This window comes from Muntiacus reevesi, chromosome 6, assembly GCF_963930625.1.
Source record: "Muntiacus reevesi chromosome 6, mMunRee1.1, whole genome shotgun sequence".
NCBI lineage: Eukaryota > Metazoa > Chordata > Mammalia > Artiodactyla > Cervidae > Muntiacus > Muntiacus reevesi.
This window is the reverse complement of record NC_089254.1, coordinates 34492569-34780926: the sequence shown is the minus strand read 5'-3', so window position 1 is coordinate 34780926 and position 288358 is coordinate 34492569. Positions and strand designations below refer to the sequence as shown.

The window sequence follows — 288358 nt, the reverse complement described above, 5'->3', positions numbered from 1 at the left end:
AAACCTCATGTCTTTCTAATTTGAATTGGCTTGAGAGAGAAAGGCATATTTATTTTTATTTACTGAATCTAAAAGTTTTACTAGCGTCATCCATGAAACAGTTTCATATGCCACAGCACAAAATTATATATTTATATTAAATTACCTAGCTTCCTTGTAGTTGGTGATATATTAACCATTACTTTCCTAAAGCAAGGTAAGAAAGTAGAAAACAAACAAACAAAAAATTATGTTGGTATACCTTTTCCAAATATGTAATTAATCCTTAAGAAAGTTTCATTTTTCACTTTGTGTATTATTTAGCACAGAAAATAGATTAAAATGTTCTCTTGTCTTATTCACTTATTCAACATTTTTTTATTAAGCACATATTATATATAACTTGCTGAGTTCAGGAATGCAGTGAGGATTGGTAAATGTCTAATTACTCTTCTGTACTAAAATAATGCTAGGTGTTTATTTTTATGCAACATAGTTTGGCATACAATTAATTAGTTTGAAGTAAAGAATACTAAAGTTTGTATTTTACAAGTAAATCTATAAGAGGTAATTGGAAAATAATGTGCTAAACCTTACTTTTGTCAGAGTTTTTATGACATAACCAAATTTCATTAAGCACCTGATTAAATCATTAGGAAGGTTTGTTTTTTAACATAATGTTCCTTGAATAGTATATTTCACAAAGAAATTTTTAATAAAAATAGATTCATTTTAGTTGAGCAGATAACATTTTTCATTTTGCTTAAAACTCTTAACCTATTCCTTAGAAAATATTGATAGTTATTATCAAGTTTTAAAACATCATTTAAAAGTTTAATATCTTTTTCATACTTCAGAATCAGTATTCTCCCCACTAAACTGTAAGCTACTTTTACACTGAGGATATAGCTTATTTTGCATTGAAATCCTGGCACCAAGAAAAAGTTAGAAATTTAAAAAATATTAATTGTATGAGTAAAAATAGGTAATAAAATTTCTTAGTGGAAATCAATGACAAAAATATTATTGTTTCTAATATCAGTCAGTCAGTCGGTTCAGTCACTCAGTCATGTCCCACTCTTTGCGACCCCATGAACTGCAGCACGCCAGGCCTCCCTGTCCATCACCAACTCCCGGAGTTCACCCAAACCCATGTCCATTGAGTTGGTGCTGCCATCCAACCATCTCATCCTCTATCGTCCCCTTCTCCTCCTGCCCACAACTTTTCCCAGCATCAGGGTCTTTTCAAATGAGTCAGCTCTTTGCATCGGGTAGCCAAAGTACTGGAGTTTCAGCTTCAACATCAGTCCCTCCAATGAAAACCCAGGACTGATCTTCTTTAGGATGGACTGATTGGATCTCCTTGCAATCCAAGGGACTCTCAAGAGTCTTCTCCAACACCACAGTTCAAAAGCATCAATTCTTTGGTGCTTAGCTTTTTTTATAGTCCAACTCTCACATCCATACACGACTACTGGAAAAACCATAGCCTTGACTAGACGGACCTTTGTTGACAAAGTAATGTCTCTCCTTTTAAATATGCTATCTAGGTTGGTCATAACTTTTCTTCCAAGGAGTAAGCATCTTTTAATTTCATAGCTGCAATCACCATCTGCAGTGATTTTGGAGCCCCCCAAAATAAAATCAGTCACTGTTTCCACTGTTTCTCCATCTATTTGCCATGGGACCGGATGCCATGATTTTAGTTTTGTGAATGTTGAACTTTAAACCAAATTTTTCACTCTCCTCTTTCACTTTCATCAAGAGGCTTTTTAGTTCCTCTTCACTTTCTGCCATATGGGTGGTGTCATTGCATATCTAAGGTTATTGATATTTCTCCCGGCAATCTTGATTCCAGCTTGTGCTTCCTCCAGCCCAGCGTTTCTCATGATGTACTCTGCATATAAGTTAAATAAGCAGAGTGACAATATACAGCCTTGACACACACCTCTTCCTATTTGGAACCAGTCTGTTGGTCCATGTCCAGTTCTAACTGGTGCTTCCTGAAGTGCATACAGATTTCTCAAGAGGCAGGTCAGGCAGTCTGGTATTCCCATCTCTTTCAGAATTTTTCAGTTTATTGTGATCCATACAGTCAAAGGCTTTGGTATAGTCAATAAAGCAGAAATAGATGTTTTTCTGGAATTCTCTTGCTTTTTCAATGGTCCAGCAGATGTGGGCAATTTGATCTCTGGTTCCTCTGCCTTTTCTAAAACCAGCTTGAACATCTGGAAGTTCTCGGTTCACGTATTGCTGAAACCTGGCTTGGAGAATTTTGAGCCTTACTTTACTAGGGTGTGAGATGAGTGCAGTGTGCAGTAGTTTGAGCATTCTTTGGGATTGCCTTTCTTGGGATTGGAATGAAAACTGACCTTTTCCAGTCCTGGGCCACTGCTGAGTTTTCCAAATTTGCTGGCATATTGAGTGCAGCACTTTCACAGCATCATCTTTCAGGATTTGAAATAGTTCAACTGGAATTCCATCACCTCCACTAGCTTTGTTCGTAGTGATGCTTCCTAAGGCCCACTTGACTTCACATTCCAGGATGTCTGGTTCTAGGTGAGTGATCACACCATCGTGATTATCTGGGTCATGAAGATCTTTTTTGTCCAGTCCTTCTGTGTATTCTTGCCACCTCTTCTTAATATCTTCTGCTTCTGTTAGGTCCATACCATTTCTGTCCTTTATCGAACCCATCTTTGCATGAAATGTTCCATTGGTATCTCTAATTGAAGAGATCTCTAGTCTTTCCCATTCTGTTGTTTTCCTCTATTTCTTTGCATTGATCTCTGAGGAAGGCTTTATCATCTCTCCTTGCAATTATTTGGAACTCTGCATTCAAATGGGAATATGTTTCCTTTTCTCCTTTGCTTTTTGCTTCTTTTCTTTTCACAGCTATTCGTAAGCCCTCCTCAGACAACCATTTTGCCTTTTCGCATTTCTTTTCCATGGGGATGGTCTTGATCCCTGTCTCCTGTACAATGTCATGAACCTCCGTCCATAGTTCATCAGGCACCCTGTCTATCAGATCTAGTCCCTTAAGTATATTTCACACCTCCACTGTATAGTCATAAGGGATTTGATTTAGGTCACACCTGAATGGTCCAGTGGTTTTCCCTACTTTCTTCAATTTAAGTCTGAATTTGGCAATAAGGAGTTCATGATCTGAGTCACAGTCAGCTCCCAGTATGTTTTTGTTGACTGTATAGAGCTTCTCCATCTTTGGCTGCAAAGAATATAATCATTCTGATTTTGGTGTTGACCATCTGGTGATATCCATGTGTAGAGTCTTTTCTTGTGTTGTTGGAAGAAGGTGTTTGCTATGACCAGTGCATTCTCTTGGCAAAACTCTATTATCCTTTGCCCTGCTTCATTCCGTACTCCAAGGCCAAATTTGCCTGTTACTCCAGGTGTTTGTTGACTTCCTACTTTTGCATTCCAGCCCCCTATGATAAAAAGGACGTCTTTTTTGGGTGTTAGTTCTAAAAGGTCTTGTAGGTCTTCTAGAACTGTTCAATTTCAGCTTCTTCAGGGTTACTGGTTGGGGCCTAGGCTTGGATTACCGTGATATTGAATGGTTTGCCTTGAAAATGAAGAGAGATCATTCTGTCATTTTTGAGATTGCATCCAAGTACTGCATTTCAGACTCTTTTGTTGACTATGAGGGCTACTCCATTTCTTCTAAGGGATTCCTGCCCACAGTAGTAGATACAATGGTTATCTGAGTTAAATTCACCCATTCCAGTTCATTTTAGTTCGCTGATTCCTAGAATGTTGACGTTCACTCTTGCCATCTCCTGTTTGACCACTTCCCAATTTGCCTTGGTACACGGACCTAACTTCCAGGTTCCCATGCAATATTGCTCTTTACAGCATTGGAACTTGCTTCTATTAGGCACACAGTAGGTGCTTAATAGGGCTTCCCAGGTGACTCAGTGGTAAAGAATCCACCTGCCAATACAGGAGACACAAAAGATACGGGTTCAATCCGTGGGTCTGGAGGAGGAAATGGCGACCTACTCCAGTATTCTTGATTGGAGAAGCCCATGGAGAGAAGAATCTGGTGGGCTCCAGTTCACAGGGCTGAAAGAGTCCGACACGACTGAGCAACTAAACACACACTGGTGCTTAACAAACACCAACTCTGAGTACTACTATTAGTACTAGTACTCATTACTACTGCAGCTGCTAATAACACTGCTACTATTTCTGGAAGTAAATTATCTTTAAAGTTTATCAGTTTCTTAGATTTTTCAAACTAAACAAACACATTCAACCACACTTTTGAGACTTCTCTCCAAAGAAGAACATATAAAATTGTAACTAAACCTTATCAATAACTTTCTGTTAACTTTATGTTTACTGAATACTTGTCCACTGGGAAAATTCTGTTAAACTGAAATGTGCTCAAAAGTTTTTGCTCTGTTCATTACATTAAGTTTGTCATTTTGGGGGCTATACGCTTGAATTTACCTTCTAAATATTCCCTCCTAATGCTTCACTCTATAATCTTGATTGACATTTTAGAATACATCTAGACATTAAGGGAGGGGATTAAATTATCTAGCTTTTACTTTTTTACAACTTTCATTTTTACTTAAACTATACTTTTTTCAACTACCTTACATAAGAAGAACATAAAGCAATTGAGTATATAACATCCAACTTGAGTGAAAATTGTGTGCTTTTATTGATTAAATATTTTACTGTAGTCTAGGAAATGAAGCTTTTTGGGTGGGTAAACTTTCAACATGAATTCTGCCATCCTAAGTCCATGTGTATTACAGGTTCTACATTTCTGACTGCACTATTTGTATCCTAGCAGAAAGAAAATACAAATGAAGGGTGGATACTGACAATGTTTAAAAGAAAGCACACATTAATTTCTCTTAAAACCTGAGTGGTCTATTTCCTTATAACAGTAGACATGAGAAAAACATGAATCAACCATACACATAAATCATAAATGTAATCTTTTCAACTGAGATAATTCATATTGCGGTAACCTTTGATTTGCCTAATTCTTGGTTTTATGTAAATGTTTATATCACAAGTGCAAATCAAGGGGAAGATCTTTTTTTTAGATTAGAGTTAAATTTGAGGATACATGACAATTCAGTTGCTACAAAAGAACCTTTTCTGGTGCCTCCAGTCTTACTTCCGAGAATGGCATTCTTTATGCCTATTCACTAGACTTTTTCCAGGAAGGGCTCCTTGAGCATGGCAGCTGGTGTAGAGCCATCACGACATTTAAATTCTCTAGTCAGTCATCCTGGAAGGAGAATTATGAAACAGATGTACAGGAAACCCTATATTTATATGTGATGTTAGTAATTCATGTGGAGATGGTAGAGATTAGACATTTGTTTCACCTTTATGAAAGTCTAAGTTATGTAACTGAAACTACTATACATTGCTTGAAATCAGTAAAATAAAATTCACCAATTAAATATATTTGGATATTTCAAAATAATTGAAAATGAATAACTTTTTTCTTTTGTTCCAGATAAATTATTTTTATCTCTCTTTTTGCTTCTCTGGTCAATGAGGCTTATATCATGAATTAAATGTTTTTGACAAAAAAAAAAAAAAAGCCATCCCCAAATCCACCTGTGTTTTTGCTATCGTTTATGTTTTCAAACTGGAAATAATTTCAGTTTTTGCAAGTGAGTGATTTTCAAAACTAAACAATTGATTGTCTTGATACCTCATGCTCATTATAAATCTGATACTTTTGACATAGTGTGCTCTTCATAGTTATTTAAAGAAAAATGGGAGCTTAATAAAAGTAGAATTAAATATAATGTAATGAATGCCACTTACATGGCACTCAACTTGCTTACCAAAAAAGGAGAATATCATATTTGCATTTGTCTTGCCACACCTGACAGAAAGCATATTTCAGACATATTTTTCAGATGATAAGTACCAGAGCCTATAATATTGGTTAGGAGTTGGCTTTTAATTTGAGGCTCAGAGGACAAGAAATTATGGCTAAGAGAAAGGCTTATAAGTGGTTCAGTTCAGTTCAGTCACTCAGTCGTGTAGACTCTTTGCGACCCCATGAATTGCAGCACGCCAGGCCTCCCTGTCCATCACCAACTCCCGGAGTTCACTCAAACTCATGTCCATCCAGTCGGTGATGCCATCCAGCCATCTCATCCTCTGTCATCCTTTTCTTCTCCTGCCCCCAATCTCTCCCAGCATCAGGGACTTTTTCAGAAAATAGGAATCAAGTTATCAACTTACTGATTTATTCATTCAATGTCTTTGCAAAACACCACGTTAAGTCTTATCTGATATAGAAGGATTGAAAACAGCAAGTAAAAGGTACACCTCCCTTTAAGTCGTTTGAATTACAGAGGAGAGAACACTTATTTGCATAAGTGGACAGAGATGAGTTGTGAGAAACATTGTGAGTAATGGGCTACTCTGAAACAGGCAGCCTCAGAGTATCACACTGTTGCTATAGTATGAGCTTCCCTGAAACCTCATGTCAAAAGCAAGGCAAGAAAGACTGCCAGATGGTGCGGTGACTTTTAAATTCTATCCCTGGGTCAAAGTCGATGACCAGATGTAACAGATCCAAAAACAAGGTGGGTAAGTCAGATGGAAAGGGATTTTTAAACATACACACACAAACACACTTTCACTCTCTGTTTTAGAAAGGCTAGAATTCTGGTGTGTCTTTACTTAGCTATGACTGTTATGTCTACTTTCCAAGTAAAATCTTTAAAAGTTATAAGGGTTAGTTTCAAAGGGCTACTAGTTGTAGACTTATATTAACAAAAGTTACAGAAGTCCATTTATTTTGAAAAAATTGTAACATACTAGCTTGATTATTCATCGAGTCATAATGACAGTTAGTCTTGATGTGTCAGTATCAGTGACCTTGAATCAAATTCCTTATATAGCATAAAAACTTGCACAAGATTTTCCTCGCACTTCCCCGTCCCCTTTTGAGGCACTTACTCCCTGTCTTGCTCTCAGTCTCCGGTGGGGATTTCCCCTTCTAGGTCTCATTTCAGGTCTATAAACAGTCTTCTCCCATTTCTCCTACCAGTCGTCCAAATCAAAACATTCCGTGATCTCCTTCCTCTGAAGCACATGGTATGAATATCTGAATAGGCCTCTGGAAACAAAACAAGGAGACTTTAAATCAGTGAAAACACGTACTTCTAATTCGTTACTGGGCTCATAAGAAAACTCAAGAAATTTTTAGGGACAAATAAAACAAAACAATCAACAGAAACAAAAACAATGAAAAGAAAAGAAAAAGAAAATAGAAACCAAACTGAATAAATCTCAAATTAAAAAATGTACATTCACAGACCCGGAGAAAAGGAATTTCTATCAGATACACTTAAGGAAGAGGAAAAAGGAACTGAGATGTAGGAATAATGGGTAAAGAAACAAGTAAATGCATAAGTAAGCTGAAATAGATATTGTCTAGACAACAATAGTGGACTCTAATTATATATTTAACAATAAATACAAATAATATTCTATTCAATGTGTAACAATAACCTATTAATCAGGAAAGGAGATCTCAGAATTAAAGTGCTCTAAGTACATTATATTATTTGGTAGGGGCTTGAGATACTGAACAGAAAATTGTTAAATTAAATATATATGTGATAAAATTTCAAAGTATTTCCAGTTCTAAAAGGAAGAAACAATCAATATTCCCAAAAAGTAAAATATAAGAAAAATGGGAACCTAAAAATGACACATTAAGAATGGTAAATAATGGTGATAGAAATAAAATAAAAATGGCAGAAATGAGTCCATAATGTATAGTAATCACAGCAGATACAACAGACTAAGCTTGAAAAATAGAAGCTATCAGACAGAAAAATGATAAAACCCACCTATGTATATAACACCTGTATAAGAATAGTATTGGAGATACAGAAGCATATTCAATGACAAAACTATGAAGTAAGTAAATTTCAGAGTATTGGACATTCCAAGGACAACTGTCCACAAGCCAATGCTGTCAAGATAATAATGAAGTTGGAGTGGAAAATATCAGAGTATGAATAAAATCTATTTATGTGTATCCTCCAAGATATATGACTAAACTCAATAACTGTATTTTGTTTCAATCATGACTTAGATGCCCCAACTGCAAAGAGACATATCTTAGGCAATAAGGGGAATTTGAACAGGAGAATAAGAGTGAAGTCAGTTTGAATTTGACAAGTTAAAATTTGAAACTTGAGTTTTCAGAAGATTTGGGGGATGACTCAGAAATGGAGTTTATTCATTTAGGGTACAAGTTACATCTGTATCTTCAGTGAGAGGCAAAGGGATCATAACCCAAGAGGTTAAAGCTTTCATATAACTGGTATGTACAACTGACACATTTTATGCTTCTTTGACCCTATTTGATTTATCATTTCTCAATGAGAAAATAAGTAGATTATATATTTTTCTACATTATGAGCCCTCCCACAGAGGGAGCTCTAGAGCCACACCTAATAAATTTTATCAGATTCTGATGATCAATAATTCTTTTTAAAAATCAAGGTTTAATTGTATATGGGCTCTGAATCAATATAATATAGTAAATTTCTTTATTATTAAAATGAAAAAGTATAATCTAATTTGCATGCTGGCTTCCATTTGTGTGCATGCTAAGTCACTTCAGTCATGTCAGACTCCAGTTAACCATTACCTAAAAATCAAAGCAGAGACATCACTTGGTCAACAAAGGTCCATCTAGTCAAGGCTATGGTTTTTCCAGTAGTCATGTATGGATGTGAGAGTTGGACTATAAAGAAAGCTGAGTGCAGAAGAATTGATGCTTTTGAACTGTGGTGTTGGAGAAGACTCTTGAGAGTCCCTTGGGCTGCAAGGAGATCCAACCAGTCCATCCTAAAGGAGATCAGTCCCGGGTGTTCATTGGAAGGACTGATATTGAAGCTGAAACTCCAGTACTTTGGCCACCTGACGTGAAAAGCTGACTCATTTGAAAAGACCCTGATGCTGGAAAGGACTGGGGGCGGGAGGAGAAGGGGACAACAGAGGATGAGATGGTTTGATGGCATCACTGACTCAATGGACATGAGTTTGGGTGAACTCCAGGAGCTGGTGATGGACAGGGAGGCCTGGCATGCTGTGGTTCATGGAGTCGCAAAGAGTCGGACATGACTGAGTGACTGAACTGAACTGAACTGAAAAATCAACTGTCCCAATATATTTCCTCCAATATAGAGTTATTTTGATGTCATAAAATACAAACAGAAAGTCTTGATTTTATAAAACTCCACCATCAACACACTGTGTCCCTAATGGCTCCCTCCTTACCTACAGGTTAAGTCACCAACCTTCATTACAACTTTCCTCCCATCCCTTGTTCTGAGTGTATTTCTAGGCTGGATTCCAGGATTCAGCACACTCCTCCTATCTATCACTAAACCTTAAATTTAATTCCTGCCTTTTCCTTTAGGTTTAACATTTAACATTTTGAGAATTCATTTATGTCTCTGCATGAGACTCCACCTTTATTTTACTCTTTGCTTTTGCCTCATGCAAAACTCAACCCCAGTTATAGCCACCATAAAGTTCTGGTCTAAGGTTTCTGGATCAGACGAGGACCCAGATGTTTATCAGTCCCGTGGAAGAGATTGTGCATCTGTTTTGGAAGAATGAAATTCTAAGTCTATTCTTTACTATGCTAGGTCCTTCTGGCCAGATTATTACAGTGCTCTTATATCATGCCTATATGGTCAAATACATTTAATGTGTGATTAAGAAAAGTTGATGTTGATCATGCAAGGGAACATACAGATGAATAATGGGTGTTTTCCACATCTGTGACATGAATCAAGTTTATCTTTCTGAGTCTCTCTCTCTCTTTTGTTTTTTTTACTTATAAAGTTCATTTATTCTTGGCTTTTTCTAAGATTTCTGCTTATTAAATTTTACCTAGACTCTGTATCTTTCTTCAAGAGGCATTCTATGTCTGGAAGCTTTGCTGAGTGCTTTGGACTGTCAACTGACAATCACATTGGTGTTCTGATATCACCTGTCTCTTAACAATCTCTTACAATGTCTACTGTATTGTCATTGTTTTGTCTCTTGATGAACTGAAAACCTCTGATTCATCTTTCTCTGTGCTCATCATGGCATCAGCTTCTACCGTGCATTCATCAAATACTTATTGCAAGTGTGAATGAATGAGTGAATGCCTGAAAAAATTATAAATAATATTTTGAGTTTGTATCACTTTATATGTGTGTGTGTATAAATATATATGTAATTGTGCTATCTTAACACAGTTTTGAAGTCCTGACTTGAGGTTGATCAGTTTTTTTTTCTTGAGTAGCTAATTAAGTTAATTGAGTAGCTAATTAATCTATCCAGTAGATGACTTCCCTTACTGGGCTCTCATTCCAAGCAACAGTGTATCAGCCCTAATTACCCCAAGGTCAGGGAAGAGACTAGAGACAGCCTCAGGCTAAAGATCAGCTAGACTGAATGATTTTGTAGGATCCTAGGCTTCAGGGAACCCCACCCTGCTTGCCATACCTAAGCTGCCTCTTATCACTACCGTTTGCTTTAACTCTGCCCCTGAGTGCAACCTCGTTGGCCTTGCCTGACAGCCTTTTCTAGTTTGTAGCTGTAAATAACAAAAAATTCTGCCTTTCATCTATCCAAGTGTAGTGTGTTATGATACCCACAATTAGAAGAATTTTTAAGTCTTATAAAGGACATGAAAACCCTTACCTAAAAGCAATGTTCATCAACATAAAAACAATTCAATTAACAATTATATTCAGGACTCCAGATGAGAAGTGTTCATTAAAATTTGAGAACAAAAAAATTATAATCAAAAACCTTGAAATAACTATCCTAACATGGACAAAGAAAAGGTTGACAACTATCATTTTTGCTAGCTTTCAAACCCATGAAAAGAAGCAGTTTTGCCTTATTCCCTGCTTATACACCTTACACATACCTAGATGCATAATAGGAATGCAAAGACAATTACCAACAGATTGAGTTCTTTTTTGGATTGGCCTTTCCAAGGAAATAACTCTTCATCTTTTATTTTTTCTGTGTGAACAATAAAGGACAACCTAATTATATTAATTTAAGGTGGTCTTAATAGACAATAAAATAAATAAAGTAGGTCAAGTTATATGGAATATAACTGCAATCAAATTCAGACATAAATAGTACATTATTTTAAACTAAGCTGGCTGCAACTAATGTTCTGTTTTTTTGCAGTTTCCAGCATCTGCTGGATTTACTGTATAGGTTGTATTGTCCTAACATTTTGGCAGAAACATAAGAGAGAACATATTTTCCTCACTGCCCCTCACACCCTTTGATTGGAAGGTTCCACTATTCTATTTGGACATTTTCCATTATACTTCTTATAGCATCCATATGCTAGCTTTTTATGCCTATTAATGCTTTCTTTGCTCTGGGCACCCTTCCAAACACACTACTTTGAAATATGGAACTCCTTATTTAGTTATATAGCCAATATCTAAAAACCTCAACTAAGAAAAGATTTCCACCAGAATTTCTGAAGGTACTGTTAAGTTCAATCAAAGCAGCCACTCAATGAGTGTGGAAAAGAATCTTATAACAGCTCAGGAAATCACCTCATAAAGCCTCTACCAAGGAGAACATATCAGAAGACAGAGACTACAAACCACCAGAAAGGAAAACTGTAGCCAAATTCAGCAGCAGCAGATGGAGAAGAAATGCACTTATTGACTAACTTCCTTGCAAGGCTGTATTTATGTTTCTACTTATTGGGTGCCGATTATATTTTCCTGCCAACAGTAAATGCTATTGATTTAATGCATGTGACAGCTCTACACAACACTGCAGCCCTCTGAAATACAGGGATGAGATAGAAACATAGACTTCTTTCTCTAAATTATGGAAGATAACTCATATATTATTCAGGTACTTGTGTTCAAAGAAGGCTCATGGCTGAGAGGAACTTGTATTATAAGCTTTTGGAAAAAGTAAAGACATGAAGTAAAAATACATTTTGGATGGCGATACGTGATGCTGCTTCTTTTCCAGATGTCTGCCTATTTTCCTTGCCAGAAATTTCAAAGATTTGTATAAAATTTTCCCTAAAGTGCTTACCAATGCTCTGCAAAAGAAAAAGCAAGGCACATAATGACTTCATCATCTCAGAGTGAATCATAATGACCAAGGTACTGCATCATTATTGAGGAAATATGAGTCTAGAGAAAGCCGAAAGCAGGGCTCAAATCCACTGGCAAAGCCATGATCAGAGACTTTCGATCTGATTGTAAATTTGCTCCTTTGCAATGATGGCATTCCATCTCCAGCATGCAGGAGGTAAACATTTTAAAGTAACTGATTATGTCACTTGAAAATCAGAGCCCAGAGATGCTGGCTGGAAGCCAGAGAGTTACTCCCAAATGCACACGAAAGTGGCTGCAGCATAGAATTAGGTTAATGCTGGGCTAGACCCTGCTTTTGATGAGTTGGCAACTCCAGTGACTGCTGTGCTTTACGTGGGTTGGTGCCAGGGAAGAAAATATTCCCGTTCAGTTCAGTTGCTCAGTCATGTCTGACTCTTTGCAACCCCATGGACTGCAGCACGCCAGGCCTCCTTGTCCATCACCAACTCCCAGAGCGTATTCAAACTCATGTCCATTGAGTTGGTGATGCCATCCAGTCATCTCATCCTCTGTCGTCCCCTTCTTTGCCCACCTTCAATCTTTCCCAGCATCAGTGTCTTTTCAAATGAGTCAGTTCTTCGCATCAGGTGGCCAAAGTATTGGAGTTTCAGCTTTAGCATCAGTCCTTCCAATGAATATTCAGGACTGATTTCCATTAGGATGGACTGGCTGGATCTCCTTGCAGTCCAAGGGACTCTCAAGAGTCTTCTCCAATACCACAGTTCAAAAGCATCAATTCTTCAGCACTCAGCTTCCTTTATAGTCCAACTCTCACATCCATACATGACTACTGGAAAAACCAAAGCTTTGACTCGATGGACCATTGTTGGCAAAGTAATGCCTCTGCTTTTTAATATGCTGTCTAGGTTGGACATAGCTTTTCTTCCAAGGAGCAAGTGTTTTTTGAAAAATCTCAGCCCTTCAGTTGCTTTCTGGGGCTTGTCTCCTACTGAGTCCCACAAAGGAATCAGAGATCAAATTGCCAACATCTGCTAGATCATCGAAAAACTGAGACAGTTCCAGAAAAACATCTACTTCTGCTTAATTGACTATGCCAAACCATTTGACTGTGTGGATCACAACAAACTGGAAAATTCCTACAGAGATGGGCATACCAGACCACCTGACCTGCCTCCTGAGAAATCTGTATGCAGGTCAGGAAGCAACCATTGGAACTGGACATGGAACAACAGACTATTTCCAAATTGTGAAAGGAGTGCATCAAGGCTGTATATTGTCACCCTGCTTATTTAACTTTTATGCAGAGTACATCATGAGAAATGCTGGACTGGATGAAGCACAAGCTGGAATTAAGATTGCTGGGAGAAATATCAATAACCAATATGCAGATGATACCACCCTTATGGCAGAAAGCAAAGAAGAACTAAAGAACCTCTTGATGAAAGTGAAAGAGGAAAGTGAAAAGGTTGGCTCAAAACTCAACATTCAGAAAACTAAGATCATGGCATCCGGTCCCATCGCTTCATGCAAATAGATGGGGAAACAATGGAAACAGTGACATACTTTATTTTTAGGGGCTCTAAAATCACTGCAGATGGTGACTGCAGACATGAAATTAAAAGCCTTTCAAATAATGTAATCATAGAAAAAAGAAGTTTGTCTGTTTGGGTTCCTGACATTACATGGATTTTAAGTCTGAAAGATAAAATCCAGTAAACCTTTTCATTTGGATCTCCAACAAGGAGGTTCCACCATCTTCTTTGGTGAAGGTTTTAAGGTATGACAATTCAAGACGTTTTTCCATATGACTATTCAAAGTCTCTTTGTTGTAGTTAAGCCCCAGTTTTTTTTTTTCATAATGTCCTTTAATATACACGTATGATTCCTACATATTAACACAAAGTATCAGTACATTTTTTTATTAGAGTAACTTTCCATGTCTGAAGCTGTTAATTACTTTTCAGCAGTTCAAAACTGGTCATAAATCCAATAAACTGCCAATTCTGATAACATGGAAAGTACTACACTCTTGTTCTTGGATTTCCTGTTTAAGTTCTGGCCACATGCAATAAACAGCATATTCTGGTTTATATGACACTTTTGTAAATTGAAAGATACTCTGAAGGGCACAAACACACACAGATTACTCAATGTTAAATGATTGCTACTTAAAATCACATTTGACTGAAAGTGGGGAAAAAAAAATTCAACTTACAAAATGAGTTTCTGCCACATAAAAAGAAATTCTGCTTTTTATGTAAAGGAATATAATACTTATTAAATTTTATTATTAAATATATAGAAACATATTTTTTAAAGTTTTCTACTATACTTCAGGAACATAAAGTTTTGCAAAAATTTTAACTCCTATAAAATGCCTGAGTCATGTGCTAATACGAAAATGTTAAACAGGTAATCACTTTCAAACAGTACATTTAATAATACCACTAAGAAGTTTTTACACTGTAGAATGTAATTTAGGAAAATGTTTTTCAGTAGCATGTTTTCCAGAGGAATCTTAAACCAAGGAGTCAGACTTGAGAAAATCTCAAGAATATGTACTTGAAGTGCCGAAAATAGTTGGGTAGGCTATAGTAATAATTTGACCAGTTTTGGTTTAATATGCTAGCCATCATGGACAGTAAAGTATAAGGAATTTTCCTCTTAAATATTTCTTGTAATTATTAATATATCATTCTGAACTTCTATGAGAAAAGAACAAAACATGCTATGTGCATGCTTAACTCTTGTGTTTCTTTGTTTCTTCACACATTATATTCTTTATCATGTTGAGACTCAAGTTGATTTCTCAAAGATTTCATGGATATGACTCTGGATTTTTTTCTTCCTACTGAATTTTCATGTCTATATTGGAAACTAAAAAGGTTTACAGTTTTTTTCTTGAAATGATCATGTGAAAGTGAAAGTGTTAGTCACTCAGTCATGTCCTTCTCTTTGCGACCATGGACTGTACCCTGCCAAGTTCCTCTGTCCATGGAATTCTCCAGGCAAGAACACTAGAGTGGGTAGCCAGTCCCTTGTCCAGGGGATCTTCCCAACCCAGGGACCAAATCTAGGTCTCCTGCATTAGAGCAATATCTTTACCAGCTGAGCTACCAGGGAAGCCCTGAAATGATCATGGCCAAAATTAAATAAAGTAATAATGTTATCAATTTTAAAACATAAATAATCTATAATGATTAAAATACTATATAATTAATTTCTATAATTTTGTTTTTATATTATTTATTTTGTCATAAAAATCTATTACCTTAAAGTATATAATATTTTTCTTAAAATGACCTAGTTACCACATTCAGTCTTTATATATTTCTGTAATTTCTAATCTTTTTCAAACTTTTATTACTTTTATTTATGTGAATATCTTTCACAATCATCATTAACTGTTGTAGCCCCTTTTAATTAAAGATAATGCATTCTTATATGTGTGTGTGTGTTCAGAAAAATACTGATATCTTGAAATGTGGTATTCTTAGATAAATTCTAGCCACACTTTAATGAACCTACCATGGGCTACATATTTGGTTTGTACCAGATTTTACTATTTTCTGTAGTGGTCTGAGCACCCCAACTATGTCTGCCTGGTTTGATTTTCTACCTTTCCTTCCTTCCTTTCTCCCTCCCTTCATTTCTTCCTATGTTCCCTTTCTTCCCTTCGTCCCTGTGCCAGGAAACAGGGAGAAAGAGTTCTAGTCCATCGAATGGTTCTCAGATTTGAGCCAATTTACAGATTCAGAACCTCCTGAATGAAAGGGAGGCCAGGTCACCTTGTGGAAGAATGAGGTTACACTGCCAACATTTAAACTCTCAATCTTTCACTCAATCTTCCAAAATGGGAACTGCAGAATTTTCCACCTTGAAAGCACTGGTGAAACAGAAATAAGCAAATTTAGGGGCATTTCTATACACTTGCTCTGAATTGACACTAATCCCAGGGGACCCCAAATGTCATCTATGTTCCACCAATAGAGGTAGAGGCTTCTGGAGGTCAGGCGATCAATGAAGTTGTAGCTCAGCCTGTCTCTCAGTGGTTCCATTGGGTCTGCAAATCCACTGTCTTGTCATTTCTCCAGTTCTGGAATAGACATACATAGAAACTAACAGAATCCCCACACTGGTTCCCTGGTCTGTGGAATAAGGACTATCATGGTAGGGGAGGCCAGCTGGAAGCCACTTGAACTGTACTATCTAAGAAGCCAAAAGTTATACCACATTCATAGAGGGACTGCAGAGAATACTGCCATCACCAGGGACTTGCTGGAAGCATGGGTGATGATTCCTACCACATCCTCATTCAACTCATCTATTTGGCTTTTGCAGAAAATGTATGTTGGAGAACAGTGGAGTATTCTGTTTCATCAGGTGGTATGCAGGTGCGGACTGAGCACGCACTGTTTCCTCTATGTCTACTAGTACAGATAACCAGAACCATTTGCTTTCAGCTGGCAAGGCCAGAGAAACACCCTCACAGTCTTATGTCAGGAGTACCCCAACTCTCCAGGTCTATGTTACAATTTAGCTCACACTGGGGATCTTGATTGCCTTCCCTTCCACAGTCAGTCAGTTCAGTCAGTTCAGTCGCTCACTCATGTCCAACTCTTTGCGACCCCAAGAATTGCAGCACGCCAGGCCTCCCAAGAGACCACAAATTACGCTGATGATATTATGCGGATTGGACATAATGAGCAAGAAATAGCAACTGCTTTAGGCTCATTGGTAAGACATTTATGTGCCAAAGGGTGAAAAATCAATTAACCAAAAAAATCAGTGGCTTCTACCCCAGCAAAATTTCTAGGGGTTCAGGCATGTCAAGATATCCCCTCTGAGTTAAAGGATAAATCACAGCATTTGGATCATCCTGTAACCAACTAAGAGGCATAATGTCCAGTGGGTCTCTTTAGATTTGGAAGCAATATGTTCCTCATTTACATGTGCTGCTCCAACCCACTGAGTAACACCAAAGCTGCTACTTTTGAGTAGAGTCCAGTATAAGAGAGAAGCTCTGTAACAAGTCCAGGCTGTTGCACAGCTATTCTGCTCTTTGGACCAGATCCAGCGGTGCCTGAAGTGTCAGAGGTAGACCGGGATGCTGTCTGGAATCTTTAATAGGGCTCTGTAAGTGATCGCATCAAAGACTCTGAAGATTCTGCAGCAATGCCCTGACAATCTTGTAGATAACTATTCTTTCAGAAACTCCTTCTGGCAGGCTATTAAGCCTTAGAAAAGATCAAGTTACTATGTGACCTGAGTTACCCATCATGAACAGGGCATGGCTGACTCATCAAGCTATAAGGGTGGGTGTGCACAACAGCAACTTTCCATCATCAAATGGAAATGCTTCAGATTGGATTGTGAAGCCACAACTTGGTTACATAAGAAATAGGCCCAGTTGCCGATGGTCCCCACTCCTGTCATACATTACTTTTTCTCTTCCAGTCTGCAACTATGTCATCATAGGGAGTCCCTACAATCACTGGACTGGGGAAGAGAAACCTCAGTCTTGGTTTCCATGTTGTACTGAGAGATATGCAGACACCACCTCAAAGTGGACATCTTTAGCACTACAGTCCTTCGTGGGTCATCCCTGAAGGGCAATGGTAAAGGGAAACTCACACAGTGAGCAGAACTTTAAGCAGTGCTCTTGCTTGCTTATTTTGTCTGGAAGGAGAAATGGCCAGATGTTTGAGAGTGTACCAATTCTTGACTGGCCAGGGAGCTGGCTAAATGGTTAGGGACTTGAGGGTAGTAAGACTAGAAAACTAGCGATGAAGAAAAGGTCTGAGGAAGAGGTCTGGGGACAGATCTTTCTGAAAGGACAGACAAAATGAAGATATTTGAGTTCCAGGTAAGGAAGAGTTTAATGATCAAGAGGATAGGATGACCCATTTTGTGAATATTAATCAGCCTCCTTCCTAAGTCACTCTTGTCATTCTCCAATGGGCTCATGAACAAAGTGGTGGCAAGGACAGAGGTTATGCATGGGTCAAAAGCACGGACTTGTACTCACCAAGGCCAATCTGACTATAGCCACTGCAATTCATGGCGGACTGCTAAGATTCTAGAGCCACCAGGAATAAAGGTTTGGGTCATCACACTAGACCAAAAAAAAGAAAAAAAAAAAAAAAAACCCAACCAGTTTAGGTATTTACTTGGGATAAAAAGAACACAGAATAGAAGAAGATAGTTAAAAATACTAGCTGTAATGTCTCTGTAGTTTTGTTGTTTTTTCCAGAATGTCATACATTTGAAACCACACAGTATATAGTTTTTTCAAATTGGCTTCTTTCACTTAGTAATATGCATTTAACATTTTACCATGTCTTTTCATGGCTTGATAGCTCATTAGCTCATTTCTTTTTATCCTGAATAATAGTCCTTTGTCTGGATGCACCAGAGTTGATTTATCCATCACCTACTGAAAGACATCCTGATTGCTTCAAAGTTCTGGCAATTATGAATCGAGTGGCTACAACAGTCATGAGCAGGCTTTTTGTGTGAATATAGTTCTCAGCACCTTTGGATAAATATCAAAAAACAGGATTGCTCGGCTTTGAGATTTACCTAGAAGTAAACCTCAATATGATGGGGGCTCCTTTATGGTTAGGTCCCCCCATATTCTGACTCTCAGACGTGTCTACATGAGCCTTCAGCAATTCATCAACTGGAGTTCAGGTTCTGTACGCTGGCACTGGTTTCTGCTGCAGTTCACACTTTGAGTCTCTGCTTTCGTAACGAGCAGTGACTCTATTTGTCTGCCTCTCCAGTCTTGGAGGCCACAGTTTACCCTGTGTCCCCCTTCTCTTTCAGTCTGTTAAGCTTTTTACTTGTCAGGATAAAGTGGTGACTTTCAAGTTCCTTATATTCAGAACAATAAACCTTTGATTTTTTTTTTTTATAGGTAAAAAAGAGTTTCGGTTACATATTTTTTCGGGAAAATGTATTTGCCTTTAGTAATCAAGATGAGAAGTGGTGCTTTACAAAAAAAGAAAACTTTATATGAATTAGTGAATTAAAAGCTAATGTTGAATTAGTGTTGAATATGATTCATTTTTGTATGAGTACTTGGAAAATATTTAAAAAAACAGAAATCATGAGAAAGAGTATATATAAAAATGGCCTAAATAAACAACCCCAAAACAATTATCACTCATAGATGTAGAGTTTGCATCATGTAATAAATACTAATCATTAACAATTATTGAGTCCTACTGCCTCAAGAGAAAATCCTTTGCATGATTTTTTAAACCATTTTATCACCAGAAAACCAGCATGATTGTAACCTACTTTTGAATAATAATCATAGTCTGTTATTTGACAACGTTACTTTTAAGAGCGTTAAGCATTCCATAAAAACATCACTAAGTACATAGAAAAAGTGCCATGAACAGCTCCTAACCTTGATGTCATTAAACAAAAAAGCTATTGCCAAGGTACCAAAACTACTGCTTTGGTATTTTTCCACAGTTACAAGTTTTCTCTTTAGTTTATCCTAAACACATTTGACAACTTGGATTTTTCTCTAAAGAGAAAGTCTGCTCCTTATTATAAAGTTATAAATGTAGTTTTGAATATTTGAAAGTGAAATCCAAACACAAATGAATGCAAAAAAAGGTATTTAAAAGTTGAAAAGCTTAAATGATCTATTTCAATTGCAATTTGAAAAATGGTTTGGAATGCTTAATTAAGTCAGAAAGAAATTATAGATTGTTGACTTGGATACATTTGAGGTGTACCTTCTTTTGTTACTTTAAAATATATTTATTAAAACCCAATAGAAAATTTGAGGAGAACACAGCAACTCACTCAGTATTCTTGCCTAGAAAATCCCATGGACAGAGGAGCCTGGGAGGCTACAGTCCATAGGGTTTCAAAGAGTCAGACATGACTGAAACAACTTGGCATGCACACACACACAGAAGAAAATTCATATACAAATGAAATATAAAATAAAATTTTAGAAATGTACAAAATCAGCATAAATCATTCTGGTATTTAGAAGTGAACTGTAACAAAAATTTTTAGATCAATAGTAAAATCAGTTATTTAAGAGAAAGAGTGTAAATAATGAATAAGGTCTTTGATTATATGATGATCAAATTATTGAAAAGAAATGAATCGTTATGAACACAACTGAAAATACCTTTCATGAAACTAATATAAAACCTACAATACACTGCTATGATAATAGACTTCTACAATATTATGGCTTATGTGGGAAGAGACTTGATACCATTTTCCCCAATTTGACAACAATTCTAAAAACATACATGATATTAAGTGATAACAATTATGAGGCTGAAATACTTCCAACAAAAGTGTATTTTCTATTATCTTTATAGTAAATTATAGTAGAATTATTGGAGAAGGACACGGCAACCCACTCCAGTATTCTTGCCTAGAGAATCCTGTGGACAGAGGAGCCTGGTGGGCTGCTATCCATAGGGTCGCACAGTCGGACACGACTTAAGCAACCTAGAATGCATGCATGCATGCATTGGAGAAGGAAATGGCAACCCACTTCAGTATTCTTGCCTGGAAAATCCCAGGGACAGAGGAGCCTGGTGGGCTGCTGTCTGTGGGGTCGCACAGAGTCGGACACGACTGAAGCAACTTAGCAGCAGCAGCTGTAGATATTATTGCTAATTTAAGAGGCAATCAAAATACATGCAACCAAGACTATAAGAAAAAGGTGTTATTAGATGTATGCCAGACCATTAACACCTGTAAAACAAAACTTCCTTGATTTTTTTGCTAAAGTGTATTTCAACAACATCATTGCTTTAGATAACTTATTGACTGACCAATAAGGAATGTCTCCATAGTATAATTCTTGCTGTACCTGGCCCAAAACCTCAGGGATTGTAGCAGATACAAGAAGTTAACAAACAAAAGGCACTTGGCCAAACAGTTTAATCCCCCTTGCTTTGAATTCCTTGATACTGACTGATTTGGTTTATGGGGGCTTGCTTCAATCTCTTGGTGATATCCTCCTAATGGTCATCATTGCAGTCTCCTTGTGCTATGTTTGCGCAAAGGTCTCAAGTGCCTGTTCATAGCCATTGGTAGAAATAGAAATAGCCACCAATTGAAATCAACAGTACTTCAGATGGTTTCACTGTTCTTAGAGATAAAGAAGTAAGATGAAATACAGACAGCAAAAATAATGCCTCCAGTAATCTGACCTCATAATCTGAGAGTTCCACACTGAGACAAGAACAATTAAATCTGGTGGTGACTGAGAGCGGGGTTGATACCAAATATTTTGGTTAATCTCTCATGTATGCTCAAAAGGTAAAGAATCTGCCTGCAATGCAGGTGACCTGGGTTCAGTTCCTGGGTTGGGAAGATCCTGGAGAAGGGAATGGATACTCCAGTATTCTTGCCTGGAGAATTTCAGGGACAGACGAACTAGGCAGGCTACAGTCCATAGGATTATAAAGAACCAGAGAAGACTGGGAGATTAACTGTCACTTTCACACTTTCATGTATGAAAGGATGAACAAATGGGGGGAATTGTTAAATTAACTAAACAAGGAGACTGCCAGACTGAGGTGAACCTCAGTGATAGTCCCAATTCTGTGATGACTTACGTAATCAAACCAAAATCGAAGCCTGTAAATGACCATCATCCTTCTATTTCCTATGCCAAAAATGTTTATTTATAAAATATCAATTTATATAACTGCACATATTTTACCAAAGAGCATATGCTTTCTTTACCTAGAATAATATAAAATTCTTACTCAATTGTCTCACTACTACTCCTGTAAATATTTGTGGAATATTTATTTTTTATAAATAAAAATATGGGACTACTTATCTCCTGTATTAGTTTCTTATTGTCACTGCAGCAAATTACCAAAAGTTAGTGGCTTAAAATAAAACCCATATAATATCTCTCAATTTCAGTGTGTTGGAAGCCCAGGCACCATAGAGGCCAGCTGCTTCTTCATCCTGGGCTTCACAAGGACAACATCAAGCGTCAGCAAGACTGTTTTCCTTCATGGAGGGTCAAGTAATGAGTCCACATGCAAACTTATTCAGGTTTGCAGATTTGCTAATATTTGTGTTGCTTTAGATTTTATCAAATTTCTAAAATGTCTGGTAGTAGAAAATGGCTAGATTCTATCTGCCTCTGAAAAAAATCCACTATACACTTACGAACTACCGAGAGTGAGAGGCAAATAACATTATTATTTTCATCTTGTGGATCTCTTGAATGGGGCTCGGGTTCCCCAGGAGTTCACAGTAAACACTTTGGGAAACACTGTTCTAGTGGAACAACCAAAAAGATTATGTAACAGAGTGACGAGTAAGGAAGAGAGTGATAGACAGTGTTCATTTGTAATAAGCAGCCAGATTATTACTTGATGGAGGCCATCATTCTCAATGTTAACCTATCCTTCCCAGTTCTGGGCATGGGAGGAAAGAATAATAAACTCAAGCATGTTAATTTACTATAGAGTAAGTTTAACAGATTCTAATTTCTTAACAAGTAGTTGTGTGAGGAAATGCATCAAGGTTTCATTCCCTTGTTTTTTAGCAATTTATTGTTTAGGTTTCTAACCTGTAGTCTGGAGATACTGATGGCTTAGGTTCTCAAGCTTGTTTAAAAATTTGTTTCTCACTAAATACATAATAACAGGAGTCAGGTTCCCATTAATGACTGGTTCAAGCTGCCATCTACCTTCTACTTTTAAAAAGTTTTCATCAATTTTGTTTTAAAAAATTAGGGTCATTTCCTTTTGTCTCTGCATAAACAAAGGAAAGATACTGGGTGACTAGAGATGATATTTCAGTGACTGTGTATGTTAAATAATTTTCTTCATGATCACTAACAAAATGGTCTCTGCCCTAAGCTCTGTCAGTGAGAATCCAGTTGTCCAATTCGAGTATTTAGTTCCTGCATATGATTACCCTAAATTCTAAGAGGAAAAAACTGATTTAAAAGACATGCTTCCCTATACATTTGTATGGAAATATGTTCATTTTATTAAATAAATGAAATATTTGCTGTAAAAAATGTGATTCCCATGTGCATTTTATTCCAATGTTTTTGTGCTCATATTACTTTGCCATGCCTTGTACTTCACAATTTCTTTTATCTTCAGCTATAAAAAACTGTGTTGTGAGTTATTTATTTACCTGAGCTAACACCAGAATTCTGTGTTTTATTGAATGCTTTACATACTGGAAAATTTGAAGTTACCTGGTGTCTTTTCTAAATAATTAAAAAAAAAACAAGCTGATGCTCTCACTGAGAGCAGATGGAAAAAGAGCAGCTCTTATGAAGAAATGTGCACAGATACAGCACATGAGTTTGGACAAAATGTGTTCTAAAAATAAAGGATATTGATTATTCTTTCAATGCTACAAGAAACTCTCTCCCCCATTCATTTTCACTGATTCATCAGTCATTTGCTTATTTATTAACGGCTTTCAGTCCTGGATCAGGCACTGAGCATAGCACTGAGATTACATTTGTGAGAAGACATACAATTAGGTTGTGCTAACTGAAAGTTGATGAAAGAAGGTTAGTATTCAATGTAAATCTAAAGACATTCTAAAACAGATTGTTTTGTTTTTATTAGTTTTTTATAATATTTTACTTTTTCAGATTAGTTTTAGTTTAACAGCAATATTGAGAGAAAAATAGATTTATGCATTCCAAACATCCCTGGCCCAAAACACATGGAGCCTCCACCATTTTTACCTCCTCCACCATAATGGTACATTTATTGTAATTGATGCACATATACTAATACATCATTATCACCAGCAGTCCATAGTTTACTAGAATTCACTCACGGGGTTATACATTCTATGTGCTATGTATAATTTCATAAATTCACAGCAATCACATAGCATAGTTTCACTGCCCTAAAAATACTGTGTGCTCCATTTTGCATCTCTCCTCTCTACCCCTCAATCCCTGGAAACTAATGTTCTTTTCTAGTTTTGCCCTTTCTAGAATGTCATATATTTGGAATTACACAGTATGTAGCTTTTTCAGATTGGCTTCTTTCACAAATCTATGGCTTTTTTCACAGATCTATTGGAATCTACAGATTAAATTGAAGAACTGACATCCTGTGAATACTGATTCTTGCCTCTCCTGTTTTTGTTTTTGCTTTTTTTAAAGTATGTTCTTTAAGTTTTTTTTAAGTATGTTCTTTCTGTTACTTAAAGTGTGTTCTCTGGACCAGCAACGTGGGCATCAGCTAGGTACTTGCTAGTAATGCAGAAGCTAATAGCACACATCACAGTGGAAGTGTGGTTGGGGAGACCAAAACTGTCAGGGAGCAATTCATGATCAGCATGTTGGGTCTAATTCTAAAACAAACTTTGAAAGAGACAAGGGAACATCAATAATAAAGGCAGTGGGATCCTGTAGGATTTCAAGAAGTTCATTTTTCTTTTGCTCAATGCTCATATAACTGATATAATTATGATGATTTCCTTAAGTTATTTCTTTATATCAATGAGACTATATACTTGTAGTAAGAAGAAGATTCTCAATTATTATATATTCATGAAACCCTTCTACGGGAAATAAATTGGGTTTCCTCATCATTGTTATTCTGCAAACCAGCTAAAATTACTACATAACATTTTAGATGTTGTATATATGAATTAGTAGTTCAGGGTGTCTCTAGACAACCAATTTAGCTCTGGGTTCGCTTTCCAATTTGAGATTCTAGCTTCAAAAACTCTTACACCTCAAATATATAAAGCAAAGCAAAAACAACAAAGACAACCATCCTTACTCCACAAAATACAAATGAGAGGATTGTAGCTTCCTAGAAATGAAGGAGTAAGTAGTATTTGACTGTAAAGCAAGTTTTCCCCTTAACTGTTCTCTATCTCAAAATCCTATGTTCCCTATATCATGTTCACTAAATATGAAACTATTTTATGTTTTAAAATTTGTATTTCTTACTAGAATGTCCATTAGAAGAGGTTTTGTACTCTTTCTACTTTATTCATAGTTATATCCTGGGCTTAGCTCAGAGTAGACCCTTGTTGCTGCTGCTGCTAAGTCGATGCAGTCGTGTCCGACTCTGTGTGACCCCACAGACGGCAGCCCACCAGGCTCCCCCGTCCCTGGGATTCTCCAGGCAGGAACACTGGAGTGGGTGGCCATTGCCTTCTCCAATGCAGGAAAGTGAAAAGTGCTCGTATTCACCTGTCATTGGATGCTGGCCGCCAGGGACCTGGAGCCATCAGAAGAGTAAGCAGGTGCGACTGAGGAAGCTCTAAAGAGGCTGGAAGCTAAAATCTGGGAATGCAAGCCCTCTTTGAAATGCCATCTGGAGGTGCTTGGTTATGTCTAGTGTGCGTGTGATCAGTCATGTCTGACTCTTTATGACCCCATGGACTGTAGCCCAAAAGGCTCCTCTGGCTATAGGATTTCCCAGGCAAGAATACTGAAGTGGGTTGCCATGTCTTTTCCAGGGGATTTTTCCCGACCCAAGGACTGAACTGGAATCTCTTGTGTCTTCTGAATTTGCAGGCTGGGTTTGTTTGTTTGTTTTTGTTTTGTTTAACCACTGGGACTACCTGGGAATGTCTATCACAGCTTAAATTAAAGGAAAATTCATGTAAATTGCTAGTTAAGTAAGGACTCTAGAACCGTTAAATGTAGTAACAAAGTACATTTTACAGACCAAATAGAATTGTTTCATGTAATGGTTCAAATAACGATTAATATATGGATGTTTATAGCATATAGTTTAAAATATGGTCAGAAATTGAGAGAAAAGCATTAATTTACCTCACATAAGTGAGGGAGGTTTTAATTGAAACATAGAAACTATTGTAATAATTTAACATTAATAAAGTTATTAGTCTTTTTTATTATTTGATACGTGCTTGTTCTAATTCTAAATGTTGATATTAATGTCTTGAGCAGAGATAATTATGTTTAACTCTCAGGAATTTCCAAATAATAGCTAATTTACCTGAATGCATTTATAAGAAAAAAATAACTTCTTAGGGGGAGGAGAATGACTCTCAACCCTAAACCTAGAACTTGCCTCTTAATGTCCTCTGACAAAAGATAGCCTTTTAGTTTTTTCCTCCTCCTTCCCACTTTACTTTTTACGGTATATTTTTACTTACTTTTATGCAACTGAGAGTGGAATAGAATCTTGAGGAGAAATGGTATGTTCAACACTTCTGTAATTCAGCTTCAAAGAAATGAAAATTCTTTGTTTAACAACTTTCTTTCATAACAAGCCACAGAAAAACCTTCCCTGTGTTCTCTCTCTCATGTACCAGAAGATGGCTCTCTTGCTCCTCAGCAGTGAACCGAGAGGCTTCCGACTGCTCCAGGAGCCCGTCACAGATTTGCCCCAGAAAGCAATAAAGCAGGCGCCTCCTGCCTGTTTATCTGAACTGACTGAGATTCTTTACGCGCAGGTGCAACTAATCCTTTCAAGATGTAATGAAGCTCAATAAATCCCCTTTTGCAATATCTTCCCTGGTCTTTGAGGCCAGTTTTGCTTTCTGTGAGGAGGAACGTGCAGAACGGCTCTGCACAATGCTGTGTGTTTAAGCAATAAGGAGACTGCCCCGTTGTCTCATGTCAGGCTGCCTGGGATGCAATTTCCTTTTTCCTGTTCTCAAAATTAGCTGATGAGAGCAAGCTCTCCAGGTGAGCACAAGATCCCCAGATTTTTTGTGTGTTTTTTGTTCTTTTTGTTGTTGTTCTGAAGTAGATGACCGAAGAACTATGCCATCGCTAGCTGTTATTCTAAACTTTATGTACTGGGAAATTCACTGGGGCACACCATATTATCTGTCTGAATCTCTACCCTGCTTCTTATTAGCAGAACAAAGTACTTACCTGCTATTCATTTCCCTTTTAGTGACTGTATAAATAAATATCAAAACTATACACTGGAAACTTCCAGAATTATTTATAAATATTAGAATCCCTAATATATAGATGTATTCTAATGAGAGTTAATGAAAAGCAAATGCAGAAGAGGCCTGCTACTCCTGACAATTATTCAGTGTTGTGATCTTTTTCCTTTAATATTCTTCAGCTTTCCTACTGCCATTTTGTTGGTACTAAAACATCTACCAGTGACTGGAAAGAGTTAGATCAGGAAATGATACGTTGTCCATATCCCACCCAAGGTGTCCCTTGCTAGGACCACATGCTTGTTGTTGAAGGGTTAACTGAACAAAACACATTCTCTCCAAAGCAACCAGAAGGATGTTTTAAAACCCTCAATCATATTGAGTCCATTTTCTGCTTATTTTAAGATTTTCCAACATTTTCAAATTGCACTTAAAGTTAAGATCTATATAAATCTTTATGTTGCATGCTTTTGGAATTCCTCTCTAACCTAGTCTCCTACTTTTCTGCCCTCAGCCCATTCAACTCTAGCTGCACTGGCCTGATTTTGGTTTCTGGAATGTAGCATGCTTTTTACAGCCTTAGAATGTTTGCTGTAGCCATTTCTTCTACCTTGAGCACTATTACTGCCATTTGTTAGTGGCTAGTTTTTTATTCTCATTTAAATCACACAATCAGTGTCATTCACTGACTTTCTATCACATGAGGAAGTACTTTCAATAATTATAGCTGAGACCCTCAAACATTTTAGACATATGACTAATTCCTTTTCTGAAACCATGCTAAATAAAAACGTTCCTCTGTATGCTTTTCTATCTCATTCACAGCTATTAATATATTTCTTGTTGTAAATTGTAGATTGTCCATTTTCTTTCTGAATTATATTTTGTAGTCTGGAGTCAACAGCCCGGAACATGCCGGGTCTTGAAACTGGGCAGATCAAGTTTCTGAACACGGAAGGACCGGATCCGATTGAATACAAGCAGGTAAATTCTACTTTATGTGGCCTTTGTTTGGTTAATCTCTAGGAAATCCCTTGGAGAAGCCCTAACTCAACATGGCATCTCTTTATTCAACTCTCTCTCTCCCCCAGTAGTATTCAGTGGTAACAGAGGAAAACAAGCAGAGGTTAAAGATAATATTGTAAATCCTAAAAGGATCTTTAAATATAATAGACATCATAAATGCAATTTCTCCTTTAACTCTATGAGGGCGCATATGTGTTTTAAATTCCTGTATTTGATGCCCCATGACAAACGACTTCATCCTTAGCTTCACACTGATATCACTTGGGGAACTTTTTAAAAAACCTAACCCTTAGGTAGCACTCTGGATCAAGCACACCATAATATCTGACCATCAGATATTTAGGTCTCAACACTTTTAAAAGAGATTCCAGTGCAGCAGTGGTTGAAAATCTCTGCTCTGAATCCCTTCCGTCTGGTTTAAGTTCTTCTAATTGTTGTTTCTCTTTCCTGGGGCTGGTTCTTCCAAGGTGTCTTGTGATCTCTGAAAATGTTCTTATCTGTAGTTCAGTTTCCCTTTCAGATGCTTGACTCTCTTACCTTTATGAAGTCTGTCTGCGGGGAGACCACTCAGCTACAGCTGGCTCCTTTATTACTCCGTTCTCAGTGACTGGCACAAGGGGAAGATTAGCCTTAGAGGTTTTCCTGTCCTTTAGTTTGGTGCTTTTCCCCCCAATTTTTCTCTAGCATTGCCAGCGACCTTGAGCATTGTCCTTTGTACCCAACCTGCAAGTCTACTTTGAGATGAACACTAATGCCACAGGTTATCTTGGTGGAGAGGAGCAGGCTGTGTGCAATGGCAGCGGCAGGAAATGTGTTAGAGCTGGCAGACAACTATTACCTCGGGGCTACCTAACTTCTCTATTACAGTTGTTTCAGCTCCCTCCTGCTCCAGGCATCCACCATGGAATTTCTGTGGCTTTGCTCCTATCAAGCTTGAAAAACCATACTCTTTCAAAGTTTATTGACCTTACATTTATCTGTTCAAAATTTGTGTTCTTTCAGTCTCTCAGGGATAACTCAGTTTTGATCTTCTGAAACTTTCCTTATTTCTGAGTATAGCTCTGCTGCTGCGGCTGCTGCTAAGTCGCGTCAGTTGTGTCCGACTCTGTGCGACCCCACAGACGGCAGCCCATCGGGCTCCCCCGTCCCTGGGATTCTCCAGGCAAGAACACTGGAGTGGGTTGCCATTTCCTTCTCCAATGCATGAAGGTGAAAAGTGAAAGTGAAGTCGCTCAGTCGTGTCCAACACTTAGCGACCCCATGGACTGCAGCCTACCAGGCTCCTCTGTCCATGGGAGTTTCCAGGCAAGAGTACTGGAGTGGGGTGCCATTCTCTACATTTGTGCACACACACACACACACATATATAAAAGCAGTGCTAGGGTGCACTGTGAGGTAAAAAGACTATAATGTGTATTCAGTATGCCTTTCTATCCAATGCTATGGTATATTGTTACATACACTTGATACTGTATCTATACAAACACATACCGTGTTTCTCATTCAGATTCAAAGATGGCACTGCTTTAATGTTCAGTTGCTAAGTCATGTCTGACTCTTTGCAACCCCAGGGACTACAGCACACCAGACTCCTCTGTCCTCCACTATCTCCCCAAGTTTGCTCAAATTCATGGCCACTGAGTCGGTGATACTATCTAACTATCTCATTTTCTGTCCCCTTCTCCTTTTGCATTCCATCTTTCCCAGCATCAGGGGCTTTTCCTGTAAGTCGGCTCTTTGCATTGGCTGACCAAAGTGTTGGAGCTTCAGCAACAGGCCTTCCAATAAACATTCAGGGGTGATTTCCTTTAGGATTAACTGGTTTGATCTCCTTCTAATAGTACACTGACTACAAATCAATCAATTAAACATCTATTGAGTGCTTACTATTATATCTTTGGAACTAAGCTAGAAACTGTGGATATAAAGATACATAGGACATGATTTTTTTCCTTTCAAAAAGCTCAACATCTGGCTAAGATGTCATTCAGATAAAAATATAGAGTGTATCTCTATATAGATATATAATATAATGAGTGCTAGAATAAAAGCACATCAGGAAGTTTCTTTGAGGATTAAAAAAGATTAAAAATAAGTAATATGACCTATGCCTTTGAAGAATCAAGATTCAGTAGCTGCCTCTGCTTTTTTTTGCCTTTTGTTCATTGTCTGTTCTTTATCTCAGTTCAAGGACTCTTACTGGGAGGACAGTGTTGCTTTGGTTAAGGCTTCATGTCTGAGTCTCCTGGCTTCCTATGGTTATGGATATCTGAGCATACAAGGCCTCTATGCTGTTTTTTCATTCTTTGTACAACTGCTATTGACTTCATCTCTTTGTCTTGTGATCTGTGTGAAGTCTTGCTTAAAAAATATCACTCTATCTTAGTTCAGTGTCAGACTACCCTGTCTGTTGCCTTTATTTTGCTGGAGACAAATGTATGTGGCAGGTGCATTTCTACAACAACTTTATTATATTCTTTTCTGCCTGGGTTCACTATATTTGATTTTAGAAACCATCCTGTTACTGGTATCCTTCACAAACACTTGGCCCAAAATAGCCTAAGCAAAGAATCCTAATTAGATAGAGCTAAAATGGGTTTTCCTCAGCCAGATCTTATTGAAGACAATTGTTTGTGTTTTCTCACATGTGGCATAGATTTATCATGCTTCTGTTTTTTTTTAAAGAGAAGAAAAATACATTTTAAAAGAGTCATACAATTTAATTATATAAAGCAGTAAGTTGAAGTTTCCTTTTATATCTATTGGATAATTTAGGGTATTCATTAGCTGGTAACTTTTAGAAAAATGGAAATTGTTCTACATAACATCACTGTAGATTAATATGTTTTTTGACATTTTACATCTTTCTAAAAATTGTATTTGCTAATCTATATAATACTTCTGACATTATTTTCTACATAGTTTTGCACAAATATTTTAATATTCCTCCATTTTCCTGTTATTTCATATGCTACAAATATGATCAAAGTAATAAAAAATATTGAATTAAGTATAAAGTACTGATAAAACTGAGAGATGATTGAGGTATTATGAATTGAAATTTATCCACATAGTTTAACTCCAGGTTCAGCTTTTGCCCAAGTGTTTCAGATAGTCAACATTTTTATTATGTAGCTGACTCCAGATGTATAAGTGGGTAGCTTTCAGAGCTGAATTACTTAGCATGAATATGAAGTCAATGTCTTTTTAAATAAAACAAGTCTGAAATATTTTGGAGAAAAATTTGCTGTATTTAAAACATAATTTTGTTGTATTCAAATGGGAAGGTCTTTTTAAAAAAGTTTAATTTTACTCTTTTAAAGTTACTCCCCAGTTATAAAATCCTAGGTGCTATAGTAATATGTAATTAAGAGTCTTCTCATTTTAAAAATATAGGAATTAAAAGTTCTTTTATAAATGTACTTTTCATTTGAAACCACAGTCATTTGGAGAATTCATACAATATCAGCTTTCTCAATTAAAAAGAATTTGGAGAATCAATCCAAATAAGCAAATATAATATTTAAATCCATTGGGATTTCAGAGTTAAGAGATAGTGGCAGAAAAGAGCTGTTAAGAAAATATTCCTGAATAAAAAGACTGTCCACATTTCTCCAAGTTAATCTATTCCACGTATTCATTGGATTTTATATTACTTCTTTCCCCCTTCCAATAAGGTTTTATTCTCTATAGCTCATGAGAAAGTTCAGACAGAAAAGCATACTATCTCATGGTATGGTTTCTAATAAGAAACACTTGGAGGCTAAAGAGATAATTCTGGCGTGCAGGTTTATTTATTCACTGTTTGCAAATATTCACTTGTTTACTTTGGTTCTCCATCAGTGAAGGATTATAATTTTGTGATTTATGGCACTTTCTTACCTTTTAATAAAAATGGATGAATTTACTGCACGAACTAAGTTCATGTTTGCAATCTACACGTGTCAAACACTTTGACTCCATTCATGCAATTGGAACTTCAAATAGTATTAATTACATTCTACTAACTGGTATTGATTGAAACTGTCATAGATTTATAATCCCTTCTAACTCCAGAGTTTTTTTTAATTTGAAGGACAGATGTTGAGATTCAAACTGAGCAGTGCTGGTCCTCCCTTAAGTGATTCCCACTGGGTTTCATGTTCATGGCACAAAATTTGCAAGTGAAAGTTCTTATATGGTTGGACAACAGGAATGTATTTAAATGGGAGGATTTTAAGTTAGTTATTAATAATGATAATTTTAATTATTAATAATGATAAAGGGGAAGGGACATCATGTAAATAGTACACTATTAAATATTATAATTAACACTTTTCAGCACTTGTAGTACATTTTATTCTCCCAGTTGGTACATCTGCCATTCTGGGTACTTTGGCCACTTCAGTTTGTATAATACAAGCTACATAATTATCTATGTTAGTTATTCAGTCATGTCCGACTCTTTGCGACCTCTTGGACTGTAGCCAACCAGACTCCTTTTTCCATGGAATTCTCGAGGCAAGAATATTGCAATAGGTTGCCATGCTCTTCTCCAAGGGATCATCCTAACCCAGGGATTGAAAGTCGGTCTCCGGAATTTCAGGCAGGTTCTTTACCAACTGAGCCACCAGGGAAGCCCCTAAGTAGATAATCTGTAAAGTCATATGGAAAAGACTAATTTTCAGCCACAGCTGTGGAACTCTGGTTAACAATTATGGTCTTCACATAAATACTGACCTATTTTTCATTTAACAATGCTATTGCCATCACTAGACAGGCTGGTATAAATTATTAATTGAAATATCTTTTATTCCTTTATATCTTTTTTTTTTTCAGTTATAAAACATCAGGTACCATTCTTGAAGGGAAGAAGGGATAGCATGATAGCATGTCTTTATTTCCATTCTTTATGATATATTCACATCCAGCAAACCTCACTTATCTAACTACCTACCAGAATATCACTAACTCCTTGTCTTCAAATTCCATAATGTTTCTAATATATTGTTCATAATTTTGTGAACTGATACTTTCCACCATTTGCTATATACAAGGCACCATGACCCACATATTAAATATTATATTATTTAATCTTTACAGAAACCCAGAAGATACCTGTTCTTTGTTAGCAAGGATAAGTAGCTTGCCAGTAAGTAACAAAGCCAGATAATACCTTTCACTTTGGAAATACTTACTAAATACTTATTTGATACAAAATACTTTGCTTGTTGCTAAAAATATTTGTTCGCTACCACACACTAAAGTTCTACTTGTTTAATGTTTTATTGTTTCACAGATGAAATGTTAAGAGCCTTTAGTATAGGAATTTTGTCTTTTTTTACCACTAAATATTCAGTGCATAGGACCATGTCTTACGTGAACAATACAAAGTGAACACTGCAAAGAAATAGAGGAAAGCAATAGAAAGGGAAAGACTACAGATCTCTTCAAGAAAATTGGATATGTCAGAGAACATTTTGTGCAAGGATGGGCATGATAAAGGACAGAAATGGTAAGGACCTAGGAGAAGCAGAAGAGATCAAGAAGAGATGGGAAGAATACACAGGAGAACTATACAAAAAAAGATCTTAATGACATAAATAGCCACAATGGTGTGGTCACTCACCTAGAGCCAGACATCCTGGAATATGAAGTCAAGTAGGCCTTAGAAAGCATTTCTATGAACAAAGCTAATGGAGGTGATGGAATTCCAGCTGAGCTATTTCAAATTCTGAAAGATTATGTTTTAAAAGTGCTGTACCCAACTCAGCAGTGGTCACAGGACTGGAAAAGGTCATTTTTTATTCCAATCCCAAAGAAGGGCAAATACCAAAGAATGTTCAAACTACCACACAATTGCTCTCATTTCACATGCTTGAAGGTCAAAATACTTCAAGTTAGACTTAGAAGTACAGGAACTGAGAACTTCCAGAAGTATAAGCTGGATTTAGAAAAGGCAGAGGAACCAGAGATCAAATTGCCAACATCCAATGGATCATAGAGAAAGCAAGGGAATTCCAGAAAAACATCTACTTCTGCTTCATTGACTACTCTAGAGCCTTTGACTGTGTGGATCACAACAAACTGTGGAAAATTCTTAAAGAGATGGGAATACCAAACCATCTTACCTGTCTTCTAAGAAATCTGTGTGCGGGTCAAGAAGCAACAGTTAGAATAGGATATGGAACAAAAGACTGGTTCATGATTGGGAAAGGATGCAACAAGGCTATATATTGTCACACTGCTTATTTAACTTATATGCAGAGTACATCATGAGAAATGCTGGACTGGATGAAGCACAAACTGGAATGAAAACTGCCAGGAGAAATATCAATAACCTCAGATATGCAGATGATACCACTCCAATGGCAGAAAGTGAAGGGGAATTAAAGAGCCTCTTGATGAGGATGAAAGAGGAGAGTGAAAAAGCTGGCTTAAAACTCAACATTCAAAAAAAGACGATCATGGCATCCAGTCCCATCACTTCATGGCAAATAGAAGGGGGAAAAGTGGAAGCTTGACAGATTTTATTTTCTTGGGCTCCAAAATCACTGTGGACAGTGACTGCAGCCATAAAATTAAAAGATGCTTGCTCTTTGGAAGCAAAGCTATGCCAAACCTAGACAGTGTATTAAAAAGCAGAGACATCACTTTGCCAACAAAAATCCATATATTCAAAGCTATGGTTTTCCCAGTAGTCCTGTATAGATGTGAAATTTGGACCATAAAGAAGGCTGAGCGCCTTGATGCTTTTAAACTTGGTGCTGAAGACTCTTGAGAATCCCTTGGCAGCAAGGAGATCAAACCAGTCAGTTATAAAGGACTCTGAATCCTAATCAATCCTGTCAATCCAGTCAATCCTAATCAACCCTGAATAGTCATCGGAAGGACTGATTCTACAGCTGAAGCTCAAATACCTTACCATCTGATGTGAAGAGCCGACTCACTGGAAAAGACCCTGATGCTGGGGGAAATTGAGGCAGGATAAGAAGTGGGCAGCAGAGGATAAGATGGTTGGGTAGCATCACCAATTCAATGGGCATGAATTTGAGCAAACTCCAGAAAGCAGTGACGGAGAGAAGCCTTGTGTGCTGCAGTCCACGGGGTCTCAAAGAATTGGACATGATTATTAGTTACTGAACAACAACAAGAACAATGCCTGGTACTCATTAGCGCTCATTGAATAGTTACAGAATGAATGAAAGAAAGAATGAATGAATAAAAAGCAGAAAAGTGTTCTCTTGGAATGGTTATAAATGAATCAGGGGTATAGAAAGAAACACATCTAAAATCATGTGTTGAAGCAATTCCTTACCCGGGAATGCCAGTCCAATCCAAAAAGTAGAAATAATAATTACTTTATAATCTCCTCTCCATCTCAATATGTAATTTTATCATTTTGGCTTTCAGAAAGATTAGATTAACTTGAGATTCCTTCAAATTTTTCCAAAATGTTATAGATGGAAGGCAAAAACCACATAATGAGAGGACTTTACAACTCCACAGCATTTGTGAATTACTGAAGTATGATCTGTTAAAAGCTTTTACTTCATGTAAGGAAACCACCCAGAACTGGGTCTCCAGGGAAGGTGGCAGGTGCAGGTTGGCTAAAATCATGGAACTTTTGTTAAGTTTCTATACTTATGTGGAAACAGGTCATATTACATTGTTCAAGATAATGACACATTGAAATGTGTTTGAATTGAAAAATAAAATGTCAAAAACAAATGTTGCCAAGAAATTTAGACTGAGACACGTTATGATGTGAAAACAGCCTTTGCAAAATCCCTAGATACTCATGTTCTGACTAGTCTTTGCTTGAAAAGCTGACAGCCCGATGGTGCTTTCCCTTAGCTAAACCCATTCTGAAGACTGAACTCTTTCAACATGTTTTTAAAAGTGAACACACATAGATATACATATATATATATATATACACATATATATAAATTGTGCATAAATCAGAGTTATGTGAAATGAGTAATCTAAATCCCTAGGATCTTTCTTAATTAAAAACAAAACTATTTATTAAGGAGAGATTACTAGGTATGAAGTCATAGAGGCTACCAGTAGGCAAATTGACAAAGTAGAAAGTTAACAAACTGAAATATTTATTCCTCAGATTTCAAAAATATTTATACAAAACATTTTATATGTATGAATTTGCATAAATATTTCGGTTACCACAGAGAAATGTTTATGTCAACTTTGTATATCATAGAAGACAGTGATAATCAGTATGAAAGCAATACATAAAGAGACATGAACTTTAGCATCAAAGCCTTCCACTATTTGTCCATCTCTCTGTATAATGGGGTTAAGAATGCTGAATCTCCCTAAGAGAGGGAAGTTGTTCCAGAAATACATCTGAGATTCTTTTTTTTTTGATATAATAATCTATGAATTGCAATAGTATGTAAATCTCTTATTTTCCTTAATATGTTTGTTGCTTTCTACTATATATTTCAGTGTTAACACTCAACTTATAGGTTGTAACCTCACAGAAGTCAGATTTATATCTCTTGTGTCCGTCACATATTAAAAACCTGATAAATATCTATAAGGGAATAAGTAAGATATATCAATCTTTTCTGGTCTTTCTGAGTCCAGTGTTGACTCTTTTATAACATAATTTTAGTATGAATTTTTATGTGTTCTAAGCTTGTGATAGATGTCTGTCATATGCATTTGTTTCTGATTAATAGAACTCAAGGTTAATATAATCAGAGTATGGTCATAGAATATTATAGAAAATGGGATGATTTTTTTAAAGTAGGCTCAGATTATAACCATATTACAAGAGCCTCAATATCCACAATTATGAACAAAACTGAAGAGGTCTTTCATGGAAAGAGAAACTGGAGGTGAACTTTGCAGCCAGACAGGCAGAAGAGGAATACTCTGGATGAGATTCAGGGCAGAGCCTTGTTGGCCCCCAAATGCTTCCCTTTCAATATTTAATACTGTCACTTAGATTGTTGAACTTCCCTCACTTATAGCAGTTTTATTATGTTACTAAGTACGATCTGGGAGGTTGAGTCATATTTTCAAATCTTTCTGGAACAGTCTTACTATATTTGTAGCATATCCTAAAGGACTTAAAGAAGGTTTACCTTCTTTCCACTGTAATCAATGAAGGAAGCTTGTCGAAAGATTTGGTGGCCTCCTTTTACTTTCTCCTCTAAAAACTACACTTCTAGAAGTGAAGAATAGTTACATTTGAGTATTCTCATGTGAGACAGAAGAAAGTCTTAGTCATAAGCCTTCATCTTGCCATCATCTTAACACTCTTTTAAGAGAGATTATTGAGGAAATTTAAAAAATCTGTGTAGATGTACTTCTATTGCTCAATTCTATGGAATATAGCAGGAACCAGTTTATGTCAGGTGTAGCAAGATTGGGGTAGTAAAGGATTTGGGATGGCATCAGTACCTGGCACCAGGGGCTGCTGTGGTTTCTGAGAGTGTCTGGTGCTGGATGTGTGAGTATCCACAGAGATGTGCTCAAAGGAGATCAGACAATAGTGTCACAGTCAGCTTGGGCTGAGTGTAGACGTGTAGACTAGAGGCATGGGGTTGGGGTAGATGTACAAGAGGTGGGCACTGAAGGTGGGTTGCAGCAGGGGCAACAGACAAGAGTTGGTAGAGAAAGTTTTATAGGAGGAACCCGCAACTGTGATTTGCTGTATCTCATTTTATTTTCCAAATGAGTTGCCTGTGAATTTGGAGATAAGGTTGGGCCACTGAATTTCTCCTCATTGAAATGTACATCTCTAGAGAAAGAGAAGCTATAATCTATTCTACTATGGTGTTTAGAAAGCAAATGTGGGGAAAGTGAATAGATGCTTGAGACCTAAACACTGTAGATTCCCAACAAGCAATTTTAGCCTTGAAAATAAGGGTCCACAAGTTACCAGCTTTAAAATTTGAATACAAAGAGGGCTATTAGTTTATATATGCTTGAACTGACACACACATAATCAAACACAGAAACATAAGCACATATACACAGCTCTTTATAACTTAGATGAAACAACCCATCTAAAGACTTGAGTATTTCCAGCTAAATAAGCAACTCCCAAAATCAATCTTTTTAACCATATCCTTTTACAGATGAACCCAAATTCTAAAATTATCTTCCTTATTTTTCTTTCCTTTTGAAAAGTCATGTTTCCTAAAGGAAGGAAGGTTAAGTTATAGTTCCCTGTTACCTTTTACTCACTTCATTTTCTACTTCCACTTTCTAGTATCTCCTGTGACCTCTCACCCACAGGTAGTTCTTTTGCTTTGGCTTCAGAAGATATCCTTTTTCTATAAAGTGGTCAGAGTCCTGTTCCCTTGTCCTACGTGGTCCTCTATTCAGCCTCAAGGTGTAAAGGATAACAGGGCTCCTGTAAAGTGGAGTTCTTCTAATTTGCAAACACTCCTGATTGATTAAAACCTTGACCACTCTATAAAACATTTATATGTCATAAGCTACTGGCCACTATTCTATGGTGATCAGTACAGGAACTGACCAGTAAAAAAACATGGATTGTTCACTGTACTTGGCCATGGAAACAACTTCTAAATGCTCAAAGAAACTGTCACAATTTGACAAAGTGACCTAAGACTGGAGTGAGTTATTGGTTATAAATGTAGATTTGGGGTTTTAAATTCTTTAGGATTGGGTTTTGACTAATGACATAGCTCTTGATGCTACACGAGAGTGTATCCAAGGTTACAATTTTATGCTAAAAATATAAAATACAACCTGCTTTAAGTCATATCTAAAAGCTGATACTCAATGGAACAACATGAAAAGCTTATGTTTCATGACTGTGGGACAGGAAACCAGAACCTCTTTGGTAGTGACTTCATGTTGTCCTCGAAGTGAATTGTTAGTAGCTCCATCATATTCTACTTTTCAGAACCCCATGGACTGTAGCCCGCCAGGCTCCTCTGTCCACGGAATTCTCTAGGCAAGAATATTGGAGTGGGTTTCCCTTCCCGACCCAGGGATCAGATCCTGGTCTCCTGCACGGCAGGCAGATTCTTTACCATCTGAGCCGCTAATGAAACCTCATTTTGTCCTTACAATTATTCAAAAACTGCTTTGGAAATTTCCTGTACCTCAATTGCCCCCAGGCTCCCATTCCCATTGATCCCAATTTATCCTTTTTCCTCAACAAAAAATATAGAAGTCTGTGTTACACATTAGCAAATCAGCAGTATTTTAAGATGATTTACAGAGAGATTAAAAGAAAACTGCACTTGTTAAACTCCATGACTGGAAACCCTCTTGAGCTTTAATTTAAAGTCCCCACTTCCTGAAATCTCATTGACATAAAACATCCAATACTTCAGTACTAACTGGTGTTTTTTGGAAGTGATTTTTAATAGACTCACATGTTTTTGCTAATCAGAAAATGATTTTCATAGAAAAAAATAGCATAGAGACTTTCTCTTAAGAACGGACATTCTTTCCTCAAGAAGGTATAGATCTGTGACTATGGGGAGTCTAACAAGAAGTTCAAGGGCTGCTTTAAACAGGCAGTATCTGTTGCTTTGACAAGCAACAGTGAATGCAACATAAACAATATCATTCCTTTACAGTTCTACTAGAATTTTCCAGGAAAGATTATCAGGGTAAATTCAAGCTTACAAAATCATTTGTGATTATACAGCTAATGGGAGACATTGGTAATTTTTGCTGGCAGTGAAATGACAAAGTTACTGAAACCTTTGTAAATATCATCTGGTACTTAAACAACACACACATGGATTTTATTTATGATGCTTTTCAATAACCCTGAACTTTGGGATCAGTTGGTTGTAGTGTAAAAGGCAGTAGTAGAGACCACCCAAGAAGAAATGAAAAATAAATCTTAGAAATATATGGCATGTACACATGCATACACTGTTAAAGCTGCTCACGCTTTTAAGTATTAGCTCTCCACATTATTGGGATTTAATGGCACCAAAATATTCTAAGGAAATAGCCTTTGATTACTGTTTTGCTAAATTGCATATTTAATTTTCAAAAGACTTTCTGGTTAAAATTCAAGTAGTTCTATTTATAGGAAGTATTTAAATTACTATATTTTCTTCATAGAATGTAAATGTTATAAAACTACCAGAAAAAAAAATGGTTGAAAAATGCAGTCATACTGCTGCTAAATTTTAGGAAGCCTAATGTTGAGATCCTCCAGGAAAATCTGTAATTTCATTATCCCAAGAAATCTAAGAAAATGAGATGACAATATTATTGATAAAATATATTCTCTTATCGTGCTATGCTCCCTCTCATAAGAATATTATTAAAAAACTAGATAAACCTACTTATACAGCTGAACTTTTCTGTATTTTTTAATACAGAAACACCCCAAAACTAAACATAGGAAACAAAACTTTAAAACACCTGAATACATGTAAATCCATGGCTGATTCATGTCAATGCATGACAAAAACCACTACAATATTGGAAAGTAATTAGCCTCCAACTAATAAAAATAAATGAGAAAAAAAGTAAATAAATAAAACACCTGAATAGTAGAATTATCTTCGAAGAGTCTCCCATCTTCAGTTTAGCCTATTATCATTGATGACCAAATATTACTTGAAACATAACTTTCTGTCAATTTCCATCACAATCATTCTTGAAATATACAACAGTTTCTCTAAACTAAAGGGATAAGTAGTTTTTACCTGACATCCACGGGACCAGGTATCTTAGTGACTGGTCTCAGTCCTCCTTCAAGTGCCTGTAGACCCTGGAAGCAGATTAGCCTTCATAGGACAGATAGGCAAAAGCCCGTGTGGAGCCATGGGGGGGCCAGTGAAATCTTGAGAAATCAACCAGGAAGGGCTGGCTAAATGTGTGTGCCTGAAAGAGAATGAGATTCAAATCTATAGGAATGAGTCAGAGAAGTGCTGCTCAAACATTATCAGGGGATTGAGCTAAAATGCTTTTGTAGTTCTGATTTAGCAGGTCTAGGGAGGGTCGTGGGTAGCTGTAGTTCTCATAAACTCCCAGGTGATACCAATACTGATAGTCCACAGTTGACTACATGTTCTGAGTAACTGGACTTAGTAAATTAAATGGTTGACCAAAGTAGACAAGGTAAAGATAGATCAATATTATGTAAGATACGGATCTCCATAAGGATAAAGAGGAAGTACATGGGAACCAAAGAACTTACACTGTGCTTGTAATAAAAGAGATGCTAGCTGTGTTCCTTTAGGCTTTTACTTCCTTTAAAGATCAATGCACTTTCTTCCCTTGCCTTTCCAGCTTCCATTCTTTCATCATGCTCTCACAATGTCTGTTTTTTCCTGCTTTTATGCTCTTAAAACTTCTTTTTGAGCAGTATCTTCCCATCCCTTAATGTTATGTTAAATATATTATATCATCTGGTCAGTAAAAGAAAGCTGAACATAAAAGGTGAGTTGTGTTGTATTCAGTAAAAGACATTTAAACATAGCAAGACTGATCAGAAACACTGAGGAACACAGAGCTTGGAGATGTATCCGGAGACCAGACCTAGACTCAAGGTATGAAGAAACTCTAGTTCAGTTTTCTCTGAAAATCATCTTCAGTACTACCATGAACATGTATACTGCCCACTGAGTTTTGAACTTCTTGCTCTTTTTACTTAGGGACAGTATAAAATACTTTTTGTACAGTCCTTATTCTTTTTCCCCTTCTAGCTTGTCTAATGTATACAGCAGTCTTTTCTAGACATCAGCTCAAAAGGTATCGTGAAGTTTGTATGAATAGAATAATTCTACTTGAAGCCTGCAATCATTATTTGATCTCTTTATGCTTCATTTTATCAGTTTCCAAGATACAGCTGAAAGATGCTAAAACTTCAAACAAGACGCAATTATTTAAAAAAGAATTACCAAGTAAATGAAGCCGATCATTAGTCACACTTTTGAAATTTTTATCCCTTCCAGCCAGACCTTGATGTCCATCAGATTTCGCTGAGACCTTCATACTAGTGAACGTCTGGATCATGTCATAGTTTGATCTCACTTTTGCCTAACAGTTTCTTTGTGATTTGCCTCCCACAACACATATGGTTTATTTCTTGTGTTTATCCTTATTTTGGCAGGGTTTTGAGGTGTCATGTCTCTTTTCATCTCTACTTTTTAAAGGGAGTGATTTTGCATAAATTATTATCTTTCTAGGTGTGAATTATGGTAATGGTCTTTTTCATGTGTTCTTTAGAGACTATGAGTAAATGCCTGTTCTTATATTTTATTCCTGTAAATTATATCTTACTACAAGAAATATAATTTTTAATATTTTTCAACTCCGATTCTATTTTTGAAAGTTTTTTTACCAGAACTTGCAATTGCTCAGACTGTGTCTCAAGATTTCATACCCAAAAGCACACAATGCAATGTGATTCATTTGAGACTGTATAAAAAAGGATTATTTTGTTTTCTGGAAGATAGAAATAATGTATAGAGGAATTTCTTTCCAGGCTTGGAAATGTTAACTCTGGAAACTACACACATGCAAGTGATTACTTAGTACAGAACAACTGGGTGAGTCACTTTTAGAGAGACATCCTTTGGGATGATGGCAGACAGACAGTAGCCCTAAAAATTACAAATTGACCTAAATGGAAATTAAGAAACATCTGCTGGTATCTTCATTTAATGAGGTTTTACAAGAGGATAAACGTCAAACACATAAGTTATTTATCTTTAATTGGGAATATTTATAATCTCTTTTGAGAACTTTTATGGGAAAAGGCAAGTAGAGTACTCAGATGAATAGTATAAAGGAGGGAAATTATTTTCCTTATACTTATTGCTTTAGAATGGTAGAGAGAGGAATTGTAGGTACAAGAGACTGAGATGGCATGGAGGGATGAATGACTAAAGAGGATGGCAATAGACATAATCAAGAACCTTTTGTTTATTCATTTTTTAAAAAGGAAAAACATTTTTTCATCATTATCAGAAAAAGTAGAGAAAAAAGCCCTTTGATTTTTTACCTTGCTTTATGAAAAAGGTGTTCTCTGCTTCCTTAGTCAATCCACATCCTGTCCTCTCTTTCATTTTCTAAAATTTCTTGACATACTTTTTCTTTCCTTTCTGTACAGCATTCTTTTAAATAATATTTACAATAACTACTTATTTTTCTAGAAACATAATCAGGAATTAGATTTAATTAGTTATTTAACCACTCTGTGCCACTTTCTTGATTAAATAGGTATTAAATAACAAGGCTCAATGGAGCTGTTGTATTAATTAAATAAAGCAATACAAATAAAGCACTTCATTAAAAAAAAAAAAAAAACCAGTATGTTATAAATAATATCACTACTACCAGTACTACAACTATGATGATTTAATACTAGTATATCCCATCTATGGTATTTGACATGTCTTCTGGTGTTTGGCATTTGATTTTGTGAGTTTCTCAAAATAAGAGACACATTTTTCCTCTTCCTTGACACCCACGTATAGCACACTGTGCCTGTATGCTTAGGATGCACTCAACACATGCAAAAAAATGAAACGGTCTGAGGCCTAGCTCTTCCTCTTCTGGAAACTGCGCTCTACTTTCCTTGCTCTAACCACAGCTCATGTCCTTCTTCTCATTTTTGTTTTACATGCCATTGAAGTTTTCCTGGTCTCTGGTTGGTGATTGAAGGTGGATTGGAGAAATAGGTCAATTAGCTGTGCAATCAAGATGTTAGATGGATCATCAGTGAGGGTACTGACTTTTTTTAAAAATTTTCAATTGGGGTATAGTTGCTTTACAATGTTGTATTCATTTCTGCTGTAGAGAAAAGGGAAACAGTTGTAGAGCATTAAGTAGAGTTCCCTGTGCTCTAGAGCAGGTTCTCATTTGTTATCTATTCACACATGTTAGTGTATATATGTGAATCACAGTCTCACAATTCATCACACCCCCTTCTCCTATTTGGTGTTCACATATTTCTTCTCTACATCTGTGTCTCTATTTCTGCCTTGTAAAGAGGTTCATCTGCACCAGTTTTCCTGGTTCCAGTTATATGTGGTAATATGTTTTCCTCTGACTTGTTTCACTCTGTGTGACAGTCTCTAGGCCCATCCATGTCTCTACAAATGACCCAGCTTTATCCCTTTTTATGGCTGAGTAATATTCCATTGTTCATATGTACCACATCTTCTTTAGAAGATATTGAATTTTTTAAGATGGATTGCTAACTGGTAGGAAAGATGTGCCAGAAACTGAAGAAGATGGGAGACAATCAGGGAAATTAGTATTTAATTTTTAAAGGGTTAAACAATGAGAAGATGGCAAGATATTCAAAACACAATGAGGTTTTGCTTTGTTTTGAAGTTTTGATTTCAGCATAAATTTTTGAAGTGTATAAGGCAATAAGAATGCTTTTATTCACTGAAGGGTAATTTTTCCTGAGAACACAGGCTCATAATAATATAGAAATACTGTTTTAAAACATTACTATATTGACCCAGTTTTCAAAACACACAACTGTGAGATACCATATGGTACAACAGAAGTGACACAATAATGCAAGTGGAGATGAAAGACATCCACATGGAATTGACAAATTTAATCTACATTTAATACTGAATCTTGGATTTTGAAATAATGGTTCAGACAACCTAGTGAATACTAAGAACAAATCTGACATTCTGGGGTACCATATATAATTGGAAGTTGACATATCTTGATGCATATTTCCTAAGGAAGTTGGTGTCTGCTAGAGTTCATTTCCATTGAGACACTCATTTAATGGGTGGGACTGGAGAATTTTAAAACCAAGTGACATATAGAAGAATTTAGGATTTCAACAAAATTTATCATTCATACAATTTAGGATTCTTGCAATTTTCTATCATACTTCTTTAATGTTTTAAATTTATATTATCTAGGCATATATATCAAGTATAAACATAATTTATTTCCAAAACTATATATATTTAAGTTGAATGTATGTACATAGAATGTTTATAATTACTATTGTTGAAGAATGGGAATCTGTATAGATTTCTTCTGACATTTATTGACATAAGGCACTGATAATTATGACATATTTGAAAGTAGCAATTCAATAAGAAGTATAAAGTTTTCTAAGTATTTTTATGAAAATACTGTATTTTTTAAAGTTTGCTTATGGAATGGTGTCTTTGATATGTTTAATTGTGTAAGGATATAATTTCACACAAAAGTATACACTTCAAATTATTAAAAATTAAGGTATTTTCTAACAAAATAATTTTCTTTTATAAAAATAGACTTTAATAATGCATTTATCATTCCAAAATATTTTTATTTCTGTCACATAGTTAAGTATGTGAAAAAACTCATTTAGTATAAAAGTTTTTTTTTTTTGCTTCAACTGTTTAAGAACATGTCATGAAGTAACCAATATTTTTTCTTCAAATTTTTTTCTTTGAGAAAGTATAGACATTAAGTATTTTATAACTGAAGACTGATGAAATTTTCATTGGACCTTTCATCTTTCATGTTAATATCTTATCAAGTACCCAAGTCAATAAATTGTTTCCTAGAATGTACATTATTTTTAGATGACTGAAACAAAATAACACTTTTGCAGTGGTAATTAATTAAAAGTTTAATAGACTTTTTTTTTCTTTTACCATATGATGAAATGTGATGATAAAAGTTTCTGTTCTAATTAGATAAAATAAAAGATTGTAATCTGGGGTTTAAAAGGTTAATGTTTCAACATGAGACCTAAATTATTCATTAATAATTCTAAATGTAAGATCTAAGACAAATCACTTATTACTTTTCTTTCCTACAAAGTTACGATAATAAAATTGCCCTACTTCACATAAAGAGGGTCAAATGAGATCACAAAAATACCTGGATCATTATAAAGTGATATAAAAAATGTAATATTGCTATTGTCAAGAAGTAGCTTTAGTAAGGCTTTATTATTGCTTTTATACTTTGCTTATATTGATTTTATTTAATAATATTAAATACAACATAATGCAATATATCATAAAATTTCTTCTTAGGTTTAGTATGGACTGATATCAGTCAGATAATTTTATAAAAATATATAAGCATTTCCTTTAAAGAAGTTCAAGAATATTACTTCTCAATAGTGAATAGAGTCATCTGATATTATATAATTTTAATAAACACTGTCTATTGTCTAAGAGGAGCTTAAAAGAAACCAGTATAGGAATAATTGCAAGCTACATTCCAATCTCCAAAGGGAATAGGATATCTTATTTTTATGAATGGGTTATTAATTTTGTAATATAGAGTATGTGTTTTTTTTAAATTTTAAACTTATGAAGAAAATAAAGGAGAAGTCTTAATAATGGTATGTTTCTAAAGTTAGTAACTAGACTATAGATTAGGTCAAAATATAATAATCTTGGGATGAGAATTTACTTATGCTTTTTGAATGAACAGACTTTATAATGTTAAGAATTCAATATACTTTTTAACAGTACACTTTTTCATACGGATGCCAGATTTTATTTATCATGTTGTATACTATTCACTAGGTAATAAATTTAAACTGCTTCTCGAACCAAATATAGCGAAAGTTAATTTCAACAAATATATACTTAGAGTCAAAAGTAATACAAAGAAGAAAGTGAACATTTTTTTTCTGAAATTGGTACATGCCAACAATACAGTATAGATGAATCATTTTTAGTCAGTATCTAAATTCAAGTAGAATTTATTAAATGGTACATGGAGATATGTATTAATTTCTTGATATTTACCAGCAATTTAATTCAAATAAGATTTGAGGACTAACAAAATTCATTCTTTATTTTGAAATTCAAAGGTGTAAACCCACTTAAAATGAAGTGTAGTTAAATAAATTGTAAAGTGGAAAAGCTATCTGATTTTCAGACACAAAACTTTGCTGAAAAATTTAACCCTCTCTGGACTTAGTTATCAACCAAACAATCATAACTTTAAGAACTGGACTACACAAATAACATGGATTTTTTTTAAAAAACATATTTACTTGAGATCTAATGTTTCAGTGAGGTTTACAGAGAAAATGGAAGTTAAAACTTCAAAATCACCCAAACTGTGATGATTTGAACACATTTATGAAACCTTTTGCTTAGGTACTGTATAAGTAAATACTGCAGATACAAGTATAATGTTTAGGTTAAGAGAAATAAAATATATATTTTTGTTATAGGAGAGAAATTTTGACATTATAATGGTGATGGGGAGTTGACAGACTCAAGATGTGGCTCTCACTTTTTTTAAAGAAGTTTTTCATTTAAGAACAGAAAATAGGAGTCTTTGCCTGTCAACTGTGTGTGCTAACTTCACTTATGTTATAGTTTAGCTGTGAAGGACTCCATTTAGGGCATCCACTGAACAAACATGCTGCTTATTTCAGTGCTATCTTTGGTGAAGTCTTGTTTGTGAGTCACCTTGCTAGGCAATGTTGGAACCCATGATCTGGCTGTCTACTACTAGATGGGTGAGATAATGCTGAAGGTAGGTAAAATACAAGAGGAGTGGGGCTAACCTGAAGAAGCCATCTTCTCTCAGCTATTCAAATTTGGAATTCCAAATTCCAGTGGACCTGTGGTCACTTGAACTAGCAAAGAGATTATGGCTCTAAAGATTAATTCGAAAGTGATTGTGGGAATACAGCCCAGTGCTGTGACTCCAGCTGAGTAAATATCGAAGAGCTTAACATTTACAGGAAAGACAGGGAGAGCAAAGAGTGCAGAAGGGATAAAGAAGCAGAGTGAATGACATTATGTACCAGCGATGAGAACATGGGCTGCAATAGAGTGCAATAAATTAAAATTTATTAAACGCCAAACAAATGCACCATTTTGATTCATAAGAGAGGAGACATTTAACTTTTCTTTATGAAGTCCATGCTCTTCTCATTTGGGATGCTTGTTCTCAAAAGTATTTTCATACCTTTCTTTCTTTCTTCTTATTCTGTCTTCCCAGAATGCCTTCTTTTACATCATTTGGACAAATCTGTCAAATTTCATTACATAGTGCATGGGTCACTTCTTTTCTAAAGCTTTCTATGATATTCTCCCACAAAATTCTTGATTCCTCTTTGATTTCACAGCATTTTTTTTTAAATAAATTGAAGTATAGTTGATTTACAATATTGTCTTAGTTTTCAGATACACAGTAAAGTGATTCAGTTTTATATATTTCAGATTCTCTTCCATTATACATTATTAATAGTTTCAGTGCTATACAGTAAATCCTTGTTGCTTGTCTATTTTTGTATAGTGTGTATCTGTTCATCCCATACTTCAAATTTATCTGTCTTTCTCCCTTTACCCTCTAGTAACCATAAGTTTGCTTTCTATGTCTGTAGTCTGTTTCTGGTTTGTAAATAAATTCATTTGTATTATGAGATTCCACATATAAGTGATACAACATTTGTTCTCTGATTTACTTTACTTAGTATGATAATCTCTAGGTCCAGCCATGTTACTGTAAATGGCATTAATTTCTCTCTTTTTATGGCTGAGTAATATTGCGTTACGTATATGTATGCTTAAACCAATCATCTGTTGATAGGCACTTGGGCTGGTTCCATGTCCTTGCTATTGCAGATAGTGCTGTTATGAACACTGAGTAGCATGGATCTTTTTGAATTAGAGTTTTCATCTTTTTTGGATATATGACAAGGAGTCGGATTGCTGCATCATATGGTAATGCTATTTTTAGTTTTCTTAAGGAATTTCCATATATTCTCCACAGTGGATGTAGCAATTTTCATTTTCACCAATAGTGTAGGAAGGTTCTCTTTCCCCCACACGCTCTCTAGTATTTATTATTTGTAGACTTTTTGATGATAACCATTCAGATCAGTATGTGATACCTCATTGTGGTTTTGATTTGTATTTCTCTAATAATTAGAGATGTTGAGCATCTTTTCATGTACCTGTTGGCTATTGTATCCTTTCAGGAAATGTCTATTTAGAACTTCTGCCTATTGACTGGGTTGTTTTGTTTTTTAAATATTGAGTCGTATGAGCTATATTCTTATTTTGGCTATCAATCCCTTCCTTAGTTAAACTGTTTGCAAACATGTTCTTCCATTTTGTACTTTTTTTTTCATTTTGCTGATGGTCTTCTTTGCTGTGCAAAAGCTATTAAATTTGATTAGGTCCCATTTGTTTATTTTTGCTTTTAATTCTTTTGCATTGAACTAAGCAAATATTGCTAGTTTATATGTCACAAAATGTTCTGCCTTTGTTCTCTTCTGTAGTTTTTTGGTCTTATATTTAGGCCTTCACATTCTGAGCTTATTTTGGATATGGTATGAGGGAGTGTTTTAGAAAAACAAATAAAATGCATCCAAATTGGAAAAGAAGAGGGTCAAGCTTTCATTATATGCAGTTGAATAGCACACTATATAGTAAATCCTAAAGACTATGCAAAAACTTAGAAATAATAAATGAATTTAGCAAGGTAGTAGGATACAAGATTAATATACAGAAATCTGCTGCATCTTTTTACACTTACAATTAAATATCAGAAAGAAAAAGTAAAACAATCCCATTTAAAATTCAGGTCAAAAATAAATAAATAAAATACCTAGGAATAAACCTAAACCAAGGAGGTGAAAGACCCATATGTTGAGAACTCTAAAAACACTCTTAAAAGAAACTGAATCAAACAAATGGTGATTCAAACAAATGGAAAGATATCCCATGCTCTTGGAAGAATTCATATTGTTAAAATGAGCATACTACCCAAAGCAATCTACAGATTTAATGCAATCCCTATCATATTATCCATGATATATTTTAGAGAACTACAACAAATAATCCTAAGACTTACATAGAACCATAAAAGACCTAGAATTGTAAAAGCATTCCCGAGGGAGATTAAAAAAAAAAAAAATAGCTGAGAGGCATAACTGTCCCAGACTTCAGACAATACTACAAAGCTATAGTAATCAAAACAGCATGATATTGGCATGAAAGCTGATAATGTGTCAATGGAACAGAATAGAAAGTCCAGTAATAAACCTATACACCTATGGTCAGGTAATCTTTGACAAAGGAGGCAAGAATATACAAAGGAGAAGAAAAGCCTCTTCAGCAAGTTGTGCTGGGAAAACTGGACAGCCTGGACGTCCTCATAGCACTTTTATTCTAAGTTTGCTCTTGGCACGCATCGCAGTGTAACCTGGTTCTTTCCTGCAACAATTTAAAGAGCTCCTTTCTTGTGCCGGTTATCATGCTAGGCACTGGGGACAGAAATAAATTATAAACAAACCTTGCCCTTGAAGAGCTCACTCACAGTCTAGAGATGGTTAGTTCAATCTAGGGATGGGGGGATCAGGAAAAATTGGCCAGATAAGATGATGGCAAGTCATATTCAATCTATTTTATTTCATTGTGAGTTCTCGAGTCTATGCCTCATTCATGTTAGTATCCTCATTATCTACCAGTGCCTAGCACATTGCAGGTAATAAGACTTATAAGTAGAATTTAATACAATGGGTAGGAATCTGGTTCTAAAGAACAAAATGTCTAAAAGCCTAATTTGTTTATATTCAAAATTATTATTATTATTGGTTTAATTTGATTTGGTACCTCTGCCTCTGTCTGTGTGTGTTTGCATGTTTGAAATGAAAACCAAACTGTCTTCTTTGGCCAGGTTGACTGTGAAAATAACCATACTATATGAGGCAACATTTCCATGGGTTCATTCTCTCTTTCATGTATAGGTCCTCTTAGTATTTTAATTTTAAAAAGTATGTTTAATTAATTAGTATATAAACTATTAGAAGTCAAACTTAGAGGTTCTGCAGATTTTTGAAAAATGCTTTCTTATTGATGGGATTATGTATTTTGCAAACATTGACTTTATAATTATTACAAAGTTAAAATATAAAGCATGAATGTCTTTGGCATTAGGCTCATTTATCTCTTAATACACTACAACATTAATGTTGAATCCTATTTGTTAAGTGTGTATTTGAAACCATGAAACTGGACAGATTTCCATTAAAGTGAAATAAAATTATGTTTAAAAATGAATTCTTAAAACAAAGATTTCAAAATGTTATACTAATCACTCCATATTAATAAATTAATAAAACACTTGCTTATGACCTTCAGGATAGGCAATCTCAATAACAATTTTCAGGCACCTTTGTAGATCCTGAATGAAACGGACTATGATAATGACACACTATACAATTTCCTCCCCATATTTGCTTTGTAAGTATGGCATAAAATAACAATATTTAACTTAAAGGTGTAACATTCACACTTATCACCAGAAGTATAGAGCTCAGCTTACAGATGACTACAATGAAGAAATATGCCAGCAACTTGACTCTGGTTCTCAACCTTTTCTACTCTTATGTTCCTTGACACTATATGCTACACGGAATAGTAAAGACATCTGAATTCAAATATTTTGAAGAAATGTGTATTTAGCAACTGAATACATGCTAACAGGAGTAATTTACAGCAGCAGTTTCATTACAGTTTTCTCTCCAGTTTTCTAGTTCCCATCTGAAATCCAATGATAAATACAGATATGGAACATATTTACTACCTGGCATAAAACATGCTTATTGAATGGGCACACAGCTTCTTCCCTTAAATAGCACATGAGCCACTCTGTCACCTATGTGGGAAAATCTTGGATTTTAAGATGATGTTGAACACACTGAAATGGGGTACCTACAAAAAGCTGCATTTTACACTGTCCTTCCTCTTATTTTCAAAATTATTTACATCTCTTTTCCCTAATGTGTAGGTAGCAAAAATATTAAACACATACCATTGAAAATCACTAAATAATACATAAAAAGTAGCATTAAGTGTGCATTTACATGCATTTACATTTTACATTTGATTTCAAGTGGGTCATAATTTCTCTTCTGTTATGTACTTTTACCTATTTTAAGATTGTTGTCATAATCTGTTCAAGGTCACATGAGTCTCTTAAAAAGCTTTCAACTCTGATGATAGAAGCATGAGCCAAAGTCTATTAAAACTGAATAAATGGGATATTAATTATTTTTTGTGCAAATTGCCCCACTCACACTGACAGAAGATTAAGACTGGAATAAGAGTTATTTATCTGTAAGTTACATCTATAATTTTCTTCAAAAATGTAGACCTGATGATTTATTAAGACATGCTGGTGGATTTGTTTGTTTCTTTTAACTGAAATCTAGACTTTCTTTCTATGGGTATTTCATAGTGCTGAACAAAACGCATTCAGATATTGGAAGGCATCCCTAAAGTTACATAATCTCTATTCTTTCAAATCCTTTATTTTTGAGGACTAATAAGAAATAAGATACTTTAGTTATTACCAATAAATATGTTTCAGCTGCAAATTTAGAATAAAATGCAATACTGAATTGCAGTACAGTTAAGACACATTTTAAAATGACCTATTTTTGGAGCACTCTTTGTTCTCTGATTTATATCTCAAACACTGTTTTTTTCTCTATAGGAGTCTGTTCTTCAAATAATTTAAAATTCAGCTACCATTTGAGGATGTACTTCTAAAAGTAACACTGTATTAATCAATGGAGCCCAAAATTGAATATAGAGTACTTCTAGGCTCCCATCTGAAACAAACATCAAAAAATCATTTATTCAAAGTAATCATTAAAATTGAAACATGAGCTTTCATCTCTGAAATATTTCAGCTGATAAGAGGATTTTTTGAAAAGTCACTGTAGTCTGAGGTGAGAAATTAATTCTGAGTTGTTTAGAATCCCAAGACAGCTGTAGTCAGAATTTCAAGGCTGCTTTCATTACTTAGCAATAATATGTTTCCTTTGCATTTCTGTGCATGATGAAGGACCCAAAGAGGAATTCTTGGAAAGATGAGTGCAGCACAAAAGAAACTGCATTGCAATGCTGAAGTTTTTTTACATCTTGAAGTCAATTATTCTTAAGGAATCATCTTAGGACAATGAAGCAGGCAAGCCCTTAATTAATAATTATCTTATGTTATAAGTTGTTGCAGAAGACAAAGAGTTTTACATGTTTTAAAATGTGGGTTGTGTCCTGGAAAATAGTTTGTATAAAAGTCACTCCCACTGACTTGAAAGGAATCATGAGTTCTTTAGACAGATAACTGTCTAAAGGTGAGATAAGAAACAGCTGATAAAAATGTGAACAGAGCTGGGAAATTTGTGTTTAGGATGCTGTTCTGAATATCCTTGATCTCCCTCTTCTCAAAAAAATTAAGTCACACAGATAAAAATCCTAATGCAGCCAAGAGTTTTTATATCTCAAATATCAGACAGGATTCAAGTGAAGAGTTAAGACATTTTCTATTAACATTAAATTAAACCAATGCTTACTATTTTTATGAAATATACAATCCTTTTTCTCTTTGTTGATTCATTAGATACAACAAAACACACTTGCAAATTGATGTTTTTTTTTTCTTTCCAGATAAACGCTCTGTTTTTCTAGGAATATTTATGCAGTTTCTAATTAATTTAGGTAATATTTGAAGAAAGGGAGGTGTTATTTTCTTAATTCCCCAGAGAAATAAAGCATACTTTATTTCCAGATTTTAGGAATTAGTTGTTAATGATGTATATATGATTTAGGACAATATTGGTTATTCTTGCAAAACTGAAAACGTTTTTAAAAAGCAGCACACAACTGGAGTTTTTAAAAAACAAAAACTATATACCACAATAACTGTAAGACAAAAACTTACTCTAGCTTAGAAAAGAGCTAATTTTTTCTGCATATTTGTCATGGTACATTTAAATTATAGTTTTAATAAAATACATCTTTAGATCAAAGCTGGAAGAAAGACATCAGTAGTAGATCAGTGTATTCCATTTTTCTTCTGGATGATGAATGGTTTATGTTTTTTTTTTTTAATTTCCACAGACCATTTCATTCAGTATCATTTTACTCCTCCAGTACACATAAACATGAGTGTTGGTAGCCAAAACATATCCTTGAATTCAACAATGTTTTGGAATATTCATCAGCTTAGTAAATCCATGCAGTTTATCTTAAACTTCTAGTTCAATAAAATGGCTTTGCTGATGCCATTTTTATTCTTTAGATGGCACTATGGCAAATGACATTTTTATTTCTCAGGCAAAGAAGAAAGTGAAACCTGTATAGTGAAATCTCATAGGAAACATTAAGTCACTACTGTGAACATCTGTGTTCATCTGACCTCTATTAATAGGTGTTGGTATTCGGAAGAATGCCTGTTAGTAACATTACTCATGGACTTAATTTATAATTGGTGGAACTCAGTTGCATTTCCCACCATTGTAAACATCCACATAATGCCATGAAAAAGTTCATGTATATTGCATTTTTTCCAGTTATTGTCTAGGCAAGTTTCTACTTGTTTGAGGTTTCTAGAGGTAATGCAGCTCAGACACTCCTGGGTGCCCTCTCAAATTCGTGGGTCCTCCTGTTTCTGCCTTTCTTATTTTCCTGTAAGTGCTTCCATTTGTTACTGTTCCCTTGGGTATGTCCTGGCCTTTGCCTACGTTGTTTTCGGTCCCTTTTCCAAACTTGTTCACAGAACTCATCCATTGTGTTCAGGTTGGGATGATTGATGAGCTGCATGAAGTCTCTGTACCAGACCTTCTGACTAGGCGTCATGCTGTTGGACGTTTCTTTGGTCTTAGACCCATCTCCATCATCATCTTTATGAAGAAGTTCTTCCAAATGTTCTGTGTCAATGACTTCTAGGGTCACTTTTAGAAGAGTTTGCATGAATCCGTGTTCCACCGCATGACAGAGGTAATTGCCTGAATCCTTCTGCTGTAGACTACGCAGTAGAAGGCCTTGTTCTGTTCTGATGATATGATCATCCACTCTGATCTAGCAAAAGAAAATAATTAGTGAAATCATATATATTTACAAGAAATATAAGCTCTAAAACTCTGTCTCAGTAAAAATCTGTATTGTATACTGAGGCACTATTTTAACAGTAAAAGTTCTAGTTTAAGAGAAATGATATCATTTCCCCTTCAGAGAAAGGAGTTATAAGTTTCTCCTGTCTTTAAGATGTATTGCAAAATACTGGTTGTCTATTGTCTTAATAAAATTTCTCATAATAATTTAAAATAACTAAGAGGATGAAAGGACAAAGATATATTCTATTTTAAAACTTTGTAATAAAGTATATAAATATAGGAGAAAGTGAGTGTTGGAATTGGAAATACAGAAACATAATACTAGAAAACAGTGCAGCATTAGAATGAACTTATAATAAGGTTTGAAAAAATGAAATAAAATCAGTAGTTGAGCAAGGAGAAAAATTATGGGATCACATGCTTACTTATTTATTTAATTTCCTATCTTAGATGAGACATGAAGACATGTTGTTTAATATGTCTAACGGCACTTTTACTCGGAATGAAGTTTACAAAAGAGATCTCTGAAAGCCTAAGCTGGTAATATATAAAATCAGCCTTAACATTTATAAGACATGATTACATGTTTAAAGACTACTTCAACTGTCAAAAGAGATAATGGGATACTTTCACTTCTACATTCGGATTATATAAAATTGTCTGCAAAATGTATATTCATAAATCATGTACATTGTATGGTTACCCTTATTTAAGGCTTTAAAAAAAGTTTAAAAGTCTCAGAGTATTCACTGAGATTTTCTATGTATAATTTTTTAATTTTACAGAGGAATTAATGGATTCATTGAGGAGGAAGATTTGTATGAAACTACGTGCATAATTCACATCAGAGTTCAATACTGGGACCTAAGATCTTTCCTCCTGAATCTACTACTCCTTTCTCTTAACTGCCTCTTCCCATTTGAGGAAGAAGTTAATGAAGAAAGGGAAACATGTTTGGATAGCAGAATCAATTGAACAAGAGTTAAAATTAGTTAGGAGGATTTTTCTTTTCTTTTCTTTTTTTTGTATACAAATGAATATAACATAATAGATAACTCCAGGCAGAAAAAAAGAGAAAAACTCTAAAATGTAAGGTTGCCCCCCCGCCTACCGCCGCAAACAACTTCTAGGACAAAATTCTTATAGTTCAACTTTGTTCCTTTAACTCCTAGCACAAAGTCTGCCATAAAATCATCTTCAATTAATACTTATTTAATGAATAGGTCCTGGTAGATTAAGAAAAAAAATAAATATTCACAGTACTTCTTTTTCCCCCACTCAAGTCAACCACACTGGGGTCACTTAACAAATATGTTAGAGTGAATCCAGTTTCTTCCCTATACCTCTTCTTTTCGCTCTTCATTTCGCCTCTGGAACTGCCAATAGACCAGAGCTCGCTGTGATTTCGGACTGCATTCCAGGAACGTGCTACTATTTTCTACTCCATATATGATTCTTTCTTCAAAGCTGTGGCCATGGTGATTATCTGATGAGAAAATGAAATGAGAAAATGTTAGAGTAGTAAACTCAACTTTCCGGAGTATTTATTTGGAAATTTAGGAGATGGACTTGTTGCCAAGTTGGAAATCTTTTCCAATTTTATCAAGGATGGCAGAAATGTCAAGGTTTCAGAACTCAAATGTCTACCTAAACAGACTAGTCATTTTGTTATGGGTTATATAAGGCATATACAGAGATTTGTCCACCAGAAAATAGCATTACATTAACAAAATCAGTCATATGTGCAGTGTAACTATACATATCTTTATATGCCATGATAGTACTTTCCAAGACCTTTCTTTCATTGTAAAACTGTGATCTAATTGTGCCAGTTTATACTGTATTATTTTCCAGCATAAAAAGTAATTCGATTGTGTTTTTGAAAACACAAGTTTTTCTCTCATAAGTGAATTTTGCCTCTTTGTTTTTCATCTTTAAAATTAAATTCACTAACCAATAATATTTGTTTAGTATTTTACAGAAGTTACGAGTTCAGGAAGTTTATATTGCCTACCAATAACCCTTAAATAATCCACAAGTTTGTTCTGAAGATCAATTGATGTGAAATGTTTGGGATGGCTCAGAAGAAAGATGCACAATTATAATGCAATGTGGTTTCAATTGTCCTTATTTTAAAATGACACATCTTTTATTATTTTCAAGAATTAGGCTAAAGAATATGGCAAGAGTATATAATAAAATACAGCAATAAGAAAGCTTGTTTCCTGATTAAGTTTCTATTATCTTACCCTTTATGTAACCTCCTTCAATGTGATACATGAAACACAGTTAAGATCAAAACTACGACACAGGGAGTCTAGGTAAAACTCATTTAGAGAAAAAAACTCCTTATTATCTTGTATAATCCTGTTTCTATTATGACATCCTGTACAATCTGGAACTCATTAAATTCATTTAGAAAATAATAAATATATTTTCACATGCACAGAGGACTGAGAGTGTAGACATGAAAAAATTTTGCTTACTCTTTCAAACTCAGCTAGATTTTTAATTAAAAAAATGTTTGCCCCTTTTTTGCATTACTTTGACAGTTTTACTCTCATATAACTATCTGAGTACTTTTGTCTGTCACGGACAGTACGATCTGCTCTAAGTTTAAAGCTTTCCAAAATCCTGCTTCCGCCCAATGCCTGTACACAGTCTATGGCCATCATCTCCTGTTCTCACACTGCCTATGGTGGATCTTCTGTCTGCATCTGCTGTCTCCAGGGATGTCTATCCCAGTGTCCTTTCCTTTATTGTTTTAGGTATGAAACAAAACTCTTCTAATATTGGGAAGTATCTGTCCCTTCTTATTTAAAAGATCAAGTCCCTGGAAATAATAATTAAAAAAAAACATTAAATGACTGAAATATAAAGAAATAATATTTAACTGATTTCAAGTCACATTTCATTTCATGTTGGAGATATGCGTATCTGTGTATCAATGTATACTTTGACAGCAGTGTTGTTCTTTTCCCCCTGAAATTATTAGTATATTTTTATTGAAAAAATATGGTACGTGTTGCTGTGCTAGTTTGCAAGACATCTACTTCTCTGGATAGAGATAAATTGAATCTCTTGTCCAACATGAGCTGGATGATCTGTGATTCAGGAGCTACCATCAATAATTAGAATACCTTGTCACAGAGGTCATGAGCATTTACACAGAATGCACTTTTTTCCTGCTAACTGTTGTACAGTTTAAACTTTTTTTATATTTAAATTATTCTGCTTATATTATGCTTATTTATAAATTACTTATAATATTATAACAAAGGTAGATATCTGCAACATGCAACAACAAGGATGAAACATGAGAACATGCTAAATGAAATAACTCAGTCACAAAATAACAGAAACTGCATCGTCTCACTTAGATGAGGTATATAAAGTAGTAAAAAATCCTAGAAGCAATAGTAGAATGATGGTTGCCAGCGGTTGGGGGGAAGGGAAATGAGGAATTGCTAGACAATGGGTATAAATGTTAGTTATGCAAGATAAATGAGATCTGCTATATAACATTATGCCTATACTGAACAATACTGTATTATACACTTTACATTTTTTAAGACAGTGGATCTCATGTTTAGTGTTCTTACTCCAGTGAAACTAAAAAAAAATCAAAAAGAATTTTCTTAATTAAAAAAAGAAATCCTTTTACTTTTAGGAAGACACTTTTCATTCAATATCTAAATAGTAATGAATCATAAGATATACAACAGCATGATAAAACAGGAAAAAAAATCAGCTGAATTTAAAAACAGACAATATGGTTATCCACCAGTATCTTCTCTCTTACCAGCCATGCTTATTGGGTCTTTTTCTTGAAGAAATTTATAATACTTGACTTGTCTCTCATCTAATCTGTCTAAATTAAGGTAGACAACTATAGAAATCTAAGGTGTAAATAAATTATTGCTCTCAAACATAGGAATCTGTTTAAATCCTTCAGTACATTAGTGGACATTCAGCTAAGAGAATCAATGTAACTTGTACAATAAGAAATCATAGAGCTTAATATAAATGAAACATCTATTAGGCACATTTTCAAAAAGTCAGTTTGTCTTCTCAATTAATTTAATCATTCTTACTGATCCATACTGTTCTGTTCATTTTACTTAGTCCTAGCAGGCCTACTTAGTCTTTATGTTCTCTCCAAAATCTCTTCTGGTGACAGCAAATATTTCCCAATGGACAGTAAAGAAAAGAATTCTCTTAAAAGTTTCCTGATTTTTTTAAAAAAATTCACCTGTTACTTGTCTATGAAAAGAAAGTGAAAGTGTAGTCACTCAGTCCTGTCCGACTCTTTGTAACCCCATGGACTGTAGCCCTCCAGGCTCCTTTGTTGGTGGAATTCTCTAGGCAAGAGTACTGGAGTGGATTGCCATTCCGTTCTCCAGGGGATCTTCCTGACTCAGGGATCAAACCCAGGTCTTCCTCATGGCAGGCAGATTCTTTACCATCTGAGCCACAAGGGAAGTCCATTACTTGTCTGTAGTAGAATCTAATATGTTATTTGATTTAGCCAAGGATTTATACCAAGTGATTTATGGTTTAATATAGCAATAGACCATGGGTTTCTTCAAAAAATATAATGACCTTCAGGCACTTTCCCACTTATTCAAGCTAAGAACCACAACTGGTGAAACTGGTTCATTGGCTTGAGGCCTTTAATAACTACTCTTGCCAATACCTTAAGGTTTCATTTCCCTCTAAGTTAGCTCTTTCTTTCTCTCCTCTGTCAAAATTAAAAGCAAAAGAAAATCTAGTTAGTAAGCAGTAAAGCTAAAAGTCCTGTCATATTAACTATCAGTCAGTCATATTCAGAGGTACAAATGAGTATGCAGATGACAGTAGTACCTCCTATTCTATGTTTTTTAAAGTTCTGTTGCCAATCACCAAACACTAAACAGACAAAATTTCCTCTGAATACACTTCATTCTGTTAATTCCTCTGCAGTAGAATGTTTCTATCACCAGCAACTTTTAATTGTGGATCACAACTTTCATTTAAAGTAGCCTCAGATAAGTATTCTTGTATTTGGGTACTTACAAGTCACAACCCATAAACATATTTTTCTGTTAATCTCGCCACACCTGACACCTTATAAAGAGATACTCAATAAATATATTTAAAGTTTTAATTTATTTTTATATAATTTTACAAGTTACACTGCATTAACAATTATTATCAAACATTGGCTATATTCCCCGCATTGTTCAATATATCCTTGTGGCCGAACTTACACCAAATAGACTACTGGAAGGCACTCAGTAAATACCCACTCCCTTTTCTGACCCTTCTACGCCAACTACTTGAGTAAATTTTGTATAACACAGGAAACATCAGGGGTCTCATAACTATACGTTTTTCTCTCTCTCATTTTTCTTTCCTTTCCTCCCCCTGACCCTTTACCCTTATTGCTGTCTCTCTTTCCCTCTCCTTCTCTCCAAGAGTAACTACAAACAGGAAGAACATTTTGATTCTTGACTTCTAAACTTACTAAGTGTTCAATATTTTAGATGCCAGAACTTAAAATACATTATTGAGAATCTATAATAAGACAAATTAAGAACTCCTTCCCAACATCAATCCTTCTCTCTCATCCCCATTAAAGAAGGTATTTCCTCTTTTATGCTTTCAAAAATCCTCTTTTGACAAGTACCTTTAGAGCACATGTAGTCTTAATTGCTACAGTTATTAGTCTAGTTATCTCCCTCCATTTTTTGTTTTCCACAATTCTGGCACAAGGGTATCATAAACCCTTAAATGATGTTTGCTAAATGGCAAATTGAGGTAATGATTTACTCTGCATTAAAAAGCTGAAATCTCATGTAACTTTGACATCCTCAAGAGACAGAGTTATCATAATTACGTAAATCACTAAGAGTTCAATAAATTAAAATGGCATAGGGTGTATACCCTCAATATGACAGAATAAATGATTAAACTGTAAACATTTCAAGTTTTTCTAAATTTGTTAAGTTTTATAATGTTACATGAGTTGATTTGAGATGTGGTAGAACAAAGGTCTGTGTAGTCAAGGCTATGGTTTTTCCAGTGGTCATGTATGGATGTGAGAGTTGGACTGTGAAGAAAGCTGAGTGCCAGAGAATTGATGCTTTTGAACTGTGGTGCTGGAGAAGACTCTTGAGAGTCCGTTGGACTGCAAGGAGATCCAACCAGTCCATCCTAAAGGAGATCAGTTCTGGGTGTTCATTGGAAGGACTGATATTGAAGCTGAAACTCCAATACTTTGGCCACCTCATGCGAAGAGCTGACTCATTTGAAAAGACCCTGATGCTGGGAGGGATTGGGGGCAGGAGGAGAAGGGGACGACAGAGGATGAGATGGCTGGATGGAATCACCGACTCAATGGACATGAGTTTAAGTAAACTCTGGGAATTGGTGATGGACAGGGAGGCCTGGCGTGCTGCAATTCATGGGGTCGCAAAGAGTCGGACACAACTGAGCGACTGAACTGAACTGAGCAGAAGATTAGTGTCAAGTGTATTCCAAAATCAAAAATCCATATATGGGATAAAAACAGAGATTTCAGAAATTATATGCATAAATCCTCACATTTCTAGGGTCACCTCTATCTCTAAAGGATGTCCATGCCAATGAGTAATCTTTCCAGAAAGAAAGCAATCTCGTTTTAATCCATTTTAAAAAACTTTTCACACTGAGCAACTCTTTTGAAGACAAACTTTTGTCATGAATATTAGCAATAGATAAGAAGGGTGTAGTTGTTAAATTGGCATAAAAATTCTTGTGGGATGAACTTAATAGAGCAAAATAATTGAGAGCAACAAACATTAAATTTATTTTAAATGCATCAGTGTGTTTGAATAGCACATATTACAATATGCTGCAGCTACTAATCACAAGAAATAATGTTTTTAAGGAAGCAATCTTCAATTAATCATTTCCTCTTTTAGTTGGATAATTTATGGAAATGAAATGAGGTTAATAAACCAGAAAGAATGGGAGGAAAGAAAGAAAGTTAAATAAATTGCTTCCTTTTGTAACAACAAAAAGTCATGATATCCATCATTTGTCCAGAAATATGATGTTGCTAAAGGCCTTATTTAGTATTTGATTCTCTTCCAATATTGCAGAAACAGAAGGCTTCTCATTTCAGCTTTCCATTTATTTCACTTTCCATTTTAACCCCATAAATATCTCCCACGATTGAAATGTTAATAATATAAGAATCTTAGGAAATTTGATTTCATGTAGAAAAGACAGATATAGGTTAGGTAGTGAACTATATATGTACTCAACAATTTTCTCTCTGCTCTCATTTTTTATGTTCTCCCTTTTAGATTGTAAAAAAGTTGAATTTCATAAACAAGGAGTATAAAAATAAAATAATTTGCCAGAGGGAAATTGGTTGCAAGCTATTTTAAATATTTAGCAAATTCAGTTAGTTGCCAAACTATGAAAGAGAAATATAACTCTACTCACATTCATCACATTGTAATTTTAATATTTTACACTGTCAATTTTTCCCCACAATATTATTCAATAAAAGGGCTTTCCTGGTAGTTCAGATGGTAAAGAATTCACCTGGGTTCGATCCCTGGGTTGGGAAGATACCCTAGAGGAGGGCATGGCAACCCACTTTTGTATTCTTGCCTGGAGAAAACCCACTGACAGAGGAACCTAATGGCCTACAGTCCACGGGGTTGTAAAGAGTCAGGCACAAGTGAGCAACTAAACATATTCAATGTAAAGGTCAAGCAAAGCAGAAAAAGAAGTGTTGTCCATCAACTCTTGGTGACACAGATACGCACTTCTTATGTAAAAACAGCATTACTTAGATTTTTCTTACTGGATTCTAGATTATTTTCTCCATAAAATACAACCAGCACTTTTTCAACAGAAAAGACTATTAATTTGACTTCAAGTGGATGAATAATATCTTCTAAAGTAGCAGCAGCAGAAAAGGCATTTCATGGATGAATCAGTAACTCTTGGAAAGTCATTAAATATTTTAAAATAAAAGACAAAAATTTATTCATCTTTAACATTTGTGTATATTTTGGACCTGACAATATTAAGATGGTTAACAACTGATTCAATAATCTCATGTACTGCAGTGCTCTTAACACAAATTTATAGTATATATAAGCTAGGTAACAAGGGTACTATTCATTTGTTTATAAAGAGAATGCTTAGTATAATGTTTCTCCACTCTTTCGTATGATGAGAAATTAGTTTCTCAGTAAATGTTTGTTGCATGTTAGTAGCATGCAAACATGCACCTAGAAGTGTGTGCACATGTATTAAAGTTCATGTGCTTAATATATGTACTTCTTAAGTACAAAAAAGATTTAATTAATGGAACCCTGGAGAAAATTTAAGCTTATAATTTATAAAATTGCTAAAATAAATTTAAATGGTAAATTGTTTTATGCCCTAATTACTACCTGTCCCTGATGCTGGAAAATAATTATCTACCAGAATACAACACTAAAAACTTTACAGTTTTCTCTGAATTCACAGATACCTGTGGATTTGTGTTTGAATGCTCTTGTGAGTGTATAGATAAGTAGACAGATAAACAGAGACATGACTAGGGTATTTTAGTTTTATTATTCATAGATAATTATTGTATTAAAGAGATGCCAGTGTCTCACTTTTAACATATTTATTACTTTAAAATATAAAAGTGAAATTGAAATGCTCTGAAGTTAACTATGAAGTCATTTTAATAATGTGCTTAATAATCTTGTGACATCAGAGGATTCAATGCTTCTTAGTACAAGGAGGGCTGAAACTCAAGTATTTAAAAAGCATCACCAATATGAAGCGATCTACTGGTATATTTAGTCTATATTGAATTTCTGATTATGTTTTATTTTTCATGATTATATAGCAAATCTTTACCAAGAAAGCACATGTAATTTATGTGCCATAGTAAAATTATGATAGGAATTTATATATTTAAAAATCCGGAGACCTGAATTTTAAATGTTTAATATACCGTTTTCAAAGAGATATGATAGAACATGATGAAAAATCTATCTGCTGAAGCAGAAACCTTCCACAAATAATAATGAGAATACTACTCTGTATTTTATTTAATATTTTTTTGCTTATAACTTTTGGAATTTAAAAAATACAGCCTGTTTAACAACTTTTTGTTTACAATCTAAATGCAGAATTCCAAAGCATAGCAAGGAGAGATAAGAAAGCCTTTTTAAGTGAACAATGCAAAGAAATAGAGGAAAACAATAGAACGGAAAGACTAGAGCTCCACTCTAGAAAATTAGAGATACCAGCAGAATATTTCATGCAAAGATGGGCACAATAAAGGACAGAAGCAGTATGGACCTAACAGAAGCAGAAGATTTTAAGAAGAGGTGGCAAGAATATAGAGAGTTGTACAAAAAATGTCTTAATGATCTGGATAACCACAATGATGTGATCACTCACCTAGAGCCAGACATCCTGGAGGGTAAAGTCAAGTGGTCCTTAGGAAGCATTATTATGAAAAAAGCTAGTGGAGGTGATGGAATTCCTGCTGAGCTATTTCAAATCTTAAAGGACGATGCTGTTAAAGTGCTGCACTCAATATGCCAGCAAATATGGAAAATTTGGCAGTGGCCACGGGACCGGAAAAGGTCCTTTTTCATTCTAATCCCAAAGAAGGGCAATGGCAAAGAATGTCCAAACTGTAGCACAATTGCTCTCAATTCACATGCTAGCAAGGTAATGCTCAAAATCCTTCAAGTGAGGTGTCAACAGTTCGAGAACCAAGAATTTTCAGATATACAGCTGGATTTAGGAAAGGCAGAGGAACCAGAGATCAAACTGCTAACATCTGCTGAATCAGAGATAAAGCAAGGGAATTCCAGCAAAACATCTACGTGTACCTCACTGACTATGTTAAAGCCTTTGACTTTGTGGATCACAACAAACTGTGGAAAATTCTTCAAGAGATGGGGATACCAGGCCACTATACCTGCTTCCTGAGAAACATGTCTGCAGTTCAAGAAGTTAGAACCATACATGGAACAACAGACTGGTTCAAAATTTGGAAAGGAGTATGACAAGGCTGTATATACTGTCACCCTAATATGCAGAATGCATCATGCAAAATGCCAGGCTGGATGAAGCATAAGCTGAAATCAATTCTGCTGGGAGAAATATCAATAACCTCAGATATGCAGATGACACCACCCTAATGGGAGAAAGTGAAGAGGAACTACAGAGCCTCTTGATGAGGGTGAAAGAGGAGACTGAAAAAGCTGACATAAAATTCAACATTCAAAAAACTAAGATCATGGCATACAGTTCCATCAGTTCATGGCAAATAGATGGGGAAACAATGTAAAGTGACAGACTATTCCTTGGGCACCAAAATCACTGAGGACAGTGACTGCAGCCATGAATTAAGAGATGCTTGCTCCTCGGAAGAAAAGCTAAGACAAACCTAGACAGTGTATTTAAAAGCAGAGATGTCACATTACCAGAAAAGGTCTGTCTAGTCAAAGTTATGGTTTTTCCAATAGTCATGTATGAATGTGAGAGTTGGACCATAAAGAAGGCTGAGTACTGAGGAACTGATGCTTTTGAACTGTGGTGCTGGAGAAGTTCTTGAGAGTCCCTTGGACAGCAAAGAGATAAACCAGTCAATCCTATGGCGATCAACCCTGAATATTCACTGAAATGACTGATGCTGAAGCTGAAGCTTCAAAACTTTGGCCACCTGATGTGAAATGCCAACTCACTGGAAAAGACCCTGATGCTGGGAAAGATTGAGCACAGGAGGACAAGGATGAGATGGTTGGGTGGCATCATTAACTCAATGGACTTGAGTCTGAGCAAACTCCAGGAGATGGTGAAGGATAGGGAAGTTTGGCTTGCTGCAGTTCATTCAGTCATGACTGAGCGACTGATCAACAACAACAAAATATAAATTACAGATGTGTAAACAATCGCTAGTAAAATAATGCTCAACTTGGAGCCTTCAACAATACGTGAACTGTGAACTTCCAGATGTTCGAGCTGGATTTAGAAAGGGAAGAAGAGCCAGAGATCAAACTGCTAACATCCCCTGGATCACTGAAAAAGTGAAAGAGTTCCAGAAAAACATCTATTTCTGCTTTATTGACTTTGCCAAAGTGTTTCATTGTGTGGATCACAATTAACTGTGGAAAATTCTGAAAGAGATGGGAATACCAGACCACCTGACCTGCCTCTTGAGAAATCTGTATGGAGGTCAGGAAGCAACAGTTAGAACTGGACATGGAACAACAGACTGGTTCCAAATAGGAAAAGGAGTACGTCAAGGCTGCATATTGTCACCCTGCTTATTTAACTTAAATGCAGAGTACATCATGAGAAACACTGGGCTGGATGAAGCGCAAGCTGGAATCAAGACTGCTGGAAGAAATATCAATAACCACAGATATGCAGATGACACCACTCTTATGGCAGAAAGTGAAGAAGAACTGAAGAACCTCTTGAAAGTGAAAGAGCAGAGTGAAAAAGTTGGCTTAAAGCTCAACATTCAGAAAACTACGATCACGGCCTCTGGTCCCATCACTTCATGGCAAATACACGGGGGATGAATGGAAACAGTGTCAGACTTTATTTTTTTGTGCTCCAAAATCACTGCAGATGGTGACTGCAGCCATGAAATTAAAGGACGCTTACTCCTTGGAAGAAAAGTTATGACCAACCTAGACAGCATATTAAAAAGCAGAGACATTACTTTGGCAACAAAGGTCTGTCTAGTCAAGGCTATGGTTTTTCCAGTGGTCATGTGCGGATGTGAGAGTTGGACCATAAAGAAAGCCGAGAGCCAAAGAATTGATGCTTTTGAACTGTGGTGTTGCAGAAGACTCTTGAGAGTCCCTTGGACTGCAAGGAGATCCAACCAGTTGATCCTAAAAGAGATCAGTCCTGGGTGTTCATTGGAAGGACTGATGTCGAAGCTGAAACTCCAATACTTTGGCCATCTCATGCGAAGAGTTGACTCACTGGAAAAGACCCTGATGCTGGGAGGGATTGGGGGCAGGAGGAGAAGGGGACGACAGAGGATGAGATGGCTGGATGGCATTACCGACTCAATAGACATGAGTTTGAGTAAACTCCAGGAGTTGGTGCGGGACAGGGAGGTCTGGTGTGCTGCGGTTCATGGGGTCGCGAAGAGTTGGACGTGACTGAACTGAACTGAAACAACTGGGTGATCTGATGACATATTTAAAGACTTTAATAAGGAATATTGATAGCACAAAATATTTCAAACCTCTTCTTATTCAGCTTGTGTGTGTAGGCCTTGTATACATATACTATAAATAGTTGGATTATTTGCCTAATGTAATATGAGAAGATGGCTGTGTTGATGGTTTTTTCCAGTGAAAAGTTTCAAAAAGGCTTTACAAAGTTATAGAAGGTGACACTATCATAATTTTATTCTAGGATGCATACTTCTTTATATTTTAAAGTCTATGACATCAGAATGTTTTACGATGGCTCTCTATCTGAGTCGACGTTGCTTTCTTTCAGAAAGAATATGTTCTTAACTTCTGCCAGACATATGAGACCCTACTAAGCTGATGCCTCCTTAAAGTTTTGTCTGAAGTTTTGGTCCACCTTGTTGCTGTGAATTCAGAAAGTAAAACTTAAGGAGGATCAACTTTATGGTTCAAGGAGTAAAACAGGGAAATTTATTTGCTATTTTCTGGTTTAGAATTTATTTCTCCTTTGTGCCCACACTGAAAAGTTCCGGTTTGATGCTGGGACCATATATTATACTGTTCATTTGGGGCAGTTTTTCTAAGCAGTACATAACAAAATGGTGCCTTCTATATTCTGTGACATCTTAGACTTGACACAATTTGATAATTTATTAAAGTTAGGGACTGACATCAGCTCGTTTATCAAATTAAGGCTTCTCTTTGGGCCAAATGTTCAGATTCATAGTCGGATTTTCTATATGTTTAAAAGAAGCTAAAACATAGACCAGAATAGCAGTGCTACAAAATACTAAATTTACAGCTTTACAGACCATAAAGATGACACTGCCAAAGATATTTTATGAAATTTTAGAACCATTTTGATGCCAACTAAGACATAAATTGATATGAAGTAGCTGTAGAAATAATGAAGAAGATTGGACTCAGAGAACATTCTACTGTGGGTTACTGGAATGGAAATGCATGTATGTAGAACAGTCAAGAGAACTAATTCAATGATGGCATTACATAGAAGTTAGAACATAAAGTATTTCAAAGATTCAAAACTTTAAGATGATGTTGATTTTTAAAATTGTTACTTCTGGTATAACTTTTTCCTTTCTGGACATGTAGATCATAGTATAGCTTGTTTAATAAAGAAGGAAGAATGATAGGTACCTTAAAAGTAAACTGACTCAACCACTCATGTTCTTGAATGCAAAATCAAACTCCAATTTTGTGCACAATAGTTATTTTAGGGAAGGGAACATATTGGAGGTTTCTCATTAGCATTGTGTATGAGGTGTGAGTGGGAAGACAAGAAACTCTGCCAGCACAGCTATATTTAGGGTTTTGTACTGAAATTTCCCTAGGTGAAAGGCCACTGGTGATGGGGGAGAGTGTGCTAGACCAACGGAAGTGGAGCTGGATTACTCTGTCATCCAAGCCAGCTCATCATTAGTGCTTCTTTACAAGAGAGGGAGCAGGGCACTGAGTAAGTGTCAAAGGTTTCATCAAGAGTGAAATTTCTTCACCTTAATTCTGACTTGTTTTATAGAGCCTCTCTATTAAAATCTCTGGGATATGTAAAATATGGAGTGCTACAGAATATGTTTACCATTACAGCTGGAACTAATCGTCCTGAAGTGTATAATTTGGCTTCAGGTCGCTTAGCAGTTTTCTGTGAAAAGATATATCATATCTTTATATGTTTGCACATGACCACATATATTTTACTCAATGTGAGATGTGACATTAGCAAGACAACATACGTGATTTAACAGGGCTGAGCTCTGGATTTCTGCCCATTTTACTTTCAAAGACTGACATCACCTATTCTAAGATAATTCACTGATTCCTAATGGTAAGACCCAATCTGACCATATGGGAATGTTTGACTTAAGTTTCCAAACATTTGAAATTCACTGTAATCTATGGTGTATATTTTTTATGTTTGGTAAATCAGCAAGACAAGCAGACAAGGAATAAAGAGGCCTTCATAAAAGGAATGTTTTTACTGCTGCAGAGCTTCTTAAACTATTTTACCATTTCCTCCCATATATCATAAGCATCTACTTGGGGTTGTTTTTACACACACACACACACACTAGGTAACACTGAAACTCAGCAATTATTTTTCTCTCCCTATAGTATGCATTCCAACTGAAGAATCAGGAGAAAAAATTATTCACATTCATTTTAACTTTCTATAGCGAAGCAATTTCATATTCCCAAAGTTTATATGCTGCCACTCTAATTTCATCAAAACATAACCTTAAAATCTGAAGCACTTTCCAAAGTCCATACACTCAACAGTCAACAATATTTATTTATCCATTGCCTCACTTAAATAAATATGACTTTGGTCAGCTTTTCCTTGTATATATGAACATTCATAATTCCAGAATACATATCATTTTGAAAAGACACTTAACTGAGTCTATGAAGGGACTGAATTGCTAAACAAATGAGTATATTGGTAAGATATATGTGCATGTGTATGTGTGTGTGTGTGTATGTATTTCTTTAAAAATCTTCAAACATAGCATGGTATCTTATGTAAAGTGGTTTGTAGTTATAACTTATTAGTTAATTGTTTGGTTTATGGTATTTCTTAAGAAAGATTCTACTTCTGAATACAATGCTGTTACTAACAATGTATTACAAATCATTTTCACAAAAAATAACAAGTGCTGTTTAGATCAAATCTCTACTGATAAACAAAAATAATACTATTCTATAGCTTGAAATGTTTAGATCATTCATTCAACAAATATTTGTTCAATGAATATCTACAACAGTCATGATAAGCATCTGTTACAGCTAGAGATAAAAAACTGAGCAAAATAGCAAGTTTATATTGCCATGGAGACTAAATTTGATAGGAAATGAGCTCTAGTTATATCATCTTGTTTTGTTTACTTCTAGTCAGTATCATTAGTCTTTCCATATTTAAGAAAAGTAAAAAAGTGAAAGTGTTGGTCCCTTAGTCATTCAGTAGTGTCCAACTCCTTGCAACCCCCTGGGACTGTGGCACACAAGGCCCCTGTGTCCATGGGATTCTCTAGGCATGAATATTGAAGTGGGTTGCCATTCCCTTTCTCCAGGGGATCTTCCCAACTCAGGGATCGAACTTGGATCTCCGACATTGCAGGTAGATTCTTTACTGTATGAATAATGAGGGAAGCCCATATCTAAGCAAATAAATTCTTTAATATAAGGAATTAATATTTCATAATACTGCATTGAAGAAAAGCTGATTATCATGATTCAATATTTCTATGTGAAATAGATAAATGGAAGATGAGGGAATATTTTGTTGTCCAACTGAAATATGCCATCTGAAAAATCTAATGAGGGTGTGTCAACAATGTGCTAAATCCATACAAGGACAAAAACTTGTTAGGAAGGAAAAGCAACAAGGGGAGGCCTGGCTGAAAACTGACCTCTAAATTCCATCCCAGGCACATCCAGGAGAGCTCACAGATAGCCTACAAGATAATTACAGAGACTTTTCAACTTCTGCACAGGTGCCTTAGGCACACAGTGGATACAAAATAGTCAAAGGAGCTTAAGTAACCTTACGGAAGGCAGTTTGGAGCCCATAATGGGCTTGTGAATATTTTACATCTAATTATAACAGACTGAATTATGGGAAGACATATGGGAAGGCATAAACAACATAGCCTACTGTGTTGTAACTTGGAATTGTCACTTGGCCTTGAGCATATGCCCTCTGCATTACCTTTCATTGATTGGCGGTGACTATAAGCCCTACTTTGCACTGGGCATAACCAACAGGAGCAGACTGGAAATACAAAAGGGGGAAACCAAGAGGGATGGATAAGAAGGATGGAGAGAGCTCCTTTTGGGGTAAGCCTGCTCACATGTCTTAGGAGTGTCTGTCTAATAAAGTATCTGTCTGCTTGAGCTGACTGAGCTGTAACTTGCCAGTTGTTTTTAACCCTTTAGTCCAATGCTCAAAATTTTTGTTGTGATGAAATAAGAACCAAGGAAGAGAAATAAACTGACCTGACAATCTGAAAAATTTAATGAGAGCGTGCATCAATAATGTACTAAATCTGTAAAAACACAAAAATTCTTGCTCTTATCCAGTGGCATTTTTTCTTCATAATGAGAACAGTAACAGGTAGGAAAGCAAATAAACAGAGAAGAAAATTTTATAAGGAAAATGGATACAAAATATAGGTTCAATATGAGGCCACTTATCTCCTATTATTGGCATCTCCCAAACGACATTGTAGGCATTCACAAATTACACAGCAACACATGTAGGATACACAACAAGGACCTTCAGAAAGGCAACCAGGTTTCTGAATGTTGCTGGGTGCTCTTTGTGCAACGTGGTTTCTTTCTTAACAATTATGAGCCATGAATAGACCCAGAGACCCCACAGAGACCGAGACAGAGCTGTGTGAGCGTCTCCTGTGGAGACGGGTCAGCAGTGGAGGCCGCAGAGGCAGGGGCTCTGGGTGCAGCAGACTTGGGTGTGGCATACCCTCTTGGAGGAGATCGCCATTAACCCCACCACAGAGCTGCCAGAACTCACACACGGACTGGGAATTAGACTCTTAGAGGGCACAGACAGGACCTCGTGTGCACCAGGACCAGGAGAGAGGAGCAGTGACCCACAGGAGACTGAACCAGACGTGCCGGGAGTGTCCAGGGGTCTCCAGCGGAGGCGTGGGTTGGTGGTGGCCTGCCGCAGGGTTGGGGCACTGAGGGTAGCAGTGCATGCCTGGGACCTTCTGAAGGAGGCCGACATTTTCTACATTACCTCCACCAGAGTTTGGGCCCAGGTAAATAACAGGGAGGAAACACAGCCCCACCCATCAACAGAAAATTGGATTAAACATTTACTAAACATGGTCCTGCCCATCAGAACAAGACCCAATTTTCCCCTCAGTATCTCCAATCAGGAAGCCTTCATAAGCCTCTTATCCTTCTCCATCAGAGGGCAGACAGCCTGAAAACCACAATCACAGAAAACTAACCAATTTGATCACATGGACCACAGCCTTGTCTAACTCAATGAAATTATGAGCCAGGCAGTGTAGGGCCACCCAAGAGGAACGGGTCATGGTGGACAGTTCTGACAAAACATGGTCCACTGGAGAAGGGAATGGCAAAGCACTTCAGTATTCTTGCCTTGAGAACACCATGAAAAGGCAAAAAGATATGACACTTAAAGATGAACTCCCCAGGTCGGTAGGTGCCCAATATGCTAATGGAGATCAGTGAAAAAATAACTCCAGAAAGAATGAAGAGATGGAGTCAAATCAAAAACAACACCCAGTTGTGGGTGTGACTGGTGATAGAAGCAAAGTCTGATGCTGTAAAAAGCAATACTGCATAGGAACCTGGAATGTTAGGTCCATGAATCAAGGCAAACTGGAAGTGGTCAAACAGGAGATGGCAAGAGTGAACATCGACATTTTAGGAATCAACAAACTAAAATGAACTGGAATGGATGAATTTAACCCAGGTGACCATTATATCTACTACTGTGGGCAAGAACCCCTTCGAAGACATGGAGTATCCATCATGGTCAACAAAAGAGTCCTAAATGCAGTACTTGGATGCGGTCTCAAAAATGACAGAAAGATATGTTTGTTTCCAAGGCACACCATTCAATATCACAGTAATTCCAAGTCTATGCCTCTACCAGTAATGCTGAAGAAGTTGAAGTTGAACAGTTCTATGAAGACATACAAGAATTTCTAGAACTAACCCCTAAAAAAGATGTCTTTTTCATTATAGGTGACTGGAATGCAAAAGTAGGAAGTTAAGAAACACCTGGAGTAACAGGCAAATTTGGCCTTAGAGTAAAGAATAAAGCAGGGCAAAGGCTAACAGTTTTGCCAAGAGAATGCACTGGTCATAGCAAACACCCTCTTCCAACAATATAAGAGAAGACTCTAACCATAGATATTACCAGATGGTCAATACCGAAATCAGATTAATTATATTCTTTGCATACAAAAATGGAGAAGCTCTATACAGTCAGGAAAAACAAAACTGGGTGTTGACTGTGGCTCGGATCATGAACACCTTACTATCAAATCCAGACTTAAATTGAATAAACTAAGGAAAACGACTAGACCATTCAGGTATGACCTAAATCAAATACCTTATGATTATACATTGGAAGTGAGAAATAGATTCAAAGGATTAGATCTGATAGACAAAGTGCCTGAAGAACTATGGGCGGAGTTTTGTGACATCGTACAGGAGACAGGGATCAAGACCACCCCCAAGAAAAAGAAATGCAAAAAGGCAAAATGGCTGTCTGAGGAGGCCTCACAAATAGCTGTGAAAAGAAGAGAAGCAAAAAGCAAAGGAGAAAAGGAAAGATATACCCATTTGAATGCAGAGTTCCAAAGAATAGCAAGGAGAGATAACAAAGCCTTCCTTAGTGATCAGTGCAAAGAAATAGAGGAAAACAATAGAATGGGAGAGACTAGAGATCTCTTAAAGAAAATTAGAGATATCAAGGGAATATTTCATGCAAAGATGGGCTCAATAAAGGACAGAAATGGTATGGACCTAAGAGAAGAGGTGGCAAGAATACACAGAAGACTATACAAAAAGATCTTCACAACCCAGATAATCACGATGGTATGATCACTCACCTAGAGCCAGACATCCTAGAATGTGAAGTCAAGTGGGCCTTAGGAAGCATCACTACTTAGGAAGCTAGTGGAAGTGATGGAATTTCAGTTGAGCTACTTCAAATCCAATCCCAAAGAGTGCTCAAACTACTGCACAATTGCACTCATCTCACATGCTAGCAAAGTAATGCTCAAAATTCTCCAAGGCAGGCCTCAAGAGTACGTGAACTGTGAACTTCCAGATGTTCAAGCTGGATTTAGAAAAGGTAGAGGAACCAGAGATCAAATTGCCAATATCCGCTGGATCATTGAAAAAGTGAGAGAGTTCCAGGAAAACATCTATTTCTGCTTTATTGACTATGTGGATCACAATAAACTGTGGAAAATTCTGAAAGAGATGGGAATACCAGACCACGTGACTTGCCTCTTGAGAAATCTGTATGCAGGTCAGGAAGCACCAGTTAGAACTGGACATGGAACAACAGACTGGTTCCAAATAGGGAAAGGAGTTTGTCAAGGCTGGTTATTGTCACCCTGCTTATTTAACTTATATGCAGAGTATAGCCAACAGAATACATGAGAAATGCTGGGCTGGATGAAGCACAAGCTGGAATCAATAACCTCAGATATGCAGATGACACCACCCTTATGGCAGAAAGCGAAAAAGAACTAAAGAACCTCTTGATCAAAATGAAAGAGGAGAGTTAAAAAGTTGGCTTAAAACTCAACATTCAGAAAACTAAGATTATGGCATCTGGTCCCATCACTTCATGGTAAATAGATGGGAAATCAGTGGAAACAGTGACAGACTTTACTTTTTGGGCTCCAAAATCACTGCAGATGATGACTGCAGTCATTAAGTTAAAAGATGCTTGCCCCTTGGAAGAAAAGTTATGACTAACCTAGACAGCATATTAAAAAGCAGAGACATTACTCTGCCAACGAAGGTCTGTCTAGTCAAAGCTATGGGTTTTCCAATAGTTATATATGGATGTGATAGTTGGACTATAAAGAAAGCTGAGGGCCAAAGAATTGATGCTTTTGAACTGTGGTGTTGGAGAAGACTCTAAGGAGATCCAACCAATCCATCCTAAAGGAAATCAGTCCTGAATATTCATTGGAAGGACTGATGTTGAAGCTGAAACTCCAATACTTTTGCCACCATAGGCAAAGAAGTGATTCATTTGAAAAGACCCTGATGCTGGACAAGACTGAAGGCAGGAGGAGAAGGGGACAACAAAGGATGAGATGGTTGGATGGCATCACCGTCTCAATGGACATGAGTTTGAGTAAACTCTGGGAGTTGGTGATGGACAGGGAGGCCTGGCGTGCTGCAGTCCATGGGGTCACAATGAGTCGGACATGACTGAGCGACTGAACTGAACTGAATGACCCATGAATGTTCTTTACACAGAATGAGTAGATCAAGTTCAAGTAACTGATAAAAACAGTATACCTTCTTTTAAGATTAATGTAAAAGGCACCAAAAAAGTCAATAGGATAATTATGGATAATAGGATATTAACAGGATAATTAGTTAATAGGATAATTATGTCAAATTACATATAATATGTTTACATTTGATATGTTAGCCATTTTTAACTGAGCTCTTCATAAGCAGTGATGTCATTGCTTAGTTTTCCCAGCAGAGGGAAGCATAGCCTAATTAATTTTGTTTTCTGTAAAGGACTGAAGTGTGAGGAATGGGATATACTACAATTTTACTTCATTTTAAATAAAGATTGGTTGATATTTCATCATTAAATAAGCAACTTGACATCTTTTAGAAAGCAGAAAATGAACTTGATCCAAAATCCCCCAGTTCAGGGGAATACCCTACTGGTAAATCAGTGTGAAGCCATCCAAACTATCTTTTACTTGAGTAGGATACACAGTAAGAATGTACTGTGTCTATACTATCAGCATATAAATGAAAAATTTGTATGACTTAGTAAGACTGCACTTTCTTCTTGGATATATTTAAATGAATATATTTGTTGCCTACTACTCAGGTTGCAACTATATATAAAAGTGTATACTTAAACCTGACTTCTTTTGGTTAATTTGAAAACTGAGCATCAAGTCTCATAAGGGTCTAATATCTTGAACTTATCCACCTGTAATAATAAAATATAATTCAGTGCTTTGTGTTCATTATAATTTTCTTCCACAAGATGTTCTTTCTCTTCAGTTGCACTTCTCTAAGTATTCTGGCAGAGGTGTATAACTTGTATCATATACATTGCTGCTTTTGGTTTTATCCTAGTGCTAGCAGGTTGAAAGATTAAAAATGTTGTAACTTACCATGGTGTTGTAAGTCTGAACAGTGGGTCAATGGATCTCCATTTCTTATATCTTGTCGTCTTGTGCGTCTAAAACAATTATATTTAAAAGGTATTACTGTATCTCTGTTCCTTCTTGGGGATTTGTCATAAGAAATGAGAAGAATCAAAATCAAAGACCCCAGGAGTTTATTAGAAGAGAAGAATATATATATGATTAAAAGAGTTTTTAAAGCAGTTCATTATACCTGTAAGAGCAGTCTCCAAGATGATCAAAATGGAAAATAGTATATAAATGCACTAAATAAATAACAGTGCATTAAAAGTCTCAAGGTATTGATAACAGGAAATTCATGGGTTCTTTTGCTACTGAATGTCAATCAATAAGAACGTAACATCTAAAAAATTCAAAATTCTTAATACCTTAAATTCTGAGGAAAAAACACAAATATAGAAAAGCAACCCATTTATTCAATGAATAGAATTAATTTTTTTTCCCTAATCACTAATGAAGGAGTAAGATTGAAAATTAAAAATATGAATTTTTGTCTTAATATTTGTACATAATTCCTTAAATTAATTTTTGTTAAACTTTAGTATTAAGATAAAAGAATTATATTGTAATTTAGTCTGTAATTTTTCTTTTGGTTGCTCTATCAACCTTTTTTTAAATAAAATACTTCTTTTATGATTACATAGTTATGATTACAAGCCAATTTATTTATGAAGTGACTAAAAGGACAAAACAGCAACAAATATTAAGGAGCAAGTCTCCTTTTATGAGAAAGGTGAGAGAGAAGACGAACTTACCTCTAAAAGAAAAACAAATTTGCTATAAAACCTGAAATTAAATTCTCCTGCATTCTACTGCTCAGATAATGTTTGTTATAGTACATTCTGGGCACCTTCTCTCTACAATTTGCTAACGGTTAACTGGGAATAAGGAGGTTGTCTCCAGCCACTGTGGTGCAAACATGGTGTGTAGTTCAAGTAAAAGGCTAAAAATGGAGACTGCTTTTGGGTAAGTGACTGGAAAAGACTGGGGACACTTGCCCAACTGTATACTGCATCTATTTTAATGGGTATTGTCTTGCTGCAAAGTTAGTTACCAACCCTGAAAAAAGTTCTCACAAAGGCCACTGAGAACTGCAAACATGGAATTTGTTACTGTATTCATAAATTTAGAAGTCCCAAGTATTTATAAATTTCTATTTGTAGTATTGGTGACACTATCAAACAGATGGTGCACATTTCAAAATTGAGCCAACAAAAGAACTTGTGAAACACGAACCACAAAGCATTTGAGACGGAATTGCCATTTAAGCTTTTGAAAAATGCCATCACAAAGAATATATAAATTGTAAGGCCTCTAAACACCCTTTTCAAAGACACATGAAATTGGATTAGGTAAAATCTGCAAGGCACATCAAAAATGTGTTAATTGTAATTCCTTCAATCTTGGATTCTAGGTATGCGGTAAAACATTTCAAATATACAATAATATCCAGGTTTTAACTTATTACAGATTTAGTTATGATGTTATTTTTATATTATTTTTCATTAAGAAAAGCTTAAAATTCAAATGAATTATTACTAAATTAGGCAGTTATACATTTCACATGGGATGAAATTAATACACATTTTTAGTTCAAACATGAATTTCACTTTTAAGCAACATTAAAGTCCTCTAGAGCTAAATGATTTAAGAAGCATAAAGCCTTATTCTTAATTAATTTAATTTTATTGCTGTGAAAAGATCATATTGCTATTTATTAATATATTCAAGGTTTCTTTGATCAGTAACACATTATCTCCACACTAAGTTTTTGTTTTAAATTTAAACTTCCAACAAAGTCGATAGGTACATGAAAGTAATACAAATACGTTTTCTCAATTCTGAATACTGAAGGCTTAAGAAAATCGAGTATTTAATAAATGGACTGGTTAATACATTTATGTTTAATATTATTATTAACAAGGTAACTGTGTTTTAACATATATGGACAGAATATATGAAAGTTTTAAGTTGTAGATAATTTAACACTACAGTCAATAATATCTAATGTGTAATCAAAATATTTAATTAGATATTTGGGTATTTCTTTTTCCTAATATTTTCTAAAACATTTAAAATGATCCAAATGTTGTAGAACACATCTCATTAGCAATGAAAAATGTCATGTTCACAGCTTCTTGTAAAACACTAGCTACAATAAAAAACAAAGCCAATTTTACTGCCCTTGTAATGCATCACTGTAATAATACTATTTCTATTAAATGTTTCAATAGGTTGATGTGCATACTGTTAATCTTTAGATTTATGTTAGTAAGTATTGTATATTACTTTCATCTGTCATTGCTTGTTTCTTAAATACTGGTGAATATCAAGGAGAACAGGTAGCCTTGAGTGAATAGTAAAGAATACAGTGAAATGTTTATTTTGCCAAACTATGATGGTGTTTTTGTTTTCTACAACAAAAGTAAACCCAGTTTGTGTAGAAGTTTAGGCTATGTCTAAGAGTTCCCTGAAATGTAACACCTTGATTTATACACAGAAAAAAAGAGATGATGTACTTATATGAAGAAGTTGTTCCAAAAATGAAATCAGACAAGACAAATGTCGAACAGTGTATTTATCTCTAACAGTCCTCCTACCTCTTTGCAGTAGGAAAATAGCGAGAGCACGAGGAGCCGTCCCAGGCACAGTAAGGGTCTCGGGCGAGGCAGCACTCTGCACAGGCTTTCCCATAAATATCACATCTGTGTAAGGGGAGCTGTGTGACCCCTGTGGTGGAGCCAATATAGAGGTGTTGCTGTGGAAAGAGTTTACCGTTAGGACAAAAATTACCTTGATTTTTAAATATCTTTTTCCTTAAAAAAAAAAAGAAAAAGAAAATGTTATACTTTAGCAAGCATACATTTATCTTTGAGGGTTTAAAATATTTCATTTCTGGTAATTTTTTCAAAGGCCTGGCAGAAAACGTGACCATCTAAAATACAGCAAGGTCGAAATCCATATATTTGGCTGAAAAAGATATACTTTATAAGGGAAGATAAAGGAAGACAGGAGTAGTTACATGTCAATTAAATCTCATGAAAATAATAACTTTTTAAACGACATTACTGAGCAATGTAAAGTTCAAACCTTCAGTTTGCTCTTAGCTTGCTTTTTAAACTTCTGCTGTTTATAATTCTGACTAACCAGATTACCTACCCTGCCACGTATTCTGATTGGTTTTGAGGCTGGGATCTTTTGCTTTCGACTCTTAGGTACTTTCACTTTCAGTTTGCCCTCCTATAAGAAGGGGAAGGGTGAAGTTTTGGTGCTTGTATTGGTAAGGAGCATTGCTCAATTTTAATCATCTTGCCTTTGCACTACCTCCAGAAGACTACTTTAAACAAAAGTACTCAATTAACTTCTCACTCAAAGATCATCATATAAGGGAATCAAGTACACATTGGTTGGTGCCATGGACTTGAACAAAAAGCTCAAATGTTGTCAAAAAAATGGGATACTGGGCATCAACATATCTGGTTTCTAGGTCTTGCCTGACATTAACTCTCTGTTGATCTTGGGATGTTCACATAATTTTCCTAACACTTAACTTCCTTATTCATAAAATAAGCATGTTTAACTAGAGCTTCAAAGTATGCATCCAAATAAAACATCTATGCTGGCGTTATTCTCAATGAATTTGAAGTTATCAAAGGAGCTAGAATTGGAGGGAAAAAAGTTTTCTAGCAGCGATTAATTTAGGTTTTCGATACAAGTTAAAAAATACCTTTAACAAAGTTGCCCAATGTAGCATATCAGTTGCAAATTTATGTAAACACAAAATGGAATACAAATAAAACTGTTTTGTGATTGTTCTACATTTTACTATCACTATATAGTAAACTATACACTATACTAGCTCCCTTTTCTTGTACTAGATGATTGAATAATTATAATAAATATTAAGTAAACGTGAAAAATTTTATGTACTGAAACACGATAGTACATATAAAAAAGACCCCAAAAGTGTATTTTAATTTCTCCACTATAGAAAAGAATAGTTACAGAAAAGCCCATCTTGGAACCATGGCATGCTCTTTTAGTATTACAAGTTGCCTATTAGTAAGCAATGGATGTAATTCAAATCACATTTCTAGCTGGCTTTCAAAGATGGACTACATATGGCAGATAATGTTTGGATGAAGATAAAGTATCTATTAGAATCTAAGAAATTATTGAGGGTAAGGAGCATTTTATAGAAAATAATTATAGGCTTAAAGCTAACCAACTTACTTATATATTAACACAAAACAGGGGAAAGGGGGAAATAATACAATAAAAACTGAATTATTATGGAGGTAGTAATCCTGATAAATATTACTTAACCATTTCAGTAAAGTGAAGAATATTTATTTTAAAAATATTCCAGTATGAATAATATTCCAGTAAAGTGAAGAATATTTATTTTAAATAATATTCCAGTATGAATAATATTCCAGTAAAGTGAAGAATATTTATTTTAAATAATATTCCAGTACGGAACATGGTATACATTATAGATGTTCAACTTCTCAGTATATTCACCTTGTATTTTTATATTGTAAGATGCTATAAACCACAGCAAATTAAGAAATGACAGTTAAAGCCTCTGGGAGTAAAAGATGAAATATTATTAAGTCTTTTTGTTGAGAGAAAATGAGACTGATTTGTATCCCTCTTACAGCATCTATAGAACTTGGATGTGACAATATTTCTCAAATTATGATCAGCTGTTCACAGAGAACTTAACTAATGGAAAGAACTTTTTTCCCTCCTATTATTTCTCTCTTCCAAAAGCACCTTTAAAAAAATGACCTTAGATTGTATGGGGAGGTGGGGGGTAGATTTATGGAGAGAGTAACATGGAAACTTACAATATCATATGTAAAATAGAGAGCCACTCGGAACCTGCTAAATGGCTCAGGGAACTCAAAACAGGGGCTCAGGGACAATCTAGAAGGATGGGATAGGGAGGGAGATGGAGGGAGGTTCCAGAGGGAGTGGACATGGTGTGCCTATGGCTGATTTTTGTTGATGTGTGACAGAAAACCAAAAAATTCTATAAAAATTTAAAAAAAATTACAATTTTTTTTAAAGATTAAAAAAAAAGTTAAAAAAAATCAAGTGGCAAAAAAAAGAAGGCAAGAAATCTCAATGTGATTAAAAAAAAAAAAAAAGAAACCACCATAATATTTAAATGATAAATTAGTTAAAGTGAGGTAGCAGTATATCTAGAAGCATGTCTGGCATTGGTGACTATTAGATATGCCAAACCATATACTGTGGACATAACTAAAAAGCAATTGAACAAGCTGGTCATAGATAAGAAAAATATTTCTATGTTTGACCAATAACTTTTAAGAAGCATGAAAAAACTTCATACTTATAGATTTCTAAGAACACGGCATTGAGTAATAAAGGAGTTGTTATCCAAATAATAAATTCTACATCTGTCAGATCCCTTTAGCAGAAAATGGGAGAAATAATACCTGAGAAAAATATGAAATAAAAAATATGGCAACTGAAATCATTGTAATGAAAACCTAAAGTGCGATAAAATGGCAAAAATTTAATACAATCAATGTAGTTTTCATTTTACAATTATTCCTCTGTACTATTAATGATTTGCAAATAAATTATGCCATCTAAATGAAATGTATGGGAGGCTTGCAGGCACCATTGAGCATAATCCAGTCACCAGCAAATAACCTGATGTGCTTTTTCTGCCCAATTTAACATCACCACAGGCTTTCTCACTATCCTTCTTAACAAGTTGCAGGTCATAAGCAGGATATGAGTCCATTTATCCATAAAATTAGTTGCAACACGTTTGTCCCTCTTGATACTACTGCCTCACTTTTAAAATTTCCATAAGCATAAAGGAAATTGAGTCACATCTGAATGAAATCAAACTCCAGAGTTACTTTCTTCTAACCTAGTATTTTAGGTTGATAAATTGTTTTTGTTTTTTGGTAAAATGTGTTGCATTTAATGGGCCATTCTTAAGGTAGGTTAAAAAATGTTAAAACAGAAACAGATGGTTTACAAAACTGAATGCAATGTAATTAAGACCGACGAAGTCCAGCAGAGAATAAGTAAATAGTTTTAAAAATCATTATAGGAAAGAATATCCCAGTCTAGCTCTCATCCTGGAACTCCCCGGATTTCCTTGCCAACATTTGACAATTTTTAGATTACAAGAACAGGTGAACACATACTTACGAAGTATAAGATAACAGTATCAGGTCAATAATATCTGCACTCTGGATTTCTCTAAATATCTTGGAGATTATCAATGTAGTTTGATACAAATGTGTTGAAAAGGTATCTACTAAGTTTTACTAGCACAGTATTTTAGCATCTTGTATGACAAAAAATAACATGGTTAGAGATAAAACATGTAAGTAAGATTTGCCATCAGAAATAAGATCTCCCAAATCAGGCTCACATTAAACAATTTCGTATGTAAGTTTTCACTTCAGTGAGTGAGAAGCTCCCAACTACTTTTTGACTATTTCTCCTAGGTTATTTAATAATTAATTTCAATTCAGGATCCAAGTCACTTTTTTAAAGTTAACTTTGATATATTCATATAAAGGCTAGGTAACATTTTTGCAGAAAAGATAATTCATTAGAAGTTAAAATCATATTTGCTTTGCCATTATCATTCAGCATTTAGAATTCATTTGCATTTCTTAAGAGTCCTGCCAAAGCATTCATTCAACAGGAATGAGAAGACTATTAACACGCTGTCCTCAAGCTTTGAATTCAAGGAGTTTAATAATTTATCATTTGGCAGTGACTGTTTTGCTGTTTCCCTTTTTATTTAGCCAAACTAAATGTTTTCTCTAGCTCATACTACTGAAAATGTAAAATTAACTAAGTCAAAATTCTCCAAAAATACACTGTCCAGTGCATGATTTTATTAGCCTGTATAATACAGCTTGTTTATACATGTAAATTAAATTATACATTTATTTGTATTCTGAAACATTCACCTATGTTATTTCAAAAGATATAAAGATGAAAATATCAGTTATTACTGAGGAAATTATGTTAAAATGGCCAAGAAAGAAATACTATAAATGAAAATTTACAATAAATAGTGATTTAAGAGGGCTTCCCTGGTGGCTCAGCACTAAAGATTCCATCTGCAATGCAGGAGCCTCAGGAGATCTAGGTTCAATCCCTGGGTTGGGAATATTCCCTGGAGAAGGACATGGCAACCCACTCTAGTATTCTTGCCTGGAAAATCCCACGGACAGAGGAGTCTGGTGGGCTCTAGTACATAGGGTCACAAAGAATCGGAGACTGAAGCGACATTGCATGCGTATGATCTAATAAATATATTTATAGGACATATGTATGTGCAAGGGTGCTAAGTCGCTTCAGTCATGCCCAACTCTCTGCGACCCTATGGACCACAGCCTGCCAATCTACTCAGTCCATGAATTCTCTAGGCAAGAATATTGGAGTGGATTGCCATGTCCCCCTCCAGGGGATCTTCCTGACCTAAGGTCCACCCTGCCTCTCTTATGGCTCCTGCTTTGGTAGGCGGGTTCTTTACCACTAGCACCACCTGGGAAACCCATAGGACATATATGAGACTGGTCAAAATGAAATTATCTTTAGTTTTCATTCTGCTAGACTTCTCTGGTGGCTCAGATGGTAAAGTGTCTGCCTACAATGCGGGAGACCAGGGTTCAATCCCTGGGTTGGGAAGATCTCTTGGAGAAGGAAATGGCAACCCACTCCAGTATTCTTGCCTGGAAAATCCCATGGACGGAGAAGCCTGATAGGCTACAGTCCATGGGGTCGTAAAGAGTTGGACACAACTTAGCCACTTCACTTTCACTTTCATTCTGCTATTTATAGTAAGAATGTTTTTTTTTCCTCTTGCTTTTTGAACAACTGTTAATAAACCTATAAATTTTGATGGAACATAAATACATTTATCTATTTGAAACAAAGTTAACAAAGTATAGATTACCAATTGTAATGTATAATGTTATACCTGCTTAGTGGAAAGCTCCATGGCTGAAATAGTAGTTGGTTCCTAAAGAAGAAAAAGAAAATGTGAAATGTTCAGTCAATTAGAAAAGTTACAGAATGCCAACATAAACTTTCAGAAAGATAACTTTAGTGCCTACAATAAACAATATAATTGGGAAAAATAAAACATGTGAAAGAAATTGCATAGACAAGTGTTCTATGTGTAGAGCAGACAATATGTGCATCCTCCAGTTAAAGAACATCAAGAACATGCCTGTGGATGAAGTTGGGTGGACTGCTCACTATGATAAAGGAGACTGTGGGGAGACTCAGTAAGAGAGAGATGGAAAGGACTTAATATGCTTTGGACTTGTGTGAGGTGATCTGAGGGAGGGTTCCAGGAAGTAGGGTATTGCTTTAAATTGGATGCTGTCACAAAGCAAAGGTAATTCTATGATTAGGTATCTTCATAAATTTTATTTAGAAGAAGGAAAAAACAGAGTGAAATCAGAGCAGTTATTGGGAAAGTAGCAATCACTCACTAGGGCAGATAGGGAGATTGTTCATTTTTATAGTTTGGACAATGTTTATGTTCTTTTCTGTGTTCAAATATGATTACAGAATGGACTTGTTACTGTTTTGGTTCGTCATGGTCTGAGAATAGCCCCGTCTGATGTTGGGGTTCTGTGAAAATTTGTATGTTCAACTGGAGAACACTGTGGCTGAGGTGAGAATGTCAGACCAGCTCCTAATAGCACCAAGGATGAGGGCATAGATCCGGTTTCCAGCTGGCAAGAACTGTGAGAGCTTGGTTGAGATGATATTGCTTCATTATTATTAAAATGACTATTTAAGGTGAAAAGGTCTACATTCAGGTCTCCGCTGAAGCACATAATCTCTTTAATTTCTACCAACAGACTAATTTAGAGAAGTCATGACTAGAGAAGAAATAATCTCCAGGACACTTATTAAAGTATTCTATTAAAGCCTATTATGAGTGTATGTAGGCTGCATAAGTAAATACTGCTCCTTGATGAACTCAGACCACCAAAATACTATTTACCTAAACATGTTTGAGTATGTTCTCTTAGATTCATTTTCACGGAACTCCGATCCATCCTGTTTCACCGGTGGCAAACACAACACTAACAAGAGATGGTTTGGGCGGTTTTAGAGAAAGGTAATGAGAAGGAGGCTTAGACGGGATGAACAACATCCTAGATGTTCTCTCTCTGTAAGTGCCTGAAGTCATGTCCTGAAGAAATTGTAAAGAGTTGGACTCAGGGCTCAAACTGTATGAATTCAAATGGTAGCAACACAAATCTTGTCAGAAGGTTATTAGGTGTGGTATAGAAACTATTTCTAATTTAATTTTCTCATCTGAAAAATAAATATAATGGTATCTGCTGCATAGGACTGCTATAATGATTACATCAATTAATAAATGTAAAATACTTTAAAAACATGTTTGTCACATAGTGTTTACTCAAATCTCTCCTATCTCTCACATGCACATACATATACTCCACACATACACACACACACACACACACACACACACACACACATTCCCATATCCTTCCTTTGCTTCAGGTTTTCTCTTCAGTGCTTATCACTATCTAGAAATACATATATATGACTTCTTTTAAGTATATGATTTACAGGTGATTTTATCTTGTGTCTTATGCATTTCTTCCTAAGCCTCAAAGTTCTTATCTAAAGGTAGGGAGGAGGACTGAGAGGAAGGACTGAGAGACCAGCCTTTATATAAGTCACCACTGAAAGAAAATCTGAGGATAGTAGACAATGACTCTCTCAAAGCTATCCACTGAGGTTAGTACCCAGAAAAGTTACTCATTGCATCATCACAGGGCTGTTAAATCTCCCAGACCCCTAGTTGTGACTATTGCTTGCCCTTTTGCCTGTCAGAGAAGTATGGGGGAAAGAAGTGAAAGATACACAGTGGGAATTATAGGTTAGGCTGATAGGATGTGAGGACAGCAGAAGAGGCATGTCATATTTTCTTAGCTATCTTCCTTGCCCCAAGCCTTCCCCAATCGCCTACCACCCAGCGCTAATTTAGCACAGGGATTTTTGGCTGTTTAGTTCACTGCCATATACCTGGGATTGCTTATCCTACAGTTGTCCCTTGAACAAAAGAGGTTTGAACTTTGCAGGTCCACAAAGACATGGATTTTTTTCAACAGTTAATACTGCAGTGTTACACCATCAACAGTTGGATGAATCCACGCACGCAAAACCAGAGATATGGAGGGCCAACTGCAAAATTATACTCAGATTTTCCCTTGAACAGAGGATTGGTGCCTCTAACCCCCAAAGTTGTTCAAAGGTCAACTATATTTACAAGTTTTTGATAATTATTTATTAAATAATGGAATAAACAAATGAATTCCCCACAAATTTCCCGCTTTCTCTCATCTCTTTTACTCTCTCCATTATACTCTGTTCCTCCCACTGAATTTGTATGAGATATAGGGAGCCATCTTTTAAAAAAAGGTTTTCCTCAACGCGTCAAGCTTAGCTGTATTTTATATGAAAATAACCTGATTACTCTATACTCTCTACCTTTACTGGTTCATGTCTCACTCAGTGCCATTCACCTCTCTGCCCGCTGAGTCTAGGCCTTACTCTAGAGAGAAGGCCTACGATTTTCAGGAGGAGGAGTCACTGACAGCCTGTAGTGCTGAATGGAAGCTTTCAGTCTATTGTTATTACTGAACTTCCCGTTTGATATAGCACTAGTGACCACTCAGTTCTTGACTGCTTCCTCTATTTAGATTTCATTATGCCTTGGAACTCTTTATTAACTATTCTTAATTTTTTCAGAGTTTTTTCTATCTCTAGTCATTCTTCATATGTTTATCTTCCCTTACTGACTCCTATCCACTCCTCCTTGGATGCTACATTCTTTTCCTGATGGGCTTATCCACTCTTGTGGTTTTAATTACCTCCTATGTGCTATGGAATTGCAGATTTCCACTTTGAACCCTGATATCTAAGCTGAGCATAGAATTTTCTTCACAGATTTAAGACTACCTGCCTGAGACAGGTAGTGAGTGAGACAAATGATTTAGGATGTAAATTAATTTGATAGGATAATTTAGAATTGCCCCATAGTTACCCATTTTCATAGCTTAATGATATTAAAGGTAACAATTTCCTATAGGAACTATCAATCAGAAAGACAACTATGATGAAAGGAATATCTACCAAATTTTCTCTATAGAAATAAGATTTTAGGAATTTATTCCATCAAATCACAAAAATCAAGGGACCAAATCATCACAGATTTTTAGTTTTAAAAGACAAAACTGATTGTTGTATTTAAGTTTACATAATATTGGAATCAGTGAATCCAAACTAAGGATTTAAAGCAGAAAAATATTCCACAGCAGCTTCTTCCATTCCAACAGCTTCACAGGGAAAATGGTTATGTTGTCATGTATGTAAGCAGCTAGCCTCATGGAGACTTTTGCAAAATAAACTCTATAGCCATGGTGCAAGAAAAGTACTTCTTAGAGAATTAACAGGTAGTATGATTAAAATAAAAGTTAGCTACGTCTAGGTTCTTTTCAAACAACTTCAGTGAAACTATCTATAAGTGAAGCTGGTGAATTTTCACACATTCCACATACATTGACAATACAAAATTAAAATGTCTGTAAGGTAGACTAAAATGATCACTTTATATATAAATTGTAAAAGAAAACAAACCTCAATACATAAGAAACTCCACTGTGCCATATAATGATTTCAACATTCTTAAATTAAGATCCTAGAATCTCTTTATTAAAAGCAGCTTACTTATATTTTAGGCCATGAAATAGTTTGGAATAGGATGTGCTACATGCTGCCTGTGGTTGAATTTTAACAGAAAATATATTAAGATGACATCCATTTAAAAAAGCTATTTTTTTCCTGAGCCCTAGTTGGAAGTGAATATGACTTCCATTTAAAACAGATGTAGCTTTATAAGCATTTTTTCATGAAACTGGTTTTAATTGCAAATTTAACTGGAGTTCGGGTAAAAATGAAATTAAAAACTTAGCATCTTTTCAAGATTTTCTATGACTCTAATTTGCTATATATATATTTTTTCAGATATTTTAAATCTAGTCCTTATTAAACTTTCACACTTGCAGAGCTTTTCAACCTGCTGATCCCAGGAGAATCAGACAGTGCTCCCTGGATGCTAAGCATGCTGAAGCTCCCTTAGAATGCGTTAACAGACTAGGTTTTGGAAAGCATCAATTATGTTTTACATTTGAATGAAAATTAAACTCTTTCATTTGTTTGCTCAGCTGTTCATGGAATACTGCATAAATTGGGTTTAAAATGAATGCATTATCAATGTAAATGCCTTGCAATCCTTTGCAGTCAATAACAGTATAAATAAAATCCACTGTACTAAATGCATTGCAATTTGATGTAACCAGACACTGTATCAAAAGTAAAACCCTCCTTGGACTGGAAAAAAAAAATCTCAAGTGCATAAAGTAAAAATCAGCATACTTCTAGTTTTCGTACCTTTGAATGTTTATAACAAGGCATAGATTTAGAATTTTCAAGCAATTATTTTAAATGAGATTGTCATTTATTTAACTAGTTAATAACAGCTACAATTGACTAGTAAGCTTAATTAGAAAAACAAAAAAACTGATGAAATGAAGTTGAGGCTCAACTGACTTTAACCAATTTGTTTGGAATATCACAGTAATTGAGATTTAAACACAAGTTTATGTTACAAGTAATATTTGAAATAGGTTTGTGTCTTAGTACCTTAATACCATTTTGGATATATGATAGCTATTTAAAGTAATTTCTAGAGTCCTATGAAAATGAAAGTGTTAACTGCTCAATTGTCTGACTCTATGTCCATGAAATTCTCCAGGCAAGAATACTGAAGTGGGTAGCCACTCTCTTCTCCAGTAAGATTCCTTATTGTCTGAGCCTCCTGGGAAGTCAATTTATTTCATCTCTTATTTCCCACTAAAATTTTACTCTAAAATGGAAATTTTATCACTGAGGAATATTCTTCATACTATACTCTGATTGGGATTTGATTTTACCCAGAATAAAAGTGTCTTAGATGTAACTAGAACCACTGGAATGTCCTGTGATTAGCCAGGGTGTTTTCCTAAAACCAACCTCAAAATGGCAATGGACACAGTACTGGCTTTAATTAGAATTTTATGTGAGGTTGATTATTCAGTCTAGCAAAGATACATAATGAATATGGTCTCCTGGAGATATTATGGTAAAATTAACTGTCTGGTTGACATCAATGTCTTTCTTTTTAAAACCCAAGAGTATCAGATACCACCAGGATCCTAAATCTGTTCCTTGTCTATTTACCTTGTCAAATCAACATAGTGCTTCAGTTAACCCTTTCAAATTTTATATTAAATGGAGTAACTTGCAAGGCTCAAATAAAAATAAGGAAACTCTAACATTTCTCTGATAGTTTCAGTGTATATAGAAATTGCTTTAATGTGTTGTTTTTTTTGCCCTCCTTCTGCAAAATTAAACAAAGTTTGACAGTGAAATATTCCAATTGCTAGACCACAATATATGTATGAACTTTGCCTGATAGAATAGAATGCTGAAAGTAAATATTTCTTTAAACTCTGCCCAAATACATTTTGTCTACTTGTGTGTCAGAGAAATAATAATGACAGCAATGCATGGCAGAGAACATGGGAGAGAAATGGAATATTTATGAGGAAGATGCGTCCCTATGTTGCAAATAATCTTTTCATAAACTCATAAACTCATAAACAATCATTTCCATGAAAGCCTATTATTACTTAAGTTAGGCAGTTAGAATAGAAACCAGGAGTCTAAAAAATAGCGGTGGCTAAAAGACAAGGAAGGGAAAAGCTCGAGAAAAAAGAACAAAAGAAGGTCAAAGGAAGGTCGGAGGACCGGAGTGAGGACTTCAGGTAGAACAACACTCCTGACCAAGCTCAATTTGCATAGGACAGGCCCAAGGGGAAGAAAAAAACTTAAAAAGAGGAGCCAAAGGGCTCTCTCTGTCCCCCGCATGCATGCGCTCTTTCTCTCTCTCTCTTGCACGCTGGGGCGCTCTTCTCTTTGCGTCTTTGGGTTGACATGCCCTCACGCCTCAAAGGTGGATTTTCCTGTTATTATCTAAATAAAATAGAGCTGTAACACCGAGCTGTAACACTGATTTGTCTAAGAGCTACAACACGGTCTGTTAGAAACCTGAGAGCTATAAAACAGTCTGTCCAAGACCCGAGAGCTGTGACACGCCGAGGGCGGCTTTAATGTTCGTTACTCCAAATCTTTGTTGTGACAAGACAAAAACCAAGGGGCATACACTCGCCTGACACTTATTTATACCTAATTGTTAAAAACTGATAAAAAACCTCTCTCATGGCATCTTAAATCATGCGGAAATCATTCAGTAAATTATCACAGGTATAATTAGATTGTGTAATCCTTTGGAAACTGCAAAACACTAATAAAATCTAGTAGACATTAAATATTTGTGCTTGCAAGATTGTTGGCTCCCCATCTCTGAAGATTTTGCTGAAAGTCATTTAACAGTTTGAAGTAGCATTTTTAAACTAAAACTTGTTTTGATTTACTAAAACAAATCTAGATAAGATGTGCAATATAAACTTAAAATCCCAGAGGTACAGGGAATGAAAAATAGCTAGAATACAGCATTACTACAAAATTATATATATTATGATTCATAAAATTCCAGAAAATGATTAAATGATAGAAAAAAGAACCTTATTATTTAAATGGCATGACATAGCAATGCAGTTCTACAAGATAAAACTTAATTGCACTAATAATAAATCAAGCACCTGAAACGATGAGGGATGACATGTCAGAAAGAGTCTCTGAGCTGGGTGAGGTCAGAGACTATGTTTACAGTGTTCACCCCTGATTCACCAGAACTTAGCACTGTGCCAGAACAAAGGTGGACATATTTGTTTAGAGTTGAATTAGTAAATGAAACTTGTTATAATCACATACAATAACCGAAGGGGAATGTGCAGAGGAACCATGACAAATCCAAGAGTAAAGGATTCTGGAAATAATTAAGAAATTCTAAAGTTAACATAATATTTTAGTATCTCCTATAACTTCATTTGCATGGTGGTGGCAATATAGATTTCTAAAAACAAATAACTTGTAAAAATTTTTCCTACTAGAAAATAATATGGGATATAATCAAGCAGGATAACTTGTTGCTGTTCTTTGTTTATCTTCCTCATACTCTGGCACCTCACTTTACGGAAGGTCTCCCTAGAGAAGACTTTAAACTCCTTATTTTTTCATGTTTAATTTTTTGCATAAATACTGATTTCTCTATGCATTTAACAAATGCTGGTTGAAAACATATTAGACTCTGGAGACCCAATAATGGATATAAGACAGAAATTTATATATCTGCCTCTTAGTGCCCATAATTTGTTTGCTAAATCTAAATGGATTCTATATGATGACACAGTCTATTTGAATAACTGTATTTTTGAATTTGTAGGCTAAAGTATCAATGTGTAAATTCTGAAATGGAAGGCAGTGAAAGACAGGGCTTAGTCATCATTCTATAACAGACAAAATAAGGTCCAAGTGCTTAATTTTAAAAAATCACAGTAGAATTATAATGATTGTGTGATTTTAAGACTTAAACCAAGGATTAGCAGAGAAAGCTACTGTAAATGCAGCTTATATTCACTGTAGACAAACTAAAACAAATAAAATTATTGACGATAAGATTCTGAGCACAGTAACTAGCACTGTCCTGGATATTCCACAGATAGTGTCTCTAATTCTTCTAGCTTCCCTGTGAGATAGGTATTATCTTCCCTGTCTATACTGATGGGAAAGCTCAGATGTACTGTTTGTAGTCCAAACAGAACTATTATATAGGTATGACTCAAGAACCTAAGACCTTCCCAGTAGAACATTGCTTAGTTACTACTAGGTGTCTGTGTCATCATTTACCAGTTACATGTTTCAAAGCTAATTACAATTTTACCTGAATCAATATCAATTCAGAACTTGCCATATTTTACTTTATTTTTTCTTCAAACAAATACTGAAATAGGGAGCAAGCGCTCTATTGAGTTAATAAGTACAGGGTTAAAAGAAGTCTTGGGAAAATTTTTCTTTTTTTTTTTTTTTAATATTATTTTATTAGTTGGAGGCCAATCACTTTACAACATTTCAGTGGGTTTTGTCATACATTGACATGAATCAGCCATATAGTTACATGTATTCCCCATCCCGATCCCCTCTCCCACCTCCCTCTCCACCCGACTCCTCAGGGTCCTCCCAGTGCACCAGGCCCGAGCACCTGACTCATGTATCCCACCTGGGCTGGTGGTCCGTTTCACCATAGATAATATACATGCTGTTCTTTCAAAACATCCCACCCTCACGTTCTCCCCCAGAGTTCAAAAGTCTGTTCTGTATTTCTGTGTCTCTTTTTCTGTTTTGCATATAGGGTTATCGCCACCATCTATCTAAATTCCGTATATATGTGTTTTTCTTACAATCAAAATGTTTAATCAACTGAACATTTCAATACAGGCGCTTCACTTTAGAGATAAAGTGTCTTAGATTCTTGGAGACTAAATGAGGTAATTTTAAGTTGTGAGACTAGATCTGACATTTCTCATTTTCTGTCCACTAAATAATTCAATTTATTTTTAGCTATAAATGTCTGATTGTTTTTACCTTCTTCTATCAAAAACTGAAATAACACCTTTCATAGGCATCATTTCTGTTTGTTTCATAAATAATTCATGTCAAGGTGTGCTTCAATTCAAACTTCCTCCTAGCTGATTTTCTAAAAGGAACAACAGACTGTGTTATATGTTAAATTACTTTAGTTTTCTTCTCTCACTGCAACACATAAACTGCTGCCTCTATCTCCAATTTCTTGTATAAACTTACCTGAGCCATAAGTGATTCATGACAAAGGGACAACTACAAGTACCTTTCTTACTTGTGAAGACTAAGAATTTGTAACAAATTTTCCACCAGTGATATAAAAACCGTGAACATTTTCTTTTGCTAACAAATGATTTCTTTAGAAAAATGTGATAAAACTCACAAATAAGATTTTAAAAATTACTCAAATGTCTTCATTCCTTCATTTTGAATGTATTTCTTTAATACATTCATGGAAGTTATCTGTCACCCCAGTTATACCATAAAGTGTGAAAGAAGGGCTTTGGGAGGTGGGAGGCACACAGAGTTTGTTCAGTGAGGTAAGTTACATTAATAGTATAAAATGTAAATCATATAATTTATCACTGAGAAAACAAAATATGAGCCAAGGATATATTCTTTACATTTTTAGATTTAACTAGAATTGAAAGTTCAAGGTTTATTTTGACTAGTGTCTGGCTTTTTAATTGACAAGCTAATTAGAAGGGTATGCTAGACTACTTGTCCATACCAAGATCAGTGTGCAGCTGTCCTGGGGGAAGGACATACAAGTGAACTTGTCGACACTTGAAATTAAACAGCACTCACCCGAAAAACTGTCATTTCTTCAAGCAGAACTTCTTCTAAATCATGCCAGGTCTCCTTAGGAATTGAAACTACTTTAAGAACAGTTCCAACATCTTTGAAAGAAAGTAGAGAACACCACAATTTAAACAGATCTGAAGAGAGTTTAGTGTTAATAAACTATATCAGTAATTGAAAAGAAAGAATGACATTTTGATGTCAGCATTTTAACATTTATTTTATTGTTATAGCATTAGTAATATATATTCAAATGCATTTCATGAAACTAGATAAAATATAAATCAGTTATGGAATAAAAATAATTGAATTTTTTAGAAATATATGAAGCTTTGAAGGTGGCTTTATTCTAAACCTGTGTAACGAATATATATATATATATATATATATATATATATATATATATATAAAATAAGCATTAGGTTGGATTATTTTTATTTTTAATCTCAATTATCAGGTGTCTCAAAAAAAAAAGCTAAATTAAAAATAGTATCAATTTGACAGTATGGGGTCTTCTCAAAAACTAAAATCAGAACCAGCATACTCCTGGGTACATATCAGAAAAGAACCAAGAACACTAATAAAAAGATACATGCACTCCCATGTTCACAATAGTATTATTTACAACTACACCAAGGTTTGCACATAACCCAGGTGTCTGTCAACAGATGAATGGATAAAGAAGATGTGGTACATGTATATACAATGGAATACTACTTAGCCATAAAAAGAAAGAAATTTTGCCATTTATAGCAATATTGATGGACTTGGAGGGCATTATGCTAAGTAAAATGAGTCAGACAAACACTATCTATCTTATATGTGGAATCTAAAAAATACAACAAACTAGAATATAACAAAAGAATAAGCAGACTCACAGATATAGAGGATAAAATGAGTGGTTAACAGGGGGAAGAGAGAATGGGGGAGGGACAGATAGGGGTAGGAGCAAAAAAGGATTATTATGGGGTTATGTGGAAATCATCTGTGTGAAACTCTTTAAATTTTCAAGCACTATAGAAACTGAAGAATCTTTCATCCAATAAGAAATAAAAAAGAAGAAAAATTACACTTTGACATGACAGGTTTTTCTCCTTCTTGTCATGAAATCTAGAACTACTATCAATATTTAATATTCAAGCAAAACGGAAGCAATGTTGCCAAGCAACAAAAGTAGCTGAACTTCAGAGCCTGACTGCTCATCACCTTCCCATGAGGAAGCCTTTAGTACTCAGAGGTGCCTAAAAAGACAGCTCAATGACCATTTAGTGCTAAATGATAATAATCTGACTTCTCATAATAAATACTGGATTACTTATTAGAGCGGTTTTTCAATAATTGGCCTAATCAATTTGGCTTTGGTTTAATTAACATATTAACATATTAGAGTGCTAAAAACATTCAAATTCATCACTATAAATAATAAAAACTGTTAAATAAAATACATTTTAATAGAGATTTCAAGTACTGTTTATTCATTGCTAAAAGATACAAAGTGTTTTAATGATAAGAGTTGCCACTTTTACTCTCAGTTGGGTTAAGAAGCTACTTTATGTACATGCTCACTTGTGTCTGACTCTTGCAACCCCCACCAGCATTTCTGCCCATGGAAGTTTCCAGGCACGAATATTGGGTTACCATTTCCAACTCCAGGCTCTCTTCCCAACCCAGGGATCTAACCCACATCTCTTGCATCTCCTGCATTGGCATGCATATTCTTTACCAACCTTACCAACTACACCACCTGGGAAGCCTACTAATTTTCCAGTATTTAGAGATGCATTCCTATTCTTGATAGAAGAAAGAACAGGGATTTATTAAATTCAAAAATTTGACTCTTTGACATTCCATTTCATCAGATGATCAATTATTTTTAGATATGGATGGCTCATCTTAATCAAATATAACAGACAAATTATTTGAGGAGAAAAATCTTGTCTGTAAAAAATGTTACATCATAAAAATAATTCAAAGTATTCATACCACAGATAACTGTTTTCAGGGGATCAATATGATGTGGTATGTGAGCTCAAGAAAGGCTGCTAGTGTATCCCTTGTAAAGTTTTTTTAAAAGCCCTCTTTTAAGAGGGTCTTTCTATGTTTACAGGACCTTGGACTACTCATAACACCAAAGATTAAAGGTAAATTAGGTTAATCTACTCTGTGCCTCTGATCGGTCTCCAGTATCCAAACATAACCTTATCTGTGTTCCAGATCAAGTTTTACTGAGTAGTATTTCAAACAATTTCACACAAATTGAATCAGATTACTCAACCAGGATCAATGTGCAACTTAGTTAAAAGGTAAAATTACTGTAATCAATTTACTTTGCTGACAGATGACCCTGCTCTGTGCTGACCAATAGCCATCCACAACATCAGATGTTCAACATGCTCATAAAATTCGTTCCATTAAAGACAGCTCGTGTCCCAAGAAGAAGTGAAAACTCACGCTTGGATTTCTTTGGTCAAACTGCCAGAAGCAAGCTTTTGTTGCACTGACAATGAGTGGGGGACTTTTCAACATTAAAGGCCAGAGGTGAAGAAAAAAGCAAGTGTGACTTTATCGAACAAGCTTAACTACTCTGTAGAGAGATCTAATTATAATTTGACATTAAATGACAAACTAATATTTATTGAAGAGAAATCCAATCATCTTATATTTTCTCAAGATATTTATAACCAGAAGTTCATACTTGCAATTCATTGACTTTTACTGAACTCCAAGTCTCACTGGGATTCTTTAATTTGATAGAGAAACTTTCTCCCTCATAAAAGGAAACCATAATGTATTGCTCAGAATCTGACACTGTTACACCTGATAACATAAGTATTTCACAATTTTGTTATAAAACTTTAAGTCTTCAAAGCACTTGCTGCACAGGTGCCATTCCCCTACAGTTAATGCAATTTTTTTTCTCTGTTTTTCACCAAGGGAAAATAAATGTTATTACACAAGGTTTCAGTGGAGCACTCACTCTGTTTCCCACTGATTTATGTCAGTTAACGTTAATGGAGACCAGGAATTTATTACCTTGGAATCTGACCCTAAGTAGCAAGTTTCAGATTTGTAACTGGTGCTTTCAAAATAGTATTATTAAAGAGAGTAGGGGGGAAATAGAGTAATATGTTATAATAGTAATGGAATTCATTCTGAAAATATGCCTACCTACAAAATACTTGTTTCCAGTCACAGAACTGGTAAGATATACTGTTAAATTTATACAGCAATGAATCTAAAATATATATGCTGATTCTTTATGTCCACTTTGTTGCTTTTCTGATGAAGTTTGGTTTGCTTTGTTTTGCTTCTCATTGTATAGTAAATCCACTAAACAAATTGTGTTGCCAAAATTTATTTTCTGGAAGATTTTTTGCACTCTATGATAATTTTAAAGTTCAGATAGTTTTGCATTAATATATTCTAGAACATTTAATGACTGTCTTGGGAATTTTATGCATGGTTTGAGCAATATCTTTGTCCTGAAAAACCTCTGGTCAAAAAAGAGTTATGACTCAATTATAGATGCTGACTGTTCACCTAATCATTATCTTCACCTGATTAAATTGATCAACTTTTGACTGAAAAGGAAATTTAAGTTAACAATGTCAACTTGTCTAAAAACATGACACATTAGAATGGGACAATGTTCAGGGTTTTTTTTTAGTCATTTATTAGAGGTTAACTATACCTTGAGCCTGGAGAAGGAAATGGCAACCCACTCCAGTGTTCTTGCCTGGAGAATCCCAGGGACGGGGGAGCCTGGTGGGCTGCCGTCTGTGGGGTCGCACAGAGTCGGACACGACTGAAGCGACTCAGAAGCAGCAGCAGCATACCTTGAGCCCCAGTTCGAATCCTGGGTTGGGAAGATCCCCTGAGAAAGGATAGCCTACCCACTCCAGTATTCTGGGCTTCCCTAGTGGCTCAGATGGTAAAGAATCTGCCTGCAATGTGGGAGATCTGGGTTGGATCCCTGTTTGGCAAGATCCCGTGGAAGAGGGCATGGCAACCCACTCCAGTCTTCTTGCTGAGAGAACCCCTGTGGACAGAGGAGCCTGGCGGGCTACACTGCACGGGGTCGCGAAGAGTCAGACACGAGTGAGCGCCTAAGCACAGCACAGCACACCTTGAGAGTGACTGTACACCATTCCTCAGGCTTTAGTATACTTAATTAGTTAGAGGCGATGCTCTTGAAGAACATTTAGAGCTGAAGCTAAAACATTTACCTGTTCCAATAAACATGACATCATACTGGCCATCTTCTGCATCCACTCGATCTACCACAATTTGTGTAAACTGATAATTTACATCTGTTTTGATCATTATCGGCCGGTTATTGATAGGAAATACTGGATTGTACATGGCTGGATGACTTCTTGCAAATGTTATAACGTCATCAGGAAGGTCTTTGGTAGAGTCAAATCCACCAAATGTTTTACTGGGACACTATTAAAATAAAGAGAATAATATCTTTTGATTATAATATAATGAATAGGATTATAATTTATATATTATATGGCCTCAATTGTCTAGAATTTAAATCTGCAATTTTTAAAATTTAAGTAACTGTTAAACTCAAAAATAAAATAATGTTACTTAAATTAGTAGATATAATATGTAGTATATATTTTCTAAACATATCTTAAGTCTCAATGGGACGTCATCATTTCTCACCAAGAACTATAAATGTATCTAATGAACTCAGGGTACAGAAGTCTGATGCCTTTTATTAGTGACAATATCATCTACTTTACGTTATCAATGAAGAATTTGAAATACTGAATGAAATATGTTATGACAATGCAATTAATCATTAGTTTAGAAAAAGTCAATCATTTTCTTGGATACATTCACATTTCCCTATAATATCATGCCAAACATAAATATGTTCCTTTCAAATTAAGAGAATATAAACTATTCTTTATTGCTTTATTTTAATATAACCCGGAAAAAATAGTACAAAAGTACCAAAAATATTATTTCATTAATAATTACAGTAACTTTCGGGAACAGAAGATGTGTTATTCAAAGTGTTTACCAACTTGTATGGCACAGAAACTAACCAAACACACTGGACCAAGCAGAAAAGATGATAGCCATAGAAAGCCAGACAGAATGCAGTGTCACATACTGCCATAACATCACCTCTGATTTAAACGCTCCATTTAAGGCAATAAAACAAAAACAAGAAAATTCCGACTTTAGTCTGTCTCTTTTCATTGCATTTAATTATATGGTAAAAGCTTTTAGAGTACAATATCACCGTTTCTTGCTTTTTTGCCTTACACTTAGGTAATTTCTGCCATTTAGTTTAAGAGTTTGAAAGCTGAAATGTAATTAAGTGGTTCCTGATCTTGCAAGAGGCTTAGAAGGAGAAATCAATTGTCTTTGCCATTACCTTGATACAGATCATTAATAATTCATGAGAAATGAAATAAATAAAATTTGTTTTGAAATGGGAAAGTGTCTATCTATCTATGAATATATATGTATATAGTAACCAGATACACACAGAATAACACATTAATATATCAGTTAGGGGATTTAGGGAATTACTTCTGTTTTAGTAAATTTAAAAAAATATTTATTTAATGAAATATCAAGTAACTACATAGCTGTATAAACTCCTCAAAGAAACAATAAAACATATTTTATGACATTAATTTTTTTTTGCTTTTCTACCACCATTTAGAAATAATTTGCAAAAACTTAGAAATGTAAGATTGCACATTAAGAGATTTATTTATTTTAGATTTTTATCTTACAATTTGTCTCATTCTCTTGCCTTACTTTTATCACTGTATTTAGTACTACTTAAGCTGTAGGTTTTTGTTTAAAAATAAAGGAAATGCCATGCTATTGACACACTGTTTGAAGGCCACTTACTGTGTTTTCCTCCAGCAGTGTTGATGGAATGACATATTCTCAGAAGCCCACTTTTGAAATTAATGGATTCATCTAAGTGAATTTTATTCACAGAGCAAGGTGCTATCTCCTCTTGGAAGCCCTTCTCTAACTCCTGGCTTAGAGAAGGAATTAAGGCCTTCTGCCTTCTACCTCCAGCACTTGGTGCAAATTGCTGCCATGATTTCCCATGTTAAAACAACTATCTGTGAATAATGGGTGAGAATTCAGGCTCTAGAACCAAACTGCCTGAATAGTCCTGGCTCCTTTCTTTGCCTCAGAGTCTTGATCTGTAAGATGGGGACAATTATTGGGCTACTGAATATAATACACAACATATATAAATAGACCTGACACAAAATAAAATTTTAATTGCTATCAATTCTAAATACACTGTAGACATCTTCACATCAAATACTCGGTAGCTCCAAATAACAGCACAGTATCTAATGAAAGACTTTCACCAAGTTTGTTGAAGTGAGCCCAGAGCAAGTATATAAGTAGAATATACTGACATTAATTAGTCACAGAGATAAAAACAGCTGCAAGTTATAAAACTGTCCATCAAGAAAGTAAAATAGTTTATCATTAATAAATGGAGTAAATATCATATGCATTTTTATAAAACCATTTGGTTTCTTAAAATCAATGGATATTCTATCTTGTTCATTTATTCTTCTGAAAATCTATTTAATTTTTTATTTACAAAATCCATCAATTTTTTATTTACAAGATCCACCAACTAGAAGTAATCTTTATGAAATGCTAGTAAGTTTAGTAATACAGAAAACAATTAAGATTAAAAGCATTCTATGTCCAATAAAATCATATAAATACAACATTTATTTGAATTAAACAATAAAACTCACGTGAAATTAAACAAACAATAAAATTTAAAGAACAAGTTTTTTCATCATATGAAATTATTTCCTTAAAGATTTTTAGGGCTAGAAAATGTTGCACTGGATGAATCCATCCACATATTTTAGAATTTCCGACATCACATTGATGACTTTGCTTACTTTTGACCATATTGATCTTTTCTTTTTTTTTCTCCGTACTTTAAACTGTAGGCTTAAATCTGGTTTTATTTTGAGCTCTGTCCAATTTTTTTGAGCTGGAGTGTGCCTAGGATTGCTGGAGGAGAGGGGTCAGTGAGAGCAGACAGCATCTGTTAAAATATGGGGGCCCTGTTTCACGAGGTATTTTTATTTCTTGCATATCTTCTTTACCTATTTGAGGGATTTTCACAGGAAGAAAATACTGGTTAAAAACGTTTTCCTCCTATTTAATGGACAATTCTTGAGCTTTCACCACGATCAAAGAGAACAAACTCAGGTGTATCTTAACTGTCTCAGCTCTCCATGAAAGCCATTTTTACTATATCCCTTTCAGAAAAGAAAATAAATAAAGCTATCTGTTCAGTTTCTATTTCTCAGAAATTATGGGTAATAACTACTGGTAGGCACTGAAATTAAACACTGATGCCTCTGAAGAACATGTCGTTAAATGTGGAATTTCAAGGTATCAGACAAAATCCTCATCGTGCTTTCATTTATAGTCTTGGAATCATTCTTTTATATAATCTGCATTAAATATGTGTTATAGCTGCTTTTTTGTTAAGTCTTCAGCATAAATGTATTCATTTCCCGTCTTGAACACCTAGGTCACTTACAGTTCCTGGTCGTGGGTAGGGGACTCTTCCTTGATAAGGCACCCACTGGTAGTTGGGACCATCCCTGTGAGCATATGGTCCAAGGAATACCCTTCTCACATCACTCATGCTATACATGCACACGGCTGACCCCTTGAAGATGTTACTAAAAAAGAGAACAAAAACAGAATTTCATTTTTATACAGAGACAGAGCTACATATGCTGATTTCTTAAATTTCAGATAGCAATTATCAATACCTGAACATAAATTCTCAAATAGTGTTTAGTATTTTTAAAGCTGCATGTATATATATTTTAATGACATAAGAGAACAAATTATGATTGCTCAAAATTAGAAGGCATGGATGAAACCATCTTTAGCACTAATGTGTGCATGCTAAGTTGCTTCAGTCATGTCTGACTCTGTGTGACACTATGGACTGTAGTCCTCCAGGCCCCTCTGTCCATGGGATTTTCCAGGCCAGAATACTAGAGTGGGTTGCCATGTCTCCCTCTAGGGGATCCTCCTGACACAAGGATCCAACTTGCATCTCTTACATCTCCTGCATTTGCAGGCAGGTTCTTTACCACCAGCGCCACCTGGGAAGACCCTAAGTACTCATAGAAATATGTATTCATATCATAAATAGACAATATATGGTACAAATATATAAATTCATATCATGTTACTTTAAAAAATTAAGTGAATATGTCCAATCAAATTTTAATGGCTTTAATACTTACAGAATAAATCACTATTGGACATTGTAGTTTAATCTTTCTTTATGCTATCACAGTCCTTTGCAGCACTTTTCCTGACTTTTGATTTTAAATTATTTCTCTTTTAAACATTTATACATATCCAAATAACACTACTTATATGCATGTAAATATATATTTCTTTTAGCAACTCCAGGTAATATAAACTTTATGCTAAATAGAACTGTCAGAAAATAAGCACTGTTTAATTGACAGCAAGAGCTTTGAGGGAGATGAAAATGAGGAGAGGAGGAGGAGAAGAGAGGGGGAGGTGGAGAAAGAGGAGGGAGATGGAGGTGGTGAGGGAGAAGAAGGGTAAGCCCAAGACAGAAGAGACAGGAGAAAAGAGGAAAAAAAGATTTTTCACCCTTAGTTTATATCACTATAAACTGTTAACAAAACTCAGATTTCTATGCTTACAATATTTTATATTTCATTCAAAATTTTCAAGTCAAAGCTATACATAGGGCATGGCATACATTTCATTGTTAAATTTATAGTAATGAACTTCTTTGCTAAAATTTATGTATAAAATGATTTACATCATGACTTATTTCAAGCACCCAAGAATGCACAAGAGCTCAAAGGTTAAGCCAACACTGTTCTTTCAAAAATATATTTTCACAAAATATGGACACTTAAAACAGTGTCTAAAGTACATGGATTTTCTATGATAATAAAATATTAAAATGCTATTTACCTGGAAGTTGTAAACACTCCATATACAACTGGATTTTTAGGATCTTTAGAATTCATCAGGAATACATCCTCTGTTTAAAAATAAAATTAGGGAAATTTGCATTTCTGAAGGTCATGGCAAAGCCTGAACAAGTATACTCTATGCAACATCAACATCATTAGCTACTTACGCAATTCATCAAAATGAGTGTCGATGCCATTTGGGCCTGGCACTGAGCAAATGAGACGAGCTTTGAGAAATGTTGTCCATTTATTCACCAGACTTCTGTGGCCCCCAAAGTCATTCTGAATGGAGGGAATAATGGTTTTAAAAACTGTGTGTGCAAATGATAATTTCAAATATTAGTTTTATCCTCTCTTATCTTTTGTATATGAAACATACACAAAACGCAATTCCTCGTTTTTCAAGTTGATAAATGAATTTTAAATGACTAGATATAAGTAATTGCATTCTTATCCTACTGTTGGTGCAATCTATTCATCCAAACCTGATTCAAGGAGTGACTTATAATAAATATCCCTTAGCATTAAACAGTCACTGTACTTTTTCCATTCTGTTACTACTTTGCAATGGACAATATTACTCTTGTGTCTGTTTTGGTCTGCTTTAAGTCCCTCTCTTATGTAGTAAGATTTTATTCATCTAAGTAGGTGGCTCATGGAAATAAGCATATTTGCACATAGTAGCACTTTACAGATATTTATTGAATGAAAGAATAACTGCATGCCTCATAACCCATACTCAAAACACAACACAAAAGTATGCTAAACATTAAATACTTTTATAAGTTCAAACAGTTGAAACAATTCTGACTTTACAAATAGCATGTTGAAAATAATATCAGAAAAATTTTAGTAAAGAACTCATTTCAGAGCAACATATTGAAAAAGTAACTGCTCACTGAAAATGAACTGTAACCCAATGTAGCAATAAGTTCTATTATGATGATATGCTTTTACTGGTAACTTCTAGTCTTTTAAAATAGTATTTATGTGCATATTTTTGAAGAAATATAACTTTTCCTCAAAATTATAACACTGATTTGTTTTTTGTTTATATGATTTTATTTAGTATAAAGTTTTTTTTTTAACCCTTGTAAGTAGTGCTTTTAATGATGCTCTATATTTTGTGGAGAAAGATTCTTACATATTCATATATCATTTGTATGTTTCCACATCATTAAAACTTATAATTTTCCAGTAGTTTAACATACTACAGGTAAATAATTAAATCATGATTGGAGAAGAAAAGAGGTTACACCCCTCTTCTAAGATAGGGATTTGTAAAATTTCATTATTTTTAAAAAAATAATTTCATTTGAAGACAATAATTGACTTTGTCTTTATGATTTTCTTGAGATGACAGGTGCTTTAATAATATAATAACAGTTGGCTTTATTCATATTGCATATATACTATATTTTACAGTATAGAGGGTAGGAACAGTACTGTTACCATATGTTCACACTATTTAACCCATAAGTATTTACTGACCAATTTTTTATTCTATCTAACATTATAATGCATCTCACATCCAATTTTGTGCCACACAGTATATAAAAGCTCACAGTTTCAAAATTATTTATGTGTGCTCTGCATGTGCACATTGGATGCAATAAATTTATAAAAATAAGCTATAATGTTTTTTCTTTTATATTCATACTTTAGTTATTTCCAACAAAATATATTCATTGAAAACATACACACTGTAGGAAACTTTACTAGGTCTGAAAATACAGAAACTATTTTCCAAGGTAATACAAAAAATTATTTCCCTAGAATTACAAACTAGTATTACTTAATGTACTTGTGAAACAGTATGTGACAACCTCCACCTGCATGTCTGACTACGAGGTTATACATAAGCAACTGTAATATGTTTTCAATAGTTTTTGCCTTTTAAATATTTATAATGATCAGGCAGGTTTTTTAGCCATATTTTTATTATAGTTGTACAAAGATGGGAAAAGGAGAAAAAAACTGTGATTAGACAAAGATACTCTCATTTTCTTCTTTACCTCACCTTGCATATCTGACCTATTCTAGCGTGAGTAGCTTTTCCAGTGTGTTCTCCATCTATTGCATTTTCACGGAAGAAAAAGTACACTTTGTCATCTTCAGGGTTGTCACTCTCTGGGATGAGGTGGGCACTAATGAACCTTGGATCTGATAGACAAATTATAGCATATATATTAATTCAAATTGGGTAAATAAGATCATTCATTATAGTCTATTTTCAATTTTCTTTTAACTCATATTTGACACATTTCAAGAGCTAATTTTCCTTGGTTCACTCTTTTTCAGCAGATGCAAACTGTTCTTTATGCATTTTAAAGTATGCTACAAATTACTTATGTTTCTAAAAATTTTTTTCCAATAAAAATCAGGAATAGGTACAGAAACCCTCAGTGTGACCAGATAATGCAAATGCATTATTGGATATTAAAATATTTTGTAAACTGTAAGAGCTATCAAGCATTACTTATTGCCATCATCATTGTTATTTTTTTTAAAGCATAAAATAGTTTAAATCACACTACCAGTAGGTCTATTCCACTTTCCAGTAAAAACTGGGTGAGAAGGGAGAGATGAGATTCCATAAAACAAAGCAAAATAAGTTCTTTCAAGTTGTACCCCATCTCATTAAATGGGAATGTCATTTACTAGATACTCAAGCTCCAAACCCTGGCATCACCCTTGAGTCCTCTGTTTCTCCACAGAATAGGTCAGTGTGTACCTCTGATACGTCACTACTTCTCTAAACCCTCCTATATCTTTTTTGAATCATTGGCAGTAAAACACAAACTCCTTACAGTAACAAAGCCATCTATGCCTGGCCCCTGCTACTCTGCATGCCTTTTCTTCTATCTACCCTTCCTTCCATACCTTACTCCTAGCCAAGCATACCAATCCCTTCCTGGTTCTCAAACAGGTTCAGTTCAGTTCAGTTGCTCAGTCCTGTCTGACTCTTTGCAACCCCATGGACTTCAGTATGCCAGGCTTCCCTGTCCATCACCAACTCCTGGAGCTTGCTCAAACTCATGTCCATCAAGTCGGTGATACCATCCATCATCTCATCCTCTGTTGTCCCCTTCTCCTCCTGCCTTCAAACTTTCCCAGCATCAGGGTCTTTTCCAACAAGTCAGTTCTTTGCATCAGGTGGCCAAAGTATTGGAGCTTCAGTTTCAGCATCAGTCCTTCCAATGAGTATTCAGGACTGATCTCCTTTAGGATGGACTGGTTGGATCTCCTTGCAGTCCAAAGGACTCTCAGGAGTCTTCAACACCACAGTTCAAAAGCATCAATTATTTGGTGCTCAGTTTCCTTTAATGTCAAAATCTCACATCCATACATGACTACTGGAAAAACCACAGCTTTGACTATATGGACCTTTGTCAGCAAAGTAATGTTTCTGCTTTTTAATATGCTGTCTAGGTTAGTCATAGATTTTCTTCCAGAAAGTTATAATCAAACAAAAGTGATGACAGAAGAATAAATAAAAACAAAGCAAACAGTATTTTATACTTATAGATATTCTCTTAAGTTGGTATTTGGGCATAAAAGAAGGCATTATCAAGCATCTCAGGGTGCTCAACCTGGTGCTCTGTGACAACTTAGAAGGGTGTGATGGAGTGGGGGGTGGAAGGGAGGCTCCATGTTGAATCATATTGATGTATGGCAGAAACCAATATAAAAGTATAAAGCAATTATCCTCCAGCTCAAAATAAAGAAGAGTAAATAAAAAAAGAAGACTCTATCAAGCATCATGGTTTGTCTCTAAAATATGTGAATATAATTATCATCTTACACAAGTGGATTCTAGTGGGAAATCAAGCAAGTTATCATGTAACTTGTTGTTTATTCATTGTTAAAAAGCCTTCAATTTTAGTATCTCTTTAGTACCTGACACTATAGGCACAGATGATTTGGTAGCCAAATTAAATCTGACATAACTTCAGATATGACAAAAAGTACCATTATGCACAGAAAATAATAAACATATTAAAATAGAAAAAGACAATTGAAAAAAAACAACATCAATTTAATATGACTTGTCTATAAGAAATTTAGACCATTATCTTGAATAAAATATTCACTTTAATTTCAAAATAAATCAGGTCTTCAGTTGATGTTTTCCAAAAATTTAAAAGAAGCCATTCTTTTAATATATTGAATTTAGAAAATCTTATATATATTTATTTTTTGGCCCAAACCTTTTGCTCACTATTCATTTTCTATTTCTCAGAAGCCCGAAATTTGTCTTTCTCTTCCTTGCCCCTCTCTGTTATTCTCAGTCTATTTCTCTCCTCTTTGGTGAATCCTCCTCTTCATCTAATACAGTCATGCTAATTGCCTTCCCTATCATCCTAGAACTTCTTGACCTCCTAAACCTCCAGTTACCTGCCTATACAACCCCAGAAATTTCCTCTCTCTGTCTTCATACCTAAGCAAGGATAAAGAAAATCATATAGTGTTAGTAAATTGATGTACATACATTCAAACTATTTATCCTAAATTCTAATGTTGCTAAGGAATTATTTTATTTACTTTTAGTGACTCACTTTAGATTTATTACCTGCCGCTGTTTAAAATCATTCACACTGTCTTCAAAATAACTAATGGATCATCTCTCAATTTATCCTCTAAAGATGGATTATTTATCTGCTATACCGCTGAGACCAAAGCTGTTTAGTAAGAACTCCCTTCTCTTGCTTCCTTCCCCACCCAATCTTTCTTTTCTTCCATTCTGTGGAAGCATGATTTCTCTTCCTTTATATGTCTAAGGCTTCTCTCTATTTTCTCTCAATCCAGTAATCTACAGACTGTTGGTTGCTCCAATAAACAATCTCCCTTCTTCATACAACCTCTCACCATTTGTATTTTCATTTATCAAATATTTCCTAAGCACTTGGTCTGTGCTCTGAATTGTGGAGGATCAGGGGAAATGTTTTCTGCCTACATGGTGCTTACTGTCTGTGAGAAAATAACAACAATTAAACAAAAATTATTAAATTGCACATAATTTGCAAAAATAGAGAGTTTGAAATGACTGTAATGAAAAATGAAGGGAAAACTGATCTTGCTTTGATGGAATTAGGGAAAGTTTTTCTCAGAAGAAATGACATACAATTCAAGACCTAAAGAATATCTAGGAGTTTCCCAGGTAGAAGGGAACACAGGTGTGAGGTTACAGAAACCACAGAGAATTTTACGCAACAGAGGAGGGAGGTGGTCAGAGATGATGACAGAAAGTTAAGCCAAGGCCACAGTAAGAAGGAAGTTTATTGTTCAGTAGTTTATTTTCCTAATGGCTAAAAGGGGAACCAGTAAAGTAGTTTAAACCTGGTAATGACATTATCAGGTTTCTATTTTAAGAAAATCACTGGCTGTTGTAGGAAAAAATACATATATACTGAGGCAAGAACGAAGGCAAGGAAACTACTCTGAAGACTGGTGAGAAATTATGGTGATGTGGACTTGTATCACAGAGAAGCAAACAAATGCAGAGACTTTGTGAAAGTAGAAAAAATGGGTTACGTTCACTGATAAGACATTGGATATGAGAAGTAGTAATAAAAATCATGGACAAATTAAAGAAACAGCTGATTGAAACATCTTGTTTGATAAGGATCATTTACTGAGATGTAACAACTGAGAAAGATAGATTTGAGAGTGAAGAAGGAAGCCTGTCCCAGTGTAGTGCATCTTTGGCGGGAGTTGCTTTTGAAGTTACCCCTTAGACCAGGAGATACAAGAGTTCTTTCCCCATTGGTAGTGTTCTCAGTGTTAATCAACAGAACCACCTCATCAACCAATTGATTACTCATCCTCCTTTGGTTATCATCAGCCATTGGCACAATAAAGCAGTCACATCTTTCCAAAAATTTTTATTGCTTCTCTGGCTTGTGCCTTTTTTTTTTTTTTTTTGAACTCTGAATCTCAATTGTTAATAATCTAATCTCAACAATTTCCTTTGGGACTATTTTTTCCTAAAATCCTAAATATATATGTTCCTTAAATTTCTTTTCAGATACCTCTCATTTCCTTCTATTCCTATAAATAATGCCATCTCCTAGTATTTCTTCCACTATTTTAATATTCTTAATTTTATTATATTTTTAAAGCTTTTTCCTTTGGGAATTTATTCACTTTTGTAACTTGAAGTATCTACCAGACTACATCAGCCTTTCTTCTCTTCCTATATTCAATTCTGCATTTCAAAATTTTGGCTACAATATTCTACTTAGATATCTCATTGCAACTTAAATTCATTATGCCCAGCAAAGAACTCATCAACTTTTCTTTAAAAACTGTTTCTGCTCATACTTTTCCATTTTGGTTAATGTGAAGATCAGTACCTAGATATAAATGCTAGTTTACCTTAAATTGCCTCCATCTCCTGCAGGACTTCTGTTTTGTACTCTAAATTTATTTTCAAACTTATTCCTGCTATAATTTTCATTTCTTTTCCCTGATTTTATAGCATTATCTTTGCCAGCAAAACACAGTCTTTTCACTTCACAGTTATATTTTTGGAATAATCTAACTTATACATGTATTATCTACTTCTTCTAAGGCATCTATCCATACAGTGCTACAGAAATAAGTACAAAAGCATTTATAGCATGTATTGTCCCATAACAGATTTCAAATGTCATAGGATATGATCACCATAAATCAAGATGTGGCAACCAGAAAGGGCTATAGGGCTGATACTAAACCAGGTCAGCAACAGGGCTAAAAGTAGATACTACATTTATCAATACATATGTTCAAGATGGATCACGATTTTGGCTCAGAGTTTCTAGCAACAAGAGGAAGTGGGAAACCTTGACAGCTGCATTATTCACAGTCTCTAATATAGACAATAAACTAAAGACAAGTCACACCATCCACGGACTAAAACCTTGACTTATCTTTCAGTAGAACCAGCCAGTTTCCCTTTATTAACTCCTTAGCAAACCCATCTGTTTGTTCCAAAAAACACCGCATCTACCATCTTCTCAGTCATTTAGTTCACATAACATGGAGGAAAATTTGCTTCTATCTCTCCTAAATCATTTCTTTTTTTTTTTTTTTTAAAGATGCTCACCTTCATTTTTTTATGACAGGCATTTGTCTATGGTTTCTTCCTCTCTTACCTTCAGCTTCTAAATAGACCAAAAATTCCTCTAAGCATACTGTGAATCTATCTCACTGCAGCTACCTAAACGCATGCCCTTCTCTCTTCTTCTCTGGCACCCACATTTATGTTTTCCCTGCCTGTGGCCTTACCTTCTTCAAACCACCTTGTACATTCTACCTCCTTTTAACATATAAACTCTTTCCTGGCACCTGGTGCATATTCCTCAATCAGAATCCATAAAACTCTATTTAATAATGTATTTTCTTTCCTCTTTATTCCTGTAAGCTGATCTTCCTATTTTTTCCTATTTCTTCCAGTCTAAGGATAATTTCTCAAACAGAACATTACTCCTGAATGGATAAATGAAGAAACAGATGAATGAATTTGCTGAACTAAAATGTGCAGTTTTTTTTTTTTTACGATATATCACATTTTACTGCTTTTTGATGTAGTTTGTTAAAGCTTGGGAATGAACAGAACTCATCATAGCTTTGACAATGTTTAAGTTCCTGGTTAAAGAAATATTTAGACATGCTTATTTAAACTACAACTATTTCTAAGTTATTATACCACAGTGGGTTTTCAAAAGGTTCTTCTGAAATGTTATAAATATTCTTTTAACTGAGAAGAAGCTTTTTGTTTTTGATTGCATCCCTCTGTGTTAGGTAACTAATGTAGTAAAATAGATTATCTGTTTCCAATTGTTCAAAATTAGATTTCATTAACAGGATTAAAATATCAGAAAGCAAGCCTTTTCATTTTATGAAGCTAAGAATAATGCATATATTAGAAGTCAGAGATTACCACTGTCCTGCAAAACTTGGGAGTATTCAATAACTTGCCCTGTCATCAAAAACACTGCATGGAAAAGTTTTACCAAAATTCATTTAGATTGACCTATTTTATTAGTTCTCTTTATGAATCTAAGAAAATTCCTGGCATTTACAGAGGAAGTTACTCTACTTCCAGTTACTCCCAGCAAGCGGCAAGCAGAAATGAAAAACCCAAACCCACTAGTTACTTTTTCTTTTTAAATTTGTGTTCTGTAAGCCAGTAAATCAGTGATTGCCTATTTCCAGATACAAATTCCTGATTTTAATATGGCCAAGTCCACTGAAAATAACAGACATGCACATATAGAATTTTTAATAATGTAAACAGTTACAATGCCCCTAGATACTTTTCCACATTGCAACTCTGTAAATTTCTCTACTCTGTAAAGTTCACAAAATCCCAAGTGAGAATGATTTAACAAAACCTTTGAGCTTGTACAATTTGAAAATATTTCTTGCCATGTGAAGCAGGAAGTTCATGTGGCTATATAGTAAAAGCTGAACATCAAAAGAAAGGGGCAAAATCCATTTAAGCAAGATCAAAGTGCATTAATCTTGCCAGCATACAACTGCAATGTAAACACTACGAAGGGTAAATAGAGTTGGAAAGATTCTCTCATCTGAACAGCTTATAAATGGTATGCCTTTGGGGAAGAAACTTTGTCTTTACAGGTACTGTGCTACCTTTGCTATGCCCCTGAGCTTGGGGTAGAAGCTGAACAAACAATCACATTTAATAATCTTGGGCCAATGCTATCATGTGAAGCATGGGGTCTTTAATCATGATAATAGCAATAAATGCTGAGTAAATGCACTTCTCTTCTCTTTTCCCCTTTATCTCCAAATGCTGAGTAAATACACTTCTCTTCTCTTTCCCCCTTTATCTCCTTTAGCACCCCTTGACATTCTTCCACACCTCATCCCACACATGGCATTTCTTGCAAAATTCAAGTTTGGGCACCACCTGCCCCTTATAACAGTACCACTCTGTTGAAATATTTTCAGCAGCTGCAAATTAAACTGTCCTTCAGGTGCAACCTCACACTTAATGAAAATGACAGCTTGGCACAGGACAGGCGGCTCCCTTTATGATTCATTTGGCATCTTGAGTTTATTTAAATTATGAACACATTTTGCTGCGCTCAGGATTAGGATCAGTCTGATTTGCTAGAATGGCCACATGTTGACCAGCATTTGGCTGGACTTCTCCCTTGTACCCACGAGTCCCCAAAGAACAAGAACATTCAAGCAAAACCATAGAAATATTTTTTTCTGAAAATGAATCAAACCTACTGGATGATTAAGGTTTTGGAGTATCTATATTCTAAATGGTATAACATACATTGGTTTTCTAGGACATAAATTACACACAGTTCATTTGGATAGAGGATGGAATTAATGATTATAAACTCTGTTATGCAACTTTAAGAGGAATAGTTTCACACCACGAAACAGACGATCCTCTTGTAAAGTATGTTAGGGGGTTCTAGAGCAGAACAGAAGGAATAAAAGCCCACTGTAGAAAAACAGTGCTAATTACCTAACTCTGAATCAGTTCTGACACCATTATAACAGGACAGGAAGGCGTGAAAATTCACCTAGTTCAGAAATAACATATAGACTCTTGTTTCTTCACATTTAAACTGTGATTTCACTGACGTTATGATTTATGTATGAAGGAAAATCCTTACTAAATATACACCTTGAACTAACAACATAAAAATAAATTCTTACCTCACTGTACATATATAAAAACTATTCTGTGATAGGAGTCAAATAAAAACTGGGTAAAATGAGGCTTTTCCCACTCACTGGACTTGTAACATCAAAAAATTAATCAATGTCAACTAGCCTCAACTTCCTTATCTGTCAACTAGCCTTCACTTCCTTATCTCAACCCCTCAACCCACCTCTGAGGGGTGATGGAAGAATTACATTAGAAAAAAAAAAAAATATATATATATATACATCTACGTGTGTGTGTGTGTGTGTGTGTGTGTGTGTGTGTGTGTATCTACCTAACTACCTATTTATATTCCTGTCACAGGCCTTCAAAAACTGCTAGCTTGTATAATTATAGAACATAAAGGTTTAGAAACATACTATGTAAATACATGTTAAAAGTTAATGGTAACGAAAACTTAGATTGCTAATGAAAGCAAACAGAAATGGAGCTGGATGATAAGGACGCTATAAACCTGTTATAGACAACTGAGAACTACAAAGAGCAGCTGTAAATTATGTAAATTTTAAAACTTCATTTTTAAAATTAAGAAAAAATATTTCCAATGTCACAGTCTTAGACTTCAAAATACTTACAAGCTAACTAACAGAAAGTTGCTCATAGAGAAAACCTCTCACCAGATGAAGGGCAGCACAGCAGGATGGCACCCAAAGTGACTGGTTTCTTTCCCTCTCAGCTCTGATGCAGCATGGGGCAGGGGGGAGGCCCCCAAAGAATCAGAAGACCGTGAATGGGAACTTCTAGCACATTGAGAATGCAGGGAATGCAGCATAAGGTCATCTCACATTCTTAGCTAACAGCCTAAGCAGAATGGAGATATCATTTTTGGCTATGGAATAGAAAAACCTCTGGCTGCCAAGAAATAGGCCTGGAAAAACTTTTGATGCTTAGTTGGCTGGGGAATTATGAACAGCCCTTGGGATATTTTAACCCAAAGAAAGGTTCAAAAGGAGTCATGCCAGGAAACAGAGAAGAGCTGATTAGGATGGAAGATGAGCACAAACAGTAAGTGAAAACAAAAGGTACTGTTTACTTTGACCCTTCCTTGTCCTTTTTATACATTGTTCTAAGCCACACTCATCCCAGAAAGAAATCTGACATTAAGACCCAACAAATGTTCAAAATGCAAACTAGAAACTGGCAAAACTAGGATGTGAACAAGGCCCGAGTTTTTACTGTACCAAGCAGCATCAAATATTTATACCAATGTATTTTGAAATTTTTGTAATATGTATCTAAGTTGCATATGCACATACATGATTTGGTTACTGTTTACTATTTTAATAAAGAGATCAACTTTGTTAATACTAATTTAAAATTAGTGTAAAAGCTTGATGCTTTCTACTACTTCAGACTCCATAAAGGCATTCAAGGTCTTCACTATCCACCTGCTATATAATTCAAGGCTCACCTCACATTGCATTTTCATCTGTATCCTCCTGTTACCATTCTGCATTCTTGAAATTTTCACTCTTAAATGACTGTATTTATGCAAATTCTATATGAATAATCAGGCCAATTTCTCAAGATCCTTTCCTAATATTTTCCAAAAGTACTTTCTTTAGATTCTTCAAGTGGAAATTTGTCTTCTGGGTTGTCACAATATTTTGCTTAGATTTCAGTTAGGGTTGTTATACCATCTCACCTGCCCTAGATATTCTTTACAATTTCTTCATAAAGTTTTTTTGAGGCAGGGCTCTGTCATTCAACTTCAAATCCTAATTCTTAAGATAGTATATATTACCATTTAAATTCTTGCTAATTTGAACTCAACTGAACACTATCCCATTTTTATAATTGTTTTACAGTTTGTAAACTGCCTTCACACAGGTGATAGCAGAATAACTGCACAAAGGATACAGTAAGAGGCTATAACAACATCTGACTAAGCTTTACCACTGACTAACAGTGTGACCCTTAGCAAATTATTTAACATATCTGTTTCAAGTTCTCATCATAAGGTGCGAATATGGCGAGGCTATAAAGCTCAAATGACCTAACGGCATTAAAACACATGGACACAGAACAACATGCCATGTGAAATAAGAGGTGCCATTGTTTTCCAAGCATTGGTTACCCCTGCTTCAAAGTTTAGCCATGTGTTGTTCTCCAGAAATCATTTAAGAAGAGCACCATTGAAGTAAAAAAGCAAAGAGCATCTTTAAAAAATACAAAAGTGGAAGATAAAGGGCACAAACAAAGGGTAAATCCACAGCTCCTTTTTTTTTTTCCCACATCACTTGGTCATAATGAAAGAGACAAAATGAGTCAGACACTAAAATATCAGCAGCCACATTTTTTTCCATACAAACTTAGACAAAGACACATGAATTCAAAAAATTCAAAAGGAAGTTTGATTCTCAATGTTGGGACTTAAAACAGCTCTATTCCCCATCAAGCAAAACTGGATGTGCTGCAACATTTTTAGGTTCTCCCTTGTACTTTCTGCCAACAAATTTATACCATGCATGTACTCATCACCTTTGCAATTACTGAATGATTATCATTTTTAATCACATTATACACTGGTAAGATTACAGGTGTGTATAATCATTATGAAGTAATTAAAACTATTTTGACTGCTAAAAGAACTTTTTTAAGTAGAGTAAGGAAATATTCAGAAACGTATCACTCCCATAGTTGCCGCCTCTCACTTTCATTCATATAAATATATATATATCCATCTTAATCAGTTTGATTCCCCAATTACAGGGGAATATTCCTGTGTGCCTGAGCAGCACATCTAGGCTGACTTTTGACCATATTTACTAGTATTGCACATTCAGCTTCTCAGAATAACTCACTATCTCCATCATGTCCACACTTGTTCCAACTGGAAGCTCATCTTTCTCAATGCCACCCCATTTCTGTCTCTGCACTCTTCATCAATATTTAATCAGTCATCAACTTTTATTTCCATCCTTCTCCTAAATATTTTTATATCTATCTTTATTCTTCATGCCTTAATTTAGGTCCTGAAAGATTTCCCACCCTTTAATAGTTTTCTGAGTTTCTTGTTATCAGTCTTATCTTGCTACATTTTTTCTTCTATACAACGCCAAGCGGCTTCATCAACATTCAGTTTGTTTTTGTCAGTCCACTGTTTGACATTCTCCTTGATACAGTTTTGGTTGGAATATAAATTGTTCTGGCCATTTTTTATAAAGTCACACATATACCTACCCTATGACTTCCCAGGTGGCTCAGTGGTAAAGAATCCACCTGCCAAAGCAGGACACACAGGAGATGTGGGTTCAATCTCTGGGTCAGGAAGACCCCTTGGAGGAGGAAATGGCAACCCACACCAGTATTCTTGCCTAGAAAATTCCATGGACAGAGGAGCTTGGCGGGCTACAGTCCAGGGCGTTCGCAAAGATTCAGACATGACTGAGCGACTGAGAACACAGGCTTACCTACCCCATGATCCAGTTATTCAATTCCTTGCTTTTTAACTGACAGAAATGAAAACTTATATGTCCACAACTAGACTTGAACAAGAATGGTTATGGCAGCATTATTAAGCTGAGGGGTCTATCTATCAGTAGAACAGGTAACAGGATGTGGTATAGCTCAAACAGGTAAATATTTCCCAGAATCATTGGAAAAGACCCTGATGCTGGGAAAGATTGAAGGCAGGAGGATAAAGGGATGACAGAGAATGAGGTAGCTTGATGGCAACACCGACTCAATGGACATGAGTCTGAGGAAACTTCAGGAGTTGGTGATGGACAGGGAGGCCTGGTGTGCTGCAGTTCATGGGGTCGCAAAGAGTTGGACGCGACTGAGAGACTGAACTGAACTGAATTTCCCAGAAATAATAAGAAACAAAATACTGATATGTGTAATTATATGGATGAATATCAAAAATATTAAAGCAAAGGACCATGTATTGCATAATTCCATTTATGAGCTTCTCAACTAGGCAGGAATAATTATTGTAAAAAATTCAGAATAGTGGATTCCTCTGGGGACAAAGGTATGGGGATTGATTAGGAAAGGGCAAGAGAAAACTTTCTGGGGTATTTCAAACCTTGATTGGCATTTAGGGTACAGAAGTATTTCATGTGTCACAACTCAATTTGTACTATACTTGTTATTAGTGCATTTCATTGTATATACATTTCAACTCAATAGAAAAAAATAAACAATACTGAACTCGGATCACTGTTAATCATTTGAGAATTGTGTGCTGATGTCTGAAATCTATTTTGAAATGACAAAAAAAAATGGTTGATGAAGAAAAATGGATGGAGAGATATCTGATGAATTATAGAAAACTGTAAATCTGTAGAATACAGATTGAGAACAAATGTGCATCACTACCAAATTCTTTCAAATTTCCTGTATATGAACATTTTTCTTAGAAAAATAATTTAAAACTACTTCTCTGTCTCTGAAACAAAACATAATATGTTTTTCTTTACTTTCTGTTAAGGTGTGCAAAGACACATCTAAGGATTAAGATAAATTAAAAAAACATAGCCTGTAAATAATTATCATTATGGGTAGTAAGAAAATCACTTACTTTCTTTTCTTTACTGATACTTATCTTTATAACTTAGTCATAAATTCAAACTGCAGAAAAATCAAGAAATTCAAGCCGTATAACTGAGCCTGCACTGAAAACATCACTTAGATTTTTACAGAGATGTAAATTTGTCTGATAAAATCTTCAGTGTATGGTTGATTTTCTATATCTAGATAAGATATATGTTAATTTTACTTAAATATTGTGGTTTTTAACATCTTACATTCAAATAGGAATATTTTCATATTGTAATTGCCTACATGCTGTGGAAATGTTTGAAAAGTAAATTGGTAATAAATGCTTAGTTTCTGTGTTTTTTTTCTTTTTTTAAGAAATAACATGTTGCTGTATTTTTTCATCTTTCTATCCTGCTGGTTGATTTATTTTTATCATGTATATTATACAATTATTTCTCTATTTTATTGAATTTCTCAAATTACAGGTATACAGTATTGAGCACAAAGCAGGTTTTAAGAAGAGTGACTAGAATATTTATCTAACTTAAATGGAACTATCAGTTCATAGGACTGCTTATCACTTCTTATGATCTGATATTTATCTAATAAATGTGGTCTGCTTTCACTCTTATACCTTGTAAACATGCTGCCTTTTTTATTGATTGTTGTAAAAGAAGTAATTCTTCAAGATTTAAATATGGGAATGATATAATTATATACCTTATTCTTTATAAGTTGAGTGATTTTTTTCCATTGCAGAATTTAGGAGTTGCATAATGATATTCTTTTTATTTATAGGCACATTATGAATAATGACCTGTAGGTCTGTTTTATATCATGATAGATATGGATTAGAAATAGTTCATGTCTTTAGATTTAATACAGTTACCTCAACTATAATATTTTTAGGCATGTCTATAATTTTTGACTGTTTATTCCTTCTTAAATGCAGAAAGTTGTAATACTTATAAATTATTTCTTGGATTAGGTCCTAAATAAATAAATTCATATCTATGCATCATCATAAAGTATCCTTTTATCATTTACATTATGTTTTTGAATTATGTCCCAGGTGGCACTAGTGGTAAAGAACCTGCCTGCCAATGCATGACATGTAAGAGACTTGGGCTCAATCCCTGTGTCATAAAGACCCCCTGGAGCAGGAAACAGAAACTTGGGCCAGTATTCTTGGGTGGAAAATTCCAAGGACAGAGGAGCCAGTGGGCTAGAGTCTATAGGATCACAAGGAGTCAGATACAACTGAGCACAAAAAGAGTTGGCCAAGGCTGAGCACAAGTTTAGATTAGATGATTTGTTACTTGAGAAGATCAGAGAAATTTCATGATTGAATTTTCATTATCTAATAATGGTTACAAATGGATACACATACATATATAATGAACATATTCTTGAGATAAAAATAAGTTGGATATTGATTTTGATTACATTTAAACCTCAAGGACTTAATATAGACTTTTCCCCCAATGGGTTTCTATAAAATTGAAAAGATTTGAGGAAAAGGCAATTTTTAAAAATATTTTGTGATTACAGATGTTAACATTAAATGGAATATGTGTAATGCAAACCCTGCTCTCTAAAAACAAAAGCTATCAATGGATTCCATGTTCATAAAGTAATTACAATATTTTGCATAAAATACAAATTAAAAATAAATTTTGAGCTTGGATGAAGGGCCAAGGCAGCAAACTTTCATTGTCTACATCCAAAGAAAATAGAACTTGTTTTGTTTAGAAAAGCCACTGCTCCATGATAACAAATAATTTATATGCTCTTACTTAATCGATGACTTCACACTAAAACTTTCCCTTAGAGAGAAAATTGGTAGAGGTTCAAGAATCATGTTTTTTCCTAACTTACTTCATTTTAAGTTAGAGCACGTTTTCCTTCCTTTTGCCAGAAAGTTCATCAAATTTTTTATACAATGTGCTTACTCTGCTTTATTAAACAAGATGAAAAAGTACATTTCAGTGAACGTGATTTATTTTTTAAAAGTTTCAGTGTTTAAGCAAAGAGCTAAAAAAAGAAAACACACCAAAGAGATATAGTACAGGAGTGATTTAAATCTCTCAGAGAAGGAAGAAAAACATAGCAGTAACTCTTTTCAACTCTTTCTCCAAACTATAGTCAGATCTCATTCACTTGGTAACATTTAAAATAAAAGGAAAGATGTAAGTTTAAGATACACTTCATAGAAATAAAAACATCTTTTGAAAAACAATTATATAAATAAAGAATTAGAACACAATTCTCAGACTATGAGAAACTATCTGCAAAAGACACATCTAATAAAAAACTGTTATACAAAATATACCAGGAACTCTTAAAACTCAATTAGAAAATAAACAATTGGATTAAAAAAATGGGCCAAAAACTTTGACATCTCACTAAAGAAGATACGAAGGGGGCAAATAAGCACAGAAAAAGATGTTCCATATCTTTAGGAAAATGCAAATTAAAACAACGAGATACCATGACACATCTATTAGAATGGCCAAAATCCAGAACACTAAATGCTGGCAAAGATTTGGAGCAATGGGAACTCTCATTTATTGCAGGCAAGTTCAAATGACACAGCCACCATAGAAGATAGTTGGTGGTTTTTACAAAACTAAACATACCCATACCACATGGCCCAACAATCATGCTCCCTGTTATACACTCAAAGAAGTTAAAAAGTTATATCCATACAAAAACCTTCACATTATGTTTATAGAAGCTTTATTTAAAATTGCCAAAACTTGCAAGTAACGAAGACATGCTTCAGTAGGTGAATCTAGACAATGGAATATTATTTGGAGCTAAAAAGAAATGGACTATCAAGCCAGGAAAAGACAGAGGGAAAACAAATATATATTAGTAAGTAAAGGAAGCCAATCTGAAAAAGGTTACATACCATATGGTATGATTTCTAACATGTCATTCTGGAAAAGGTAACAATATAGAGACAGTAAAAAGATCAGGGGTTGCTGGGATTAAGGGAAAGGAAAGAATGAAGAGGTTGAACACTAAGGGTTTTTGGGTCAGTGGTTTCACAGTGCTAGACTGACATACGTTGTACAATTACTGTAATAGCAGATATACATCATTATACATTGGTTCAAATGCCAAGAGGGAACCCTAATATAAATAGAAGACCTTGGGTGATAATGTGTGTGTAGTATAGGTATTAATACATGAACTGTAACAGATGTACATTGGTGGGGGATGTTGATAATGGGGAGGCTAAGCATATGGGGGGTAGAATTCCATGGAAAATCTCTGTCCCTTTCATTCAATTTTACTGTAAATTTACTAAAAGTGCTCTAAAATACAATGTCTATTATTTTAAAATAATTATAACAACATATACATTATTGGTATTCTTTTGGGCAGTAAGACCTTTAATTGTAGTTCAGTTCTTTCTTATCACATTAAGGACATGTTCTTCTACTCTTAGCTAACAAATTTTAATTAATCAGAAAATCTGATTAATTTTCCAACATTAAAAAGGTAACAGATTTTATTTTTAAAATATGAAGGTAATGAATTGAGAGGTTTCTACTTACTAAATCATTCCTGTAACAGTAGAATTGACTTCATGCATTTATTTAGAATATCTGGATACTCAAAAATACCTATTTCTAGTTTACCTTTTGTCTGATATTGATACTGGTGATACTATAGCTCTAGTTGACTTGAATGGCCCAAAAGCCTATTTATTCCTGATATTCTCTCAGACATTTCTTAGAGATTTCATACAATATCTCATCCACATATTTTATATGATTCGAAGTTAAATTGACACATCAAAACTTTGTCAAGAAAAGAACAGAACCACTTAAGTAACACAAAAATAAAAGCAAATATGTACTACCAATTTATTTCTTTGGAATGTTCTTAAAATCCAGGTGCATACACAATTTCCGCTTACTTTTTTTTTCTCTGAAAAGTAGCTCAGAATCTACATATAGCAACTGGTATTTGTGAATTTTAGTAATAGTTGTATTAAAAAACAAGTCAGTTCTATCTAATCACTAAAATTTACTTTGCCAAAACATTTCTGAATATGTAATCAAACAAAAAAATTTTACTCTGTGAAATAAAAGGTTAATTTTGTAAGGGAAATGGAAAAAGTTTCTTCTCCCTAATCTGCCCATTTCCTAGGACTTGGTAAAAACTCAAGCCCTTTTCCAAGGACTGCATCCATAGGGGCTTTCCTCTGAGTTCCCTCTGATTAAGGCCCCTGAATTGCAGGGAAAGGAGTATCTATTTCCACATTGTGGACTGATTCTTTAAAAAATGATTTAGGAACCAGGGAGGATTTAGGTCAATTTTTATTAGACACAGACCTTGGAAACTTTTTAAGAACATTAGAGTTTATAGGAAGAAACTAATTATCTTGACTGAAAACCAGCAAAGTTTTAAAATTAATTCTATCACATTCTGATCAGAATGTGTTATCAAAAATCTGAAAATTCAGGACCTCTTCAAAGAAGAAAAACATGCTCAACTGTGATATAATTAGCAGTTTCCATAGCTTTTGTTCTTTAGAGACAATAATAGTTTTGACTCTTGAAAATGTCTAATTATGTGGAGAAGGAAATTCAAAGCTCTAAAGAAGATAATTTACAGCATAGTTTTCAAAGTGATTAGAATTTGCAGAAAACAATTCTTACTATATACTCTGTTTAATCTTCAAGATTTTATTATCCCTTAAGAACTAATAATTCAAATTTAACACTAGCCACCTTTTTTGTACTTTTGTTTAATCTCAATATATTGAAAACAAAAAATTACTGTTACTTTAACAAAACAACTTGCACTTAATTTGAGATTTTTTTTTTACATCTATGGATTTACATCTAAGGATTACATCTATGTACACTGGATACTAGAGATTTTTAATATCTGACATGCTGTATTATACATATAAATTATGTCACATCCGTAATACTTAAAATTTACTGTTGCAATACAAATTTTAAAGTTGTACCATAAAATGTGTAATTTTTGGTTTTATGTTTGAATTTTATCTGTATATTTGCACTAAAAATCTATTTTTTTTTTTTAAACCGGATGGCTTTTGACAAAAGGGCATTTGGATTAGTTGCTCAGTTGTGTCCAATTTTGCAGTCTCAAGGATTGCAGCCCGCCAGAGTCCTCTCTGTCCATGGAATTCTCCAGGTAAGAATACTAGAGTGGGTTGCCATTCCCTTCTCCAGGGGATTTTTCTGACCCAGGGATGGAACCTAGGTGCCTTGCCTTGCAGGCAGAATCTTAAATGACTGAGCCATCAGGGAAGTTTACAGGGAAATAATTAGTTATCACATATTTTAAATACTATGTTGCTGTTTTATCATCCAGTTTATTATTTAAAATAAAACATTATTAGTCCTAGTTTAGTTCAAGTGTAAAGAAGTTAATTCATATAAACCTATACTAAAAGCAACTTTTTAAAAACTATCTGAGGCTTTTCTGAACCTAGAAGTCACCATCTCTACTACTACTTTAAAAAAATTCCTAACATTTAGCAGGACATGTAGCTGTGGGAGATTTAATGAGTTATCATAAAGGTGCTTTGTTGTTATTGTTTAGTCCCTAAGTCATGTCTGACACTTTAGTGACCCCACGGACTGTAGCCCATGAGGCTTCTCTGTCCATGGGATTCTCCAGGCAAGAATATTGGGGTGGGTTGCCATTTCCTTCTCCTGGGAATCTTCCCAGCCCATGGATACAGTTGTATTAACCCAACACTGTCTTGGTAGATGATTCAAGCAGGGTAGGGTGGGTCTTATTCAGTTCAGTTCAGTCACTCAGTCACATCTGACTGTTTGCGACCCCATGGACTGCAGCACACCGGGCCTCCCTGTCTATCACCAACTCCCAGAGTTTACTCAAACGCACGTCCATTGAGTCGGTGACACCATCCAACCATCTCATCCTCTGTCAGCCCCTTCTCCTCCTGCCTCCAATCTTTCCCAGCATCAGGGTCTTTTCAAATGAGTCAGTTCTTTGCATCAAGTGGCCAAAATATTGGAGTTTCAGCTTCAGCATCAGTCCTTCCAATGAATTTTCAGGACTAATTTTCTTTAGGATGGACTGGTTCGATCTCCTCGCTGTCCAAGGGACTCTCAAGAGTCTTCTCCAATACCACAGTTCAAAAGTATCAATTCTTCAGTGCTCAGCTTTCTTTAATGTCAAAATCTCACATCCATACATGACTACTGGAAAAACCATAGCTTTGACTAGATGGACCATTGTTTGCAAACTAATGTCTCTGCTCTTTAACATGCTATCTAGGTTGGGTCTTACTGGACTCACACAAAGGTCTTACCAGTGATTGTTGCTTAAAATTCCAATCAACCCATTCAAAGGATACACTTACTAGGTATTTATAATTCTCCAATTGAAATGGAACCAAAATTTACTAATTTAATAAGGCTAAGACTTCTCTCGTGGCTCAGTGGCAAAGAATCTAGCTGCTATTGCAGGAGACACGGGTTTGATCCCTGATCCTGGAAGATCCCACATGCCGCGGAGCACCTAAGCCAGTGTGCCAATTATTAAGCCTGTGCTCCAGAGGCCAGAAACGGAAACTTCTGTGCCTACACACCCTACATTCTGCGGTCCACAATAAGAAGCCACTGCAACTGGAGGCCCCAGTAGTCACAACTAGAGAAAAGTCCAAGCAGCACAGAATATAGTCATTTTTTTTTTAAAGCCAATACTAGAATAATGACAAAGTTTAGATTACACCACATCACAATAGAGTCTAAAGACCAAACACATACACACACACACCACACAAACATTCTTATATGCCAATGTCAATTTAGTTGAGGTATAAGACTACTCACTCATAGAATGTAAAAAAACTGTTCTGTTTCTGTTTCTTCTTTAACAATCAAAGGTGTGGTATATTTTGATAGTTTAGTCCTTAGGTCTAATGTAGGATTTTGACAGAGTGAAGATTCTGATTAAGTAGGTGTGAGTGGGCTCTGAGACTTTTGATTTCTAACAAATTCCCACAAGATGCATATGCTACTACTCCCAGGGCCAAATTCCTGGAAAAAGGGGTTTATATCAGTTAAGTTTTCAATGATTTGAGCTATGTATAAATGACATAATTATATGAACTACTGGTGGACAGAATCCTTTAAGTGTGGCAAATCTTGGCTTTTTTAAAAAAGTATACAACTGTAATAATAAAATGAACATGTTAGAAAGACAACAGAGTTCAGAACGTATATTTCATCTTGTTTTCAGTTGATACAATGTTACTATTGACCTCTTGTAGGTTACTTAAATTTTATTACTTATAGTTTTCTATTTCACAAGGATTTTGGGAAGATGAAGTGATTTTATAGGAAGCACTTTGAATAATATAAAACACTACATGATCACAGGATTTCAGTTGTTGATAATTATTTCAATTATATCTTTATGTAAAAACATCAATTTTACAAATTAATACCTTAATTATTAAAACTTTCAAGTATTCGGGGTAATAACACTAAACATCATGCATTTGCAGTACAGTGGGTGCAATTTAGAATCAGTGCTGTTTAAGTCAATTTGTGTTTTTGTTCAGTGCAAGCATTCCATTTCCTATTTTTTCCCTTGCAACTCTTCCCCATTGCTTCTGCTTTAATATTGATTCTATAAGATCTTGAGTACAAATATGAATAGCTTCCACCTATATTCCACCTTTCAGACACCTAGTCAGGACTAATAAAGGTATTTTCTAAACCAATTTGATACTTTCAACTTTGCTTTTAGTAAGTACAGGGCTTGTTTCTCTTTACTTTAGTAACACAAAGAAATATTTTCTAACTTTAATATAGATTAAATTTGTTTTGTTTTCTAGTGGACCTATGATTTCTATATTTTTCCATGGAATAAGAATTATACATAAAACCATTGTCTGGGCAATGTTCTGAGCCTTTAATAATTACATGTTGGAATAAATTTCTTAGACCATATAAAAAGACATGTTTATGTATATTAATTAGCTTAAAACACTGAGTAAAAGTAGATTTACTCATCTTTTAAAATATTATCCTTCAATTTGTTACTGTACCCCCCTCAAATATTTATAGAGAAGCTATAAAATAAAAACTGCTAAAATATGGCAACACTATATAGACTAATATAATAAAATCCAAAGAAACAGGGAGATTATTTAACCACTGCTTTAAATAGTCAAATGAGAAATTAAAAATTTTAACCAAATGAAATGTTCTTCCTCTTAGAGAATGGGTCAAGAATCATGCTTATTGTTAATGATGAATTCATTATTTTTACATATTTCTTTTAAATCTCAGAGATTAGTTGAAGTGACCTTATTTACTTCCTTTTTGGAAAGCAGCCCAGAACTTCTAGAATATCTATCTAAAAGCATTTAGAATTTCTACTGAAATACTTTACATAAAATAACATTGTTTCTGGTTTCTCTCTACTCCTTAATTAATTCTCTCTAACCATTATCTCTTTTTGTCTCATTATTTTGGGGATGACTTTCCTTAAAAATTTATTTATAATTAGGGACATATTCCACTAAATTGGTATCTCCTAAAAATTGACAGTCATATTATATACAGTTTTTTTAATTTTTGTTCCAACTGATTCCCATTTTTTTCCACAAAACTTAAAACAGGGGGTTTCCAATTTCTTGGATTTTGAACTCTCTTAAACACATATTTTCTAAGAGACAACTGTAGATCTAAGGACAAAAAATAGTCTCCCTCATAAGTTGTCAAATCTTGGTATCATTTTATAGTAAAAGGCTGTCACTAGGTGGTTCTGATACTGAGTTAAATAAAGCCTGGAAATCAACTGAATCAAAAAGCTCATGTTTCACTGAAAGAAAAATGGGATATACTTGTTCTTTTACTTAATGGGTTAAACAATGAATTTAAGATATTAAGACTCCTTGAACGAATATGCATGTAATCCCATAGACATGCTAAAACCTCCAGAGTTTCCCATTTGATAAATAATTCTACTAGCATTATCCTGGAGGGCAGAGATCTCTCTTACTCAGCTGTTTCTTACAAGAGTTCTTGGTACCAAGAGAGTGTTTAATGTGCACCCAAAAAATAGAAGTTGGCCAGAATAATATGCCATAGCTAGCAAATGTAGCTAGGTGTTCACTGTACTATTATCAGTGATCTAGAAGCACGCTGAACAGAAGTGGCGGGTACAGAGGAAAGAGTAGAATTCTACTTCAGTGATTGTGTCGACTGATAAACTTAAGTTCTATACAAAGAGAGACGGTGTTCAATGAAATGAGAAAGGACTAGACTTGGGGAAAGTAAAGACATTCATTAAAAAGCAGAATATAAGCACACTGTATATAGTAATTAAATATGACAGTTTAGTTCACCTAAAACTGATTTATTCTTAATGTCTCATTAATAACATCTACTTTACCTCTATCATGTCATATTATATAGTATTTGTTTTGCATGATAAGATATAAAATGGCTCATGAATTAACATACGTTCCAATAATATTTTGCATTGTTCCAAGACTGAAAAGTTATTTAATATGTATCACTTCTAATTTACATGATAAACTTCAGGGTTAGACTTCTAGATAGGAGACTCAATAGCATAGTTTAAGAATCTTAATTTAAACATGTGATATCATAAATTTTATTACAGTGACAGATAGTATTACTGTGGTTAAGTGATGACAACAATCTATTTAGGAAGCTACTATTAACCATTAGGAATTAATCTGCTCTTTATTTCTCTATAATTTTCATCTTTCTTTTCAGACTACATCCAAACAGTGGATAGGTTAAGTTTTCTGAAAACTTTTCTCCCTCTTAATGATTTTAATCTCCTATATTTTCTCATCCTAGAAAATATGTTGTAGTTCCAAGTAATCCATCTTAATAGCAATGACATACTCAGCTTCCTTAGTTGCACTGCAGCGTATTAAAGGAAGCATCGTTTTGCTACTATTATCAAAATATTCTGTACTAAATATTTGTGACATAATCTACTAACAAAGTAAGATCCTTTCAAAGATGAAAAGTTTGGAAATTCATGAGTAGCTTACAGACAGAATTGAGAAATGGAATTGCAGCACATTTATACAAAATCAAAACTATTAAACTATTAAAACTATTAAACTGAGTAGAGATTTGGCATATCTTTATGACATGGCTACCTTCTTTTTTGTCGCTGCCTCAGCTCTATCATTACCAAATGATTTCAACACTGTAGGACATTAAAACTGGATCCTCTGACTCTCTACCATTCCTGTTCTCTTTTCTGCTGCCATATCCGTATCTCCAGCCAGTCTTTTCAACTCTGTTCTGCAAGTTGCTCTTACTCAGGAATTTGAAATGGACAAGAAAGGAAGTAGACGTAGTTCCAGCTAAGAAAAAAAAAGTGTAAAACCAGTTTACATTTTAAGATTCATTAACATACAATATCTTTAAGGTCTCTCAAATCCAATTACAGTATACTTTTCTCCATTAGGGCACTAATTGCTTGATCAGAGTTGACTATATTACTTTAATATTTACAAAGAATGTGATTTTTCCCCTTTAATTTATTGAAAAGAAACCATCAGAAGTACAATAGTCATTAGCTTTCTTATGGGGAAGAGCAATATCCCACAACTTCAATAATTTTTCTTCAAAATATTTAATATGATTACTGCATATAAAAGAAAATCTCTGATCAAAGATATTTTATAACTGGCCAGTTCACCCTAGTATTATAAGCCAAGATTTTGTAATCTAATTACTAATATGACTAGATGTCTCTTTAATTCATCCAAAAATGAGTAAGGCTTAGTGGTCATTTCTGTGTTTTGTTTTCTTTTTTCAGAATAGTGTCATTTTTGTTTGACTTAGAGGATTGTCTTCTAGTCCTGCAAAACACGGGTATAATGTGTTTATTTATTCTTATATGTGTTGATAAACTCTATAGGTGTAAGGTAGTTAGTGGCAATCATCATTTGATATCAATCTTGGCATTACTGATTTTCAGGATCACTGAGATTCAAGCTTACTAATTATAAATGGGTCAAAATACAACATACACACCCCCCAATATAACTCTGTACTGACTGTCACTTAAATCCTGCTGTATGTATGCCAAACAGAAAAAGGCAATGGAGGTTTCAAAGGAAAATTAAATCTACCAACTTCACATAGGATTTTATAAATGTATAAATGGAATGATTCTCTCTGATATTGAAACCCTAACATTTTTTAAACTATGTATTAAGTGAATGGAAGAGATTATTTGTAGTTATAGAAATGCAAAGAAATACAAGAAAACAATAGAATGGGAAAGACTACAGACCCTGATGCTGGGAAAGATTTAAGGTAGGAGAAGGGAACAACAGGATGAGATGGTTGGATGGCATCACTAACACAATGGACATGAGTTTGAGTAGACTCCAGGAGTTGGTGATGGACAAGGAAGCCTGGCATGTTTCAGTCCATGGGGTTGCAAAGAGTCAGACACAACTGAGAAAATGAACTGAACTGACAGATTTCTTCAGGAAAATTAGAGATACCAAGGGAACATTCCACGCAAAGATGGGCACAATGGACAGAAACGGTATGGACCTAACAGAAGCAGAAGATATAAAGAAGAGGTGACAAGAATACACAGAAGAACTGTACAAAAAGATCTTAATACCCATATAACCACGATGGTGTGATCACTTACCTAGAGCCAGACATCTTGGAATGTGATGTCAAGTGGGCCTTAGAAAGCATCACTATGAACAAAGCTAGTGGAGATGATGGAATCCCAGTTGAGTTATTTCAATACTAAAAGATGATGCTGTGAAAGTGCTGCACTCAATATGTCAACAAATTTGGAAAACTCAGCAGTGGCCTCAGGACTGGAAAAGGCCAATTTTCATTCCAATCCCAAAGAAGGGCAATGCCAAAGAAAATTAAAACCATCACACAATTGCAGTTATTTCACATGCTAGTGAGGTAATGCTCAAAATTCTCCATGTTAGGTTTTAACAGTATGTGAATCGAGAAGTTCCAGATGTTCAAGCTGGATTTAGAAAAGGCAGAGGAAACAGAGATCAAATTGCCAACATCCATTGGGTCACTGGTCAAAGTAAGAGAATTCCAGAAAAAATATCTACTCCTGCTTCATTGATTACGCTAAAGCTGTTGTCTGTGTGGGTCACAACAAACTGTAGGCAATTCTTAAAGAGGTGGGAATACCAGACCACCTTCTCTGTTTCCTGAGAAACCTGTATGCAGGTTAAGAAGTAACAGTTAGAACTGGACAGGGAACAATGGACTGGTTCCAGATTGGGAAAGCATGTCAAGGTGGTATAATGTCACGCTGATCATTTAACTTATATGCAGAGTACATCACGAGAAATGCTTGACTGAATGACGCACAAGCTAGAATCAAAAGTGCCAGGAGAAATATCAATAACCTCAGATACGCAGATGACACCACCCTTATGGCAGAAAGTGAAGAGGAATTAAAGAGCCTCTTGATGAAGGTGAAAGAGGAGAGGGAAAAAGCTGGCTTAAAATTCAACACTCAAAAAAGTGAAGATCACGGCATCTGGTCCCATCACTTCATGGCAAATAGATGGAGAAACAATGGAAGCAGTGACAGACTTTATTTTCTTGGGCTCTAATATCACTGAGGATGGCTACTACAGTCATGAAATTAAAAGACACCTACTCCTTGAAAGAAATCTCTGTCAAACCTAGACAGCATATTAAAATCAGAGACATTACTTTGCAGACAAGGTTCCATATAGTCAAAGCTATGAGTTTTCCAGTAGTTGTGTATGGAGATAAGAGTTTGACCATAAAGAAGGCTGAGAGCTGAAGAATTGATGCTTTTCAACTGTGGTGTTTGAGAAGACTCTTGAGAGTCTCTTGTACTGCAAGGAGATCAAACCACTCAATTCTAAAAGAAAACAATCCTGAATATTCATTGAAAGAACTGATGCTACAACTGAGGCTCCGATAGTTTGGCCACCTGATGTAAAGAGCAGACTCATTAGAAAGACCCTGATGCTGGGAAAGATTGAAGGCAGGGGGAGAAGGGGACAACAGAAGATGAGATGGCTCGCTGGCATTATCGACTCAATCGACATGAGGTTGAGCAAACTCCAGGAGACGGTGAAGAACAGGGAATCCCTACATGCTGCAACCTATGGGGTCACAGAGTCTGACACAACTGAGCGACTGAATAAGAAGAAGAAGAGAGATCCATAAATATACTGAAGAGATATATTTTTGATGAATCTCTTATGCTAACAGCCTACATTAAATGCCAAAATAGTTATGATTTAGTAAATCATCACAAATAATAAAAATTATACTTCTATAATGAAAATATATACTTAATTTATGAAAATTACTAATAAATTATAATTTTCAAATGCATATCTTTATTTTTGAATCAATATATTTTAACATAATAATAGTACCATATGTAAAATGGCATAGAGAATTTATGTGTTGATCCAAAATTACCACAGGAAATTGACAGATTGCTGAAGGAAGTTGTGGGAGGCTGGGGTGGGAATGAAGGGATATGATTTTCTCTTGTCTAGTTCACCTAAATCATATAGTGACAGAAACATTTCTGTTGAAAATATTCCTTTTAAGGGCATGTAAACACACTTAAATCTTCCTTACTAACATTACCAGGAAAAAATTTTAAATACTCTTCTCTTACATAATGTTTTGTGATTTATGTTTGGTTGACTATATGAAGCTTACTTATATTTCAGTGTCATTTTTGGGGTTTCCCTGGTGAATCATCAGTAAAGAATTCCCCTGTATTGCAGGAGACACAGATTTGATCTCTGGTTTGGGAAGGACCGCTGGAGAAGGAAATGGCAACCCACTACAGTATTATTGTTGGAGAATTTTGTGGACAGAGGAGCCTGGTGGGCTACAGTCCATGGGGCCACAAAGAGTTGGACACAAATGAGCTTATAATAAATTAATTCCTCTAGCAGAACCTCTGGTTCTCTGATATGTTTGAATGTGTCAGGCTCTGGGAAACTTTCAAGGCAGTGCCAAATAGCTACATAGCATCACTGAGTTGGATACAACTTAGCAATTAAACCACCACCACCACCAATGTTATATGTAAATAACTTAGTAATAAGTATATAACTAAGCTTAGAAAAAACTCCTCCTCTTTATTAAAGCAAAAGAATAGCAGATCTATTTTTATCAAAATGTACTGACATCACAATAAATTCTCTATGCATAGACTTAACCTAAGGAAAGGGCATAGTTCACTATTCATCTTGCTCGGTTTTCCTTAAGTCATTTTCATTGCTTTCTCAGAAATGCATGGCTGTTCAGTTTAGTAAGACTGTGTATTCTACTACATCTTTAGTGATTTGACATAGTTAGGTATTTTTATTTTTCTATTATTTAAAATTCTTACATAATGCTGTGGAACCAGTTAACATCAACAGTTGTTCTGTTTGCTTGTTAGGTTTGTTTTTGGTAAAAGTAGTCTATTTTCCAAGGGCTTTACAGAAATTTACTTACGCATGAGCCTCATAACAATCCAACAAGGAAGGAACTATTATTATTTCCTCTTGAAAAAAGGGATGTTGAGTACAGAGAGCTCACGTTAGCTGTCTACAGCTGCTCAGCTAATGTACAAATCAAGCAGTCAAGTTCCATAGACTCCATGCTTTTAACTCTCACCCCAAATGTTATAGATGATGTCTTCACAATAAAAATAAAATTAAAAGTTAAGCTGTGACATGGCAAGATAAAGAAATACCCTAGATTCAATTCAGTCAATGTTTTTTAAAAAAGTATATTGGAAAAACTAAAATATTAACCTAATGATTTCAGTGGTAGGTATTGCACTTAATAGAGCTAAATCAATACTTAGAAAAATACATTTTTATTGACATTTTCCCTTGGTTCATTATTTGTTTCATCTGCTAGTTTTGTTAAGCCCAATTTTATTATAAAGTTTATATATTATTTTAATACTAAAGACAAATATTTCATATGTTTTCGATGTTTTAACTGCCCATACATATATTGACAACAATCAATTAAATTAAGAAAAAATAACCTGAGAACAGATTAACAAAGGCAAAAAATCTGCAGACTGGCTCAATTAATTTGGAAAATGTGCACTATATTCTAGATATAGAGCTGGTATGCAAATAGCAGCAGCAGCAACCACAGTCATAATGAGCATTGACAATATTATTAGACACTGTTCTTATTACCTTATAAAGCCTGTCTCATGCATCTTCAGAAAAATAATGTATTAGTATTAATTATATTTTACAAATCAAAAATGGATGATGAAAATAAGTACGGCAAATTAACACCAAAGTCACAAGGGATAGAGGACCTGGGATACAAACTCAGACAATCTGACTACAGAGCCCGCAAAGTAGATTCATTGAATTGTTTTTTATTTGGTATATCCTAAACTGGAAGGCAAAGTGGTAGGCTCTGTGCTAAATCCAAACATGTATTTATGTCGTCTGGGATTCCGAGGTGGGAAAGCTTAAAATCATTTGAGAGAATGCTATGGTTAAATGAAAATCATAGTAAAATTTTGGACACAATTTAATTTGAGTTTGTTAGTGGTTAATATTGTAGAGGTCACTTAGGTTAGGATGACAAAGAACTTAACAGGCAGCGAAATCTGGATTCAATTTACTTGTAAACTGAGAGATATAAATAATTTTTGAATGGGAAAGTATCATGATAGCCCTCAGAGCTATATTTAAGGAGACATGTGCCAGTGGTATCTAAGAAGGAAGAGTATACATGGCTTATTGTGTCAGGTAATCTTTAAAAAGTAAGCATAAACAATAATCTATTGACTAATTTTAATCATCAAAAACTGTATGAAGAATTTTTTTTGTTCTAAGCTTATGGCACACCATTCTCTGGCACAGTTAACTTAATTTGATACTTGCAAAAATAGATAGCAAAATATTCATCCTCATGAGTCAAAATCTCTTTGACTCATGATTAATTACATTTGGCACATGAGGACTACATCTTAGAAAATAGTTGAGATAAATACACCAACAAAATTTTATCAATATAAAAAGGCAGGGTACTTCATAACAGTTTTTCATTTAGATATCCTCGTATCAACCTTTGAGACAAATTTAATGAAAACTTCCCCATCTGAGAGTTTCTGAAAATTTCTACTATGAAAGTATTTGTTTTAAACCTACATTTAATAATATTGTAAAGTTATTCTACTCAGTCATTAGAACCTAACAGGTCCCCACCTTCCCATCAAAACTGTCCATGCTATTAAAATTCAATGGCATTGCTTGCCATCATTCAGGTTTATCTGGCTAAAATCCTTTCATTGCCCCACTCCTGCTGTTGGGAGCTCTAGGCTCATCACACTTAACCTCTGCCTAGGCTTCTCAGAAAAGGATTTGTTTCAGTCCATTCATGGTTTCAATAGTTGAGCAAGCCACACGCAACTGCACACTGGTCTTTTACACTGAGCACACTAATCTGATTGTTTTTCCACTCTACAAACTCTGGGTCAACAATCAAGCTGCCGCCAGAAACTAATTAATTTGCAAACAGGCTTCTGTTTTCACAGAGGGAAAGCTTTTGAGAGCCATGTCAGAGAGGCCAGTCACACCATGGTTACACGCATTGTCATGGTATCCACTTCTCAGGGTAAGTCTCTTGCTAGATGTCACTGCACACACGAACCCAGATTACTCAGTCAGCAGTAAATCCCTATTGAGGCCCACCAAGCTCTGAGCGTAATGACTCTGGAAGAGGAAACTGGCATAGACAGGCGCTGTACTCATTAAGTCGATGGTGACATGAGAGAAAAATAACGTTAAGAACCAAGAGAAAAAAGGGAACTGCCTTTAATTTATAGAATTTTCTCAGGTTTTGTTTTACTCTTATACATTTTCTTTCATTTTAATTTTTAAAAAGTAGAATTTTTTTTCAGTTAATGTAATCATACAGCAAAATGTTATTTTCTACTCTCCCCATTCAACTACTGAAATAAGTGGTTCAAACTTTGTGATTAATGTGCCATACTTGAGGGCTGTACTTTTTTAGTTCATTATTTAAAAATGGTAAAATAGAAAATTCTAACATTTTTCTTCAGCTACATTTTCTCAGAGGCCTGAAAAAAAATGACCTTTCAAACATTACTTCTGAGTTAATTTTTCTTCCAAAGTTTTATTGCACTTTTTTTCATTAGTATAGGTAATTAAAAAAAAAAGTTAAAAGTGATTAGGGTCCTTAGATAAAATGTGACATAAAAAATTGGTCCTCAGGAAAGAAAATCAAGTAAAGATATACTTTACTAACTTTTGCTCTTTCTGAAAATGGAGTATATCAAAAGTGAGTATATTAAATTTATCATCATTTAGAGAGAAGAATAATTTCAGAAAAGTTTTATATATTTATTTTTTGGAAAAATTGCATTTCTGGCACATGTACATCCTTTATTAGGATGAAATTATTTTCCTGGTAATAGATTCATGAAGAAAAAAAACACAGCTACCAGACTGTGTTTAGATCTAGATATGAATACTTATTTTAAACTATTAAATATCCATGTTTCAGCATAATTTCACCAAAATTAACACTTTTGTGATTCTATGCATTGATACTTCATAACTGTTAACTAATGAATACAGAATATAATTCATAGAATATATAATTAAAAAGTTAAAAGAGACTATCTTTGTTGCTTCTTTCAAAGAGAATGTTTAGTTGTTGTTCTTATTGCTTTACCTGAATGGTCAGTCCACATCTGTAATACCTTGTGCTCATATAACCATAAAATAAGGCTTCGAGTGGACTACTTCCTCCCAAGTCAGCAAAATATTATTAACTTCCATCAGAGAAACAGTTCAAAATGGCATCAATAATAAGTCTGACATTATGCCAAACTAGGTGATTAATTTTATTTATTAAAAAATCCAGTTGGATAACTCTGTTACAGTTCAAGCCTTTAAAGACGGTAGAATTACAATAGTGCATCAAAAGAGCTGTACAAGTGATCTGAGATTAGGTATCTGGTACCATGCAATATTAATTTGTGCCCTCAGATATTTGTGGTTATATTTCTTGGTTCCATTTTCAAAAAAAATATGTCCATTAGAGAAATTTGAATCATTAGAGAACATGAAATATCCTACTGCATGACCACAGAGGAAAGCATGCTGATTCAAATAAGTGCAGGCTATCTTGGTCTGACTATGTTAGAAGTGAGAGGAAGTAGAATGATGACTCACATACCATTTCAATTACAGAAAAGGAAAAAAAAAAAGCAAATGAGGTGCTTTATCCACAGAAACAATCCTTTTAGGAAATTCCACTAAAAGAAAACAGGTCTTCCTGAAATAAGTGGGAAAGCCTCACACTCTGGGCACCGCATTTAGGTCTGTTTGGGTGTACTAGGCATTGGCTCTCTCAAGGATCTATGTGGTTTCATATATTAAACCCAACTCTGACTGTCCTGACTCTTATACTCAGAGAATGAGTCTAAAAATGCTTACTAAGCATGCTGTACCCAATGGATTTGGGATAAAGCATAGAGAAAAAACTTACATTTATTAGGTGTTTATTGCATGGCAATCACTTGTTTAGTACTTTATACACATTATCATGTAGTCCTTTTTTTTAACTATAAGAAGTAGGTAGTACTATATTAATAGGTCCCAGGTCAAGGTGAATAGATAATAGTCTTTTCTTCTATCATATAGCATTCCAACCTTAGCTCAAGACATAGTAATATTAGCAATCAAATATTAGCTCATCAAATAGAAAAATAAACGTGGGTTAAGCCATCCATCTGCTCCATATTCTTGTTCATGGCTAATAAGAACAAGAATACTAGGTGATAATATTTACATAATAAATATTAAAAATAATTACTACTATAGCATGGTAAACTTTTTTTCTTTTTACTGTTAAAGCTTTTTTCTTTTTACTATGGAGAGGGCAATTTTACCTAATTTTCACAGTTAGTAAACCAAAATTAGAATTGAAGTTTAAAGCTAGAATTAAAATAGAATTTAAAAAGCAAAAAAAAAAAAAAAAGTGAATTTTAGCACATCATGTCAAACTCATACCAGTACATTTTCTGAAATCAAATATTGTCCTAATATCTAGCAATCTTAAACTAGAGGCTAGCATAAATGATTTTTTTTTAAGTTATGTAAAAAAATCAATAGATTTCATCTCTCTCATGTTTTGCCATCAAAATGATTTATTTCCTGGTAAAGTGAAACTGAATTTAAGCCTTTATTTCTACTATTACAAAAAATGGAAACTTTAGTAAGTTTTAATTATGAAAATAGTGAAATTCCATAAAAATTGAGACATTTCAAGATCTAATTTCTAGACAACAGTTTTTCTTTTTCTAAGTTCAGTTTAGCAAAAAAAAAAAAAAAAAAAAAATTAAAAGTCATCTAAAGTAGGCCAACTAATTCTTCCAAAATAATTGAATTGATTTGAACTTATTTGATAAAAGTAAAGTAATTCCTGTACCAAAATTAATTTTAATAGCCTGGAAGACCATTCAAAAAGTACCTTGCAAGGTAATTTATTACTTCTGGCAGCACAACTGAATGTGTAGTCTATGCCGAAGCCTCAAAACTCATTTATTTTATGCATGTATGTATAAACATTATGTTTCTAATTTTGTCCTTCAGTGGTATTTAATTTCATGAGGCTTGTGATCACACAGCCCCTTGGTTCTATGTCAGATAGGTCTGCATCCTCCATCTTGCAGCAGTTCTGGTTTTTGCACCCTGTCAAATGTAACCTTTGTGCTAATTTGGCAAAATCAGTTCTCACATTTAGTGCTGAGAGACTGATAACTGAATTCTCAAATGAACTGCACATTTGCAGAGATGAAGTACAGAACTGTGGACTGTTTTCCCACAGTTTAAATTCTTCAGACTCAGCTGTCAACATGTGAATTTGTAGCACAAAAGCAGTTTTAACTTGATGACTTTTTTCCACCAAGGCCATAAAAATGAAATGTATACTATACTCTCCTTTATGTTATTCCATCTTCTAATGAGATTTTCTTTCTCATGGACACTGAAAGCCTGTATGCCCTTTACAGTTTTTAGTAGATCAAAGTCTCCTTGCAGAATTGAAAAAAAAAATTCTCCTACTACATAAATATTTCAGTTTGAGAACTGACCAAATAGCCATGTTTAAAGAAGTTTGTTCCTACTAATTTTGAGTCCCTAGGTTAAATAATTGACATAGGTTAAATAATTGACAGTGGATATTCCAAAACTGTCCTCTGGGATTTTAGACCTTGGGTCTTTTATGACTTTACACAGAGAGTCTTAATACGATCTCAGCATCTTTTCTGTTCCTTGGTGAGGCTTCTAATTTCTCAGATGATCACCTGGTACCATTCTATCTCCTCTATTCCCAGACGGGGGCGGGGGGGGGGGGGGGGCGGTATCTGACTATATGCCCAGTCCCTTTTGATTACCACTGTGCTTGTACTGAATCATGAATGATCTTAGCTAGGTATCATCTTCATTTAAAGGATAGCAACTGGCAAATAATGTCAAATTAATTGTAAACTTGGGAGAGCAGGAAATACAGGAAACAGAGACTCTTAAAGAGAAAAGGCTAGTGACAAATACCACGGGAGAGAGAGTCTAAATGGAGATTGATTTTAAGAAAAAAATCACAGAAAATCATTAGTGAAGGAGCAGTTTCATGAGATCAAAGTCAGGATGAAAACAGCTAAATGTAGTGAAAATGTTGAGTAAACAGGTTCCTTAACCAGACTATGGACTTAAGATATCTAGGGACCTTGTGGTTCACCATCATTAAACGGAGAATTTAGGTAGGGTACATGAGCACGTTCTCAGGTCAGGGAAGAAATCAGAAGTGAAGAACCGATAAAGTCAGCAAAAAAAAGTAAATTGGGTAAATTGATGAAAAAAAATCAATGCAAAGGCAGTAGTATCAAAGGTGGAAGGCAAGAGGCGCATCATTTTCATTAATACATGAAAAATAACAGGACAATCAGAAATGCTGCTATAGGAGAAATGAATGATGACTGAGGTAATTTGAGGTATATTTTATGGTTTAAATAGTCAGTTTAGAGTTGGGATACAGAGAACAATGGAGAAGGAAACAGCAACCCACTCCAGTATTCTAGTGTGGAAAATCCCATGGACAGAGGAGCCTGGTGGGCTACAGTGCATGGGGTCACAAAGAGTCGGACACGACTGAGCAGGCGCACAGAGAACAAACACCCACAACTCACGGTCTCCTGGAATTTCCGAGGTTCAAAAGCAGATTTTTATTTTTCTCTAACAAACAAGACAGAGGTGAAATTAATTTGATGTAATCCCAGAAGAGCAGGAGAAACAAGTGTGACAGGAGTTCAGATACTGAGATAATCAAGTACCTTACTGAGTACATAGATGGATTGTAAGCTATGAACTTCATCCTTATTAATGAGGTATGTGAAAAGGAGAATTCATGAAAATGAGATTAGGAACTGGGAAACTTTATTTTATAGGATTGAGGGCAGATATAAATGGAGATCCTTATTTAATAATAAAAACACCTATGAACATGTTTGAGTGACCTGTATAAAAATCGCTGAAGAATGCATAAGGAAATTTAAAAAAAAAAACTCTACATAGAAGTCTTACATAAGGATTATTTGGTTTAAAATTCGAGTAAAAGTAGTGTTTACTTATTTTAGGCATATAAATTTTATCATTTTCAATTGTAAATTTATATATTAAAAAAAGAATTTTAAAAGTATCTGCCTTGCAAACTAGCATATATTGAATGGATAAACAACAAAGAAGTAGAACCAGAAGTACATTCAATATTTTGTGATAAACCATAATGGAAAATAATAATATGAAAAAGAATATATTTCTGTATGTATAACGAAATCACTTTGGTGTACAGTAGAAATTACCACAACACTGTAAGTCGACTACACTTCAAAAAATAAAATTTTTTTAAATGTATCTGCTTGATCAAGGAGTGACACCAGTGCCTGAAGTTCAAAAAACTAGGTTCTACTGTGTAGATGCAATCTTAGATTAACATATTAGTCTTAATGTCCTAACCTGTAAAGTGGAAAAAAGAATTTTAGGAAGATTAAAGGAGAATCAAATGATATGATACAAATGTTTCAAAAATATTTTCAGTGTAATGTGTTTAGTATAATTTTTAAAACATTTAATAATCTATATGATGCTCTAAAGGCAACATGAGAGGTTATGGAGGAAAAAAATACAACATGAGATTTGTGGTGGTGTCCCTGGAAGACAAGATTGGTAAGGCATCTTATCTTTTTCCACTGTCTCCCTTCCGTAGCTCAAGCCCAGATCTAATTTTTTCCGTCGTTAACTACTGAGAAACTTTACTTTTGGCACAAAGCAAATATTTTCCAGAATTTTTAATCTCTTTTCTCTTTTTGCCCCACTTTCTCACACCCACAGCCATGAAGTCATCACCATGAATTTAACCGCACACTGAGTCTCAACTCATACTGTCTGCACCACAGGAGAAGCGCTCTCCACTGACTGGTAGGACGCCATGCCGTGTGCCTGCGCTCTTGCAAGCAGTGGCACCTACCGTTGAGCCACCTGGAATCGTGCTGCTCCGTCCTGATTGGATGATGGTGCCCAAGGGTGCGGAAGATAGCAAAGTCTCGCCCCATAAAATCAGCTGCTGTTCCAGAGTATAATTCTCCGTCTGTGTTGTGATAAAATAAATCCACATACACACACTTTAATTAAGGCAACATAAACCAAAAGTAAGTACAAGTTTCATGTTAAGACCATCATAACACCCTCTGCATCATTATGCAAAACTACGAATATTTATCTTGTATCTTTGTAGAAGGGAATCTCTCAGTACTCATTTAGCACTAACTTTGAAAAATTGAGTAAAATATGATTCAGTGGACATTACTAATGGAAACAAAAATTATATGTACCACATTGTCTGCTTTTATATGTTTAAAGCTACTATGATTCTAATATCTTTATTTTTTTAAAGTCTCGTTGTAAAATATTACTTACACTTTTGGCTTTAATCAAAAAATTAAATTTCTAATATATTTTCTTTTTATTGGGACTTAATTAATGAAATTTTGCTATAATTTACAGAAGACTAATACTTTTCTTGCTAAAACTTTTCTTGCCTTCCATTTTTTAATATATCAAGTGGGGAAAGTATTCTAATTTGGTATAAGCTGTTATACAATCATAAAACAAGTCCACCACAGAGTCTCAAATATAACAGAAATGTATTTGAAGAGGGGGGGATTTTGATAAACACAGGCCATAATCACTATAGCACAAGATTCTGTTGTGCTTTGATTCATTTCTACTTGAATTAACTCTAGGACAAAATTTAATAATGGAAGAATCATAATCAGCAGGTTGGAACAGAAAGGAAAAAGAAACAAGGAAAAAGAGAACTTAATATTTACTGCATACCATTTGGGCTTGTGGGGCAGTCAGGTTCTGACTTGACACTTCCAAATTATCTCATTTACTCTGTCAACAACCCCATGATGTACATGTTAACATTATTTTACAGTTCAAGAAACCCAAGTTTCCTCAGCTGAATGACTAGCAAGACAAGGTAAAAGTTCAAACTCAAGTCTATTTAACCCTAAGTTTCTTATACTAAATATATATCATATTGCCTTTTCATAAATTGAAGTATGTAAAATTGGCATTTTCTTTCCTTTAAATAAAAAATGCCTCATATTATTCCACCCAGAAAATACATTATTGCCTGCTTGCTTATGTGAAATTATCAACAGAAAAACAATAAATATTTTCTCCAAATAATCTACCATAATGACAGTAAAAATTAATATTATCTTGTTGATTATTTGGACAGGTTAATGTTTCTAAATCACTGACTTGAGAAATACTCAGAAAACAAAGTAGGCATACACAAATTATAAGTTAAACATTAGTATACCACTGTAATTTCCACAGGACATTATATGTATCAATCAGAAACTTCATGTACATCCTCAGTTATCAATACTTTTTGCAAAGTCGTATTAATCTGATCTTTTATGTGATATCCTTGGTTCACACCTGCAAGTCTCACTTGAAAAGAAAGGTCTTTGAAATGAAAATGGACATTTTCAGGAATCCAAACTAAATTTGGCTTCCCTGGTGCCTCACACAGTGAAGAATCTGCCAGCAACTCAGAAGGCCCGGGTTCTATCCCTGGATTGGAAAGATCACCTGGAGAAGGGAATGGCAACCCACTCCAGTATTCTTGCCTGGGGAATTTCATGGACAGAGGAGCCCAGTGGGTTATAGTCCATGGGGTCACAAAGAGTTGGACATGACTAAGCTTAAACTAAATTAATTCCTCTGGTTAGAACCTCTGTTTCTTTGATGTGTTTGAATGCACCAGGCTTTGAAAAACGTCCAAAGCAGTATAGGACAGCTACACAGACAGAATCACTGAGTAACTCTAAGTTATTACTTTAAATATTAACAAAAAGATAGCTTCTCTTAGAGACTGAGTTTTTAAAACTTGATCACTTATTCTGAACTGTTGTGAATCAAGTCAAAAGTGATGGTCTGACAATATATTAAGTAAAATTCACCAGCTCTATGAACGGTACTCATGGGACATCATAAATTGATGTATTGCATATTGTGGTATCTTTGGGATTCAAAAACATTTTGTCTTCTCTTTACTTAATTAAAGTTCAAACCTGACTTGCTCTTACAATAATATACTGCAATAATGTTTTATCTGCCCATAATGTAAAGAAATAGTAATTTTTGAAAAGTACAAAAACACAATTAACAAGCTATTTACAAGTTTCAAAGGTACTGTGCAATATCTTAATGTAGATAGTCTAGTTAAATATAACTTATATTCAATAAGCTTAACACTTTAGTTAAGGTTGATACTTAATCTTTTTACAAATAACTGACTGACAGATGTGATGAATTTTTAAACTTCAGGTGATTTTTTATCTATATGAATAAAAGAATGTTAGTTTAAAATGTATCATGAAAGCAACCTGAAATGTTCAAGTCAATTTCAAACATTTTCATGTTGGAACACCTTTCACATGAAGATCTGTGTCCTCTTTACCTTAAAAAATCAAAAGCATTAAATCATTTGTTGAACCTCACTGCCCTCTCAACCAAATGTGAGGTAATGAAAATAAGGAAAGGTGAAAATAAAACAACCAAAATGTGAAAACTGAGTGATTATATATCAGAGAGTTGTCAGACCATGCCTAATAAGAGGTGTAATCAGAAATGGAAGAGTAAAGAACATCATGAGTTAATCTTTTTTTTTCATTTAGCTTTTTCAATGTGAGTAAAATTCATAATTATGATGCTATTATATATAAACTCTATTCCAAAGGATGAAATAACAAAAACTACAACCAAATAAATATTATTTGAATATGAAAGGTGTTTGTTTCTCATATTAATTTCTTTAGCTTTGTTAAAACTCATGATTATCTTTTAATCTATTCCCACATAAGGAGGGCAAAAAATCAAAATAAATGAGTGCAAAGGCAGAAAGACTTATTTATTTCTCTTTTGACAAGAGATAAGTAGGGGGGGACAAGAGAATGTAGAGAATTCATCAGTAGAAGAGCTCAATTTATTATCAAAAATATAATTTATGAAGAGTTGACTTAGAAACCAAAGAAAGGTTGCAGTTAAAGCACCAGTTGCCTCCAGTCATAGGAAGTTACCTCCTACTCAAACACTATTTTTAGCCAGAGTCAACATAACATGTAAGAGCTGGAGGTCATCAGATGATTAGGTGGCCGCGAGGGCACATTCTAATACTGCCAATGTTTAGTGTCAGTAACTATTCCTTAACACCAAGCCTTAGATCAGATTTTCTGCTCAGAGGTTTATAGGATTCTTATCAATGCTGATTCCTCATCCTTGGGGAACAAACCCCCCTTTGTTATTTGGCCCTATTGTATAGGTGGTGCATATCTTACTCTTGCATTCTATTTAAGAAGATATATATCAGCTCAGAGTATATTGCATTTAATATAACTGTGTATTACCACCTTATATTAAAGAATTATTATACTCTCCAGCTATCTGAAATGATCTAACAAAATATTTGAGTTGAATAAATCTACTATACCTTAGCTGGCTTATATTTGGAAAACAATATGTTTGTTGTTTTTTAAAAAAAAATTTAAAAAGCCCATTTGCCAAGTTTTTTTTGTATGTTTGATGTCATCTATTAAGTTATCAAATTATATGTACAATTTTTCAATTTTAAGATCTTAAATATAGGCTAGCATACAATGGTTCAAATTGCATTATGGCTAAGATACATACTATTGGGTTTTCCAAATATACTAAATTACTACTGAAAGAAAATATATTTGTCCAATTTTATTAAATTGATGATAGAATAATACATGCAAGGAATTGTGATACACGTTTAAAAAGTGGTTGCAGATACGCTGTCCGAAAAATTTTTAAGTTTTTCTACAAAAATACCATATAGACAATTAGATGTCTCAAAAAAATATATCAGACTAAGATAAATTAGTGCTTATGGATATAAATAACATGCTAGAAATTGTCAAATATGAAAGTTGCTATTTGAGTATATGCCATTCTTTCTGAACTGTAAGCTTTCTTACCTATCTCTAAAGAAAGCATTCTTTCCTGAGATGAACAGAAAGTTTAGTGGACTGTATTCCCACCATGGCAGCGTTACCTGAGAAGCAGTGTTAAAAAACAAAAGTTCATGTATACTCTGTATTTTGTGTTCACAGCTCAAAATGAAGTAAAAATGTGGCTTAGATCAGTTAATGTATTGGATTACAATTCCTAAGAAGGGTGTGGTGAGAAGAAACAGAAGGTGGAAAAAAAAGATTTCCTGATGAAATAACAGCATTACTAACACAGGTGTAAAGTATGACATGGATGTGAGCAAAAATCAAACAAACCTAAAGACCAAGCCATTATGCTGTTAACACCTTAAGCAAATTTTACTTACAGAATAGCAGAGTAATTAGAAACAGAGGCAGGAAAAAATGTCTCTCTCTCTTCTTACACACACACACACACACACACACACACACACACACACACTCTCATTCACACACATACACACCCACACCACATGGCATGGATGAAATCTACTTCGTGAAAGTGAAAGGGTAGGGGAATACTTTTACATTTTCGCATTTATTGAGCACCTTTTCTATACCAATGAATATACTGGCTTTGTTACTCATATTGTCCCTTTAAAATTAACATCATTCTTTAAATAGTTGTAAATGATAAACAAAAATATATAATTTATCCCAATAGGCAACCATTATTACTAGTTCTGTTTTTTTTTTAGTTTTTATTTTACATATACATGCCAGAAATATGCACATACATAAATGAAGTATGCTATTACATCGTCTTATTTAAATCTTACAACAAACTAGTGGAACTGGCAAGGCCATGCCATTTTATACAAAGAAACAGAGACTTCAAATAATTTTCTCAATTTTAGTTAATTAATTTGGGGAGTACCTCATTTACTCTAATACCAAGTGAGAGGATATTCTAATATCAAATTATGTTCTTTCCTGAGGCATGACAGAATGCTAGCTTAGGGAAATAAACCATTCGTAAAGTCCCAAACTCTTGAAGGAGGTCCTCATGATATGTTAATGATGGAATGACTGATGACTTCAGAAAGATAAAACTGCTTTCAAGATGACTGCTCCTTTCATACCATGAAAGTGTGTGTGTGTGTGCGCACATGTGTGCATGCACACGTGCGTGCGCACATTTGTGCCCATGTGCGCGTGAGCGCGTGCGTGTGCTTGCGTGCGTGTGTGTTTTAGCTGCTCAGTCATGTTCCGCTCTTTCAGACCCCATGGATTGTAGCCCACCAGGCTCCTCTGTCCTGGACCTCTCAAGGCAAGAATAATCAAGTGCGTAGCCATTCCCTTTTCCAGGAGATTTTCCCAACCCAGGGATCGAACCCTCATCTCCTGCATTGGAAGGAGGATTCATTTCCACTGAGTCACCTGGGAAGCCCTTTATTAAAGTAAATTTGAAAATTTTAATTTAATACTAAGGTGATTTGAAAACTTTGGGACATATTATAGACCTGGGGGACTGAACTGGTTAACTATGCATTGCTCAGGAAAGGTTCATATTTTCTATAGTTATCAGCCTAAAACGCAAGGCAGTTTGGGAAGAGGTTATATTAAGCTCTTACAGATTTCATAAACCAAAGTTTTTAAGTAGTCATCTGGTTCTAAAGCTTACTACAGGTTAAAAGTGCCTAGCAGAAGGATTGGGGATATAAAAGTATCTGCTGTTAAGATCCATCTAGCCAGTTTACAAGTATTTTGAGCTAAAAATGCAATTCTTCTTCCCAGTATTGGGGAAAGAGGCATCCTGGAACCACCTTGAAAATTTCTTCTATGTGCAAAAATGAGGAGAGCATATTTAAAATATTTTGGCTGGAAAGCTTTCCCCAAAACCATTTTTTAAATGTATAGTGTACAATCTGTATATTTCAGTGACTTCTATGTAAAAGTTTGGGAAGTGTAGAAAATATTTATGCTAAAAGAACTCCATTAAATTACTAAACAATATTTTTAAAGCAGCAAAATAAAATATGCCAAGAGAAACCCAACAAGGGGAATTAAATACACTGTGAGAGGAAGAATTTATAGCATAGTTTTGAAAGAAGCAAATAACCTCAATAAAGGAAATCACAGCTTTTGAATTAACATGGTGCTGCAAATATTTTGCAGGATTTTACTATGTATAGTATGGCCTGCTCCTTTTTCTGCATCCTGCTATTCAACTGATTCAGAAATGATCTTACATTGGCTTGAATCATCTTCTTTGTCAATAAGCAGCAGATATCTCTGAAAATTATTCAATCACTGTACAGCACTGGCTAGGTGAGATCTGGGCTTCCATTTAAAAGCTGCTTCTCTTTTTAGCCATACCTCCTCCTCCATGATTCATGCAACTTCCCTCACTCTCTTTTCTTTTTCACAAACTCATTCAACTTTTTCAAAGAAGTTCTAATATAACATCAAAACTGTGGCATTTCATACTCTTTGTGGACATTGTGTGGTTGCATACCATATGAACTATGTAATACTTACTTGTCATCATCCTTTCTCAGTGGAATATTAAAATAAATAATCAAGCAGATCCCTATGAGAAACATGCCACAAACTAAAGCTGTTCTAGGTACAGTTTTATATACTGCCTTCTGAGAAATCTCTCTCTTTGCTTTCAGTGTGCAATCTAAACAAGTAGAGGCTGCAATTTCAAACAAAATAGGACTCCTCTCCTTTGTTTAAGACACTTTTCAAATTTCTGTGTGTGTACTTAAGGAAGTTATTCACACGTAATCACTAGGCCATCTGTGAATAGGAAATTATAAGCGTGTTACATCTGCTGCATTCCTTCAGGTCTTAAACTTCTGTTAAAGTGCTCCATAAATGGATCAAACGGTTTGAAATTGTCTGCATTTCGAAAGCAGCATACGAGATAACTCATGCTATAATGGTTTTAATCTTAATAGAAAAGGGATCAGTGAAAGGATGATAAACACTAGCGAATACTGGAAAAATATATTTTCATAGTTAATGCTGTAGGTAGTATGACCAGAGTCTGTCTTTGTTGAACAGTGGAAAAAAGTTATCTTTTAAAAGAAAAAGAGGGAAAATTTTAAGGACTTACTATACAACAAATAATATTCTAAATTTACCTTTTAAAAATTTAGATAGGTTATTCAAAATTCAAAAGAAAGTTTATACCTGAAAAGTTTCACTATTATTGTTGTGTTATCAAATAATTTCTCTATTTCATAAAAAAAGGAAAAGGAAACAAAAAGTTACATAATTTCTACATGATTATTTAAAAACAGAATCTTCTGTGTTTCAGGTTGCTGGCCTACTCAACAATTAAAAGGCAAAAAAAAGAAAAACTTGTTTAATGACAATACACTTTTTGTGTATTATTTAATCCCAGTACAGAGTTCTTAAAAGAATGTGGAAAAATTCTCTTTCAATACAAACTAAAACTTTTTCCTTCTTCTACTTCTGTCTTTCTATTTCTATCCTTTTGAACTATGGCTAAACATTCACGACCTATCTGCAATATTTAAGGAAAAAAGGAAAGAATAAAATTAGAAAGGAAGAGGTCAAAGGAAAATAAACAGGAAATACATAGAATGTTTGATTTTTAAAAAAAAAGGAAAAGAGAAAAGCCCTGAAGTCAAAAAAGATGAACACACAAAAACTTTGTCAAATCAGAGTAACACTAGGGGGAATCTATCAATTGTATTACCATTTGGTTGTATTGTGCTGATTAAGTTGTCCAAGTGTTAAAAGTGTTACAAATCTTGGGACTACAATTAACAATGGAGAATGAATCTCAATCTTTCTTTCTGACTTGTCAAAATTCCCCCTTTGAAACACCTCTTTCAAACAAAGAAAATCAAAACCACATTTTTACAACACAAAAACTGTCAATGTCTAGTGGAAATGTGGGGCTTCCCTGGTGGCTCAGCAGTAAAGAATCAGTCTGCCAATGAAGGAGACGCAGGTTCAGTCCCTGGATCAGGAAGATCCTCTGGAGAAAGAAATGGCAACCACTGTAGTATTCTTGCCAGGGAAATCCCATGGACAGAGGAGCCTGCTGGGCTACAGTCCAAAGGGTCAAAAAGAGTCAAACGTGACTTAGTAACTAAACAACAACAACAGTGGGGATATACATGATTGGGCAGGCAATTTTAAAGATACTATTAAGTCATTTTGATTAAAAAGAATCATAGACTAGATAGTTCAAAAATCAAAGCAGCATCTAAGTACTTATTCATTTTCAAAATACATGAAAATATCTCAACTGACATACTCTGAATATTTTACAATTAATAAAGGAAAATGTTGCTATATAAGAAGGAACATGAAATCTGGTCATTTTCTACAGAAAATTTACTGTTTAATTGATTGCTGATTAAGTACCTATTAAAAGAGATGCCGTCAGCAGTTTAGGGTCATATGGGCTCTTCCCACGGCCATTTTCAAAATGTGAGTCTTGAAGCTTAAAAATGTTGTCCTGTAGAAAAGAAAAAGAATTCAATTTATTTATAATAAAAGTATTCTAATACGCCAGTTAATCATAGGTTGAGCATTCTTCTGCACTATCAAGGTATATTATTATTTGTGTAATCTTTAGAGATGAAAAATAACTTAAGTGGGGTAAAAACAAGATATCATTAGACAAATGTTTGTTTAGCTTGGTGGTTTTTAGTGGCATTTACCATGTTGCAAGTAAATGTTAAATGAATCCTAAAGGACAAAGCGTGATGTGATAAGAGTAGAGTGATCATTTTATCACTCATTTATCACATAAGTATGCCAAGAGCTACCCTAACGGCTCTTGAAAGAATGCTAAATTTAAACAAAATGACTCCTTTACTTCTTTCACATAGCGGAAAAACAGCAACTCACCATATTAGATGTCTGTAAGAAGATACACTATCTCACATTTCTGTATGTACTTTCCAGAAGGAAGTAGTCATAGCAGCCACATCCTCCACTCTGTCATTCCTAAAACTTTGATGCTTACAAGCTTCTCAAGCTTTTTTAAATTAGTCACTTTGGAAGGTAGAAGGTACCTGAAACTATCCTTATCAATTTCTCTAAGTCAGAAATATCAAATTATTTATTAAGGCAGGTATGCCTGGAGATAGTGTCCTTAGGACAATGAGCACAAAGGTGACACATTTTATCACAAGGAAGTCTGCTCAGCTGAGGCTCAAGCACCCAGAAACTGAAGTGAACATTTGACTGCGGTAGGAAGTATGCCAGAAAGCACTACAACAGAGGTCTTAATATGGAGGTAACAAACTACCTCAGGCCTAAGACCCTGTCCTCAGAAGGTGAGACTTCTCTAAGACAGTGGAATAAAGTGGGGGGTTTCTGAGCACTCTTTTCAGAAGCAAATAAATGCTCTGGAAAGTAATTAGGTCAGAATTATGTATGCATTTTCCAGTAGCACATTAACTTGTCTACAGACTGAAATAAGATAGTTTTTTTGGCAATTTCTCTACTGCTCACATAAAAGCATTTTCTATATTCTTAGAATAATAAATGGTGTTCATTTTATGGCCAATACACATCACTTTATTTAACATTTAATATTTCTGATGGAGCTAATGGCAGAGTTTCAAATTATGACTCTTAAAACTCATTTGAAATAGGGAAGAAGAGTGAAAAAGGAAGTAAGCCAAAAGTATTCTCTATTTTTATTACTTTAAGTGTGAGAATGACCATATCTGCGCATTCCTTACACTGGTCTGTGCTTGATAAACAGCGATCTCCTAGCAATGACTGCTCCTTGTTGTTTGGTCACTAAGTCACACCTGACTCTTTTGCAGCCCATGGACTGCAGTCTGCCAGTCTCCTCTGTAGGTGGGCTCCCCAGCCAAGAATGGGTTGCCGCTTTCTTCTCCAGGTGATCTTCCTGCTTGAACTCGCCCCCTGTATTGGCAGGCGGATTCTTCACCACGGAGCCACCAGGGAAGCCCACTGGTTGGTTCTTTGGCTGAGTTCTAAAATGTACAACGTGAACATCTTATGGGATTCTCAGAACTGCATTAAGCTGTAGAAGGAAATGGCAACCCACTCCAGTATTCTTGCCCAAGAAATCCCAGAGACAGAGGAGCCTGGCAGGCTACATACACTCCATGGGGTCACAAAGAGTCAGATACAACAGAGCAACTGAGTATGCATGCGTACACACAGTAGGAATGGCAGTGAGTTAGGGGTCAGGTCCAGTTGGGTCAGTGAGGTGAGCTCTTGTTCTTTGATGGGCAACCAATATCTCTGAACCTTAGATTTCTAAAAGTTAATGTTGATAAGGATATTTAATCTTAAATGCTTATTGTGATGATTAAGAAACTGGAATAAAATATTTTTAAAGCAGCAAAATAAAAAGGCACAATTTATTCTTATTCTATTAATATTGCTCATATTAAAACAACAAAAATATGAAAATTTAACACAAGTTATTACCATTGTGGGCAAACTTTCCTAGCAGAACTTGAAAGAAATATTACTTAAAATGTTACATAAGTCACCAAATTATAAAATTATTTACAAAAACACATCTGTCACAGGCACTTGAATATTAAAATTATGGTATGAAATATCTTACAATATACTAAGAAAAAGCATAGAAGTTTATCAAATATTTAGATACAATTTGATAAAAATTAGGAAAAAATACAAAAGAAATATAATCAGTAACTGATATATACTCTACTGCCACAAAGATAGAAAATATTAAAATCTGTGTTACTAACCCTCACAGGTTAGAGGAAGCAGCAGGTGGAAGTGACAGTGTGACTAAAAATATTGTTATAAATATACATATAAATTTCTTGTCCTCATAAGACATTTTATTATACTAACTAAGATAGAGGAGCTACCCCTCAAAATATGAGACACTTGATGACTGGGATCATATGTCCATAATAATAGGACAGTGCCAAGGTATACAGAAGTACTTGCAGCCTCGTGTTTAACATTTGATTTACAAGGTAAAGGATTAGACTTCATAGGAAGAAAGGTTAAGCATGTCAGTTATGGTTTAAGAGAGGAAAAACTATACTTTGCCATGGTATCAGGTAATGTGTTCAAAGCCAGCTCCCTTTTCCTTTCCTTCTTTCTTCCTTTAAATGGAACTCTTCCTCAAATTTCTGTGTTTCTCCCATGTAATTATTCTATATTCTTATATGATTCTACTGAAGGGTAACACTGAATTTCTTTTCCAGCCTAGTGATATGGAGGCTTGGAATAATTATAATTTGATTTCTGAGTAGGAAAGTAAAATATATTTCTTACATACAAATATTTGTAGTGTAAAATCCATACCTGTTACACATAATAATGAAGTCTGTGTAGTCACTCAGTCATGTTCGACTCTTTGTGACACCATGGACTGTAGCTTGCCAGCCAACTCTGTTCATGGGGATTCTCCAGGCAAGAATACTGGAGTGGGTTGCCATTTCCTTTTCCAAGTAATGAAGTCTAAGGCTATTGAAATCAGGTATTATCCCTGGCCATGCCTTTTATTATCTGGGCCTCAGGCAACCCCTAACCCATTCTGAAATTCAGATTCCTTTTATAAGGAGAATAGGAAAAATCTCATAGGGTTGATTATGAATATTTATTGTAACAATGTATATAAAACACTTAGAATGCCCGAAAAAAAATTTTTAATTTATTTTTTTCATTGTTTGTAGTTACCAAAATAAAATCATTCTTTCCTATAGTGATTAATATCTTTCATGCTACAGTGGAAATGTCTGCCTATATTTTCATCAGTGGAAATTAAGACCTGTGTCTAAAAATATGTTAATACTTTGGACTCCCAAAATGCACTGAAAATTATTTTTTCCTATAACTAGACCAGAGTCCATTCAAAAGCTTTCTGACCAAAAAAAGCATTAAATATAATATGTATAAAATTTCTCAATTAAAAAAAGACTAGTTGTTTAATATATCTGATAATCTTAATGTGATTAATATTGAGAGACACCAATAATGCTGTTTCTGTTATCTTATGAGCAAGACCTAGTATATGTATGAAAATATTGACACCCAAAAGAAGCCCTTGTTAATATAACTGTACATTCTATGTTGTCATATCTAGCAAAACACACAGACAACTGTCTGGCTGTACTTGGCAGGCTCTTTTGAAACCTGATTGCTATTCAATGATTCTCTGTTTTAAAGAGTGTTAAATAGATTACATATGCAAGTAATAAGACCAGAAATTTTAAGACCAATGCATACAATTAAAACTGAATAGCTTATATGTCTTACTTGGGCTGAAATAGCTTTCATTTTTAGTAATACACGAACAGAAATAGAGCTGTATGGATTCTAATTGCTTTAGCAGATACTATGAATATATCATATGTTATTGTACCATATTTTATTACATGATTGCATCAGTTTTCAGCAACTATTTTTAGCTTTCAAGTCCACTCTTTTCCCTTTGTCTTTTGGATTTCCTGAATGTTATTAAGACTGTGGTGAGGTAAGGCATTAGAGGAAATAATAACTGTGCTAATGTCTAATCCAAAGTTTTATAAATTATAAACCATTGGTGACATCATGGCAATAAATTTCCTAAATCTCAATCTTGTCCAAATAATAAATTTAAGTAACAAAGCTGCAATTTTAGTTGCTTTAGTTAATGATTAAAACATAAATGATGCTTGTAAAAAGGAAAATAAATGAAAAGAAAATAATAGTATACGTGATAGAATAACCATTTGGGGTATGAAGCTATATAAATTTAAACCCAATATTTGGGCATACATTTTAAAATTATTTTAAAACATCCACTATTCTATTTTTTCAAAATGCTCAATCTCCTTTCCTGCATTTTTACAAAGATACTTTTTTGCCAGTTATAATGAATTATCAGGTATTCCCTGGTTGCAACAGTTTTTTCTCATTTCTGTCTGAACTAACCCTAGCTCACCTTTCCTCAAAACCAGCCTGAACTTCCTTTCCTTTAAGACTAAATTCAAAAGTTACTTTCTGGGAGAAGTCTTCAGAGCTTCCTGGAGATGTAATCTGTTAGTTTCCTTTGTGCATATCCTAATTAACAATAGTACACAGCAATAGCAATGCTGGGTAAAACTACCGGCTTCAGCAATGAAGGGACATTATAGGATTTCACAAGAAACATTGTGGCATACTATATCTTACCCAAGGAGATCCATTTGTGGCTAAAATTCATTTGGAATTTACTTCTCTTTAAAAGGTAAGTCTAGGTCTTTGTTGTGCAATTCTAATAGCCATGAGCTCTACATGTAGCAATTTAATTTAATGAAAATTAATAATCCTATTCCTCAGTTGCACTAGCTACACTTTAAGTGTTCAACAGTCATATGAGACTTGTGAATACAATACTGCAGATCCAAATATTTCCACTGTCAGAGAAGTTCTATTGGACAACATCCTATTAGCAGCAAAGAGTAGAACTGAAAATTAGAGGGTCTCCAGAGAAAGAAAATTTGTCTCCAAATCACAATTGTAGTTGAAAAAGTCCATGAAATCTACAAGGAAAGATTATACTAAAAACATTAATTTTGATTTTTATTAGCAAGGGGTTGCCCTAAGTAACATTAAGCAGTAGAGCAGATGAACAAATACATGCCCTGTTTTTTTTTCATATGATATCTTTCTTCCATTTAAATTCAGCTCAGTTCAGTTCAGTCGCTCAGTCATGTATGACTCACTGCGACACCATGAACTGCAGCATGCCAGGCCTCCCTGTCCATCAGCAACTCCCAGAGTTCACCCAAACTCATGTCCACTGAGTCGGGGATGCCATCTAACCATCTCATCCTCTGTCGTCCCCTTCTCCTCCTGCCTTCAATCTTTCCCAACATCAGAGTCTCTTCAAATGAGTCAGCTTTTCGCATCAGGTGGCCAAAGTATTGGAGTTTCAGCTTCAACATCAGTCCTTCCAATGAACACCCAGGACTATCTCCTTTAGGATGGACTGGTTGAATCTCCTTGCAGTCCAAGGGACTCTCAAGAGTCTTCTCCAACACCACAGTTCAAAAGCATTAATTCTTCGGCGCTCAGTTTTCTTTATAGTCCAACTCTCACATCCATACATGACTACTGGAAAAACCATAGCCTTGACTAGACAGACCTTTGTTGACAAAGTAATGTCTCTCCTTTTTAATATGCTATCTAGGTTGGTCATAACTTTTCTTCCAAGGAGCAAGCGTCTTTTAATTTCATGACTGCAGTCACCATCCGCAGTGATCTGGAGCCGCCAAAAATAAAGTCAGCCACTGTTTCCACTGTTTCTCCATCTATTTGCCATGAAGTGATGGCACCAAATGCCATGATCTGAGTTTTCTGAATGTTGTGCTTTAAGCCAACTTTTTTACTCTCCTCTTTCACTTTCATCAAGAGGGTTTTTAGTTCTTCACTTTCTGCCATAAGGGTGGTGTCATCTGCATATTTGAGGTTATTGATATTTCTCCCGGCAATCTTGATTCCAGCTTGTGCTTCCTCCAGTCCAGCATTTCTCATGATGTACTCTGCATATAAGTTAAATGAGCAGGATGACAATATACAGCCTTGACATATTCCTTTTCCTATTTGGAAACAGTCTGTTGTTCTATGTCCAGTTCTAACTGTTGCTTCCTGACCTGCACACAGGTTTCTCAAGAGGCAGGTCAGGTGGTCTGGTATTCCCATCTCTTTCAGAATTTTCCACAGTTTATTGTGATCCAGTAACAAACTTACTCATTATCTAAAGTTTAAGTCATAATACCAGTTCACTAAATTTTCATTAATTTTACCCAGCAGAAAAAAACATTTTATCCCTGGAGCTTGTATAAGAATCTATTCATAGTCTGTTTGTGCCATTTGTTACCTTCATGCGTGCTGTTCAATAATGCATTTGTTTCTTTTCTTCTTAATACTTTTGAGGTGAAGGAAAAATCTTACTATGTTTCTCCCAAATACTAAGATAGAACTTTTCACCAAGTTAAAGCTCAATGAAATAATGAATAAATAAGTGACCATGTGACTGAGTAGAAGAGGTGCTACAGAAAAACTACATCCAAGGAATACCAAGAACATAGCCCTGACCTCTAAGAGCTAATTTCTAAGGATATAACACAGATATGATAAACAGCTGTGCAGCAGAGACCAGACTACAGGATTCAAATATTAAGCTGAGTTTTAAAGTGAGTTTTAAGAAAGGTAAAAGTCTTTAACTGCTTTGTGTTGTATAAATCACTATTAACAGAGTATTGATATTTGTTACATACTTCAAATGAGTTTATTCTTACTGCAAAAGAGTAAAAATAAAATTTAATGACAAAGAGTATAATCTTACAGTCCTTTTGCTTCTAAATCTGTTTCTGTTTCATTTTCATTGGGCTTTGTGATTCTTCAGTTATTATTAATATTAAGCTTGTTAATAAATAGTTACTCCTCTCAGTAGAACCAGCTTCCGGTGAAAAGTCATCAAATACTTCTCTGCAGAACTTCAAAAATCGTTCTTATTAATGTAATACCTCCATAATTTCAGGATAACTGTTTTATCTGATTTTTTTTTTAATTAACAGAAATTACTCCAAGTATCTCTGAGATGCACGTAAGTAGAACATCAAACAAGAGAAGCTGTTTGGGCTTTTGCTAAATATAATTGTATATTTATAAAAATAAATAATTTCTTCTTAGGATTTATACTTTTATATTAATTTTTATAACTTTATTATTTACATGCTTCCTAAAACATAAAACATTAATATGTGCAAAAAATATATACTGACCTGTGACTATGTAAGAATTATGTTTGGAATATGAAGGTGAAAAGTCTAATTACTTAACTCAATTAGCATACAAGAAATTACAATAAAAATGACATAATAAAAAATTGCATACATATGATATTACAATGTTTATAAGTATTTGGTAGTTATTTCACTTAACATGGAAACATACTAAGTGTTCATAATATCCTAAATTTCATCTATATTTTTTCACTTAATCTTCAAACAACTCTACTATTATTGTGACAGTTTTACAGATGAGAAACAGGGTGTTTTCCAATAATACTCAAAGTTATAGAGATGGATTAAAATTTGATACAAGAACTGTCTCTTTCTAAGTCCTTGTTTTTAACCACTATATTAAAAATTGGGCTTAAGGAAAATATTATGCAAAAAAATATGTGAGACATACCCTAAGACAGTAAAAACTGGAAACCACAGGAGTTCAAAATGGATAGGTAATTTTATGTTCCAGTTGAAAGAAAAATTGTAATTAGGTTCTTTAGAAATGTATTTTGGTGAGAGGTGAATGCGTCTGAGAGTATACATTTTTGTGTTTGTATGTTTATTGGATATGAGCGCAGAGGGCAAAAGGAGCTTATAGAGAGAGGGCAGAGTAAAGTACAGGTGCAAATTAGTCCATCTACAGGTAACAGCATGAACAAAATTCCCTCAAAGTAGACAAAATTTATATGATAAGTAACATAAAGTTGAGTTTATATAATGAAGACTTTATACATATATTAAAAGATAAAATAGATAAATAAACTTGGAATCAAACTGTGGAAAGTTTTCTATGCCAGAATAAGCAATTTGCTCTATATCAAGTTACAAAGTGATAATTTTAGTTGAAGAACAATAGCATCAAAGTGGTGCAATATTATGCTGAATCTGACAGTGATGTGTAAGATGATTTAAGATATATGAGCCTGGTGATAGAAAAAGAACCTATCCTCTTAACCTGGGGAGGGGAAAATTAAGTCTTCTTACACATCACAGAAGATTAAAGGAATTTTTTTTTTTCTTTTGTGTGTTGTTATGTCAAGTCACCTACCTCTTTCGTAGCTCATGTTTCTTAAGTTATGTTGCATCAGAATTCCCTTTGATATTCTAGCAAAGTTATGGATTCTATGCTCCAGAAAACTGAAGCTAAGCATACATATATTTTGTAAGCAATCTTTAGGGTTTACTGACCTTATGTAGTCATGGTAAGAGCTTCCAAATCAGCTATTCTTCAAAGACCTTTCTGTTTCTAACTTGGTATGATTCTTTCATCGTTTCCCTCTGACCTTGGACATCTGCTTCTGTTGTTTTTTGGCCCTGTCCTTGAACATAATATAGGGATTATCCAGACTTTTAAAAACTCATTTTCTTTTTCATTTTCTATTTACTGTTACTTGGTATTCATTTATTTTTATAAATTCAGCTATTGAACTTCAGCCCCAATCCCTCTGCTATTCTAATCATTCAAACTTGGTTTCCTGGCCTGTATGAAATTTCCTATTTTCCATGGTTATTTAAAAATTGAGAGCTATTAAGAGTCCTTGACTCTTCAAAAGAATATAAGAGCAATTATGAATAATAAACTTCATAGAAATTAGCCTGTCAGAAAGAGTTATTTAACAATATACATTGTGGGAAGATACAAAAGAAATGTAACACTGGTATCTGTCACTGAGTGCTGGGAAATTTTAAAAATAATGCCTTGTGAATAAGGCAAGTATAATTTTCTGCCCTGATTGTACTAGTTCTGCCTTTGATTTCACTATGATTTCAGCTATATATGTCAGAATTTTATTTTTCTCTATTTTATTTTTCTCTACAATTAAACATTGTTGCAAGTATTATTAATCGAAAAATTACTATTAATCGAAAAAGTACTATTGCAAGTACTATTAATTGAAAAATGAAGCTCAGTAAAAGATAAGTTTAAGAAAAAGCTTTATATCTGTAAGGTTTTAAAAATGAGTATACTAATACTTTTCAATATTAATTCTTTGAGTAGTTTTAGATGTATAATATCTACAAGATTTGGTTCTGAATCCAAAATTCAGTCATTTGATGCTAAAATAGTTAAGAGTCAATAACTGTAATTATTGAATAATTGCCAATACTTTTTCAAATATACATCATGGAAAGTAAAGTTTTTCTTAGCAAATATAGCCATAGAGCCAGTTATATGAATACTGTTTTGACAAAAAGTATTCTATTTATCAAATTAAATGATAAAAATATTCCAGTTATATAAATATAAATATAGTTCAGTTTAATATTCATGATATTCTAGTTACACCTATACAGACTTTTTATTGAATTTAATTTCTGCTCCTGAGGAATTCTTAGGATCCAAACAGAAGGAAGGATAGTATCATCAGGGTACATAACATCTATTAAGTTCATCTCTAGACTGAATATAAGTAGGAACGTTTTAAAATCATTGATTTCTATTTCTACACTCTGTTCAAGCAATGCTTGAGTAAAGTGGAAATTTTACCTCTAAAATTAGTCTCCAGAGGTTATACAGTCTTTCTGTGACCCACATTTTATTCTGCAATTTGACTTTGAAGGTGTATGTGGTAAAAATCTAGATTCTCTAGTCCACTGTGCTAAATGCTGATTGTAAGCTTAAAAATAAGTTTTTTAAATCTCTTTTGATGTGTCAACATTTTTCTGTGAAATGGAAATACTCCACATAATTGCCTCAAGGATTCAATGAGATATAATGTGTATTTTACACAGAGAAGCATACGTAAACCATATAGAAATTTAGTTCATTATAATTTTAATTATTCTAAATTCACTATTAGTGGTACATCTTTACTATGACAGCATGTTGGTAACTCACTATCTGTGATAATGTAATAGCTAAAATGTATTAAGCAAATATCAGCTAAGCGCACTCTCCCAAGTGCTTTGTAGGTATTTACTTTTTTAACATTACAGTATCCCTTGAAGTACACAGTGTAATAACACTAATTCTATAAATGAAATAGCAAAGAGAAAAAAAAGACATGTCTTAGGTCACATAGTATACAGCAGAGCCAGCTAAACAATTTCCAAACCAGCAATAAATGGAGGGATTATAAAAATCTTTTTTTGTATTTGATTTGCACACCATGTTACTTTATGAATATATATCATACGTAAAGTTCTGTTATAATAATATCCCTTAATTCAACTGTGTAGTCCTTGTAATTCAAGCATGTTAGGTCCTGAATTAATCTTAAATGAATTGACCATGACATATAACACTATATTTAATATAGTCCCCACATTATACTCTAAAACAGTAAAGACAAGTAGAGAAAACTAACATAATTCTAACTTTGCAGATAAATATATGCAATTACTTTGTTTCTACATTTGTGAAAAATTAGCATTACTTTATTCATTGTCTGCCCAGTAACAACATATACTTCTTACAGCTGGATTAAATAGGATTTGCCCTTTAAATTTAAGGGATATGAATTTGTCTGGGTTCCTCACACAAGCATCAATGACATAATTCATCTGCTTTTTGTCATCTTTAAAATTAATGGTATTAACCAAAGAAAACAGAAAGCATATGCATTCATACTTCATGCAGATTATGTTTTTAATAGGAGCTTAATTTGAGTTTATGCAGATATTTCATACCTGTCATGGTATAATTATTCAGCTATGAATGCCTGTTAACTCCCAAGGTATATAACAATGAAAGGGTAAATTTTATCTTGGCTAGAATGAGAAATTCCAGAACATGAACAATTTACTCTAAAATGCTTTGCCCCAGTGAGACCCGGTAAAGAGAGCTCTGTCAAAGAGAGAATCAATAGTTCACAAAAATATGAAATAATGGAACAATTCACTTGATCTTTCCAAGTGCATTTTAAGTTCTATGTCCAAAATACAGCTATTTTGCATTTGCCATCTTATAATTTCACAAACCATCAGTGTTTTTATCCTAAACTGTGAAAGTACAGCTATTATTTTTCACCACTCTTTTTTGTAAATGTGTTTGTCACATCCATGATTAGATACCAGAGGGGAATTTTATTAACCTAAATGTAAATATGTCAATAGAAAGCAGCATATGTACTGTAAGAAGTATTGGAATCTACTCATATGATTTCTTTACATTTCAAGAATTTTTCATAGATACCATCTGGGAAGTATCAATGCCAAAAGAAATAACATTTTATTTATACCAAGTTTTGTTTTAGCAAAGCCTTATCATTCAAGTGTTGTTATAATCATATGACATAAATAAATGATTTTCTTTTAGCCAATTAGCAAAGTTTACCAAAATAGTATATATTTTTGGCAAAAGTATTTCAGGAAGAAGATAAGCCTGTCCATTCTTGGGGAGATTATAAATTTTAGAGAATGGTCTGGCAATTAGAAAGCTCTTTTAAAACATCCATATACATTAACTTCATTATTTTACTTTTCAAAAAATACACAAGTGAGAAAAACATTAAAAATTTAAGCAAGAAGAGTTTCAACATGGTATTTAGAAGACTGAAAATCATATAAATGCCAGTAAGAGTATAGTAAATATTAAAACAAATAATTATATTAAATTTGTTGTAATACCTAGAATTAATAACTCTGTTAAGTCATTGTGGAAGCAATATATGGTAAAACAACAACTATTCAAGATACATGGAAAGAAATAAACATGGCTGTTTGAGTCAGAAGCTTTGACAAATATAGAAGAGGGGAAGTACAATGTGTTGTCACTTCAGTCATGTCTGACTCTTTGCAACCTCAAGGGTCGGTCGTAACTTGCCAGACTCCTCTGCCCATAGGATTCTCCAGGCAAGAATACTGGAGTGGGTTGCCATTTCCTCCTCCAGGGGATCTTCCTGACCCAGGGATCATTGAACCTTAAAAGTATAATCAAGTCAGACTGTTCACCTTCCACTAATTTTTTGTTTTTATTTTTCTCGTCTTGGCATTGTTTGGTACTTTATAATTGCTTCAGTGTCCAAACTAGGCTGACACAGAATCAGGATAGAGGCCAATGCAGTATTTTTTTTTCCTGTTTTCCTACCCTTATCGCTGTATAAATGGTAGGTACTTTGTGTGATCACTTTGCAGAACCACAAGACATAAAGCTTGCTGCTACTGATGTGGGTACTACAATCACTATTACCACTGTCCACTTTGCCCACCCTCTCTCTGAAGCCAGCATTAAATTACACAAGCACAAGTTGAGACCACAGATATTAGTCCTATGCTGGCCACTTTCACAATCTCTGGAATAAGAGCACCAGAGTTTGAGCTCAGGTTCTGGTGCTTTGTAGTTGTGTGACTCTGACTTTCACCTCAGGTTTTTTTCTCCTTGTGACTAAAACATATAAACTCTTTGCAAATGGTTCTATTATTGCTATTTTCAGTTCAGTTCCGTTCAGTTCAGTCACTCAGTCATGTCCAAATCTTTGCGACCCCATGAACTGCAGCATGCCAGGCCTCCCTGTCCATCACCAACTCCCAGAGCCTACTCAAACTCATGTCCATCATGTTGATGATGCTATCCAACCATCTTATCCTTTGTTGTCCCCTTCTCCTCCTGCCTTCTATCTTTCCCAGCATTAGGGTCTTTTCCAGTGAGTCGGTTCTTTGCATCAGGTGCCCAAAGTATTGGAGTTTCAGTTTCAGCATCAGTCCTTCCATTGAATATTCAGGACTGATTTCCTTTAAGATGGACTAATTGATCCACACAGTCAAAGGGACTCTCAAGAGTTTTCTCCAACATCACAGTTCAAAAGCATCAATTCTTTGGTGCTCAGCTTTCTTTATAGTCCAACTCTCACATCCATACATGACTCCTGGAAAAACAATAGTTTTAACTATACAGATCTTTGTTGGCAAGGTAATGTCTCTGCTTTATATATGCTGTCTAGGTTGGTCATAACTTTTCTTCCAAGGAACAAATGTCTTTTAATTTCATGGCTGCATTCACCATCTGCAGTGATTTTGGAGCCCAAAAAATAAAGTCGCTGACCATTTCCATTGTTTCCGCATCTATTTGCCATGAAGAGATGGGATCAGATGGCATGATCTTCATTTTCTGAATGCTGAGTTTTTAAGGCAACTTTTTCACTCTCCTCTTTCACTTTCATCAAGAGGCTCTTTAGCTCTTCTTCACTTTCTGCCATAAGGGTGGTATCATCTGCATATCTGAGGTTATTGATATTTCACCCAGCAATTTTGACTCCAGCTTGTGCTTCATTCAGCCCAGCATTTTGCATGAAGTACTCTGCATATAAGTTAAATAAGCAGGGAGGCAACATACAGCCTTGATGCACTCCTTTTCCGATTTGGAACTAGTCTGTTGTTCCATGTCCAGTTCTAACTGTTGCTTCTTGACCTGCATACAGATTTCTCTGGAGGAGGTCAGGTGGTCTGGTAGTCCCATCTCTGTAAGAATTTTCCACAGTTTGTTGTGATCCACACAGTCAAATGCTTTGGCATAGTCAATAAAGCCAAAGTAGATGTTTTTCTGGAACTCTCTTGCTTTTTCAATGATCCTGTGGATGCTGGCAATTTCATCTCTGGTTTCTATGTCTTTTCTAAATCCAGCCTGAACATCTGCAAGTTCACGGTTGACGTACTGTCAAATCATATTTATAATATATTCCCCACAAATGTGCTAGGAGGTAGATATTATTTTATTCATTTGGCAGTTAAGGAGACTGTCTATGCTCCAGGGGGTACAACTAATAATTAACAGAGCTGGAATTCACAATAATTCTTGTACATGGCCAAGGTATTACAATAGAAGATAGTACGCTTCAGGTTTTACTACATAAAACGTGTGATGTAAAAATTCATACCCAAAAATTTGTGGCTTGTGTACTAATACAAGTTTCTGGGAACAAGGAACTATTATTTCTAATCTTGTTTTACCACAAGTTGTCTTAACTTGTTTCTTCACATGCTCAAAATGATAACAAGAGGTCTGTGTTACACATGACAGACCTGAGAACTGAGATAAGTTGTGTTTTTTTCCCCAAAGATTAATTGGAAAATATATTTTAGACACATAAAGATAAATGTGGCTACCTGCACAGTTTTTCTTATTGACTGACACTCCTTAAATTTGATTCCTTTCAGATTATTCCAAATCTCACATACAAATTGTTTTATTCTTTTTTCTTGTCCTCAATGGTCCCTTCCACATTAACATCTTTTTCTGAATTTCATTCCCACCCTTCTAATTACAGGGCCATAAACACCAATAACTTTCTTGTTCTATCTTCACTGGAGTTTTCCCAAGGTAAAACTTGGTGTTGATATTCCTTGGCATTTTCATTGACTATGGAAATTCTGAGTGCCTATTATTAACACAAGGCAAGATTTTCTGTTTTAACTCTATTCTTAGTTTGTTCTGTGTACTCAGTCACTTCAGTCATCTTTGCAACACCATGGATTTAGCCCACTAGGCTCCTCTGTCCATGGGATTCTCCAGGTAAGAATACTAGAAAGGGTTGCCATGCCCTCCTCCAGAGGCTCTTTCAGACCCGGGGATCGACCCCACATCTCCTGCATTGCAGGCAGATTCTTTACCACCTGAGCCATGAGGGAAATTTTGGTCATATCAAGACTAGATTTCTACTTAGCTTCCTAGATCTCTTTGATGCTCTACCTTGATTTACCCTGCTCGATACATTTATCCCATCTCTTAAACAGGCCATTATCAGAATTCACTTTCAATTGACTTAACCTAGTTACTGTACTAAAAGGTTAGTAGTAATAAAGACCTTGGTTCAAAATGTGACTCTGGAACTCCCTAATCAATGAACCACTCTAATTCTCATTTTTCTCATTTTAAAATGTAAAAAAATTCTACTGGCCTATTTAAACTGGTGAAGTGATGAACCAAGATAACTATTTGGCATAGTGTTTATATATGCAATCATTAATCTTTAATGATCTCACCTCATGCCAGGGGTGCGATTGCAAAGCTAGATAAGACAAAGACACTATCGGTATTTGGGCATTTACAGTGTTATAGAGAATACAGACTTTCAACAAATAAGTGTCTATCTACATATATAGGGGATACACATACATATATAGATATATACAAGGGCTTCTCTAAAGCTCAGATGGTAAGGAATCCACCTGCAATGCAGGAGACCTGAGTTTGATCCCTGGGTTGGGAACATCCCCTGGAGAAAGGAATGACTACTTACTCCAGTATTCTTGCCTGGAGAATTCCATGAACAGAGGTGCCTGACACACTATAATCCACAGGGTTGCAGAGAATTTGACATGACTGAGAGGCTAACACACACACATACAATATATATGCAATTTTAATGTATGTTCCTAAAGGACAATATCATATTCAAAATACAATGGTGACTTGCCTTAGGTGGGAACTAGGAATGAAATAGTCAGCAAAGGCTTTCCTTAGAGAGGGGCATCTCAGTGGAAATACAACAGATAAACAGAAGTCATACCAAAAAGTGTTTAGAAGTATCTCAAAAATAGCAGTCTATTATTATTGTTTTATTATTATTGCTGTTATTATTATCCTCTTGCCATGAATACTTCGTTCTCACTGAGGTGCATTCTCTGAGAATCTACGGCATTGTGTTACATTCCTTGATCAGCATCAGTCTTCCTCTATGCTTTTGTATTTTGTTTTACTCTTGTTCCTCTGTGCCTTGCAATTCCTCCCCATTTCCTGGAATGACCCTATTCTGTTTTGACCTGCTTGGAACCAGCTGAAATACCCTTGGGCAAAACTGGATACTCCAAAATCAGAGATTCTCTGGCACTGTCTACATAACCATATTATAACTGTCCACTGCTTTATGTTATAAATGATTTCTATTTTTATTTTATTTCTTTCTCAAATGCCCATGCAGTCTTTTGGGCAGAAAACATATTAAATATATCTTTCAACTATAAATCCATAAAGTTAGCATCATCATAAAAAGAGCACCAAAAATTGTTTGTTAAAAATATGTTGTGACTTTGACAGTTTTATGTCATGTCTCTAAGTAAATTTTAAGTTACTTAAGGCAGGATTCCTGTCTTATTTCAATCTTATTTACCACTATCATAATATGGCACAAATGGTATTCTATGTGAGCTTTATGCTGACTGATTATGAAGACATTTTTCATATCTATTTAAAGAAAATAGAATATTTTATTAATCTTTGACTATAAAATTTGATATACTTAGGAAAATGACATAAAATGCATTATCCTATTCATTTTTCTGAACTTCCAGTCCAACAAGATGAAAACCACTGGAATACAAAATACTAGCTTGAGATGAAAAATAAATAAAATTATTCTTGTTTTAGTTGAGAAACCTTTCATGCTACTGTAAATATTATTTTTTTTCAGGATTTGAAACAAAAGAAAGGTTGTATTGAAAGTTATTTAAAGTTATTTGCTTAAGTTATTTGAGCTTAGACAAAGAGTAAAAAAAAGAAACTGAAGCAATAATTCTCCTAAGACATGATGATGAGTCAATTTAGAACTGCTAGAGGTGGAGAAGGCAATGGCATCCCACTCCAGTGCTCTTGCCTGGAAAATCCCATGGGCAGAGGAGCCTGGTGGGCAGCAGTCCATGGGGTCATGAAGAGTCAGACACAACTGAGCGACTTCACTTTCACGTTTCACTTTAATGCACTGGAGAAGGAAATGGCAGCCCACTCCAGTGCTCTTGCCTGGAGAATCCCAGGGACGGCGGAGCCTAGTGGGCTGCTGTCTAAGCGGTCATACAGAGTCAGACACCACTGAAGCGACTTAGCAGCAGCAGTGAAAACCTGAAGTCCTAACCATAAGACCACCAGGGACGTCCCCTCCTTCCCTTTTCTCTTCTATTTCTGTTTCCCTTGATATCCCTCCTTCTCCTCCCCACCACCCCTGTTTTTCTTTACCTTTGCTATTCTCACTGTCTCTTCCTTTCTTTTATTCTTCTCTTTCATACTATTAAAAAAAAAAAAAAAAGAAATAGAACTGCTAGAGAAAGAAAGTGCCATTTGATGAAAAATTATACGTAAACACTCATCTCAAGCACCACGTTGTAGCATGTCTTCTGAGTAGTGTAAAATACTTCCCCTTATATAGGAACAAAAATGTCAAGATCTCAGTTCAGCTATCAGCTTGGTTCTCCACTGGCAGACGAATATATGCTACACATGTAGATATTAATGTAACTGATATAAATTTTGCCATTTTAAAAATAAATGAAGTCCTATTGATTATAAGTTCTTCAACAAGAATATTTTTAACTTTATAGATAAAATCTATAAACACTGACTAACTATTAATATTTGACATATATCAGACTGCAAATATTATTTCACAGATAAAATAGAGAAGGTTAAAATTATTGGTTCAGTGCAATTGTAGTTTTGAATATAAACACTTAACAGTCTGTAACCTTTAATTGGGGCTCCCAGGTAGTTTAGTGGTAAAGAATCCGCCTACCAAGTGGGAGACATGAGTTTGATCCCTGAGTTGGGAAGATCCCCTGGAGAAGTAAAATGGCAACCCACTACAGTATTCTTGCCTGGAAAATCCCATGAATAGAAGGGCCTGGTGGGTTACTGTCCATGGGATCACAAAGAGTCAAGACACAACTTAGCGACTAAACACCACCAACAAACCTGCAATCACTTGACAGAAATAATTCATATCTAAATCGCATAAAGTTATAATTTCAAATTACCTAGAAATCACACAAAATATAGTCATTCCTTCAGACTAGTTATTAACATTTCTTATGGTAAATTCACTACAGAGCTCATTTTACAAATGAATGCTTTTTAAAAAAAATAATTATGCAGTTTCTAAAGAGTGATATATACATTTATATATATATAAAACTATTATATACAAAAAACTTATAGTTTAATTATAGTGAGTATTACTTTAAATACTAGATGTATGAACTAGAAAGAAAACCTGTGCTATCAAACTAAGTTTAAAGATTATGAACCTTATTGATGATACAAAACTGCTGTATAAACTAGAAATATTTAACAGATACATAAGACTAAATAAATAAGACATTTAAAACATTCATTCTTAGGACAATTTATCTGTAAAACTCATTAGCTTTAAGAAGGCTTTGAAGTTAGATCTGTCCTATTGTAAGAAATAAACTAGTAGAGAATTAGATTTGTGAATGTCTGTAAGATTTTTGAAGTTTGATCCCATACATTCTCTGAGTAATAAAACAATATAAATATTGTAAAAGAATGTTTTTACTTTTTAGATTATAGTAGAGATGTGAGTACATACAATTCTTAAAGTCTGATTTGGAAAGAACTTGGTAAGAAGAACCTTATAAGTAAATCCATGGAAGTTCAGGGAATAAGTAATCTCATAGGAAAAAATCTACGTATTTGTTTAGTAAAAATTTAGGACAATCAGAGTACTGATGGCTGCTAAATCATGAGCTACCCTCCACTCCACTTCTGAAACATGTATTCTTTATTACTTGCTCTTTAAACAATGACAGGGGACATGATGGCTGCAGATGGTTTGCCTAAATTTGTGCAGATAAAGCCTACAGCATGGCAATAATGTGTTTTCTCTGCAAGGAGGAAAGATATAACTCAAGTGCAAAGAAAAGTAAACATACAGCATGGAGTTGAACAAATAAATGCAAAACGGAATTTAAGCTTACCTAGAAGCCAAGAAAATAAGACAAAGTGGGAATGAATGTATGATATTAATTATTTTCCTATAAAAATAGGAAACTATTAAATATTTCTATTAAATATAAAAATAAGAATCTTTAAACTTAATACTTTAAAAATCATAATAATTATGCTACTAGTGGCTATTCATTTACTTAACAAATATTATCAACTGTCTAAAATGGATCACAGCATGTGCTAAAGGAAACTGTGTAGAATGAAAAAAAGAGTATGCTTTCATATAATATACTTTATATTGCAAGACTAATCTGGATTAAAAAAACTCCAAACTGAAAGCACAACCTTATCATTCGAATGCGTGTTCAGGGAAATGGGAGGAGAATTAGAGTAAGCTGTATTTAGTGTTACAATTCAGAATCTTTTAAACAGAATGCCTTCCTAGGTAAAACACATTTAATCACAATACCCCTTTGAGGTATAATGATAAAAATCAAGCCTTAATCTAGGTAACACTGTTATTAATCCAAAGTGGTTTCTAAAAACTCAGACAGGATTAGGGAAAACTTTTTTTTTTTAATTTGACTCCATGTTTTGGGCATTATCTTTATACTTTCCTCAAAATGAATATCCAGAAATTTATTGATCTGTTAATAACTCATAAGAAAAGAGTTTAATTAAGTCATTTTTGATTTGTCAAAAGTAGGCAGGGATTTTTATTATAATGCTCTTTTTCTAACCTGCCAAGCACTGTAGAATTATGAGATGATTTCTCTAGACATTATGAACACAACTGAATGCCATAATATCACAATGTCTCATTTTTCTCAATAGAGAGACATGCAGGCTGCATATTTCACAACTTTGTAAAGTCTGCTTAATTCTAAGGTTGGAATTCTAGTCAACCCATGGTCTACTCTCTAAGAATATTAGTGAAATAATGTTTTACACAATGCTAAAGAGGGAAAAAAGCATTTAAGGAGAGTCAAGGGAATCTTGCTCCCTGTCAAACTGCAAATCTCTGAAATACCGGATTGCTAAGCAAGTTGTGTCGTCTCTTGCCAATGACATCCTAACAGGGGAAGATGAAAGGCAATTCCTTAACCAAAACAGAATTTGCCTTTATCCTCAGTGAGCTTTAATTCAAAATTCAAACAATAGAGTATAGTTTTCTGGTAATACTGCCTCCAGTATTTTTTACCTTTTTAATGTTAGTGTGGACATATTTCTGCCTTTGCCCTCCCCCTGTCTCCTGGATCCTCTCTCTTTAAAGTTCCCACTAACCTACACCATCAGCAAAAGCTGCTGCTGAACATTACATTACTAATTATATTTATTGCTTCCTATGTGTTAGTCTTCTGTTAAGAGAAATGTGTATGTCAACATCAATGTTATGTTATGAGTTGACAGCACTCACAGAATCTTAAGTGTCATACTGGATTTAATCTGCAAAGAATTACTGTTCAACTTTAAATAAAGGGCTACAAAGAAAAATTAATAGATACATTATTATTATAGTTTCCATTTTAAATGGATTTGAGACATATGACTTCATTCCTTTCTTCTCTTAGCCCCTCTCCCTTCCTTCCTTTAGGTTTAGTCATGTATATTCTTCAACTACTTTTCTGACTTGCTACATAAGGGCCCTGAGAGCAGAATAACTTTCAATTGCAGATCAAATGTTATAATGAAAATTTTACTGTTCTCTATTTAGGGCCATATGCATATGAAGGATATAACAATTATACCAACAATAACATCAAAAAAAAAATCAGAAGTGCTAAAATTTCAGCAGAGGTTTATGTTAATCAATATGGGTTATTCCTGACATGAAAATGGTGATATAAATCAAATTTATAAAATGGATTCTATTAAAATATGGAGTATCCACTAAAAGAGAATACTTGGTGTTATTCAAGGAATCTTTATTTCAAGACCCCATTCTGATTTGCATGCTGTGGCTTTTTACACAGAAGAAACACAAGAATAATTAACCCTTGAGATATGAAGAAATGATGTTTAACAGCTCAGAGTTTATAATGTGAATTCTTCTTGCAAATATATATCCTATTTCAGATAAATTTCTCTAATCCCTATCATAAGACTTACCAAAATATATGCATTTATTTATTTGTCTGCCTTTTCACCTATGTTGCTTTGAGCGTACATACAAGAGTAGCATTAATCTACAATACAAGAGGAGAGAAGGAAACTTGCTCTAAGAAGTAATGATTGAATTGAGATCAGAGGGATGAGATGAATGGGGGGGGCGGGGGGAGGAGGGTTTAGGATGGGGAACACATGTACACCCATGGCTGATTCATATCAATGTATGGCAAAAACCACTACAATATTGTAAAGTAATTAGCCTACAATTAAAATAAATAAATTAAAAGAAAAATATCCAAAGGAAGATCCATCCAAGAAATAGGTAGAGGCTGAAAAGAAGAATGGAAGGCCTAAAAGAAGAGAGATGGGGAACGTAAAGGAAACGAAGAAAAAGGAACTACTGGGTGCTAGGACAAGGTAAGGGGAGTGTGGCCCCAAAAAGGATGCTAAGATAGGAAGGACTGAGATCAAAAAGTAGACTTCCCTAGCTGCTAAGGTTAAAAGGAAGCAAAGCAGTATCGTTAAACAGAAGTGACAGGCTACTGTTTGCTCTCAGAGAAGACTGCTCTGGGATCAGTGTGATAAACTGACCAGTTAGGCCAAGAGATGCTGGTCAGCAGTAGGGAGGGAGCAGGATCTGAGTTAGTATTATTCCATTAAATGGAACCAGAGGTTACGGGTGACCTTTACACAGCTTGTCTGGCATCCAACAGAAAAGTCTACTTAGTCTATTACAAATAGGAATGACCTTACAGGCAAATATCTTTCCTTTTGTATTTCCAAAATACTTTCTCACTAATCTAAAATCATGGCTTCTTGCCATTTTTGACCAGGATTCACCTTTTCTGACCTCAAACATGGTTTGCTTCCTTGAACTTATATATGTATATATTTAACAGTTTTCTCTTTACTTTATTTTAAAGAAACTAGGGCAAATTCAACGTTAATGCTCTTATGTCATTATTTTTTCAAATTTCAGGCTCTAATGTCATTCTTTTACCCACTCATATTTCAAATATTCTTATGTATATACAATGGGTGTGAATAGGAGAGAATGTCACATATGTACATGTCATCTACCAGACATAAAGTTGTGAAGAGCTATTGTTAACGGTCAGAGTCCTAGAAAAGACTAAATCACATGAGAGCAGAATCTATACTTATAATAGATATGATATAAATAATAAAAAAGAAAAATTACCATCACCACCCTTTGGGATACAAAAACTCAAAAACCTGGAAGTTATCCAAATCTATAAAGTACAGATAAAATATTTTTGCTTTGGATATTTGCAATAGCTGAATGATGGACAATGCCCAGGCAATATCTACCCCTATATAGAACTGATTCATTTCAAAACAATCACTTTTCCCACAGCTTCCCTAAGATACATGGAAAATAGATTAAAATCTATATTTACAAATATATATTCAGGCAATCTAAACTGACTTATGTTCCTTGTATTACACCTTCACTATTTTGTCTAAGATGTTGCTATCACTATGGACATAAACACATACATATATATAATATGCAAAATGTTACATAGATATATACCACATATATTTTTTCCTATTGAAAACATTTGTAGAGAACTCACTACAGGAATTATAAATACTTTAAATGTAAATAAAACTGTAATAATTTTAATATCCTTTTTCTAAATCAGACTTTCTTAGGACATGTTGAGGTCTATGACTATAAATAAATTTGTCCTGCATTCTTTTTCTTTTCTCATGCTCTGTTAACGCTCAGCTGGGTCCCCACCCTGTTCATTAAACCCTTTTTCTAACAGATGTTGCTTTTTTTCCCTTTTACTCTTTCATGTTACCCAAGAGAGATCAAAGAGTTTAGTCATTCTTGTCCATTGTATGCAGAGGTGTGTGGGTGAAATTCTGTATGATTCTGCTGTTCACAGTGTTCAGGATGCCTTCCTAATGTTCCAGTTATTTTCGTTGATAATATCTGATATGTGTTGACTGCTACAATTAATAGAAATCATCTTTAATCTAGCTGGTTTCATGAGAATAAAGGAAAATAGTGTAAAGTACTTAAACAATATTCAAATTTTATCTATTTTGAAGAGATGATTGACTTATTTTGAAAAAGGAAATAGTACTTTTGAAAAAGTAACCACACAATTTTTCCCTGACAACATAGTTTATAATCAGACCATGAATGCATGGAGGAAGTACAAGAAAAGTACTTTTCAAAAGTAATTATTTAATATCACTTACTTATACATTTTATTTTTTAAAACTTATATAAACAACTTGATAAAAATGAAAAATTGTGCCTTTCACGTCCTTTCCCACGTGTGGTAGTGAGAATGAAGGCTATATAATGTAATGGAAAGAACTCTGAATTAGCTGTCAGGAGAGCTGAGTTTAAGTTCAACTTTTTAACCATAAAGTAGCCATGGGATTTGAAGATACTATTTAAGCAATTTGAATTTAAATTTTCTTTATTATGAAATGGAGGATAGGGATTAGAGGTGCTATGCAGTAACTATAAGCTACAGTATTATAAACATGCATTTTGTGCAAAAATTTATGAAAATTGTGAACTCTGGACACATCATTTTTTAAAAAGTAAGATATCAGATATTGCTAAGCTTTGTGCTTAGGATGCTACTAGGCTTCAGTAGTCTTGTATATATCAAATTTTGCAACTGAATTTTTTATACTAAAAATTTCAGGTCAAAATATTTTTCTTAGTAGCATAGTTGAAAAATACTTTTCATTTCTTTCTTATAAGCTTATTACATTTTTAAGACTTTTATTAGTATAAGGTTGAAAAGTGAATGGATTAAATTTTTTTGTCATCCCTGTGGCAAACACATCATTCGGTTTTGTCATATCATTTCACCTGAAGTTGATTTTAATTAAGAGACTGAAAACAACTGACTGCCTTATGCACTTTATGAACAAAGGGATGTCAGTTCACTTCTATCCTTATGGATATTTACATTGTTAAAATGGAAATATTTTGCTTATCAATGGCATGATATTTTCCTATTCCTCTCTCAGATAAGTCATTACATTTTATTCTAGAAAAAAAATTATATGTGTCTAAGAGATTGTGCAACTATATCCATGAACTTTTTAAAATTCTACACTGTTAGGAAAAATTTGCAAAAATCTGACACAGTGTCAAGGTAGTACCTAGGTCTGCTTTCTGGAATGACATAATACAAAGAATAGGTTTCCCTTCCTACAAATCTTCCATTTGCGTCCAAGATTTAGGCCAGCAAAGGGCAAGTCGATGTGGGACACTAAACATTCATCCTTTCCAGGTTGAGTAATTTAAATATGAGGTAAGACAGCTATTAAATGCCAACAAAACATAAATCAAAAGAAGAAAAGTTTGCCAGGATAAAAGCACTTTAAAGAAGCTTGAACCCTGGCGTGTATACAAAACCCCATTTGCAACACTAGAAACAACCAGACTTTCAGCCTCTGTATAAAGTTTTGTGATAATCTCAAGTGAGGTAACTTGTTCAAATAGAAGCTGGTCTTGAAGTTCTTAATCATCAAGCTACTTTTTAAAGTATATATTCATAAGGCATATTAGATAGGTATTTGTTTATTATAAGAGAAATACTGAGGTATAAAATTGTTGAGGAGACCAGTTTAATGTCATTTCAGTGGCAGCAAAAGTCACACAATGAATCAGTGACAGACCTGTGAATTGATTTTAGATCCCATTAGACTCCCTTTTTAACCGCTCAGCAATTCCTGAGATTGCTTTCAGTGGCCAGAGATGCACAATCAAATTAAAACAGCAGACTGGAAAATAAAAATAAAATAAAATGCAAAGTAGTTGTTCTATGCGGTTTGATTCCTAAAATTTTGAAACAATAATTTTATGACATATAAATATACAAATCTGAAGCTGTATTCAGGCATTAATATCAAATTTCTATCATTTATATAGAAATGGATTTAAATTACTAAAGTATATGAGTAAAATAGGCAAAAAGAGAAATACCAGTGTTAAGTGAAAGATGAAAGCCTATGCAATTAAATTTCTGAGGCAATGATTAAAAAATGTCTATTCACATGAATATATATTTATCAAGATACATTTGTTCTAACTGGAAATTCTAAAGATTCGTAAGTACAAAATTAATTTTGAGTAAAATTATAACTGCTTTCAAATATACTAATATTTTCATCAGCAGAGGTAGCTTGATAAGGCCCAATTACGTTAAGAAAAATGAAATAAAGACAATGTCAATTTTCTGTTATTTGATAATCTATGTGCCATATAAAATTAAATATTTTCTGTTTATTAGAGAATCTAAAATTCTACATAAAATAATAACCAGACTTTTTTGTTCTTGAATTATGACATCATCAAAATACCAAGAAATAGTAAGATACATCTCATTACTAAACTTACTTTGAATAAGAAGTGTGAAACTCATTAACTTTTAAAATATTTTAAGAAATCTATCTCAAATATATTTCTATTAATGCTACAGAATCTGATTTTCCCTTTTGGATTAAAAAAATGTTACAACTCTCTCTGATTATAGTCAAACTCTGGGTCTGGAAGACCCCCTGGAGAAGGAAATGGCAACCTACTTCAATATTCTTGCCTGGAGAATCCCATGGACAGAGGAACCTGTTGGGCTACAATCCATGGGGTTGCAAAGAGTCAGACATGACCGAGCGTAAAACATATTAGCATTCTTTTGTGTGTCTAAGTGGAAGTACCACAGGCAAGTTTTATTTTTGCTCAACACCTTTATTACATAGAGAGGGAATTAGCAGAAAAGAAAGTGACTTCTTTTGTGTGGTGTCTAAAGGATATTAAGCTAGGTAAAATAAGCCAGGCACAGAAGGGCAAATGCTGCATGATTTTAGTTATGTGAGAAATCTAAAACAGTTAAACTCACAGATTGAGAGAAGAGAATGAGAGAATAGAGCAGTGGTTGTCAGGGGCTGGAGGCAGAAAGATGGGAATTGCTGCTCAATGGGTATAAAGTTTCGGTTACACAAGATGAGCAAGTCCTGGAGATCAGCTGCACAGCACTGTGCCCGTAGTTAACAATAGTGAATCGTGCACTTAAAATGTTGTTAAGAGAGCAGATTTATATTAAGCGTTCTTACTACATTAAAAAAATACATAATTAAAAAAAAAACACATAGGATAGCATCCCACCAATGGGGATGGTACAACATCAGTACAGTATGAGACATAATATTGATGTCACTAGAAAAGTCATGACAACAAACTGACTAGTTGTATGATGATAGGGAGGCTGTCGAATTTTTCTGAGACTTAAAGTTTCCTAAAGTGAAAAGTGGAGATAACATTTCAATCACAGGGTAATGAATATAAAATGCTATAATATTCATAAAACCATCAAATATGCCAGCAAAGACAGTCATTAATAGTAATAAAATTAATTTAAAAACCACAGAGAGTAGTTATAGCAGGAGGAAAATTGGACAGAATAACAAGGGATAAACTGGATATACTAGTCTCACAAAAATCTAACAAAATCAGTGTAACCTATAATATAATAATGAAATTAAAGCATGGTTTTTATTTAAAAATATCTATTTCTAAGTGCAATGTATCTTGTTTCTTTTTGTTATTTTTTTTAAACAAAGTGTGTTTGAATTACTTTCACAGATGCATTACACAAAATAGCATTCTCTGGATTTACAAGTGTGGAGAAACCATGTTTTTGTTACACACCATGGGTGAGAAATTCACATAACTTTGCATATGGTAGCTTAATGTTTTATGCACAACATAAATTCAGCTTATTTGTAGACTCAGAAGTGAAAACTGAGTGTACATAAGCCACAATATGCTATAAAGCATGTTTTATCTAATTTTCACAAAAGAACTGGGAAATCATTTTTTCATTGGGGAGTTTAAAGAGTATCATCATGTCAATATACATCATGATTTATGATGTTTAGATGCTATTTTATTACTGTTTGTTGTGAGAATTTTAAACATTACTCAGTATCTTTTTCCTCAATATCAGTCCAAGTTCTCATTATGTGACATACCTGAACTTTTGCCATAGTCTCAAAATGGGTATTCCTATATGCCCATCCCCCACCACACACACACTGATACTAAAAATATGTTTCAGAACCAATCATAGCAATACCAGTAGTAACCTTCTAAGGCTTTGTATAGCTCTTGACTAGATTCCCCAAACTCAATTTGATCCTAATTTTCCAGCTCCTTTTGAAAATCACTGTACTCTATGCACGCTGAGATTATTTGCCACTTACCAACGCCTTTCATGTCTCTGTCCTTCTATTCTATCCTTCGAGTCTTACTAAAGGACCCTCCACATCCATCAGTATTTGATCTAGTTTTCAAAGTCCAGCTTAAATGTAATGACCTCTGTTCACTTCATCAAGCTATCCCTTAATTACAGTTATCACTTTGTTCAAACTAGGCATACATTAAGAAGTTCTGAAATATAAAATATAAATACATGACAAAATCTTTAATAATCTAAATAAGAATTAATGATTTTAATCCTCCTCTCCCCCTGCACCAACTAGTACTTTCTTTTAAAGGAGCAGATTCTCCACTCAGACATAAAGCACTGAATAGCATGATTGCTCAGGCCCATTACAAAATACCCATGAAAACCTTAATTTTTGCATCAATAAAATGAGGATGTGAAGAGTACATACTTCATTAGATTTTGTGAAGACAAAGGTAACATACTCAATGCTGCCATTACAAAGCATAATTATTGCTAGCAATTACCAGTTTTTGGGATTATCATTATTATTACTCATGTTTTCACCAGTGTTGAAGTTAAATATCTGTGTATGTGTTCAATCTTTGGGGGCAGACATTCATCTTTATGTTCCTCACCATTATTATTAGAACCTTACTTAGGAAAAATGCTTCCTATGTTTTTATTAATGTCAATTTTATCTTAATGACTATAAATTGCTGTGGAATACAAATTGCTTTCAATATCACAAAGGCATTGGTGGTAGCAGCAGAACAGAATTGTAGCTACAAACCTTAAGAGCCCTAGATTATAAATGCTAAGCCTCTATTATCTCCTAGTAACTTTTATGCCAAAACTTCTGGTTTTCTCATTATACCTTTCCTTTTCACCTCAATGCTATTCATATTACCTCACACTGATTCTCAGCATCAGTCTTTGCTATTTCTATTTCCCCAGATCCTCCAACTTCCAAACTGACCACATGCAGTAAGACTGGAGTGACTGAGAACCATGAGGAGCCTAAAGCAGAAGTCAAGACACTAGAGCAGGGGAGTGTCCTCAGAGGTGAACACATGAACAGGGGACGCCGTCTGCTTCTAGGTTAGCTCCTTAGTGTGCGTCCAGTTACCTTACACTGTATATTTTTGAACAGCAACTAAATTTTAAAGATTATAAAGCTAAGTATAGGTTCTTCATGGTTAAAATTAAGTACTGACTAGAGAACAAATACAATTGAAATCAGTGTTAGCAAACAATGTGACAACAAAATCTTTGTAAATCTTGAAAAGTAAATACCTTCTTACAGTACGAAGGTGATTCTAGTGACCAAAAGTTACAATCTTTGGGACTAGCAGTTCTGACTCTCCTTTGTGCTCTGGGGTAATGTACTTTCCTCTGAAGCACAGCAAGATCTTTCATATGGCCCATTCTGACCTCACCTTGGCCTTCACTTGGCAGGAAGACAGTGTTTGCCTATCAAGTGAACTCTTGTTTCCTTCTCATTAGCCCAAGACATTACAGGTACATCCTTGGCACTCACATGTTTATAAGCCTTAAGCGAACAAGGGCACTAAAACCTTAAGATTTTACATGATTATGAGGTAGTTATCCAACTAGTTTAGAATGGACTTAGATAATTTTCCTCAGGTTATCATCAAAGTGAACCATTATGATTTAAAACAAATCTACAAGATAACTTGCTGAGGGCTATTTGGAACACACACCAAGAGGAGGTGAATGTATTCTGATTTGTGGAAATTCAGTAAATTTCTTTTGCTGTTTTTCCAAAGTTTCAAATATATGAAACTAACACCTTCCTTCTCACACATATATCCAAGCTGTATTTTCACAACCTTAACCTTTGGTTCCAAATGAAGTAATTTAGGCAAGAAGACAAAGAGATAGATAAAGGAGGAAAAACAGAATGTGAGTCCAAGGATACTGAAAGGGTCCTGAAGAGGAAGGAGATGAGAACAGCCTAAACAGGTGAGCAGGTGCTGGGGTTTAGCACTACTCTATTTTTTTGTTTGTTTGTTTTGGAAAAACTATAATATTGATAACGAGAGTTTTTATGAACAGAAATTTCCTCTCAAAATAGATTATATATGGAATGAGTGAAAAGCAGCCAGTCAAGAGGGCACAGGAGACGGGAACTAAGCTGGAGTTCACATTAGCAGTGACAAATTACCTCCAGGAAGTCAAAGGTCTTTGTTCCAAACCAGCATTAGTAGTTCATGAGGAAAAGAAAAAATACGTTGGTTAAAGTACTGTTTATCTTTTAGTCCTCATGTCTGGGTTGACTGTGAATAAAGATGTATTCAGGAATTGAGTACTACAGATAATAAAGTCTTTTAATAAGTCATTGATACTGACATCATGCACCAATATGGCCTTAAGAAAACTCTTTAATTTTGTCCAAATTCTTTTCTGGAACTATGTGAACTAGATCTGACAAAACATGGAATGAAATACCCAGCAAGTTAAGAACTGAATGTTAACATTTCTGTTTTTTCTTTCATTGCTTTTAGGAATAAAAGGTGACAAAATATTGTGTGGGGGGAGAAAAAAGAAACCCAAACACTTCACCACTGAACCAAGTAAGTATAGAGAGTAAAAGTGTATTCATCTCATTAACTATGGTGTTTTCATATCAAATATTTAGAGCAAACAAGTCAAACTATAAAATGGTCATTTGAAACATTTTAAATACAGTAAAAAGGGATGTTGCTTTGGATTTTCACTTCTCTTTCTCTCTTTCACCATTTGTTTTTTTTGTTTGTTTTTTTTCCCCTAAACTTGTTTCTAATAAATTAGGTCCCCCTACCACCTCACTTGGCCACTTGTTCTTTTAATTTTGAGAAACAGACTTCTTGATATTATCTAGAGTTTAGATTGTTAATAGATCATAGAAAATACACTGGTGAGTTGCTAAAGTCACACAATTTATGAACTGTGATTTTTTTTCTCAAATGCAAACAGCAGAGCATTTTAAAATTTAATTTGCAATATAAATGGTGGTATTGTTTATTCAGCATTGTAATGTGCATGGTTTCCTGTCCAATACCATTCAAGTACTGAAAGATTAGGGGGGGAAAATACCCTAGAAACCATAATGGTCTTGCTCAAACCACATTTGGCTCAGGTTCACAGTGCAAATGCGGGATGCACTGCCTCTGGTGGAAATAATGGAGCTGAGAAGTCACCAAGAATCCTGAGTTCTGTTAGCCTACTAACCTACTAATTTATGTTATCCTGCTAACGTAAGTGGGAAAAGTCAGACTCCAACGCGTGATCTAAGAAATACGGAAAGATACAACCACCCTAAAAGAATGCCTCATTGTTTTACCAAGATATCCAAATTTCTTAACTTGGGCATCTCTGCTTGTACTCTTTCTACAGTACAAGAAATAAACTTTCATTCTATTGGACTCAATGACAAAATAATTTGAGAGAGATAACTCAATTAGAAAAAGTTACTTAGATGTATAAATTAGCTAACTGAGTTCCAGCTACCACTTAGAATTTTGGCTCCGGAGACTGTTACAAAGAGCATTTGATTCAAAGTTTTACATAGAAGCAAACACTTATTCTTGGTGGAAGAGAAAAAACAGACAAAACATTTTATTTTATATCTTGATATATTAGTTGTCATTGTAGAAATGACCTTAGAGATAGCCATTAAGCTTCACTGCATTTCTTAATGTCCCTTTGGTTCTATCATAAATTGAGATCATGGCATTACGAGAGTATTTATAGAGTTAATATTTTCCAGCCCTCATCTGGGTTCATCTTTCTTTAGATTTCCTCCCAGTACACAGAGGAGGCCGTTTTGGAATTTGAGAAAACAACCAGAGACTTTTTCGGCTATACCCCTCCTAAATTCATACATTTTTTATTAACAAATGTAAATTTGAGAGGGAAATACCATATAATAAAAGTCTTTGGGGAATATTCTGTTGCGTAAGGATGGCTTACACTTTTCATTTGAATGGCATGGATATTGAGAGTTTAAACTCAAAAATCATCTGTACTCTAGCTCTGAATCATTCCTCCTGTGAACTCTGCATGAATTTTTATAATAAACACGCACATGTGTATGAAGCATGTGACTTCATAGGCAGTTATCTGCAGGGTCAAGTACTATTGGAGCATAACCAAGAATTGACTGACACATATCTTACAGAACTGGAGTTAATTAATAGGTCTACCAATTCCCAAGTGCACTACAGGAAACACAAAATCTGCTTAATACAGCAATCAATGACATACTCTATACGGTCATAAGGCATTGACTATACAGCAAGAGGAGATTTCAGAATACAGTATTCAGGAGCTTAAATATTGCTATTAAAAGGCTAGAAGAGTAAAGTAAGATCATTCACAATCAGAAGACTAAATAAGGATTTCTTTGCAAACTGCTGATTGTTATTTAAAAGGAATTTTTAATTTCTTCATATTAGATCTGAAGCTATTAAATGATGAAGGAAGTTTTGCTTTGTTTCAAAAGTGATATCTTTATTCCTGTGGCATTCAGCCATCTTGAAAGGGTTAAATCCATAATTTCTAAAAAATGGGTTTCAATAATCATGGGGACTCAATATAAGACAGTTATTTTAAAGAACACTGAAAAGAAAAAACTGGATGTTAAAAAGTCCATGAAGTCATGATAAAAGCAAAATGTCTTTTTTGTGCCATAAAATTATTTATAATATATAAAGTCTGGACAGTAGTTTAAAAAAGAAACTATTTCATTATTTTACGTAATGAGGACAGGAAACAGCAGAGTATACATGCTACTTTTTCAACCAGAATATAGGAAAAGGTTTGTCTTAGTTCTGAAAGCCCATCCCTGTAAGTAAAAGTTACTAAATTCAAACTTCAAGAGATCTTATGAACTCTAATCCAACAAGCCTGGCCTCAGCCCAGGTTGCTATTTTATTTCTTATTTTGCCAATCCTTCCATTACCATCATGACTTTCCTAACTGCATGAAACACATATTGTCTCGTTGTCTCAACTTCAAAAACAGTGTAACTGTTTAAATATAAGTGTAGTATTTTAAGTACCAATAGAGATCAATTTAAAGCAGATTCTCTTTTAAGGCAGCTTAGCATTGAAAATTGAATTTTATGTTGTCTAGACGAGCCATCTTGATAATATCTTTTCCAGAATTTCCTAGATTGACTGTCTAGACTACTCCCAATTCCCCCAGATGACTGCATAATCATCTTCCCTCTGACCCCTAAAATAGTCTGGTACAGCATCTCCCCATAACACAGTTGCCATGCAATTCAAGACCACTGAGCTTCTGAGAGAGGACTTTTCTCAAAGGTTCTGAGTTTTAGAATTTCAATGAAACACTTGTTCATCAATATCCTACCATAAGGTGATTGGATGGGAAGCTTTATTTATTTATTTCAGTGGAGGAAAAGGCCGCCTCCATCTTGCTGGGTAAATGGCCTGGCTTCTGTACCTCTGCATCCTCCCACCCACTCATAAACCAGCAACGAGTAGTTGATGAGTTGAGAAAGAGGGAACTTTGCTAAAGAGCAACTTCAGAAAGAAAAAGAGAAATCTATATTTGGGTAAAACTGTAAAAATACAGAAACTATATGTGATATTTTAATTTAAATGGCCATCAAGATCATCTAAGCTTCAAAATTAAAAGTAGAGGAATTAAGCTAAATACAAAATGACCTGGCAAGAATGAGAGCCTAGTGCAGTAACTTATAAAATCTGATGAATGAGGTACATTTAATAGCAAAGTGACAGTTATTACCATAAAAGCTGCAATGGCTTTCATCCTGCGATACACATTCATATTTTAAAAATGACAATCTGCATTTTTTTAAGGACCTACTACCTATTAAGTAATGTCAAACTCTTATAACAGCAGGAAGTATAGACCATTCTCATTACCACTTTCTAGAAACAAAGACACAAAGGAAATTAGTAGCTTACTCTAGATTAAGTATCAAGTATTGAACTAAGGTTGGACAAAAGCTCTCCAGTGAAAGGCTAGAGGACATGAGTTTAATAATGAAGGGATTACAACTCCTTGAGTTTCTATAGCAAAAAATGTCAGTGGGCCATGCCGTGGTTGGAGGGTTGGGAGGCAGTTGGAGGTAATAAATTGATTTCTCACTTAAATTTAAGGACACTGAGGATCATAGAGGTTTGCTTTGTTTTTACATATTATGAGACAGAATCTCAGAGAGGTTAAGCAATTTTCCTGGACTCCACAGATAGTAAGTTGTAGCACATGATGAGAAGCCAGAAATGACCCTAAAACCCACCTATTTTCCACTAACCCTGTGTTTGGAGCTCAGCTCGCTGGGTCCCACTGTCCCATATAGCAGGCATATGTGAAAAGTGCAAGACAACATGCATAATGTTCTCCAGAGATATCCCCAATAAACAGAAAAGTGGGACCCAAGTTTTAGGGTGCCTAACTATTGAAAATAGCCTAGAAGCAAGTGAAGAAGGAAAGATTTATCCAGAAGTTGCTAAAAAGTTAATCATGCAAAATCTGCAGGACTGTATGCAAGAAATTATTCCTAATTTCGTCAATACGAAACAAGTAACTTAAGTAGAACTGCCTTTCCTTAAAGTTTAATTTACTTAAAAGTCCTGGGTATGTCATCAGGTACAGAATGCGAGCTTGTTCAAAAAAGAAGGATGCATGGGGGGGAAGAGGTTTATGAGGGCAAATGTCTAAACTAGTGAGAACTTGGGAAATGGTTTTAATCTTCCCGGGATCATCAGGAAAGTCATAATAATCATGTTTAGTCTAGAAACCACATAGCCTCAAAGGTGTCTTCTTTTACAAAGAAGGTACAACACAAAAATGTTTTGATTATTCAGTGTTTGGGTTGTAAGAATATATTTGTATCACTTTTGGATGCCATAAGAAAAATAGAAAGGATTTAAAGTTATAAAGAAGTGGCTAACATGTAAATTACATTTCAACTTTAGGATTCCAGAAATATTCTGGGAACAAACCTTTTATCTGATGAGTAATTCTGGATTCCAACTGGAAGAAAATTCTGTCACAAAAGATTTTTTCACCACAAGAACACTTTTGTTTTTCATAGGATTTTGTGCCAAAAATTATAAAGGGCTTTATAATTAAAGGCTACTGATAAATTCAACCCATGGAATTGCTTTCAAACTAGAAACTTTTCCTTTAAATTCATCCCTAATTTCAAGTTTTGCTTAAATTTACCCAACTTAATTTTTTCACTAAAACATCTTTTAGGAGCAAGAGACAAATGAACATTTTTTATCTTTTTTATACTGACAAAATTATAGTACAAAATATAAATATAAAGCCTAGCTTAGCAAGAACACAGCAAGAACACAACTGTGAGCAATCTAGGTCAAACATGTGATCAGAGCATTGAGCACATGTATGGCATCCTTTCTTAATCCCTGGGCAGAAGAAAACAACTGTGGTGGCAGACACTTCTGGCTGAGGAGGGAAACGGTGGGGAAAGCTGGCAATATACAAATGAAGGAGAAAACAGTACACATTCAGCCTGCTGACATCTGCTACACATGCAAAATGGATTGGACTCTGTAACAGAGAGGAAAAGCAAATGCTTTCTTCCTTCCTTCTCCCTGTTCCAGTTATTGTTGAGTGATGGTCTCAACTCTTTTTGTATTCACAGATTAAAATTAATAATAACATCTGAATTCCAAGTAGGAGCTATCGAACAGCAAACTAATTTCTTCAATGAAGTGAAGAAATTAGTAATAAAGTATTTGAAAAGGAAGGCGTCACAGACAAACACCATTTTTAAAAAGCCAGCTTTACCTCAGGATGGTGTCCAATTTCAATGTAGGTGCAGACTGGATGAAAAGCCCCCGTTCCACAGGCATACAAATGAGTCTGATTATAAGCCTTAAGCACCTTGATGAAATTAGCACATTCTTTCTGTAAAACAAAAAGAAAAGCAGTGAGTTCTAGCAGTGAGCATGGTTGAGGTATCCTTTAGTGTGCTAGGCATGTTTAAACAGATTTCTTTTGTGTCCTTTCACATTAGTTTTTATAGCTTATTATTCTATTGTTTGTTCACATTATTACACGAGACACAGAAGGTGTTTGCTCTCATTGTTACATGAAACAAAGAAGTTCTTATTTTTTGGGGGTAAAATATAATATTCCCTTTAATGTTTTTATTAAAACTATAATTTATTAAAAAATGGAATAAAGTTATAGATAACCAATTATCATAAGTGACTTTTCTAGAAATGAGGGAAGCAGCAAATTATTTAGCCAATTAGTTAAATCATAATAATGATGAAAATTTATTTGCAAAAGTCAACTTTAATTTTGGAAAAGTGAATAAAAAATAAACATAATAAAAGCCTCTACTAGTAACATAAATGTGAAACATCATCAGTAACTCATATTGATTGGCAACTAACTTTGAACTTTAGCAGTGCTACTTACTGGGCTGCCCTGGAGGCTCAGATGGTATAGGACCCACCTGCAATGCAGGAGACCCGAGTTTGATCCCTGGGTTGGGAAGATCCCCTGGAGAAGGGAATGGCTACCCACTCAAGTATTCTTGCCTGGAGAATTCCACAGACAAAGAGTTGAACATGACTGAGTGACTAACACGCACACACACACATATGCGTGTGCGCGTGACACAGACACACACATTGATGCTTACTAGTGAGCTTTACAGACTTAAGAAGATAAAGCCACCTCCTCTTGAAAAAAGTCACTGAAACCTCAAAGATGGTTTGTGTATAAGATGAGACAGAGAAGATATTAGAGTTTAGAAAGTCTATAGACTGAGGGTCTTTATTAGAGTGGCTATAGTTAATAAATATCTTCATGCAGTACATGTACATTGTAAACCAATGCATGGATACCCTTACCAATGAGTCATGGATCCTCCAGGTAAAGAACATCTACTTTATAAGAGGGGATTATAGTCATATCTTATTATGTATAGAAGTTTAGACATTCCTTCTATTTCATTACACAAATATCACCTAAGAAATATGATAGAGCTATTTATATTTTTCTATATATTCTATCCTATGAAAGAAAATGTGTTTCTACAAACGAATAGGAATCTTAGCCTTCTGTTCCTGTTAAGGGAAGATTCAGGGGGAAAAAAATCAGATGAAGTATAAACTAGATAATTTTATTGCCAAATTAACCCTGAGTAGAAAAGACATAATTTTTGCAAAATATTTTTAAATAAATGAGTTGCTAGCAATACTGTAAAAAGAAAACAATGAAAAGAGAAATTCAAATTTGGTGCTCTGTGACAACCTAGAGGGGTGGGATGGGGTGGGAGGTGGGAGGTAAATTCAAGAGGGAGGCGACATAAGTATACCCATGGCTGATTCATGATGATGTATGGCAGAAATAGCAAAATATTGTAAAGTAATTATCCTCCAACTAAAAATAAATAAATTTATTTTTAAAAATCTTCAAATAAATGCTATGGTCTATTAACCATATAAAAATCTTAAAATTAAATATATAAAAGTAGAAAATATGAATTTGTCATGGGACATACATTATCTATTTTTAAATATTCAACTGATTAATAACTGCACTGAAATTTTGTTATTGACCATAGACTTTTTATACACATAGTTTTGTGTTTTTGCCCATAAATGTGGAAATAAAAACCAAATATACAACTAAAAGTGCAGATAAAGATCAAATGCAGACTAGTGCAAGCAGTTCTGGCAAATGTAACAGAGAATTGGGTTGGTCCTGACACCTTTAAGTTTGTAACACTCCCTTAAGTCATTCTCTATAACATGTGACTCTTCAAGTGAAACTTCAGAATGTATTTGGACTTATGTAGTTAGTTGCAATTTATAACTGAGATGTTACAATAATTTAAGTACATTCCCAAGCTGACATTTGTATTCTGTGTTTATAACTGATGATTTTGGTTTTAACTTTAATGCCTCCATAAAATAAAGGGCAGACCAAACCTGAGCAGAATAATTGTTATTTAAATTCAAATACTTGTTTTCCATCATCACTGATTTATCCAGGATGAAATCCGAGGATGTCCTATAAACATATCATCCCAAAAGTAAGTTATACCTCTATAAGGGAAAATACGAAACTTGACTGTTAGGACTTCACTCTTTCTTATCAAATGCTGAGCAGTTTCGGGAAGTAGCTAAAATACACATCTGATTTGTCTCACTGTTTTACATCCTGAGTGTTTCCTTTGTCTGGAAAGGCATTATAACAAAGAAAATTAAGCACTGAAATCAACTAACTTTGAAACTAATTTTGCAAGTTTCTATAAAGAAAAATTTTCCTAGCTTAAGAGCATCTTACCCATGTGCCACTCTGAACATGACACATCTTAGACAAAACCTTAGGTAAGCTTATACATAATCCAACTCTCAAGTCTCTTAGCCACAAACTCCCCATTCTATAACAGTTTCTCCGGTTTGAGAAAGAGGATAGAGCATGAATTCTTGCTCAGAGGAAAGAGGCTGTGGACAGGGAAACATCTGATAAACTCATTTACAAATAAGACATTCATGAGTCTTACCCAAAGGATTTACTTGTACTCTTAAGAAAATGCAGTTATTTGAAAATGAATTATTTTCAGGAATATGTTTTATGAAACACGTAGGTGGCCACATACTCTGCTTTTACATAAAGACAGCCAACCCTGATTGTGGACTCAATATTACAGCATTCAAGATTATAAACAACCATTTCCAGCACCATATGTTGAAATTAAGAAACTGGCTGTGTACACACATATTGGTAAGCAAACGAATATTCTAATAAATAGCAGTGGCAGATCCAGATGGATGACTTATCCATTCTAGAAAAGAACAGGGTTTTACTTTGCCCACCAGGCCTATAAAGATACATATGCAATTTTAAATACAAATCCAAATTCTTTAATCTCAGTAGTAACACATAAGGGCATTATAGAAATTTGAGAGGAGACCCTAGATCGCCACAATAAAGGAAGGAAAATTTTATAAGCATAGATACCTGTGCATACAAGTGAAGGCTATGTCACTTTTGCAACTGTTATGAATTCTAAGATCACAGAATCTGTGGGCTCTTATCTCTTAATCAGTTGGATAACTGATTAGCAATAATAATTGACTGAAAAATTCTCAAGGTTCTTGAGAACTATGTAAGAGCTACCCTGAAAATCCTAATTTTCTTTTGTCCTCTGTGTGCTGTGTTGTACTGTGATAAGTTGCTTCACTCCTGTCTGACTGCGCAATCCTATGGACTGAGCTTGACAGGTTCCTCTCTCCATGGGAGTCTCCAGGCAAGAATGCTGGAGCGGGCTGCCATTTCCTCCTCCAATTTTGTTATTGTTGTTGTTGTTGTTGTTATGGTTGTTGTCCTCTATTAACTGTCAAAGAAGCACCACTATGACAACTACTCTTCTACAGAGTTGCTAGAAAAAAAATCACAGGACTGAAGCTGTGAAACCTGGCAAAGGCTTCTACAAAGGATGCTGATGATGGATTTTATCTGCATTACAAAGCAGCTAGACCCACCCTATTGGCCTGAGGCCTGAATGATTTACCCAGTGAACTCTCCCAGTTGGCAGCAGGCTGTACTGTACCATACCTGGGGGCTAACTCAGTATTATTTTGGTGTGAAGTGAAGTGAAGTCCCTCAGCCCTGTCCGACTCTTTGCGACCCCATGGAGCCCACCAGGCTCCTCCAATCATGGAATTTTCTAGGTAAGAGTACTGGAGTGGGTTGCCATTTCCTTCTCCAGGGGATCTTCCCAACACAAGGATCGAACCCCGGTCTCCCGCATTGAGGGCAGACGCTTTATCGCCTGAGCCACCAGGCAATCCCTATTTTGATGTGAAGGTTGATTTAAATAGAATGAAGAGAAATTTCTTGGATTTATATAGTGTGTTCAGACACTTGAACTGAAACAAAGAAATTGAATGAAATACTTTCAAAATTGGTTTAAATTAGCTGCAAGAAAACTCATCAATAGCAATATATAAGGAAACAGTGAATTAAAACAACTGGAGAGAGAAGAAACCAAAACTTGAAAGGGACATAGTGAAGTAAGGATTTTTCTTTAAACAGAAAACCAACACAAAAGAGTATCAATCCTGTCATTCATTTGTCTTCATTCTCCTGCTTGTTGTTGCCAAGGCTTTTGAGTGTTCCAAAACAGGATATTCATTTTATTTGGAAGCAGCCTGGACATTCCTCTAAAAAAGAAGGAAGCGTGGCAGAAAAAGGAAACACACTTCACACATTTCTGCTCTAGGGAGACAGAAGAAGAGTGTTTCTGACCTTTTCTTGAACCATGACGATTCTTAAAACTCAGAATGTAATGTACTTTTTGGCATTCAACTACTGTGCTGCTTTGCTCAGCACTGGTGGATTTACAACGTAATAAAGAAAATGTAATCAGTTCAAAATGAATTCATTTTTCAAACCTGGATCTTTTTGGAATTTAAGCTGATACACACAGACAAGTTAGCAACAAGCCGGCTTCCCGAGAGTCAGGCAACCATACTGACCTCTTATTTCACTGAAATGTACTCCAGGACAACAGTATTATAAATTGTTAACTTAGCCTCATGGTAAAAGTAAAGGCAGTCATAAACCAGTAAAGCTCAAGGCCACACCTGATGAGCAATGATTCATCATCCTTAGTGACAAACCATTTACACTTATTTTTTTAAGAGTTTCTAGTGTCTTAAGGTCAAATGTAGAGAGGAATTACACACACAGATATTAGCCTGGAAAAATAAATTACAAAGAAAATGTCTACCCTCAGAAAAAGATATAGAAGCCAAATGCACAGTGATTCAAAAACAAACATTACAAATATGTAGCACTGATTAGACTGTGTTAAGCAGACTTTTCCCGGACGGTTACAAAAATAAAGTCCATCCATCTGTCAAAACAACTGCTCCATGCATGAAAATTAAAACAGAATAAAGGTGTTTTTAACTAACTTCTGATAATTACACTTTCTGAAAAAGAATGTAATTTACCACCAATCCCAATTACCTCCTTGCATGTTCTTAAATTATGGATTGAGCAGTGAAATTTAACTCTAAATAAAAGAGAAGGCTGTGAACATGAACAATCTACATTTAAATATATTTAGTTCATGATTAAATCAAACAACTTATTCAGGTTCCAATATAAATCAGCTCAACATGAATGAATATAGTACAACATTGGCTCAGGTCAGTGAACATTCATTTAAAAAGCAAAAAAAAGTCTCTATCACATCAAAAATTTATGTTGAAATATTTTAATGTGTAACATAGCAGCTGGGAAAGCAAAAGAAGCCCTTTCCTATCATGGTGGGTGGATACATCTCTGCATGAAAATCCATTAATAAGCTTAATTCCTGAAGTTAATCTGTTGACTTTCTTTTTCTCTGGTCAATTTATTTGGCAAGCTGGCTAAATACTAGAATCTTCATGCCAAAGCAGTAATCCATGAGATTGTTCCTGTCACTCACTCATCCCTCTCTCTATTTAAGCTGTTCCATACTTACCTAGCAATAATGTTTTGTCTTTTTTTTTTTTTAATTCTATTACAGCTATGATCAGATCATCCATAAGCATGCCTTCTTAATACCTCAGCATTCATTAAAGGATGCTAGAAACCTTTGGTATATCAAATAGAACTAAGACTTAACTGTGTTCTATTTATAATATTAGCCATTGAATGCTGAATTTTTGACTTGAAATTTTTTAACATCCACCCGATAAAATGGTGAGTAGCCTGTTCTGTCCATTTTGGGAGACATTTTTACTTTCGCTAACTAAGAAGCATCATGTATAATAAAACCAATGGACCTTTCCATTTTAATGCTTTGTTTCAGAAAAAAATTTTTTTAATTATTTTTTATTGAAGGATAATCACTTTACAGAATTTTGCTATTTTCTTTATTTTTTTAAAATACAGATTCAACTAGCACAACGAAGTTGACATTATTTCATGGCTAGTTTATTAAACTACGTTAGTCTATTCATATTAATTTAATTATATCATCTTCAAATCTATGACAGAAATTTTAACGTGGTTTGAATGATGTAATAGACTAAATGAAGAGTCCTAACCAAGGACACCAGAACACTTTACCTAGATGCTCATTTCAATTAAGTATCCCATTTGACTGGTTTTTTTTTTACCTCTGCATTGACTATTTGTTTTGAAGTTCTAGAAATACTGATCTAAGATTCCATAAACATTTTTATTTCAAATTACTCAAAACCTTAAAAATTGGTCAAAAGTATACATATAGTCATCACAGATAAAGGCAGGAACAAAGGTCAGCCAATGTGATTCTCTTTTATTTAAAGGAATTTTGAGCAATTTAACTTTGAAATGTCATGTGGACCAGAGAAGCTGATTAATACATACTTCTGGCTTACATTGCACTTTACATTTTAATACTGATCTAATTATTTACATTTGTACCACTCACTGGAGATATGATTATGCGTGGTCTGTATAACATGTATTTAGCATAACCGTTTGCCATCTCATATCCAAACAAATTCACACAATGAATGTGAAACTGACCTGACTATGTTTTCCTGCCAAACCAGGAGAAATATTTAGTCAAAAAGCTTACTCTGATTTCAATAATGATATTGTTTCTTTACAATTTTATGTAAAGTTCTTGAATACTTAGTACTCATGCCTTAAAGGAATTATGTAAATGATTTACACCAAGCAGGTAGAGTTGTAATCCAAAGGGATTTACTGTAGATACAATTAGTTAGCATATTAATTCTAACAGATGCATTTATCATGAATTTAACACTCAAATAGGGGAGATTAATTGCTCTTCAATACAGATGAGATGTAGCTTTAAGGAAGGAGATATAAAAATGAAGCTCAGATTATAAAGGAATGCTTTTTTATGATTCATATATATACCTCTTTTCTACCCTCTGCCTTATCTAATATCAAAAGTAAAAAAATTCGGTTGGAGTCTTTAATATGCAGAATATTAAATGCTATTATATAACTAATAATATAAAATATTATCTTAATTTATATTCTAACAAATGGAACCTCTTTAACCACTTATAACGCTTTATCCATGTATAACATATCCATGTTTATAATAAATGAACATACACACATACATAGGCATATATATTATGTATATACATATGTTAATTTCAGAAATTATTTCTGAATACAATTAAATATTTTAAGCTTTAGAATTTAAAATCTGCTTATATTTATTATTTAATGAAAATGATTATTTATTCTTGAGCATGTATTTACATTTGAAGGTATTCTTGAAGAATTTAAGAAAAACATAGAATAAAACTAATTAACATCAAAATGATAAAATAGAAACACCACAAACGTAGTTACCTATACTCATCTGATGCTTTATCAGACATTGGTTAGATTTAATAAAGCATCATATTCCCTGTGTGATTATAAGAAAGTTATTCAGGATTTCTGAGCTTCAGTTTCCCCAAGTCAAAACGGTATTATTAACATATCTGTGCAAAGTACATACTATGATGTCTGTTGTCATCGTAGTTCAGTGGCTAAGTCATGTCCAACTCTTTGAACTCCCAGGGATTGTAGCAAGCCAGGCTACGTAGTATGCTCCACTATCTCCCGGAGTTGACTCTAACTTATGTCCATTGAGTCAGTGACGCCATCCTGCCATCTCATTCTCTGTCATCTCCGTCTCCTCCTGCTCTCAATCTTTCCCAGCATCAGGGTCATTTCCAATAAGCTGAATCTTCATATCAGGTGACCAAAGTACTGGAGCTTCAGCTTCAGCATTAGCATCAGTCCGTCCAATGAAAATTCAGAGTTGTTTTTCTTTAGGATAGACTGGTTTGATCTTTTCACAGTCCAAGAGAATCTCAAGAGTACTCTCCAGCACCACAGTTTGAAAGCATCACTTCTTCAGTGCTCAACCTTCTTTATGGTTCAACTCACATTTGCACATGACTACCGGAAAAAAACATAGATTTAACTATACTGACCTTTGTCGGCAAACTGATGTCTCTGCTTTTGAATACACTGCCTACGTTTGTCATAGCTTTCCTTGAAAGAGCAAGTGTCTTTTAATTTCATGGCTGCACTAATCATCTGCACTGATTTTGGAGCCCAAGAAAATAAAATCTGTCATTGATTCCACTTTTTCCCCTTCTACTTGCCATGAAGTGATGGGACTGGAACTATGATCAGAGTTTTTTGAATGTGGAATTATAAGCTAGCTTTTTCACTTTCAGCCAGCTTTCTCCTCTTTCATTTTCATCAAGAGGCTCTTATGTTCCTCTTCACTCTCTGCCATTAGTGTGCTATCACTGGAGCCATGAAATTAAAAGACACTTGCTCCTTGAAACAAAAGCTATGACCAACCTAGAGAGCATATTAAAAACCAGAGACATTACTTTGCCGACAAAGGTCTGGCTAGTCAAAGCAATGGTTTTTCCAGTAGTCAGGTATAGATATGAGACTTGGACTATAAAGAAAGCTGAGCACTGAAGAATTCATGTTTTTGAAGTGTGGTGTTGGAGAAGACTCTTGAGCATCTCTTGCACTGCAAGGAGATCCAACCAGTCCATCCTAAATGAAATCAGTCCTGAATATTCATTGTAAGGACTGATGCTGAAGCTGAAACTCCAATAGTTTGGCCACCTGATGCAAAGTGTTGAAAAAGACCCTGATCCTGGGAAAGATTTAAGGCAGGAGAAGGGGATGACAGAGGATGAGGTGGTTGGATGGCATCACTGACTCGATGGACATGAGTTTGAGCAAGCTCTGGGAGTTGGTGAAGAACAGGGAAGCCTGGCGTGCTGTAGTCCATGGGGTCGCAAAGAGTCAGACACGACTGAGCAACTGATCTGAACTGAACTGCTTGCATATCTGAGATTGTTGATATTTCTCCTGACAATGTTGATTCCAGCTGGTGAATCATCTAACCTGACATTTTGCAGGATGTACACTGCATATGAGTTAAATAAGCAGGGTGACAATATATAGCTTTGTTGTATCCCTTTCCAATTTGGAACTAGTCAATTGTTCCATGTCCAGTTCTAATTATTGTTTCTTGATTGGTGTACAGATTTCTCAACAGACAGTCAAGGTGGTCTAGTAATCCCATCTCTTTAAGAATTTTCCACATTTTGTTGTGATCCACAAAGTCAAAGGCTTTAGCGTAGTCAACAAAGCAGAAGTAGATGTTTTTCTGGAATCCCCTTGCTTTTTCTATGATCCAATGAATGATGGTAATTTGATCTCTGGTCCTCTGCCTTTTCTAAGTTCAGCTTGTACATCTGGAAGTTCTTAGTTCACATATTATTGAAGCTTAGCTTGAAGGATTTTGAGCATTACCTTGCTAGCATGTGAAATGTACACAATTGTGTAGGAGTCTGAACATTCTGTGGCATTGCCCTTTTTTAGGACTGAAATGAAAACTGATATTTTCCAATCCTGTGGCCACTGCTGACTTTTCCAAATTTGCTGATGCACTGAGTGCAGCACTTTAACAGCATCATCTTTTAGGATTTGAAACAGCTCAGCTGAAATTCCATTACCTCCTCTAGCTTTATTTGCATCAATGCTTCCTAAGGCCCACTTGATTTTACACTCCCAGCATTTCTGGCTCTGGGTGAGTGACCACACCATCATGGTTATATCCAGGTCTTTACATTTTTTTGTATAGTTCTTTTGTGCATTCTTACCTGGCACTTATTAACTGAAGGGAAACTCATCTTATTCTTTAAATAATCAACCATCTATTTATTAGTTTTAATATTTTCATGTCTGTTTAAAACTCTCAGAACATTCTACACATGGTGACATGATGCAGGCAAGAAGGCTATAATGAATTGTTCATTTCTTAAAAGCAGAGTTAAAAATGATTAAGACCATAGTTGGTACAAATGAAAGGTGGACTTAATAAAATTTGTTTTGAATATTAATCTGAGTCCAGTCCTGTTAAAAAATGATGTAATGTTGTTCATTAGAATTTTCATGAAATTCCAGTTCTCCAAGACTAAGGATGATAAATTATAAATTTATAAACATTTTATCAAAGAGGTAGGTGGTATGAACCAGTGTCACAGTGAAACAGCAAATTTGGCAACTATTTATGAATAGTTGTCGCAGAATTGTGCTGTGTCTACTTAGGTAAGCCAGAACTACATTTTTTGGAAGGAAATGCTTATCTTATAACCAAATATGAGTTACATAAATGAGCTAATAAAATAAATGCATATAGAACAATACCTAGTATATATAGTAAGCTACAATTGATGTTAGCTATCATTATTACCAGTATTCTTTGAATACAGAATTTGAACTATCAGTTTACCTGATATTTACCTTCAAACAGAAATAAATGTACACACATGCATGCATATGAAAATCTATGCTTATTTCTGTGACATTTAATAAAAAGTTTTTCATTTGCTTTCATAAGCATTCAGTTGTCTGTATATCTCATTGTCATCAGATTTCATTATGGAATCATATCTACAACTAATAAACTGATCAAAGTCTTTCATGTGAGGTCATCTAGGGTGCCCACAAAAATGTATAATCAATAGTATCAGGAATAGTAAAGGGTCTATGATTCCACTCTACTGAAAAGATAAGCTACCATGGAAGTTTTACAGATGCTGACAAAAGTTATACAGCTCCTGAATTAGAGACGTAAAACTTCATTATTCACAGGAATAGCAGTAGTCAGAGTTAGCATTTCTCATGTTAGTTCCCCAAACTCCAATTCCCACTGTGCAGTGAGAAGAGGGCCAAGTGACACCTGCACAAGCAGTGAGGTCCATTACAGCAGAGGAACTCCTGGTTGAGGTAACCTCAACATTTTTTTTCCCATTTATTTTTATTTGTTGGAGGCTAATTACTTCACAATATTGTAGTGGTTTTTGCCATACATTGACATGAATTAGCCATGGATTTATATCTATTCCCCATCCCGATCCCCCCTCCCACCTCCTTCAACATTTTATAGCAGGCATAAAGCATGCTGGTCATTACATTTTGAGAAAGAGGTTATGTTCACTGTACTTGCAGATAAGCATAACTGTCCTTTGCTCTAAGGGAGGCACTATCTCTACTTCAAGGTTATTTGAAAACTAGCCTTTTGCTTAAGAATTCTTCCATTCTTCCAATGTTCAGAAGTGCAAGAGATCCATGAAAAATGATCTCCAAGCAATTACACATCAGGGTTTTGAGACTTAGTGAAACATTATGATTTTTACAGAATTAGAAGGTAATTCTAACTATCCATTTAAAGTTTTAACATACCTTGAAGTCCCTAAAATAAAATTTAAAAAAATGAAGTTGATGTCAACTTTGACCTTGGAAAAAGTAAGTGAAATTCAAGGACTAACTTGCATTTAGATTGTACAAAACTTAAGATGAATGTGCAGCTTCAAATTCTCAGTTGCATGCACTTGGCAAAACTTAGTGCTATTGAGGTCCTGCAATTTGAGTCGTGATAGATTTGATAGACAAGCTATAATATATCATATGTTAAAAATGAATAACCACCAAGGACAAGAATATAAAAATAAGTCTCTCAAGAGTTGCAAAAATGTCCCCAAATTCAGGTGCATGATACTGAACTTTGAAATGTATCCAACAACAGCGACGTTAGGAGAATCTGTTATTTCTTTGTTCATCTCAGATGGCTGAAATTTTGGTTTCCAACGATGTTCAAAATATTTCTAATAGTCATAAGGTTGCCATTTGGTTTTACTGAAGCTTAGTACAAAGAGAGATGGTTGAGTAGGATAAACAAAGAAGATTCAGAGAGCTATTGATTCGAAACAGATTCTTTTTCCAGCTTAGCATGTATTCCTTTTTCATTTGCAAAACAGGGTCAAGGAAGTTAATCCCTCAATAGAAATGTTATTGTGAATACAAAGTGGATTTTAAGCACCAGGAAAATATCTGAAATAATAGTAAAGGCGGTTAATAGAAGTGAGGATAGAGATATCTGGATTGCATTACGTCCTTATTGAGGGTATCTGTACAATAATATTACATATAAGTATTTTTTTTTCAAATTACAACTCTCAAGTGACAATAATAGAAAAGGTTCATGAACATTTCACTCCTCTAATACAGATATACAATAACAGTGTAAATCTTTAGAACTGACAGCACCAAGAAAAGAAGGCATAGTAGTAAATATATCCTGCATATTCACTTCTGGAAAAAATATATTTAAATTAATGTTATTCTTAGAAATGCAATTAGCAGCAACCTACGGCACGTTTGTATTTCCTCCTTCTCTGTCTATCTATGTATACACGGAGAAAGAGAGAGACGGTAACTGTCTTAGGCTAGAGATTCCCTCTTAGAACAAAGTTCATTTTTTGTGATTAGCTGCTCAAATCCCAACTACTGACTTAATATATACATTCCATTGCAAAATCGAGTCCTGAGAAACAATGGTTTGTATCTTTCCAGCTTCCCAGGAGAATGGAGAAAGGTTTCAACTTTCTATAAAGTGCTACACTCACTGACACAGGAACTGTGGAGGTTTAATCTAGTGGCATATCCTGATTTCCCAGGTGGTTGTGCCATGTAAACCACCTTAAACAGACTTAAGAATGACCTCGTTTCAAAATACAGAAAATTAACCAGTGTCTTTGTCTTGATTTTCCTATTGTAGTCTTGCATCTGAATCTAATACCAAGAAGATAGCATTTCCTCCAGGATGGTTTGTTTAAAGAAGCTTTATTTCCAGAGGACTTAGAGAAAATACTAAAACCAGTGGGAAAAGGGTAAATCAGGTTCTAGAAACCATGGAGAACACTCAAGAAGGTGATTACTTTATCTTTCTATAAATGTTCAGGTCAATTCCTATTTTGGTTACAATTGTATCTTGGAGTCCTAATGGCTGCAAAAATCCCTCAAGCCTCCTTCATGTGGTTTTCAGAATTACAAGAGGTCTTTAAAAGGAATTATTGTCCATCAGTCACAGCTGACTATTATTTACTCAAGATAGAGCCTAGAAATTCCTTCAAACTGTCTGTGTATCACTGCACAGGTATGGCGGTGAATGAAAATTAAAAAAAAAACAAAACAATATAAATGGCTAAGAAAATTTTGGTAAAGATACTGATGCTATTTTTTATGCTTATCAAGGAAGAAATGCTACGATCCCAATAAGTCAACTATTTGCTATTTTCTAAAACAATATTTCAGACAGAAATGAAAAAAATGCACCTGCATATTAAAGTCTCAAAATAATAAATGCCATGTATCCTATTTAAATATTTATGTAACTGAGGTACATAAATGAGGTCACCTGCAAAGTAAAATTAATTTTAATAAAATTCATTTCAAATGCCCAAAATGTATTTTTAATAATAGGTCAATTAAAAATAATACTAAAGGAATGAGATGGGTTATGAGAAAAATAGTATGAAATATATTTCATTATTTAAATATACTGTAGTGTTTGGTTAAGAGTGAAAGGAAAAAATACATTTTCCCTTAAACTAAAATACATGAAAATTGCTTTGTTCTCCTTTAATTGTTAAAAAAGAAAAAGAAAAATCTACAATGCCTGAACTGATTTGATGCAGAATGTAGAGGAAAAACAAAAGCATGTGCATTTTATCAGGTTATATCAATTATCTGACTTAAGATTTGTATGACTAATACTGCCATAGCAATAAACTTTAAAAAGTTTATATCTCTCAATGAATACATAATTACTTATCTCTACCATAATGTATGAGACATAATTTATAAGTTTTCAGAATCCTTATTACAAAGTGTTATGAAATAATCAGGTGCCATTAATACCCTGTATCAGACTTCACAGACACCACATGTTTTAGCTCCTTTTAATTACTTCATTCAAGACCATAAGCATATTCAGCAAGCCTGAAAAATACAATAAAGTTGCTTGTCTTGGAGAGGAAACCACTGAGGTCATGATTAAGGTTATTCCTTGGAATTGTGGAGATCCTGACTTTACTGCAACTGCTGATCTAACTGTGTCTGGGCTAACACCAGAATCCCTCAGTGTTTGGTACTTACTGAGGAGTAGGAGTGGGAGAGGAGGAAAAGGAGATGAGAGGTTAGGGCAGGGGAGATGAGGCAAGGCCAGAGGCATGAAAGATAAGGGAAATGGACTGAGATGAATTTTGGAAACCACAGACAAAAAAGAATATCTGCTATCTTAGCAACTGAATGAGCTAATTTAATCATTGGATCAGAAACGGTCAGTACTTGGCTCAGTGCTTTTTATAAAATCCAGATAATCTGTCAGTTAAGTATGGTTATTATCTTCAAGTTTCAAATGTTACTAAATTCAGTACACTGCTACACTATAGTGATCATGATCATTAGCGAGGACCAAAACATATTTCTTTAACAATGTTTTCACTTAGAAACTGTTCAAGCAAATCTATTACATACACTAATAACAGTTAATATTTGTATCATGCATTACAGTCTAGGTAATAATTTCATTTGTGATTGAGTCTTACAAAAATGTTATAAGGAGGTTATTATTATGTCCATACCAAGATCCCCTAGAGGGGAAAATGGCAACCCACTCCAGTATTCTTTGCCGGAAAAATCCCATGGGCAGAGTAGCTGGGCAGGCTGCAGTCCATGGGGTCACAAAACTGGCCGTGACTTGAGTGCCTGAGCACACACACAGACACTCTTAAAAGACTGAAGCATCTAAGACATTTGTCAGTCTCTACTGTTCATTATCTGTGTGTTAATGCACAATTTCAAATCCATACATGTCACACAATACCAAAAACATAACCAGAGACACAAAATTTTTTACCTCAGCTTTGAGTATTGCACTCAAAATGTTTCAAAATTTTTGAATGAGAACATTTTGAGTGAATATTCTGAATCATTATATTTCTTGATTAAGAAAATGGTGGTAATGATACCCATTTGGTAAATTTTTATTAAAAAACTACACATAAAATACTATTTAAATTATCATAGTACTTGGCATAGGAGGTATTCTCAATAATTTTAAGTGCCTATGTCTTTGCCTGTTATATTTTAATAGAAAGAGAAAAAAATGTGTTTTTAAAAGTGACAACTGTATACAGATAAAACCTCCATTTCTCTCCATGCTTAGTTATTATCACATTGCAATCCTTCAAGTTTGTTAGTGATAAATATAGCATTTCGATATTAATAAATATTTATTCAGTCATATATTTTGTCCACACTTATGCAGTACTATAAATAATTTTCACAAAAACCATTAAACTCATAATTGCAAAATAGGTACTGCCCATTTAACGGATAAGATACTATAAAACCACTCCACCAGTTAAGGTACTTGCTCAAGTAAAATTAATGAGTCAGTGGGAATCAACATAAAATTCTTGGCTTTTTTGAAGTCTTATATAATTTTCCAATTTACTCCTTTTCAATCACCCTAACCTATGTATTAATTTAGGATAGTATAAAGTTTGATAGAAGAGAATTTTTTGTCTACTTTCACATAATCTGAAAAAAATGTTTATGTTTATGAAGGTGTAATGTGAGTTACAATCTCTATATTTAAATTGGAATTTTTTTTGGAGGGGGTAAAGTAGAAAAGGATAGCTTTATTGCTTTGCCAGGCAAAGAAGGACACAGTGAGCTCCTGTCTCAAAAACTACGTGTCCCTAAACTTAAATTTTTAAGGATAAATTTCCCACGTTTGCTCATATGTCTTAATCATGGGTGGAAGATACCTGTGCTCTGTGCGCCTTCATCTGCTTTCACTGGGAGCCAACACTGCTGCCATCCTTTCCCATGAAGTCAGATTTCACTTCAAATCATTATAAATATATACATCTTAGGTAGCTGCTACCAATCCATCAGATTGTCCCTTGGAAATATCTATCTACCTATCTATTTATTTATCTATCTATCTATCTATATGTATACAAGTTGATTTATGACTTAATGCACTTAGGATAAATTTCTTCTAAATGCTAATCCAGAGACAAAACATTTGTTTTGGATCCAAAAATACCTGATAAAACATTAAAAAAAATCATATTTAAAATTCTGAATTCATTTTAATGCATTGAATTAAATGATTATAACTGCCTTTCATGATCTGTGTAGATACATGGCTGTGCTTCAAACCTGTGGCTCACTGACAAAGTTTACCTCAAGAAAAATGGCCTCTACCTATTAAGAATGGTAAAATCATTGTAGGGATTGCTTACCATTCACTCATCTTCTGTCCGGAGTACCAAAGACAATGTATTTACATAGTCATTTCTCAATTCATATTTACTTAAGGAATGAGTACATGAAATGTAGGAAATAAGAAGGAAAGGAAAGATGAAAGTTCTAAGGGAGAAAGGAGAAGAGAAATATAAGAAAGAAAAGAAAGCAGGGGAGAGGAAAAGAAAGAAAAGAAATAGAATGAAATGGAAAGAAGGTGTAATTTAATCACAGTTACGCAGAAGAAGAAAAATTTCAATTCATTCAAAAGGAATTAAGAAGCAGTAACATATGAAAACCAATCTGTACAAATAAGTTGATTCATTGGGTATAAGTATCTATGCTAAAAAATGCATTTTGTTAATTACCTTTTGCATATATAAATCATCAAAAGGAACAGATTTTTGCTCTATTTAGATATATTGTCAATTTTACCCACTTGCTTTGCATTAAACTTTCAATGTTTTACATAAAAATGTCAAAATATTCAAACATTATGTATCATTAATTTGTTTTGAAAGAGTGATTAGGTCCACAAAGCATGATGTTTCATATAACAATGAGCAAAAATGACACTAGAGTAATAAATTCCTAAAATAACTTACTAGATTGATACTTACCAGGATATCTTTTCCAGCCCACTTGCATTCATCTCTTCTGGTGTAAGATACTGGCCACACAATCTAAGGGCAGAGAAGAAACATTATTTTCTGCCAATTAAGTTTTCTAAGAGATCCAACATTACAGTCTGTTAGATCAAGTAGGGCAACTGAGACAAAGAAAGTTCCAGAAAGCATTATGTGGCGAGAAACTTTGAGTGCAGACTTTAAAGTGGCATAAGATAATTAGCATAAACTTAAATCATATACTCTCTGTCTACCTGTTAGGTTTTGCTGTATAAATGAAATCTGAGGAACATAGAAATTTATGTGGTCAATAGATCTAAACAGTGTGTGATGGAAAGAACTGTAAGGCAGTTTAGGAGTGGAAGATCTTGAGACCACATGAGAATCCAGTGGAGAGAGACAGAAATAGGCATAGAATGCAGCTTGCATTCTTTTGAGTGAATCAGTTTTTATCATAAAATAGTAATTTTGATTTTGAAATTTAAACATCAGGTGCTCTGGATCCATTTCCGTAAGTCAGATCTCAGCATGACATTCATGAATGAGCAACTGATAGGGTTAGAGAAATCCACTTTAGAAAGGAATCTTTCTTTTTTGAAAAGAAAATAGGTGAAGAGTAGCACTGCATACATTCAGGAGATAAAGGAGGAAATGAGGAAACAGATACTCTAAAAAAAAAAAAAACACCCTCCTCACTGTGGGTAAAACTCAGACTAACTGGGTAATAACTTTGCATTTTCATCCCTAATATTTGTTCGTCATCTTTCCAAAGTTTACTGTATGATTTGAATTCAGGGACACTGGTAGGTAAATCAATTCATGACTCTTGGCTTAAAGGATTATAGATGCATTTCCCTCAATAATATTAAATAAAATATCCTCATCTAAAGTTTAACATAAACTTTTCAGTTCCCCTGAGCAATTTCAATGACTCCTATCTTTTTGGGCACAGCAATTTTAATTTTTTTTTTTAACTCCTCTTTCTTGTCTGGTAACAACAGTTAATTTCAGCGGGAAAACAGTCATATATAAAAGAAAAATTCAGAGATGATGGCAGTTAGTCACTCATGTCTGCTAGAAAGCTTTTAGTTTCAAAATGAATGATTATTATTCATTTGGGAACTTCTAGATAATTCAATATAAATGATCATAAGCTTGAGCAAAGGCTGTGATAATCTAGGGAATAAAGGCAAAATGCAATGCATTTATAGATAAGAATTTAGGACTTAATGAAATAAATTATGATGACATGGCAAGTGGATTTCAGGTACATGTCACAATGAAAAACTAAAGAATTTTTTATGCATTTAATTTTTTTTACCATTTTAAGTACTTAATTTATGTAATCCTTTCATTTTCATATACTTTTCATGTATGTCTGTATTTGTAAAGTACTATAACTTGCACCATAAGTTTTATTTTTCACAAAGGAGTTTCATAATTTTTTTTTACAAAGGAAGAATATAGTTACCATAATTTTAATTAACAAGCCTTACAGTCTTACAATTAACATTACCCTGATTCCTGAATAAAGGCTGGCACCTCCAATCCACAGGCTCCACAGCCCTGTCTTCTCACTGAATATGGAAAAGCCAAGTGAGCTATTCTTCCTTAAAAGTTAACAATGGAGGAAGATCAAGTATAAATTTTCTCTGTAACACAGAGATAATAAATAGCAGAGCTAAGATTTGACTTTCATATTCCGCTTTTCAGACAGATTGTGCAAGAATCATGTATTATTAAAATAGATACCTTTTTTAGTTCAAAAAGGCAAGTTGTTTTCTTGCAGTTTCCTAGTTTTTCATAGATGGCATTGACACAACATAGGACTCATTTTCAGATTTCTCTCATGTCATTATTAACAAAAAAGTAATCTTGCTAACATTCATGCTATATTTTCTTATAATTTAGAGGGGTGTATTCAATTCAGTTCAGTTCAGTCACTAACTCGTGTCTGACTCTTTGAGACCCCATGGACTGCAGCATGCCAGGCTTCTCTGTACATCACCAACTCCTGCAGCTTGCTCAAACTCATGTCCATTGAGTCGGGCATGCCATCCAGCCATCTCATCCTGTCGTCCCCTTCTCCTCCTGCCTTCAATCCCTCCCAGCATCAGGGTCTTTTCCAATGAGTCAGTGCTTCACATCAGGTGGCCAAAGGATTGGAGCTTCAGCTTCACCATCAGTCCTTTCAATGAATAGTCAGGATTGATTTCCTTTAGGATTGACTGGTTGGATCTCCTTACAGTCCAAGGGACTCTCAAGAGTCTTTTCCAACACTACATTTCAAAATCATCAATTCTTCCACACTCAGATTTCTTTATGGCTCAATTCTCACATCCATACATGACTACTGGAAAATCCATAGCTTTGACTAGACATACAATTGTTGGCAAAGTAAGGTCTCTGCTTTTTAATATGCTGTCTAGGTTGGTCATAGCTTTTCTTCCAAGGAGCAAGTGTCTTTTAATGTCATGGCTGCAGTCACCATCTGCAGTGATTTTGGAACCCAAGAAAATAAAGTCTCTCACTTTTCCCACTGTTTTCCATCTATTTGCCATGAAGTGATGGTACCGGTTGCCATAACCTTAGTTTTTTGAATGTTGAGTTTTAAGCCAGCTTTTTTACTCTCCTCTTTCACTTTCATCAAGAGGCTCTTTAGTTCTTCATCCCTTTCTGCATAAGGGTGGTGTCATCAGCATTTCAGAGGTTATTGATATTTCTCCCAGCAATCTTGATTCCAGCTTGTCCTGCATGCAGTCTGGCATTTCACATGATATACTCCGTATATAGGTTAAATAAGCAGGGTGACAATATGATGCAGCCTTGACATACTCCTCTCCCAACTTGGAACCAGTTTGTTGTTCCATGTCCGGTTCTAACTGTTGCTTCTTGACCTGCATACAGATTTCTCAGGAGGCAGGTCAGGTGATCTGGTATTCCCTTCTCTTGAAGAATTTTTTCACAGTTTTTGTGATCCACACAGTCAAAGGCTTCGGGATAGTCAGTAAACTAGTAGATGTTTTTCTGGAACTCTTGTGCTTTTTCTATGATCCAACAGATGTTGGCAATTTGATCTCTGGTTCCTCTGCCTTTTCTAAATCCAGCTTCAACATCTAGAATTTCACAGTTCACATACTGTTCAAGCCTGGTTTGGAGAATCTTGAGCAGTACTTTGCTAGCATGTGAGATGAGTGCAATTGTGCGGTAGTTTGAGCATTCTTTGCCATTGCCTTTCTTTGGGACTGGAATGAAAACTGACCTTTCCAGTCCTGGGGCCACTGCTGAGTTTTCCAAATTTGCTGGCATATTGAGTGCAGCACTTTCACAGCAGTATCTTTTAGGATTTGAAATAGCTCAACTGTAATTCCATCCCCTCCCCTAGCTTTGTTCGTAGTGATGCTTCCTAAGGCCCACTTGACTTCGCATTCCAGGATGTCTGGCTCTAGGTGAGTGATCACACCATCATGGCTATCTGGGTCATGAAGATCTTTTTTGCCTATTTCTTCCAGGTATCCTTGCCTCCTCCTCTTAACCTCTCTGCTTCTGTTAGGTGCATACTGTTTCTGTACTTTATTGTGCCCATCTTTGCATGAAACGTTCCCTTGGTATCTCTAATGTTTTTGAAGGGATCTCTAGTCTTTCCCATTCTATTGCTTTCCTATATTTCTTTCCTTTGATCACTGAAGAAGGCTCTCTCATCTCTCCTTGCTATTCTTTGGAACTCTGCATTCAGATGGGTATATCTTTCCTTTTCTCCTTTGCCTTTAGCTTCTCTTCTTTTCTCAGCTATTTGTAAGGCCTCCTCAGACAGCCATTTTGCCTTTATGCATTTCTTTTTCTTGGGGATGGTCTTGGTCACTTCTTCCTGTACAATGTCATGAACCTCTGTTCATTGTTCTTCAGGCACTCTGTCTATCAGACCTAATCCCTTGAATCTATTTGTTACTTCCACTGTATAATCACAAGAGATTTGATTTAGGTCAAATGAAGCATTTGCTTTTCCTGTGGTTCTCCCTATTACTTCAACATAAGCTTGGATTTTGCAATAAGGAGTTCATGGTCTGAGCCACAGTCAGCTCCCGGTCTCATTTTTGCTGACTGTATTGAGCTTCTCCATATTTGGCTGCAAAAAATATAATCTGATTTCGGTATTGACCATCTGGTGATGTTCATGTGTAGAGACGTCCCTTGTGTTGTTGGAAGAGGGTGTTTGCTATGACCAGTTCGTTCTCTTGGCAAAACTGTTGGCCATTTCCCTGCCTCACTTTGTACTCCAACACCAATTTGCCTGTTACTCCAGGTATCTCTTGACTTTCTACTTTTGCATTCCAGAGGGGTGTGTAGTCTCAACTTATTACAGACCAGGCTGAACAAAAATGGCTTAAATATCTAACATGAAAAATAAATAAATTCTGGTGTAGAAAGTGCTCTTTTGGAAAGCAATTTAATGAGAATAACTATAAGTCAATAGAGCAAATATATAAATTGTCTTTCTAATAGCATTTATTTCCATGAAGGATAGTTCCTAAATTGTGGTTAGATTTATTAACCTGTTGCTATTTTCTTTTCCTTGCTCTAAAATTTCTCATTAATTTAATTGTTGTTGTTTAGTCTCTAGGTCATGTCCAGGTCTTTTTGTGACCTCATGGACAGTATCCCACAAGGCTCCTCTGTCCTTGGGATATCCCAGGCAAGAATTATAGAGTTGACATTTCCTTCTCCAGGGGGTGTTCCCAACTCAGGGATTGAACCTGTGTCTCCTGTGTTGGCAGGTGGTTTCTTTCCCACTGAGCCACCAGGGAAGCCCATTAATTAATCTCATTAACAGTACTTACACTTCTTACCCTCATATTCAAAGTGCTTCATGATCATATTAGACTTTCCCTTCTTTATGCTCTAAACATTTATCCACGGTAGCTCCTCTTACTCATTATTGAATAAGCATTTTCACCTTAAAGAGATGTAACCCTTTATCAAGGCCAAATATGTTTTTTATGGTCCACCTAAACCAGAGACTGTGTTTTTCTAACAAGGGTTGGCCTAATATTTACCTTTAAATTCATACATCTCAACTTTAATATTATCTTGTAAGTGCCTCAAGAATTACTTGTGCCCCCTACAGATTTTATACTGAGTTTATTTTATACAGATTTTATTCCTAAGTAGAGGTTTAGGAAAAACTTATTGAATAACATCATACATAGGCTAAAAGAACATTAATAGACAAACATAAACAAGCAGAAGAAAATCCTTAAGAAAACTGCATTTATCTTATAAACAGTGTGACAATTAAAATTAAATATTTTTGAAACTGATATTTAAAATTATAAATATGTCACACATTACTAGAATAATGATTTGAATCAAGAGTAGGAGCTATAATAAGAACACTATGATATTGGGCAAGTCACCGAACTTTTACTGAATCTATTTTCTAAGTATTTGCTGTAAATGACATATCCCAGGCATAAAAATGTCTCCAGGATTTTTCTCAGGTGTAGAATAGTAAATTGTTTTACATGACAATTTAGTTCTTTTCAATTTTAGAACTGAATGTATATATATATATATAAATAAGAATATCCATTCAGAAGAAACACAATCAATACATTAAACATTTTGAAGTGACATCTGCTCATATATTGTCTATGTAGATATATATATATCACATATATTTATATTGATATATATGGATTTTATAGAATGATGAAAATTCTATAAACATTTAAAATGTGCACTGATATAGTCTCTTATTACTAAAATATGTAGTCTTCCTAACCATCTTAGATTTTCCTTCATTTTATAAAGGGTGGTTTTCTTTCACTAAAGCAACAAAAACCTGCTTATTTTGTGACCCTTACAAAAGATGTAAAGTATTTTTATCATTTCAGAAAAACAAATGGATAACCCATTTCCTTAGAAAATAGATAACTTTAGAGATACTGCTATCATCTGAGGAGGCTTCAAAATCAAATAGACTGAAATATTAAAAAAAAAGAAAGAAAGAAAGAAACAGCCTGAAGAAATCAAGGTGATTACTAAATGCCATATTTTAATTTCAAAATATATCAGTAAGGGCACTGCCATTTTATGACTGTATGTCAAAAATCAAATTTCATAATTCACAGTCAGAATTTTAGGGTTTGGGAAACAGAATAAAACTGTTAGGTTTAGTGGTATACTCTATTAGAAATAAATCAGTCCTGAAATGAAATCTTTATTGTATCCTAGGCAACACTCTTCAACCACTACAAAAGCTTTTTACAATTCTGTTATTTTTAAAAAATTATTGTCCAGTTCACTACAGTTTATAAGACGTTGAGACACACCACTTTGAAACCTTCAGTGTTAAGAAGTAAAACTATATATGATACTGAATTGTATAAATACTGAAGTGCATCTACCCTAAAGGGGCTTTGCTGGTGGTTCACCAGTGAAGAACCCACCTGCCAATGCAGGAAACGCGGGTCGGATCCCTGGGTCAGGAAGATATCCTGACGCAGAAGGAAATGACAACCCACTCTAATATTCTTGTCTGGAAAAATCCCATGAACAGAGCAACCTGGTGGGCTATAGTCCATGGGATGGCAAAAGAGTATGATAGGGCTTAGCCACTAAACAGCAATGCACCCTAAAAGGGCTTTCTAGGTGGGTTAGTGGCAAAGACTCCACCTGCCAATGCAGAAGACTCAGGAGATAAGAGGTTGATTGCTGGGTCAAGTCAGGAAGATGCCCTGGAGTAGAAAATGACAACTCACTCCAGTATACTTGCCTGGAAAATTCCATGAACAGAGGAGCCTAGGAGGCTGCAGTCCATGGGGTCACAAAGAGTCGGACGTGACTGAGCAACTGAGCATACATGTATGCATGCATCCTAAAAACCATTTACATTCGCATTCTTGGGAAAGCTTGCATAAAGATCTTTGTTTCTCAGAAAATTTAGATGAGAAATACTAAATGAAAAAATAAATGTTTGACTTAGAATACAGCATATAGACTCAGTAGCACAATTTCCACTAATTTGTCATCGCATGTTTATTTTCCAACCTATACAGTGTATTAATTAAATAAGTAATAAATACTGTAAGTATTACTAATACTTTTTATAAAGTATATTAAAAACTGATAAAAGACTAGTGTCTAAATGACCACATTTGCAAAATTTGAACACTGAAAACTAATCTTCCAGATCAGGGTTTGGCAAAAGGGCCAGATAGTAAATATTCCAGGCTTTCTGATCCAGATGATTTATTTCACAGCTACTCAGCTCTGACATTGTAGAATAAAAGCAGACACAGACAATATGTAAATGAATTGAGAGTAACTGTGTCCCATTAATAATAAACTTTACAAACATGAGTGACACATCAGATGAGGTATGTATACAATGACTGATGAATTCTGCATTTTTAGGCAATAAAGATAGATGCATAAATTATATGTAAATATATGTACACATACACCTAGTATATGAAATCAATTATTATACACTTCTATAATGGTTTAGGTATTTAATTGTATGCAGGAAAAAGACTATAGAAAAATAAGCTAAAGTTAGCATTTCTTATAATGATCACCAAAAATACTACAGTTTCCTTCTTGATGATTTTTATGGTTTACTATATATATTGATTTGTGAAAGTCAAATCAGTGCTTTAATTTTATGTGTCTGAAAGATAAAATATTAATTTGAACAAGTTTTTCAGTTGTCACATAATTAAATAGCTATAAAATTCTATATAACTTAAATTGTTTCAAAAAATTATAGTCCATGTATCAGAATAAAGGTACCTTTTGAAAATCCTTGATGTTAACCAGGTTGAATGAAAATATATGATCCTTTGCTCCAACATACAGTCTACTCCGTTCCTCATCCAAAAGGAAGGTATGATAACTGGAGCTGTTGGCCAAGCCATTGAAAGTGATCACATTGTTGGATTCCAACATTTCTGCAAGGTAACAAAGCAAGACATTGAGCGTTAATGTGAGGTTCGGTATGAGTAGAGATGACTGGCACATGGTAATCTGGCTGGTGTGTTACCAATCAGTGGTTATTCTTTGTGATATTAAAACTTCACAGGACTCTTTACATTTCGATAAAATGGAAGTTATGTTCCCATTAGTGTGCTGATTTCATGTTCAAGATGACATACTTCTACAGAACAAAGGAGAGAAATACTTTGTCCAAATGACTAGTCTGATGGAAACTCTTTGCATGTGACAATGAATTAGAATGGTCAGTTTGTATATAAAACATCTTTAACTCTATTAAAACTTGTTTAAGTGGTTTTCACCTGCTCCAAGTCATTGCTACAAGGATAAGCTTAAGGGCCAACAGAGCAGAGGTAGTGTGGGGAAAACAAACTCCTAGGTTGTTTAAGGTCTCTAATAAAGAATTTTAGTATGCCTTTTTGATAATTAAATCACTAACTTTGTAATATTTTGTAACTGGCATGTGGATGAGTTAGTTTTTTATGAAAACATTGAATTAAATTAATTTGCTATGTGATCCCAGTTTTTTAGTGTATCGATTTCCAATTTACTTTTGCTGTGAACAGGCAAATACTAAACCTTCAGATACCTTAAGTAAGAAAAGTATTTTCAAATAGAAAGAACAGTAAATTGTCTTTGCACTAGAAAGGTAATTGCTGACCATTACCGAAGAGGTTTCTTTTATCTGCTTCAACTGAAATTACATCTGTAGTCTTTATATAAACACACCCACCACCACCACCGCTGCTACTGCTGCCACCGCCGCTGCCACCGTCACCACCACCGCAATTCCAAAATACAAATGTTAGGAACTCTTCAGAAATGTGCTCTGAATCAGTGATTCAGATTTTTACCATGCATGCATAGTAGAAATTTTCATCAGCACCCATAAAATGTAGAGCGTGCCTTCCAAGGAACGAAAGCAGAAATGAAGACCCTGCCTCTGTCCCAGACCTATCCCAGGACATTAGTCATTCGATAAGTTGCCTTATTTTATTTTTTTGCTTCCTTTTCCATCTCATCAAAATAATATCTTAATAGAGAACAAAGTTCAAACTTCTTAACCTAGCATTAAAGTTCAGGTAAACACCATTTGAGTTTAAACCCCACCTCAGTACTCCTTCTCATGTCCACTACAGGGCAGGAAAACACACTCCACAGTCATCCACTTGTTAGCCTTTCCTGACGCCTACAGCTATATGCTACCTAGGGAAAACAGCATCACTCTTCCAAGCTAGTTCAAATGAAACCCCTAACAGATTCACACAGAATTAATTTATTTGTAGTATTTTCCTTAATTACTTATAGCCTGCATCACACTGTCAATTATTACCATCATTCATATAAAGGAATTACATACCAGAATTAATAAGAAAACATATAGTTAATAGCTTATCATCCACAAATCACAAGTTTTTTTAATATATTACTGGGTCAATACACATTAAATGGAATGTCTGTCTGTCTATCTATATCTACCTACCTAACTACCCATCTTACATGCAAAACTGTAATAATTGTTAATAAATTGCTAAAAGATGCTTTTCAAATTTCTTCATGAGAAACAGTACACTACAGGATTTATTTTATTTCACCCTCAACTTATGACCAAAAAATAAAAGGAAGGAGAGAATAGGGGGCAGGAGGAAAAAAAGACACAGATCAAGGGAAAGAGTCTCATTCATGTCAAGCATACCTGAAATAAATGAGTGCTATTAGTCTCCAAAGAGAAAGAACAGAGAATCCACCACACAGTCTATGAATGTAAATGCCATTCTTCTCACCAATGATTGTAAAGGATCAATGCTACAGAGCCAATATAAGACTGAAATTTCAGGCACTCAGAGCTGTGTGAGGATGGAAAGGCCTATACCAGAGACTGGGCCATATCACTGGATGTGCTCGGGCTGACCGACTACACATGGAGCTCTGGTTATCAAACAGAGTAGACGACCTTCACTCTTCTTTCCAATTCTAAACTCTAATTCTACCCAAACACCAGAGAGACCAAACTATAGGCAGCTAGGCAAACTAAAAAAAAAAAATTGGAATAGCCCGCTGAGTCTAAATCAAGACAATTACATAGATACTAATCATCTAGAGGGTCATTGAAGAGACTGATTGATTTTAACTGGACACGCATAGAAACCATGTGAGAGGCCTTTAAACATGAAGTGGAAAAGTAGCAGGAAGACAACTACTATAGCTATAGAATATGGAGTCGTAGCTACAGGTGAAAACACAAGCACTACCACTGTACTTACAGGGTGTGTAAACTCAGGTGAGTTCCTTACATTACTCAGGCCTCAGGTTTTAGAAAAAGGGGTTAATAATGAATCTCCCAAGAGTTATTACGAAGGTGAAATTAAATAATTCATAAAAATTACTAGATTAGTTTGCATGGAAAATACTCAGTTAAAGAATACCTGTTTGTAGAAGGAGAGGTTAAATATTAACATGTTTGATCTTCTTGACTACAAGTAGGAAATCAGGGAAGATGGAGCTGACTGAAAGAATTACTTTTCCACTATCTTATCAAGTGTACCAACTTGTTAGCATCAGTAATTGTGTATGGTTAAGGGATAAATAAGAACAGCGATAACTCCTTGGTTTATATTGGTTTTTGTTTGCCAATTTCTGTATGTTGGCTGCACTTTAAATAATAAAAATAATGACTTTCTTTATCATTTATTATTGTTGTTCAGCCGCTCTGTCAAGTCCGACACTTTGTGACCCCATGGGCTTCCACATGGCAGGCTTCCCTGTACTTCACAAGCCCCCAGAGCTTGCTCAAACCCAAGTCTATTGAGGCGGTGATGCCATCCAATCATCTCATTCTCTGTCGTCCCCTTCTCCTCCTGCCTTCAATAGTTCCCAGCATCAGGGTCTTTTCTAATGAGTCAGTTCTTCATACCAACTGACTAGAAAGTACTGGAGTACTAGATCTTCAACTTTAGCATCAGTCCTTCCAATGAATATTCAGGACTGATCTCCTTTAGGATGGACTGGTTGGATCGCCTTGCAGTCCAAGGGACTCTCAAGAGTCTTCTCCAACACTACAGTTCAAAAGCATCAATTCCTCGGCGCTCAGCCTTCTTTATGGTCCAATTCTCACATCCATACATTACTACTGGAAAAAACATAGCTTTGACTAGACGGACTTTTGCTGGCAAAGTAATGTCTATGTTTGTTAATATGCTGTCTAGCTTTCCTTCCAAGAAGCAAGCATCTTTTAATTTCATGACTGCAGTCAACATCTGCAGTGATTTTGGAGCCCAGGAAAATAAAATCTCTCACTCTTTCCCTTGTTTCCCCACCTATTTGAGATGAAATGAGGGACCAGATGCCATGATCTTAGTTTTTTGAATGTTGAATTTTAAGCCAACTTTTTCACTCTCTTTAACTTTCTTCAATAGGCTCTTTAATTCCTCTTTGCTTTCTGCCATAAGGGCGGCGTCATATGCATTTCTGAGGTTATTGATATTTCTCCCAGCAATCTTGATTCCAGCTTGTGCTTCATGCAACCCAGCATTTCACATGATGTACTCTGCATATAATAAACAAACAGGGTGACAAGATACAGCCTTGATGTACTCCTTTCCCATGTTTGAACCAGTTGATTGTTCCATGACTGGTTCTAAGTGTTGCTTCTTGACCTGCATACAGGTTTCTCTGGAGGTGGCTAAGGTGGCCTGGTATTCCCATCTCTTTAAGAATTTTACACAGTTCATTTTGTGATCCACAGTTAAAGGGTTTGTATAGTCCATGTTGCAGATGTTTTTCTGGAAATCTCTTGCTTTTTTTATAATCCAGTGGATGTTGGCTATTTGATCTCTGGTTCCTCTGCCTTTTTTAAATCCAACTTGAACATCTGGGAGTTCTCAGTTCATGTACTGTTGAAGCCTGGCTTGGAGAATCTAGAGCATCACTTTGCTAATGTATGAAATTCGTGCAATTGTGCAGTAGTTTAAACAATCTTTGGCATTGCCTTTCTTTGAGATTGGAATGAAAACTGACCTTTTCCAGTCCTCAGGACACTGCTAGTTTTCCATATTTGCTGGCATATTGAGTGCAGCACTTTCACAGCATCATCTTTTAGGATTTGAAATAGTTCAGCTGGAATTCCATCATCTCCACTAGTTTTGCTCAGATTGATGCTTCTTAAGGCCCACTTGACTTCACATTCCAGGATGTTGGCTCTAGGTGAGTGATCACACCATCATAGTTATCTGGGTCATTAAGGTTTTTTGGTTTGGTTTTTTTTTTTGGTATAGTTCTGTGTATTCTTGCCACCTCTCCTTAATATCTTCTGCTTCTATTAGGTTCATACATTTTCTGTCCTTTATTTTTCCCGTCTTTGTATGAAATGTTCCCTCGGTATTTCTAATTTTCCTGAAGAGATCTCTAGTCATTCACATTCTGTTGTTTTCCTCTCTTTCTTTGCATTGTTCACTTAGGAAGGCTTTCTTATCTCTCCTTGCTATTCCTTGGAACTCTGCATTCAGATGGGTGTATCTTTCCTTTTCTCCTTTACCTTTAGCTTTGCTTCTTTTCTCAGCTGTTTTTAAGGCCTTCTCAGACAACCATTTTGCCTTTTTGCATTTCTCTTCCTTGGGGGTGGTTTTGGTCACTGCCTCCTGTACAGTGTTACCAACACCATTGACAGTTCTCCGGGCACTCTGTCTATCAGATCTAATCCCTTGAATCTATTTGTCACTTTCACTGTATAATTGTAAGGAATTTGATTTAGGTCATACCTGAACGGCCTAGTGGTTTTCCCAACTTTCTTCAATTTAAGTCTGAATTTTGCAATACCATAATTCCAAATAATGAAAATATTCATACAACTGAAAAATAGGTTACATGTTGTATTTTATAAATTAAGCTTAGGGAGAATTAATGGTTTCTATGCACTGACAACTTAAGAGAAAAGAGTTTAGTCATTTATGTGTGAAATCACTCTGTAAATAAACTACATTATAAAAATGTTTCTGCTGGATCATTTCATTAAACAAAAAGACAATATTTCTCCTGGACTACAGGTTGGCAGCTGTTTTACATTCTTTGAAGGTACTTAATTTTGCCTCATCATTTCTTTTGCTGCTAATTCCTTACATGTTCCTCTGTATCAGGGATTTTATCCATCACTTCATAACAGAGAAGAATCTTTCTGAGACCTTCTTGGCATTAAGCCAGGGCAAATTCTGGATTGCTTAGATTATCTCACTTCTTCTCAGGGTGAAAAAAATATAGGTTAAAAGTAGAGACTCTTTCCCTAAGTCTAAGTTTCACATTTTTAAACAGTCTGTTTTCATTTATGGTTTTTAAATTATAAGCTTATGATTTTATTTTTCCTATATGTTGACATATTACATTACAGTTGATATTAACTTCAATTTTGACTTTACTCCTTTAGAATCAAAAAATTTTAGTTGCTTCTTTTCAGCCACTTTAATGTAAATTTTGCCATTACACAAACTGGCTTTGAAATTAATATTCATAATATGAGACATTTAATATCCTACTATGTTCTTACATCTTGCCTATGTTCACATTTAGTCAACAACAGCTATTCATTATAGAAAAACATAAATTTCTACAGAATCAACTTGACTTTGGTGAGTCCTAGTAGACAAAGCAAATAAAGGCACTAATTCCCTTGGGTACAATTCAGTTTCTCCCTCATTGAAACATGACTTCAACTTCTACAGGCCATGTCAACCGTAAAGGAAAGTAAGTGTAGGACTGTAATCAAAAGTGCTATTTCAGACAAGCACTCTTAATAAACTACGTATTCTTATATTTGTAAGATAACTAAGAAAACATTCTGTCTATTCCAGATTCAACAAATGATTTAGTGTTTATATATTTTGTTTAATGACAAATGAAAGGTAAACTGGTCATAAAGCCAAGCAAATAGTTTGTGTTCAATAATTGCCACCTATTACCACCATTATTATTAAGACATGCTATATATAAGACAATATAGACAATAAGCATAAGTTTACACATGTTCTTGAAGGAGAACTGATTCATATAACTTCAAGCAGCATGATTTTCAATTATAAATAGACTGCATTCTCTTGTCATGTATTACTAAAAACTTATGAATCTTCTGAAATTCAAGATACAAATGAAGTCCATGTGATACGATTTTTAAAAATCTAATATTATGCAGCAAAAGGAGAGAAGAAATTTTACTTGATCTGTCCTTCAGTCAGAATATCCTATCAAAATAATCATGGGTGAAGACCCATGATTTTTTTCCTAATGAGTCAATACTAATTTTCATTCAACTTATTTATAAATTTTTAGATTTGCCTTTTCCCCTTGAATCCATCAGGATCTCTAACGTAACTCTGAATAAACGAAAAAACAAAGTTAGATGTCACTATCAGTACACTGTTTAAAATATAAGTTAGTGTTCTTCTTGTATGTGTAACATAGGAAAAGAAAAAAGGTGAGAAAATTTACACCAAAATCACATCTGTTGATTCAGCTCTACATGATAAAGTTGTATAGTTCTTGTGCCGTCCTGATTATCTTTAGGATAAGCACAGATTTACATAGATGACTGCATTACAATGACCAGATCAAATTTCAAAAACACAGTGAAATGAATACTGATTTCCTGAATGCAAGACTATCCAGAACTAGAGTTTTTACAACTGGAAAGAGAACTGCTGTACACTTGACCTTCAACTTGAAACAACAGTCATCCTGTTCTTTATACTTTTGACTTCTATGACATTTCTGTTTCTATTTCTCTCCTCCTTCCTTTCTTCCTTCCTTCCAAAACCCACCCTTCTCTTAATTTTATAGCATGAAAGGTAATGGGACCCCACCAGTTGCTGTTCTCTAATGAATTGCCTGTATTCACTCATGGCTTTAGGCTTATGTCCTTTTTCCATGGCTTGAACTTTGTCCTTTGCACAGAACAAAGATCCTATTTAAAGCAGTCAAAATTTGGGTCTGCACAATGCCGAAATGTTTTGACTAAATGGTGATCATATTCAGATATTTGTAAATATGGGAAAGTTCACTGAGGTCCCAAATTTAAGAGTCTATATTTCAGGGCTTCCTAGAGTATTTAAATTTCCAAGACAGAAATGAGGGCTGAAATGAAAGGTGGCAACTTTTTGTTGTACTATAAAACAGAACAATAGAATAAGTGCTATATACTATTATTTTCATTTATACAAAGAAGAGAAGGAATTTTATTTAACTAACAAAAAGTTTAGGAAGGACCAAAAATACACAAAGAATAAATTTTAGAGATTAATAAAGTTATATTGTAGAAAAATTCATTTTATTTTTTTTTTTTTACTTTGTTTCATCGAGGACTAGTTTTTAGAACTTAATGTGGAGAAGGGTGGTAGCTTTCTGCAGACTTCTATTTGGGAAGTACTGCTCTAACATAAACTGCAGAGAATGAACTCTACTCCGAGCGTTTCTGGCCACTGCATCTTGTCACTGAATCAACAAACCCAATGTTAGTGAACTCTACATGCTATTATTTATTTGATGGTGCTGAGAATATTCTCTCAATTTACAAAGTTTGGTCCAATGTATTTTTTGAATATACTTAGGGAAAAAAATCTATCTTAGATAACAGGTAAACTAAAAATGTGCATCCAGTTTAAACATCCTGGTCTGAATGTCACTTTTACCCTAACAAATTTGCCACTTTCTCTAGCTTGTGCCAGAGGCCACAACACTTTATAAAACACAACATCATGACCTTTGCCTAGAATACTTCTTCAAGTTCTCCTTTCAGTGTATTTCTTTGTATTTGCCAGCAGTCTGATCTTTGATATTAGTCTCCATCACACTGACATGATGCCAGGACTGTCTTCTGCCAGATGTTTCTTAGCTATAGTTGAATTGAATACATCAGCCTTTTTTGACTTGGATAGACCCCCTGATCAAGGTTCTGGGTACCCACACGAGCTTTGGACAAGTAAAGGTCCATGATTAGCCCAAGCCCAGCTTCCAGGCTTCTAGACCCATAATACACAAGTGCCCTGCACCACATTGTCAGGAAGGGACAACAGATTTTCCCTTTGATACAATATAAAATATTTAGAGCAGGCCTCTCTGTGATAGTAATCTACTTCCACTCTTTCTCATGTGAGAAATATTTGTGGAAAGTAAGTTTTCACAATCTAATCTGATGATTCAGATTTTTTACTTGAATCATTCAACTACTAATTCAACAAGCATTCATCTAGTTCTTATTATGTACAACACATAGACATTGACTAAGAAATATATGGGGCATAAAGCTTAATAAAACTTTGATTGAAAGTAGACAAATGCCCTCAGGGAAGCAAAAACTAAATGAACAACAATCACAGACAGAATAATAAAAGCTGAGGAAGTTTATAGGAAGGATAAATTAATGCTACCAGAAGTGGGTAATCCTTAGAGAAAGTTTGGGAATTAAGCCTGGCCTTAAAAAACATACAGGGCAGCAGAAAGGGGTGCAATGGAACATTTCATTCAGAGGACATGAGTAAAAGTCAGGAGAAAGAACAGAAAATACAAAAGAAATAAATTTTCAGTGTCTACTATGTGCCAAAGTACTGTTGAATGATTTATTAGTATACTCATTCAAGTCCTGCAACATCCTGAGGTGGAAACTTTTATTTCCTTTTTTTCTCATGAAGAAATTGACTCAGATAGATATTGGGAATATCTTAGGTCATAGAGTTCATGAGATGGAGTCAAGATTTCAGTTCCCAACACCAGAGGCCAGACTGTCTTACTCTGTACCACCTCTAAGAAGGAGGAATTTTTGAAAATACTAAGAACTGATCATTAAGAAGAAAAGATAAATATAAGAATACACTTTGGAAAATACTTAGAACTGATTGTTGAGAAGTTTGGTTACCTCTCACTATCACATAATTCACCTTAGTTAATAGTTTCTTAAATATTTACATTATTTTATTTACTCTGTACTTGGTCTTTTTATACAATAATAACTCTGTTTATAATCTTATCTACAACTATGGCTTTCTTCACAAGTAGTATTTTGACATGCCTCATATGTATATCTTCCAAGACAGATTTCCCCCCAAAAGCCAAACAAAGGCTTACTAGTAACCTCTATTTAGTTATTGCACAAATATCTCAAGAGTTTGCATGACTTGGTTAGAACTCACTCCTTTTTCTTTTTTCCACTGATATCATCACCTTTTGGTCATTTTAAAACTGGGTACAAGTGTCACTCATCCAAAGAATTGTACAAACCAGAGCCTCCTCATCATCCACAGACTATTTCCATCACTTCAGTTTTGTTCAATGCTGTAACTTATCCTATATTTTCTTCTGCTTATATCCTCACTGTCACAGTTTAATTCTTTATAATTTCATCTTTTGATTACACTAATTATCTTCTAACAGAACTTCCTTCGTAAGGTTACAACATTCATGTTATGCATTGCCTCTAGAAAAATCTTTATACAAAATAAATATAACACTCCCCTGGTAAAGTTGAGAAACAGGCACTCTTAACTTTATCCCCTTCCCTTGAATCTCATTTTAAAAAAAGAAGAAAACAGAGGGAAAAATATTCAGTGAAAATACACTCACAGAATATCAAACCATGAGTAGTTAAGAGAACACATCCAAAATAGTGAAGCATGAAATATTTTGAGATAAAATGCTGAACTATAGCAATAACTACGTAATTATATCCTGTATCTATGTGGGATATAATTAGTGACCAAAGTATTAACAAATCACAAACCTTCAATCCATAAATGCTTTATTATATAAACAAGCTGTAGGGGTCTATATAGGTATAAAATTATTGGAAAATATCCATAAAAATTGGAAGTACAGCTAACACACAAAACATCATCATAACTAACATTTATTTGCCACGTACTATTCTAATAACACACTTGTAAATAATATTTACTCTGTGTGTATTACCCTCCCACTAAAGGAAATCACTGTGGATAAACTACTGTGAAGGTAGGAGTGGAAAAGTGTGAATACTAGACTACTCCACAGTGTCTTTGATAGGGTTTCATAAGACACACACCAATTGCAAAATATGAAAGAATAAAGAATATATTTCCCTAGAAGAAAATGTATTTTAAAATTTGAAGCTTGTTTTCAAGTAAAAATAACAATTGCGTACTGTGAACTCCTCAAGCTCACTCTCACTGTTATAAAGATAGAAAGTTGACCATAATGCAACCAAAAAGCATAGGAAAGAGGAATTGACATGGAAAAGAGAGTTAGATTAAGTTTTGTTGCCAAAGCTTCACACTAATAACAAAATCAAATTTTCATTAAAAGAGGTAAAATTGATTAATGAGAAGAAGAATGGATGATAGGAAATAAAACCTCAAAATCCTAAAAATAAACATATCTGCAGACTGAAATGTTACCATCTTCTAGGAAAATCTAATCTATCAGAGGATCAATTATGGAACTTACTAAACAAAGGAAGAATATATTTGGAATCCATGAATAAAATTCAGTCATCTATTGAAGTTATCAAGTAGACTGTATCCTTATTCAAAACAACACTGTTTGCCAGAAATCAAAGAAGAAATTTGTGCAAATATCCAGTTGAAAACATATGTGACTCAATAAGTTTATAGCCAGCAAGAAAGACAGTATCAGACATTCTCAAACATGCAAGATTTAAGGAGACAGACCACCCACTCTCTCAAGAGACTATATCAATAACAATTTCTTACTAATATATTCATTCAAACAAGGAATGAATCAGATTTAAAAGCACAGATATAACATCATTTATCTATTTAAAACTTGCTTAGAAATTTCCAACACAAGATTTGAGCCCTTAGCATTTTCCACACATTTGGGGGCTCATTTACCAATAGATTGTGGGTAAGTGTATGCATCCTATATATAATGACATGTAAATACACACATTTACACACACATACACACACACATGCATATGTATTAACAGAATTGTTACCAGTCACCTCAGTGGCCTACTATCTATAGTCACCACTGCTTAGAATGTCTTCTATCTCCCAATGGTTGCCATCTTCCACCCGAACTTACCATGTGAATCTACTCAGATTCCAGGATCTAGGTTAATTCTCTCCTGTGAATTCTCCAACCTTCTACAGGACAGTATATCATGCCTTCCTTTGTGAAAGAGTATCATGTAATAATGCAGGTTAATCACTGCTTTATCTCTTTAGCTCCATTTCTAGAGTTAAAACATTCTGCTTTTTCTTATCTTTGTGTTCCTAGTCCTCAAACCTTTCTGTGGTATATACCTAGTATTGGCACATAGAAATATGTGTCTAAATAAACAGTATTTGCAACAGCTTTTACAAAATGTAGCAAAAACACAGAAAAAGTAAATGTAATAACAAACTTCTAGGAATAAGCATGATGTATTTTATGTCGGACTATACACTAGCTTTTCTAATTACATTCAAATAACCAATAAAATCATGCCATCTAAACCCTGAATTATTTGTAACTTGGCTATAAAATGGCTATTTAAAAAAATTCTATGTGTCAGGCACTGTTATGGTCATTTGACATATAAAAATCATGACTACAGTTTGAATTCAGAGTTTCATTTAATCAGTAATATTAAACACAGTAACTATTACAATAGCAATAATTTATTGCTACAGTTTTTGCCAATAGTTTAACTGAATCTGTATCTTAAACTCCTCATTCTAATATATTCTTCAAGACATCATTATAAAATTGACCAGAGCCAATTTCAAAAATGTAGTATTTCTTTTTTTTTTTAAAGCACCTACACCCATTACCTTTGCTCAGTCTCCCAAATAAAAGTCACAGTTCCTAATGTTCCTTTGCAGTCTTGTTTTAAGTCTATTTCTCTAAATTCCCATCAGAAATGGCCAATTTACTCTTCTCTAAATCTAGCCTGCCCTCTCCTTTTTCTAGTTTACTTTTCAGGTTCTCATGCTTCAAGGTACAGTTAGTAGCCATCTCCCCCATAAAAGCCTTGAGACTTAGCAGGTATTACTCCCTCCTCTGATGCTCCATACATTTTAAACATAATACATGCTAATTCATTAATTGTGTGCCACTTGTATGGATGGGGAGTAGAATATGTTTTTAGTTTTTTTAGATATCAGGTTAGCATGGTGGCATATGTGTCTAATTATGTGAATAGTTACTGAGTTAGATATTTAGAAGGATCTTCAGATTATATGATTAATCTTCAGATTAAATGATTGCCTCCATTTACAAAAAGTCATGAGTGATTTTACCATTAACAGTTACAGAGGCCAAGTTTAAATTCAGGTCTCTAAGCTCTAAGCTCTCTAAGTTCAATGTCTTTTCAAATAAATTTCTAGAAAAACTGTGACTTAATTTTTTTTGCTTTATTTTTGCTGCCTGATCCCTGATGTCAGTAAATTTGGGGCACAGGGATATGCTTAAAAAATGTTGCAAGTAATTTACAAAATAACTGACACATATTTTAACTTTTACTTCTCTTTGGAAAAATGAAAATGAAAGTTTAAATGTTATTATTACATAAACTAAATGTTTCAATGTGGACAAAAACTGTTAACACAAAGATATATTATAATTGATCACTCATTTCTGTGCAAGATCATTAGAAAAGATTTAGAACTGAAATGCAGATACTTCTTTTACAACTCACATCAGTGTAACTTGGTGCTCTGAGTGATGGGCTAGTAATCGAGGGGTTTAATTTTTGTTTTCTAATTTGTCTTTTGTCTTATTTGTAAGGCTACAGGCAGGTTTCCATTATTAATCAGCTCACCAGAAAGTGTTCCTTAAATGCCTCTGAGTAAGCAATGCAACATTAGCAAAGTTAAAAAACAAGAGGTTTAATTTGATAAATGTTATCTAAAGTTTGGTTCTTCAGGCTGTCTTACTTACATATACCACAACATGTTTCAGGGTGTTCTTCAAGTACTAGCATTTCCTTACATAACTATACGAAAGCAAACTTACTCTGACACTTAAACATTAAATATTTCATTTTCCTGTGAGAAAATTGTGTAATATAGTCACATATGGAGGATTAAATACTTATAAATTGCTTCAGTTCAGTTCAGTCGCCCAGTCTTGTCAAACTCTCTGCGACCCCATGAATTGCAACACGCCAGGCCTCCCTGTCCATCACCAACTCCCAGAGTTTACTCAAACTCATGTCCATCGAATCAGTGATGCCATCCAGCCATCTCATCCTCTGTCGTCCCCTTCTCCTCCTGCCCCTAATCCTTCCCAGCATCAGGGTCTTTTCCAATGAGTCAACTCTTCGCATGAGGTGACCAAAGTATTGGAGTTTCAGCTTCAACATCAGTCCTTCCAATGAACACCCAGGACTGATCTCCTTTAGGATGGACTGGTTGGATTTCTTTGCAGTCCAAGGGACTCTCAAGAGTCTTCTCCAACACCACACTTCAAAAGCATCAATTCCCTGGCACTCAGCTTTCTTCACAGTCCCAACTCTCACATCCATACATGACCACTGGAAGAAACACAGCCTTAACGAGACAGACCTTTGTTGGCAAAATAATCTGTTTTTTAATATGCTATCTAGGTTGGTCATAACTTTCCTTCCAAGGAGTAAGCGTCTTTTAATTTCATGGTTGCAATCACCATCTGCAGTGATTGTGGAGCCCAAAAAAATAAAGTCTGTCGCTGTTTCCACTGTTTCCCCATCTATTTCCCATGAAATGATGGGACTAGATGCCATGATCTTAGTTTTCTGAATGTTGAGCTATAAATCGCTTAGCCACCTATTATTTGATGTGTATGCCCACTCTAAGAATTTTTTTAAAAACTGTTTAAGAATGATTTGAATTACTTTAACACAGAGCAAATGAGTCTTTAAGAAATAAACTTGAGTATTTAGCATTTTCCATTATTTCCATCCAAAGACTCATTTATGAGAGCAAAAAAATTTTCCTTACTCACTGACAAAAACTGGTATGGCTAAGTGTGTACTTACTGGAGAATATACATAATTCAGTGTTTGTGGGTGACCCTTTGTAATTGAGACAAAACTTTATTTAATTCTTGAAGTTTGGAGGAAAAGAGAAAGTCATAAGGAAGACCAGGAGATGATGTGAATATCATCAAGGGTCAATCAAATGAACAAATCAGAGCAGTTGTGTGTAGCTGTGAGCAGGAATTACCTAAACCCTATATGTGGCTCACAGAAGTGTTTGCTATGCTTATCAAATGAATGATGGATTTCTGATTAGGTGGATAAAATAGGTATGTTCATCATGTGTAATAGTGCATGTGAGTTAAATAACTCATAATTTATCCTGTTGTCCTTACTACTTCTAGTTTTTTTCTATTGCTAAACTATATGGTACCTGAGTATCACAAACAAATGCAAAGTAAGTTTGTCAGCTGAAAAGTGGAAATTGTTCACCTGAGATATTTTCTTAATTGCTTTTTTTTGGCGGGGGGGGGGGGAATGGGAGAGGAAGGAAGGTGTTCATATGACATTTTGCTGCTGCTGTTCAGTCGTTAGGTCATGTACGACTCTGCGTGGCTCCATGGACTGTAGCCTGCCAGGCTCCTCTATTCATGGGATTTCCCAGGCAAGAACACTGCAGTGGGTTGCTGTTTCCTTCTCAAGGAGACCTCCCTGACGCAGGGAAGGAACCTGTGTCTCCTGTATCGGCAGGTGGAGTGTTCACACTTGAGTCTCCTCAGAAGCCCTCTAATGACATATCCCACTTTTATAACAAGAATAAAAATAGATTCTGATTATGAAGGGTTGTGGATTCCTTAAAACAGGATTTTGTTTGAATCAGATTTCCCTGCAGAAGGGTAGGAGGGAGATAGGGAGAGGATTGTGTTGAAAACCAATGAACTCAAAGAGTCTCTAGATGAAGCTACACGATGCATTCTTGGGACTTCCATGTCATAGTGACAATAACATACTATTTATGATGGAATGCCACCAGTATTTTTCCCCTAATGATGTATTTAGTTTTGGAGTTAACATACTTCAGAACTAATTAAGTAATGGAAGTCAGATGCCCTAATCAAGTTGGTTCATAATAATTCATTGACATTTTATAATCTCTCTACATACACAAATAAAAAGGAGATAACAGGATTATCATGTAGACAATTTAGGGGAAATTAAGTTCTCTTATATTCGACTCTGCCCAAATAGCTTTTTGTAAGGCTATGTGATAATACTATTTCTAAAATCAATTTTGTATGAAAACAAAATAAGTATTTTACCTTATACAGAAATTGAAATCAGTTTAAATTAGTCTATTCTCTTTTCCAAACACACCCTGCTGTAAATATACTCTAAGATTGGGTCAAGGTTATTACTAGTCTAGGATTAAAATTAAATATAATGTGAGCCAGGTTTGGTTTAAGAGCTCAAAGGACAACTAAGTGGTTCCCTAGGATGAAGCTAAAACTCCAGCTTGTTTGTGGAAAATTCTTGCTGTCCCAGGGCCCATTAAATCAAGATCATCTCTGGCCTGGACAGGACGGCACACACTAAAGATTCTCCCAACACAGGACATACAGACATTTATCGCCACAAAGACAAAACCTAATTGAGAACCAGATTTGCCTCTTTTTTAAGAGTAGGCAAAAAAGAAAAAAAAAAAAAATAGCTTATGTCCTCTTTAAACTTCCTTCTATACTTCCTCAAAAACTGCAGCTGTTTTCCTCTTTAAAAAATAACAAAAGAAAGAACAAAACAAGGCACTAATATCAATGTTACAATGATAAGTTATAAACACTGTTTAGAGCAAAACTCGAAACTCAATATCGCTTTAATCCATGCTGACCACAACACACATGCAAAATGAAACTCAAAATGAGTCTGGATGCAGAGAATAGCAGGAGTAAAATTTGCCTTTAGATTCGCAGTGAGACAAAGTGTGTGTTAGTGCTGTTCAATACTAATATAACCCTAGTGGTAGTTCAATGTGAGTAATGAAAAGATCGCTGATACCCTGATTCTTTCATTTTCCTGATACTTGTTGATTTTGCATGTAAACAGTTAATAGAAGATTTTCTCTGTCGATCATATCTTTATATCAATACTGTTATTACCAAACTTTTAGTAATAAAAGTCATGTCCAACTCTTTGCGACTCCATGTGGAGTCACAAAGAGTTGGACATGACTTTTATTACTGTAGTCCATGGAATTCCCTAGGCCAGAACACTGGAGTAGGTAGCCTTTCCCTTCTCCAGGCGCTCTTCCCAACCCAGGGATCAAACCCAGATCTCCCACATTGCAGGCAGATTCTTTACCAGCTGAGCCACAGGGGAAGCCCAAGAACACTGGAGTGGGTAGCCTATCCCTTCTCCAGCAGATCTTCCCAACCCAGGAATTGAACAGGGTCTCCTGCATTGCAGGTGGATTCTTTACCAACTGAGCTAGCAGGGAAGCCCATGTCTTTATAACAATACTGTTATTACTGAATTTTTGATTAAATGATAAAAACAATTTTATAAACTATAAATGGAGCATGTTTATTCCTTAAAAGACATTTTAATTTTCTAATCAAATTAATAAATTGTTGTGAAAATAACAACTTATGTACTTACACCTCACAAATCTTGCTTTAAAGGGTTTTGTATTTTGTTGTGTCTCTATGCAGCAATGTATTTTCAACAAGGCTTCCAGAATTTTTTAAATTTAATTTTATATTAATCTTGTAATGACCTTATGTAAAAGAGGCACTTGTTTCTTATTAGGCTAAATGCCAATACTGATAAAACTCAAAAAGTAATACAAACCAGTATAATTACAAAATTGAGAGAGATTTTCTAGCTTTTCCCAAATATAGCTGTTGCTTTATCATTTCTAAGCATTCAGTGAGAAGAAATTACTTCTTTAAAAAAATCAAGAAATCACTAAAAAAAAAAAAAATCAAGAAATCAGTTTAAAAGTTCATAGTTGAGTTTGTTTGATGAACATAATGACTTCCACCTCATTTAGAAAATCAGAATCTGAAAAAATGCTACACTCAGCCCTCTTGATAGGCTCTGGAGTTTATCAGCCCTGCTTTGCCACTTCATTAGCTGTCAAGCACCAGTAAGTGATATTGCTATGAAAGTCTTGATTCAGGTAGTTGAAAATGCTCTTATTGCAAAAGCAGCAATTATCAACAGACTTTAAGTTAAAAGAGGGTCTATCAGGAAAAGCACATCATCTATATCTATACAGTTGGTTATCATTTTTGTTGACATCAAAGAAAGAGAGAGCATTTGAACTATCAGAAGTTAACTTGTAACATTCAGAAGAAGTACACACATTGATTTAATATACACTGCAGCAGTGTATATTATCATCAACCTTAGAACTCTTACCTTCTATTCACTTGAGGGAAAAATGTGGATAAAAAAAGCTAAATAAAGGACAAACAAAATAAAATAAAATTGTGCATGCTTTAATCTCTGCTTAATAGGATTCTTATATTTGGCCTTATTCTGTTGTTGCAGCCAATCTTGTCTTACATGTATTTTTTTCGTTAAATAATTTTATCACAAACTTTCCCTTTAAATACTCCAGTTAAGGTTAAATACATCATTTTTGTGATATTTAACTTTAATCATAAAGTCTCAGTTTCTTTCTACCTCTGACTATATTTTTTATGGCTAGTAAAGAGAAAACTAAACAGGAAAAACATGCGGGTGTAAAATCTTAAATATTCCAAACAAAAGTTAGAAAGCTTTCTGTGACATTTCTGTAACATTATCTACATATTAAAAGCTGTTGAGGGACTTCCCTGATGGTCCAGTGGCTAAGATTCCATGCTCCCAACACAAGGGACCCAGGTTCGATTCCTGCTTAGGGAACTAGATCCCACATACCACAACTAAGTGTTCACATGGCACAAACAGAAGATTTAACATGCCTTAACAAAGATTCCCTGTGCCATAACTAAGACCTAGCACAGCCAAATAAATAAAATAAATATTTTTTAAAAACTGCTTATCCTGTCTCTTTGCCTAATAAAACATACATACTGATGAATGAACAATCCTATACTGCTACATTATATAAAGTATACAGAATATATCAGTTTATTTTGATGTTTCATGGGATGAAGGACTGCATGAAAAAACGAGACTGACAGAATACTACACATATCATTATGCTACAGCTGCTGCTGCTAAGTTGCTTCAGTCATGTCCGACTCTGTGCAACCCCACAGACGGCAACCCACCAGGTTCCTCTGTCCCTGAGATTCTCCAGGCAAGAATACTAGAGTGGGTGGCCATTTCTTTCTCCAATGCAAGCATGCATGCTAAGTCTCTTCAGTCATGCCCGACTCTATGCGACCCCACGGACAGCAGCCCACCAGACTCCTCCATCCACGGGACTGCCCAGGCAAGAATACTGGCATGGGTTGCCATTTCCTTCTCCAACATATTACTATATTATACTTGAAATTAAAACATCAGAGACTTTTCAAAGTAAGGAAATTTGCTTAAGGAGAATCTATTAAACCCAATGTTTATCAACCTTGTATGACATCGAATCTTTTTTTTTTTAATACAAAAGAACTCATTTTCAAAAATATTTTGGGAGATGTTAATATTAATGGAAGACCTTGATTATTAAAATATAGTTTATGAGTAAACAATAGGATATTAAAATATTTGCAAAAAAAATTGATGGCAGTTATTTTGAAATCAGACATTATCCATCTAAGCAAATTATTCTGAAAACTGAATACAGATAAATTTCTGAAAACTGAATACAGATAGATTTTTTTGTGAGTAGTCTTGTCTTCAATTTAATTATTGGTGGGTAACAGTATTATGATAACAATGCACATGTTTTTGGTAGATCCCCTAAGAGAATTTAACTTCTTTAAGAAAGAGAAAATGCCTTTCCAAATTAAAGGAAAATGATCTATTTAAGGTAAACCTTAGAAATCTTTGGAAAGAATTATAAATATCATATTCTTCTATATATACAATATATTTATAGAATATATATAAGAATCCTTAGAAAGGTTATAAAATTGGTATAAAAATATTTAATGTCAAATTCAGCTAGAACTGATAAGCATCCATTGTCCAAATAAAACATTTCACTGATTTCCTAGAATTTCAGTCATATGTCTAGAATTAAGACATAAGAGTCACTATATGTTTTCTGTAAGTTACAAGTGATAATTTTTTGCTTTTGTTTTAAAATATATATCTGAACATATTGACCAACCTTTTTTTTTAAAAATAAAATGGCGTGTTTTGTATAATCATTAGGTCAAATCAGTCAATCTTAAAGGAAATCAATCCTGAATATTCACTGAAAGGACTAATGCTGAAGCTGAAACTCTACTACTCTGGCCACCTGATGTGAAGCAACTCATAGGAAAAAACTGGTTCTGGGAAAGACTGAGGGCAAGAGGAGAAGGAGACCACAGAGGAAGAGATGGTTGCATGGCATCACCAGTTCAACAGGCATGAGTTTGAGCAAACTCCGGGGAGGTCTGGGCCAGGGAAAAGGACAGGGAAACCTGGCGATGCTACAGTCCATGGGGCCACAAAGAGTTGTACAGACTGAGCAACTGAACTGATATTGTAACATATATCAGGGCAGGGATGGTGTCCATCTATCCTGGTGGGGGTGTGAGACTTTCTAGAGGTGGCCCAGTGGATAAGAATACCTGTTCTTGTGCACTGAGGCCAGCTGGGTCTTCAAGGCACCTCTGTCCTTATGAAGCTTTCTTGGGTGGGCAGAATCTCTGGGGACCTTGACCAGGTACTTAGATGAGTGATGATAAATTATTGGCACACATGCAACCCTTCCACACTCTTGCACCCATGGAAAATGGGGCTAATTGATCACAGCATTCAGAACACTCCTGTCAGGCAGGCCTTTCTGAAGGATTATCATCAGACCGGCCAGCCAGGTGGGGAAATGAGCCGTGGGCAGCACGGACTGATAGCCAGCTGTCCCCCTCCCCACTCCCCCACCCCAAGCTAAGAGGGCTGGGCCTGGGTTTCAAAGGCAGGCAGTCGTCCAGGAAGCCCTAGAACTCAGATTGGGTGCTGCTTCCTGCCCAGCTTCTGCTTTCGGCCCCTTGAAACCCAAGACCAAGTCCGGGACCCCTAGTCTTAACTATAGGAAAGCTAGCTGGCTCCCACCATATACTCTTTATTTAAATAGTGTTGCCCCTGGCATCAGAGAAGGCAATGGCAACCCACTCCAGTACTCTTGCCTGGAAAATCCCATGGATGGAGGAGCCTGGTGGGCTGCAGTCCATGGGGTGGCAAAGAGTTGGACACGGCTGAGCAACTTCACTTTCACTTTTCACTTTCACGCATTGGAGAAGGAAATGGCAACCCACTCCAGTGTTCTTGCCTGGAGAATCCCAGGGACGGGGGAGCCTGGTGGGCTGCCGTCTATGGGGTCGGACAGAGTCGGACACGACTGAAGCGACTTAGCAGCAGCAGCCCCTGGCATGAAAAGGACTTACTGTACACAACTTCCAGGGAGGCTTGCTTGGGGCGAAGCTCCCGAGGCCCTAGGCACGGTGTGAGCACCTTCGGTATGACCGAGCTGGCATCACCACAGCCTACCTTCAGGGCAACTTGTCTGTTTCACTTCCAATGCGGCCTGTGCGGTGGTTTTGCCAACCCTGGGAGTCGGGGGTCCCCTCCAGGCCAGGCCCTGGAGCCGTGGGTGCAGACAGTGCACGGCCCGCACGTGTCCAGCAGGGGAGGCTGCCTTAGCCACCAGAAAATTGTCCGCGGCTCCCGGAGTGTGTCCTCTCTTCCGAGATAAGGACCCATCCCTGTACCGAGACCAACCTACCTTCTTTCCCTCAGGCCGCCATCGGATAGTCTATTCCTGAGGCTGTGCGGGTTTAACAGAAACTGCCCATGCCAGAACCGAAACTGCAGAACCAGCAGCAGCCAGAAAGGGCCAAGATGGCGACAGTCACCGTGCCTGAACCGGTTCCAGCCGGACCGAGAGGGCAGCGCCTGCGCAGACAAGACCCAAGCGATTTGCCAGTTTCATTTGACTCCTTCGCCGGCTGAGATCTCTGCCCAAACAGGGACCTGCAGGTGGCTAGGCACAATTAGCGCCTGCTGAGCCAAAGACTGCCCCTTCTCCAGCTGTTTCTGGAAATCGCTATCCCCTTTCCCCAATTTTGATGGAACGTGCTAAGTTGCTTCAGTCCTGTCCGACTCTTTGTGGCCCTGTGGACTGCAGCCGTCCAGGCTCCTCTCTGTCCATGGAGTTTTTCAGGCAAGAATACTGGAGTAAGTTGCCATGCCCTCCTCCAGGAGATCTTCCCGACCCAGGGATGGAACCCACCTCTCTTGTGTCTCCTGCAATTGCTTGCGGGTTCTTTACCTCTAGGGCCACCTGGGAAGCCCTCTGATACCGCATCCACCCCTTAAATGATTCTCACCTCTATCCCCTGGATAGAGGTGAGCCTTTCCAGCACTAGCTTTTCCTCCCCATGTCTTGATCAACACAGTTACTGCTCTGCTTGCCAAACCGGTCACCTTCAATAGGCATTAGTGGCACCAGGCAAGGAAAGGAGCCAGCTGGGGTCCACGCAGTTCCAGGGGGTTGGTGTATGGTTAACCACACAAGAAAGCTCTTCTAGCTCGCTGTCTCCCTTTTTAATATTTATTATATTTATTTGGCTGCACCAGGTCTTAGCTGTGGCATGTTACAGCATGTGGGATCTTTGATGTTTGCTGCATGTGGAATATCTTTTTCAGTTGCTGCAGACAGGCTCCTTAGTTTGGTCATAAGAACTCTTAGTTGTAGCATGTAGTATCTAATGCCCTGACCAGAAATTGAACCTGAACCCTCTGCATTAGAAGCATGGAGTCTTAACCACTGGGTCACCAGGGGAAGTCCCAAGATGACTATTCTCTGCCTCTTTGTACATCCCTTCTTTGTGGCCCCTGCTTCATCTACATCCCACTCCTATGAATGTGCCTGCCAGTGCCCTTTAGGCCAGAATGGCTCCACCCGCTAGCTTGTTGAAGGAGAACATCTGCCCTCATGATGGTCATTAACCTGAAGGGCTGTGCCTGACATGCCCCAGCTCCTGGTTTCCCTGGTAACTGATGAGCCAACCTGACGTCAATTCTCCCTGTAAATGTAGCGTCCTCCTCCCCCCGTCAGAGAAGATTGTTCCCATGTTCTTCCTGCCGTCTGCTATAAATGGTGGCGTGATCTTCTAGGACTTTTTTGCTTAAAATTCCCCCCCTAATCAACCATTGCTGTCTCTGTCAGTGTCTCCAGGATCCTTCTTTGATCTGGAGGCTGGGCAATTACAGGCCTGTGGGATGCAGCCCAGCAGTCAGTAACAATCTTGGCTATAGGAACACAACTTTTAAGGATCTAAAATTGGGGGAAAGAATAATGTTTTCATTTTTAAATATTACTTTTTGATAAAATGATAATCCTTGTAAAAATGTTAAACCAATAACACAGATTGGTATTTGTAAAAAAAAAAAAAAAAAAAAAAAGGAGGGGTGGGGTGAGCCCGGGTGGGGTGTGCTGAGGTTCAGAGAACAGCAGAATCAAGCCCAACTCCCTTCAATCAGGATCACACTTCCCAGAGGAAGCTAGATCTGATCTTTGAGGCTCTTGGGAGTTCTCTTGGCAGGGGTAAAAAAATCTACTTTTTGAAAAAATAAGTGGATATGATAATAGTAAATGTTTAATCACCTAATAAGAAGGATTCAAAAACCCAAAGCAAATATTGACAGAACTACAAAGAAACATTTTTGTATTCAGAGATGTCAACAATCCTTTTCAAATAATTGATGGAACATATATATACACACACACACATACATATATATAATGCAGAAAATTTAGGCAACATTATCAACCATTTTGACCTAGTTGACATTTGCAGAACCCTCCACCAAACAAGAATACAATATACATTCTTTTCAAGTAAACTCAAGATAACCCATATTCTGGGCCATAAAGCATGTCTCAGTAAATGTAAATAATTCAAGTCATAAAGTATACACTCTGACTGAAATGTATTTTTTTCTGTTATTGATTTATTGCAAGGATAATTATACTTTCATGCTGAAGCAGCAAATCTGAAAGGCTTGAGTCCAAATGTCCACCTCTCTCAGAGAGCTGTGGAATCCTTAAAATGACAGTAGCTAATTTAATTCCACTTGTGTGCAAGACATTACATTTTACAAAAGCAGCTGTTTTTCATGGACTATGTCCAGGTTTTCTCCTCAGGATATAAACCAGTGACCTCATACTTCCAACTCAAGACCTATCTATCAACACTCTTCCCATGCAAGATTTTCGTTATGCAGGATTTTTCCTATGATTGGATCAACATATCCAAGACTACATAAAATAGTGTCTCTTTTAATTAGACTCAAATGTGCTCAAATGTGCTCAATTCCCATTAGATTTTCATAGCTGGGGTGTGTGTGTGTGTGTGTGTGTGTGTGTGTGTGTGTGTGTGTGTGTGTGTGTGTGTGTGTGTGTGTGTGTGTGTGTGTGTGTGTGTGTGTGTGTTTTAAGTCACTCCAACGTTTCTGGGAGGGGAGAATTTGGAAATATTTTAGCTTTCCTCAGCTCTGTGCCTTCACAGTACAGAGCTCCTTAGCTTTTAAAAAGTTTATGTACTTTGGGCAGGTGTGCCTCGTTCTTCCTAAACAATTTGACAAAAACACTGGGCCTCAAGTAGGCCATTTTTTCCATTTGGGGAATTTCTCTGAGATAGGGGATTGAAAATTGTGTCAACTTGTATCAAATACTGCCTAGAGGGGTAACCAAGTGCAGTCTTCTTGGCTTCAATACTTGCTTCTTCTTTACACTCATTAGCTTATTTTAATTATGTAAGGGAGAATGAGGAAGGAAAGTCAAAATCAAAATGTTTTAAATATTTCTATTTCTACTACTACTTATCCAATGAAACAGTTTTTAAAGTATGTATTCTATGATGAGATCTCTTGAGATTTAGGTAAAGTTATATTAATAACATTGTTCTTATCTTTAAGCAACATAATTTTATACTTACTTTCAAATATATCTAAATTAACTGTACAGTTAAGGAGGATCCAGAAATCTGAGGGTTTCTTTGGAATACTGTACTTAATGCTAAATCTGATTTATGATGGAACTCTTGGAAAGATTCTTTGCCTCTGTTAGATCACATGTAAAGTACCTGTCCCTAAATATTTATCAGGAAAACACAGAAAGTAAAAGAATGATGTAATGTCTGAATATCTTTAAAATTTTCTCTTTCTGAAGACGTTATAGTGATTCCAGTTTTTAAAGATATTTTTAAATATAATTCTTCCCAATTGGAATTTTGTAAATTATAAGTAAAATTTTTATTGTTTTATCTTATTGTTTTTTTATCATCCTTTGGAATCAAAGGCTACTAATATTTATATGATGCACCAAGAAGAAAAAAGAAATGGTGAAATTTATACTTTCTGACTTCCGAGGGTAAATAAGTCATTTTTGCTCCTGCTATAACTACTTAGTTATTTATATTTAGTCCATGTTTGAAGTCTCCACCTGACAGCAGAAAAGTAGTCTTTTCAAAACTTGCTTCATGACAAGTAATCATAAACCCCTGAAAATGTGACAAAATAAAATGCTATTGGGAGAACTATAAAGCATTCATTCTTGGGTCATTCTATGACTTGAAAGCACCTTCAAAATAATCTAATAAGAAAAGATGTAGATTAATGTTGCATAATTGAGTGAGCCACAGGAAATGATAGTTTTATCACTTAGTATTTATTGCTTGGATTGTCTGTGGAGGAATTATTTGTAAAATACACATTCCAGTTCTATGTATGTGGCAAGTTTCTGTGGGAAAGTTTGTATGTATATAAGTCTGTATACAGTGAAGATACACATGTCAAAAAGAGATGAAATGTATGTGGGAATATTATGTTTTTCACCAGCTGTGTTTTCCATCCATATGATTTTTCCCCTATATATTTATTTGAATGAAAGTCATAGTCCTCCATCCTGGCTCATAAAATATTAATCCTTTGAAGAATGTCTCTATTTCTTTTGTTAAAAGAACTCTATATAACATTGTCAAGCCCAAATCTTTAACTAAACTTTCCACCAAAATGTGGACAGGTGGACTTGAAATGTCTATTAGGAATGCTAGCAGTTATTTTAAATAATTGTAAAGAATGCTTTTAGTTTTCTTTAAATTCCTGAATAACTTCCAATCAACATTGTAATTTTCAAGATTAGTACATTTTGAGCAAGTGATTGGAGGCTCTATCAATTTCATCATTACCTAGAACACATGAATGGACAAAAGTTTACTCTTTTGAATGGTATTAGAAGGGAAGTTGATCTTTAAGATTCATTTCAGTATTAAAATTCTCTATTTTTCCTTCACACTGGTACCTCTAATTCTCCAAAATTCTTGTAATATTTTACATTATATATGTTTACTTACAAAAATGCAGGAATAGCTACTAGTTGTTAATTGTTTTCCATACTGCTAAATATCTACATCGGTTAAAATAACATACTTCATTACTAAAAGATGAACAACATCTGAGGGGATATCAAAAGTCTTGTGTTTAAGATTTTGGATGATAATTTGGGGCTTCACTGGTGGCTCAGACAGTAAAGAATCTGCCTGTAATGTGGGAGACCAGGGTTCCATTCCTGGGTCAGGAAGATCCCTGGAGAAGGAAATGGCAGCCCACTCCAAAATTTTTGCCTGGAAAAATCCCTTGGACAGTGGAGCCTGGCAGGCTACAGTCCATGGAGTCACAAAGAGTGGGACATGACTGAGTGACTAACACTTTCACTTTTCATGATAATCTGAGAATTCACATATAATACTTTGCTGATAACCACACACTGACTGATATCTAACAAGGTGAAGGAGATTTTAGAGGCAGATCTGCTAGGAAAAAGTTAAAAGGTGGATTGTACATTCTTGCATACTTTAATCAAGTGTGTGTGAGAGAAAGAGAGAAAATAGCACTAACGGTCCTTTCTGAGAATCTGTGGCTGCAGGTCAGGAAGCAACAGTTAGAACTGGACATGGAACAACAGACTGGTTCCAAATAGGAAAAGGAGTATGTCAAGGCTGTATATTGTCACCCTGCTTATTTAACTTACATGCAGAGTACATCATGAGAAATGCTGGGCTGGAGGAAGCATAAACTGGAATCAAGATCGAGAAATATCAATAACCTCTGAATGCAGATAACACCACCCTTATGGCAGAAAGTGAAGAGGAACTAAAAAGCCTCTTGATGAAAGTGAAGAAGGAGGGTGAAAAAAGTTGCCTTAAAGCTCAACATTCAGAAAACTAAAATCATAGCATCCGGTTCCGTCACTTCATGGCAAATAGATGGGGAAACAGTGGAAACAGTGACAGACTTTATTTTTGGGGGCTCCAAAATCACTGCAGGTGGTTAATTGCAGTCATGAAATTAAAAGACGCTTACTCCTTGGAAGGAAAGTTTTGACCAACCTGGATAGCATTTAGGATAGCAATTTAAAAGCAGAAATATTATTTTGCCAACAAAGGTCTGTCTAGTCAAGGCTATGGTTTTTCCAGTGGTCATGTATAGATGTGAGAGTTGGGACTGTGAAGAAAGCTGAGTGCCAGAGAATTGATGCTTTTGAACTGTGGTGTTGGAGAAGACTCTTTGAGAGTCCCTTGGACTGCAAGGAGATCCAACCAGTCCATCCTAAAGGAGATCAGTCCTGGGTGTACATTGGAAGGACTGATGTTGAAGCTGAAACTCCAATACTTTGGCCACCTCATGCGAAGAGTTGACTCATTGGAAAAGATCCTAATTCTGGGAAGGATTGGGGGCAGGAGGAGAAGGGGACGACAGAGGATGAGATGGCTGGATGGTATCACCAACTCGATGGGCATGAGTTTGAGTAAACTCTGGGAGTTGGTGATGGAGAGGGAGGCCTGGCGTGCTGCGATTCATGGGGTCGCAAAGAGTCTGACATGACTGAGTGAATGAACTGAACTGAACTGAACTGTAACTTATAGTCTGTTCAAGCAATTTAATGTTGTGACTAATATATATTCGCAATTTTAACTACTAGGGAAATTGATAGAAAAATACATAGTTGTTTCAATTACCCAAATTGAGAAAGTCACAGTCAAGTCTGCCCTTAAATACATCTCAAACAGCCACATACCTTTCAGTGGCCACCACTACCAATCTAGTTGAATATATTCTTCTCTCTGGACTAATGCAACAGAATTCTAAAAAAGTTTGTCTCTACTATTCAATGCATTGGACACAGAATAATCAGGAGAATCTTTGAAAATAGAGAACTGTATCATTTAACACCTTTGCTCAAGCCCCTGCCACAAAAGGCCCAATACCTTACTCCTCCCTTACCACACCGAGTAGTATAGTGCTCTTTTGTCTGAGGTCTTCAGCAGATATTATCACTTTGGTTTGGAATTATCTAGTCCCTTCTTCCCCTTCCACTTGGTAAAAACCTGAATCTTATATTTCAACTTAAATGTTTTCTTTAATGTGAGAATCTATGATTTAAATGTCTTTCTTGATGTGAAAACCTATAACAGATCTCACTATTAAATTGTTCATAATATTCTGTTTGCTTCATGGCATTTGTCATAGGATAAAACTACATACATTTACTTTTACCATACTTTAGTTTACTATACCTCCCCAACTAGACAGTGCCATTTGGGGTAGCACCATGTATGTTTGTACTTCTTTGTAACCTCTCTGCAAAACACAATATGCTTTCCTGGTGGCTCAGCAGTAGAAACTCTGCCTGCCAATGAAGGAGATGCAGGCTTGATACCTGGGTCAGGGAGATCCCCTGTAGATGGAAATGGCAACCCACTCCAGTATTCTCGCCTGAGAAATTCCATGGACAGAAGAACCTGGTGGGTTGTAATCCATGGGGTTGAAAAAAAGTCAGACATGACTTAGTGACTAAACAAACATAATACAAAATGTGCAGTATAGAGTAGGTACTCAAAATCATTGACTGAATAAATTATGAATAAAAATTATATACAATTCCCTTGATAGTATTTCCTCCATTGATTATTTGCATATTGTTGTGATGTCCTGAATTTTATTTGCTTTTTCTAGAGTTTTTAATATTATGGTCTCTACAGAATATAGTAATTCTATAAGATAACAGTAAGGTAGAAAAGCATACTTACTCATTTCTATAGATGGCAAGTGATTCCAAAATTTATATAAGAGGTTGCATGCTAAGTCGCTTCAGTCATGTCTGACTCTTTGCAACCTCATGGACTACAGCCCACGAGGCTCCTTTGTCCATGGGATTCTACAGGCAAGAATAGTGGAGTGGGTTGTCATGCCCTCCTCCAGGGCATCTTCCCATATATATAAGATGTAACAGTTCAATCTTAAACTAAATTTTATGGACTAATTTTTTAAGCAAGCTTTAAAATTTAGTAATTTTTAAAAATTTAAAAAAAGCAACAATTCTGTAAGAGTTTGCCATTTTAAAAACAATCTTCATTTGACTTGGACCTAGTAAGCAATGACTCTTTATAGGAAGAACTTAAAATGTCTTACTTTTTCAGGTTTTCTTTCCAAAGAAAGAGAATATATCTTGTGCTTGCCTTCCCCTCTTATAGAAACCCATTAGTATGTCACTGAGCATAGTAAACAGACACTTTAAGTTATTTACCAAAGTTTTAAGAGTACAATATTCATAAAATTCTAATTTATATTTTATTGCTTGATACAGTTATAGTAATATTAAAGGAATGTTTCTACACCCACAAATGTAGTCAACCATTCACTGTTTCTACATCTTACACTAGGAGCAAATTTAAAAATAAAAATGTCTTGCAGTACCTTTACACTAATTTAAAAGAAATAGGGTAAAGTTTTTAGGAAGCACTTGTCTTTACAAATTTTTTTTTTCTCTAGCAAATATTACACTATTTAGATTCTGTTAAATAGTAAAACACTAGATGCAAAACTCCTACACAAAGCTTTATCAGTCTACCTTTGGTATATTTCCCAGGGAGTTGACATAGTAATTGTGGGGGAAATAAAATTAGAACACCACCTCTTCACAGCAGTTAGAGAAAAGCATTCCAACATTAAGGCAATTTGCAGCTTGAAAAGTGTGTTACTTAGCGATATTGTAATTCAATCACAGAATAAACTGTCAAAAATATGGTTAGGCTATTTTAACTCTTGATGTAATCTAAGCATTAATGCTTCTAGTAATTTGAGGGCTGGAAAGGCCCAATTTTACCATTAGCTGTAGATAATGACTTAACATGCAAGCTGGGTGTGGGCAATTGTTCCTAATGGGTTTAATATTAGGAGTTCCATAATTTGGGCATTTTGCTGTTTGAAAGCCAGAAAAGAAACATTGAAATCACAAAAACAAGAGTCCCACAATAGAGACCATCAATTTTCACACATGAAAGAATAAAACTAAGCATGAAATTATTGCTGATCCTTAAAATATATTGATTCATGATGCAATTTTATTTTGAAATAATTTATGACTTTTTAAAACCTCAGGAGACAGCTATGAGGGGTCTTAATAAAATCTGAGGTACTGTAAACTTAGATTAAAAATACAATCTTAAGGAATAGTGATCCTGTTTATTCTCATTAACAAAATTGCACACAATATTGGTACTGAAGTATATTTAAGCATTGACCATTTTGTGGAGTAAAAAGGTTAATATTTATTTAATTATAGCCTGTGTTAGTTACTCTTTCACACATTTACATATATTAATCTTTTAATAAGTTCATGAGGTAGGCAGTGTTATTTCAGTTTTACAGATGAGAACACTACTGTTCAAAGAAGTAAAGAAAGGCAGCTGAGACCTTGGAGCTAGCAAGTGCCAAGGCTATCTGAATTTAAAGTCCACACAGGCCCCTTATCATGACTGTTCTTTCTGCTTAATGCAACAGAATTGCCTACCAGAATTAGGACAAAAGGTTGTTCTTTGGTATGAGTAGAAGAAGAAAAAGCTTTTCTTAAAGTATTTTTTAATTCAATCCAGAAATTAAAATGTGGAACACACTCTCTTTGAACTACAAACACGGCGTACAGAACAAATCATACCAAGCACACTCATGGGACTCTGAGAGTCCCAGGTCCAATACACAGGGAAAACCAATCATTGAAGGTTTTTACTCCACGAAACTATAAAAAGTAGTTGGCAAGCTCATGAAATAGGTGGTTTGAAGTGATGTGTGAAATGATTTCACTGTATAGTGTATAACTTTCCCTGCTTTGGAGGTTGTAGAAATACCTTGATTTATGGAGAGAACAGCTAGATCTCTATGGTCTAATTTTGGAACTGGTACAGAGCAGATGCAGGACAGGCAGGCTCATTCACAAATGAAATACTTTTGCATATTGACTTAAGATCAAAAACAAATAGATATTTAACATGTTGACAAGCCAACTGTCAATAAAGAGAATAAGAATAGCATATTCTATTTTTAAATACTATAGAAGAATTAATATTTAAATTCATTTAATGCAACTAATGCTTCATTTTTCTAACACATTTATATAAGCTTATCATTAAAAATGGTAACAATATACTCCCAAAACTGCTTGGCTCAGTACTCATTTTAATCCTGACCCTAATTCTGGTCCTAAGACTTTAGCCTGCTTAAGTATACAACATTTAACATATGGTCTTATTGGATTTACTCAGAAAAAAATGTTTATATTTTGAGTTTCATGTTACTGACAGAGCAAGAATATTCAGCTTCATATAATGCATACCGGACACTAAACATATAATAGTTTAATAACTGATTCTGTAGTAGTGTGCAGAAGCTCCTGCATACATGGAATTTACTCCAAAATGTCATTTCTTCAGTTCATTTTCCCCTAATAAGAGTCACTATAGGAACAGTTAGGTGCTATTACTATCTGTGAGTGGCTAGTAGAGTAAAAGCTATATGTATATTCTAGTAGGATTTCATAGACGTAGATTTGAGGTGGGTGGGAAGGCATGTGGGGTAAAGCAGAGCACCCCACTGGAGCCAAACATGAAATCCAAATTTGGCTAAATTTCAGGCACTGGAGTTGGGGACCCCTCATGTGCTTTAGGACCTGGGAAAAAGGAGAAAGAAACTTCACAACAAATCTCATGGATAAAATACAATATGATTCTAAGTATGGTAAATGGTGTTCAATTTGTCTTTTGACCCATATCCTTCTGACCTGGAATTGTTTTGTTTTTTCTTACAAAAAGAGAGTTTTAAGAAAAGTTTGAGAGATGTGTTTAATTTAAAATGCTTTTCAAAATCCAGGTATAAGCTTAGCTTCTTCTATAGCAGAATGTTAGAAGTAGAGGGGGACCATCACATTCAGTGTACCTACAACCTATCTTAGAGATAAAGACTTGCTAAGGGGTTTAAATGGAGAAGGAAATGGCAACCCACTCCAGTATTCTTGCCTAGAGAATCCCAAGAACAGAGGAACCAGGCGGGCTGCAGTCCGTGGGGTCACAAGAGTCAGACACGACTGACTGACTGAACCACCACCACCAAGGAGTTTTTAAAAAATGGTCTCAGTAGTCAGTAGTTTAGCAAAGTTGTAGCTATGTTTACCAAGAGCCACAAGGACCAAGGAGAACAGAGCTGCAGAGCTAAGTAATAGCATTTCTTGGTTGATAGTTCAAGCTAGCTGGGTTAGATTTGTTACTGAAATGCAATGTGACAGCCTCTGAGAACTCCTGATAATACTTAGGGAGAGAGTGGCTACACGGAGGCTGAGATCTTGAATTAGAAATTATACACTAAGTCAAAGAACTACAAGTGATTAATTAATGTAACTGCTGGTACGCTCTTTAGAAACTCAGGTTCTGAGTACTTGGCAAGATAAGGACCATTAAACTTTACTAAATCGGCAAGCAAAGAGAGGTTATTAATGATAAAGTAACTTGGCAAAAACCACACAAGTTGTTCAAGCTGTGTTTTTACCTAAAGTTATTTATTCCAAAATCCAGGCTCTTTTGTACAGAATTCTATTAAATCCTATAAATTATACTTGGAGATATAAACTTATGGCTTTACATATATATATATATATATATACACATACACACACACATGTACTGTGCATATATATATGTTCATATATATGTATTTATGTTATATACATATACCTTTTAAAGCATACTTAAAGAAGCAATATAGTGAGTACATGGTGAAAGAACATATATACCAAAAGGCCAGAAATATTAACTGTTCTCATTTTATATGAGCATTTTTGATTGACCTTACAATTTTCAGGGAAAGGAAAGTTAAAACGATGAACTTGGTGACTTCAAATTCAGCTTAAATAATATTGAGCATTCTGATACCAAAAATACATGAAAATATTTCAACCCAAATATTTTCATAAAGTGATATTGAAAAACAGCATAATCCCTCAATATATTTCTATAGGTAATTTTAAATAAATGACACAATTAATAAAATCAATAGCATAAATATATTTCTAAAACCTTAAATTTTTAAAATTCCTCTTGACCAGTATTTGATAGAAACTTTATCAAAAAATTTAACTGTTTGATCACCTTCTAATTGAATCACCTTTCCCGATAGCCTATATTTATGCTTTTGAAAAAAAATTATTTTATATGGAAAAATGGCAATTTTATATAATGCTACTTTAACAGAATCTTAAATCACAAAAGCAAGAGTAAATACGTACAAAAGATATTTGAGTGAAGCTTGGGAACTACGTCTAGTAATTCTGCTTATATCCTAATTCATTGGTAAATCCATTGCCATCATTTAATCTGAATTGCCATTAAAATAGAAAGATTTTACAATAAAATTCCTAGAATATATTTGATATTTTTATCTTAAAAAATCTCACACAATCGTGAAATTTAGAATTGTATTTAGAATACTGTATTGTATTCAATGGCTAAGTAAATATTTCTCTTTGGTGCTTTGGGCTTCTACCTATATTGAAGAAAGGTTAATCTTGTATATTTGCTGACCACCTGATAATTACAGCTGCTTCAATTTGTATCATTTTTATATAGACCAAGTACTTTCATATTAGTACATTCAGTCCTACCTACCAGTGACCCAAAGAGGCAGATTCTATTATTATTCCTAATTGATCATGAGAAAACTCATAAATAACTTATCTATAGTAAATAACTTGAAAACAGAATATGGACAGCTTGGCTTAACAATCTTTGCACTTGTTCATTATCCTGCACTGTCTTCATGCCTTGAAACAATAAATCAAAAAACAAAGTTCTTAATTCTGAAGACATTCCTTTTTCCCATGGTTTTAAGCCCAGGTGGCATAGAATTTTCATTTTATTAATATTTTAAATACACATTCATATCAAGACCCTCCAGGTTAGTCTATGCTTCTAGTAAACATGAGTATGTGTAATATGTGGTTATATAAAATATGGAAAACAAAAAGTGTTAGGACAAGAAAGATAAGATGGGTAGTAGCAGTATTGAGTTAACGAATAGACGATGTATTCTGTGAACATTTTTGGTCTAGTTTGTTTATTACTGTGAACAGTCCTGTCACACAGTAGATGCCCCATAAATTTTGCTGAGTGAACAAACACTGCAAAAGCAAATTAGATTTTCTGGATCATGGGGTTGATTTTGATCATGAAAAAACAGACAGATTTGAAAACATAACACATCTTGTAAGACATGGTAAGAAATAAAGAATTTTTCTGGTTGATGAAAGGGAATCATCAAAGAGGAAACAAAGGGAGAATGATCCAATCAGGATTGAACTGTGGAAAGGACATAGGTGGCAAATTTGATCCTTAAGCTACCTATGGAACATGTGCTTGGGTGTCCAGATAGCACGTGAATATGGACTGAAGTAATTAAAACTGAGTGTCCACCACACCCAAAGCCTTGTTTTGAAAAACAGGAACAGTAGTTTGCTGTCATGGTTTATATCATGCAACCACAATTTAATGGATTAAAGATCTCTGCCTATATCAAAAGAGTGAATATCAGAGGGTGTTTCTGATATGCCTGGTACAATAACTCTTTCCAGTAATAAATGTTCCAGTAGGAACATTTTGTTATGGAATCCTAACCAAAAAGATTAAATGTACTTACTTTGGAAGTTTGAATATTAGAGACATGCAGAACTGAGTATGGCAAATACTCAGACACATAGAGAAAAGGTTGCAAGAAGAACTCATAACAATAAAAGACATGGAACAGCAAAACTATAAGGTGGAAAGTAGAGTAGAGAAGAATTTGTAGGTGGTGTTAATGGAACAAAACAGAGAATGACAATCATCTGGTACAAATTTTTCTGTTATTTAGAAATATAGTTTGAGAATTTCCAATGTCTTCATTTCTTAGTTCAAGTTTAACATCACTCCAAGAGGGTAAAAATAAAAGTTATCATAATATCCCGTCTCAAACACCATAATATCCTTTCTCAAATACAAGTGGAAGAAACAAATGAAAACACAGTCCTTGAAAGAGAACTACACAAATTGAGATTATTTGCTGAAATGCCTTAATTTTGCATTACAATGATGACTGCAATATTTTGAAGCTGAATGAAATAGAAAAGTAGGTCATAGGGTAAACCAGCAACTAGTGACTCTGAGTTATTAGAGGAAATAGGTCACAGAACTCAGTTGTATTTGTTTGACTACATTTACTATTTTCATTGAAGAGGACAAGGGAACTCACTCCAGTTTTCTCGCCTGCAGAATCCTCATGAACAGAGGATCCTGGCGGGCTATAGTCCATGGGGTGGCAAAGAGTTGGACATGACTGAGCAACTAAGCAAAGCACAGCACAACACTATTTTCATCCCACAGATTACACAATCATATCTCACTCAATAAGTAAGTTATTACTTAATAATAAATAAAATCACCATGGTTTAAGGTCAAGGATGATTCACATGTAAGTGCAATAAAATTTGGGAATTCCATGTTCCCGACTGATACTCAGTTAGAAAACACTGCTTTTGAAAAAGGACAATGAAGAATAAATCAAGATATAGTAAGACAAAATATCCTGGGTTGTTTTTCCCTCCATTCAAGTGACTTCTACAAAAATCAAACTAAGTTAATGTGTATATTCACTCCTTTCACTCAGTGTATAGTGTATTTACAAACTCTTTTGTTCTGTTTGCAGCTCACATGCTGATAGAACAATGTATATTCTATTGTCTTCATTTCTAACACAAAACAGTTAAGTTTCTATAGTGTCATAAGATAACATATAAAGATAACACTATTACAAATATATGTGCATTTTGAAAGGAAAGAAGTGATGTTCTACAAACAACTGACAGAAGAAATAAATATATGCTGAAGCAAATAAGAGTATCACATTGTGGTAAATATAGAGGGAAATAAATTATGGCTATCTGGTTATGCAAATCATATCCTTTATTAAACAAATTTATATCATTTCATAAGCAAATTAGATGATTTACAAAATGGATTATATTTCAGAATATAAAGAGAGCCAATTAGGATATCTAACATAATATCTACTTGTCCACAACATATATGAGCCTTTCTACCATGAGTTACTCTTTTAATACACATTTTAAAGATTATCTTCAGTGTCTAACCTTGTCAGAGAATGGTTTAAACTTCTTTTCTACTTGGCTTAATGTGAGTGTGTGTGCTCAGTTGCTCAGTCATGTCCAGTTCTTTGGTTGGCTTTAATACATAACTTTAATTTCTTGAAGGTCAAGTTTATATTGAACTATATTCAGCTAAACCAATGATCTCAAACCTGACCATGCATTAATTTCACCTGAACTGCTTAAAAAATATTGAGACAGTTATTATTGATCCTGTATTGAGGTCAGATGTCATTAATTTATTTTTAATAAATTTCACCAGGTGATTCTAATGTGTAATCAGCACTTTGAAAGTCAAACTGTCCTCAAATACTTTAAGTATTGTGATAAAATTAACAACTATGGTAAATTATAAATTGCATTTCTATTAAATAAAAACATTTCTATAAATATGGAGAAGAACATAGGAGTATTAAGTTCTCCAGCTAATTACGTTATCTGTGAAACTAATGAACTATCATAAAATGTTCAAAAAACTTTATGTAGTTACAAGCCGTGGGCCCTAGTCCTCTTTCTGCCACAAATCTTCAATAACATAATCCAACGAATTATCTTAGGATTCAATTGTATAATTAATAAAATTAACAAGTTGGCCTACAAGATATCTGGTATCATTGGATTACTATTATAAAGTTTGGGCATTGCAGATAGTCATTATTGTTGATATATCTATTAAATGCTCTTGACTGTAATCTTTGTTTACTGCAGCAAAATATAAATGATTGTGAAGAATTTCTAAGTTAATTATAACCAGTTTATTGTTCTTTAATAGAAATTATTGTAATTTCTATTCTTCAGATATTGGAACTAAGATTCATAAATATTAAGAAAGAAGATATGTTCCAGAATTTTCTTCTTTGCTTTGAAAAAAAGTCATCTTTTGCAAAAAGAATGACACTTTCTTAAGAGGTAACATTAAATAATGCCAACACAAGTACAATGTTATTAATAAAACACATAATAAAGATGAAATTAATTTTAAAATTAAGACATTACCTATTAAAAATTCCTCTGTATGAATTATTAAAAAGTTTTCTGTAGAGAAGATATCATTCATCTCATTGAATAACTTCATATTTAACAGTTATTAAGACCTAAAGCTCTGTTTTTCTTGCAGGCTACTTTGTAAGTACCTGTAACTAATGAAAGTTCCAGCAAGAAGAGCCAAAAAACAAAAAGTTAAAGAGCAAAATGAAAAGAAAGACAATGACAAATGTCACCGAGCACACGGCAATTTCAGTTTTCAGGTTGCAAAGATGAATGAGATATCAGAGGAAAACAGCTTTGTTAGCACAACCCTGACAGAAGTCACGGAAGGTGGACACATCTCGGTACTCTCAGTTACTATGAGTCACTGCCTTACAAATGAGAAAAACGTTTTTATATATGCATTGTTTGACATCTTTCCCGTCTTCCTACTTATAAAAGCATTTCATTTAAAAATTAAAATGACTTTTTTGGTAATATATAAAGTACACACAATTAAAGTCTATAAAGAGTGCAACTTTTTGCAATTTATCAAGGTGCTTAGCATTGCAGTGGCTTCTAAATGGAATTTATGAGTCTTTTGCTGTGATGTTTTTTATGCTAATAAGTTGCACAACAGCAAATGCTGTGACAATTTTGGATTATTAGAAAATGTCATCAGATGTTTTTCCTGCTCTTTGCTGTATTTATATTTGTGATAATCATATGAGATGAATTTGATACGTATGCACAAAACTTTATATGGTATTTTCAAATGGAATAGAACAGCCGGAAATTATTCTAAGATTTTGAGTATTATGATAGATATCTTTGGCAACATACTCATATATATGTTAAAATCTCTGATAATAGTTTCATGGTTCTTTGCATTTAAAAATTTCATTATCTAATCTCTTTGAATGTGTACATTTGATCCTCATGAAAAGCTTTTGCTGCATAGATTTCCAAGCTGAAAACAGACAGTGTGTGGCTTTATGTTTGCCAAGTGTTGCCAACTTAAAATCTTGACTGTTGAAACAATAACGTTTTGGCTGCTTTTATAACACTCATTTAATGTTTACAGTTTAGTAAATATGCATTTTTATAAACAGAGGGCTTACCTAATTAAACTGGACCAGTGTAAGAACTAGGTCAATGTATTGTGAACAAAATAATCCCAATATGGTTGGGTTATGGAACAGCTCAATTTTGCTCATTGAGTTCTATCGATTTTTGGCAGAGAGAATAGAAAGAAAGAACAGATGGTGAAAGAAAGAAATTGAGCTGCCGGGTGATGGAATACACTCTCACACTGAATTATAAAGAATGGTGCTTCAATCTCCTGAATACTTATTTCAATTAAAGTACAAAATCAACACATATTGCTTATTTCTGAAGCAAGAAAAAATTTTCAACAAAAGTGAACATAGAGTTCAGTTTCAATTATGATGATGCAGTGTGAAAATATGACATCACAAGGAGAGTTTTCTTCTGCAGTTGGTTTAATGAAACAGATAAATTACATTTTCTTGTTTCGACTGGAGAGTGGGAAGACATTTGCACTTAATTCATTGACAATTTGAGTGTGCAGATCTGAGGGATTTATACTAATTTCAAATAGGTGCAGTTTTTTTACATATGAAAACTGCATGTAAAATGTAAATTAATATATTTGCTAAAGATTAGAAACCATTCTAACTTTACACAAAATCACAAGAAAATTCATTCTTTTCAAAATAATAATATAGAAATATCAACAGATCATTAATTATCCTTAATGGCTAATTAATTTAATGTTGACATTGATATACCCTTCAATTGTTCTCTATTTTTTATCATATAAATCCATATAAATAATATCTCAAATAATTAAACAGTGACAATATGTAAGGTTTGTAGAAAACAAAATTAAACAAAAGTAAGTAAAAATACTAATAAAAATGTAATTATTATACTTCATTTTGATAAGAAAAAATTATTATGAGAGAACCAAATTAGTTTAATACTAAACATTTTAAATGTTTTAACCAAATAATATATTTATCTCACTTACATGGAAACATGATTGTTTTTACTTTTCTGCGCTTGTTGTACCATGAGGATAATAATGTAAGCCATGAAGCTGCTTCAAACAAGAATAAAAAATTAAAAAGTAGATATTAAGTAGCATGTTCAGTGTTAGAGGAATGAAAATAATCAAAATCAAGATTTCACTGCACTTTTTTTCAAATCTCAAACACATTTTATAAAGTTTTGAATCAGAATTTATCTATATTTTGGGGGTTTAACAATCAATATATTCACTTTGGACATCTCCATTTTGATAGGATATGTGGCCAATTTTTGTCATACCATCTTTCAAGGTATCACTACCAATCAAAAAAAGGGGGGAGAAACTTCTATTGAACCATCTGATCTATCTTTTAAAACTCTTGCAAAATTGCTGTTTACTTATTGGAAATATATAATAAAAGCCATTTCCTATCATCAAGAAACCTAGAATAATCCAAGTTTTCAACTCAGCTGAACAGATAATGGTGCCATACATTGAGAGTGGAGAATAAGAGGAGGAGTTTGAGAAGAAGAGGACCCGATGAACACAAGTTGACATGAAGTTAGATTGGGACATCCCAGAAGGACAGACCCAAGGTCCAGAGATAATTGGATTTGAAATTCACAAGCACAAATATGAACAAGAAATCAAACTCCAAGGTGCAGAAATCCTGAGATAATGCATAATTGGTCCCTTTACTAATCCTTTATAAATTTCCAGGTTCATGACAGTCAAGACAAGTGCTTTAATGTTTATAACTAAGCATTCCAATTGTTCACCTGAAAAACACTGGCAACATTTTTAAGTGAAAGAGATAAATTAAAAATAAAAACATATATTTCAATGATACATTACCATGTGTTAAAGAGTGAGAAGTTGCTGTATTACACAGGGAGCTCAGCCTGGTGCTCTGTGATGACCTAGAGGGATGAGAGCCAAAGAATTGATGCTTTTGAACTGTGGTGTTGGAGAAGACTCTTGAGAGTCCCGTAGACTGCAAGGAGATCCAACCAGTCTATCCTAAAAGAGATCAGTTCCAGGTGTTCATTGGAGGGCCTGATGTTGAAGCTGAAACTCCAATACTTTGGCCACGTGATGCAAAGAACTGACTCGTTTGAAAAGACCCTGATGCTGGGAAAGATTGAAGGCAGGAGGAAAAGGGGACAACAGAGGATGAGATGCTTGGATGGCATCACCAACTGAATGGACATGAGTTTGAGTAAACTCTGGGAGTTGGCGATGGACAGGAAAGCCTGGCATGCTGTAATCCATGGGGTTGCAAAGAGTCAGACACAACTGAGCAAGTGAACTGAACTGAACTGAGAGGGATGAATTGGCAGGGGGAAGGGAGGCTCAACAGGGAAAGAATAACTGATTCGTGTTGTTGTACGGCAGGAACCACAACAACACTGTAAAGCAGTTACCTTCCAATTAGAAATAAAATTAAAAAAAAAAATTAAACCAAGAAAAATAACTCATGGTGTTCATAGTTGTCACTGTTGTTATTATCTCTAAACAGAAGAACTCATTACTTACTATAAAACTAAAGCAGCCACATTATCTAAACACTGTTTTTCTCTTTCTTCTTTTTTTTCCATTTATTTTTATTAGTTGGAGGCTAATTACTTTATAATATTGTAGTGATTTTTGCCATACATTGACATGAATCAGCCTTTCTCTTTCATCTTAAAAGACTAATGACCTTCTTAACATTTCATAAATCTGCCCAGTTCATTAATTCTGAGAAATAATGCTTCCAATAAAGCATCCACAATAGATCGTGACAATTGACTTTAGTCTCTGATTTCATTCATTTGTCAAAAAGTTTGGCAAAACTTAAGAACCTTTATATGAACCAGGTTCAACATGCCAGCAATACTAGGGTAATATCTGGATGTTAGAATGGGATTTATGGTTTAGAGAGTAAATCCTGTGGAACACAGTTTTGCATTATTTCAACCTCAACCAGGCATGTTATAGAAGTTTCACTTGAGTTTTGCTTAAAATTTTCTTGAAATCTGTAATAAGGGTTTGTATGCTGAAACATCTTAAGCATGAACGAAAGAGGCTAGAAATGTTTGCTATTCCAAAAGCTACTTTATATATAATCTTTTTTTTATTTCAGTAAATTTAATTACATAATGGTATATGATTAGCTATGCATTACTGGAAAACTATACATTATGATTCACTTCTAAAAAATGAAAGATTTTGTGGAAATCTGTATCATTTTCTAAATAAAGATGTAGAATGAATGAATATCTAAGATTGGAATAATTCTTCTTGTAGAATGAAGTGTTCAGCTTTATAAGTAGCCCATACACTTAAAGCAAAAGATTTCATTTTTTTCCCAAAGATTTTAGGTATTACGTATTTTAAGTTAGAAAAAGATAAACAATCACTGGTTAACTTCTAGGAAATGTAATAGTCTCTGAAATGTTTTGCCCTCAAACCTAGAAGCAATAATTTATACCATGAATTTTAAAACTCTGTGATTTTGACATTATTTTCAAGTCACTTTCTGGACCATAATGATCATGTAAAATTTCACACTTGTAGCCTCTGAACACTGTTTTTTTCCCAAACACCTAGAATCAAATCTTCCTCGATGGAGAGCCAATGATTAAAAATAATTATTCCATTTATATGAGATATCTAAAACAGTCAAATTCATAGAATCAAAGAGTGGAGTGGTGGTTACCAGCGTCAGGGAGTGGGAGAAATGAAAGGTAACAAATCAACCGGCATAAAGTTTCAATTAAGCAAGATGAATGTGCTCTAGAGATCTGCAGCACAACATTATACCTGTAATTAACAAAAATGTACTATGTACTTAAAATTTATTAAGAGGGCAGCTTTCATGTTAGAAATAGAAAGTAAATATAAAACAAAATAAAAATACCAAATATTTATAAAAAATTTTTTAAATGTAAAGGCTTTGGTATCAGACAGACATTAAAATTCTTTTGACCCTACTACTTGTACTTTGGGCCTTGGTTTCCTCATCCCTTAAAGGATGTAAAATGTCCACTGACTAGAATGGCTGTAATGATTACACAATATGATTTACACAAAAATCTTAGCACTGTTTCTAGCCAATAATAAATATTCACTCAGTAGTGATTTTTGATATTAATTTTATCATCACCGCAGCATTAGTTACTTCTAACAGAAAGGTCTTTCAAGTAATTTTGTTAAAATAGTTACTTTTTTAACTGGAGGATAACTGCTTTATTGTTGTGTTGGTTTCTGCCATAGAACGCGAATCAGTCATAACTACATGTATGTCTGTCTCCTCCCTCTCGCGCCTCCATCCCACAGCTCCGGGTTGCCGCAGTGTCAGGCAGGGCTTCCTGCGCCAGATCGCAGCTTCCCTCTACCTACCTACCTTACACGTGTGTGTTCAGTCGCTCAGTCGTGTCTGACTCTGTGACCCCTATGTACTGTAGCTTGCCAGGTTCCTCTGTTCATGGAATTTTACAGGCAAGAATATTGGAAGGGGTTGCCATTCCCCCCTCCAGGGGATCCTCCTGCCTCAGGGATCAAGTCCATGCCTCCCTCACGCGCTCCTGCGTTGCAGGCAGATTTTATCACTGAGCCACCGGGGAAGCCGTGGTAGTGTATATATGCCAACACTGCATTCTCAGTTTGTCCCAGTCCTTCCCCTGCTATCTTTTAAGTAACTTTAAAAAACCACTGTTTCATAGCTAATCTTATTTCAAACATCAGGATATATCAATGTTGGGGGATGCCTATCATCCTCAGTAAAAAGAAAGAGAAAGGCTGATAGCAAACCAGCACCTCACTGTATCATGTCAACTATGCCAACTGAGTCTCCCGTGTGTCAGCTTCTCCTTGGTTCAGAATCATGAGGGTTCATCACTTGGAGGTACATAAGCAAGCCTGGTAATCCACGTTATGTATTATTTGGGACAATGCTGCTAGGGTTGTGAACTAGAATGTTCTTTTGTTTTTTGTCGTTTATTTTTTAAATTAATTAATTCATTATTTTACTTTACAATTTTCTTGAGAGGAAATTCCAGTCCCTGTTTCAGAGTCATCTAGATGACTTAAGGGCAAAGCATGAAATAGATAAAAAATGGTTTTGGTTATCTAAATGATAGTTAACAAATATTTTGATTACAAACCTACATCAGTCTTTTTTACTTTTTCCCTGTTATTACATGCATGTTTCAAATAAAACAATCTGATAAACATTCCATCAAGTAGATGCACATACTATTAGAAGCTTGATATGTGAATCCTAAATGTCTGGAAATAGGTCTAGGAGCAGACTCTATGTGAACCTTGCCTGCCCCACAAAAGAATGCTCTGAAGTTTTATAGCAGTTTTTATTTATGGTCACTGTGATTCACCAACACTAACAAGCATTAAATTTTCACAACACTCCTATCACTTTATTGGGTATGGGAAATGGTAAATCTGTGACAGTCTAAAATGAAATTATGAATTAAAAGTTGATATTTTTTTCTAAGAATGATTCTTTCTATTTTGTTGCTCCCTTTTTAATACATACAATATCTTACTTCATTGAATTTATAAATCATTTACAATGCAGTTCTTATATTTCAGTAGATACAAATCTTGTTATTAAATGCACATTAAGAGGTTATTCGTGGTGTGCTGCAGACTGCTTAAGCCCTTTAAATAAAGGTCCCAATTAGTATGAATAATAAGAACTTTGAAAAAAAGGAGCAGACAAATCAAAAAATTATTATCCAGACTGGAATAAAGATCAGAGGGGTGTAAATATGTTTCCTATTGGAATTTCTACCACAAATGGTTCTCACTTCCTATGTTTAATAGAAAACATACCATGAGTTTGATGTATACCTTTCAAAAATAAAAAGTCATCTATTATCTTCTAAGATGTATGAGCTTATTTATTTATGAAAGGAGGCATGGAAAACCACTAGGGTGCCAGATTACTGTCCAAAAGACTCTGGAACAGTGGCTTAAAATGAACTCTTTTTCTCCAAAGACAATAATAGAAAAATCAGTATTTGTAGACCAAGCAAGCAGCTGGTCTTCCTATTGCTTAATCTAAGACTGAAGAGCTGTGTTTAAGAATGCTTGTTTAAGAATGCTTAAATATTTCTTTAAGCATTTAAAAGACATTTCCAACTTGACAGAGAGCAATAATAGTATCTCCTATTTATTCGCATTTCCTAGTCTCTCTAACAATGTTTATGAAATGAAAGCAATGATTTAGATTTACCTTAGCAAATTATTCAGATGATTCAGTCTGGAGTCCTATTTCCTAAGTAGCAGGCATTAAGTTTAGAGTGTGCAACATTCAGTTTCAATAGTGAAGATAGCTGACTGTGGAAATTGGAAAAAATGGCACCACCTAAGCCTTCTTCATTGTTGCATAATAATGTCTAGCCTTGAGTCATAATATTGAACAACTTCAGTAGTACAATCAAGTTTCTTGACGATATTTTTGGAATTGTATTTCTATTACCAGGAACACACAGGAGAAAAGTTAAGAAAATGCCGCTTCAAAAAGTTAAAAGAGCATGATGAAACATGTTCATTCAAATAAAACTCATTCTTCTGTAAGAGATATTTAGGAGAAAATAGTTAAAAGAATAGAGCTGTAATCCTGTGGAATGCCTTTAGAATTGTTGTAGCAGAACTAAAGGGCATACAACATATTCTTTACTGTGTGTAACTGTCATGCTTTATAAAGCATATTTTGACCTGTATCCTACTGGAAGACACATTATATATATAATAAACAATCTACTTGTAGGTTACCTGTCTTTAGTTCCCCTTGATAGGCCACACATTTTATTCTTTTAAATGATTATGATATAATGTCTCAGTTATTTAGCCATGGCACCTGCCCATTATTGTCACATAAGGTAAAACTTTCTGTTATTTTCCTGAACTAAAAGGAATCACAGACTGTTAAACACAAGTTTAATAACAAGGTAACTTTAACGAGATTATAGAAACAAACTATTGTTTAATAACAACTGTTATTATAACAACTATTATAACAACTATAATAACAAGCTATTGTTGTTTAATAACAACAAATTTTATAAATTTTATTTCATGTATGATATATATTATGTTCATTTTTTATAAATTACCTTCAGAGGTCTCTATGTACTCATTATGGTTAAACAATTCAATATTGTTTATAATAGTTTGAATACTTTTTTTAGTTATAGTTGTTTCCTGTCTGGAATGAGAGATGTAAGAAAAAATAAAGCATCAACTAATATAACTTTAAGTAAGTTTCCTCTTACCCAAATTCACCTCACAGAATCTATTTCCTCTTTTGGATTCCACTCTTCTTATTTTATTTATGTCTAATCCTTTAACTGTCTTGATAAACTTTTGGCTAGATCATCGTATCAGACAACTCTTGCGAGCTACAAATACTAAGATGTTTAGTCATCTTGCTCTTTCAATTCTTTTCTATTTTATACATCTTGATTGAGTCATTGCTTATCAATCTTTTCAGAAGACAGGGATAATAACAGAAAATCAATCACAATAATTAGCATCTACATCACGAAGTGTAGCTACATTGATTGAAACAGCTTATTTAAATCAATGTTTAATACAATAGAGGGAAAAGTCAAACAGATTGCCTTTCTTTCCCCAAATACAGCTTATGTATTTACCTAATTGCTCATAGCACTATCTCAGCTCCTCACTTATCCTACTTTTATACCTTTCCTTGACTCCTCAGTCCTCATCTCATTTCTTTGTAAACAATGTCTCCTCTGCTTCTCCATCACACTTACCTTTTATATACTTTTATCACTTGACCGGATAACTCCTTTTATGAGCCATTCCTGTATTTTCCATTAAAATGCAAAACCACTGGGCACTCACCATGCCAATCACTTTGCTAGTGTTCAATGTATCAGATGTGAGCCCCAATTTCCTGATTACTAATACCACATTCTTAACTACTGTGTTCTACCAAATCTAACTAGATTATGGTTCTGGGCTTGGTGCCATGCACCTATAATGTACTAACATATGAATTAAAAATAATGATGGTAATTTATACTGGATATTTAAACATTTCCATTGCAAATTGAAGGATAAAAGATGGAACAGTTACTGAATAATTCTTTGGTGTCATGTGTTGTATGATCAGAGAAATCAAGTTAGCGGCCCATGATTATTCAGTTAGCACCTGGAACCTAGAAAAGGTTAGAAAAGACCTTGATGCTGGGAAAGATTGAAGGCAGGAGGAGAAGGGGATGACAGAGGATGAGATGGTTGGATGGCATCACCAATTCAATGGTGATGTCTGAGCAAGCTCTGGGAGATGGTGAAGGGCAGGGAAGCCTGGCGTGCTGCAGTCCATGGAGTCACACAGTCGGACACAACTGAGTGACTGAGCAACAACCTGAACATACCTCAAATGATTTTTTAAAATTATACTTAGGGTGTATTCTCAGTTGTGTCCAACTCCCTGTGACCCTGTGGACTGTAGCCCACTAGGCTCCTCAACCCTAGGAATTTCTCACACAAGAATCCTGCAGTGGGTTGCCATTTCCTCTTTCAGAGTAAATTCCCGCAGCTCTGAGTGCAGACAGATTCTTTACCACCAAGCCAACAGGGAAGCCCAAAATATATGCTTACGCAAACTAAAATAATATACATATCATGATCTACCCCAAACACTTTCTCTCCTACTCATTATTTATTGACATCCATCACTTAGAATATTTTCTATAAGAGGTTCTTTGAGGTCCACCTCAAATGCTTGTTCTCACATGAGGACTTTCCAGATGCTTTGCCTCTTTGATACCTTAAATTTCTGAATTCTCACAGTTCTTTGCTGGGATATATTACTTTTTGCATATTTGCCTCATAATGTGTGTTTTGACAAAGTTGCCTACCTTCTCCACTAAATGAGACTTCTTAGGCAGAATGCATGCCATCTTTGTGCATGCTCAGAGTATGATTCATTGCATACCATATTAGTACTTATTTGATAAATGATCAAAGGTTATACAGCATCATTGATACCTTATATCATCAGAAATTCAGAATTATACTTCATTGCCTCAGTACCCACTACTCCTTTCCATAAAGATTAAATTAATTTTGAATTTATTTTGTGGCTTCTTAGATAAACTATACACATTAATGCCTTATGTCTCTGAATTGCACTTCTAACAGAAAGGCCTTCTTTCTTACAAAATTCTTCTTCATGCTTACAAGTCTAGCTTAATTTTAACTCCTTGTGAAATAATATTTTCTTCATGCTCAATAGCATGTGTGTGTGGGGTGGGGTATGTATGTGTGCTCGGTCACTCAGTCATGTCCAACTCTTTGTGACCCCCAGGGACTGTAGCCTGCAGTCCATGGAATTCTCCAGGGAAGAACACTGGAGTAGATTGCCATTTCCTACTCCAGGGAATCTTTCCAACCCATGGATCGAAACTGCATTTCTTGTATCTCCTGCATTGGCGGGCAGATTCTTTACCACTGTATCACCTGGGAAACCCTAATCAATAGTATACCATAGATAATCAACAAACCACTGTCACCCCTAAACTTCATAGCATTTGACTTATATTTAAATGATGGACCAGTTGCCTGATCATTGGTTGGTACACTAGTGAGCACTATGTTGTCAGGTTCTTGAGAATAGGGGTTAACTTTATGTTTTTCTTTATATAGTAGTCATTATAGTGATTGGTGCAGAGTTACACTTAGTAAATTCTTGATCATTTGCTTTGAAAGAACATTCTTTAGATGAGAAAAAGAATACTATTTAAAGAAACAAGAGCATAAAACATGGAAATATGTACTGAGTAAATACATAATACTGAGTTACAGTAAAACCCTAGACCAAACTGCAACAACAACAGCACGTGTGCACATGTATCTGAGTTGAGGAATTTGTCTTTTTTTTTAGAATTGTTCACATCCAGCATCTTAGTCAATGCTTCTCTATTCCTAGTCATTCCTCCTCTCCTCATATTACTATTTTTTTTTTCTTTTACTTATGAAATTTTATTTATTTATTTATTTTTTTAATATTATTTTATTAGTTGGAGGCCAATCACTTTACAACATTTCAGTGGGTTTTGTCATACATTGACATGAATCAGCCATATAGTTACACGTATTCCCCATCCCGATCCCCCCTCCCACCTCCCTCCCCACCCGACTCCTCAGGGTCCTCCCAGTGCACCAGGCCCGAGCACTTGACTCATGTATCCCACCTGGGCTGGTGGTCCGTTTCACCATAGATAATATACATGCTGTTCTTTCAAAACATCCCACCCTCACGTTCTCCCCCAGAGTTCAAAAGTCTGTTCTGTACTTCTGTGTCTCTTTTTCTGTTTTGCATATAGGGTTATCGCCACCATCTATCTAAATTCCGTATATATGTGTTAGTATACTGTAATGTTCTTTATCTTTCTGGCTTACTTCACTCTGTATAATGGGCTCCAGTTTCATCCATCTCATTAGAACTGATTCAAATGAATTCTTTTTAACGGCTGAGTAATATTCCATGGTGTATATGTACCACAGCTTCCTTATCCATTCATCTGCTGATGGGCATCTGGGTTGCTTCCATGTCCTGGCTATTATAAACAGTGCTGCAATGAACATTGGGGTGCATGTGTCTCTTTCAGATCTGGATTCCTCAGTGTGTATGCCTAGAAGTGGTATTGCTGGGTCATACGGCAGTTCTATTTCCAGTTTTTTAAGAAATCTCCACACTGTTTTCCATAGTGGCTGTACTAGTTTGCATTCCCACCAACAGTGTAAGAGGGTTCCCTTTTCTCCACACCCTCTCCAGCATTTATTGCTTGTAGACTTTTGGATAGCAGCCATCCTGACTGGCGTGTAATGGTACCTCATTGCTTTTGCACAACAAAGGAAACTATAAGTAAGGTGAAAAGACAGCCCTCAGATTGGGAGAAAATAATAACAAATGAGGAAACAGACAAAGGATTAATCTCAAAAATATACAAGCAACTCCTGAAGCTCAATTCCAGAAAAATAAACGACCCAATCAAAAAATGGGCCAAAGAACTAAACAGACATTTCTCCAAAGAAGACATACAGATGGCTAACAAACACATGAAAAGGTGCTCAACATCACTCATCATCAGAGAAATGCAAATCAAAACCACAATGAGGTACCTCATATTACTATTGCACTAGGAAATAAACTTCAACTAGCAACTGGCATTTGCCATGTAATCTGTGGAATTAATTCTATTATGTAAAGTTTCCACCTTTTTAAAAAAGTTCTATCAGTGATATAGTAAACTCTAAGTAATCTGTGTTGATACAGGAGGGTAGGATACTTCTATATGGAAATGTGTTTTTTATCTCTTTCCTACTTTGTCAGAGACCCTGGTTCAGAACATGCATGCCTGCTGAATGAAGGATGACATATAAAGCAAAGGTTTGGAGACTGTTTCTTGCTTACATCAGTGAACTATATTTAAATACTTAGTATAATGACTGTTTCTTGGTTCACTCAAGGAACTATGTTAGGATGAGTTTTGTTTGCTTTACTATGAGTAAATTAAGAGCATATTGACCTGATTTCAGTCTAACAAAATATGATCTTGTGTTTTTTTTATTGAAAAAGTGATAATGTTTAATACTGATCTTTGATTTATTTTATTTTACTTTATTTTATTTCCCTCTACTAGTTGTATATGTGCATCTAGTAACACTACTTTGAATTCCTGTTATTTTAATATCCAGCTTTATATAGAGCAGATGGTAAAAATATTTTTAAAGAGGCACAGTACCATCATATTGAAACTAAGAGTTTCATTGTTTTGAATTTAAAGAAAGGGAAACATTTATTTTTATGATGTCTATTTCCTTTGCAATGAGATTTGATTCAGGTTTATATGTTCAAAATTTATGAAATGTTATGAAGCTTATGAATATATATTTATATAAAGTATATTATAGGCAAAAAACAAATTGATATCATGTTAACAGAAAAGGGGGGGATTAATATTAATAAAGGACAACTGCAGTTAATCTAAATGCAATCCTTAGTAAAAAATAGTTTTTCATGGATAAATGCAATTATGTCTAATTACAGGTACTTACATTTTAACAGCTATTTAAGGTAAAAAATATTTGCCTTTAAATGTTGTGTCCTAAAATAATGTAACAGCACAAAGTAGCACTATATTTTACAGTTATTGTTCTTAACTAAGAAAACACAAGCAGTTTTAAGAATTTATCACTGATTATTCTTACATTTAAGTTACCATTAAAAGGTAAGTAGCTCCTTGTGATGTGATTATAATTTATGACCACAGACAGTCTAAGTTTTTAAGCTAAAACTGTACCTCACCTTCACATATCATTTACATATACTGATTGCTTCCACATGTCTGGCAAGAAGTAAAATAGTTTATGAGCATTGTAATATGGCTAAAGCCACAAAGAAATAAAATTCATCTTTGTCTAGAGTAACTCAGAAATTTATTCACGCTGGTATATAAAATGTTTTCCAAAGGAATTCTGCCTTCCAGAAAAATCCTTTAAAAGCCAACGGTGGTTAGTGTCACCTCCCCTTCTAATAACGTCTGTATTTCCCAGTCTGGCTTCCCAGTGTCTTCTGTTAGACAAAAGCCCCTTTAAGTTACTCTCAACACGTTCTTCATTCTGTTTACTAGCTTCAGACTGTAAGTTTATTTTCCTGAGTGACCGCATATCCTCTTTCCTACAAATGGGTTATTTGCCATCACAGGTGGTTCACAGAATTGGTCCAAAACACTCAGACTTTATATCTACAATGTTTCATTCAGACTCAGGGACATATTAAATGGAAATATTGTGCTAATTCCTATGTGGATTCAATACTTTTAAGTTGTCATGAAAGATGTTGTGTCTTCATGGTCTAAGTCATAACAAAATAATATTCAAGACAAGCATTACGCCATTTGAGAGGATATGCTGTAAGTACAAGAGCTAATAAAACTAGTCATTTCCTGGTTATTTTACTGAATATTAAATGAATGATTTAATATTGGTTCACGTTGGTTCACGTTGGTTCATGCTGAAAACACAAACTGGAACTTATAGTCTGTGAGATGCAGACAACTCCTTCCTTTAGAAACAGGTGCTTCCTTGCTCAGCATGGCTCACTACATACTCAGAGCCAGAAGACCTAAAAATCATGTCTACCTTCACCCCATCATTAGTGTTACATATAACCTCAGAAAGAGTCCACATAAAACTGTGACAGGCAACAGGTCAACACCAATAGATTTAGTGTCACTTATGTAAGACTGAAAGGTCTAACGTTAAACATCACTTTTTACAATTTTTTTTTTTACAATTGTTTACTTGCAACAGTAGCTTTTCACACAACCTTCCCCTACACTGACCAGCCAGTTGACACTGAGAAACTTCACGTTTTCAAGATTCACACCGTTAATGCTACACATCTTTGAAAGATGCATATTACAAATAAAATTGTGATTTTCTTTGTGTCATTATCATACACAAATTTTTCTCACAAACTGTAATAGCTAGAGAATACATGCATGTATACCTACTCTGGGAGAAGGCAATGGCAACCCACTCCAGTACTCTAGCCTGGAAAATACCATGGGCAGAGGAGCCTGGTGGGCTGCAGTCCATGGGGTCACAAAGAGTCAGATATGACTGAGCAACTTGACTTTCACTTTTCACTTTCATGCATTGGAGAAGGAAATGGCAACCCACTCCAGTGTTCTTGCCTGGAGAATCCCAGGGATGGTGGAGCCTGGTAGCCTGCCGTCTTGGGGTTGCACAGAGTCAGACACGGCTGAAGCGACTTAGCAGCAGCAGCATCAGGAGAACTACTCTGAGTGAGCAAAACACTGTAATCTAGAACCTATGCAATTATTAACCTGCCTCAAGGAATTAGTTGGTAATGAATATCTTCTATGTACCTAGCACTGACTGAACACCTTACACATATATTGTCAATATCCCAGTAACAGCTACTATAAAGTAGCTATTCTCTCCAAGCTAGAAAAGAACAAGCTGAGGCTGAAAAACACGCCAGAGTCCTCACATCTAGAAACTGCCAGAGTCAATTCACTACTTTCTTTGCTATGCTCTGATTCTTCTTGTACTAGTGAAATTTTTATTCTAGCAGCTACATCTGAAAAGACCATTAATTTTCAAAAGGCCAACAAATAGTTGCCTGAACTCTATAAAAATAGCATGACTTACTATTCAGTAATACTAAATAATGACAACACATATGATCAAATGTATAGAATTTTTAATTGAATATGTGCTGTCATTTTGTATATTCCAAGAATGTGAAATTTTATTCTTTAGGAAATACGAAAATTCAATAAATCTGCTATTAGCTCTATAAAGAAAACTAAATTGTGAGAAAAAGATGATGTACTATGTACAGCGGAGAATCCATTCAGGAGACTATGACCCTTATATATGTTACTTATGGTACATTTCAATATTATAGACTGAGATCTGTAATAAAGTAGCAAATTACCATACCATCACTCATTTCATTTCCTTATATGGCATCAGCTTAGAACAGACTAAACAGATTCTTTCAGAATTAGTGTGCAATATTTATATAGATGTGAACAGAGGTACTGTCATAGGGTAGACAGTTTTCTCCAGTTTGACAGCTAAAGAACAAAGCCAATCAGATAAGTAGTAATCTCATTTTTGATGAAACAGTGGGCACAAGGGACATTGACTCTGTCTTGCAAAGAGATTTCATGTGCAACAGAAAGAAACTATTTTTCTGAGTCACTGGGTCTCATTTTTTATCATGCTAGAAATCTTTCTCAAGAAGCTGTCTGGATTATAAGGTTGAATAGTAGAAAGAGAACATCTGTTCTGTTAGAGTGAGCAAAGGGAACCTTAATTCTGTTCTGAATAGGTGCCTCACGAAGAAAAAGAAGGCTGAGACTCTATTGACCATGGGGAACATAGAGGGAAGGTAAGCAAACCCCATGGCTCCAGGTCAGCATGTGAGAGCCTAATGGGGAATCTGAGTCTCAGGAGTAGTTGCTCTGTTACAGCACAGCTTCTAATTTTATCTCGATAGAATCAAATGCAAAGATGGTGAACCTCTGCTTGCCAGCCCAGGAGAAAAGATAAAAAGTGATCAAAAGAATGATAAACTCACATAATATAGTGATCTGGCATAAAAAAAATCACCTTTGATATCTTGCTTTGCCTAAATAGTGACATCATGACAGAGTAAAACATATGTACCATTCATTGTCAGAAGTTCTAAATGTACAGTCTGCCAAAAACCTAAGAAAGTTTGAAGGAATTAGTATGTAACATCGAATATTTTTAATGTAATTTAAAAATGTACATGAAATCATAAATATCTGCATTTCTCTTAAATATAACTTGCATTTATACTGGACATGTGAAACTATATTGCTCTATGTAGATGAGTTGAGCTACATCCCCACATATGAAGTATTCATCAGGAAAACAAGGATGTGAAGCCCAATCTGAGTTCTAGTCACGTTACAGAATCTTATTTCCACTTCTCAGATGATGACTCCATAGTTATGAACTGAAGGCCAACTCTCAGGTTTCAGGAAAGATAAAGTGATGCCTTGCACATGCCATTCATTTATAAACTCTAAATAATTTCATCACTTGTTATACAAATCTAAAGTTTAAATTCTGTAAACTCTGTTTCAAAATTCCCTACTGGAGATTTCTTAAAAAACTGGAAATAGAACTGCCATATGACCCAGCAATACCACTTCTGGGCATACACACTGAGGAATCCAGATCTGAAAGAGACACGTGCACCCCGATGTTCATCGCAGCACTGTTTATAATAGCCAGGACATGGAAGCAACCCAGATGCCCATCAGCAGATGAATGGATAAGGAAGCTGTGGTACATATACACCATGGAATATTACTCAGCCATTAAAAAGAATTCATTTGAATCAGTTCTAATGAGATGGATGAAACTGGAGCCCATTATACAGAGTGAAGTAAGCCAGAAAGATAAAGAACATTACAGTATACTAACACATATATATGGAATTTAGATAGATGGTAGCAATAACCCTATATGCAAAACAGAAAAAGAGACACAGAAGTACAGAACAGACTTTTGAACTCTGGGGGAGGTGAGGGTGGGATGTTTCAAAAGAACAGCATGTATATTATCTATGGTGAAACAGACCACCAGCCCAGGTGGGATGCATGAGTCAAGTGCTCGGGCCTGGTGCACTGGGAGGACCCTGAGGAGTCGGGTGGAGAGGGAGGTGGGAGGGGGGATCGGGATGGGGAATACGTGTAACTCTATGGCTGATTCATGTCAATGTATGACAAAACCCACTGAAATGTTGTGAAGTGATTGGCCTCCAACTAATAAAATAATATTAAAAAAAAAAAAAAGATACAGCCAGCAAAAAACAAACAAACAAACAAAAAAAATTCCCTACTGTTTATCAGTATTTCAACTGATTCTTCAGCCTTAAATGCTTTTTCTTCCAATCAGGTATTTTACTACTCAATTTTACAGCCCTTTAACTCAAACTGGGTTACATTTTGTTCTCAAATCCACTGTTTGTATGATCTCACCTCTGCTCCTTAGCTCTCTTACCTGGAATGATCACCAACCACCTCCTCATGTATTCCTTCAACCACTTCATTCAAGGAGTATTTAATGAGGAGCAGTCATGTACAAGACTCTGTACTTGATTGGCAGTATAAGATGGATAGATAGCAGGTGAGATCCTACAAAGCTGGAAGTCTGTGTCCTTTCCCCTTCTGAAAGTGAAGTTTCTTCAGGACAGGGGCTATATTGTGTTTCCTACTTCTCTGCCTCTTCAAAAGCCTTGACAAAGGTAATGTTTGTTTGAGAGGGCAGGGTCAGTAAACAATTTAGTGGGTGGGAGGATGTCCACCAGAAAGGTCACAGGTGTGACGTGGAGGAGGGAGTAGTATACTGGGCCATCATTAGGCTGCAAGGTGAAGACAGTTTCACTTTCCAGAAACTATCAATTGTTGTATCACGCTGCTAGCTGCTGAAATTTAAAATGTACTGTTCTCAAATTCTTCAGATTCTCCTACACACAATCAATCACCAAACCCAATTTTTCTATGTGTTCAGTGTGTCTCATCTCCAGCCTTTCTTTTTCATTTTCATTATCATGATTGTTATTATGGCATTAATTTGTTTCTTCATGTGTGAATCATTGCAGGACCTCCAAATAGCTCCCACTATGCCCTAGACTACTTTAGGTTAATCATTCTTGTAGCTCAAACTATGAAGTATGAGCTTTAATCAGAAGGAACTTTTAAAAATGGAATGGGGTAATTAGATCTGAAATTCAGAAATAATTGTACTCAGTAACAAAAGAAAGAAGAGATAATTATAGGTGGCTGTTGCCAAAATAGGGCAAGTAATAAGAGCCTGAACTAACCTGAAGGAGAGAATAGCAAAGATTGTAGGGATGAACTAAAGAGGGAGACTCCATAAAACACTGAAGCTGGTAGATATGAGGAGAGTCAGCAAGGGAAAAGCGAAGATGCTAATGGTACAGATAACCAGGACAAAATGACAACATTCCATGAAACTGAGATCAAGTAACTTTGCAGGGAGGACAGTGAGTACAGTTTTGAACAAACCAGTTGAGTTGGAGTTCCCTGTGAGAGGTCCAAGTGCAGATATTCTATGGCCTTTGCTATGTGGAAGGGGTACATGCAAAAGCCCCAAGCTGGCTCAGCTACTGCTTCCCAGGACTCACAGCATCTGCACAAGTAATTTTCCCAGGCAGGGGCTTGGGCAGCCTTGGGAAGAGCTCCCTGTGGAACACTGGCTCCCGTTCTCCAGCTGACAGCTTTCTGCTGGGCTTCCCCTCCCACTCATCACTTGGGAGACACTTCTGCATCTCAAGGGTCAAAAAAATTAATTTGTCCTTAAGTCAGCATATTTTATTGATGGAAATTTGCGACATTTTGACTAAAATATATGAGAACTACACTCTCTGTTTAAGCACAATGTCTAGATTTAGGTGTATGTGTCCGTATAGGAGAGGGCTTCCCAGGTGGCTCAGTGGTAAAGAGCCTGCCTACTATTGCAGGAGACATGGGTTTGATTCCTGGGTTAGGAAAATCCCCTGGAGAAGGAAATGGCCCCCCACTCCAGTATTCTTGCCTGAGAAATCCAATGCACAGAGGAGGCTGGCAGGCTATATCCCACAGGGTCGCAGAGAGTTGGACGCGACTTAACAGCGGACCAACAACAATGTGTACAGGAGTGAAACATTAAAGTGGCGAGATTAGTTAATTAAGAAATTGTCATTTAATTTCTGTAGATTAGCCTGTTAAAATGAAAAATTCCTACCCTCTTTCCAAGAGAGATATAAAGATTTTTAATTTTTGAGGCCTAACAGCTTTCTCTATACTCCCAGGGGAAAATTAACAGATTTTTGTTTTCAAAATGATAGACTTAGATGAGATTTACTTAGATAGGATAAAAAAGTTCTGAGGACTTTGTACTTCCAGAGAAAAAGGGTAGCGGAAGGTGGCCAGAATGAGTTTAAAAGATGATTTCAGATCTGGAAATGTGAAAGATTATTTTACTAGCAGGGTCTGTGTTCTGCTCACATTGCACTCTGGAGGTAGAAGGACCCGAGTGTGAAAACACTCTGTGCCTGCTATCGGAGCAAAGATACCACGTGACCGGGAGCCACGATGCTGAGAAGCCTCGATGGAAGGACTGTTGAAAGAGGCACCTTGGCCACTTCCCTGTGTACTGGTGCCTGAGAGAGCAGAGAACAGCAGCTTGGCACAGCAGAAGACGCTCAGGTAAGGTCAACTATTAAAGGACAGATCACGGCCAGGTGGAGGCAAGAGACAGGGAGGGAGTTTGGGAGCGGCAGGTACACACTGTTGTATTTAGAATAAACAATCAACAAGGACCTACTCTACAGCACAGAGAACTCTGTTCAATGTTATTTAACAACCTAATGGGAAAAGAAATTTGAAGAAGAATAGATACAGGTATACATATAACTGAATCACTTTGGTGTCCACCTGGAATATCACAACATTGTTAATTAACTCTGCTCCGATATAAAATTAAAAGTTAAAGAAAAAAAAGAAGATCATGGCCAATTCTGAACCTCTCAAGACCAGCCACTGAGCAAGGGGAGAGGGTCTCCCATGCCTTTTGTCTCAATCTGTATTCTAGTGATTGGCATTTCACTTTTCATAATTCTCAACCACGGTGTGATTTAGAAAAATAATCATTTGTTTTAACTTTTCTTGTATTTGTTATGGATACACATACATATGGACTGTATATAAACAGTGATTTGTGTAGCACTTCATCAATACATAATTCCACAAGTACAAAGGATTATCCTATTATGACCAAAATTCCAGGTAACACTTTCTACATTTTGTGTGGCAAAATACCACGAATCTACAACTTTTTCTAATATATTATGAATGGCTCCAAGATTTTACTAGCCTCTTTGCTTTGAAACTAAGTTTTTTTCTTTAATGACTCAGAGAAACATCCTGAACAATAAAAGTATTAAGCAAATTAAAATGTGTGCAGTATATGACTTCATATTTAAAGGTATGTGGCACATAACAGGAATACACAGTCAAGGGAACAATTTAATACCTGATGCTCATCATATGGATGATATGGATGTCTTGATATTAAAAACAAATGTGATTTATAGGATAGCAATTGCTCATTTCAAGGGCTTCCCAGGTGGCACTAGTGGTAAAGAATCTGCCTGCCAGTACAGGAGAAAAAAGATATGGGTTCGATCCCTACATTAGGAAGATCACCTGGAGGAGGGCATGGTATTCATTTCCATATTCTTGCCTGGAGAATCCCATGGACAGAGGAGCCTGACAGGCTATAGTCCATAGGGTCTCAAAGAGTTGGACACAACAACGGAACAAAAATGTGACTGAAGTGATTTAGCACGTATGTTCTTTTCAAAACTTGTTGGTGGATTGATTATACAAATAATAGAGCAAAATAGAAAAAAAAAAAAGGAATTAACTAGGAGAACAAGAAGAAACCTGCATTCTAACCCAGTATATTTTATAATTTCAAGAAACTATAGTCATGGTGTTCTCTATACTGTGTTTTCAAACACAACTTTCCTTTCTTTTTTCCCACAGGCTAAAAACAAGTTTGTCTCATATACTTTATAGACAAATCTCAAAGGAGAGATGGATATGCCCAAATGACCACTGTGACCACCGTGGAAGTCTTTCAAGGATGTGCACTTGTCCGTCTTGCTATCATTTTCAGTCAAACGTTGGCAAACACCTGTTAACTCCTTGACATTCCTGGCTTAACATGCTGCAGTTTTAAGTTCCCCTTGTTAAAGGACAAACTTGTTTCCATATCACATTGAATTTATATGTACAAAACTCTATTACTACATTCTATATAAAATAAATTGCTTTCCTAAGAAACAACAGCCCCAAATACTTTTGCTGTTGCTGCTGCTAAGTTGCTTCAGTCGTGTCCGACTCTGTGCGACCCCTAGACGGCAGCCCACCAGGCTCCCCCGTCCCTGGGATTCTCCAGGCAAGAACACTGGAGTGGGTTGCCATTTCCTTCTCCAGTGCATGAAAGTGAAAAGTGAAAGTGAAGTCGCTCAGTCATGTCCCACTCTTTGCGACCCCATGGACTGCAGCCCACCAGGCTCCTCTGCCCATGGGATTTTCCAGGCTAGAGTACTGGAGTGGGTTGCCATGAAAACTTATGTTCATTTAAACTGATTCTTAAAGGATGACTACAACAGAACAGAGTTCACTCTCTTGACATTTCAAATTTGAAGATAGAAATTTAAATTTCTGCACATATTATGAAGACTGATAATTGCTTATAAAGTTTTGATTTGACCTCAGGCATAAAGAACTTCATTTTGGCTTACCCCAAATATAGTCCTGAAGGATCTGAACTAGGACTCAATCATTTTTAAACATGAATAACTATGATTGTATGTAACAGCCACTCTGGGTAGTCATATTATTTCCTTTCCTATTGATATGTCTACATTGTCACAAGACTAACATATAAGACTGTAAAGTCAAGCACTGTACATTAATTTATACTCTAGGTCTCAACTATAGACCTTCAAGTGAACTAAGGAAAGTAGCCTGCTATCCTCTCTCATACTCTCAATTATATAAGATTGGGATCTAAAACAATTGACTCAACATACATTTTGTACATTCACACTTCAACAAAGATTCCTGTGACTCTTTTCTTTCATGTCTACTCTTCTGGGCAGGAGGGGCTTAGAAGCAAGGGCTGGAGGTGGAAGTAGGCAGTAGTCTCAGGCTACAGAATACAAAGCCAGAGGCTGAGTTGGAGATGAAAATCAAGGGGCAATGAGTAACTGCAGCTCTGGGTGAGTGGAATCAAGGATAAGAGGAAACTTATAAGGAACGCTCTGCAACACTAATCTTAGCAAACTGTCAAGAGCAAAGCCAGGATTGTCCCAAAAGTATGGATGGTGAAATATAGTCAATTTAAACTTTTAAATGATTATATTTTCAACTTTGTTTGGTAGGACTGGTTTGTTCTACACAAAGTTTCAGATACAGTGAGAATGATAATGAGACATTTTATCTTTGACCACTTTTGGTTTTAGAATCATCTCACTCATTTTGTTTACTGGCTGTGTATACTGAGAAACAATAATAAGGAAAATCAGGTATTTGTTGAAAGAAATGAAATAATTTTCCTCCTAGAATGGTCAAAGATGCATGTATTATTAGATACTCTCCATCTCCTACTTGCAGGCAAACAAAGATTGCCCTAGACACTTTCTGAATCAGTGCTGAAATAAGCTTGGCTCATTGTGCTCAGTCACTTCGGTTGTGTCTGACTCCATGACCCTATGGACTGTAGCCTGCCAGGTTCCTCTGTCTATAGGATTCTCCAGGCAAGAATACTAGAAGGGGTTCCCATGCACTTCTCCAGTGGTCTTCCTGATGCTTGGCTCAGGGGAGACATTGTTTATGGAGATACCACTGCTCTTTGTCGGGGAAGGCAATGGCACCCCACTCCAGTACTCTTGCCTGGAAAATCCCATGGACAGAGAAGCCGGGTAGGCTGCAATCCATGGGGTTGCAGAGAGTTGGACGCAACTGAGTGACTTCACTTTCACTTTTCACTTTCATGCACTGGAGAAGGAAATGGCAACCCACTCCAGTGTTCTTGCCTGGAGAATCCCAGGGACGGAGGAGCCTGGTGGGCTGCCGTCTATGGGGTCGCACAGAGTCGGACACGACTGAAGCGACTTAGCAGCAGCAGCAGCAGCTGTTCTTTGGGCACATCTGAATGCCTCCTCTGATATCCTCCTATTCTAGTATCTGGCACTGAATTTACTTTCTCTACCATGTTACAATGTACACTTCACTTATAATGAATTGATTATTAAAACTTTTCAATTTTTAAATTTTGTACTCATTTATAAACAAGTATATTTTGTGTTTAGAAACAAGGTATACATGATGAAGAACAAGTTCATTAAATGAGTGACTGTGCTAGCTTTTGAGACTATAATGATGAAAAATGATACAAATCTGGCCATGAGAAACTCTCAATCTGACATGACAAGGATGATCCACATAAATAATTTTACGGACTAAAGAACTCATTGGACATATTCAATAGAACTAAGCTTCATTTAGCTTGCTGATGAAGACTCAAGGGGGTGATGTTATATTTTATCCAAAGACATGTTTATGATTGTGGTGACAATTTAAGTTACTGTAAGGTTTGGTCAACTTTGTTTGTCATGCCATATCTCTTCAAGCAAAGGAAACCTGGAAATACAGGTTTAATGACTCATTCAGGAGATGACAAAACTCCCTAAATTTGTGGTTCCTTTCAGTTTTACTCTAAGCTTGTATTAAATACTAAGACCAATTCATTCTTCATATTTATCAACAGAATTTTATTTTTGCTTATCTTCATTCCCTAATTCAAGTATAAATTGTATATCCTCTTATCCTCGGTTTGACAGAGTCCAGCTTTGTTACTGTTTGGAAATAGTGGGCAATTTCTCTATTTATACTGATGTTTATGTCTTGGCAATAGAAGAGATAGTAACTGGAGACATTTAGACTTATTTGGGTCAGATAGAATTTATTGATTCTTTGGTATGTTTAATTATGATAATAATTTAAAACAACCTACAAGTCTAAAGGAGTCATTTTTTAAAAATACACTGATTATAATTTTCTAAACATTATTTTACTTTTCCAACTAGCGACTCTCCAGTTGTAAATGATGGCAATAATGGCCACAGGCAGGCAGGCTCATTCTGGTTAAGTCCATTTTATAATTCAGGCTTAAAATAATTATATATATGTATACACACATAGACACACACACATATATATATATTATGTATATCCACAGAACACTGTCCTTTCATCATTCTGATTGTTTATACCACTACTTCACTCATTATTGTTTACACTTTACAGATCAATTTCACATGTAAATTCTCATTTAAGTTAAATTACATTATTTGTTTATTTATTGGTTATAACAATTTACTTTTTGAGGGTTAGAATGGCTCAGCTGGTAAAGAATCTGCCTGCAATGTGGGAGACCTGGGTTCAATCCCTGGGTTGGGAAGATTCCCTGGAGAAGGGAAAGGCTACCCACTCCAGTATTCTGGCCTGGAGAATTCCACGGACTGTATAGTCCATGGGTCGCAAAGAGTGGAACACAACTGAGTGACTTTCAGTTACTCACTCACTCATGTACCAACAAATGCAAATAGCACACCGAACTCTGTAGCACATCCTATTTTAACTAATGCTTCTACTTTGTGCATGCTTGACCCTTACTGCAGTTTTTCCAAGTTTGACCTCCCCACATTACTCTGCGTGTTTTTGTCTTAGCAGCCTGCCCATTTTCCAAACTAAATGAAAGAACTGTCACAAATTGCTAGTGCCACCTATTAGCGGAAGCATAGAACTGCAAATCATGGTAATTCCTTTAAACAGCACCTTAGAAGTCTTGATGGGTAAAATTCATCCCAAGATTCACTGATTCTAATTTATGTTTACAACTGCTATCCTTTTTAAAATAAGCTTTCATTGCATGAACTAAACTTAGATATATGTCATATATTTTGGAGATTTTACTTACATCTTTGCATTAACAGATCATTTTATCATAGTTTTATTTTTTTTTAATGATGAAGTATAATGTCTTCATCAATTAATAGATGTCTCTATAATATCATGACTTTATAAATGAACATTGCTACATAAATATTAATTAAAAGTTTACTTCAGCACTGGAAGATTTGAACATGCTCAAATATAAATTACATTTAAAATAGCCTGATTTTAGATTTTATAATTCACCAAAAAGATGTAAGGTGTGTATGATATTATGATCTTGGGAACTGTGATACATAGGTATGTTGCTGAAGTTTAAATGAGAAAAATCAGGATAAGAAATTAAGCCACAAAATTTTTTACAGCTGACTTTAAATTCTTGATAACTTTATAAGTTATCAAAACTCACATCTGAAATACAATTATATACTCACACTAAACATAAATGGATTATGGTCTGTAACCAACAGTTTAACTTTTATTTTGTTACTGGGAACATATGCAATTGTATGAATTGATTCAGATTAAATTTATTACTTACAAATCCTTCAGTAGCATTCATTCTTAAATATAGAATTTAAATATAATTGACTGAAAATCACAACATATTTTTAAATCATGTTTGACTGATATATGTTAATTAAAAATAAGAAAAAGAAAACTCAGTTATAGTTATATCTATACTTCTATCTAGTTACCTAAATATTTAGGTACTTCATATCACTGACAGTAATTGAATTTAGAAAATATAATTTATATAAAAAGAAACAACAACTTAAAAAAGTTAGAATTGGAAAAATGCATCTCTTCAGTATTCAGGTTTCCTTAAACTATTAAAGACAGCCTCTCATTATCAAAAGTTGGTGGGTTAATCTTACATGGGATGGACTTGTGGTCTCAGTCATTTTCTTACTTGCTAAAGTTACACTGAATCTGGTTGGTGCTATAAACAGGGAAGCCTCAACTTGGAGACTTTCACTAACTCTCATATGACCTGATCAACACTGAATCACAAGATATGAGACTTAGAATTTTATTTTATTTTATTTTATTTTTTATTATTCTGCATGGATATACTTGTTGAGTAGATAAATAAAAAGTTTAACTTTTCCATGTGCTTAAGTTGAAGATTTCAGAATCAAAATCAAAAGATGATTATTACAGTTGATAGAATTTGGGAAGAAAAGACCATGCCAAATGAGAATCAGCAAAAAAGAGACCTGATGCCAAATATGCAGTGACTATTGGAGAAAAGGTATTACAAAGAATTTGTAACATCTTTGCTCTGTGAAAATATTTATATATTACCCTTACTTTTCATAGACACATTCCATTTTATCTCTGAGGAGATTTCCAATATAAGGCAAATTCCATCTTATAATATTATTTGAATACTTGAGATATTTCTGAAAGGTTTTCCTGAGACTCAAAAAGTTCATGCCCACTAAAATATATATACATTTACTTTAATGTATGACTGTCTTTTAAACCAATATATATTTTATTTATAAAGCATTTTATTACAACTTACCAAGATTGCTTTTATTAACACTAAAATATTAATATAAATTTATCCTGAATATATATATTTATCTATTCACATATACATATATGTACATGTGTGTACATATGTATGTACACATATATGCATGCACATATATGTATATGTGCGTATATTTTTGTGCTTTGTTAGTAGTAATGAAAATCTCTGAAAAGTCAACAAGTTAATTAGTAAGTCATTATTCATACTAACTAAATTTTGAAGTGGTCAGAATGTATTGAATAATGGCAAATAAAAAATGTTTTGCAAATTCTGATTCATAATGTTTAGTTTAACATCATCATCTATCTGAAATGTATGTTTCAGAATTTTGACTTATCTAATAACCCCTTTCTTATAGTAATTATACAATTTGCGAAAATAAACCTTTACAAAATATGAGAAGAAAGCCTCTGAAAAATCTACTATTTATTTAAGTACTATTTACTAAGTCTTCTATTGAAGGTAAAGTTAAAGGAACTGATTTATTCTTTGGATTCACATGATCACCATCATATTCAGACTTGCATGTGTGTTTGATTTCTACTAAAACTCAAGCACACAATGTCCTGGAAAAGCTCATGGCATTGAGTGATGGAACATTTGTCATTTGTTTAAAACCCCAAACCTAATTTATTTGCTTATGATTTCCATAGGTTTTTCTGAAGTCCTCATTGTACCACAACTCCAAAAGGAAAATTTTATGATATTCTGGTATTTCATGGGAAAAGTGAAATTTCACTAGTTTTGTAGGGGAAATAAACATTTATGCACTGATTTTAAAAATAAGAATTATAACAGTTAGCTATATTATATAAATTTAAGGAAGGGAAAACTATCTCTGAGTGAGTGTTTTTTTGAGGATAATTTGTATGTGACTGCTGAGATTTACAGAGTTCTCACATTTGCTTCCCCCACAAGGATTCTAAATCAGATTGGTTCAGAGGAAAAGTGAGCATACCCCATTTTTCTAATATTATCACTTCTCCACATGGTCCTGAAAACATCTATTCTATTAATTTTTCCTAGAAAATTAAGAGGTACCTTATTAGATATGTATACACATTTACTACAAAGTCTGACTTCTTATGTTTTACTTCTTTCTCTCTCTCACTTAACATATCAAATCTCTTTTATCTCCTATCAGACAAGATGACAAGTAGAAAGTAAGCACAGTGATTGCCTGAAACTTTGTCTTGGCAACCTGGGCAATGAGAGAGTTAACTTAATGGTGGATCTTTGAAAACAAGTGACCATGGGAAATTAGAGTTGGCAGGGATTTAACTCTTCAAGAATCATGCTAGAATAATTTTAAGGGCAAAACAGTGAATGTTTTAACCATGTTTGACATCTAGTTAAGGAGGAAAAAGAAGGAGCTAAAAAAAAAATCTCTATTATACTTTAGAAACAAAGTACTGACAATTGGATACCAGGCAGATGCTTTGCCAAAACAAGTCTACACACAGAGAAGAAAGGTAAGGATGTATCAATAAAATCATAGAATAAAATTGCTTGGGCAATCCCTTTTATTCTTTTTGCTGCTCATTTTACAGCTTGTTTTATCAAATTGTCAAGCTCTAGGTACATCAATAGAGCTGTTATGTAGTTGTAAGGCAGCTTTTGGTTTAAAGGAAAGCAGAATAAGTCTAATGGATACCATTACTAAGAAGAGCTCATAAACACAGTGTCAAATGTACACTTCTTGTCAATATATACAGCTCACTTCATTTAGACAAGTTTAAAGCATTTGTATATAACAAAAGACTATTCTAATGAAATACCATCTTCTAATATGTGGAAAAACTGGTGCCTCTTATATTAATGGAGAGTAATCCATTAACAAGGAAATAAAATCATTGTGAAATAGATAAACACAATTCTCAATTTTATAATTTATTTAGCACTTAGATAAGGATCTTAAAATACAGTAGATTTTAAAAAGGCATGTCATGTCTAAAACCTATTCCAAAATTATAGCATATAGTTATTTACATCTTCAGGAACTAAACTTGTATGTAAAACTCACTCATAAGAAATATAAACTTGGAGAAGGACCATCAACCTAAGAATTACTGGATGAACTACTCTCAGAGAATAAAAATAGAAAGCAAAAACTGACAGAAACAGAGATAACATAATATCATATACTAGGTAAACAATTTAAAGACAGCTACTATATAAAGATATACCTGGGATTTAATTAAATACTTAATGCTTATTATTTGATTATTTTTAAAAATCTTATATAAGTACAATTGCAATTCTGCTTGCTAATGTTTAAAATTCATTCTCATTTTAACAGCCAAAAAATTAAATCAAAATATAGTCTCCAATTCAATATATTTTATTTATGTAATAAATCTAAATAAATACATTAATAGGTGTTTAATTTTCTAATCCAAAAGTGTGAAAATTACATTTGTTTTTCTTATTTGTGGTCTTCATTCACCCTAGAGTATTCAGAAAGAGATGTTCCCCATCATGTGAAAATTAAAGAATATGTTTTCTGGCATCAGGGTAATGTACAGTAGACAGACATGTCTACAGAGATTCAATAATTTTCTTTCATATTACAGACTGAAAACAGAGTATAATTGAAGCTTCTCACTGCCCCACCCCCAACTGTAGAAATTTGAGAATCATAAGAAAGCAACACCTTAGGGAGTAAAACTACTTGTGTTAAAACAGTTTAATCTTCAGTTGCCTTTTAACAATATCTCACTATATAAATATTTTCTTTCATTAAATTTATATACATCATATTAGAATTTACATTAGCATGATTTTACACATCTGTCTATAAAATCCATCTAAACAACTGTAGAACAAATATTTTCTTTAAAATCCTTATTAAAAAACAAGCATATACATTAAACTGTAAGCAGACCAACCATGTGATAAGGCTTTTTTTTTCCCCCTCTTAAATTTATACTTTGTTTTGAAAAGAAGTTCACACAACTAACTGTACAACAAGAAAGTAGTATCTCTTCAGTTCTCACTGAAGTACATAAGAGTCAAATAACATTATATTTCAAAGGTTTTAGCTTTACACCAAATAGCCAAATACACAGTCTTTTGTACAACGTAACACTGTAGAAAAACTAGTCTGTTCTTTCCAGTTTATATTCTCTTGGCAAACCATGATCTACTGCTTATGTTAAGCATCTGATTGTCAGATTTGAACAAACTGAATATTCATGACGACAATTAACCATTTACTGTCTAAAACTAAGAAAATGTAATTTATCATAACAATTATTATATGTGAGGCATTCATATCTACAAAGAGACCATTGTTGCAATAGTGGTTTTAAAAAATATTTTAACAGGAGTAGAGTGAGAAAAATTAACAGGATATACGATCACATATACCGATCTGTATTTACCAGGCATTCAAGCTCTTTTCTGCAAATGTGATTAAATGCTCTTTGTTTGCATTTAAATTGTCATATATCCAACAGAAGGCATGATTTTATAAAGAAAAAAAAGTGTTTCAATCATCTCCAAAAGACCCACACAATCACAAAGGTTTCTCAGGTTAAACTCAAGGTTTTAAGGTTTAGGTTGGGAGGGAGTTCAAGGAATAAAAAGGCAGGGGGCAGCGGGGCATTAGAAAGCTGGCCAAATAAAAGGAAAAGAAAAACTTACCTTTGTAGGATAATTTCAGTCTTGGCACATTGTTTTTCCCATTTTGATAGCTTGCTCTTGCTGTAAGTAATACTCCCCAGAAAAGACAGACAATCCTAGCGAAGCAGCCCATGCTGCAGACGCTGTGGGTCCTATGCTGCTTCAGTCTCCCGTCCTGTATTGTGCGGCCAGAGAAGTTCAAACAATCTGGAAACTGGAGGTAACAGGTGATTTAGGTCAGTTTCATTCATAAATGCAGACAATCAAGACCTCCAGGCAACACTAACACCTCTTCTTCTGTAAGAGTCACTGAAGCACAGAAACTTCAAACCCTCAAAAAAAAAAAAAAAAAAAAAAAAAAAAAAAAAAAAAAATCGAGCCAGGCACCGGATAATGAGGCACAACTGTTGTGTGGAAAAAAAAAAAAGAAAAAACAAGGGCTGCTGCAGTTCCTTTTATCTAGGTTCTTCTGATAGCTGGCGGACTCTAATCCTGCTCCCTGCTTCATTCGGCTCCGGCTCCGGGGAAGCAGAATGAAAGGGAAACAGAGAGAGAGAGAGAGAGAAAGAGAGAGAGCGAGGGGGGGAACCGTGAGCAGCGCGGACTTTTCCTGGACACATGTAGGGAGCGATGACACAAGATCCCACAGACAGGTTTTCCCAACACTCGCTAGACTGGCTGACAATGGGAGATCAGGCAAGCTCAACCCACTCCCCTTCCCTCGTGTCACACAACACATGCAAAAAACATCTCGTAGAGATTAGAGCCGGGAGCAGAACCCTCCAGCGTGCCTGTGAAAGGCATGTAGCTATAAATTTACTTCCCAAGGCAAGCGTTGTTTTATAGCCATTTTTAGGTGCAATTTGGAGAAAACAATCTGAATTCTGCTACCTACATCATTTACAACTCACGCTCATTATAGAATCCTGCTTGAACTTGTGTGGTGTATGTGTATATGTATGTTTATGCCTGCATACATATGTAGATATGCATATATATGTCTGTCCTTTTCATCAGTATAACTTTAACCACTGAAGGTTTTAAAGCCTTGTTAGCGATTGTTCCCTTCTTCCAACAAACCCCCTTGGCTCAACCACCCCCTCCCCCGCCGCACTGGGATTTCAGGGAAGAAATTCCTAGTAAAGCCCATTTCAACAATCAGTTCGAGACAAATATAGGTCCACTGAGAATTATAAATTATAACAAGGGATTCTCAAAAGGATACTCAGAATTTAAAAACATCTACGGTTTTTCAGCTTCTGGAATGCTCTGGCTAAAGTCTTTAATGCATCACATCTCATTAATTAAAACCACTTCCCTAGTTTTGGTTTAAAGAGCAGAGGAAGATGACAAAGTTCACAAAAGTCCCTGCTGAGTGTCCAGGACCAACATAAAGAGAGTATCTCTGTGTCTTCATGAGCTGGTGAAGGGTTACTAAATTTTCTGTGGACACGCACGTATTTATGCAGTCATACAAATACCACTAATTCTTTCCTAAATAGGCATGTCTGAGGTGTTTAAATTTTCTTTTCTATTTTTCTTTCAGTTTTTCTCAGAGCTGATATCCATACATGATTTTGTGTGTGTGTGTGTGTGTGTGTGTGTGTGTGTGTGTGTGAAGGGTGCATAAAAATCAAAGAACTTTCCCTTTATATTCCCCAACTCTCTCTACTTTGCACCCTCCCTCCACCCCAGGTACAACACACAGGTTAGAAATACAGAGGAGAAGGCTGTTACAATAATACAGAATTTACTTGACTGAAAGGAGAAGGTGAGATTGCAGTTAAAAACATGAACACTCATTGAAAGTGGTTTAGTATTAAAAAAAAAAAAAATGACCTGAGCATTGTCACTGCAGCTTTCATTACTTAACGTCTACAGACCAATAGAGAAAGAGCAGCTCTTTCTCTGTGCGCAAGTGTGTGTGTGTGTCTGTGTTTGCCTGAGAGTAGGCGGAGGAGGAGGAGGAAGAGAATGAAAAGGATTTAAAGGGGGGAGAATGGGTGAAGGGGAGGAGGAATTCTGTGTCTACTCCATTAGATTGATTCATCAAATAGACCGCATTGTATTTGTCACTTCCCACAAGCCTATTGATCACTCAGTATTGTTAAGAAAATAAAATCCAAAAATAATGTTGATTTTACTGATTCCCACACTTGTTATCCTGAGCACTTTTCATGCTCCGGGCAATGGATTAAGGCTACAAATGACAAGAGGCTTGTCTGTCTTCCATGGATTACTCTCTATAGACATTCATTCTGTGGAGGAATTCATGTCACTTTGGGATTATTTAGGAGATTGGACTAATGGACTATTCTATTGAAATATCACATATGATTATTTTAAATACTTTAAATAGTTGTGCCATTTTCACTAATATATATTTTAAATATTTATTTTTCTCCTGCTTTTGTTACATCAAGTAGGAGAGCAAGTTTATATTTGTCAAAACTAAACAGGATAAGCAAATTTAGAAATGTATCCATTTCACTTGTGTAATGTCTAATCCTGAAACATTTTGATGTGTTCCAGGAAAAATAAAAATTGTAGGTAAAACTCAGATAAAAGAGGGTGAGAATCGACTCCATGGAGAAGAAAGACACTCAATCTATATTTTGGATCACAAAATCAGGACAGAATTATTTCATTTTCTAAAAGAAATAATTTAAAATTGAAATCAGAATTGGGTAACACAGACACCCCCATGTTTATATCCATACACAGGTTTCTTTTTTTAAAAACTCTGATGTATTTATTTACATTTGATATTTTTCTTACTCTCTGAAATTTTTATGATCTTTAGGTCTTTTCAAATATTTGAAAGCTTAATGAATTCACATTTAGTTCTCTGTAGATTTTTTAATTAAAAAAATGTAGAATAGGAAGTTCTTTATGTAAGTATAACTGTTCTAGACTGATTACATTATAATAATAGAAAACTGTGACCACAGATAGACTTTTTTTTAGTGTAGAAAGAAAGAAAGAAAAGGAGGGGAGAGAAGAAGGAAAGAATGTAATACAGGCCTGAAAAATATTTACCAAAGTATTTGTTATATTATATTTCTACTGATTTCTGAATTGACGTTGGGGATAAATAAAGTTGTTTTCCATGTCTTCCTTATACACCCAAACGCGTGAGGGGTAATCAAGGTTAAACCTATTTCCCAGTTGTACACAGGGTGTGTAATTGCTCAGTCGTGTCTGACTCTCTGTCACCCCAAGTTGCTCTGTCCATGGGATTCTCCAGACAAGGATACTGGAGAAGGTTGCTATTTTCGTCTCCAGGGGATCTTCCTGATCCAGGGATCGAACCCTCATCTCCTGCATTGGCAGATGTATTCTTTACCACTGTGCCACCTATTTCTCAGATGAAGTAGATGCAAAGTTGAGATGGACTTGGGTGGGAGTTTATCAGAATCTATCAACATCTGCATGCTTGAAATGTGGACTTTAGTTCACCTCCTAAGAAACATCACTCCCTACTCAGAATATGTGAATTCAGCCCTGACACAGTCAAGCCTGCTGTATTTGCCACATTAACCATAGATCTTACTGCATTACTTACAATTTTAAAAGTCAGAAATAATATATTGACCTTTTAACATTGTATTTTTAAGGTACAGTGAAAAATCTTATTTTGTTTCTCTTAAAGCAATATCTGTATTTTCATTTATTTTCTAACCCACAATCTACATCATGTGCTATAATTAACTGTACTTGCAACTGAGCTCCTAATATCTTCTTAAATTTCAAGTTTACAGATGTGACTAAGTTCTGCTACAGAGTCAAATCTGAGCAGGTGTTTAATATGGTGATCATGCTGTTGTATACATTTCTGTCAAATAAATCTGTAGTTTTTAATCTCGCCTTACTCCATATTGAGATGGATTACAAGACTTCCAAGTATAAAACTCTGACAGGCAGTTTTCTGGGTGGTATGCTTGATTTTCTAGAGAAGCAACTCTTCCAACTTCACTGCAGGTTGGTTAACTCTTCTTTCTCAATTAAGATTGGTATAGTCGTAGAAGATACATGTTAAAGCAATTTTCCATAGGAAATGTATTTTTGATCTTTTCGTCTATTAGCTAAAAGCAATGTGTATATTTTAAATGTCTGCTTCATAGAGTTTATTATTTTTTATGAAACACACTGAGATGGCAATAAACATTGTGATTTAATAGTAGAAATTGTTCTAACTTGTGAGATGGTATTTCAAGTGCTTCTCCAGTGTGTAGACACCCTGAAATTTTCTGTGAGTGGTAGGCAAAAATACTTGCTATATTTGTACATAAAAGTATATAAGGAGAAACATTGTTCAGGTATAATTAAAAGATTGAGTGGAGTAAAGGTAATTGAAGTTACAGTGGACAGCACTAAACACACCTGTCTCTCCCTGAAATCCCACTCCGCCCTAGTTAGATATAGAAACAGCCTTAAAATGTGTGCCACCCACAGAACTAGAGGCCTCTTTTAAGAGAAACTACTGAGTTAAGAGTTTCAAAATGAGTAGGATAACCAGCTCTCCTACGAAACAACACCAAGAAGGAAAACAAATACTGAAAAACAAATAAAAATTTCCATATTCTTCCCAAGGTGTTATTGAATTGAGTCAAGGGAAAAAAAAACTGTATTACTTTCTATTCAACATCTGCTATTTCCTTTTTTTTTCCCCTTCAAAGGAATGCTTCATTAGTATATGAGAAAGGCCTATGATCAACAGAATTATAGCAAATGTCAGAGTAGAACATTTGCACTTGCTCTGACATCTCATGCTGGAAATTCATTTTTAATGAGGGTTTTTCTGGTAAGGGAATTTGAATCTTTTTTTTTTTCTAAAAAAGAAAATGTGTGGGTGAAAATATTCTTTAGAAGATCAGAAGACATCTTATTAATTGGGAAAACTAAATAGTTGATGTATTATTCATTCTAGCCCTCCAAAAATGATAGTTATTTAATAATTACTGTGGTAGTCACTGAGAAGTGGGGGTGGCAGGTTAAAAGCAATATTTAAGAAATTAAATTAAACTTTTTATAATCTGACCCTTATGAATGCTTTTAGTATAAGCCACATGTGAAAGCATGAGTTGAGAGGAGAGACTGGTAAGAAGCAAAGGGAATTCAATCTCTAGGGAAGCATTAACTCCTCCCTTCCCCTCCTACACATCCATGAACAGAGATCTCAGTAAAAGAATCCAGTAGTTCCTCCAAACTGAATTTGCAACAGTGTAAGCAAAAAACAGTTTTATGTTTTTTCTTGTGACATCAGTGTTCATTATATTTAAGGTAAATAGGGACTCGAGGTAAAGGCCCTTTTGTTTTTCAAATGAATTTACATGATAGATGTTAAATTAACTCAGGAGTTCAGTCACATTATTTGTGACTCTAGGTTTAAAAAAAGTTTAAACAATTAAGGGGTATCAAAAATTGCAGGAGAAGGCTCTTTAGTGTTCAGGTAAAATGATAGCTTCTCTTTCCTTGAGGATTTGATTCAAAGGGCTAGCAGGCAAGTTTTATTTCACTTGTGTGGGGAACAGAAGAGAGTGACCAAAAAAAAAAAAAAAAGATTCATAAAATTTTGTTTATGTTTAGTGTCTATGCAGCCAAAAGTGGCTAAAATCTAGTCACAGGAAATGGATTTATCATTTCCACAGTCTCTCTTTTCTTTCACCTTCTAAAATCAATCATATTTTTCAACATTTCAAAATGTTTTGCACATGGGATTTTTCCTTTTTCACCTAGTTAAGGAGTAGAATCACTACAGCTTCTTTTTTCGATTATCTGATAAGTGAATGCAGTTTTCTTGAATATTAATATATTGAAATAATAAAACACTGAAATACCTGTAAGTTTTTGCTATTGTGGTTGTTGTTTTGTTTTGTTTTTAAGTGAGAGTGTCTCCACCTCAACTCAAATGGAACAAGAAAGTTTTCAAGTGAGACAAAAATCCCATTGTTAATACTGATCAGTACAGGGTAGGCAGTGAGGAGGAAAAAATGAGGCGTCTATGGAATACAAATGAAATGAGCAGGTTGGCTGTTGAGTGTTGCAGGATATGAAGTTATTAGTTATTTGCTTTCAGCAAAGGCATAGCACACAGCTTCTCACTGAATAAATAAATAAGCAGATCTGTACTAAGCAAACAAAGTGAAGAAACCACGCAGTATCGTTTAAAGGATTATTTTACATCTGACTCAGGCAAAGTAGATGCATACTTTCCCTTTGTTACCACTGAAAAGAATGTTGCACCTCAGATTAATTTTACTAAAATCTGTATGTTCTAGGAAGGGGACTTTTTTTCTTTCTTTCTTTTCTTTTTTTAAAAATGTTTTTAAAGAGTTTGAAACTGATAAGGATAGGGAATGGAAATGTTGAAGCCTAGAATTAAAGCTCCTTAAAAAGGTTTATTATAATGGCAAACCAAGTGTTTGGAGGATGGTGACTCAAAAACTACAGAGCATTCTGCTTTTCAAGGGCACAGATTTCTCCAAATTGCAAGAATTAGGAAAGACTTCAAATGTTTTCTCCCCTATTCTGTATTGTTTCAAGTGTTAAGTATCCTTTGGTCTAGTCTATGCCCTCCATTTTCTTCTTTTGTGATGTGGGGGTGGTGTTAGAATTATATGCCAGGTTTCATTTCACTGTCTTGGCTACAGAAGCAGCTGTCACCTTATGGGAGAGATTAGAAAATGCCTTATTTATTAGTTACCCATTATTATTTTTATTTACAAGTGATTTATGTAGAAAATTCAAGTCTTCCCCATTTTCCTCTGAAAGTATTCAAAGAATAAGTCTCCTTGAAAATCAATTAACAAAAATTCATCTTCTCATTTCTACCACACCAATGAGAAGGGAAAATAACATCAAATTGTCCAGCCTTGAATCTTCTTAAATTACAGATCCAAGTTGAAAATGGTTTGACTAGCAGACTTAAATGGCAAATGTGATTAGTCTCTTGCTTGTTTTTCCAAAGGTGATGTATAACTTTAGTAACTTAAAGCACCTAATGTCCCTCAAATACCTCAAATATCTAATAGAATATTATAAAGTACTCTTTGCAGCATAAAAATAATGCTCACTACAGCAAGCCATATTCTCACACAATTTTAACTTTATTATCTCAAAGTTTAGAAATTAGCAGTAATAATTTGCTGATGATTCATAAGAAAAAACCCCACTAGTTAGTTTTTAACTTAAATTTTTAAACAAGTGTAATTCTCATTGTGTAACTTTGTAGAAATAGCATCTGATGGTTTTTGATAGAATCACATAGTTTGGTAGTCTTGCTTTGACATATTAAGTAGTTACTGCCAATTTAATAATGCTGTGAAACCTATTTAAATTTCCTTAAGCGAAAATAAACACACTTAAGAGAAATAATAAAACTAAATTTGAGTGAATCAAGCTAAATGTGGTCATCTATTTCTTAGACTGTCAACATGAGTTTGCAGGCATTTGCCACTGTGTGTAACCCAGCACAGCTAATTTGGTTTTAGAGACACAATTTTAGATATAGATATTTTTTTTTCTTTACTCTCAAATCCAATAACTTTTGAAACAATTTCAGGTCTCATATTTCTTGCATTGTTTCTTTTATATTTACCCATTTATTCAACAAGATTTTGAGAATTGCCTAGGTGTCAATCATTTTGTCTTGTAAAACAAATTACATATTTTTTGAGAATTAGTGATATGTATTCCTGATAACTGATGCCTGTTAATTTTTGTAAAAAAATTCTCTACCATAAATATAAAAAAATCTACAAAGTCTTCTGTACTTCTTTTGGGCTGGAAAGAGATTTATTTATTCACTTATGATACTTTTCTACTGCTATTTTCTTTTCATCAAATCCTGTGTCCATTTTCATTCCTTCTAGAAATATTTTGTCTATTATCGTGGAAGACACTACCTGATGGCAGAATTGTCTATGCATTTTGCTGGATTACTTCTGATCATAGGCTATTGTAGTCTCCTAAAATTAATATGCTTATATTAGAATTTCACAGTAGGAACTCAGGGTATAAGATTGCTTTAAGAAAAAAAGACTTGCATAAATTTTCACAATGCTTTGTGACTGTTCTGGAAGCTTTCTCCCCTATGATTCTATGGTGCTAGGTGCATATATCTATTTTAGTTCTTATTACTTTGTATTATAATAAATTTCCTCAACAGACTCTAATCGCAAAGAGAACAGAAACTTTTTCTCATTATTTTATTTTCATTGCTCAGCATAATTTCTGGCACAGAGTAAAGTTTAACCTATTAATTAACAGATTAATTAATTAATTAAAGAGTCAGGGGAAATATATGCTAGATAGGCCCAGGAATCTCACAATTTTTATAAATGGTTTGGTAGAAATGGTTTCTTTGCAGATACAATTATACTAGTTTTCCATGTTCCTATATTAAACATGGATTGGTGCAGACAGTAACACTGAGATATTTCTAAATTGTTCATTTAAAATGCTGCTGAAGAAACCATATTATAGTCCATAAAATATCTTTTGATCTTTTCTTTAAAGCATGGAAAGTTTTGCTATTTTTTTATTATTATTTTTATTCAATATATATTTCTTCTCATAATTAAGACCTCTCTTCAGATTCCCTATAGCCTAAAACTATTAAAGTATGTTGCTAGTATGGACACTAATCAAAATAAAAATTCTACAGTGTTAGCAAATATATAGTGTTTTCAAATGGCAGTAAGTTCTCACTTTTTTTTATTTTAAAAATTTAGAGATGTTTATAAAACTCCCAGAAAGAAAGTCACCAAAATTGTGAAAGCCACCACAATGCATATGACATAGGACATCTGGATTTAAATCACAAGATCACAATTTGTAGCAATATGATTGAAATTTTAGTTTCTTTGTCTAGAAAAGATATTGGTCATCACCTGCTACCTAATGGCTGTTACAATCAAATCAGTTATCATATTTGACAATACAAGGATGTCCAGGGAGTCAGCATTCAAGGTAGAGTTCCCACCATCACAGAGCATGTCGTCAGACTGCAATCACAGAGTTTGACCAAAACCTTTGGGCATGAGAACTAAATACGGACGGCCAGGGTGACAAGTAACTATTGTTGATAAAATATAGTGATTCTAAAATGCCCTTTGGTGAAAGAAAAGACAACCCTTTGAGAATCATTGCAAAAGCTAGATGGAAAAAGAAGAAAAGAGCTTATAGACTGTGATTACTTTGGGGTGTTCAAACATTATACATTTAGTATTACATGCTAGACTTTAAATGCACCACATTTACATATCAAGTGCAGCAGGTTTGACCACAAAGAATAAGATAGCTTAATTAAAATATGAAGACTAGAGAAGGCAGCAGCAAGTAGAGAACCTGCCTTAGATTAACAAGCATGTGGTTGCCTTCGCTAATCAGCCTTGCACCCATAGGCAGCTGCAAATTGAAGGAGAGCAGCATTTCACATCTTAATAAATCACTGGTGACTCACTTGGCCAGATGTGGGTTTGAGATCCTCCACCTTTCACAGCTTATACAGTACAGAAAGAATTGTATCTTTTATGGTAACTCAAGCTTTAAATTAGTAAAAGACACATTAGGAGCACTAAATCCTCAATATGCAAGGTTTTTTTTTTTTTTTTAATAATCTAAGTGGCAAACGTCATGAATCCATATTTACATTTCAGAGCAAATTATTTTCCCAGAAAAGTGTCATGCTTAACTTTAGGAAGCAGAGAAGTTTAGGTCAACAGGTGAAACACCTGTACAACTATTATGGGAATATTTCCTGCTACTACTTATATTTTAAGACATTACATCTTACAGGTCATCAGCACTCTTTAGTATTTTAACTGTTCAAATTTTGTTTCATGCTGTTTTCAGAACACTAGGGAATCTTGATTGGCTGGAAAATAAGTTAATTTTCCATTCTAGTGGAATGTTTTACTATAATAGTTTCAACAGGAACATTTTCCCTTTTACCTTTATCATTACTGTTAAAACACAATGGCAAAAACAGGACAGTGATTGATATTATACAACTATCTTTGAACAGTTTCTCAAATTAACAAATGGATACCCACAATATATCATTTAGATTCACAAAATAAATTGTTATGGATATATTAAATTACAAAATAAGTCCATCTTATATTTATTTTTCACTCTAATTGCCAGACATTAAAACATTAATGGGGGACCGGGATGGGGAATACGTGTAACTCTATGGCTGATTCATATCAATGTATGACAAAACCCACTGAAAAAAAAAAAAGAAAATACAATTATCAAAATCTGAATAGAATTACAATTTTTAGTTTTGTATAAGTATCAGTCCATTGCAAAGCTTTCTAGATTTATTGGCCATAAATAGTGGGATATGTTTAGCAGATTTTAAAGAAAGACTCATGTTTTATAAACCTCTATGGAATTTAAAAAATCTGTCCAGTTGTATTCCCTCAAAAGATGCTGTGTTTCAAATGTATTTAGCAGCATTTTCAAATGTGAATTCAATAAACGTGGAAAGCCACTTAGACTCCTGCTAAATTGAGTCTATCAGAAAGTGGTTCAAATATCACTAATTGTTTTATAAGAATAATCATATTGTAGCTTTAAACAAACTTAAGCTTCAGTCTACTTTAAGACTGGAGTGCCAGGATGAAAATAAAGACCCTTCGGCTGAAATAGAGACTATTGAGTTACATTTAACAAGATGCAGGATGTGGCACTTGAGGGATCTAACACTGGCCGGCTCTGTGCCACCCCAGCAGCTAGATCAGGTTTCCTTTGCCTCAAACAGTTTCAGAATAATTTCATAAAAATTACATGACTGACACTATAGCTTTCTTCCCATTCCTATGTATTTAAATGTTAATATCTTCATAATGCATTGGAATCCTTTAAAAATACCAGAAAAGAAAGTGAAATAAGACAGCAGTTTCACTTTGGTGAATTTTATTGTACAAATTAAGATGACCTTTTATTTACTCTAAAGGTTTTCCCAAATTGCTCTTAATTTTCTTTTTTTTTTTTTTGGTGTGTGTTTTCATTAAATGCATTATGGGTTACTTTCCATAGCCCTTTCTGTCAGCTGTAAATATTGAGTGACTGGGTACTGTAAAAAAATATGGGTAAGGTATCTTTTTTCTATATACATTATCATTATAGTAAGTGTCCCCTTCCCTAGTTCATTCTATCTCTAATTTGGTTATTCTCCTCTTTAAATTCAATTCTCTAGAAAATCTTGCAAAATAAATTATTTTAACTCTAGTCATTCCAACACTCATTACGCATTATGAGCTAAATCTCTATACATATGCATTGTGTTTGGGCATGTTTTTATGTATTCATTCTGTCAGTATAGTGCACATATCATGAATATATTTGTCTTCTATAGCACTTTAATTATAGGACATCTTCAATGGTGATGGTCATATGGATTACTTCCTGTGAAGTTCCTAGGGCAATTTCTTTCCCACAATGGGTCCTCAATAAATGTAAGTGAATGACTTCCTGACTATTGTTATGGATCCTGGGAGATGCAGGATGGGGTTGGCAGCAAGAGACAATGCTGGCTGTCAAAACTGTTATATTCAGATGAACAGCAAAATGTTGAAAGAGATATTAAAGTTTTCAGAAGCACTGCCTATTCTGTCAAAAACTGATTGAAAGAACTGTGTGTATCCTGAACTCAGGAAGATTGGTTTGAAAAACAAATCCCGATTTCAAGAAACTAGTCAATGACTAATTTACTTTAGTAATAAAAAAAAAAAAAGGTAAAAAATATGATGGTTTAAAATTACATTTAACTGAAGGGATTTACTATGTCCTAGTGTGGGATATGCAGAAATGTATTTTGTACTTGAGTGATGAAATACCTTAAATAATAGAATTTCATTAGGTATGGGTTTGACACAAATGGCTTTCGTCTTGCCCAGCTCTCCCCATAAACTAAATGTCATGTGTTATAACATTTAAGAAGTAAGTATTCTTCTGGTGCAAGTAGATGTGGGGAAAATGTGTCACCCTTTTCCTGGGAGATCTGTGGGGCTGCTGGTGGGGGACGCAGGTTTCCTTTCAATTGTTCTATACTAAGAAGTACCACTATCAAAGAATAAGGCTATATATGTAAGGAGGGTCATAAAACAGTGAGACAGTGAGGAGTTTGAAGCTAAGTGAACACGTTTTCCACCAAGATTTTAAAGCATTTTAGCCTAATGATTTTTATATATGCATGTATGCAAGTATATATGTAAACCTGTGTCTATATGTGTTTATACATGATTATATATATATATATATATTTACACACACACACACACATATATACACATATACATGCCAAATATAATTCAACAAAAATTGATTGAATTTCTGTGTCAGTCATTCTGCACTAAAATTGCAAAAATTCAAAGACAATTGAATACAACCCTACCATGATGGATTCACAACTGAGTTGGAGAGGCAATGTAAGACTAGGCGCTTAGAAATACATACCAACAATCTCCTAGATGCCATTCAATTATAAATGTTAAACCATATACAAAAGATAATTAATTTCATTTTTAAAAAGTACTTAGGTACTTTTAAAAAAGTGCTTAGGTACGTTTAAAAGAGTACTTAGGTGTTTCTAGGTACTGAGGTATTTTTCAATAATGTGTAATAAAATATTTTTCTATTTTCTTGAATGATACAAATTCATGTGTGATTTCTGCATTTTAAGTACAAGTAAAACAGTTATCTTTGACCTATATCCTTATCCTGAAAAATTACTGCTCTCAGATTTTAGTCTTGGGAAAAGCGATAACGGGTATTTTTAGAAATCAGACTCAGGATCTAGAAACTTGCAGGTTTCTGATTAGTGCATTTTAAATGGATCTAAAGGTAAATACCATCACCTGAGTCTCATTATAAGAATTGGACACTATGTATATTTAATGTTCTAAAAATAATGTTCAAGTTCTAAACAGTATGCTTGATAAAACTAAAGGGATAGTGGCCTATACACCTTCATTCAATTTTAAATATAAAAAATCATTTTCTTGGTGACTAATAATTGCATGTTAAAATTGTTTTTGTTTTTCTTCTGAGTGTTTTATTTAGTATTTACTGGAGATGAAAAACCACTTTTCAGACTTACATTTTGTCATATATACCTGGAAAGAACCTAGAATGAATTGAAAAACAGAGATGAATTCTGTAACACCTTCTCATTGATCCTGTTAATTTTTGAAATGAGTCTTGCACATTGTTCAGTGGTTCACGTAGAAATGATAACAAAAGACTCCATTATTTAGCCATTGCATGTAATGGGGTGTGTGTGTGTGAGTGTGTGTATAGCGGGGGAGCTGTGTGTAAGCTCAAGTTTGACCCAAGTACCTGGATTATTTTTTTAAATAGCAAGTAAGGAGGCAGTACAGTGCGATGAGAGAAACCTGGCCTGAGTCCCATTATCAGCTTGGGCACTAATGAGTTATGTGTTATTAGATAATGAACTTCTTGGGGCCTCAATGCCTTCT

At 34.9% G+C, this 288358-nt stretch overlaps 1 protein-coding gene across 1 annotated transcript; it reads right to left on the bottom strand.

The window, feature by feature from the left end:
* Positions 1 to 46722: 46722 nt before the first annotated feature.
* SEMA3A (semaphorin 3A) lies at positions 46723 to 275190 on the bottom strand. Its single transcript, XM_065939538.1, has 17 exons — positions 274887 to 275190; positions 207732 to 207889; positions 199932 to 199994; positions 182920 to 183039; positions 147782 to 147875; positions 139369 to 139488; positions 104588 to 104730; positions 102735 to 102849; positions 102566 to 102635; positions 101127 to 101271; positions 97774 to 97993; positions 93554 to 93645; positions 84030 to 84071; positions 78637 to 78794; positions 76004 to 76071; positions 56214 to 56356; positions 46723 to 54835 (listed from the first exon to the last, which is right to left on the bottom strand). Exons 1-17 carry the CDS (start codon positions 274996 to 274998, stop codon positions 54380 to 54382), a joined length of 2319 nt encoding a protein of 772 aa, XP_065795610.1. The 5' UTR covers positions 274999 to 275190; the 3' UTR covers positions 46723 to 54379.
* Between the last annotated feature and the right edge of the window lie 13168 nt (positions 275191 to 288358).

Bases quoted from the DNA above. Each gene is read 5' to 3' on its own strand.
- SEMA3A (XM_065939538.1), bottom strand. From the start codon at position 274,998: ATGGGCTGCTTCGCTAGGATTGTCTGTCTTTTCTGGGGAGTATTACTT. The intron at 104,731-139,368 runs GTAGGTGCCACT...TTTGTCTATCAG, and splicing joins CGATTCCAGGTGGCTCAACG to ATCCAAGGTTCATTAGTGCC. The intron at 101,272-102,565 runs GTAAATAGCATT...TCTCTTTTTTAG, and splicing joins GGAGTGTTTACAACTTCCAG to TAACATCTTCAAGGGGTCAG.